The 237,274-nt window shown below is 38.1% G+C and overlaps 8 protein-coding genes across 16 annotated transcripts; 7 read left to right on the forward strand and 1 right to left on the reverse strand.

Annotated features, from left to right (window-relative positions):
- The first annotated feature begins 3,847 nt into the window (after window positions 1–3,847).
- On the forward strand, window positions 3,848–14,479 carry LOC139115658 (uncharacterized). The gene is made up of 9 exons (XM_070677948.1): window positions 3,848–3,973; window positions 4,272–4,495; window positions 6,426–6,631; window positions 6,737–6,786; window positions 8,320–8,415; window positions 11,544–11,714; window positions 12,260–12,390; window positions 12,930–13,170; window positions 14,090–14,479. Exons 1-9 carry the CDS (start codon window positions 3,922–3,924, stop codon window positions 14,119–14,121), a joined length of 1,203 nt encoding a protein of 400 aa, XP_070534049.1. The 5' UTR covers window positions 3,848–3,921; the 3' UTR covers window positions 14,122–14,479.
- Window positions 14,480–17,465: 2,986 nt separating this feature from the next.
- On the forward strand, window positions 17,466–25,495 carry LOC139115659 (uncharacterized). The gene is made up of 9 exons (XM_070677949.1): window positions 17,466–17,581; window positions 17,904–18,091; window positions 19,727–19,932; window positions 20,037–20,086; window positions 20,772–20,867; window positions 22,585–22,755; window positions 23,020–23,150; window positions 24,076–24,316; window positions 25,111–25,495. The coding sequence occupies exons 1-9, from the start codon at window positions 17,524–17,526 to the stop codon at window positions 25,140–25,142; spliced, it is 1,173 nt and encodes a 390-aa protein (XP_070534050.1). The 5' UTR covers window positions 17,466–17,523; the 3' UTR covers window positions 25,143–25,495.
- A 1,587-nt stretch (window positions 25,496–27,082) lies between these two features.
- On the forward strand, window positions 27,083–35,618 carry LOC139115661 (L-arginine-binding protein-like). Its single transcript, XM_070677952.1, has 8 exons — window positions 27,083–27,765; window positions 28,277–28,485; window positions 31,258–31,307; window positions 32,131–32,226; window positions 32,669–32,839; window positions 33,201–33,331; window positions 34,046–34,286; window positions 34,602–35,618. The coding sequence occupies exons 1-8, from the start codon at window positions 27,724–27,726 to the stop codon at window positions 34,637–34,639; spliced, it is 978 nt and encodes a 325-aa protein (XP_070534053.1). The 5' UTR covers window positions 27,083–27,723; the 3' UTR covers window positions 34,640–35,618.
- Window positions 35,619–36,349: 731 nt separating this feature from the next.
- On the forward strand, window positions 36,350–51,862 carry LOC139115660 (uncharacterized). Of its 2 annotated transcripts, none has more exons than XM_070677951.1 (9): window positions 36,350–36,821; window positions 37,143–37,327; window positions 38,036–38,244; window positions 39,114–39,163; window positions 39,998–40,093; window positions 41,172–41,342; window positions 42,139–42,269; window positions 44,527–44,767; window positions 50,849–51,862. In XM_070677951.1, the coding sequence occupies exons 1-9, from the start codon at window positions 36,764–36,766 to the stop codon at window positions 50,884–50,886; spliced, it is 1,179 nt and encodes a 392-aa protein (XP_070534052.1). In that variant the 5' UTR covers window positions 36,350–36,763; the 3' UTR covers window positions 50,887–51,862. The 2 variants fall into 2 exon arrangements, with proteins under 2 accessions (XP_070534052.1, XP_070534051.1); XM_070677950.1 differs by having other exon boundaries at window positions 36,355–36,821; window positions 37,140–37,327.
- A 16,051-nt stretch (window positions 51,863–67,913) lies between these two features.
- Window positions 67,914–94,961, forward strand: LOC139115632 (14-3-3 protein beta/alpha-like). Its single transcript, XM_070677900.1, has 5 exons — window positions 67,914–68,342; window positions 85,371–85,494; window positions 89,649–89,809; window positions 90,583–90,678; window positions 92,544–94,961. The coding sequence occupies exons 1-5, from the start codon at window positions 68,046–68,048 to the stop codon at window positions 92,583–92,585; spliced, it is 720 nt and encodes a 239-aa protein (XP_070534001.1). The 5' UTR covers window positions 67,914–68,045; the 3' UTR covers window positions 92,586–94,961.
- Window positions 94,962–98,360: 3,399 nt separating this feature from the next.
- LOC139115634 (mRNA turnover protein 4 homolog) lies at window positions 98,361–111,697 on the reverse strand. The gene is made up of 7 exons (XM_070677904.1): window positions 111,562–111,697; window positions 111,408–111,466; window positions 104,670–104,773; window positions 103,055–103,204; window positions 102,491–102,642; window positions 99,173–99,249; window positions 98,361–98,553 (listed from the first exon to the last, which is right to left on the reverse strand). The coding sequence occupies exons 1-7, from the start codon at window positions 111,587–111,589 to the stop codon at window positions 98,380–98,382; spliced, it is 744 nt and encodes a 247-aa protein (XP_070534005.1). The 5' UTR covers window positions 111,590–111,697; the 3' UTR covers window positions 98,361–98,379.
- Window positions 111,698–111,908: 211 nt separating this feature from the next.
- Window positions 111,909–128,226, forward strand: LOC139115633 (14-3-3 protein zeta-like). Of its 3 annotated transcripts, none has more exons than XM_070677902.1 (6): window positions 111,909–112,047; window positions 112,315–112,628; window positions 118,703–118,823; window positions 121,880–122,043; window positions 125,380–125,475; window positions 126,368–128,226. In XM_070677902.1, exons 2-6 carry the CDS (start codon window positions 112,323–112,325, stop codon window positions 126,422–126,424), a joined length of 744 nt encoding a protein of 247 aa, XP_070534003.1. In that variant the 5' UTR covers window positions 111,909–112,047; window positions 112,315–112,322; the 3' UTR covers window positions 126,425–128,226. The 3 variants fall into 3 exon arrangements, with proteins under 3 accessions (XP_070534003.1, XP_070534002.1, XP_070534004.1); XM_070677901.1 differs by having other exon boundaries at window positions 111,910–112,047; window positions 112,309–112,628; XM_070677903.1 differs by lacking the exons at window positions 111,909–112,047; window positions 121,880–122,043; window positions 125,380–125,475; window positions 126,368–128,226 and adding an exon at window positions 120,766–120,968 and having other exon boundaries at window positions 112,175–112,628.
- A 9,300-nt stretch (window positions 128,227–137,526) lies between these two features.
- Window positions 137,527–236,488, forward strand: LOC139115635 (short transient receptor potential channel 7-like). Of its 6 annotated transcripts, none has more exons than XM_070677908.1 (13): window positions 137,527–137,683; window positions 217,377–218,139; window positions 219,670–219,864; window positions 220,153–220,317; window positions 221,987–222,188; window positions 224,052–224,285; window positions 225,367–225,634; window positions 227,392–227,593; window positions 230,615–230,809; window positions 232,184–232,252; window positions 232,673–232,738; window positions 233,715–233,790; window positions 234,586–236,488. In XM_070677908.1, the coding sequence occupies exons 2-13, from the start codon at window positions 217,423–217,425 to the stop codon at window positions 234,813–234,815; spliced, it is 2,619 nt and encodes an 872-aa protein (XP_070534009.1). In that variant the 5' UTR covers window positions 137,527–137,683; window positions 217,377–217,422; the 3' UTR covers window positions 234,816–236,488. The 6 variants fall into 6 exon arrangements, with proteins under 6 accessions (XP_070534009.1, XP_070534010.1, XP_070534007.1 ...); XM_070677906.1 differs by lacking the exon at window positions 137,527–137,683 and adding an exon at window positions 138,483–138,622; XM_070677910.1 differs by lacking the exon at window positions 137,527–137,683 and adding an exon at window positions 165,186–165,350.
- The last annotated feature ends 786 nt before the right edge of the window (window positions 236,489–237,274 follow it).

Raw genomic sequence — 237,274 nt, forward strand, 5'->3', positions numbered from 1 at the left:
GGGGAAAATAGCACCAATTAAACTGCTTCTAATGAATTGAATACTACTGCACAGTGACTCATATCGGTGAAGTATTTTCCTGAGAAATGAGGAAAGGTCCCCAAAAAATCAATTGCAAATTTTCCCATCATTTGAACAGATCTTACTGAGGTCGTCCGTAGGAGCTGACAAATCAAATATGAAAGCTATCCCAGAAGTGATGTACTAGTTCTAGTACCGGTTTCATGATTGTGCACCAGGGCATACAAAGTGTATGTTATTCAGAACTTTCTTCTAGCGGTAGGGTAATATGCAGAGTATGTTATTCATGGAACACTATGGCAAGTTACACCCTGACTGTTTTTGTCGCCGATGAATATGAAATACACAAGATATTGTTTTCGGCATGGCAAATTTGTGACATTCTTGTAAAACAAACCTGCGTACAACACAAAATCAGTATGTTTTTGCTTTGAGTGTGTATACGATGTTTGATACAGCCACAGCAATGCATTGTGGGATAACTGGGAAAAGGTCAATTTAGAGATAAGATTTTTTGCTGACATTGTGAAAACTTGATATATGTCTTCCCTTTGAACCCACAAAACAAATTTCGTAAGCTGTCAGGCCAGAGTTCCACAAGACGGCATAAGAAAAAAGTTGGAAAAAAATCTTCAAAAGTTGCACACGAAAATTTCATGAATTGAACATGTCTGAATAATGCAATCTGTGTATTGTAACAATGCTAATATTACAATGCTAATATTACCATTCAGTCGTCTTTTGTAACAATTTGGATGTTGCCATTCAATTGTCTGGTAAGTCACATGATTGAAATCAGATGACAAACTAGGATACTTGTCTTGACCAATGGTGAACCACGATCATGGAGTTCCTTGACCATTGGACACTCAACCTCTAGAATCACCTGCCATGCTATCCTTATCAGTGGGTCATTTCCGGACTTGATCTCCGGACAATTAAGGCAGTACACGCCTGGACATTGAAAAACTTAAACGTTTGCTCAAACTTTCTGGAAGGAAACTTTACGCCATTCCATTTAGAAAGCAAAAAATTCGAGGTCACCTCGCACCAAATTTGGCGGTAGAGGAACAAATTACCCAATATTTTCCAACATTTGATTTAGCAGCCATTCTTGTGTTGACTATGAGAGTGGGAGGGGTTAAATTTTTTTATGTTAAAAACATAAGCCATTGAAAATTTATTTACTCCATGAGCTTCAAAGTGAGTCCCCACAGTGGTAGACCAAAAGAGTACATTAAAAGTTCGAGGCATATTCTATACCTGAAGCAGATTCTGCTTAGCAGTTATAGATTAGATAATGTTTAGTAACGAATGGAAGACAGTCAGCATGCGAATTTCAAAGTATCTCTTTTCAAGTTTCTCCTACCACTTAATAAACATGTTACAAATTGATAAATGGGCAACCTGTTGTAGTTACATCTCATATAGGGACATGAACCTTTCCTGTAATGGGACAGATACACTTGAACGTTTTTTACCTTTCACCACCATGGTTTGACCCAAACCCATTGTTCTAAATGGTAATTGTGGACCTGCTTAAATGGAGCTGGGGTGAACGGGTTAAAGTTTGTAATCATAGACAAGCCACTGATACCAGTGTAAAGTCCGTTTGGTTTGAATATTGAACAGCGAACTTTCTTAGGAAGTAATTTGTTCATTGTTGTTTTATATGTCGTTATTAGCTGATAAAATTTAAGAACACTGTTTTGCTACCATTGATCTTTGGGTTTAAGGTAGTATGCACCTTTAAAGTGGAAGCCCTATTAAACTTTTGCTCAAACTTTCCTCAGGGAATATTTCAACCATTCTCTCTCAAACTGAAGAATAAAAATCGGGGTCACTGTGCAAGTTTTGGTACTAGAGACACAGATCACCGGAGATTTACTGATATTTAGCCTAAAATTCAAAATGGTCGCCACCCTGTGTTAACTCTATAGAGAAAAATAAAATTTTCGATTTTCGAAAAACTAAGATGGCAAAACGTTTTCTTACACAAAGAGCTTTAAAATGAACATACACATGTGATAGATGAGAAATGACTTGTAAAGGTTTGAGCGTCAAAATATCTATCCCCGAGGCGAAGTTAGCTGGACATCCGGGCAGGTATTGAGTACAGGGCTGTAAGTTACTTTCCTTCATATAAACGTTCTGCCCCGAACCAAAATTGTTATGATGTTCCCATAACATTTGCAATAATATCAATATATATTTGAAACGACAGAAAAAACGAGGTAGTTTTCTTCAGTATTATGAACGAATAACAACATTAAAGGTGTACAGTCATCTGTAATCTAAATATGCCCATATATGGTCAAAGGGGTGTTCCTTGGTATTCAAAATGCCCATGTGAGGGCGCTGTTTTTAAAAAGCGGCCACCCGCTTAAAATCTGTGATTGGTTAGATTTTTTTCATGGTAACTGTGGCAAATTGGAACAAGTGACGGTATACCTTTAAAGTACCAATCAACCAGATTACCAAGTTCCGCGTTGGAGATTTGTGATTTGTGGTGCAGAGCAGGTCGCCATAGACAAGTGACCCGCTGTGCATGTGAAGAAGAAGTTGTGACCCATATACCATATATGGTAAATGTATGCCGAATAGAAAAGTACATGTACCTCTCATCCGTGCGATCGTCGACCCCAGTGTACACGTAGGGTGAGGACAAGCATTTATTGACAAGAATTTACCACGGAGGCAGCCAGCGTTAGTATGTGTGCACTCTCAATGAACTTGCGATGATGACCGCTAACTTGGCACGGGACAATAGAATGAAAGTATCAAAGTGATTAGTGTTGAGATTGCAGTTTTCTATTTTGCGACAAATGATGCATCTTCAGGATAAATAGTATTGTTGAAAAGGGCGCCATCATTAATTGTGACAGGGAGGAAGGAGAAATTTACATGAAAGATGTTCGTTTGTTGCTTGTTCAACAGCTGATAAACAAATACGTAAATAAAAAGAAACATGCACATGAGATTCGACATATCTATGTGCAGCAGAGAGAGCTCTTTTTTAAAGAAGCTTCGCTGACTCTAAAAAAATGATCGTGGAATTTCTGAATGTATAGCCCTGATCTGCCAGCTCGGTGGTTTCTTGGTAAACATCGAGTTTCCACACACTGACCACCACTCCTACAAAGATCTAAATGCCAGCTACCGGAATATCCGTGTATCTATTGTCCATGTAAACCGTTATGACAGCATCACGTCCTTGACCTGACAGCATCACGTCCCTGACCTGTAGGCCTAATTGAAGCGATAACAGAATTTGTGCGACCATTCACATTTGTGAAAATTCATAAATCGGCCAAAGAAAAAAACACGTGAATATCAGAACAAGAGTCAACATGTGCATTGTGTGGATGTGGTAAAGAGGAACATGTTTTCAAAAGGTGCTTTTTCATGAAAATTGGCGTACTTTGTCCATCTATACAACAGCGACACATTTTCTGAGTGACAGCAGCTGTAGATGAATTCGGTTATTGGGACTGCTTGAACCAAGGGATGGACCATTTGATCCTTAGAGGGGTTGGTAAGGATGCTGACTGACATTTTAGTTTCATGTTCAAAAACCTGACATTATATTTCTCGAATTTTCATTGCTTACTGATTATATTTACCCCGAATAATGCACTTTTTTCGGCCAACCTTCGTGTTATTTTTTTTACAAAATCGACATAGCTGCAACTTAAGCTTCTTATATTTTTGCGATGTAGTTTTTTTTCTCCCATCTTGACCAACCCCTCCCAAGATGAAATGGAATGTCTGTAAATATCGGTCACTAAACATCATTAGTTCCTCAGGTGATCAACGCGGTATTGTTCATTCAGTGTGAGACCAACAGCGTCGACCAATCGTCTGCATGCATGTTTGCATTGTTTTGATATCACGGCAGCTATGCACGGGTTCCTGCCAGTAATCGTAACAAGTGTCTGTTTTTTCAGCCATGGTAAGTCGTCAAGTTAACGTATGTAGGTTTTGTAAAAAAAGCGATGATGATTCAAAAGAGGAATGGGGTTTTAAACCATTTAAAAAAATATATTCTCTGTTGATTCTAAAATCTTGAATTTGGAGGTGACCATGGCTCGTGCAAAGTACAAGGTCAAATTTGCAGAAGAAAAGTTAAGTGTATCTCCTTCATGTGGTGAAAAATGATTTTAATCTATTTTCAGGACCTCTTTTCATTGCTAGCAGTTCTTCCTATTCAAAGTAGCTTAAGCTAAACTTAGAAACATTTCATATTTCAGCCGTACTGTGCATACACGGCCCTATCATTGGCAAGGATGAGTGTCTGACACCAAATCGCCCACCAATCGAACGAGTTAGGTGTTATTTGGATAAATTTAATGTGAATAATGAGCTTGGTGAACGTAAGGACCAGTCTAGACCACTCCCTCTGCTCCGAGCTTTGAAATCTCCCAACGTCCAAGTGTCGACTGTACGCTCGATGATGACGAACTATTTGGTTGACGTAAGTAGCGGTTGCCATAGCAACACCCGTGCGGCCAAAGTTTTACAGACGTCTGCCATGAACACGATTGGAACTAAATCGGGATGATTTGATTGGCACAATGTCCCAAGAATTTAAGAATTTTTTTAAACATTACACCGTATATACGTATTTGCTCACCATCTTTAAATATGTTACCCGAAATTTGCGATGCCGTGCAAATGTTATGAGTAAGAATCATTGCATGACTGTATCTAATGCAATATTAATTGTTCAATACATAGGAACAATATTTATATTCGAATAAAAATGTGTGAACTTGTCTCTACTTCCTTTTTATTACTGAAATTATACTAGTTCTAATCTCGATTTGATACATTGGCTTAACCAAACTGAAGTAAGGAACGTTTTAAAAGTGCCCCGACTCAAAAGTCATCAATTCGAGATATTTTATGCATTTTGTCTAGTTACTTTATGGCATTTACAAAAAAAATAAAACATTTCATAGAAATGAATGCTATTTAAGGGATTTACAGTAATCGATGTATTTTTGTTGTTTTGTTCTATGGAAACAGTTTTAAAGTTTTTACACTATTCTATCATTTTGCACAGTTTAAGCTGTAAAATTTCGATTTCATTGAAATTTCGTTATAATTACATCTAATTTTCCCAATTTAGTTCAAATCGTGTTCATATTCCTTGCATTTGCTAAGAGTTGCCAGAATCGTGTTATGCATTTTCTTCTATCCGCCGTCCAATATTTCACATATTTTTTATCCGATAAGGGCGCTTGCAACTGTTTCCTAACAATTCCACTTTTTCTCTTATACATTTTACATGATATTTCGCAAACGGCTGCAAGATACTTTTTAAACGCAATTTTGACTCCGCATTTTTTCATGCAGCACGATAGCACACTCACATGATGTGGTAGCTTTTATCATTAGAGTAGTTGCTAAACTCTCAAAAAACACACGTTTCAAATATATTAATAGGTGCGTCTAGTTTATATGCTTTCATTCCGTATAATTGATGAGATCGTGAACGCTAACTATAGTAAAATATGTATGTTGGAAAATTCTACAAAATGCAAAACATTCACACTGCGATTCGTAAAATAAAATGAAATGTGACCTGACCACAGAACATATGTGTTACTCATACTCGCATGGTAAGGGTGTCCGTGTAACGAATTTGTGACGGGAAATAATAATGCACACAGACAACCGAACGGGCGTACCGCACAGACAGTCAGAGAAAAGATCCACATTTAGGCCTAGACTGAGATATTTAGACAAAAGAACAAAAAAGTGGTCTGACAGAAAGGTTCGCTGACAATGCCACTCTGCGGTAACCAAATCATCTCTCTCTTACCTGTCAAAGTCCAAAATTGTGGGCTTGAACAATAACACGATATTTGTTCTGTTCATGTTTTTCTTACGATTTTTACGTACAAGAAAAACTCATGTGCTCGTCTCTCGCCATCTTAACCATTAGACTTGGAGACAGCTTCAACATCTCTGGGTGACATATAAGTTTAAAAATGACATTACCGATCGCGTGTTACATGCAACACGATTGGAACTTATTTGGGATAATTGGATTTCCATATTTAAGGTGTAAGGTGCTCTTTAGCTGACTGTTGCAATATTACAAATTACTCATAAAAACAATTGTGTAACTTAAAAAGAAAAGCAGATGAGCTTACAGTTGATCAATTAGACATTTCTTCACCATCCAATTATACCGAATTAGTTTCAATCGTGTTATGCAAAGAAACATGGTTTGTTGAAGAACGGACACTCGATACTGTGCGATAGTCTCTCTCTCTCTCTCTCTCTCTCTCTCTCTCTCTCTCTCTCTCTCTCTCTCTCTCTCTCTCTCTCTCTCTCTCTCTCTCAATCAATCAATCAATCAATACATCAATCAATCAATCAATCAATGGTTACAGCATAACTTGGAAAATCAACTTCCATTAGCAATGGCAAATATCAGAACAATGGATCGCAGACGTGAATATCTTGCTGACACTCTGTTATTCTTGAGTACCCTGGAAGATGAGATGACAAAGGCAGTTTCAGAGTTGCAAAAGGAACGTGAAGACAGAGTATACACCTTCCAAATTCAACCAGGCTGTAATTGTTCATTGTATTACATGTAAGTATTTTTACTTGAAGATATTTGCACGTTACTTGCATGTATCCACAAAAGCAACGTTATCGCCTTGCAAGAATTTATGCAGCTTCTCCTGTCTTTTCACAGGGACGACGATGGTATTATGAAAGGTTTCTTTATCGACTTTCTTGAAGCAGGTAAGTTCACTTGGTGTGTGCGTGATACCACTCGATGAATGAAGAAAAAAAACATCCTGGAAAATTGTAGCAACATTTTCTTCCAACAAGTGTAGCTTTTCGATAATCTGTAAACATAACGGCAATTACGATAGACACACTAGAACATCAGATATGAACTGAAAATGCTCACGTCGTGTTTCATGATAATTGCAGTTAATGTAAATTGAAACTCATTGAAAGTGTTATGATCAACATCATGAAAAAATATTCACCACAGATTAATTCTAAAGGTCATTAAGTATACAAATATGTAATTAGCTGAAATAAAAAATACTACATTTCTTTGACTAATGCCATCAAGTGTAATTGCCTTTCGTCAAGTCCTTCAAGCTCTGTACGCCATACTGTGAAAGCTCATTAGATATGCAAATTATAAATTAGCTGACATGGAAATGCGAAATAATTTTCAATATTGTTATAACCTGGTGTCAAGAATGTACATAGCATGTTTTGTCAACTTTGATCGAGTAAATCCAGGTATAAATCCCTAAGTAGGAAAGTTCGTTAAGTATGCAAATTGGAGAATTGGCTGAAATACCTTTGAATAATGTTGCATCGAAGCATCGTCAATGTACATAGCAAGTTTCATCACATTTGGTGAAGTTAATCAAGACATATATCCTTTATTAGGAAACTTCATTAAATATGCAAATTAGGAATGGGCTAATGTGAAAATGCTTAACGACTTTCAATAATGTCATATCATAGTATCTTCAATATACATACCAAGTTTCGTCATGTAAATTCAGATATATCCCTAATTAGGAAAGTTCATTAAATATACAAATTGGCAATTAACTTTGATTTCTTACCTTTGTGTCTTTCATGGTGGATAAATCCTTGTGTGATCAATATTTGTAATAAATCTCATCCAAGTCTGGGCAGCCGTTTTCACTGTATGTCTATTTTTTCTAAAATCATTAATTATGCAAATGTGCATGAAATATGCTAGCCGCACCCACCAAAAACTAATCAGTTCTTGCCATTTTTTAAAGAAAGTCTGTGTACCAGATTTGATTCGGATCTAATGAGCCGTTTTTGAGATATCGGGCGCACAGACAGACAGACACACGGACACACAAACACACAGACAGACAGACAGACATCGCTGCGACATAAGCTCACGTGTGTGAACACGTGAGCTAAAAATGTATAATGTTGTAGTAAATTAATTTATTTCGGAACGCATACTTTTTTATTTACTTATATTTAGCTATTATTTTATCGATATAAGGCCAGCGATAATATGTTGGCAAAATGAAATTTATTATATTTACGTACGTACGTATGTATGTATGTATGTATGTATGTATGTATGTATGTATGTATGTATGTATGTGTGTGTGTGTGTGTGTGTGTGTGTGTGTGTGTGTGTGTACGTGTGTGATGGTAAGTGTGTAAAACATGTGCACGTTACCCGACTGTTTATACGAATGCTTGACTGCAGGGGCATATTTCAACACGTCTGCTTCATTCTCAACCCCCATTTAGTATGCAGAGAAGCTGGTAAACTTTGTAAACTCCAAGAACATCCGTTTACCGGTTGTATTGACGGGGATGGAAGCGGCAGCCTCGTTGGTGGAAAAGGTAGAAACTTCCAATATGTAAAATTTCATGTTACAAATATCCCTACATACGGTATCCATGCACGTCTTTCAGAGCTCTGACAGATCAGACATCTGCTCATGTTGTTTAGTTTTGGCTGGGTCATTTAACGTGAACGTTTGATTAGAAAACAAAAAATAATGTATTAACTGTTTATTTGCTTGACTTTTTGGTGTACCCGTGCTGAAATGTTTTTTTATTCTTACCTCTAATAATCGAATTTTGACTGGTATGACTCAGCAAAAACTAAAAGAGCTAAACCTAAAATACATACTATATAGGCGGGTATTTTTTGTTGTCTTGCCAATAATTAACTGTTGCCTCGTCACTTCAAAGACCCTAAACTATGCTTGTAAAGTTCATCAACTTTCTTTTGTTAATTGAGGCTAGAATACTAGTAAGGTCCATCGTTTCATGCATGTTTTCAAAGTTTTGAAACTCTCCCTTGAAACATGGCGATCAAATTTCAAATCAGGTGAGTGTTTACTGTACAGCCAGTGGATGTCAGCATTTACAATGTCAAAGGATAACCGAAAGAAAGTGAGAGTTATAAAAGGATAATTAAGGAAAGTGAGGGTAAAATTCAATGACGTCTCGGAAAAAATGTTACAGAAATAAGAGATCCAAATAATGCCGTTAGGTCCTTAAAAGTGCAGAAACAAAAATGCCAAACAAAAACAAAAGAAGATAAAGACGAACATATATTCTTCGAAAATCGTTTTATATTTATGATGAATTCTTATTCTTTACTATCTTTTGCCCAGATTTATTTCATAGCTGCGCATTAACGATATTTGGATTAATATTGAAATTCAAAATGGTCTTACCATCCTTTGAAGGTCACGGTTTGACTCTGCTGGAAAAATCAAAGTTTGATTTTCGCATTGAGAACCTACAGTGGTTCAGAATAAATGCAAGCAAACAGTAGCAGGAGAAATATACGATTGAGAGGGTTAACGTATGTGTCCTCGAGATGCATTCTAACACACACCTATACTATGATCTGATGTTATAATGTGCAATCATTCTGAATCACAATGGCGAGGTCCTAAAATCTTGGAGACGGCAGGATTAAACCAAAGTCCGGAGTCACAGAGGGAGAAGTAGTCTTCCATTAAGTTATAGAAACACAGTGAATAGTTCCAAATTCAAATGGTCATGTTACTTCCATAAAACAAATCGTAGCTTAAAGTCGCATGAAACTGTATTCATTCACTAGTAGATGCAGCAGTTATGAGTATACCGAGACTTTTCTTAGCCCCCAAATAAGTATATGAACTTCCACAACATCAAGATCAAAATGTTTTAGGCTGCATTCACAAACACCTCTGGAGGGGGAGGGGGCGGGAGATTCCGAAAAAAAGTTCTCAGATTTTTTCAAATACACCCTTAACAAACTCGCAATGGCTTCAAGTCCCCCCTTCTGACTTGCTATTTTGAAGTCCAATCAAAGGAAGGCAAAATATGGCCGATATAGTACTTCGTCCAAAAATATCAAATCATAATACATGGGAGTCTATTGGGCAAACTATTAACAATTTCCCCATAAAAACAAGCTATATCTCTACATTTATATGCGTGTGATTATTCATGTATATGTACTTTGCTTGAAGTGGCAGGTAAAAAGTGCAAGTGTGTACCAAAAATTTGATTTTGGATTTCATCGATAATGTTGATACATGGTAGGCTATGAGAAAACTATGAATGCGTATTTTCAAATATAAAACTAGCAATATCTGTTCATCTATAGACGTTGGATAACTGATATAAATGTACTTGATTAGCATGGGGTGTTTACAAATGCACATGTGTACAAGAAATTTAATTTTGGAATTTTGCTGAAAATGTTGATTCACTATAGATGGAAGTCTATGACAAAACCGTGAATAATTTTTTCCAAATATTAAACTTGCAATATTTGAGCATATATGGACCCTGAATAATTGACATAATTGTACTTCACTAGAAGAGGGTGGTTACATGTGCATATGTGTTCAAGAAATTTGATCTTGGAATTTCGCCGAAAATGTCGATCCACTCTATATGGGAGTCTGTGAGGAAACTATAATTTTTTTACAATACAAAACTCAGTAAATCTGTGTATTTATGTACGCTTGATTAGACTAGGGTGGTTACGAGTCCCTGTGTTTGCATGAAATTTGATTTTATAATTTCACCGAAATGTTGATCCACTATACATTGTAGTCTATAAGGAAACTATGAATAATTTTTTTATAATACAAAACTAGCTACTATGTATTTATAGACATTTGATAATTTATATTTACATACGTAATTAGACTAAGGTGGTTACAAGTGCATGTGTGTGATAGAAATTAGATTTTGGAATTTCACTTAAATGTTTGATTCAGTGTACATTGTAGGCTATGAAGAAACTAGAAATAACACATAAGTTCTCATCTCCCAAATTCAATTGTTATTCAAAGGTTGTTTAACATGAAGCTTCCAGTTGTTATTGATGACACTATGTACTATTCTAAATTGTTTGTATTCTGTCAAAGTCCTCAAAAAATAAAAATGTACATACGGCGACATGAATATTTGACAATGACCTAGACCCGATGTATTGTCAATTGGAGAATGCTTTCAAATGTTATCTCTCAAATTGTTATGGAAAGGTTTAGTTGAAATTTTAACTCATTATAGACATTCTACTACCTCCATGTTATAGAGGACAGTTTTGCACAACAGAGGGGTTGGATAAGTAGAAATCATAACAACATAAAGTTTTGCGTCAAAGATCATCAATAAAATATTTGATATATTCTGAAACTTGCGCCCGAAGGGCGCGCCGAAAATGGAAGGTATTTGAAAAGGAGTTTGAGATTCCATAAATTTTCAAGGCCCCCCTTTGCAATTTCAATTTTTTCTAGATCCCCCGACATGTTGTAAATTTTTTTATAGTCAGCCCTGGAATCTCCCGCCTCCAGAGGCGTTTGTGAATACAACATTAGCGGAAAATAGTTACAGACTTTGGTACCTAATTTTAAACTTCGTTGTGATTGTGAACAATACACTCGTCTTTAAGATGCGAAAGCTGTTGGGGAATTGGAATCAAGTTCACGTCCCCTGTTGCATTTCCTTTGCAGGCTTGCTTGGAAAACAGTACGACGCGTGCTTCCTGGTTAAAAGTAGTGAAATGAACAACATTTTTTCATCAACCGACATATTCTTGAACTACGATGGAAGTTCCCAATTCTTCGTCCGAAAAGGAAACCCAAGAAACTTTGACCCAAGAAATATAACAGGAAAGAAAATAGGTAATGTAATTTTAATATTATGGACGCGAAACAGATGACCGCCTATGAATATAAATGAAGTAGTAATAAAAACGTTTCTCGTATACATGTATATATATATATATATATATATATATATATATATATATATATATATATATATATATATGTGTGTGTGTGTGTGTGTGTGTGTGTGTGTGTGTGTGTGTGTGAGTGTGTAATTTTATATATATTTTCACATGAATTGCATGTGAAGTCAGTTTTCATTCCGAACAGGGCTCTACGAAATCAGTTGTTGAAAACGTTTGTTCTTCTGATCTCTTTACCTATTCCTCTCCCTCCTTCCTCCCTTCTCTCCTTCCCTGTCTCTCTCTTCCCCATGAGTCTCTCTGTGACACAATAATTGCACGCGGTAACAGTGGTTACATACATGTTACTATGATGCATAAGAGAGAGAGAGAGAGAGAGAGAGAGAGAGAGAGAGAGAGAGAGAGAGAGAGAGAGGGGCCGGGGGGCTTCATCTGTAAGCTCCTTGCAATTGATAATTCACTTTTGTTGCAACACAGTGTTCCTTAAAGGTTGGCAGAGCAATTATCGATGTCTTATTACGAACAACGTGACTGGTGCCAACACTCTGCACTACGAACCAATCATCGTGGAGTTTACAGAATTGCATTCATATGTACAGAAACATGAGGTAAACATCAAGAACTGTGAAAGTAGTACATGAACATTAGAATTAGTTGCCTGAGACACCTTCGATTTTCATTGCGTTGCGACCCCCTGATGCAAAATAATTAAGCAAATTCGCTTTGTTTACTGTACATGTCTTGGCGTCATATCGATATTTCTTATCAAAAGAGAATTAGTATACCTAGGGATATGCACATGAACACCTGGACACAGTGTCAATGTAGCACGAGTATAGGGACAGACTGGCAGACAGGCAGACAGATAGACAGACAGACAGACAGACAGACAGACAGACAGACAGACAGACAGATAGATAATTGATCGACAGATCGATCGACAGATTGATCGCAAAATCGATCGATCGATCGATAGATAGATAGATAGATAGATAGATAGATAGATAGATAGATAGATAGATAGATAGATAGATAGATAGATAGATAGATAGATAGATAGATGGATGGATGGATGGATGGATGGATGGATGGATGGATAGATGTAGGTCACATTGGCATCACTTGCACCTATCAATATCAAACACAGGTCGATGCAATCTTTTCCCTCGAAAAAGCAGTGGGAGAGGGTAGTGATCGTCATCTGGAAATGTTTGTTGGCACTCCTGAAGGTTTTGAACCAATTGGTGACATCATGAAGTGTGTGGACGGATTCTGTGTGATGTCCAGGAAAGACAGTCCTGTAATCGGTTGGTTTAACGAAACATTTCTAAAGATGAAGAAGAATGGCAAATATGCCAAGCTGTGCAGAGATGGGCAAATCAAACATGGTTAGTTTTGAAAAGTGTATATCTTAAGGTAGTATATATGCGCCTCGAAAGTGAAATACAAACTTTTACTCAAAATTTCTCAAGGAATATTTCAACCATTCTCTTTCAAAATCAAGAATAAAAATAGGGGGGGGTCCACCTTCCAAATTTTGCTTCTAGAGAAACAAAGTGCCCAAGATTTACTAATATTTAACATTCAAAATGTCCGCCCTCCCGGTGTTAACTCAATGGAGAAAAATAAAGTTTTGCGATTTTCGAACAACTAAGCAGGTGGAAAGTTTTCGAACACTATGAGCTTAACAATGAACCCCCACAAGTGGTATAGCAGAAAAGAATTGTAAAAATTTGAGAGTCCGAATATCTGTCCCTGAGAAGAATGCGCCACGGTGACATACATCTGAAATTGATTTTGAAAGGGGAATTGTTTCGAGATTTCTTAAACAAATTTTGAGCAAAAGTTTAATGCTATTGGGAAAAGAAACATTTTCTGTTTTCACAGAAATAAGCCGGTGGACACTTTATTTACTCCATGGGCTTCAAGTTGTAGATCTAAGAAGTGTTGTACAAGTTTTAGAGTCTGAATATCTGACCCCGAGGCCCATCTACCTCAAGTTTTTCAGTTTCAAGGCGCGTACTACTTTAAACTTCATGCAAATCAGTCATTACAGGGCTCGCACTGAAATAAAAATGATTTGATTTGAATTTGCCAATAGCAAACGAAATGAACAATGATAATATATATTATATACATAACGACGTAGCAATATTTTTAATCAATACGTAGCTGGTATTTGTGTCGTCTACAATCACGATGTGTTTCGCTACGAGCTTTTTCATTCTTTTGTTTTTCATGGCAATTTGTACTCATTAGACGCGTATAGACTAATTTTACACGGTGTGATGTTGTCTGGTTATGTAGGTAAGAAGGGGCGACTGGACTGCGTAAACTGACCCAGCATTAAATCAAAGGTGTGTGACGTCATCGATCGAAGAACAAAACATCATCAATCAACAAGCGCTTTGTTGGAACCTATCCAACCCCAGACGACGACTTTGTCAAAACTAAATGACATGACTGGCACAAGAAGCATTTTGGTGATACTTATTGATGAAAAATTTTGAAAATAATACTCAGACCATTAAAATAAATCTAACAGTTGCTCCTAATATACAGACATTGTTGTTGACATAATGAATCTTCTCTCTTCATCTCGGCCTTGGTCGTTGTGGACTTCTTCTGATTGAATCATTCCGAGCGTCATAGAGTGTTTTGAATTGTCTAAATAAATAAATGTCGTTCTGTGTCACATGTCTTATTGTAAATATTCAATAACTCGATTTTGAGTGCAGTTCTTACCCAACTGCATTTGCTCAGCTAAGCAAAATTAAGGCCTTCATATATTTTGCCGAAGGGAAATTCAGAGCGTAAGTCTTGAATGGCTATCTTAGATGTCGGGAGAGACGGCAAAAGTGCGCCATCCGACAGATTTGGTTTGATTTCATTGCCACGCAATGTTGCATTGTATTAGGTTTTGGGTGATGTAAGAGCCATCAAATCTTCGCAGAACTGAGTCGACATTGGGAAACAACTGCAGATAGTATAGAGGCCCCTGAAGTACATTTTCGAAAGCGAAAGGAAAAAATTATCCTATGGGCACCAGATACAACTTCTGGTGCCAAAAAGATAGTATCTTGTGTGCGTGAATTCTTTTTGGTTTTCAAAACAGTTATATTTCTACGGTAGGTTTGCATTACTGTATAAAGTATAGTGATACAGTTTGCAGAGAGTGTGAACACGCATGTATTTACATCGTGGTTTGTGTTTTGAAGATGAATCGTCAAATTGCACATTTTTGGGGTACAAATGGAAAGAGAAATAACGATACAATGAAGTGAAGAACTATATAAAATGGCGGTAGAAGACTGCATCAGTTAATACCTTGCTCAAGACATTGAACGGCGGTTGACCACAGAATCACGTGAAGTCATCATCATGTACGTGTACTTTTGCACATCTACAACAGAGAGACGTATGAAAGAATTTACTCACAGAAGGCCCTCGACGTTATCTGGATGTGCAGTCGTAGGTTACCGTTAAAGTTTCTCGCAATGCAATTCACAAAAGTGCAATGAAAACAACTTTCTTTGTTGATTAATTTGTTGATAAACAGAAAACGTGCCTCTAGTCGATCGTTTCTAACTCGACAAGGCGTTCGGAAAAAGCAGGAAATCATACGTAAGAGAAATTCTGCATTCTGTAGTTGTAAAGAAGTCTAGAAGATGGGCCTAAGGTAATTCGTCTCTCCAAATTGTGAAATGGGGAGATTTAGTGAAAAGGTAAAGTCGATTTTGTTCTCACTACAAGGTCAAGTCTATTTCTGAAGTTTTGTACTCGCCTTATCGGCAAGTTACGGCAAGAACTATGGCATGGGACCAAGTCATGTACTTATGTTATTTCAAGTTCAAGATTGAAGCCGGAACTATGCAATCGCTGTCAGTTATGTACAGGTACTAAAAATGCAATCTGGGACCGAAAACTTGGACTCCCAGTTTACCAAAAATTTAATCTGCGACCAGTCCAACATTGGGCTTTTCGGCCATCTGGGACCGGTCCCAGATTGGGATTTTTGGACATCTGGGACCTGTTCAAGTGAATGTTTTTTAATGAAGGGACAGTGGCTTCTGGCTGTCACACATTGAATGTTGTTCTGTGAACTTTCTCAATAGAATAAATGTATTCTGTTGGTGGTTTGATTATTTCATAGAATGATAAAGTGTTTCAGGAGCATTACTCCTACATATATCCTTTTATTTTAGCAACGTGTTTGATTGCTTCATTATTCATGGTGTTTGTGTGTAAGTATAGCATTGTTAAAGGCTTTGGCTTTTTATTTTCTATGAAAGCTTGTCCCCTATGTATTGTTTCATTTTGACCATCAGTATGATGAAGTGAACTGTATTCAGATATGCTTTTCCCACTCATGCACCAAATTATTTGCAACGAATGTTGTATCAAGAGCTGGAGCTGGCGTTTTGTAGACCCTTCGCTTGAAGCATGGCATTACAAGTCTTGCTCGTACCTCGAAGCATGAAGCAAGGTTTACAGCAAGTAGAGCTCCTTGTACAGTATTGGGAGATGCCATTGTTGTGTCTGTGTTTGGTTGGATGGATTTGTACCTGTTGCGGTAAATGTATTTATTTTTGTATGTATACATGGTACAATTAAGTATGATGTATAATTTTCTGTTTGTATATTTGTCAATACTTTACTAGTATATACCGGTAAACCTTTGGTATCAAGGAACAATGATAATTTTGAGTATTGTGATTGCTATTCTTTCAGACCTAGTTTATTTTCTGTGGAAAAAGTAAGATTGGTAATTTCTAATTTTGTAAGTCTAAGCACAGGAGAGTGTTTAAAGGTACTTTTCTGGTGTTTTGTTAAATGCTGTTGCTGCTGGAAGATGATTTTTTAAAAATATTCGTATCATTTATCTAAGTCTGATGTAAGTGTTATCTTCTTCAGAAGTCATTTTCTGTTTGCACATTGTGGTTTCCGAGGGCATTATCATGTCAGTTTTTCAGTCTTTTAGAGCATGGAAGGTATCAAGAAAGCAGTACAGGACCATGGCAATGCATAAGCTTAGTCACTTCACACTTTATTCACTAGTTAACAATAAACTATTTTCTAAAACCTAAGACTGTTCGTTAGGCATGACTTTAAGTAAAGGTGTTACAAGCGACAAGTTGAAAATTTTCTAACCTTTTTCAAACAGAAAAATTAAAGGACGATAAACAAACAAAGAGTCAAGAAGTTGCATTTAAGGTTCGTTTCATGCACAAATTAGGCATACTGTGAAATATTAATTTTTTGTGGATTTCAAGAACAAGCTATACTTTACACACTGTCAGGCATTTTGTTTGGTCAGATCACAGTCCCTCTAGGACTCTGTAGTCAGATCATAGAGCTAAAAGTGGCCAAAAAAAACCAATCTGGGACCGGTCCCAGATTGTCAAAACACCTAATCTGGGACCGGTCCTAGATTGCATATTTTGTAAACTGGGAGTTCCAGTTTGCGGTCCCAGATTGCATTTTTAGTACCCGTACATACGGAAGTACATAGGTATTCATCTTTAACCCAAAAGCGCAGATTAGATCTTCACCCAGAAAAATTGCAACTTCAGCGATAGCGTACTGTTATATCATTATGGCCTACATGGGCGGTCTGTCAGGTGGTTTGTCAAACAAAGACCGCGGGTCACTTAGCTGATAAGCGTGATATTGTTGAAAGAGAGGCCGACGACACAACCTAGTACTCTTTGGTCAGTTACTAGTATCACGCGGACGGCATCATGGAGACTGTGAACAGGGCTCTCTTCATCGTGACAGGTGTATGCTTATTAACACAAGGTGAGTTATCGTAGTCTCTGTAGAAAATATACCGGAGTCCGTCGAAGAATTCCGAAATTTAAACCACTGTTTTTGCAAACGACCATCAAAGCGATTTATTATCTGTAGGCCTTGCGGAAGAAAAGCAAGTTCTGTTGCTCAGAGTAAAGCTTTACCATAATTGTGTTACAAGAGTAAAGGTTGACTAATTTATAGATACAGTAGCAACCCCACTTGTATGTCAAGTAGAACTGCTATAAATTTCCCCGCCTATTTGAATATGTTATTATATTGCTCCAGATGACATCGTAAATAATGATAATCTAATATTTTCATATTTCAGCGGCGTTGTGCTCACAGGAGTCTTTACTTGACAATGACGTCTGTCAGACACCATTGAATGGACCGATTGAACAACTCCTGTGTTATTTGGACAACGGGGACGTACATGTACCTTCGTCCAGAATCCTGCCTTCTTCGACCGTCCCGATGTCGATACAGCGTGCCAGGCTAAGGAACTATCTTAGAAATGTAAGTGCTGCACTCTAAAAATAGTGAACGCTAGACGCGTAATTAAAATGTAGATTTCGGTGTTCAAATTTGAATTACTAGTGTTCATGTTGCTAATACTATTAACATGAGCATATCATTAACACAGTGTGTTACCAGTCATGTCCATCAAGTGTTGAGAAAACAAAAAAATAAAAAAGCTTTACAATACTATGAAAGTATTAACAAACTTTGATTACATTAAATTTACTACAGCCTTGCTGTCCGGCAAACGTACACAGATTTAGATGCATCGAAGTTCACACCGAGTGAAAAATATATCGGGTCTACAATTGCTGAAAGCATGTTTTTTCTGAACAGGGAAATGTACAAAATAATTTTACACGTTGAAACTTTGAACAATTGAAAAGAAAATAAAAAAACACCTCGAACGCTTTAATTTTAACATCGGCGCGCACGAGGCGTCCTACTCCTGAACACTTGGCATTCAAGTTTGGTGCCTTTTTCCCATAAGGCATCAAAACGGAAGTTGCGACATTTTTCTTGTAAACGCACGCTGCAGTCGTGACGTGCGGAAGCAAAACCAGAAAGGGTAAATTTTTCTCTCCAAAATAGTTAAAAGTGTTACATTTTGAAGCATTTGTAATATTAACCTTTCAAATTAATTGTATAGTAACTTGTGATAGCTAAAATACGTGAAGAAACCTTTTTTTCTTTCAGTGGCTGGAATAACAAATACTAGCTGTGACCTTATACGCAGCACCGCTGCTGTAGGGTATGGCAAGCCAAACGTTGCAATATTCTTGAAAAACCTATTTTCTTTTCGTAATGACCATTTCCTTTGTGTAAAAACCTATTTTCTTTTTGTAAAAATCATTTTCTTTTTGTAAAACAATTTTCATTTTGTAAAAATATTTTTGTAAAAAAACATTTTTTTGTGGCAAAAATGTTTCTTTCTGTAAAAAATTTCTTGTTGTAAAACCTACGTTCTTTTTGTAGGAAAAGTTTTCTTTTTGTTCAAACCTACATATTTTCTTTTTGTACAAACCTATTTTCTTTTTGTACAACCTTCATTCATGTTGCAAAACTCATGCTGTTATTCCAAAACGGTAATTCGTATTGGTCACGCGTGTGAACACGTTAGCTAAAAATGGTACGCGATTTTTAAAAATGTGTGTTGACAGAGTCGTCACACAATTGTTAGAGATTATTGACAGAACGGCGCGATTAACAGTGTTCTGGCAAACCCCTCTTCTACAACGTCGAATATTTTTGACACGGGTCTACGATAATACACGAAAAAGCTATGTAAATGGTGCAGCCGAGGAGTTTATACAGATAGCGTTCAACACATTATGGCGTTAATAGTCATCTATTAGACTCTTGTCATGCTTGCGGAGGCTGCCGGGAATGCATTCTGGAGCTGTTTGTGTCAATGGTGCGCTGGCCGCTGATTGGCTAATTATAGGGAAAAGTTATTGTGGTCTAGCGTCGCCAAGTTTGGTTTGTTGAAGAACGGACACTTCAGACTCAGCCGATAGTCTCTCTCTCTCTCTCTCTCTCTCTCTCTCTCTCTCTCTCTCTCTCTCTCTCTCTCTCTCTCTCTCAATATCAATATCAATATCAATCAATAATTCAATCAATCAATGGTTACAGCATAACTTGGAAAATCAACTTCCATTAGCAATGTCAAATATCAGAACAATGGATCGCAGACGTGAATATCTTGCTGACACTCTGTTATTCTTGAGTATCCTGGAAGATGAGATGACAAAGGCAGTTTCAGAGTTGCAAAAGGAACGTGAAGACAGAGTATACACCTTCCAAATTCAACCAGGCTGTAATTGTTCGATGTATTACAGGTAAATATTTATAGTTGAACATTTTGGCACGATATTTGCATGTATCCATCAAAATATTTTATCGCCTTGCAAGAATTTATGAAGCTTCTCCTGTCTTTTCACAGGGACGACGATGGCATTATGAAAGGTTTCTTTGTTGACATTCTTGAAGCAGGTAAGTTCACTATAGGTGTGCTGCAACCCCGCCATTAAAATATACTAGAAAATTTTAGCAACATTTTTTTTCTAACGAGTTTAGGTTTCATGTAGCTGTAAATATAACGGCAATCATGATAGACCCTCGATAACAAAATGCAGAATGTCGAAAAAGATTTTCGGAAAGCATACTTTTGTTGATGTTTACCGTAGCCATCATTTTAGTGATAGTACGCTAGCGATAATATGTTGGGGAAATGAAATTTGTCATATTTACTTACTTACTTATGTATGTATGTATGTATGTATGTATGTATGTATGTATGTATGTATGTATGTATGTATAATTGTAGGTAGTAAATATGCGCAAGTATGCCTTTCTGCCAGTCCGATAGTAACCCGAGTGTTTATACTTTACTTTACTTTATTGCTCAACTTCACACTCAGGGAGGGTGGTAAGGCAAAAATTACAAACTCAAAGCTGCAGACTTCAACAAACACTGGATGAAGCTGCTGCTGGGGAAGGAACTAAATAGAAGAAATTAATTTCGCAAGTGGTAGTTTATCTTTTTGAGTAAAGATATACGTGAACTTTTCTCTGCCGTTCAAATCAAGAAAGCAAGGATTATACAAACTTGTGTACACAAATCTTGACTGCCGGGGCATCTTGAAACACGTCTGCTTCATTCTCAACCCCCATTTAGTATGCAGAGAAGCTGGTAAACTTTGTAAACTCCAAGAACATCCGATAACCAGTTGTATAGACGGGGATGGAGAAGGCAGCCTCGTTGGTGGAAAAGGTATAAACTACCAATATATGAAATTTCATTGTACAAATATTCCTGCGTACGATATAAATGCTCAGTCTTTCAGAACTTTGGATAATTCCTATGATATAAATGTAATTATATCATACCAGTTTATTGATGGTGCAAATACAGCGATCTGATTGGTCGAGACGCAAAAAGAACCGTGGTATATTGGCGATATACCACGGCTATAGCATACGCGCGATCTCTCAGCTTGAGCAAACTTCCTTTTATGACATTTCACGCCAGAATTTCAATATACTGTTATGATATAATAGCAATAAATCACACCCAGCGACGGTATACCACTCGATTTTGACCAGTTCATTTCATATATGCACTCGCTATCGCTCGTGCATATGTCGTGAACTGGTCAAAATCTCGTGGTATACCATCGCTGGGTGTGCTTTATATTATACAGAAGACTTTGGACATCAATCCATGTTTCATACAGTATAGCTCTGATAGATCACTTGTGACATCCTCTCATGTATTTTGGGTGTTGGTCATGCATTTTTGCAGAGTCATTTAACGTAAAAATTTGATTAAAAACGAAAAATAATGTAAAGTAATGTTTAACTGTATATTTGCTAGATTTATTGGTAGGTTTACCCGTGCTGCGATATATTTTTTTTACATTTCCTCTAAATTTCATATTACTTATCGAATTTTTGACTGTGATGACTCAGCAAAAACTCATTGAGCGAAAGGTTTCTCTTGTAGTCTTGCCAATAATTAACTGCAGCCTCATCACTTCAATGACTCTAAACTGTGCTCGTGAAGTTGATCAAATTTCTTTTGTTCATGGACGCTTGAATACTAGCAAGGTAGGTCTATAGTTTCATGCGTGTTTTCAAAGTTTTGAAACTCTCCCTTAAAACATGGGAATCAATATTTCAAATCAGGTGAGTGTTTACAGTCAGTGGGATGTCAGCACTTACAATATCAAAAGAATAATCTAAAGAAAGTGAGAGTAACAAAGGGATCATTAAGGAAAGTGAGAGTAAAATTCGATGACGATTTGGAAGAAATGTTACAGAAAAAATTATAAGCGACCCAAGTAATGCCCTTAGGTCCTTAAAAGTGCAAATCCAAAAATCCCAAACAAAAACAAGATAAGATAAATATGAACATAGGTTCTTTGAAAATTTTTATACAATTTTGTTATTTATGAACCTTAGACCGCAGGAGAAATGTAAAATCTGGAGGGTTAGCGTGTATGTCCCCGAGATGCATTATATCACGTACCTAACAGGTATATCTGGTAATATGATATGCAAACACCCTCAGTTACAATGGAGAGGTCCTAAAACACTTGGAGAAGGAAGGATTAAACCAAATTGCGGAGTCTTTAAGGGTAAACAGTCTTCCATTTAGTTATAGAAAGGCACTAAACAGTTCCAAAATTCAAATGAACATGTTATATCCAAAGAAGAAATAATAAGTTAAAGTCCAGTTGTGAAACGGTATTCATTCACTTGTAGATTCAGCAGTTATTAGTATACAGAGCATTTTCTTAGCCCCTAAATGATTACAAGAAATTCTACAAAATCAAGATCTTAAGAGATTTTAGTGGACGATATTACAGAATTCGGAACCGAATTTTGAACCTCGTTAATGTGATTGTAAAGAATACAGTTATCTATAAAGATGCGAAAGCAAGGCTTTTTGAATCAAGTGCACATCCCTTGTTACATTTCCTTTGTAGGCCTGCTTGGAAAACAGTACGACGCGTGCTTCATGGTTAAAAGTAGTGAAATGGATAATATTTTTTCATCAACCGATATATTCTTGAACTACGACGGAAGTTCTCAATTCTTCGTCCGAAAAGGCAACCCAAAAAACTTTGACCCAAGGAATATAATAGGAAAGAAAATAGGTAATGTAATTTGAATATTTTGGCGGCGATACAGATGGCCATATATATATATATATATATATATATATATATATATATATATATATATATATATATATATATATATATATATATATATATATATATATATATGGATGTATGATACATGGATATATATATATATATATATATATATATAGAGAGAGAGAGAGAGAGAGAGAGAGAGAGAGAAGAGCCTTGATCTGTAAGCTTCTTGCAGTTGATAATTCACTTTTGTTGCAACAGTGTTTCTTAAAGGCTGGCTGAGCAATTATCGATGTCTTATGATGAACAACGTGACTGGTGCCGACACTCTGCACTACGAACCAATCATCGTGGACTTTACAGAATTGCATTCATATGTACAGAAACATGAGGTAAACATAAAATGTGGAAGTAGTACATGATCATTAGAATTAGTTGTCTGAGACACCTTCGACTTTTAATGGCGTTGGGAGTAGCCTATTTATATGTCCCTTCATTTATGACAGTGACCACCTCTCATTATGGAATTATGATCCCTCCAGCTATCGGGAAAATGTCGCCAGACTATATTTTTTGCAAACATACCATTCTGCAGTAATATTTCTAGTAATCAAAATTAAAATTTTGCGCAACTACCTTCTTGCTACAATTTAAATTTTCCCATGACGAAACCTCCTCGCCGATCCTCTCCTATTAAAAAAGTAAATACCCTCTCCCTACCAAAAGTTTTTGGTTCACTCCTCAAACTGACGAAAGAATGAATTTCCCTAAGGCCACAATTATAGGTCTCGATATGCCCACTCACTTGACAAGAAACTGTTGCGTATACATCCGCCATTCCACGTTGTAAATACTGTCATTTAACAAAAAAATCGTCGAATGAAGTGACTTTTCTTAATTTTACCCATGGTCTTCGCTACACGTGGTAAGGACCCTGCGACTCCCGAGGCGAAAGAACCATGCAAATCCCTTTTTGTCCTTTTGCCTACCTTACAAATTTTTTGCGTCATATCGATTTTTGTGATAAAAAATTAGTATACCATACGCACATGAACACCTGAAAACTGTCTTGGTTTACCCGAAATGTAGGGACAGACAGACAGACAGACAGACAGACAGATAGAGACAGATAGATAGATAGACAGACAGATAGATTGATAGAGAGAGATCAAAAAATAGATAGATAGATAGATAGATAGATAGATAGATAGATAGATAGATAGATAGATAGATAGATAGATAGATAGATAGATAGATAGATAGATAGAGGTCACATTGGCATTCATATGCACCTATTAATGTCAAACACATGTACAGGTCGATGCAATATTTGCCCTCGAAAAAACAGTGGGAGAGGGTAGTGACCGTCATATGGAAATATTTGTTGGCACTCCTGAAGGTTTTGAACCAATCGGTGACGTCATGAAGTGTGTGGGTGGATTCTGTGTGATGTCCAGGAAAGACAGTCCTGTAATCGGTTGGTTTAACGAAACATTTCTAAAGATGAAGAAGAATGGCAAATATGCCGAACTGTGCAGAGATGCTCAAATCAAACACGGTCAGTTTAATTCGATAAATGTATATCTTAAAGGCATAATGCGCCACGATGACAGACATCTCACTTGATTTTGAAAGGGGAAAACGGTTTAGAGTTTTCTTGAACAAATTTTGAGCCAAAGTTTAATGCGTTCGGAAAAGGATGCATTTTCTGTCTGTGAATACTATTTTCTCCATGGGCTTCTAAATGAGCCCCCAGAATTGGTAGACCAAAGATTTGTTGTAGAAGTTTAAGAGTCTGAATATCTGTACCCGAGGTGCGTCTACCATAAGTTTTTCAGTTTCAAGGCACGTACAACCAACACGATTGGAACTAATCTGGGATAATTGGATAGTGAAGTAATGTCGATTTAATCTACAAATGTTATCTCATCTGCTTTTCTTTTTGTATTGCACACTTGTTTTTATGAGTAATTTGTGATGTTGCAACATTCATTTATATGACGCCTAACACTTTTGAGAAATTTGCAAAATATTAAAATCCAACTATCCCAAATTAGTTCCAATCGTGTTTACCTTAAACTTCATGCAAATCAGTCATTACAGGACTCACACTTAAAAAAAAAAAGATTTGAAATGTACCTTTAAATTCTTCATGAGCAAAATGCATGAACAATTATTATATACATAGACGACGTAGCCATATTTTAATCAGTATGTTGCTTTTTTGTGTCGTCTACGGTCACGATATGTTAGGCTACAAACTTTTTCATTACATTGGTTTTCACGGCGATTTGTACTCATTAGACGCGTATAGATTAATGTTACACGGTGTGATGTTGTTTTATTATGTAGGTAAGAAGGGGCGACTGGACTGCGTAAACTGACCCAGCATTAAATCAAAGATGTGTGACGTCATCGATCGAAGAACAAAACATCATCAATCAACAAGCGCTTTGTTGGAACCTCTCCAACCCCAGACGACGACTTTGTCAAAACTAAATGACATGGCACAAGAAGCATTTTGGTGATACTTATTGATGAAAAATTTTGAAAATAAAACTCAGACCATTAAAAATAAATGTAACAGTTGCTCCTTATATACATACATTGTTGTTGTTGACATAATAATCTTCTTTCTTCATCTCGACCTTGGTGGCTGTGGACTTCGTCCGGTTGAATCATTCCGGGCGTCATACAGTGTTTTGAATTGTCTAAATAAATATCGCTCAGTATCACATGTCTTATTGTAAATATTCAATAAATCGATTTTGAGTGCAGTTCTTACCAAACTGCATTTGCTCAGCTAAGCAAAATTAAGGCCTTCATATATTTTGCCGAAGGGAAATTCAGAACGTAAGTCTTTGAATGGGTATCTTCAATGTCGGGAGAGATGGCAAGAGTCCAACATTCAGCTGGGACCTTTGCCAGAATAACTTTCAAATGACCACACAGATATGGTTTGAATTCATGTGCCATGCAACATTGCATCGTATCAGGCTATGGGTAATGTAAAAGCCATCAAATCTTCGCAGAACTGAATCGACATTGGGAAACAACTGCAGGTGGTATAAAAGCCCCAAAGAGACATTTTTGAAATCCAAAGGGGAAAAAAGATTATCCTGAGCAAAAGATATTACTTCTTGTGCATACACGATATAGTTTCTTCTGCTCCTCTGAAGAAACTATCTTTTGCCGACAAGATAGTATCTTGTGTGCGTGAATTTTTTTATGCTTTCAAAAGGTATATATCTCCACGGCAGATATGCAGTACAGAATAAGTATAGTGGTACAGTTTGCAGAGAGTGTGAACACGCATGTATGTACACCCTGGTTTGAGTTCTTAAGATGAATCGTCAAATTGCACATTTTGGGGGTACAAAGGGAAAGGGAAATAACGGTACAATGAAGTGAAGAACTGACTGTATAAAACAGCGGAAGAATACTGCATCAGTTAATACCTTGCTCAAGGACATTGAACGGCGGTTGACCACAGGGTCACAATCTTGGCAAATGTACACGTGAAGTCATCATGTACGTGTACTTTTGCACATCTACAACAGAGAGACGTACGCATGGAATTTACTCACAGTACAAAAATGAGAAGGCCCTCTACGTTATCTGGCTGTGCATGCGCGCGCGCAGTGGTAGGTGACCGTTAAGGTTCCTTGCAATGCGATTCGCAAAAGAGCAATGAAAATTGCTTTTTTGTTGATTTGTTGATAAATTAGTTCAGAAAAACAGAAAATGTGCTTCCAGTAGGCAGTTTTTCACTTGACAAGGAGTTCGGAAAAAGCAGGAAATCATATGTAAAAGAAATTCCGCATTCTGCAGTTGTAAAGAAGTCTACAAAAAACAACAGAAACAGAAAAACAGAAAATGTGCTTCTAGTAGGCAGATTTTCACTTGACAAGGCGTTCGGAAAATGTAAAAGAAATTCCGCATTCTGCAGTTGTAAAGAAGTCTACAAAATGGGCTATCTAAGATAATTTGTCTCTCCAAATTGTGAAATTCGGAGATTTTAGCGAAATGGTAAAGTCTTTGTTGTTCTCGCTGCAAGGTCAAGTCTATTTCTGAAGTTTTGTACTCTCTACATCGGAAAGTTAAGGTAAGATCTAGGGCATGGGACCGAGTCATGTACTTGTTTGATTTCCAAGTTCAAGATTGAAGCCGGAACTAGGCAATCACTGTTTTATTGTTTCCGATATACGGAAGAACATCTATTAGGTATTTATCTTTAACCAAAAGGCGCTGGCTAGATCTTCACCTAGCAAATTTGTAACCCCAGCGATAGCTTATTTATGTCATTAACATATCATTATGGCCTACGTACATGTACGGCCTGCCAAACAGAAGACGTAGGTCACTTAGCTGATAAACATGATATTGTTGAAAGCGAGGCCGACGACACAACCTACTCTTTGGTCAGTTACTAGTATCACGCGGACGGCATCATGGAGACTGTGAACAGGGCTCTCTTCATCGTGACAGGTGTATGCTTATTAACCCAAGTTGAGTAGTCTTACTACAAAATATATCGAACTCCGTCAACGCATTCTGAAATTTTAACCATTTCTTTGCAAAAGGCGATTAAATCTACAATCATCTGTGGCCCTTGCTGAAGAAAAGGAGGCTTTGTTGCTCGGAGTGAACTTAAAACTTGAAGGCCATCATTGTGTTACAAGAGTAAAGGTCGACCAAATGACAGATACAGTAGCCACCTGACTGAACTACTATAAATTTTCCCGCCTATTTGAATATGTCATTCTATTGCTCCAGATAATATCGTCCATGATGATAATCTAATATTTTCATATTTCAGCAGCGTTGTGCTCAGAGGAGTCTTTACTTGACCACGACGCATGCAAGACACCATTGGATAGGCCAATTGAACAACTCCTGTGTTATTTGGACAACAGGGACGTACACGTACCTTTGTCCAGAGTCCTGACTTCTACGACCGTCCCGATGTCGATACAGCGTGTCAGGATAAGGAACTATCTTACAAATGTAAGTGCTGGTAGCAATTTCGAGAGGAGGACAGCAGACGTGTATCAACATATTTTAGTTTTGCAAACAATCTGTTCCCTCCAAATTGTTATCTTCTCCATCCGCCCTCTCTCCAGCTGCATGGCTACATGGTTTTGCCCCCCGTCTAACTCCTTGCTTCTGCCACATTACCATTGTTAGATATATATTTCTTACTTTTATGCGTTGTTTGTATTGCATTTTCTTGTAACATGAGACGATTAAACAATCACGGACGTCAAACCTTCCTTTCTGTCAGTAGGTTACAAAATGCAAACAGACAACAGGTATATTCGTATAAACGAGCTGGACTTTTTAATAAGCTCCGCCAATACAAAGAACAAAATTTCCCCCTGGCCTCTGATAGTGTCACCCCGCAGAAAATTACTTCTCTCACACCTTTTTTGTGAATGAGTATGTTGTTGTTATTTAAACATCTTATCGGCTTATTTAATTTCACACAAGTTTATCATAGACTTATTTTGCCTTAAAGAGGTATCAGTATGACTTAGGTAACAGGCTGCAGCTGACCTTGGCAAATATGAGATTCATGAATCGCCGACGCGAATATCTTGCTGGGACTTTGCTCTTCTTGCACATCCTGGAAGATGAGATGACGCAGGCCATTTCAGAAATGGAAAATGATGAGAAAATCTATACGTTCCAACGCCAGCTAGGATGTAACTGTCCATTATATTACGTGTAAGTTACTAGACGTAATACCCAACAGGTTACGTATGAAATACGGCCTTGTATAGATAAGGACTCTTTTCATGTGCATGTTACGGAGCGTTCAGTTATGGCCGGGGTGGGCCGGCAAATTCTTCCTGAGCATAAGTCAAAATAAGTGAACCCCCTACTCATTGCACAAAAAAATTGATGGCCCCATTCTAAGATGACAAAACTTTCATGTCCCCCCACCCCACACCCCCGATTTCCTTGAATAAAGTTCCGCACAGAAACAGCTTAGGGCGGGGGGGGGGGCAATAAAATACAAAAATAGATTCTCATTGGGTTTTTTTTCAAATGACCCCTTAACAAACTCACATGCGTTAAAATCTCCCTTTCTGACTTGCTATAATTTGGAAATCCCCCTAAAAGGGATTGGACAATTGGGAGAGTCACCATTTCTGGTTATTTAAACTATTAGAAGGCAAAATATGGCAGATATAGTGCTACATCCTAAAATATCAAATCATAATACATGGGAGTCTATCGGGCAAACTGTTAACATTTTCCAATAAAAAACCTATATTTGTGCATTTACATATATTTGATGATTCATGTAAATGTACTTTGATTGCAGTGGCAAGCAAAAAGTGCGTGTGTGTACAAAAAAAATATATTTGGATTTAATTGATAATTTTTTTTTATTTAATTGATAATTTTGATTCACTATACATGTTAGTCTGTGAGAAATCTATGTAATACTGATTCAATACAATACTAGCAATATTAATGCATTTATAGATGTTAGATGATTGACATAAATGTACTCGATTGGAATATGGTGGTTACAACTTGTATGTGTACAACAATTTGATTTTGGAAGTTCACCGAAAATGTTGATTCACCATACATGTTAGTCTATGAGAGAACTATAAACAATTGTTTTTTAAATATAAAACTAACAAAATATGTGCATTTATGGACGTAAAATAATTGATGTGAATGTACGTGATTAGACTAGGGTGGTTACAAGTGGATGGGTGTGCGAGAAATTTGATTTTGGAATTTCGCCGAAATGTTGATTCACTATACATGGTTTTCTATGAGGAAACCATGAACAATTTTTTCCAATACAAAACTAGCTAAATATGTTTATTTATTGACGTTTGGTAATTCTTTTTAAAGTTCTTGGCTACAAGTTGATGTATGTTCAAAAAAATTTGATTTTGGAATTTCACTGAAATGTATATTCACTATATCGATACATTGTAGTTTATGAGAAAACTAAAGTTCAGATGTGGACAACAATTATGATGTTGAAATTTCACCTGTAGTCTACAGGTAAATATTAAATATTTTCCATAACACAACTTGTTATATCTATAATATGTATGACATAAGAGCTGTTCATTGCCCTCAGTGAGATCGATTCACTAGAAGACAAGCCTTACGGTTGCCAAGGCAAGACGTTCATGTGACAGATGATTATACTTTTGTTCAGATTTCCAGTTAAATGACTTCAGAGAATGAAATCATGCAGCGAATCATTTTTATTTCCCACAATATTTTTGAACACCGAAACTGCTTTTTGATGGAACAGATACTTATGAAAATTAAGTGAACCCCTGTGTGATATTTGAAAAACACATGACCCCCTTTGCAGTTTTTTAAATTTAAGGTGACCCCCCCTGGATTTTGCCGGCCCGACCCCGGCCGTAATAACTGATCGCTCCCTTATCCGGATTAGACATCGACATGTTTTACACGTCACGTAAGTAACCGCCCAGGTGCACCCTTGAATGTAACTTGTGTTTACATGTACTTACTTTACGTCAAAACTCGAATATTCATCAGGTAAGCAATAAAGCACACCCGGCGATGGTATACCACGAGATTTTGACCAGTTCACGACATATAATATGCACGAGCGATAGCGAGTGCATATGTGAAGTGAAATGGTCAAAATTGAGTGGTATACCGTCGCTTGGTGTGATTTATTGCTATTATATCATAATAGTATATTGAAATTCTGGCATGGAACGTCATAAAAAGGACTTTTCCTCAAGCCGAGAGCTAGTGCGCATGCCAGCCGTGGTATATCGCCAATATACCACGGTTCTTTTCGCGTCTCGACCAATCAGATCGCTGTATTTGCACCATCAATATACTGGTATGATATAATAGCAATTATATTGTAGCTTCATCAATACCGATGAAAAGATATCTGTAATATAAACAAAAAGACAAACGGTACATTATTGCTTAATTTAATTTGTCCTATAATATGATCAAATTGTACGATATGACTGAAGAGAAGAACTAGTTCGTTCAATAAAACAAGTTATAGTAGAATCGTTTGCCTGGCTGGCTGGAGGTTTCCAACTAAGTCCTTCAACATATACAGCGAAGATTTACAGGGAAGCATTGAATTTACACTTGACGCACGATGTTGATAACCCTGAAAGGTTTTGACCCTGTTGAAGCCAAACGCGTGAAAAATAATTGCTGTTTGCTTATTACTATGTTTCAGAACACAATCCAGGCGTTATGCCGAAATAATTATTTCATTATCATGTGTGTCGAGTCGTGCAGACACATCTGGCCAAATTTTACAGTAAATCAGTTTCTTTCTTTTCCTTTATTGGTGCTACGAGTACATCGGAATTATTACGACATTTGCCATGTTTTATGCGTGTTTCTGCACAACTCTCTCTCTCTCTCTCTCTCTCTCTCTCTCTCTCTCTCTCTCTCTCTCTCTCTCTCCCAATTTTTCGGCATACCTAACTTTCTTATGTTTCTATACAGTGACGATGATGGAACCACTAAAGGTTTCTTCCAAGATATTCTACAGGAAAGTAAGTTTAATTCATTTGTATGTTTGACATCACGAAAATGCATTGGGTAGTTTCAATGCCACATATTTTTAAACTTAGCGTAATAAAATGATACGCCGACCTCATAAGGAGACCGACGTTAAATGCACGACTGTGTGGCCCACTGTGTATCTTGCTGTACCTATCTGTCTGTCTGTCTGTCTGTCTGTCTGTCTGTCTGTCTGTCTGTCTGTATGTATGTATGTATGTATGTATGTATGTATGTATGTATGTATGTATGTATGTATGTATGTATGTATGTATGCATGCATGCATGCATGCATGCATGCATGCATGCATGCATGCATGCATGCATGCATGTATGTATGTATGTATGTATGTATGTATGTATGTATGTATGTATGTATGTATGTATGTATGTATGTGAGTTTGTAGGTAGGTAGGTAGGTAGGCAGGCAGGCAGGCAGGTAGGTAGGTCTACTGCCATGCACACGTGGCTGGCTGACATCACACGCGGCCATCGGCGTGCGTATTCACTATGTTTACGGATGTCGCCAGAGGAAAAGGTGTACCTGTTAGGTACAAATCTAGAAATAGTAGAATTATGTGCATGAAAGATGCCACAGCAGTGATTTAACACGTTAAGTACATCTGCCAAGAGTTACGGGCGTAGCTATCGCCCTGTATAAGTATGAGTCAGTGAAAACTGCGTATCTTGTAGAAATATATGTAGACTCGTCAGAATTATGCTAAGAGGAGAGAAATGTTTGATGGGTCAGTTCTGAACCGTGTGTAACAATATTTCCCATCTCGTCACGAATCTGCCCATTTCCATTCTTGGAAGTATGTAGAGAGACTGGGAAAACTTGCAGGCTTCAAGACCATCCGTTTACTGATTGCCTGGCTCAAGGAGAGAATGGCAACCTAGCTGGCGGGAAAGGTAGGAAATTTCATTCATATGTTCGACAAGTTGACACTTTTACATCTCATGGAATCGGGATATATGGTGCTCTCCGTTTGTGTTGCAACTCTAGACTCACTATACAACACTCACCGTCTCATCTACGTAGGTCAGTACCCTTTGTTTCATTCAGGATTACTGTAAATGAACGTTTCCTGTGGCGCATACTACAGTTATCAATGATTTAATATTCTCAGAAATAATGTTACTTGGGTTGGTGATATGTGAGCGTGACCGGGAGCAGGGGCATGGATAACACCCAGCCTTATAGATGTAAACGTTGTATTAAATTTATTGTCGGTTAAACTTTAAGAATAAAAAGTTTCGATCGCTAACCACTGACATGCTGACTTTGACAATGAAATAGTACGTAGGCTCACAGCTCGTCTCTTCTGACCATAATTTTTGTCGCTTCTTGAAGGTTTACTTGGAAGAACTGTTGATGCATGTTTCATGGCGACGAATAAAGAAATGGCTAATATATTTTGGACGAGCCATTCGTTCTGGAAATACAGTGGAACTTCCCAATTCATAGTTAAGGAAGGAAATCCCGAAAACTTTAACTCAAGAAACATAACAGGCAAGAAAGTAGGTATGTTGTCATTCTTGATGACCTTCTTTTCATTCGAGAGATGTAATCCAATGTTCTCAGTGCCGAAGAGGTCATAGCTAACTTGAAATGTATGTAGGGTGATGCTAACTGCTCTTATCAGACAGAATGAAATACCCCTATCGTTTGATGTGAGAATAGTGGTCGAGTCATTGGTTCAGCACGTTTACTGAATAATGGTGGCGAAAGAAAATGACCTATAATGTGCAAGTACTGACCACGTGACTCTCCTATCACAGGAAACGTTCTCTTATCAGTTCACTTGACGCGGTTACCCATCAAACGTCAGATTGCATTTTAAATTATGGGCAATGTAATCTTCCAAAATGCTTTCATTTTGCAGTTTTTCTGGAAGGCTGGCAAAGCAATAATCGATGTTTGAGGGATAACAAAGTAGTTGGTGCCGACACTCTGCAGTATGAACAAATTGTCGTACCATTTGCACATCTGCCTTATTACCTTGAAAACAACGAGGTACGTAGTTATGGACACCTATAGATAGCATCTAGATGAGAACGGAATGTACTTTGCTATTTATCTTTAGAGAGAAAGATACACCTCTACCTCAGGTGATTTTTATTGTATGCCAACTTCATAACCAGATGTGAACTGAAAATTCTCAAGCGTTTCATTATATTGCAGTTGTGTGTTAATGTAAGCTTTTGCCACATGTTTGCAACTTCATTGAAAGAGTTATTATCAACCTCATGAACAATATTAACAACAGATTCTAAAGGTCATTAATTGTACAAATATGTAACCAGCTCTGCTGTCATTTTATCACCACTTTATACAGCACGTTTAATTTCATTTGGTCAAGTCCTTCAAGCTATGTATACCAAACTGTGAAAGCTCATCAGATATGCAAATTATAAAGTAGCTGACATGAAAATGCGAAGTGACTTTCAATGTTATTTTAACTTAGCACCATCAATGTATGTGGAATATTTCGCCAACTTTGATCGAGAAAATCCAGGAATATATCCCTAATTAGGAAAGTTCATGAAATATACAAATAAGGAATCGGAAGAAGTTAAAATGCTTTATGACTTTCAATAATGTTATATCAACTTACCTACGTACGTACCTACCGACGTACCTACGTACCTACGTACCTACCTAAGTACACTAAAATAAAGTGAATCATACACACTTGAAGAAAATGTCTACTGAAATCTACCTTAACAGGTCGATGCAGTTTTTGCCCTAACGCTACCAGTTGGAGAAGGTAGCGATCAGCGCTTTGAATTATTAACGGGCACACCAGTAGGTTTTGAGCCGCTGGATGACGTCATGCACTGTGCAGAGGGAGTCGGTGCTGTAGCAAGAAAAGACAGCTCCCTGATAAATTGGTTCAACGAAGCACTCATGAAGCTTAAGAAGAGTGGCAAATATGCTGCATTGTGTGAAGATGCGAAAAAGAAACATGGTACAAGATTGAACATTTTATAAATATAAATACAGTATAGAAACTGGCATTTCTAAAAATGGGTGGCAGATGTTAAGCAAGCCCTTATATTTATTGATGATCTTGGCAAAGAGAGACAGCAGTTCATTGAACCGTCAAAACGTATTTTTCCTTTCAATCTTAATTGAATGTGGATTTGGAGAACAAATACTTTACGTGAATAACCATAATGAACAGCATTAATACCCTCTTTAAATCCCAACAGTTTACTTTCATCGTTTTGTAGTTGCATATCCGTTCATTCTGCCCTTTTTAATTAATTTTCTTTTCTTACAGGTAAAATGGGAAGAATTGATTGTGAAGACTCATTTTAAAAATCTAAACTTGTTATAGATATCGTTAAAGTAACTTACCAATTGATCATCCAATAGTTCAAGAATTATCTGTTGAGTGGCTTATAGAAAAGTATCAGCTTACAAACAATATGACCGTTTAAGTAGCTTCGTGAGGAGAAGAGAACATAAGATTTTTTCCGTTAATTTTGAATTTCCAACGGTGTATAGCTAATTCTCATTTTTATATAACATCATTGGAAATGACACCTTGTTGGTAATCATACATTAATTTATAATAAAAGACAACGTGAAAAAAACAAGGTCAAAGAATCCGATAGAGTAGTTAGCAGTGAATAAAACTATGAGATAACATCTTTCATGTTAACTCCTACGTGTATGTTTGATACATAGGGATAGTTTGGGACATAACATAATGGACTGTTTCGAAGCATAGATGGGATATCAAATTACAGCAAATGTTAACATTTTATTTTCGTTGGTACTTCATCTGTATGTTTTCTCTTGCTCTGCAGTGTGTACCTACATTTCCCATTACTGCACTTTATTTCTGTGAGGCTTCCATGAACCATGTAGTCTCTTAAAAATCTTGCTACCAACTTGTACCTTCTCCGTTGCTCAGTTCTCTATACTTTGTTCGACATTGTTTAACCCAGCTTTGCCTGCTCCATAAATTTAATCTCTCTATGATATTCTGTACCGCCTTTTCTTTGTTTGCCTTCTCTACCCCGGGCTTCATCTGGCTTGTTACTTTGCATTGAGTACACGCAATCAATATTGCTCCTTCTTCTATGCATTCATCTCATGTCAAAGAATTATATTTCTTCCGCCACTCAGTGATAGAGGCATTAACGACGCATCAGCGGAAACACATTCTCTGGCGTTTCGGAACAAAACTTGGATAAACTCTCAAACTGTGCTACATATGTAGATTTTTAGCCATTATAGCGAGTGTATCTTACACTAGTGATGTATTTTGAAATAAATATGTCAGATCGTCCATGCGCTTACTCAAAAGTTTGTATTTTCGTGGGTCGCCTGCTCTTAACGGACCCGTCTGTGACCAAAAATCATCACAATCGTTGACCTTAAACAACCGAAAGAGGAAAGATGATGGACAGATATCATTCTCTTATTATTTCATTGGCTCAATGAATAGGCGACGGACTTCTCCAACTTTACCTCCTAGTGTTAGAAAGTCGTAGCCCTCTATGGCAGACTCCTGACTCCTGACTTCTGATTGCTACCGCCGACGTGTGATCTTCTTCTCAAGCGCCACTTTAACCTAAATATTTTCAAAGATAAATTTAAAATTTGGACCAAATGGACACCGTCACATATCAGGATTGGCATGGATTTTCACAAAGTGTTTTGGACATTCGTTTAAATGATTTTTGAAATCGAGGAAAGAAAATGAGAAGGCGCTGGACGTTATCAGGCTGTGCAGTCGTAGGTGACCGTTCAAGTTCCTTACAATGCAAGCTCAATGAAAACAACTTTCTTTGTGATAACTTTGATTAGATTTGATTTATTCAGCACTTTTAAAAATTATACAATACAAACAAGAAAATAGACAAACTAGTTGTGAAAATAGAAAACGTGCCTCTAGTCAGTTTTTTAACTTTACAAGGCGTTCGGAAAAAACAGGAAATCATACGTAAGAGAAATTGTACATTCTGTAGTTGTAAGTCTACAAGATGGTCTTAAGATGATTCGTCTCTCAAAATTGTGAAATGCAGAGATCTCAGTGAAAGTCGACCTTGTTCTCACTGCAGGGTCAAGTCTATTTCTGAAGTTTTGTACTCGCTATATCGGGAAGTTACGGTAAGAACTTGGGGATTTATTTTTCCAAGTTCAAGATTGAGGCCTGAACTAGGCAATCACTTTTTATTGTTATCGAGTAACGGAATAAGGTATACATCTTAATATTACACCAAAGGCACAGACTAGGAACTTAACGTAGCAAATTTGCAACTTCAGCAATAGCTCATTTACGTCATTAACATATCATTGTGGCCTACATGTACGGTCTGTCAAACAAAGGACGCGGGTCACTTAGCTGATAAGCGTGATATTGTTGAAAGCGAGGCCGACGACACAACCTAGTACTCTTTGGTCAGTTACTAGTATCACGCGGGCGGCATCATGGAGACTGTGAACAGGGCTCTCTTCATCGTGACAGGTGTATGCTTATTAACACAAGGTGAGTCGTAGTATTATTAGACAATATATCGGACTCCGTCGAAGCATTCTGAAATTTAAACCTTCTGTTTTGCAAACGACCATGAAAGCGATCTATTATCTGTGGGCCTTGCGGAAGAAAAGCAAGTTCTGTTGCTCAGAGTAAAGCTCTAACACCATTGTGTTACAAGAGTAAAGGTTGACCAATTGACAGATACAGTAGCCACCCCACTGTATGTCAAGTAGAACTGCTATAAATTTACCCGCCCATTTGAATATGTCATTCTATTGCTCCAGATGACATCGTTCATGATGATAATCTAATATTTTCATATTTCAGCAGCGTTGTGCTCAGAGGAGTCTTTACTTGACAAGGACGTCTGCCAGACACCATTGAATGGACCAATTGAACAACTCCTGTGTTATTTGGGCAACGGGGACGTACATGTACCTTCGTCAAGAGTCCTGACTTCTTCGACCATCCCGATGTCGATACAGCGTGTCAGGATAAGAAACTATCTTACAAATGTAAATGCTGGTAGTAATTTTGAGAGGAGGACAGCAAAGTTTTTTTTAACAATCCTTTCCCTCCAAATTGTTACCGTCTCCTTACTCCCCATCTTGAAACATCTCGGCCCTCTCCTCAGCTGCATGGCTACATGGTTTTGCCTTCCAGTCTAACCCTTTGCTTCTGCCATATTCCCATTCGTAGATTCATATATCTTACTTTTACTCTTTTCTTGTGACATTAAACGATTTACCAATCATAGACGTCTTACCTTACTTTATGTCAGAAGGTTACAAAATACCAAGAGAGAACAGTGTATTTGTACAAACGAGCTGGACTTTTTTAATACGTTCCGCCAATACAAAGAACTAAATTTTCCCTGGCCGCTCAGAGCCCTGTAGAAAATTACTTCCCCTCTCACACCTTTTTTGTAGCGAAAATTATTATAACTGTTATAACAGTGAATGTCCTCCTTTCAAATTAGCCCCCAATTTTACCTTGTTTTCGTAAGTGGGTATTCTAATTTCAACCTGCAAAGAGTTTGTAAATTTTACAACGCCTTCCCTTAACAGGCATTTGGCTTTACGAGGACAAGTAACAGACAGACGAACTGTAGTAATAAAATGAATATGTTGTTGTTATTTTAATATCCTATCGGGTATTTTAATTTCACACAAGTTTATCGTACATGCAAATGAAAGACTTCCATCTGTTGTTTTTCCATACAGAGGTATCAGTATGACTTAGGTAATAGGCTGCAGCTGACCTTGGCAAATATGAGATTCATGAATCGCCGACGTGCCTATCTTGCTGAGACTTTGCTCTTCTTGCATATCCTGGAAGATGAGATGACGAAGGCCATTTCAGAGATGGAAAATGATGACAAAATCTATACGTTCCAGCACCAGATAGAATGTAACTGTCCATTCTTTTACATGTAAGTTACTAGACGTAATACCCAATGGGTTATTTACGAAATATTGCCACGTATAGATTAGAGCTTTATTCATGTGCATGTTATACGGATTACGGATTAAACGTAACATGTTTTACACGTCAAGTACTTACTTTACGTCAAAACTCGAATATTTATCCGGTAATATTACCTATTATATTACATTATTGCTTTATCAATACCAGTGACAAGAAATATGTAATATAATAAAGAGACAGAAGGTACATTATTGCTTAATTTAATGTGTTCTCAGATATGATCCAGTTTTACGATGTGACCAGAGAGACCATTTCGTTTCTTTTTACTGATATGCCTTCAAAGAGAGCTATTACTCGGTTTTAAGTGACATTGTATATCATTACACATGGCGAGTTATTAGTAGTATCGTGTGCCTGGTAATATCTACCAGCATCTGGGTAGAGGCTCCCAATTAGGTCCTTCAACATATATAGCGAAAGTTTACAGGAAAGTGTTGAATTCTAAGTTGATGCAAGGTGTTGATATGCCTAACAGGTTTTGACTCACAGGAAGCAAAAACTCGTGAAAAATAATTGCAGCTTGCTATATCACTATGTTTCCGAACACAATCCCGCTGTTATATGTTGATAATCATTTTATTACAAAGTTATGCAGGTATATCTAACCAATTTTGAAGTAACTCAGTTATGTACCTCATGATCGCTGTTGCCGTATGTCGGAGTTATTATGACAGTTGGCATATGTTTATGCATGTTTCTGCACAACTCTCTCTCTCTCTCTCTCTCTCTCTCTCTCTCTCTCTCTCTCTCTCTCTCTCTCTCTCTCATGCACTAATTTTTCGGCATGCCTAATTTTCTTATGTCTCAATACAGTGACGATGATGGAAGCACTAAAGGATTCTACCTAGATATTCTACAGGAAAGTAAGTTCAATTTATATGTTTGACATCACGAATGCATTAGGTAGTTTCAATGCAACAGATATCTAAACGTTGAGTAATACAATTATAGGTCAACCTCATCAGGAAACCGACGTTGAAATAAACAACCGTGTGGCCCATTGTATGTCTTGCTGTACCTGTCTATGTATGTATGTATGTATGTATGTATGTATGTATGTATGTATGTATGTATGTATGTATGTATGTATGTATGTATGTATGTATGTATGTATGTATGTATGTATGTATGTATGTATGTATGTATGTATGTATGTATGTATGTATGTATGTATGTATGTATGTATGTATGTATGTATGTATGTATGTATGTATGTATGTATGTATGTATGTATGAAGGTATGTAGGTAGGTAGGTAATAGATAGGTAGGTAAACAGGTTGGCATTGAGACATGCCTGGCAGACATCACACACAGACAAGGCAATCGTAGTCACTGTGTTTACGGATGTCGCCAGAGGAGGAAGTATACCTGTTTGGTACAAATCTTGAAATAGTAGAATTATATACATTGTAAATGCCATAGAAGTAATTTAACACGTTAAGTTCGTAAGGTTGGAGTTATGGGTGTCGCTCTTGCCCAGTAAGAGTCAGACTCTTCCTCATACTTGGGAAAAGCGACGCTCTGCAAACTGCGTAATTGCTTTGAAATATATGTAGACTCGTCAGAAGAATTCTAGGAGGAGAGAAATGCTTGATGAGTAAGTTATTTTGAAACCTTCTGAGTCGGAATTTAACTGAACCGTGTGCAACGATATTTTCAATCTCGTCACGAATCTGTCCGTTTCCATTCCTGAAAGTATGTAGAGAGGCTGGGAAGACTTGCATGCTTCAATACCTTCCGTTTACTCATTGCCTGACTGAAGGAGAGAATGGCAACCTAGCTGGCGGGAAAGGTAGGAAATTCCATGAATATGTTTGACAAGTTGACACTTTTACATGTTATGGCATCGGGATATATGGTGCTCTCCGTTTGTGTTGTGACTCTTGACTCACTATACACAGGTGTATACAACACTCACCGTCTCGTCTACGTAGTTCAGTACCCTTTGTTTCATTCAGGGTTACTGTAAATGAACGTTTCCTATGCCACATTAAAGGAAATCTCGAAAATGTACTAGTTACATTTGGTCGGTATCAATACTCGTGTAAATACAAGTAAAGAGGGTTTAATGTGCAAATACATTGTAGAATACCATTTACAGGTGAGATGTAACTATCTTCAATGATTGCTAACTAGTTTGCAAAATGCGTTCAATGTGACATTCGATAAATACAAAAAATCAGTGACCAGTGATACATCATATCATCAGTTTGTTGATGGCGCGAATAGAGTGGTGTGATTGGTCGAAACATGAAAATAACCATGCTATATTCGCGATACAGCACGGTTGTAACACAATCGAGCTCTTATTTAGATAACATTTCCCTTTTTAAAGGTTTTGGGCCAGAATTTCAATATACTGTTATGATATGATATCAAAAACCACTTAAACGACGGATGTACCACTCAATTTTGACCAGTTCACTCCATAAGCTTATATGCACTCGCTACCTATCGTGCATCTATGTCGTTAACTAGTCAAAATATCGTAGTTTACCGTCACCGAGTGTGGTTTATCGCTGAGTTGTTTAGAAAACTACCGTTATCAATAATTTGATATTCTCAGAAATGACGTAACTTAGGTTGGTGATATGTGAGCGACACCGGGTGTAGGGGAATGGATAATAAACAGCCTTATCGATGTGAACGTTATATCCAAAATATGTTGTCGGTTGAAGTTTAGGTATAAAAAAGCAAAAGATGTTCCTCCATGTCGTAAAAAAAGTTTTAATCGCTCATATATTTTCATATGGCATGTAATCAGGTATTGCGACGAACCTTAAACACTGACATGCTGACTTTGACAATGAAATAATACTCTGGCTCACAGCTCGTCCCCTCTTGACTATAGTTTTTGTCGCCTCTTGAAGGTTTACTCGGAAGAACTATTGACGCATGCTTCGTAGCGATGAATAAAGAAATAGCTAATATATTTTGGACGAGCCACTCGTTCTGGAAATACAGTGGAACTTCCCAATTTATAGTTAAGGAAGGAAATCCCGAAAACTTTAACTCAAGAAACATAACAGGCAAGAAAGTAGGTATGTTGTCATTCTTGATTGCCTTCTTTTCATTCGAGAGATGCAATCCGATATTCTCAGTGTCGAAGGGATCATAGCTAACTTGAAATGCCTGTAGGTAGATGCTAACTGCTCTTATCAGACAGAATGAAATGCCCCTAACGTCTGATGTAAAGAATAATGGCCACGTCATCGGTTCAACACGTTTACTTATTACGATAGCGAAAGAAAATGACCTGTAATGTGCCAGTACAGACCCAATGACTCTCCTATCACAGAAAACGTTCTTTTATCAATTCACGTGACCCGGTTACCCATCAAACGCCAGGTTGAATCTCAAATTATGGTCAATGTTGTCTTCTAAAACCCGATCAATGCATTCAGTTCCCAATTTATAGTTAAGGAAGGAAATCCCGGAAACGTTAACTCAAGAAATATAACAGATAAGAAAGTAGGTATTTTGTCATTCTTGATGACCTTCTTTTCATTCGAGAGATGTAATCCAATGTTCTCAGCGTCGAAGGGGTCACAGCTAACTTGAAATGTATGTAGGGTGATGCTTACTGCTCTTATCAGAGAGAATGAAATGCCCCTATCGTTTGATGTAAGAATAGTGGTCGAGTCATTGGTTCAGCACGTTTACTTAAATAATGGTGGCGAAAGAAAATGACCTATAATGTGCAAGTACTGACCACATGACTCTCCTATCACAGGAAACGTTCTCTTATCAGTTCACTTGACGCGGTTACCCATCAAACGTCAGATTGCATTCTAAATTACGGGCAATGTAATCTTCCAAAATGCTTTCATTTTGCAGTTTTTCTGGAAGGCTGGCACAGCAATAATCGATGTTTGAGGGATAACAAAGTAGTTGGTGCCGACACTCTGCAGTATGAACGAATTGTCGTACCATATTCATATCTGCCTTATTACCTTGAAAACAACGAGGTACGTAGTTATGGACACCTGTAGATAGCATCTAGATGAGAACGGAATGTACTTTGCTATTTATCTTTAGAGATAAAGATACACCTCTACCTCAGGTGATTTTTATTGTATGCCAACTTCATAACCAGATATGAACTGAAAATTCTCAAGCGTTTCATTATATTGCAGTTGTGTGTTAATGTAAGCTTTTGCCACATGTTTGCAACTTCATTGAAAGAGTTATTATCAACCTCATGAACAATATTTACAACAGATTCTAAAGGTCATTAATTGTACAAATATGTAACCAGCTCTGCTGTCATTTTATCACCACTTTATACAGCACGTTTAATTTCATTTGGTCAAGTCCTTCAAGCTATGTATACCAAACTGTGAAAGCCCATCAGATATGCAAATTATAAAGTAGCTGACATGAAAATGCGAAGTGACTTTCAATGTTATTTTAACTTAGCACCATCAATGTATGTGGAATAATATAATCGCAATCATACCAATCCATAATCCAATAACACTAGGTCAAAATTGTAAGACAATAGTTGTAAACATAGACACAAAACAGCACAGAACAGACAGTAAATAGACGGTACACAAACAAAGTCAAATTCATGAAAGAAAGATATATGGACCTCTGGCCAAAAGACCAAGAAGTGATGTCAGGTGTTTCGAAAATAGTAAGCGCATCCTGCCCCACATGTGGCACCCGCCATATATCAATCTATAAGTCAGATAGGTAGTGGTCGCTAACTAAGGCCCAATGTCACCGATGCCATCAGTGATCATTTGTCGAAGAGAGATATTGTATTTATCTACCAGCTTGCGATACTGCCAAAAAAGCGTTTGAATGTAGAGACAAGTCTTGCTCTGGTGTAACCTTGTTTTAATAGTTTGTAAGAGAGTGGCCATGTCTCTCTACAAAATCACCATATGAACTGCATGCTCTAGCATATCGAATAAGCTGGGAAATGTATACCCCATAAGCTGGTGAGAGTGGAATATTACTTATGAGGTGTGGAAAATTGATGATACTAAAGTTGAAATCATCTCTCTTGTCATATAGCCTAGTAGAAAGGTGACCATTAGAGTCAAATTCAAGTAAAATGTCCAGATATGAAGCAGAAAGGCGGTTTCTGTAGTTTCTTTAATCTCCAATTCTGGAGGTATAAATCAAAGCGAGATATTTACTGAATTCAGAGTTATTCATAGAAATAACATCGTCTATGTATCTATATGTTAGATTGAAAGTTCGAGCTACAGAGACCTTTTTCTGTTTAATTAAGTTCTGGATAAATTCTGCCTCATATGAGAACAGAAACAAGTCTACAAGCAAGGGAGCACAGTTAGTGCCCATAGGAATTCCTATACACTGTTGGAAAATGTGTCCTCCAAATTCTACAAATATGTTGTCGATGAGGAAATCAAGCATACATATATAATGTCTTTCTCGGTATAAAACACTTTAGCGTTAGTAGTATTTTTAACAAAATATGTAGAATTATAACCTAATACTACATATTTGTAACGGCGTGAACCGTTTTTGTAGAAAAATGCTTGGTTGATGATGTTTTTTCAAGCGTTCTTTCAATTTATTATGTGGTATTGTGGTATACAATGTGGAAAAATCGAAAGTTTTAATAGATGTTATTTTTGAAACAGATCTTGATTTCAAATTTTCCAAGAGTTCCTTCGAATTTTTTAATATCCACATTTGATTTATACCACTCCGAGAAAAGACAACATCACAGTATGCTTGAAGTCCCCGTTTAACAGTACAAAGAACAGAAGTCAGTATCTTCGATAACTCTGTTGTTGAACATTTTGAAGATCCTGCGATAAACCTAGCTTTGTAAGGTGTTTTGTGGAGCTTTGGTATCCAGTATAAGCTGGGCAACTTATAATTGTCATCCTTTATTGTAACATTAAAATTATCCATGAATGACTTATGGTTTGCCAAAATGTCAGATTTGCTGAACATTGATTGTCTGTAAGTGGAGTCGGTGGAGTTCTTAGTTACACCAATTTCGCCAACTTTGATCGAGAAAATCCAGGAATATATCCCTAATTAGGAAAGTTCATGAAATATACAAATTAGGAATCGGAAGAAGTTAAAATGCTTTATGACTTTCAATAATGTTATATCAACTTACCTACGTACGTACCTACCGACGTACCTACGTACCTACGTACCTACCTAAGTACACTAAAATAAAGTGAATCATACACACTTGAAGAAAATGTCTACTGAAATCTACCTTAACAGGTCGATGCAGTTTTTGCCCTAACGCTACCAGTTGGAGAAGGTAGCGATCAGCGCTTTGAATTATTAACGGGCACACCAGTAGGTTTTGAGCCGCTGGATGACGTCATGCACTGTGCAGAGGGAGTCGGTGCTGTAGCAAGAAAAGACAGCTCCCTGATAAAATGGTTCAACGAAGCACTCATGAAGCTTAAGAAGAGTGGCAAATATGCTGCATTGTGTGAAGATGCAAAAAAGAAACATGGTACAAGATTGAACATTTTATACATACTAGACAGATACCCGTGCTTTGCACGGGTCAAATATTGAATCGAATCATCATTAGACAACATGGGGATATCTTATCTATAGAAACAATGCCATATGGCAGGAATGACTATGTAATTTTTTTAATCATTACTTTATTTCATAGAAAACAATACTTACTTATAAACAACATTCTCAGTAAAGCAATCCTCACCCTCAAAACTATCAGACATGACTCGTATATTAGAAAATGACAAACTCTCGAAAGTGATAAAGTCCATGTTTGTCCCCGAGACTTATTAATTGTAATAGCAAAGGCTGGACGAATCGGAAATTGTTGCCTCCTTAAATCAAATGGCAAGCCAGAATCTGAAGGCGTAATTGTAATTCTAGGTAAAAATACTGACTGTCCTGCATGTTTTCCTGTGGTAATAATGGCTTCAATAATGCGCTTACCAAGATTAGCAATTTTTAGCCTTGTTCCATTTAGAAGGCCTTGTGAAGGACTCAAATTTCTTATAAGCATAATGGGACAGTTAATCATTATTTGATAGAAAATAATACTTGCTTATAAACAACATTCTCAGTAAAGCAATCCTCACCCTCAAAACTATCAGACATGACTCGTATATTAGAAAATGACAAACTCTCGAAAGTGATAAAGTCCAATGTTTGTCCCCGAGACTTATTTATTGTAATAGCAAAGGCTGGACGAATCGGAAATTGTTGCCTCCTTAAATCAAATGGCAAGCCAGAATCTGAAGGCGTAATTGTAATTCTAGGTAAAAATACTGACTGTCCTGCATGTTTTCCTGTGGTAATAATGGCTTCAATAATGCGCTTACCAAGATTAGCAATTTTTAGCCTTGTTCCATTTAGAAGGCCTTGTGAAGGACTCAAATTTCTTATAAGCATAATGGGACAGTAATCATTATTTGATAGAAAATAATACTTGCTTATAAACAACATTCTCAGTAAAGCAATCCTCACCCTCAAAACTATCAGACATGACTCGTATATTAAAAATGAACGAACTCTCGAAAGTGCAACATATAGTTGTCCATGAGTGAATACCGGTTCTCTTATGTCAAGTCCAATAAAGTCCAATGTTTGTCCCTGAGACTTATTAATTGTAATAGCAAAGGCTGGACGAATCGGAAATTGTCGCCTCCTTAAATCAAATGGCAAGCCAGAATCTGAAGGCGTAATTGTAATTCTAGGTAAAAATACTGACTGTCCTGCATGTTTTCCTGTGGTAATAATGGCTTCAATAATGCGCTTACCAAGATTAGCAATTTTTAGCCTTGTTCCATTTAGAAGGCCTTTTGAAGGACTCAAATTTCTTATAAGCATAATGGGACAGTTTTTTTTCAAACAACTTATGAGGGGGGGGGGAGTCCAGATGGTGTAAGTGAATTAAGAAATTCTACTGGGTAAAGTCTGGCATGATTGGTATCAGATACTGAGTCTGCACTATAATAAGTTTTACAGATAGTTGAAGGAAATATATCCATGACTTTGGAATTTATACTGTCCACAGTTGCATTAGTTGGTGCTAAAATAGCTCGGTTAATGGCACTATGACCCAAATCTGTTGAATCTCTCAAGTATGGAAAGACGTTATGTATCAAAGTGCAAACCGTATCATTTACATCTTGTTTTTTCTCTATGCAAATATTTTTGGGTAACTTAATTTTTGGTTTGTCATCATGAAGATATTCAGTCTCAGTACCATCTCCAACACGAAGAAGAAACTCTTCAAAATCTCGTTCAGAATCATGTGATTGACTACGAATACGCATATTGATTTGCAAATTAAAGATGCGGAAATGGGTCCACAGAAATGACTTTTGGATACAACTATCAACAATGTCTGCTTGGGATCCATTGCGAACGACAGGCAGAACCTGCCTAAAGTCCCCCCCCCCCCCCCCATCAGAACTACTTTTCCACCAAATGGCATATCTGAATGCATGATGTCACAAAATGTTTGTGGACACACTCCATCACATATTGTGGATCATCGGTGCTTCATCCCAGATGACAATAGATGTATTAGAAATTAACTTAGCAAGAGTACTTTGTCTTGAAATGTTGCATGTGCTGTTTTGAAGTATTGGTATTGGAATTTTAAATCTAGAGTGAGCTGTTCTTCCACCGTCAAGCAGTTCAGCTGCTATACTGATGATGCTACAGCTAATGCAATGCGCTGTTTTGAGCGAACACGGGCTAATATAGTGTTACACAAAAATGTTTTCCCTGTTCCACCAGGTCCATCAAGAAAGAACAGAAATGATGCATCAGGGGATTCGATGGCTTGTAAGACAGCATTGTAAACATTAAGTTGATCTTGATTAAGCATCTTTTCATTTTTGTCTGCTTTTAATGATTGTTCTTCAACAGAATAGCAAGTTTCATCTTCGATAAGACAGCTAGTAGCTTTCAGTTGCTGTTGTGCTTCAGGCATCCCTGGAAAGTCTTTCAATGATTTCCATGCTTGTTGAGTAAATCTTCAATATGACGAAGTGTACAATTTATGATGTCATCTGTAGTCAAGTTACTCCTACTATTTCTCATTGTGAACTGTATATCCTCAGACATCTCCCTTGTGAATTTATTCCAAATATTAAGAGGTTCTGCAGGTTCATAAAAAAGTAAAATTGTTACAAATAACTGACGAATTTGATTTGGACTTGCATAAACAGAAGCTTCTCTGAGGCATTCAATCCATTCTTCATCATCCTGTAATAGCCCTCTCTTCAGTGCTGCTTCTTTAAAGGTTGAACAAATTGTACCATCTGGTAATGTTCGAATGTCTTCAAATGATATGCTTCCTGGTACATGATGCAGTAAAAGTCTAAGATAGAACCTTTCTCCTTCTACAGGGTTAGCTTGATATAGTCTCCCAATAGCAAGTCCTTTCTTTCTTGGTTTCCACTCACATGTAGTTGCATTCAAGGTAAAGTGCTCTGGGAAATTATGATAAGGAATGAGTCTTGCATCGGATATTTCACTGTTGGCTTTGAACCAAGCTGTCAATGTTGTAACTTTAGAATGCTGTTTGGCTTGATATTGGTGTTGTGCACGTATCTATAGAAAATAGTAAATTGGGAAATTGATGTTATTGCAATTCCTTGCTCATTCATATGCATACTTGCAAATAGGTCAACTTTTTTGTTACAAACTTGTGCTATCATCTGATCATAGAATTTTCTACATAATGTAATAGTCCCAGAGCCAGAAGTTTTCAAATTTTAGATTCTTAACTTTTGACCATGTTTTTTGCTTAATTTACTTACATGCATGATAATTTTAACCCATCTACTTGCGACCGAATGCAACAGTCATTCCTACATTTATTAAGTGCAGGTTCAAAAGTAATAGTGATCTTTGACTGCTTCTACATTGTAGGCTAACAGCATATTTATTTTTGGAACTGTGATGTGACTATGAGGACATTCAATTATCAACCCATTCCTCATACATTCACAAACCTGACCCTCAGCTGATTAGTTCTGCCCTCAAGACTACTATAGCAATAGACAGATTGACTTAGAAACATAAGGATTATGTACACCAGATAAATACTGCCAATACTGATTCCTCTGCAATATATCCATGTGGCAAACAGAAGCAAAAATGTAGAAGTTGTAGATATGCAAGACTCACCTGCAAAGACTTTTGATGTTACGGTTGGAGTCTTCAAGCTCTTCAATGGCGACTCTTTTCTGGTCAGTTTCTGATCCAGTGTCTGTGTTGTAACTGCCACACAAAAAGATTTGTTCAGTTAATACAGAGTTATAACTTAATTGTTCTGTTTTCCTTTCCTGTCCCATCATGTTATCATGCCTTCGTTTCATTGATACAGTGGTGTGAAATAAAGCTGCGTCTGTTTATCTCACAAAGGAGGAAAAAATTTTGACAGCACGTTGCATGTTCAGTGGAAAACAAAAGGATCCCTTATGAATGTCTACATTAGTCCTGTTTCAGCATACTTCAATTACCATCATCCACATTATATGTCCGTACACTTTGCTGTGCCAAAGTGGATACTAAGCAGTTACATTGGTAATGTACATGTACGTACCAAATGATGATTGCGAGGTCTGAAGTTCTGCTATGGTTGTGGTAATATTCTTGCGTTTTGGCATGTCTACAGAAAGGAGAATGTGAACAAAGATGATAGGTATTTTGCATTAAAGACAACTCAGTACTCTGTCAACTATAATAATAACACAATTATTGTTTTGAGTTACATTTGTCTTTCTTTATTATAAGGAAAGTTGGGCAATTAAAGTAGAGATAAGAAGTTGATAATTCATATGTTAAGCACTTCAGGAGAGGGTACATGTATATGCACTCGGCTTACATAGTTTACCACTGATATCTCAAGCTCGAGTACGTTGAAAGTTTGTTTCACTTCAGCGCGACATAAAAATGACGTTAAAGTCATGGGTACATCATGGATATAACATGTTCTCTATACGCCCCTATCATAAATATTTCTAATAGGGCTGACATAGATACATGGAAAGTAATAAAAAAAATATCATTCACAAAAACACTGCCTCAAGTCAAAGTAAACGTTACTGTACTCATGGTTTTAGAGGAACCACGCTGTGTAGTGTTTTAATGTCGTCGGCTTTTTAATCCATAGAACTGACACTATATCAAACCCCTCTGTCACTCGTTCTCTCATAGTTCTCGCAGTCGCTGCTGCGCATACCATGACTTACATGACTGGGAATTTGTCGATAAATTTCACGATAAATATTACAAAATTATGTGTGAGGCGTCAAAAACTGTTAAATTTAAAAACGAAACTTTCCTTTTCTTGAAGTTGAGTCTCCGTTCAAAAATGTCATTCAATAGAGAATGCAAAGCAGGTGCGTTCGATGGAATTTGGCAAGGCCGCTTTTGTACAGGTGTGCAAGTTGACGGTTGAAATGAATGACCTCATGTCATGCTGCATGGCTGCAAAAGTAAACTTTAAAATGATTTCAAAAGTCGGCAAATCAAACAAACTCAAAATTGTAGTCACCGCATAGAATGTTGTTGTGAAAAGAAGAATAAGGATAGGCGTTACTTAGTCAAAAACAAAATGCAACACCCGAGTCACTGTGAAGTCTTAGTCAAAAACGAAAAATAAAACCACAGACACAGTGAAGTCACATGCCATGGTGCACGCAGAAATTACACGTTGCAATGGTTGGCTTACCTGATAGTTTTGCTCACAATAAACGAAATCTTCTCCATTAAACTAAACAACATAACTTATCGCCGTAGCAAATCCCCCCCATTCCCCGTCAATGTGTTCCGCGAAAACTGCTCGCTGTATGAACGGCCGTACCGGGACCACTATCTTGACACGTTGCATATTCCTCCGAGGAGTCTGGAAATACTGTCCGGTCAAATGCAGTGCGGCAGGCTTTATAGTTCAGAAATACAGTCTGCGCATGCGTACTATGTCGGTAACTTTCGGATGTTGGCCGAACGATGGCCGATCATCGCCTTTGTTTCGGCCGTGAGTGTACGTTTGTATGTATTGTTTGCGTATTGTTTACACTCACAGCCGCCATTTTCAAAAGCGAGCAGTGTTCGGCGACGGCGAATGTGAAAACTTATCTATGTGTAGCGGTCGATCCACGCAATAAACGATGATGATTTGGGGAGATGTCAGACAAAGCTGGTAGGTGAGCATAACTATGCCATCAGATTGGTGCTCCATTGCCTCAATTCGGGAGAAAAATTGGTACGCAAAACGAAGTCTCCTTATTTAGTATTATAGATAAACAACAGTATAGAAACTGGCATTTCTAAAAATGGGTGGCAGATGTTAAGCAAGCCCTTATATTTATTGATGATCTTGGCAAAGAGAGACAGCAGTTCATTGAACCGTCAAAACGTATTTTTCCTTTCAATCTTAATTGAATGTGGATTTGGAGAACAAATACTTTACGTGAATAACCATAATGAACAGCATTAATACCCTCTTTAAATCCCAACAGTTTACTTTCATCGTTTTGTAGTTGCATATCCGTTCATTCTGCCCTTTTTAATTAATTTTCTTTTCTTTCAGGTAAAATGGGAAGAATTGATTGTGAAGACTCATTTTAAAAATCTAAACTTGTTATAGATATCGTTAAAGTAACTTACCAATTGATCATCCAATAGTTCAAGAATTATCTGTTGAGTGGCTTATAGAAAAGTATCAGCTTACAAACAATATGACCGTTTAAGTAGCTTCGTGAGGAGAAGAGAACATAAGATTTTTTCCGTTAATTTTGAATTTCCAACGGTGTATAGCTAATTCTCATTTTTATATAACATCATTGGAAATGACACCTTGTTGGTAATCATACATTAATTTATAATAAAAGACAACGTGAAAAAAACAAGGTCAAAGAATCCGATAGAGTAGTTAGCAGTGAATAAAACTATGAGATAACATCTTTCATGTTAACTCCTACGTGTATGTTTGATACATAGGGATAGTTTGGGACATAACATAATGGACTGTTTCGAAGCATAGATGGGATATCAAATTACAGCAAATGTTAACATTTTATTTTCGTTGGTACTTCATCTGTATGTTTTCTCTTGCTCTGCAGTGTGTACCACATTTCCATTACTGCACTTTATTTCTGTGAGGCTTCCATGAACCATGTAGTCTCTTAAAATCTTGCTACCAACTTGTACCTTCTCCGTTGCTCAGTTCTCTATACTTTGTTCGACATTGTTTAACCCAGCTTTGCCTGCTCCATAAATTTAATCTCTCTATGATATTCTGTACCACCTTTTCTTTGTTTGCCTTCTCTACCCCGGGCTTCATCTGGCTTGTTACTTTGCATTGAGTACACGCAATCAATATTGCTCCTTCTTCTATGCATTCATCTCATGTCAAAGAATTATATTTCTTCCGCCACTCAGTGATAGAGGCATTAACGACGCATCAGCGGAAACACATTCTCTGGCGTTTCGGAACAAAACTTGGATAAACTCTCAAACTGTGCTACATATGTAGATTTTTAGCCATTACAGCGAGTGTATCTTACATTAGTGATGTATTTTGAAATAAATATGTCAGATCGTCCATGTGCTTACTCAAAAGTTTGTATTTTCGTGGGTCGCCTGCTCTTAACGGACCCGTCTGTGACCAAAAATCATCACAATCGTTGACCTTAAACAACCGAAAGAGGAAAGATGATGGACAGATATCATTCTCTTATTATTTCATTGGCTCAATTAATGGGCGACGGACTTCTCCAACTTTACCTCCTAAAGTTAGAAAATCTTAGCCCTCTATGGCAGACTCCTGACTGATTGCTACTACCGACGTGTAATCTTTTTCTCAACCGCCACCTTAACGTTAAATATTTTCAAAGATAAATTTAAAATTTTGACCAAATGGAACCACCACATATCAAGATTGGCATGGATAATTTCTAACTATCAAATATTTCAATGGAGTGTTTGGCAATGTTCATCTATCAGGAAAATAAACTATTCATATATGTATAAGAAGATAAAGTCTGGCGGTAAACGTCAGATTTGAGCATACAAGATCAAACCATCGATCACGACAAAAATATCCTAGTTCAAGCCTAGCGATGGCGATCGCTCGTTGATAAAATGAAACAAAATGTGTGATTTGGTTATGTGTTGCCAGTTTTAGTTGTTTGGTGATCCTTACTACTGAGTGAGTTTTAATGTATTTTTTCGGTTTAAATTTACGATCATCGACCCTCCCTTACACTAGTGGCCAGTTATCAAAGGTCACTTGGTCACTCAGATGATGGATGTGCGACTGTTCAGAAGGAGGCCTACCGAGATGTCACCATTATATTGCCGACATGGTGAGTGTATTCAGGATATACGTAGCCGTTGCAGGGGTTACTAGTACCTTGCATGGCCATGGCAAGTACATGTTCTGTCACAGTGATGAACCTGGTTGTAGATGCAATCTTGAAATTAATATTTTGTAGGAGTCAATGCTTCAATAAATGTTATTGCATAATTTTCCTATAATATCATTTTTGTATAAGTACTTCCAGATACTTGGTGCTTTTATCAGTAGCTTAGAACATGTGGTTTGTGACCTCGAACGTAATCACTGTAAATGTATTCTACTTGGTGACTTAATGTTGATGTTAGCAATGACTTGAATAGTATTGCTTGTAACTTGATAGATACAATGGCTTGTTACAATTTTATTCAGGTAATTAACACCTCAACTCGTTTAACAGCCACCTCCCAAACTATTCTTGATCATCTATACACAAATATGGTTGATACAAATATTAATTGTGGTACAATTACTGCTGATATTTCAGACCACCTTCCAATTTTGCTTTTTTCAATGATGTCAAGACGTATGGTTGTACTCCATCAACTGTTTTTACTAGAGATATGTCAAAGTTTGATGGCCAGGCTTTCAGAAATGACCTCAGAGCAGAAAATTGGGATCAAGTTCTCAATTGTGATGATGTAAATACTGCTTTTGATATTTTTACTCATAAATTCCAAGACATCTGTTCAATTCATGCTCCTTTGAAGAGGAAATATGTCAGTAAAAAAGGAAAAAAAGATGAACCATGGTTGACTCCTGGCATACGAAAGTCTGTGCGGACAAAGCACAAACTCTACAAAAAAGTTGTAGCTAGGAATTTCGACGCACAGCTCTACAACCGGTACAAGAGTTTTAGAAATATTCTTACGAAAATACTGAGGAAAGTAAAAAGTCATTATTATGGGAACCTTCTACTGAGTAATAGGGGTAACACAAAAAGGACTTGGGATGTTATCAACGATTTGACTGGCAGGTGTAAGCAGAAAGAAGCAATTGTGCCAGGTCAAGTGAAAACCAACATAAATGGCCAGGATGTTATCCATACACAGCCTCACGACATTGCTGAAGATTTTAACGATTTCTTCGTCCACGTTGGGTGAAAATTTGGCAAACAAAATTCCAGCAACACTTACTGATTCTTTTCATAAGTTTTTAGGTGACAGAGTATCATATTGTTTTTTTGTATCTCCTGTTACACCAAGTGATGTTGAAAATGTTATCTCACATATTAATGTTCGTAAAGCTGCAGGATGGGACAATATTTCTACAACTTTAATGCACGAGGGCAAGGCTGAAATTTCAGTCCCACTTGCACATTTAATTAATTTGTCTTTTTCAACAGGTCAGTTTCCAGATAACCTAAAAATTGCGAGAGTAATGCCCATTTATAAAAAAGGTAGTATCGAAGAATTAGGTAATTACAGACCAATTTCGATTCTCCCTGTCATCAGTAAAATTTTTGAAAAAATCATGAATAGCTTTTTATTGCGCTTTCTTGAAAAACATCATATTTTATACGAGCACCAGTATGGATTTAGAGAAAAACACAGCTGTAAACTTTCTATTGTCAGTTTGGCACAGTCTTTACTGGACGCAATGGACAAGGGAAACTCAATTCTTGGCTTGTTCATAGATTTTTCAAAGGCGTTTGACACTGTCAATCATGATATTTTACTTGCTAAACTGGAACATTATGGAATCAGGGGCCTGCCTCTGAAGTGGTTCAGTAGTTATTTACATCACAGAAAGCAGTTTGTCAGGATCAAGGATACAGACTCACATCTTTTAAATATCACTTGTGGTGTTCCACAAGGTTCCATTCTAGGACCAATATTGTTTTTGTTGTACATTAATGATATTCCTAAGTCTTCCAGTTATTTCAATTTCAGACTGTATGCAGACGACTCGAATCTGTTTCGTACAATTCAGTCAAACCAAGGAAATGTTTCCCTCCGTCAAGCGAATATAGAGTTTGAAAATGTGACTGAATGGTGTTATGTTAACAAGCTGACGATCAATATTGACAAAACAAATTACATGGTGATCAGCAGTAGACACAATCGCAAAATGGTCCAAGATCATATTAGTGTGAATAACCAGCGAGTGAAAGAAACAGACAGTTCATCTTTTGTAGGGACCTGCCTTGATAGCAGTCTTTTATGGAAGACACACATTCTTAAAATCAGAAAAAAGATATGTCATTATGTTGGAATTTTGTACAGGTTACATGCTATTTTACCATGTTCAATACTTATCATGCTATATAATACTTTAGTCTTACCTCATATCTCATATGGGCTTGAGGTTTGGGGTAGTGCGTACAGGACTTACTTAGTGGATATCTTCTTGGTGCAAAAAAAAATTGTTCGTGCCATGACAGGTAGTAAGTTTGATGCGCACACCGCACCACTGTTCAAGAAATTAGGCATCCTTGATATCTTCAAACAGTACGATTATCAAGTTGGTATTTTTGTACATGACACACTTTGTAACAGGCTACCATCTCATTTCAGTAACTATTTCACTTATGTAAATCACGGCTATCAAACAAGATGTAAAGCTAAAGGAGATCTTCATGTACCGAAATATGATAGTAGCATTGGTCAGTCTTCAATCATGTTTGCTGGGGCGAAACTTTGGAATAATTTACCCAACACTTTACGTGATATTCGAGGGAGAAATAAATTTAAAAAAGAATACAGAAAATTTCTTTTACAGAAAGACTTTAATTTGTAAGATGAATATTATTATTTATTCTGGTAGCTTTTGTTTTAGTTAGACACGGACTGTCTCGTTTAGACTTTCCTGAGTTGTGGCCTTACTTGAGAACGTTTTTTTGTTATGCAAATATTTGAATTTTTCTCTTCACACTCCATTTGATGTATTTGTTTATTGTTAACTGCAGCTGTCAAATTCTTCTATGTTATTAAACTAGTGTTCTGATTGGCTAGACTAGATTAGTCCGTTTTGGACTATTTTCTAGCCTTTCACCTAGTTATGTAAACACGGTTTGATTGTATACAATCAAAAGACACATTTGTTTGATTTGTGATCATACCTTTTCTAGGTGAAATAAATCATATCAAATCATATCATATTCATCATTTCATAATCACTGTGATAATACTGTGATAATACTTACACGATAGAATGACTCGCTGATATGTATGATGTCACAGAAAACATGAGGAACATTTCGGATTTTCAGTTTACGCTCATATATCAGGCCAAGAAAACACTTCTAAATGTAGAGGGGGTATATGTGTTGCGCACAAGCGTAGACTGAATCATATTGTACTGTTACGACAGTTTCTCCTTGTCATATGCAATTTCAAATGTCAAAGTGTTTTTGGCAGCCGTTTACTATAAATATTTTCAAATCGAAGTCCAAATCCATTGGAAAACTCTGCAAAGTATAAACCTGTATTTGTTGGTACTGCAGATGCTGTCTGATGAGTTTTGTTGGTTTTTTTTATCATGACCACAACACAAGGTATGTTTGATATTTTATCTGGTTTTATTTGCTATTCTCAATTTATGATGTGAGACGTATCGGTAAATTGTTCAACTTGCAGTGCAAGAATGAAAACTTGTTTTTCGAGAAAATACTATAAAGAACTGTATAAGAAATTGATGGGCCAAGTTACAGAAAGGAAGCTTGATTTCCTCCATGTCTCACGCTAAGACAGATGAAGCACACATTATAGAACGGTCTGGTGTATTTAAAAATGCTGCAATTTTGGCGGAAAAGATGTAATGCACATTGTACGTCAGATTTCTGAAGTTCTTTCAGTGCAAAGTTTGATAATATGAAGAGCTGTTGATTTTGTGTTACAGTACAAATGGGCAAAGGCAAAAATTAATTTAATTAATTAATTAATTAATTTAATTAAATTTGCTTGGAAGAATTCTTGACGCCTGTCCTGAAGTGAAGAAAAAGAAATAGAAAATTATTTGCGATGAGTGACACATTCTGGAAATACAGTTGAAGCTCCCATTTCTTGGTAAACAGTGGAAATGCTGACAACTTTTACCCGAGAAACATAACAGGAAAGACACTAGGTATCTCGTCATTCCTTGCTGTCTTTGAATGTTCACAAAGTGATACCAAATGCTCTCACAGTTTGTAGACCTAACGAGTCCCGAGGACAGACATTCGGACTCTTAAATTTTTGCAATTTCTTTTCTGATCTACCACTTGTGAGGGCTCACTTTAAAGCTCTCGGAGTTAGAACAATGTTCTCGGTCTTAGTTTTTCGAAAATCATAAAAATACACCCCCTGGAGTCAACGCCGAGATGGTGGCCATTTTGAATTTCAGATATCGGTAAATGTTGGAGACTTTGTTTCTCTACTGAGTACCATACTTTGTATGGTGACCCCTGATTTTTATTTTTATTTGGTTGAAGTTTCATAGAGGAAAGTTTGAGCAAAAGTTTAGGTCTTTCACTTTCGAGGCGCATACTACCTTAACCCTTCCACCACCATGGTTTTGTCCAAACCCATTGTTATCAATGGTGATCATGGACCTGTTTACAGGGAACTGGGGTGAACAGGTTAAGTGGGATAAAGGGGCTTACCTCATTGACAATGGCGTCAGGGAATGTTCAAATATGTTGAAATGTTGCCAAGTTAATTCTTTAGATTATCTACATTTGAATGGACACACGGGTTTAAATGAAAGGTTATGGCGTTAGCATTCATAGGTGAATCAAAAGTGCTGTTTATACCCGGCTGTGCGCATGGCAGCACAAATAACATTTGATTTTACTTACTTTTTCGAATGTTAGATAACGGGTATAAGTATGATAGAGGGCGTGCTCCATCCGCCGTGCGGCAGAGACATAACTTTTCAAACAGACGTTCAAATAAAAACGCTCAACAACATCATGGGAATTAAAGAAACACATTTCTGTAAAATAATATTACATTCTGTATATTCTGTAAATCTGAGAATACTGGTGAAACGTACAGCACTATATAAAGCCTATTTGAACATACTCCATACCACAGGTGTCCGGAGTTGCCGTGTAATCTCTCTCTATGCATGTACACCGGCAACTCCGGACACCTGTGCTCCATACTGTAGGGTAGAAATCTTACAGTAAGTCGTTGACTAGAAACATTCAACTACGACGACTTTTTAACAGAAGTGCTGCCTTGACACAATTTTATGCACAGCCATTCTGACGCGTATAAATTCTCGCAGGCAGCCAAGATGCACGCAACAACATGAAAATGAATTTCAAGAAATACCATCAGTGGCAACAGGGTCGCATAGACCAACTTGCGAGGTTTGAAACCTGCAGTGTGGGTTGCCTCCTTTAGGCCTACTAAGGCTGCGTTCACAAAAAACGGTTAGGGGGGCTGGAGGAATTCAGGGGGGGATTCGAAAATTTTTGGGGTAGTAGAGGGGGGGACTTGAAATTTTGCTCTACCTATAGGGGGGGACTTGAAAATTTTTTGTTACCTTTTGTGTTTTACATTTGCCAATTCCAAGCTTTGTAGATAATTCAATGAAAAATGAATACCATTTTTAATGTCATCAAAGTGTTTTAATGTTAGAAATAATTTAACAAAATTTAGAACCATTTTGTCACATTTCATGACTTTTATCTCGAAAAAATCTAAATGTGTGATTTGTCGTAAAAAAACAAACTTGAGCCTCGTAACAGGGCAGAAGTTGCAACTGTTAATGATTTCTGCAATATTTCTATGCAATATAACAACTACAGTTTCTTGCTATCTCCCTACAGCATGCTCAAACATACAATATTTAGTTTGTCGACAAAGCCTGTATATATAAATATAAATATGTATTTGGTGATAATTTAATTGGAGTCCAGACTGACAGTCAGTTGTCAGTGATACAAATGCATGGTACACATAAATAGGCTGTGACAGCAAGCTGAATACTAGACATTTCAACAGGCTGTAGGGAGTAGAACTAGAACAAATTTGTAAAACTGAACAAAAATATTGCCAAAATTATCAAAGTTAATACAGCTACTGCCTACGGATAGTGTCACTATCATTAAGCTCTGCTCCTGCAGTTTCACTGTCACTGCATACCTGATCAGTGACAGAGATAGCTCTGACTCTGATGTACATGGTAGTTGAAGAAGAATTTGGGTCAAATGATGCTCATGACAGTGAAACATAATTGTACACAAGATCAGGCCAGAGAGCAACACATGCAAGAACACATAGTAATGTTTGAATTCTAGCATATAAGAATAATCAAATATTACAGAAAAAAGATAGGGTCACCATGCTTGGTTTTCTAAATTTTCATATTCTTGTTATAAAATGATACAGATGTAAAACTTTGAACAGTAAAGACTAAAGTAAAAATATTTGACCAAATGGAATTATTTATTTTTTAACCAAATTTGAAATTATTACACCCAAAATTTCAGAGATTAAAACATTTATTTGGTGAACATTTTAACCTTCCAGTATTGTCAATTTAGAGTAGCATCTAATTCATAGATGTCTTGTAGTTTTGGAAAAAATTTTGGTAGGTCACTGTGCAATATGGCAATTAGCCAGAATTCACAATTTGCCTACTCTCTCATGATTGTCATTTTGTGTGCTCCTCAGCAGGAGCAATTGACCTGGCCAGAGTTGGATTAACTCAAGTTGGCTTTTAGACCAATAAATCTACAAAAATCACTGATGCATTTAAAGAACTTGCCTTGGGAATATGACTATAAGAAAGTGCTAATACAGGTAGTGTTGAACACCTGTGAGCGGAACGGCGCAATACATGTTTATTTTTTCTGCGCTCACATCCTTTACAAATATGCGGGCCTGTGATAGTTGGGGGGGGGACTTGAAAAATTTTGACCATATAGAGGGGGGCATTTGAAATTTTTTTGGGTACTTAGGGGGGGGATCTGAAAAAAAATAAGATTTCAATCGAAATTCCTCCAGCCCCCCCCCCCCCTAATCTTATTTGTGAACGCAGCCTAAACTATCATCTATGCTTCCAATTCTTAATTTTCACGAGAGGTTGGCATTGCAAAAATCGATGTCTGAAGGACAACAAAGTAGTCGGTGCGGACATACTGCAGACATATAAACAAATTACAGAAGATTTTCAAGAACTGCCTCATTACCCACGAAACACAAGAGAAATTGGCATCCTCTTGAATTTTGAGCATATAGCTGGAAATGAGGGACTGTGCTCATAGACAGTAGAAGGGGAAGAACCCCCTACCCTCTCTCCACGTTGTGGGCTGTTACGCAGCGCCGCCCGGATCTGCTTCATTGATTGCCGGGGGACGAGGGTCCCAGGCAATCTTTTAAGGCGGCTATTCCGGTGAACAAATGCTAAGAAAAGTTCAATTATTGCTGCTCGTTTGTGATGGATACCAAATGGTGAATAGCACGGGAATTTCGAACTTTGGCATGTTTCGTCTTCCGGGGCATTAAAAAAACATAATTATTATCTCAAAATCATTAAGGAGCAAACCGTTATTATGGTGGAGGTTGGGTCGGCAAAATCTTGGTGTGTCATCTGGGTCTAGAAAACTGCAAGGCGTGTTATTTTAATTTGCAGGGCTTTCCGCGTAGTACACGAGAAGTGAAGAAGTTTACGTTCTATGTTGTCATCTATAGTAACTATAGTTTGAACACACACTAGTATTTTAACATATCGACTTGGCAAACGCATGGAGGCTTGTCTTGCAAAGAATTGTGTGTGTCAGCAGACTTGTGGAAACGGAGAGGCAGCTTTCCGCTGGGGCAGCTTATGTCCGACCATGGACGTACCACAGATCCGGCCAATTTGTACGTATGTGAACTCTACGTGGGATATGTGAAGAATGGTTGTCCTGAAAAGGGAATAAAAATGTACATTCTGCAATTGCTATCCCTGCACTGGAACTCAATTACGGAGAATAGCAACTGCCTTTTCCCAAGCCAAACGGGTTCAGCAGGTTACCTCACCTCACAGATGTATCTGCTACTTCGAATTTAAATGAAATTGTAAACCTGGACAGCAAGGGATTGTCATTCAAGTGATCGCGTAAAGCATTTAAGACTCTGGGAAAACATGCTACCTCTTGATAACAACGACGACATCAAAATGCTTTCCCTGAAATAAATGTCATGATATGTTATCAGTAACGTACGTACTGACACCTTAAAATAAACACACGGACGTTTGGGGCAAGTGAAATAAAAAGTTACAGAAGGACAAGCAAGGCGAAATGAACGAGGATTACATCTGGATGTTCGTGGTTCTGAGTGGGCTCATCGAAGAAATTAGCCGTACAAGAAATTGACAAAAACAACTCAATCAAATTTTGTCGCACAAAGGACGAGATATTAAATGGAAATCACTTACATGTAAAAGTAATGTATTGAGGAAAGGGACGGAGAAAAAGCTATCTAACTATCAATCTAGCAAACTCATTACGCTGATGTCAAAATAAACACAAGGAACATCTATGTACCAGTACTGCGTGACCATTTTTATCCTGGAAAACTGAATTTAATGTCAGACTTAAATTGGTTTCAAATGTACAGACTTTGAATAACGCAAAGAACAAAAATCCTAACAAAGTAATCAAAATTTACTCCAGCACCCTAAGTTGGCGGGAGGGGGCTTCATGAAATTTCATCACCATCCTTCGCCTGTCATCAATATTTTTAGTGTGTAGGGGTCTTAATTTCGACACACACAAAGAAATCACCGGCATGCACTCCTAAGGCATTAGACTCTCGTGGTATTCAAGTATCAATGTATTCAATAAAATCCTATTTATATGACGTCAGATATTAGCTGTTTGTCCGCCCTGCTAGAATTAGAAAATCGCTGAACAGACAGACCAGACTTGGCATAGCAGGTTTCAACGATCTAGACTTCTCACCCGCCATAGAAACATCGGGAATAATACACTTTTAGTTCGGCTATTTCTCAATAATACGTCCTTATGAATGATAAATTCTGCCCTTATGACATGTAGCACAATTTGTTAATGATATCCGCATTTCATTGTTTTCATATTTTTGTTGATAAGTCTTTAGAGACAATTTGAGGCATGTTCGATGATCCTATGGCCTGCCAATTGGAAGAGAAAATGGTTTTCAAGGACTGCACTGTGACACGGCGGTTTACGTGGCCCCTTGAATATGTGCACATATTAATCGGGTTTCCGACAAATGTTACGTCACAAACTTATATTTAGCGCCTGTTATGAAACGATGCCGTCACAGTTTGGCATGATTCAAGGAAAACAGAGACACACTACTGCTGAAGAGCACTTCAACTCGGTCCTGACAATCTCTATAGCCATTTTGTTACTCTGTCGAGTTAATGATCATTTTAGATTAATGACATATTTTTCAGTATCAAAGCTGCCTATTTTGAGGAAAATAAGTATCTGATATGCGTATGTCTATACCCGTATGTGTGTATGTATGTATGTATGTATGTATGTATGTATGTATGTATGTATGTATGTATGTATGTATGTATGTATGTATGTATGTATGTATGTATGTATGTATGTATGTATGTATGTATGTATGTATGTATGTATGTATGTATGTATGTATGTATGTTTACTTTGAATTTGTTACTTGTGTAAAAAGTGTTTAAATATGCACATCATGACAGCTGGACAAAAAAATCTATAAACTTAAACCGTCGAACTCTGACTACGCAAGAATGTTAGTAAACGAAAAGTTATAGTTTGTGGCTCAAATCTTCGTAAGGTTTAAACAAAAAAAACAACAACAAACAAATTGGAGTGTGATGTTACTTACTACTCAAGAATACAGTGAAAGCCGTTTTCAGTTGCTGAGATGAATTTTTGGCACTGTGGTATCAGATCGAGGAGAAAACGTGTTTCCGGTAACCTGACCTCGGATCAGCTACTCTGTTTTCTCCACGCAACAGCAAATCACGAGAGATCAGAAAAAAGTGCAATATATAAAGAGTAGTATTTATAGTTTTCAGTATGTGCGAAATACTATTCTCTTTTTTATTCGGTTGGGTTAGAAAATTCTTCGGACTGAATTCTAACTGACCCATTCTTGAAAGCACACTGGGAACACGCAAAAAAGAAGATACAGTTATAGATGGGGAGAAATTAGGAAGTGAAGGAGAGCACAACATTTAGACAAGTCCTGCTCCATAGACATGCAAACAATCTTTTAATTATTCTGTGGTACAGGATATGACGTAATACGTATGCTTTGTAACTGGTGTCTGTTAAAACATGCATAACCGATTTGCTAGGGAAAATCAATTAAAATCGTCGTCTAACGCATCAGAAATTGTAACGTACACTGCAATTGGAGTGACCCAGGTCATGGTTCATATTAAAGCTACCAAAATCTCCAAACTTGTAAGCCGCGTTGGTCATTGTACAGAGAGAGCAAATCCTTCAATTTAACAAGTGGGGACTATGTCATCGTCACTTTAGCCAACAACAAGCAAATCCTTCAATACGGCTAAATTATCCGACTGGGAAATTAACCCTCTGAGTCCCAGAATCAGTTTTGTCACCTTTATAAAATATAATGCGTACATTTTTTTTCAGATCCAGACAATGTTTTCAAATTTTACCCAAAATTTTGATCAAAAACTTTATCCGATATAAAGCTGAGTCCATTTGGTCTAAAATTATTTTAAAAATACAGAAAAACTCATAAAAATTGGTAAAATATTGCACTAAAAGTTTGACGGGATTAATAACAGCTCTCAAAGGGTTAATACGGCCGCTATGGCCTTACTAAAGTAAAGTGTTAGTTAAGCAAATCGCTGAATTGGTTGGAATTATTACGCTCATATTGCTTCAGCAGGCGGGAAAAGTAGAACGGTTAACAACCGGATGTCAGCATTGAGCAGCCGACTGCCATAGAAAGTCTTGAGATTTGAAGGAATAATTTCATTTTTCGAGGGCGAGTCAAAGGGGTCAAAAGTTAGATAATTCTAGCTATAAAGATACATAATGCTAGGGATATGTCAGAAATGTATGCATATGTTGGGAATATGACAAACAACTGAACATTGTGGAAGTTAGAAAAAAGTAAAGAAATCTTCACAGGCATAGCAGAATTTTAGATTAATTCATATTCAAACAGTTCTCAGCTCACTTTGAAGACTATTCTGTGGACAACTTGAAATGTATGCATATAAAGAGGAATTGACTGTATCAAAAGACAGACTAGCAACTCTGATCATTTAGAGTCTCGATATAGCTTGAATTAAAGGATGATAATTACATATACATAAATATTATTTTATTAATTAATCATTATACCAACCTTTCAAAAGTATTGACGTTGTTTTTCACATACGTCAATTCCCCGTTTCGTCCATTTCATCCCGTACAAAATCGAAAGCTCTTTTACCACTCAAAGTAAACATATACATATGCTACATTCTGTTTTCAGGGCTGATGGGCCGGTGTTCTAAAACTCTACGACAGTGACCCTTCAAAAGGTCACCAGCTTTGTGATAGGGTCAACTTACATCACGGTTACTCCTCAGCTTCGCCAGCTAAGGGTGTTTCTCCGGGCAGAGACCTTCCCTCGAGAAAACGTTGGTTAGGGAGACTGTGCTTATCCCAATAAGCCAATCCGTGCGAACCGGACGTTGATGTCAAAATACACTTGCATCGACGGACATAATTACTGCAATAACCTGATTGCGTCTCTGGCATTGACAATAGCAACGCAACGTGGACTGTACTCCACCCAATGGGACAATCTCATTTTTACACGCTATGCTATGCTTGAAGCAAGCATATCACAAATAATTACAATGGTCGTCCTAAACAATACACAGTAAAGGGGGATGACCATCTAATGTCTGTACTTAAACCATAGACAATAGAGAAACTGTCTATGCTTCAACCCATACTTTTTTTTCTTATAAAAGTTTACGCATGGCAGAACAAAAGCATGCATATCCGAGCATTATCTTCTGAGCGAATCTATTCTATGCACTGGAATAAATGCAAGATGCTATTGTTGAAGGGGCAATCAACATTTACGTAATATTCATGTCGTTCGTGACATTGTCTCCTGGTCGGCGCTCAAGATTCAGTACTATACGGATCCTAAGGCTGTATTTTGAAGAATCAAGATTTGTATAATATACTTGGCTGATACCAAGTAGGATATAAGAAATTGGATACGCGGCCTGAAAATGAAACTTGAGCTCCAGCCAGCCTATTGCTCATAAAACTCTTGTACTTTCCTTCATTATCAGGAAAAGTGTGATGACCATGAATTTTATTCGGTATCGAATTTCCAGTCTGATTGTCATGTATTCGAAATTTGAAGGGGCACTGTTCACAGGGCAACTCGGAGGGTGCGAGGGGGGGGGGGGGCGACAGTTTGATTTCATAGAAAAAAAGCGACAGTTTGATTTCAAAGAAAACAACAAGGCGGAGCACGTCCCATCACCACGAGTTTTTGTTTTTAAAAATAAACCCAACTAACCAAACATTTAGAAAAGGAACACTTATTCCATGTACATGTAGTTCTGTTTACTTTTGAAAATGACACCAACAGTACCCGAAGAACATCAACAAGTATGTCGCCCACTGTGGTGCTGGGAACCACACTGCTTGTCACTTGACAGATTTTCTTTTTCATTCTTGCCCGGCGTTACACATTGAAATAAACATTGATGTCGAAGCTTTGAATTGAATCACGATGATTAGTTCATGCGATATGCCACCACTGAGATGTAGTATTTTTAGAAAATATATGTTCAACGTCGACAATGCAAACACGTGGTTGTCCTCGGCTTGGATGAGCGTACACCCCACACAAGAAAAGCTACGGAACCCCCCCCCCCACAGACAGACAGACAGGCAGACACACACACCAACCGGCAATCAGCATATCTCAGTTTGTAAGTTCCATCCGATTAGCATGGTAATCGTTTATTTATTTTTCAATAACAAAGTAAATGATACAGTACAATACTTCAGCAATGTTCATATCGAGCGATAAAATTGATATGAAAATGGCCAACAATCACAGCTTATTCAAAAGACGTTTGTTGGCTTGTATTGATGGGGACAGAGTTCCCAATAAAACCATGCGTAAAGATAAACATCACTGTATACGAATGCAGGATAAGACATTTTTCTGTAATTCGTTTTTGTTATCCTAAAACACATTACATCAAAAGCTTCGGCAAACAAACGTAGAGGTTTTTCCCCCGATGGATACGCCATATTTACATGACATATCACAACCAGGTCATTGTCCGCTCACACGGCTCGTTAGCCAGACAGGAGTCCAGCTGCCCGGAGCGGAGACCTTGGCAAGCGAAGATGCAACCAGGTGAGCAACACTGAATCCAGATCCGCTGTTACGGTAGAATGCGCCTCCGGGACAGATACTCAGATATTCACACTTTCACAATTCTTTTCTTACCACTTGATGGGGCTCATTTTAAAGCTCTTGGAGTAAAAAAAATTGACTGTCTCAGTTTTTCGAAAATCCGACATTTTATTTTTGTCCATCTAGAGTTAAAACAGCGATAACGGCCATTTTGAATTTGAAATATATGTAAATCTTGGGTAAATTATTTCTCTTGTAGCAATATTTGCAAGGTGACCCCGATTTTCATTCTTGATTTTGAAAGAGAATGCTTGAAAGTTTGAGCAAAAGTTTGTCTTTCACTTTCTAGGCGCATACTACTTCAACGCGGATCAACGTGTCATAATCCCCACTGACTTACGACAAATGCAGATCATAGTTTTTCTTCTTTATGCTGATTTTTATCTTATTTTGATAACCTTTTCCAAGATCAAATAGCTATTCCTTTGAGATAAACCAAAGAGCAGTGATGAATCAATGGCTGTATTGCTTTTCTTGCATGTTTGGACTTCAAATTTTACGTTACGAAATACAGAGTTGCATTCCAAATAATGGACAAATTGATACATCTATAGCGCCTTGGAGACGAATGAAATCCCCGAAACATCTGAATTTGTACGATGAAACTTGCGAAAAGGGTAAACTAGTAACCATAGCAACACATTGGAAAATGAAAGTGATTCATCACAGCTTCCGTAGTAAATTTTGTTAGGCCTACATCTATGTAAAAATACTTGAACGACAAGCTTATGTTTTGTTTAGGCCTATATATAATCAACTGGATCATATGATAACAACTGCCATTGCTGAAATTAGGCCCTATATATAATTTTTTATGGCAATGTCTCGAACAACGAAATTGTGAATTCAAAATCTACAAGCTTGGTAGGTGTCAATTAGAAAACGAGACAGACCCATATCCGGTTGAAACAACTGGCTTACTGTTACTCGCAGTTGTCATGGTTTTCCAATATAGTAAGGTCCACATTCAACGTTCACCCACGCAAAAGCGATACTGAATTTTAAAAAGCCTCTTTGCACCGTAATTTAAGACTGAGCCCTTAGTGTAGTTTAAGACCAGCATTTCAAGAATTCAGATATTTTTAAATGATAAAGTTAGAAAGTAAGTGGCTCGCTATTTCTCATCAAAACACGGTCCTAACCTTCCACAATATACAAAGTAAACGACATCATTTACCGCGCACGTTCGATAAAACTGGCCATGTGCACAATGCTATGTGCTCCCGGCGTTACGAACTCCATAACCCCGGGAACACACCGCACCGCGCGCAGGGTTAATTCGCATGCCTTTTTCGTGTGGTCTGTCTTTGTGGATTTAACAAAAATGTACATTCGAAAGGCGCTTGAATTCATTCAGTTATAGATGTAGGGAATTAGGGGTGATGTCCCATTGACACACAGCTTACCCGTTTGCATCGCTTGCCAGGGCTACACGTATGTTGTTGGTAACTAAATTTAGGCCCACATACAAGTAAACGCTGAGCATTCATTGCTGACACATCCGCATCATCTGGTAGGCATTCGCCCAACTCACTTACTTGCAAAAGGGCACCACAATAAATCCAATCAATTGAAAGAGCATTTGCAGTCAAAAACTCGAGCCTACATCGTCTAACCGTTCCGACTGCCGACAATTTACACTCACGGACAGGTGGTCTCCGAAGAGACTGGCCTACTATAGTAACTGGTGACGTCATTAGGAGGTAAGCTGAGGACCGATTACTGCTTCAAAGCAGTCTTGTCAGTGCATGAAATTAATATAGTCCCCCTGTTCGTCCCATTTTCGCCTGATAAAGACCATTTTCTTTGAATAATGAAATTATTCTTTGAAGTTTGAAAAAAGAATAATGTAAGTTGAGTGTAGTGTCGAAGTAAACAGAAACCAATGCTGGATTTCTCTTTGCGACGCGCATTGATATTTACTGTTGCCCGCACTACGTCGTGTATGTACGTGTTTTGGGAGTGCCCAGTAGGCCGTTTATCGAACCCTCCAAACGTATTTTATATCAAGATAGTCTGCTCTGTACGCGTGAATTTTAATCTACACCATGTCAACGCGAAGTGCGATAATTGAAGAAGCTAAGCTTTCTGAGCAGGCCGAGCGTTATGATGACATGGCTCGCCTGATGAAGAAGGTTACAGAAACTTCGGAGGAAGAACTCTCTCAGGAAGAACGCAACCTGCTGTCAGTGGCCTACAAAAATGTGGTCGGGGCCAGGCGTTCTTCATGGAGAGTTATTTCCAGTATCGAGCAGAAGACCGAAGCTGAAGGCAAGACCAAAAATGCCAAAGAATACAGGGAGAGAATTGAAGCCGAGCTTGAAAATTTGTGCCACGAGGTGCAGGTCAGTAACCGATAACAAATTTAGGCAGCCATACAAATGCTGCATATTCGACAGTGTATCGTAGTGACAGGCCGCCATGTCGACGACAACGGTCAGTGGATCTCAGAGACCCCAGTACAAATAGGCTTTATGATATTCAAACTACACAAGGACAAACAATTTTGATCATCAGTAGTTGCTGCTCGATTATTAAGGTACATTTCCGGTGTTGTGCTTCTACAAAGAGATCGCCACTAATGGTGCTGGTGCTATTTTCCCGTTTCTATTTCCCTATCTCTTACATCCAAAATGTAAAATGTCGAGGTCGCGACCTTTGACCCATCCCTGGCTTGCTATATCGATCAAACTACACGGCGTAACCATGTTAAAACTGGCACATTTAGTGGGATTATCAAGATAACACGGCGTCAAAACACACCAGCATGTATTACACTAATGTTTTATCGCTCGACCTTGATCGAGCAACATCGCCAATCCGCAAAATTTCGAGGCTGAGTGCCCCCGAAAAGCGAACTAGTAGAAGGCCAATAAATAATAGATTGGTCGGTTTGCACCGGTCCGGTTCATGACACGACTTGCATTTGAAGGCCACAAAATTGAATTTTACACTCAAGATTTGAATTATACCCCACACAAATCTAACTTCGACTGTAAAAGGGATTGTGTAAATTGCCCCAACCTTCCAACCTGTTCTTATTTCGAAAAAATTATCCTTCCCTATGAAGGTTTCGTTACTGTTGTATAATTAATTAACGATTGTTGAAATCGACAATGCCAAAAGGATGATCTATTCTTTTGCTTCATTTGAATTAATGTTGTTCAAGTTCAAACTGGTACTATCATACAGTTTTCATAAACAATAAGTTTTGAAAAGCATTTGCATCAAAAACCTTTTGCACAAGTTTAAAATTGAATCATAAGGTGAAATGCAAAGTGACCCCATTGAACAACACGTTTGTGTAACCTAGGCCTGCCCTTAGACCTGTTTATATTGATATGGAGGTAGCTATCTCCATGATATTGAGAGCAAAATGCATTGATCACAACATCATCACAGTTTTTGTGGCTACTAGCATTTGTTGTAAAGCAAAACACTTCATAAAAGAAATTCTGCATAACAAATGTTATATTCAAATCAAAATAATTTCATTTCTTACACTAGGGCTGTTGATGTGAAGTTAACATGCACAACACAGGTCAATTTTCTGTTCAATAAAACATGAACAATAAACAAATTCAGGATGATGGGTCCGTTTCCTGTATTGGTATTGTTCTGTATCATGTAATCTACATGCTAGGTTCTGTCAATCAAGGGGAACATTCTCTACATTGTCGATGGGCAGTTGCGCATATATGATTAATCAGAACAGCAGGGGATAATTAATTTAAATTTGTATGGTAAAAGTAAATTGAATTCAGCAAACCGTGTGTTTGTGGTTGATGGATGCACAGTCCCTCAATGGGACAGTGATGTATGCAAGTCATGTAGTTTCGAGTTCCACCCTGGGTGTTTGCTATGAAATTTAAAAGGGTAGGAAGAGTATGATCAAAGAGAATTCGTGCATAATTGGCAGGTCAGAAAGGCACTTCACCCACTCTTATCAACGCCTGGTTTCTACAATGCTCCAAATAGAGTTGACTAATGTAAGTGTAGTTCTTCAGATTAGCATATTCCATTGTTTTCTACATTGATTTTGTTCAACATTAATGTATGAGGAGATGTAATCAAACAGAGTGGTGATTCATTTCAGTAAAGTTTTAATTTGGAAACCCTATATTCATGGACAATGTTGTATAAATAGTTGTTTGCAATAAAAATTAAAAACTCAGGGGCATTTCTTCATCTTGATGTTATGCACGATTGTCCATGATCGTGGTGTGTTTTGGCATGTATATTCATTGTGCTTGGGGATGCTTTCCATGTCTGAATGATGAGTAAGTCCATAGGTTTGGGGAAAAATTTCAGAACAATACCATTATCTTATGAATGGGATGTTAAGCCCAGTGCTTTTGTGTTCTCTGTAATACAGTCATCTGATTCTATGTGATGTAATGTTACATGCACATACTATGAAAATTTCTTTTTGTGCCTAGCTCTGCATTGTATATTGAAGATCAACTTTCATATTGTTTCCTCAAGGCGACACAAGGAGACATAAAGTTTTAGTACTCTGTCGCAGAAAGTTCACATGCACAATGGCATGACAAATTATGTATAGAGGATGGGGTCATATGACATTATTTTGCCTATGTCCACAATGACATCATGAAATATGTGATTTTTCTCAACTGATCAATGCAACAGTTCTGGTTTAAGCCTGGGAAAAGTACTGCACTGTGCTCTAGTGTGAAAGACACCGAAAAGGTGTAAGATCTTACAGTGATATACACATATGCATGTGCTGAAATTTGTGGTTAGCAGATTACTTGTTGTCGTAAGAAATGTTTAGATCTATAGAGGTTCCAATATTACATGTGCCAATTTTGCCACCATTTACGTACTCTTTCAAAGAAGTTGTAGTCTGTGAACAATAAAGTGAACATCCCATTGATGTTCCAACACACAACTGCCAAATTTTTACTTGTGTCAGCAGAGAAATGTTGATAAGCTTCCAACTTGTTTCTTGTGATAATGTCATACATTGTCTTTTCACATCATGGACACTCTCACACAGTCTGTGTTAACAAGAAATATGATACAATTTACAAAAGAAAGTTGGTGCAGTATTGGTATGAGCTCTTTGAGCAGGTAACAATTGCTACCGTGGAAGGTAGAATGTATATTTCTGTGAAAATGTGTCTATACATGTGAAATGTGTCATATTGACAGACTGCCACAATTGTTTGTGTAGGTACTCCGTGTTAGTCTCGCTTCCAGACCGCGTCGCTTCGCAGTGCAAAGTGCGCCGCTGGCGGTAGGAACATGAAGTAATTTTCCACTGGCTGGGCGACAGGGTCTGGAGACTACTGACTTCCGCATTCCAAGATATTTATACCCACCAATCACATGGCTCAATCGACAACCACGACAACAGGCAAACTTTGATGCATATTCAATAGAAGGAGGGGCTTGTAAAAATATCTACCAACAACTATGAGGAACTTCTATGACTGACAACGTCAATAAGCTCGACTACGCAATGATATGACATACTGTACATAAAAGGATTCCTTCGGATTTCCCCAAACGACGCACTGGGCATTCACAGTACGCGGACGTGCGTAAATTCAACTGGCGAAAATGGGGCTGACAGCCGAACTTAGGAAAGCAATCGATTGTGGCAAAGAAAAAATTAGCCATAGAATGCCTGAAAGACGAGCAAAATTGAAGCAATTGCCAGCTTTTCTACGGGGGGGGGGGGGGGGGGGGGGGGGGAATGACGTCTTCGTAAACTTGCCAACTGGGTACGGGAAGTCTGTTGGCTGTTGTCTTCACATGCTCTCCGTATATTTTCACGGGAGTTTCAGCATGGTCACTGTCTACAGAGTACATTTGCCCCGGACATTTGCGACGAGCTCGATGTTGACTATCGCATATTGAAAACACATGCATTTGTCTTGGTTTTTCGGATTGAATATTCAAGTAGGTCAAGGGTCATATTTAAATTTGGTTCTCCGCCCGTCCTGATGCGTCATCACAGTGGAATGCAGTGGTAGTCACCAGACCCTCGTCGCTTCGCGACTCGAAGCTCGTCGCTCCGCGACTCGCCATGTCCTACCGCACAGCGGGCGCACTTTGCAGTGGCGAAGCGACGAGGTCTGGTAAACGAGAAGGTACTCCTGTGTGTGACAGTGTCTACACCAAACTCTCACAGCAAAGGGTTCATCTGACAAACTAACTGCATGTTTATTAACAATTTGCAATATTTATTGAGTTTTTTTTCAAAAGGAAGGCAATAAAGGTTAGGTAAATATTTGGAACCTTTGTAATATTACTGCTGACCCTGATATGATTGCCTTGATATACTATGTGGAACCCTTGTAACATGCACTGTTTACTATCTACATGTGGACCCTGTTCCTGGTGTTCCCCTTTTCCTGCCAGATAGTATCACTTTCCCATCTACCAAGTCGGTAAAAAGCGGTATTGAGCCAAAACCATTTTTGCTTACTATGCTTGGTCTTTTATTTTTTACTCCGTAAAAAGTTATGTTTACAGTGCCTCTGTTTCCAAGGGCCTTCAATGATTCAATGTTTTGTGAAAATGCATCTATTGGACATGTTGTGCCTCATCAGTTGTAACCAACTTGACCTGATGGTGAAATATGAATTTGGCAGGATAAGGGGTACAGCTGCTGGCAACATGTGGGCAGCCATCATCTTACCTGTTCATAGACTACGAACCCAACACCTAGGCTGTTCAGGCTGCCAGTCTCAGTACATGTTGCGAAGGTGATTAAAATGGACTTTTCGGTGATATGTACCCTTACTGTGATTGTCACAGTCAATTATGAAAGGTTTTCTGACAAGCTGTGGGCTGTCTTGCATGCCACATAGAGTCTTTGACATCAAGGCAAGGACCTTGACCCCTTTATGTCACCTGCAAGGAAGGGGCAGTTCCAATACACTTTCAATAAATGACGCATTTCATTTTATAAGGTACAGCAAGCTAGGTGAAAATGATTGGTTATTCTTGTCATTACAATTCTTTCAAAAAAATGGTGTTGCATTGAGGAATGCAAGGGGATACCCCTGCATTCTTTTATGTACAATTTACATGATTATCAGATCACTCCAGTTACCTAGGTCCAGAAGTCTTTATTGATGAACACTTCTCTGAAGAACAAATGAATTCTATTAATTGCCTTGAGAAACCTTCCACTTGTTCCATTGACACCTTTTGACAAAGAAACAGCTGCTAGTTTTGCTATTGTGGAAACAAAGAAAGCAGCCTGCCATTATGCAGTGTTGCAAGTGTTAAACTAGTTTTTTGCAAGTGTTAAACTAGTTTTTTGCGTTTAGCCCATAGCAGTGAATAGTGAAATTAAGACTGTAGAGTTCAGGGAAACATGCAACCATATATTTTCCTCAGTGATACTGACAGTAGTTGGAGCCATGCAATCATATACATCTCCATTGATAACAAAAATATAGTGCAACAACTTACATGTATCAAGAGTGCCTAAGAACCACATGTCATTGTGGTACTTGAAAGGGAAATTCGAGTAAATCAAACTTGTTAAGATTTTCGAGAAGGACAGTGGGTGTTTGAAAGATTCATGCACTGGTTACAGATAAGTGATGTAAACATCCAAGATATGATCGTGTTATGTTATTCAGTCATACACTGACATTGAACATCTTTGTATTTAAAGAGAAGATTATGCTATTTTACAGTTATTAATAGGATATACAGTGTTCGCGATCAATTTTTTTTCAATGCGTTTCACGTACGCAAAGGGTTGGCAAAATTGCGCATTGTCATCATGTGAATGCGTAACAGCCACTTTCGCATTCAACCCAGGGCGAAAAATGAGGCAAATTAAATTTGGTTGACACAGGAAATAATTTTTCACAATAATTGAGACATTTTTAATAAATGTAACATCATGAAATCTTGATCATACAGAGAAACAAGTCTGAATGAAAAATACACGAAACAGTAATTGTCGTCATCGTCATACACTGCAGTGAAAGTGCGTGCTGCTAATTTTGTTCTTGTATTGTAACTACCGGTAACACTGTAACTAACAGTCGTAAAACTTCAAAATCATCAAAGAGAAGTTTCTATTTGCACGTGAAGTGAAAATTCAAACAGGTATCTCTAGAATTTATCGGGTTCTATTGTCTCGCACAGTGAAAATTTTTATTGCTCGGTGAAAAATTTTTATTGCTCGGTCAAAATGAAAATCTGCAACTGGTGGCCCTTCCATAGTGAGACGCATCAGATTATCGGCATGCTCATCGCCCAGTCAATTACATCGTCTGTGAGTACACGATTTTGGCAACTGAATCCCCGTTTGTAGGGCACAGAAGAAACCGGAATCACTAGAGCTATGCAGGATAGCAATCGGAACATGAGAAACACTCTCCATATTCGTTTATCAGAATACGGCAAGATTCGCTGAAATTGGGGCGTCCGTAGGCACACAGAGTCAGTTTCATTTGAGTAAACTCTGCTTGCAAATCACGTCCCTGTATTGGGGCTTCTGTCGGCAGGCCAGCTTCAACGCGATCAGCACCAAAATGGGCGATGAGTGTTGTCAAAGATTCTGTGTCGTAATCACGGATATCCAAATCGCGATCTGGATATTTGCTGGCGTTGAGAACTTTATCGAGGCACGTTAGTAGATCGGTACATTCACTAGGAAAACGTGCGTTCGATCAAATGTGTAATGCATTCACGCCTCGTATTTGCATAACCATCAATATGATTGGCAGCTGCGTACGTTAGGGAATGGCCTTTGTAAACTGATTTGCTCAAAATGTTGCAATTTCAGGTGACACCACGTGGTTATCGAAATAACAAAGCAAAGTTGTGGGGAAATAATTTTAGCTCAACGTGTTACAATTTCAAGCCATGAGAATAACTGTTGCAATTTTGGTGGGTGAGTCAATGGACAAGACATCGTTGAACAACATGTCCTTGACAAAATAGCACCACAACGAACACCAATATTTGCGTACAGTCAAACGCATTGCCTCCTGGAAAATGCGTACGAAAAAATTCTAGTGCGTATAATACGCACTTTTTTGCATAACGCGAACACTGATATAACAGGAGAGTAATGTCTGTGGCAGTCAGTGAGTTTGAAGTATCAGCGTTGTCACTTTTGTTTCCAATACATAATCTTAATCCTGCCAGATAGTACATTTGTCACTTGCTCATGTGCCAAGTCAGTAAAAGCAGTATTGAGTCTAATTTACACTTTTTCATCTACTTTGCAAGGTATGTTGTAGCAGGTTTGGTCACTAAAATTCATATGTACAGTAAGTATTCAAGGGCCTTCAAATGTTCAAGGTTTTGTTCAAATGCAACACATAGGACCTGCTATGCCTCACTGGTTTTAACCAACCCGACCTAATGGTGAATGAACTTGGCGGGATAAGAGTCACCCTGCCAAGTTCATTCACCATCAGGTCAGTTGGTTAAAACCAGTGAGGCATAACATCTTCATATGTTGAATTTGAACAAAGACTTGAATATGTGAAGGTTTCTGAATACCAATTTGTTTGATTTTTACTGAGTCAGACCAAACCTGCTATGACATACTGAGCCAAGTAAGAGTAAATACACACAGATTAGGTACAACACCACTTTTTACGGACTTTGCACAAGAACAAGTGATACTGTGTGGAAGGATAGGGGATGATTATGTTTTCTTCCCATTAATAAAGATCACTGTTAATAAATGCACATACATATATTTCCAAATGGCATGATACATGCAAGACAAACTACTGCGCCAAATTCAGATAAAAGGCTGGTTACCCTGCATGGTAGAATACTTCCATACATCACAAACTGTGTTCTTGTTCAATGGTGCTCCACAGACCACAAGCTGATCCTGAAGCATTGTAGGAAACATTATCCAGTTAAACTGGTGTGCAAGGATGCATTAGACATGGAGTTAACAACACCCACAAATGGTGGTGAACGATAAATCAAATGGTTCAGAGTAGAAAGGGGGATCCAGTACATTGCGAAACAACTTATAAATATGTATACACTCTGAATATTTGGAAAAGATTGAAACACTGATATTTCATACTCACTTAGACCAACATCAAAGATTGCTGCAGAGCATACATGTACTATACTATATTCTTACTGCTACAAACCTCACTAAGGTACATGAGTTATTTCTACAGTCAATAGGATCAGAAGTGGTAGAAAAGTGACTGCCTATGAAAGGGTATGAAAGTTTTCCCCTGTGATTCCAAATATATGTTCAGGAGCTATATTGTATCATCAGGTATGAAGTTAACATCCGGCATTCTATCTACTACTTGTTTATTGGTGTCTGTGCCCATGTGACAAGAGGAAGAAAAGTGGATCATCTACCATCTCTTGTTCACCTGGCAAATTTTACAATGAACATTGAATTGAAGAGACATCAAACAGTTCAGCCCTTCACATGTGTGGCACAGTGTTTCAATAGCCCGTTAAGAAAAATTTGTGTTATTTTTCACACACATTCAATTGATTTTGAAATGATTTCATTTACGAAGGGAGGAAAGCTTCAGATATTGGTTCAATGTTATTAAGACATTTTAGTCCCAGGTGATACATGGCATTCCCTATATGTAAGATACATGCACCTTTATTTCTCAATTGGTTCAGGTTAGAGAATGCATATGGAGCCATGATGAAACTCTGTCCATCTTCAACAGTATGTAAATTGGCGCATATTTCCTTTTGATTGTCACTTTCAACATAGACAGTGGAGGGGGGAAGAGTCTTCCCCCCCTCCACTGTCTATGCTTTCAACAAATAATAAAGTTCACTGTGACTAGAGACATGAAAAATGCTGAGAAAATGTGACAATTTATTGGCTACGCTTTTAGGGGGGAGGGGTTTTGCTACTTATCAAAAAGGTATGAAACTGAAAGATAGTAGACTCTTGTTTCAATACTGTAGTATGATGATCACACAGCAAGATCACACAGTGTATAGTTAGTATAGATCAGCCAGTGTCCTGTGCTGTTTCTTTTGGATTGATTTTATGGAACACTAAAATTGAGACAAGGCCATTACTAAGGTTATACACACTAGACCTACAATCATGCAGGTTGTATAGCCCAGACTTCCGTCCCCAGGATTGCTGATATGTTCATATTGTGTGCAAAATACAGAATAGTAGTGAGTTAGTAGAAAGATCTGATAACATGGTTTTAAGTGGGCTTTGGTGTGATAATCAGATGTTCCTAATTTATCTTATCAAAGTGATTGTGAATCTGATCATGGTTGTATCTTCACTGCCTCCACATGATACTGATGCAAGTTTCATATTTGTGTAGCTCATTGTCTCATATCTCATACTGGTATATCATAGCTCATATCTGCCAGACTTTGGTATATCACTGTTTCTGTAATGTTCCTGCCATGCAATGTCAATTTACTGATATCAGCTGCACTTCAAGAGGATGGTCATTAATAAAATTTGCAAATACCGGTATGTGTACAGTATACTAGTATGTAAGTGATAATAACATGCATGAAGGCGTGAAGTGAACACTGTACAGGACTACTGCTGCATTGAAAAGCAGTTAGGTTTATAGAAAGCTTAGGAATGGTGAGCAATGTTCCAGTGAAGTCTAATAACTTAACAAGATTGAATAGTGGAATAGATGCAAGGCAGCTGTATTGTGTTACACATGTAAGCAAGAACCAGAGTATAGTTATGAAGTATACTGGTACGTTCTGAAATCACATGTAATAATTAAAGGTATACTGTCACCTGTTCCAATTTTGCCACAGTTACCATGGAAAGAGAAAATCTAACCAATCACAGATTTTAAGCGTGTGGCCGCTTTTTAAAAACAGCGCCCTCACATGTGCATTTTGAATACCAAGGAACGCCTCTTTGACCATATACATGTATGTGCATATTTAGATTACAGGTGAGTGACTGTATACCTTTAACCCTTTCCTGCCAAGTCCATATTTCACCACCAGGTCAAGATGGTTAAAATTAATGAAACACAACGTATTCCATATGATGTATTTTAACATAATACTGTACATTTGAAGGCTGTTGAAAACATAATACTCTAAAGTTGATTTTTTTGGGACAAAAGATGCTATAACATACCAAGCCAAGTGGGTGAAAATACGTCTTGTTTGGCTCAATACCGCTTTTTACTGATTTGGCTGATGGGGAAGTGATACAGTTATTACTGTCTGGCAGGAAAAGGGTTAAGGAAGTAGGTTTTTGTATTGTTGTTGTTTGCATATTTCAATATCACACATTTACTGGTAAATCTATTCTTTTGGCTTTATAGGTTGTGCTGTCTGAGGCCAAATATTGTTTTTAAATCAAACTGAAAATTTTATAAGCATTTCACTGCACATTGAACAATAGCACAGAATGATCACCTGGAACGTGATGTATTTATTTAGGCCAAGGTACATGTGAATTAAAATATGTAAGCTGATAAAGAAAATGTATTAGATTTATCTATTTGCCAATACATGAAATATGATTTGGGTGTTATTGTAGTACATTGACTATATGTATAATGTATATATATCTCTTTGGCACTAAAACTGTACACAAGGAAAAGCATAAATGAACACAAGTTCAACTGAACAGTACCCCAGCAGTGTTCAGAAGTTTTTATTAGCTCCCAAGCACATTCATACCAGTTTTAATGTTGGTTTTCAAACATTTGTTCTTCAGTAAGGTACAGCTACTCCATTAAAACATAATATAGTATGTGTGATACCGGTACTCAATGAATATGATCTTGAAGAAAAGAATTTCTCACAAGATTGTAACAGCCTGTTTTCTCTCTCTCAACTACTTAAGATTGTTGAAATCATTGTCAGCTACTTAGGCATGTGATCAATATGTATCATGTAAAAGTATACTGGAGCCAAACAGAGAAGTGGCTCATCAAGTTCCCTAGATGGCCAACGATGCATCGGAATATATATCTGTTTATTATCCTCTTCCTTTGTTCTGTTACATACTAGTGAAGATATATGATGACAAAATAAAGCATGTAGAACACTTTGGCAGGAAACACTGCTATGATCAGTTACCAGCGAGAGAGTGGTCAAAATATTTTGTGAGCAGATAGCTACCAAAGACTCTAAAATTCAAAATGGCCACCATCTTTGTGTTAACTTTCAGGGGAAATATTAAATTTTCAATTATCATATTAAATTTTCAATTATCACGACACCAAGAGCTTCAAAATGAGCTCACACAAGTAGTAGACCAAGTATTGTAATACTTCGAGGTGAGAATCTAAATATCTGTTCTCTAAGCATATTCTTCTTTAAAAGACATCCCCAGTTCCGTAATAAATGTCTCTAGTTTCTCTAGTGTATGTGTCTCTAGTTTCATCCTGATTTCGTTACAATATAATTGGAATAATTACAACCAGAGGAAGACATCTTATTCTTAAATGCATCCTCTTGTCAATATGACAGGAGTTTAATTATTAACCTTGGCAACACTTCCTCAAGTCCCCACTTCACAAAGTGATTTGATAGAGGTCACCACAGAAGAAATGACATTTAATAGAATCTTTAAGAGTGTTAGGTGTAGTTAAGGGTGAGAGTTAGAATTTATTGAAAGTATGCCCCATCCTATGCAAAACTTGATTACATCTCAGACTTCACAGCTTTTGGAAGGACATGCCTAATTATTTGATGTCAGTGGATATGTCATCATTTATGGTTGTTCTCAACCAGCACATACAATTTGGCTTCTACATTTATTTTTAGCTGTGAATAGATTATCTGTTGAATTCATTTTCACGGCTTTTGGAATGAAAGTTGCATTATGGAAAGGCAGCAGATTGACGATTACTCATGAAATTGTTTATATTACCATATTGCAATATTTCAAAGTGTTGCCTAAAGTGGGTTGAGATGTTGCTTGTAGGCTTTTATGCAAAATTTTACGAGAATTACATTGATGTAAAAGAGAATAAAATGTCATACAAGCAAAAAAAATATTATGTATGTGCCGACGCGCAGAATGTGTTATCATTTATCTCAAGACTCATGAGGTAACCGAGGGATTAATTAATTTCTTTCATCAGCTGTTAATAGACATCGCCCACCAAAATGACTTGACTATTCAATCTGTTATAATACAGTGTATGCGTACATTGACGGATAGATTAATATCTTTCCATGTGTATACAAGAAAGTACTGTGCTTATGTACATTTCCAACCGTTACTTTGATAATAAAATGATAAATGGACAGCCTGAATATTATTTAAAAACTGTCTGTACAGGGACCAGTGTATTACACTATAAATTGATGCAAATTTGGGACTCAAAGTATTATCCACCTAATGAACAAACACGGCCACTTTGATAACATCAGGAGGCTCATTGTTTTAAAATCACTTTAACCCTTTGAGCGCTGTAATTTTTCCTGTCAAAAATTTTGATGCAACATTTTACCGATTTTATGAATTTTTATGTAATTTTTTTCATAATTTTGGACCAAATGGACATTACATTTCATTGGCTACAGATTTTTATCAAAATTTTAGCAAAAAATTAGGAAAATATTGACTATAGTGTACATTTGATAAAGGTGACAAAATTTGATTTTGGCGCTCAAAGGGTTAAAAGATTGCTTTTGTAGTGATGATATAGTAAAAGCTGACAATAATTATCCTTTGTTTCATCCTTTTTTTTGTCCCACTTCACTTTAAATTTGTATTTGAAAAAAAAAATTATGTGAAAACCAGATGAATGTTTCTTCAGCATTGCTAGGAAGGCTGGCTTCATAATTGATCAGACCCAGGTCATTCAGTCAGGTCAACAATGCAGGTCTGCCCATCTTGTGTTACACAATCTCCCAGTGAGGGGCCACAGTGGTATGTTTCCATAGCAGAATATTGTTTGAAGGTACAATGAAAACTATATCCTGAAAGTGACCATGCTGTTCAGCAGTTGTCGTCAGTTCAATATGTAGGTTCACCATAGGTTCATTCAGTCCATGTGGTTGCGTTAGTCTTTTTGACAGACACAATAAGTGACATCGGAAATTGTCTTGTTTCCATGTCCAGTGATTTGGCTGTATATGATAACAGTATTTCCCTGTCAAGTCCAATATCATTGACAGCAGCTTGAATGTAATCGGGACTTTAGCTGCAATAATTGTAAGGGAGAGGTTCATGTTACTAGTACTTGGACTTATATTTAACATGTAAATCATCTTCTGTGTTTAGAGCTGGAGAAGTTGGTTGATGATGGGGTGTAAGATTCTCAGGGGCATTGAAAGGTTTTCAGCCAAGCCAGTACGAGCCAACATGACAAAAAGAAATCGAATGAAGCCCTTGTGATCTTTACGTTAACCACACACTGTGAAAGAAAGGACTGACATTGTGGCAGTTATACTTATGATATTGAAATTACCATGACACTTTCAAGATAATTAACCCTTTTAGGGCAAAAGTCAGTTTTTGTTGCATTTGTAAAATATATCGTAGTCAATTTTTTTTCAGATTTTTCCCAAACTTTTGATAAGAAACTGTAGCAGATAAAATGTGATGTCTATTGGTCCAAAATTATTAACATTACATAAAAATTCAACGAATTGGCAAAATGTTGCATTACAATTTTGGTGGGAAAAAGCACAGCACTCAGGCTTTAAGAGAGAGACTAAACAAATATTACCGATATTGGAATGAGTGTTCATGTGGTCAGATCCTGCCAGAACTAGCCAGGCTTAAGACTGTAATATCACTTTGTATATGTGTTAAAGACAGTAATGAGATGCCATATTGCTGCATCAGAAACCAAGTGTGTGTTCCCAGTTCTTGTTGATACTTTGTAAATACTGTACGTAAGTTCTTTGTAAATACTATACACATAATCATGTGATCTAAGCTTAGCTTAGCATGGCATACATGTAATGTCCAAGCTAATCATAAATATGTGATCCGATATATGATATTTAGACACTGTAAATTGGAACAGCAAGACGGTATGTATTCAGTTACAAGTCACTACAACCATAATATATGTAGCTATACTCTGAGCTGTTTTCAGAAAGCAACTCTGAATTTAAAGTTGTAAAGCATGTGAATGCCGTACTAAAGGGGGACACATGGTTCACTCAAAGATCATTTTGATTTCACAAAAGGGGCAAAGTATGGAAAGAGGGCTCTCAGCTGGCGTTTAGAAATGAAGATTAAGTTTTGAGTAAGGAAGGGCTCTAATGTAAAACCCTGTCACCCACCACATGTGAACACATTTGTGTGTTGCCCAATGCTCTACTGGAGAATGGTCCTAAAAATCCTACACATTGGCCCAACTCCATGTACCTGTGTGAACAGAACATGGATGTGAACAACCTTGTTTTAGAGTTCTGCTCCAGTTGATTTGGTCGTAGTAGCCTTTACACTGACAAGGTACAGGCACTTAAAGGTATACCGGTACTGTCACCTGTTCCAATTTTGCCACAGTTACCATGGAAAGAGAAAATCTAACCAATCACAGATTGTAAGCGGGTGGCCGCTTTTTAAAAACAGTGCCCTCTCATGGGCATTTTGAATACCAAGGAAGGCCCCTTTGACCATATATGGGCATATTTAGATTACAGGTGACTGTATACCTTTAAGTAAACGCGCATGAATGTGAAAAAAAAGATGATAAAGTTCTCTGATGGTGTCAAATTGCGCTATAGCGGTGCATTCAAATCAACTGTACTTTTTAGAGTTACTGAATTGTCTGTCATTATGGCACCTGTCTATGTTGAAGGTGTCTTGATTACATATTGCACATCAGAAATGGCATTGACAAGAGGAGAAATACATTTGTTGGCCATCTGCACTTGCAGGGCAGGTGTGTTGCTTCACTATATACACATTGTAACAGCGTTGACATGTGAATGTGATGATGCATTGAATCCCCCAGTAAGGTGTATTTGTGGATGTATCAGACCTCAGTTCTAATAACATTCTAATTTGCTAACAAATAAACCAGGTGTCAGGGACTTCGATTTCTTCAGTCATTTGGTATACCAGATGTAGTCTAATGGAATTTACCATTCCAACTGTGTCTTTAATGGATTTTAACACAACATTATTCTGTTTAGTGTGTTTCCAGTGACGTAGAAGTGATGATAGTGTTAAAATTACCCCATGAATACCACAATGTTGTAAAACTTGTGCTAAACATACTTGAACACACTATAGACAGGAGAGAGGGGGGTCTTCCCCCTCTACTGTCTATGAACACACATATTGTTTTGCCAAGAGTTTCCAGCACTCAAGACACATGTACATGTGTAGTCCTTCATTATGGTGCTGGTACATGTACTTTCAAGCATTCAAGTCAGGCAGGGGGTTTATGTCTTCCCTTTGCAGTATATATGTTAATTGATATCAGAGTACTATTCTTTGCAAAACCACCATATGCAAGCCAAAAAAATCAAATTTCTAAAGTGTAAATTTGATCATTTTTGGGCAAACAGAATCCAATAATCATTTGTATCTCCATTTCCTTGTATACATTTTTAGCTCCATGGTACATGTAGTCTACAAATGCCAAAACTTGTTAGATTAGTTATGCTGTTTAAGTAATGGCAGTCACTCTCATAAGAGTGAAACCAGAAGTACCAGGAGTGAATTTATTAAACATAGGGCCAAAGTCCCTGAAGCTACTATAGACATGGATACAAAATTAAGTATTTCCTGACTGTATGAAATTATCTCACTAAGGTCATCCTAGGGACATGTAAACAAAATATTAAAGCTGTCTGACCAGCGGTTTTGAAAAAACAAGCGACTCAACAGTTGACAGAGTTCTGCTGTGTTATGTAGAGAATAACCTTTTGTGACACATGTATTGATGAAGAAGGTGGATATCTTTGATAGCTCATTTCAGGATGGCCTGACCAAAAATGGAAAAAAATTCCGTAAAAATACAGATTTGCATATTTCATCAGACTATATTAGTCTATAATAGCAAATAAACGAGAGTTAATTACATTCTAATTAAAGGAAACAAGACTTGCTTAAATCAAGATTTACGTCATAAAAAAACAGCATATCTGTCAGGTTATAAGGAATCTTGAGCTGGTTATCTTTTAATATCAGTATAACCAAGCACATTTTAACTTTCAAATTAACATTGTAAGTAAGTTCTGTTTAATAAGTTGAGAAAGCACACTGAAGAGACAAATGTTTGAAACTTAAGAAGTTCAAGGTCATCAAAAGCATTATAAGGAATCATGTTACACTTTCATTGCACTGTTTACACAGATTGCATAATTGCTATAAATAGCACATGAGGAATCTTACAGCCCAGCTTTACCATAAAAACCCTATCACTTTGACCACTCTTTTAATTGACCACTCTATTTTTTTCCTCAAAAAGTAATCTTATTTTATCCTTACCAAGTCAACCATAAATGGAAATTAGAACTTTCTCTATCTCTATTTATTTTACCACCCTATCATGACAAACTATTATGAGCAATTTCTTTTAGATAACATAAATGGTGGTTCAGAATATATCAAAGTTGGGATTCAGGAAAGTTGCCTTTACATGTTTTAATCCTCAATTCACTATGAACTGTCAAAAAAAGTTGAACTTTCTGATAATTCCACACTAAAATTATTTTGGCTTTGATGATTTCCTAATTAATTCAATTATTTAAAATCATAATAATTATTTTTTTCTGGGTGAATTGATAGGGTTTATACAGTACAAGAATTACATACAATGTAAGTCAAACTTTGACCAAAAATGACAAAAAAATTCCTTAAAAATACACATTTGCATATTTCATCACAATTTGAACAAATCTAAGTTGGGTTATCCCTAGGGACCTGTATACCAAATAACAAAGCTGTCTGACCAGCGGTTATGAAGAAGAAGATTTTTTACCAAAAACACCTTTTTTGGCATTAATTTGCATATTTTCAACAATATCAAAAAATTAAAAAAAATAGTTTCTCAAAATCATATTTTTCATCTACACAACAAATATAAAATCAGTAAGTACTGTGGTTCTCAAGATATTTGAGTGGACGGACGCCTCACAAACGGACATACATACATACATACATACATACATACAGACTGACGACGGACGCCGGACGGATACCCATCCCAATAGCTTCTATAGACTATAGTCTATAGTAGCTAAAAACTATTATGTGCGTACATGTAGATGTCATTGTTAGAAAGTCATGGACTACCTACACCAGTAAGTATTCGCTGTGGGGGTTCTTGTTTATTGTCAAATTTTTTTGGCAGTTATGAAGATCAAAATATGGATGAAAAGAGGTGATATAAAGTACAGAAGTCCAGTGAACAGTCATAGAGGATTAATTTTCATTGAATGGTAACATGTACCCTTTTTTCCACCGTTTCTTACAGGAGCTGCTTGATAATTTCCTGATACCCAAGGCAAAGGACATTGAAAGCAAAGTATTTTATCTCAAAATGAAGGGAGATTATCATCGGTATTTGGCTGAAGTTGCCTCAGCACAGAACAAGGAAGGTATGTAGGCAACAGTGCTATAAAGTCACTGTCAAGAAATCTTGAAATCTTTGAAACTACAAGGAGAAAACATATTGTGTATTTTAGATATAGTAAACAAACATTAAAGGGACAAACTCGGCCATTTTTCATGAATTTTGTTTGATGCAAGATACTACTTATATTGTTTGATATGTTGAAAGATAATGACTAGATAACCATGCATATATTAGACCCTTGTTATTGACACGATACATGAAACCATCGTGAAAATGAATTAATGGTCATGACCATTAATTCGTTTTCGCGTTGGTTTCATTTAATTTGTCTAAAACTTGGGTTGAATGTATGCATGTTCACCCATTTATTCTGTATCTTTCAACATGTCAAACAATATAAGTAGTAACTTGCATCAAACAAAATTCATGAAAAATGTGCCGACTTTGTCCCTTTAAGAAATACTGAAATAGGTAGCCATATGTGCATTTGTTAAACAACATACACATTTACATGAATAAGTGAAACCTGTTCAGCCCAATTCCCTGTAAAGAGGTCCACACTCATTATTGATAACCCTTTATCCTTCCAGACAGTATCACTTCCCCATGCACTGAGTCAGTATTGTACTTAGTGTGGTATGTTACAGCAGGTTTTGTCAGTAAAATTATGTTGACAGTATATAGGTATTCACAGGCCTTCAAATATTCACGTTTTTGTGAAAATGCAACATACAGGACCTGTTCTGCCAAACTGTTTGAACCAACTTGACATGATGGTGATATATGAACTTGGCAGGATAAGGGATAACAGTGGGTTTTTGCCAAACTATGAAATGGTGAAATGGTTGAGACATTAATCAAGCTGCCACTGAAATGTCAAAATGGTCTGCAAGGGCTTTTGGGTAATGTAACGTAAGGTCATTTCAAAAAAATAGTAGAATATATAGACCCCTCATTTATTGAATTGAGAAAGGAATATTTGCATTCATAAATAATATTTCATAAGGGTCTTTTGATACATGGAAATATGTAGCAGCAGGGTGAATGTTTTAACAGAAGATCCTCCAATGCACATATTAGTAATGATAAATATTGATTGTACAGTTTATGAAGTAAAAGTTGACTGTATTGCATTGATGGTGTAACTAGGCAACAGGAACATTCATGAAAATTGCTGTGTATATGATAAACTAGGTGTATTGATTGTACCGGGACAATATGTCCTAGCTAGAGTAGTGTGCAATTAAGGTCGATAGATGACTCACTATTGCCTTTGATGTGGCAGTTGACCAACAGCTGCGCATCGGAAAAAGGACCAAATGATTATGCAGAATTAGTATGGCCAGATTTCTGGCATGCATGGTTTTAGAAAACTACTGAATTTTCAATTTAAATTTTACCATTTCTTAAAAGTTCAACGTTTTGGCTGTACCATATACCTTATGACTTGATACGTAAGGGAAGCAGTCCAGCACATTTGAGTATAGATTATCTTTAAGGTAGTGTGCGCCTCAAAAGAGAGAGACTTAAACTTTTGCTCAAAATTTCCTGAATGAAACTTTCAACTCTTCTCTTACCAAATCAACAATAAAAAATTGGGATCACCGTGCAAAGTTTGGAACCAGTGAAACAAATTGCCCAACATTTTGCAATGTCTAAAATTCAAAATGGCCGCCATTCCTGTGTTAACTCTATACAGAAAAATTAAATTTTCAAATTGTAAAATTGTAAAAGTTTGAGTGTCTAAATTTGTGTCCCCGAGGCGTGTTCTTCCTTAATACATGTCTTGTCTTCCAACCGGTATAACCATAAATTTTATTGAATTATTATACCTACACATTGGAACACCTCTCAAATGGCATTCTTTAGAGTTTTCAAAGATGACACTTTACTTCCCCATAGTAAATAATATTTAACTAAGCAGTGTACATTCAAAATGGCCACTAGGTATCCCCATTTTTAACCCTGTGGGAAAATTTAATTTTTAGAATGGTACACCCAAACAAAATCATGAATACGGTGATTTATAGTGTTTCAAAATGAGTCTGGACAAACAGCATAGTAGCAAAGTATTATAAAATATTCTCAAGTATTAATAATTTGTCACATAAATGCATTTTACCTGAAGCTGTGGAAGAATGTTTAGTCTCTCAATAGACTTCTATGTATGTGTATTTACCGTAAAGTTACACATTGTAAAGATAAAGCAGCAATAATTAATAACTTTGTTTGCAATGGTCATGCACTGATGAAACTGAATTCTGTGAAATGGGAAATTGTATTGCTCTGATGCAGATACGCATACTGTAAGAATGTTTCCAATTACATGTTTGGCTCCCTGTAGCTGAAGTAAACGCCTTTTCTTCAACATAAGGAGCATTCATTCAAGAAAATTTGTTGCTTGGATATTCAGTCCATACCTTCAGACAAGAGACTCTAAAAGAGAAAAAAATTTACAATACCCACTTTTACATGGACGTTTACATATAACAATTAAAATGTAGAGAACATTTCTGTTCTACTATATTTGCCCAGATACAAGAACAAAGTAGGGCTGGAATTTGGTTTGGAATTTGTAATATAGTCCCACTGATCCACCCTGATTGAACTTTCTAAAGTGACATAAACTGAAACTAAAACGAGTGCATCACAAGCATAGCTTTTCATCCACAACTTGAAACTGTGTTAACCATAAGCCAGGAACTAGCATACTGATAATTTGTTCAGTGTACACATATTGACTGGCCATGAGGGCAGCAGCATAAGTCTGTACCCTGAGAGAATGTGAGTCACCCCAAAAAACAGACTGTTGCCCAAGTCCGGAGGAAGCAGTCTGTTTTTGGGGTGACTCACAGGCCCGAGGGGTTAAAGATATATGCTGTTGCCCTCATGGCCAGTCAATATGTGTTTTATAACACACCTCATCCACAGTCATGCATAAGAACGTACCATCCACAAAAGTTGTCACATGTAATATGTTGAAGTGGTTCGGCAAGAAAAAGTTTTTCCCAACAGTAGATTAGAACACAGACTGCAGATGAGGTGTCTTATAAATCCAAATGAAACCCTATCCTGTCCATGCTGAATCTCATGCAACCTTTGTTGCTTGCCAAAGATGTGACACAGTCTTTACGAAGGTGTTGTTCATGTGAAGTTCAACGAGTCTTGGTTTCACTCTCAGTTGAAGTTCAACTAGGTAGTTTTAAATAACTGCTGGGAAATCAAGGATTACAATTGAATTTTGGAGTGTACTAGGGTTTTTGCTTTGTTCATTATATGCAGTGCCATATCTCAGTCTGCTCTCTTTGCTTGTATTTTGACCGCTGCCAACTGCAGTAGTGAAATCCGTGACAAGTCTCCTGCACAGAAGTCTCTAACTTGTCAGGAAATCATCATGCAAGCTGTTGTTTACGCAATATTTGCATGCTCAGTGTGAACATATCTGGGATGGCCACCAAATCAACCCCACTTCACAAAATTGCTGAAATTGAAGGCTTCACAGATTTTTAACTGGTTAATCTTTAAAATAATTCAAAAGTCTTGATACGTGAAACACAGAGTTACTGGCACCAGTTGAAAATAAGTGTCGGGCACACTTTCCTAATTTGTTATATATCCTGCAGAGTTGGGCTGATGTCACATGTTTGGATTGGCTACTTGAGTATTGTATTGATTGATGGGTGTATTAAAAAAATCTTCAGGTATCCCAAATGATGGCAAATTTAGATATTCATCAAGGAAGGTTACTGTGACATTGAAATGTATCATAGATGATAAGTAATGTGATTTCTTAGCATGGTCAGAATTCATGTTAAGAAATGTCATGGAAACATGTATTTACCTTACCTCATATCTCATGCAGCAATCTCATATGTCACTTTATCTTCAACTGGGTTGTCTCCATGATTTCATTGAAAATACCATCGTACCCTCTACTGCGCAGACTCAAGATGCAGCTTGCAGTTTTCTTTCAAACAGAACAAGGCATAACTTTCTCTATCCGCTCTACCATACTGGTATGGGTGCATCTATGGTTGACACATGTGTTACTAGAGATTCAAATTTGTCAAACACGGTGTACATTGTATACCTTGGGAAACAAAAATAATTCAGTGGCTATTGTGACTGACAAATGTCTCTCTCATTTATTCATTTCCTCTCTTCGGTTGGTTTCAGGAATTATTTCAAATGCAGAACAAGCATACCAGAAAGCAGTGGACATAAGCACTGAATTACCATCAACACATCCCATCAAGCTGGGCCTGGCGCTAAATTACTCTGTGTTTTTTTATGAAATTGTCAACGCTCGCCCCAAAGCATGTGAGCTTGCGAAAAAGGTAGGATGTTTTTCTATTACACAGCTTTAGATAGTACGTACACAGTACCTAAAAAACTGAAGACTAGGAAACTATAAAAGATTCTCTTTCAAAATCACGTATAAAATTGAGGGGTAAGTTTTCAACAATTTTCTGTGCTAGAGGAAATATTTTACGTAGGATTTACTGATATTTGAAATTTAAAGTGACCACCAACCCTGTGTTGACTCTGTGAGGGAAAAATCAAATTTTAAAATTTTTACATAAATACGAGCTTCAAAATGAGCCCCTACTTCAAATGGTAGACCAGAAGGGTATTGCAAAATGTACTGCAAAAAAATCTGTGAGAATATGTCTTTGAGGAGCATTCTACCATAGTATGCGGTGAATTAGTGAGTGTGTAGTAGTCCATTGTATGTAAGTGTGTAGTAGTCCACTGTACTTAAGTGTGTAGTAGTTCATGGTATGTAAGTGTGTAGTAGTCCATGGTCTGTAAGTGTGTAGTACTAGTAGTCCACTGTATGTAAGTGTGTAGTAGTCCATTGTATGTAAGTGTGTAGTAGTCCACTGTACTTAAGTGTGTAGTAGTTCATGGTATGTAAGTGTGTAGTAGTCCATGGTATGTAAGTGTGTAGTACTAGTAGTCCACTGTATGTAAGTGTGTAGTAGTCCACTGTACATAAGTGTGTAGTAGTCCACTGTATGTAAGTGTCAAGTGATGACAAGCATTAAACATCTTGTGAATCATATTGCAAAGCATTGAAAAATCTTGGAAATTTGTCTTTTTTTGTCAGGCATTTGATGATGCGATTGCTGAGTTGGATACGCTCAAGGAAGACTCCTATAAGGACAGCACTCTTATCATGCAGTTACTCAGGGATAACTTGACCGTAAGTTTGACACTTACCTTTAACCCTTTGAGCGGCAAGTCTATTTTTGTCCCCTTTATAAAATAAACCCCTGTCAATTTTTCTCAAATTTTTGTTAAAATTTTGAAAAAAACTGTAGCCAATGAAATGTGATGACCATTTGGTCCAAAATTATCAAAAAAATTACAGAGAAATTCACAAATTGGTATAATGTTGCACTAAAATTTTGGCGGGGAAAAAATTACAGTGCTCAAAAGGTTAATACATCTAACTTTACAGGGCACAGGGCTTGTCTTACAAGGGTCTACATATTCTTTGCAACTAGAGTGGAATGTTTTATCACAACATATTTTATACTTGCTATTCTCATATCAGTAGTTCATATTTGTGACCTAGGAATTTTGGGTGGATTGCAGGAAAGAGGGTTGGTCTCAATACTAGATTCTAAGAATCCAATGTCACAAGACCATTTCTGATTTTTGGCAGACCCGCTTCAAAGATTTGCTGTTTGCATTGATCGATTGTATGAAGTTCACAAGAAGCAAGCAAAGGCACGCATCACCACACTGTGCCACACCACATCATGCTCTCTCTTTCTTCATCCTCCCAGATTATTCAGATTACAAAAAATACCACTGTGGAACTTTCTATATTGCAACATAAAAAGAAAAGAGATGTTGATAGGTTTTAATAAATTGTATGAGATCTGCACATTTGTGCAAAGTCAAATATACGACATACAAAATGAACAAAATATTTGAAAGATTTATGAAAACATGACAGTGTCACTTTAACACCCAACATGGTGTATATTTACCATCAGTTACAGCCTGATCATTTCAGCAATGACCCTTTTCTGAAGTCATGATAGACAAAAAATGTGTCGTGATAAGATTTGTTTTTTATCCGCAGTGACGCCGTTTTTTATTTTCAATTTTTGTATAGCTTCATTGGTTCCCTTCTCATCCAGAGTTTCTCACAAAACGACATGACAGTATGACTGACAGTATTTTTTAAATTAAATTTTCTGTTCAAGCAAGCTAGGAAAAAAGTCTCACAGGTAGTCTAAACCAAACTGCATGAGGATGAAAAATAAAACCTATTTTCGTGGCCTTACCTGTATCAGTGTTGTTATCAGGGCGCCAATCAGCACTTGGGTTTACAACTGAGATTTGATCTTATCATGTATAAAATATACCTTCTCAAAATCCAACTTCATTGTGAGAGCTTATTCATAACATGCATATATTAATTGCCAGTAAACTTCTGTTGGATACCAAGGTACTATAAAAATTATTTATGCTATCTTACCGTAATCAAACAATCTCAAATTGTATCAGAATATCTAAGCATTACTGAACAGGCTTAAAAGATGCTGAACAAAATGGTTGCATCCTTCCAATATTTTACACACTTTTACAGACTTGGGAGTAGTAGCATGGTGGCAAGTAGAACTTACATTCCTTGCCACATGAGGGCAGTACAGATCTCTTCAAACGTCATAAGGCTGTTCATGAAAAATTCTGTATTTTGTGTTAAATGTATATTTTACATTGTTTACATATGTATAAGGATGTATATGCATCGTATGTAAAAGTATGGTGTTTACAAAGTTCATTTGCTGTGGTTGTATATATATATATAGATAGATAGATAGATATATATATAGATATATAGATATATATGTATTTTATATGTGCATGGTTTTTTTCAACAATATCATATCATATCATGACATTGTCATACATTCTGCAGAACACCATTAGAAGGTCACTGAATCTGAACACAGATCACCAAACTTTTCATGTCTGCTGGATGACGTAAATGATAAGTTAAACTGCCAGCCACACAGTATTCATTTTATGCATATTTTGTTCATATTTCAGTTGTGGTCATCTGAAACAGGAGATGAAGAAGAGGAGGATTAAATGACAGTAGTTGTTATGTAGTCTTTTCAAGGACCTATTAATAGTTTCATGAATTAGTAAGGTTATGAGAAATAATTATGATAATCTTTATTTTTTTGCTGTGCTGTCTACCAATTGTTCATTTTTTCAATTTTTAACCACGACAAAGTCCAAATATCTTTACAAATTTTGACACCTGCAGGTGAGAAACCTGAGCTTTAGGGAAGTGCATAGTAGATCTTGGCCATTTTGACAAGGCTGTCATCCCTTCATCTCTGCATTTTGGTTCATTTCTTCCGTGGAAAACTAAAGTATCGGGCCAAAATGGAGCTTGGAAAGGGATAAGCAGCAGTCTACCCCCAAATTACAAAAGGTCTGCCACCACTTCAGCACTTGCAGAATTAGTAACCACCTTTCCTAACCTCAGCTGAGAGTGTAAATGCATGCGTAAATCTCTTCATTTGCCGCTGTATCATTTTCCTTACTTGTGGTGATTCTGCTTCTGCTGTTCGCGTTAAAGAATTCAATCATGCTATGATTTTTAACCGACTATTGCCTCTGTTTTTGCCTCAAATGTTTTGTATAACCCTGTAGCACTTTCAATACCCAGTTTGTTCAAAAGTAATGACACTTCCCTTTATTCTCTGATGAAATAAATTTTAACCTCTATTATGTGTTCGGTAGGCCTCCTTCCAAAAATCGATTTTTTTTTAGTCAAGTATAGTGGTATTCGGATTTGAAATATGAAACACTTGTGATTTCATGAAATAAAGTATACGAGGATGTCTATACTGAAAATTTGAACTTCCTGTTGGTGTGGTAATTATGTTTGATTTGAGCAATTGTGTTTGCATCACCGGAAGAGACTAACGTATATTATAATATCAGGAAAAGAAAGAGGAAAAAAGGTACAAAAATTAGACCTCTATAGTTGTTAGGTTTACATTGCAGTTGATATGTGAAGTTGTTATTCATCTTTTGTTTTTGACAAGTTTTGTATGTATAAATCCTGTACGAGAAGGTGAGTCTGTCTTCCCCCATGCCCCCCCTCTCAATAATGAAATGCACCGTGGCTTCACATAATAAGATGGAAAATATCATTTTGAAAGTGATCATGGTGGTGGTAGAGTGCCTGTCCTCGATATTGTGAAAATTCTCATTTTAACGAAAACCTGTAGCAATGAGAGAAATCAAGTAGAATGTGAAGTCATGGCTGTGTTTTTACAAGTAAAAAAGAACGTAAACGACAGTCAAGACACTTTCAGTTTGGATGTTTTGATACTGAAAATTATTTTTAGCAAGAATATTATCCTCACGTGTGTAATTACACCAACAAAATGTTTACCGCCAGATCCCAAATTCATACAAAGCTCAAATGATTTCATGATGTAAGGCAATTCTTCACCATCACTAGTTCTGTATGGGTGACACAGGGTCTGTATCTTTGAAATAATAGCTGGCATATTTTGACCCTTTGTATCCCAACTTTCATGTGTAGTGGTCCAACTTCAAGAAAACACTGGCATTGTACCAGACTTTGGCAGTTGAAGGGTCAAGGGTAGCCAGCCGTGGCTCTATAGACATTCTTGAGTAAAAATCGTCATCATGATCTGTATGGACTTAACAGACTTGTCCAGTTTATGAAGTTTCAAAAAAATGTTTTGGAAAATAGATCGGTGATTTTTAAATGTCACAATCTTGTGCCCATTTTCTTTTAGTTTGGGAAGTTGCCTCGACTTTCATATATCGTGCTGTTTATGTTTATTTTTCATGATAGTCTTATGCTTTGTTGTTAAATTCATTGATCCATCAGGCTAGTTAGTTACCCTTTATCTTCCATGTGCAGAAGTTAATTGAAGTTGCCTGTAGTATATTTAGATATATCCCTTTTGCTTTTATTTGCAACCTGTCCGAAAAAATTCCTTGGTGAAATAAGATGTGGCAATGTATACTTTTTTCTTTTGCAAGAAACAAAAAAGTCAAAGTTTTTGTATTTATGACCATTTCGACACTGGCTGGTCACATATCATCAACATTCACCAATGACCGTGAACTCGACAGATACACATGAAATGATGGTAATTTACATAAGAATTGATAATTTGCCTATCTATTTTCATGGAAATGTGCTATTTTGTTTTGTGATCAACATGAACACTATGAAATAATCTGGAATATTCATGGGATATTGACAAAATCCACTGTAATATTTGGATGTTTAAAAATCTCTCATCCTTGACCAGGACCAAGAATACATGTGTTCCAACAAAAAGTAGAACATTTCAGTCTTTATACTGATTTTTGCTAGTAATTGCTTTTCTTTATATTGCTAAGAATGTGGGTTTAACAATTAGTCTTTAATCACAATAAAAGTATCCCTTTGGGGTTGCCACACCACTTGTAGATTCCGATTGTCTTTTTTCTGTCTTATTGCAAAGATTTTGCAACTTTTGATAGTGAAAAAGGCATCAAGGAATAGCTACTAGTGCTTGTGTTAGGTGTCTTTTTACAAATTCTTTACTTGCTGTTGTAGAATATGCCAAAAACCTACCCTCCCACCAGGTTAAAAAACTGAGACAAACAAAACACCAAGTGAAAACCAACTACAGTTGACAGAAAACCAAGAATTTTCTTCAAGGTACCCAAGTGTGGAGCTGTGTATATTAGATTATACCTACGTTATAGTATCTGCCTGTGAATCACCATGCACTCTTTAACTACTATGTCAAAACATGCCAATTTACTATCTATATATTATAAGTTTGTGTCTCATCAACCCATAGCTGCTCAAGAAACATGAAAAACTAGAGTGTTACAAAGTCGGAAACTTGCTTGTCAGCAGAGAAGAGCCTCATAGATGATCGACTGAAGACCAATATTCTCTGTGAATAGCCACCACATTAGTTGTCGTATAATTCATTTTGATATTCACATGATGCTTTGAGCTGTAGTGAAAGCGTCCCTGGAACAGTAATTTGGATACATGTAGCAATATATGATGACAAGATTTCACAAAGTGAGTAAATTTAACTAAATTTGCATTAAGGTAGTATGCGCCTCAAGAGTGAAAGACGTAAAACTTTTGCTCAAAACTTTCCCCCAGGAATCTTTCAACCCTTCTCTTTCGAAATCAAGAATACAAATCTGGGATCACTGTGCAAATTTTGTTACTAGAGACAAAAATTACCCAAGATTTACCGATATTTGAAATTCAAAATGGCCACCATCCCTGCCTTAACGCTATGGAGAAAAATAAAATTGTAGATTTTCAAATATCTAAGACTGAAAATTAGTTTTACACCAAGAGCTTTAAAATGAGCCCCATAAGTGGTAGATCAGAAAAAAAACTAAAAGTTTGAGAGTCCGTATATCTGTGCCCGAGGCGTGGTCAGTCAAAGAGCAATAGTTTGTCTCTTGTTTTCTGTGCCGATCCTAGAGAGAATTATAGAATCTCACACCCCAAAGGACCTGGGATCAGATTTCTCACACGAGTTGGGGATATTTTGTGCGGCGAGTGTGAGAAATCTGATCCCAGGTCCTCTGGTGTGTGAGATTCTTTTTCTCACATGACCACAAAATGCGTTAAATTCACATTGGACATGTACAACATTATCCAAAATCGTGAGAACTCTGTCGTCTGCCACTGTACTCTGACCTGCTTACTTTGTAGTTCCGGCCCGTGTGTTACTCGTCGTACCTTTGGATAACATTTGCGCGTGGAACAAAACAGACTGTTTATCATCCAATCAGAACTCGTGTAATATTTACTGCAGAGTGTGGGACGATTTCTGAGAGTGTGGGATCGATTTTTCCCACACCGTCGATCCCGCACTCCCAGCGGCCAGGAATGTGAGAACAAGTTTGCCCCTCAATAAAATCATTTCAATCTATTCTCAACTCCGCTAGACTATTCTTTCAATCCAATTGTGTCCACATCATTACACGTCTTCTCAGACGTCTTGGTATTGTCAACAGCACAGTAGGGTTGGTTGGCATGCTTAACAAATGAAGGAATGATTCAACATGCCCTTACCTAGTGTTTGAAGGCTTTGTTCTGATTCTAAAGGGTTTGTATTGTTCAGTAACGTTATTGTATCCTGTACAGTTGCAAATCACATTCAAGTACATAAATATTATTGATTTTTATGTAGATAGGGCCTTTTGGCCGGTCAAATGAAAATGCAAAAATATGGACGCTTGTGAGTTGACAATTAGGGGAAATGAAGAAATCAACTTAAAAATGTGAAATATAACCTGTACGGTTACATAGTGTGTCAGTGAAGACCCTCCTGTGCAGTTATGGTTGAAACTGGACAAGCAGTATCTTGATATTGTGCTCTTGTACTAGCAATCTATCATAGTTAACATTTAAAGTCAATTTGTTGAAGATGGGTAGAAAACCGCCCATTTTATTGATTGACTGAACCACACTGCCTCCAGAGGGCCTGGGAGGTAGGTCAATATACAAATTGGGACTGGGGGAAACTTTAAACAATGCACTTTAAAAGTGACATCACCCCTTTAATTAAGCTTTTTACAGACCCTGATTGGCTGTGCATTGTGGCTCTTGCCCGTCCTGGTTTAAGCTTAGTGTAAGCTGGCAAAGCAAGCTGGGGTAGCCAGTGAGGGTTTTAATAATTGTTTGCCCTGGAGATAGCTATGCCACATCATAGAGGGTGCTGAGACAGCTCCATTTAATTATGTATGTCAGGATACTCGAACACTGGGATAAGCCCCTCACTGACCCATTTTTCACAGTTAACATGTGTCATTCAGAGAATTCAGAGAATTTTAAGCTCATTTTCGTTAGCTTTGGTTAGATATTTGATGGTTTTTGTTGTATCTTTTTTTGTAGAAATTGTCGTAATCACTGCTGCCATTTTGTTTGCCAACTGTATGCAGCGCATACAATATGTAAACATGGGAGAAACAACTGGTTTCGACAGTGTGAACCTCAACTGTATCAGCAAATTTTTGCCTTGTTTAGGACAAAATTATCAAACGAAAAATCTATGAAGTCACATGCAGCACTCTGTAGAAAGAATAGGTTTTGAAAGAGCCTTCATGTGCAATTGTGTGTGGAAGCAGTACATGTGGGCTGGAAGCTAGATTGGTCTCCTACTAAGAACTGAGCTCATTGTAAAATGTGTGTACAATTTGGGAAGTGCACGAGCAAATTTAGTCTCAAAACAAGCACATGTTGAGAACAAAGGGCCCACTACAACATGACAGAAAAGAAGTCTTTGACAATGAGAATGCTGTATTACTTCCTTTCATATCAAGAGTACTTAAAATTTCTATGGTGATCTTTTGTAACCTGAAAACTTCTGCATGGAGACAACAGTATAGCCTAACACGAAGCCTTTCCACACAGTCTCTTTCAAGCAGAGAGTATGCCATATTTGTGAATACTGGTGAACACTTTGGTGGGAGTTTCTATACTTTTCCTACTACAACTTTGGCACCCTGTTTGTCTGACATTGATTTCAGCTCGTTTCTCTGGGTCTTGCTGTTGAGGGCGTGCTTCAAGAAGTACACATCAGCTATTGACCTGTAGCATGTTATACAGACTGGTAGCACAGAAGCTTTCAGACGGTGTTTTACTGGGCAGGTGTGGGGAAATCTTGATAAAGACACATTCTCCACTTTTTCTATTCATTCTGAACCAGATCATTTGCCTAAAATGACCTCTGCTGACCTAGAATTCATCAAAATTCCACTCCTTTGTTTATCATCTAAGTCTTTGAGTGAGTGCATTTAAGTGTACTTTAGAAAAAAAATCACTGCAAATAAATGTTGGAGTAAAACAAAACATTTATTGATCCTCATCATCAATTTCATCATCTTCCCCGTCACTTTGTTTTCCATCGCCCGCCGTTACTTTAACTTTTGTGTTTCCGTCCTTCTTCAGCACTTCAAATGTTCCATCATTTGACCACATACTATCTATCGCTATGTGAAACTCTGCCATCTGGTGGCCTAGAAGTTTCTGGGTGGGAAAACAAAAGTTCAGAAAAAAACTTTAATCATTTATCAAGAAACTGAGGAACGTGAAGTTAATTCTCTTTTGGCCAGTTTAAGCTTGTCAAATGCGTTTTCTACTCAAAATCCTTCAAATATTACATGTGATTTGTGATATTTCAAAAAATCTGGACACTGAATGCGTAAAGTATCAAATCAAATACATGGGACTTGAGGGAGATGGTTTGATCTGCAAGTTCACTTAGCAATGGGATGTTGTACAGGCTAATTTTTGACAGGGTAGTTATGAACTGTTGCCAATCTGAAGAAGAGAATTACCTCATGAATGAGAAGCAAAATGGGCAAATATTGCTACGCTTTGTAAGATCAGAAATTGTGCCATTCTTCTGATTAACGCTCTATCACAGAGTAGGTTATCTGATTTCATGTACAAGAAAGACAATCTTTATACCACCACCACCACCACAGTCATCATCACCATCATTATCATCATCACATCACCACCATTATCATCATCATCATCATCATCATCATCATCACCACCATCATCATCATCATCACCACCAGTCATCATCATCATCATCATCACATCACCATCATCATCATCACCATCACTATCAACCTACCAATATTCTTGCCTGTTCTGGTGTTAAAGTGTCCCCCGCATTACAAACTTTATAATCTGAGAGCAGGTGTACAATTCCTGCAACGTGAAAAAAAAAGTGTCAGTCACTTGAAATTTTCCAAATTCAATGATAACATATTTTTGTACTGTAGAAGTGGTTGGGACCTGTGTGAGAGTCTGGTCAAACAACCAATGACCAATTCCCAGACCTCAAGTGAGGTCTTTTCTTGATGAGAATTGAATTAGACAGTAACATTCCCTGCAAGAACTGCATATCAGATTAGGTTCAGCCAATTTTATTGGTGACTCCGTATCTGACCAGATGTTCACAAAATTTGAAATATTGACATGTTATACCGTAAATACACTATTAATTCGACCACTCTATTAATTTGACCCCCTTATTTTTTTCTCAAGATGTAATTTTATTTTACCCTTATCAGTTCGACCACAGATGGAAATTGGGACTTTCTAAATCTCTAATAATTCAACCAACCAATCATGACAAGCTGTTTTGCATATTTTATTTTCGATAAAATACACAGAACAATACAATGTACAGCAAAGAATGTGTAAGTCAGGACTCCAGGAAAGTCACCAAATATGTTTCAATCATCCAAGATGTTAAGCATATCACTTATGAACTGTCAAAAAATGTTGAAATCCCTAATAATTCAACCACTAAAATTATTTTGGCTTTATTAATTTTCTAATAATTCAACTATTTGAAAGTAATTGTTCTCTCTGGTCAAATTGATAGGGTTTTTACGGTACACCATGACTGCCACAAATCCTATCCATTGAACATCCCATACATCTATACAATCAAATCATGATACATTTGCTATGTTAGGATAACACTGACAATGATAATCAAAGGGTTACGGGAGGTAACACAAGTTTATATTTCCTAAGGCTGTACACACTGAGCACATTAAAGTCTTTCATTTCCACACTCAACAATCTTTCCTTCTGGGGTCTTTGATATGATGTGACGCACTGCATTATGATCTATACATTACACTGGCCCCCCGGGGGCATAGGCTTACAACTGTATATGGATATTCATTGCGACACTGACAACTCTCATTTCCTGTTTTGCACAAACTCTCTCTATCTTTTCTTTTCAACCAAAGCATCTCTCCGAGATCAACATCTCTGGCATGTACATTAGTGATTTTCCCTTCCCTCCCCTCATCATGGAGACTCTGTTAATGTTTTTTCTCTGGGCAACATTACTGACCCTGAGTGTTCCACACTTGCACAATGCCAAGTCTATAAACACAGCTGCTTCAGTTTGGGAGCACTCACTAAGATCAAGATGTTTCTTTCAGTAAGGAAGAAATTTAGATGTTAACCAGCATTCATGACCCATGATGTTCTGTGATGCAATGGACCTTTGAAAAAGCGTATCAAAATTTGAGTGTTCAGTGTAAATAGAAAGCATACACTTTGTGAAAGAAGTACAAAAAGGAATTTTTCAATTGCTTTCGTATATCTGATTTCCCCAAGTTTTCTATCATGAATACATTTCATCGTGTTATCCCCACAAAATCATATGAGTACCAGAAGTGCTTATTGAAGAAAGGGCGGTGTGAATTAGCAGTACATAATTTGTGCTTACTAATTTTTTTAAACCAAATTCATAAATTTACTAACAGTTGATGAAGGCCAGGGAGAGCACAACTGATGTGAGTGAAATCTCAGTGGGAGTGGTGGTTGCAGATATATTTATTACAGTGAGCTGCGACATCACAAATAGGTGCAAATATCAGACTTGTACAGAGGTCAGTAGTCACTAACCCCTCTGGGCTTATGGGTCAACTTCCAAAAGTTTGAGACAATAAGGGTACTTTCATCGAGAGATGTTATTCAAAATCTACATAGATTGCAGAAGATCACTGTGACGCAGGCATCTCTATAACAGTCCGGGTAATGTCCATATAGAGGATAGTTGGGAAGCGCCAATGGCGTACCTGAATGTATATGAGGCAAGAACCAATCACTTAGTGTATATGTAACGAGGGTTAAAGGTTACGTTGGTTCGCTTTTGAAATGTTATGCTGACATCGCGATCTGACCTGACAGATCCACCGATCAAGTGAGACTGTTGGCTACCAGGAATCATCTCAGCCCGAATAAATTTGCGACGTTCTACCCTGTTAAACATTGTAAGATTTCTTCAGGAATAGTTTTCTGAGTTTCTTTACTCTTGACCATGTTCGACAAAGAGTTATTGGAGGTTTTTCGCTTCCTTTTCCAGCTTTTGGTTGACTTCTCGGCAATTGACTCTCGGCAGAAGTAGCAAAATTCAGAAATGAAGCCTGCCATAAATAGATTTTGCAAGAAAAGAGATACACCAAAATTGAACCACCTTATCTTTGACAACTTCGTGATTACCTTGCCTTCCCTGGGAGTAGGAAGATGGAAATAACAATATGGATGTTGCCTAGCAACAGAAATGATGCAGCAGTTGCCATAGCTACAAAAATTACTATCATATTCTCCAAGAGAGAAAGCTAAATAGAATCGTTTCGATCCTGTCATATCACATGTGTTACACTCTTGGGATTCTTAAAAACCCAAACTTTGCAAAATTATATATTCAAAAGCAGTTTCCAAATTTTGTTTTCAACTCCTGGCATAGTGAAATGGGCTCATAATAAAAACATTCTTATATGATGATGGAAACAAATATTGCTTATATGGAATTTCTTGCTTGAATGCAATGAATAACAACAGCTGTACATGACCACTTACTACCATTAGCTGATGTAATCAACATACATTGGCAATAAAATGAAAGAGACCGAACGTTCTAATACAAGCACCACACTACACATATGTTACATATTACACAACCAGTTTTCCACTTGAAATTATCTATCAAGCTATTTGTACAGTTACACTGAGCAATATATTCAGTATGTTTATATCATACCGCTGTGTAAACTATTTTCCAATCACACTGAAAGTGTATCTGAGGTTTACAAGACAGTCTAAAATCAAATTAAAATTTCTCTATTTGCAAGTATAAAAAGGCAAAGATACAGACACAGACACACAGACACCCCTATGGTGTTCTTCTTAAGTGCAGTATCTGCATAGATTGTGAAAGTGTTTCAAAGGCATGTCACCTGACTTCCCCTAAGAATATCATTGCCATCACATTAGAACATGACAGAAATGGTACCCGGGTTCCACACCATTTACCTATCTTCCCAAACCTTCGCAACAACACTTCACGATGACCATGATCAAAAACTTGACAAGGCAACAAAATCAAAAGAACATTTGCCTCATCAGTTAGCAAACACACCTTTCTTCAATGTAGTTGGCAGTCCCAGCTGTCGAAGATGTGGTTCCATTGAAAATGGGAACTGTTCAAGTGGCCCCTCATCCAGAGCCACTGTGACTGCCGCTTTGTTTCCTGATCTAGCGTAGTCTTCCTCTGAAAAGTCTCCAAACCACCTGAAAAGTTTGCAGTGGCAGAAAGAGCATAAACATCACCAAAAATGGTGAAAAAGTTTTGCATTTTAGTTAAATTCACAATAAATGGTAGCATATATTAGCATGCCTGTCCCTCATAGCCTGACTAATAAAATAACATCGCTGTCAGTACTTACCGTACTTTGGAGATAAAAATCTCCACTTTTCCATTTGCACATGAAAACACGAGCCTTATTCTGAATTCACTTAAGATCACCATAAGCCTACAATAATTTTTACTACTGTAATGAAAGCACATTGCTAACTTTTTTCCGAAAATGCTTTACGCAATACTACATAAGGATGATAATCATGGTGAGATCTGGCTAAACTATAATGACTTATGCTGGTTCTGTAGCTTTGGAATATTATTTCAGAGTTGGACGATACTTACTGTAAGACTTCATCCTTGCTTTGATTTGTAAATAAAAGGCCAACATTTCCTACCAGCTTTGCACTCAACTTGTGTAAATTGTCTCTGTACTCATTTTCTGGTCTCCTTCCCAGAGCAAAAGACATGACTTTATTTTTTCCCAGGAAAAACCTGAAACAAACGAGCGATGATATAGTGCGTTATGAATCAACCAACAAAACATCGAGAAGGATAATTTTGAAAATTAAATGGGGGGGTCAGATATTATGCAAATGAGGTACTTACAGAATTGATGAAATTAGTTGCACAACTGAACATAGCCATGGCTTGTAGGTGAACATATGATGGAAACAGCCATGGGTATATCTAGTTGTGCAACTAACTTCAACAATTCTTTGACAATTTGCTTTTGTTTGTATCCCTGTATCCTGCCAAGTTCATATTTCACCATCAGGTCAAGTTCATTAATACCAGCAAAGCACAACATGTCCCATATGGTGCATTTTAACAAAAACTTGAAGATTTGAAGGTGCCCGAAAATAGTGATATTGTAAACATGGTTTTAACACACTAAAGCTGCTATAACAGACCAACAAGACAAGCTGTTTTAGACACTGACAATAAAGCAATTTTTTTTTTTTTTACTGTCAAATTACGGTAATACTTCTCTATAACATTCATGACAATTTTACTGATGATAGTATAATGGCTATGTCATCTTGCCCATCTACCTTGCAACCTATATTGGAGATCAGTTATTTGTCGAATGTGCTCAGGAATGCGGCACCATTCATTACATCAGATTAACTTCCACCAATTCTTGACTGATATTTCCATTACAAATGCCTTCCAAATTAATATACTATGGAAGAGACATTTTCTGTTAGCATTGCTGCTACAATAATTGACTACTGACTTATAAATACTACATATTATTTCAAATATTCAAGAGTGCAAATCAGAAAATTATGTGGCATTGCTGCTTTTGTTTCATTGAACAGATGCTGTCAGGGTCAACTTTTTTCTCAAATCAAATCTGGTTTAGATGCCCTTGTCTAATTTCAATTATTCATTATATTCACATATCACATTTCTTAGGTGAAAAAAAACTATTTCCAAGAAGAGATGATTTTTCACTGCCATTGGCCAGCTTTATTGAAGCAATTACAATAATGAGCTATCACTACTGTTCTTTGATGGAAGGAATGGCTGCCTTACAATATTCAGATTGAAGACCATGTCTTTATGACATTATTAATTTCGAAACACCTGAAGAATACTGAGCTCAGGCTACATTATGAAAACAATTGGTCTCTCTCCTAGGGAGCCCTTCCATAATTTAGTGAAGCAACTAGACCACCTATGATAGAGTTCATTTGTAACATGGTCCACTGCTGGCTCAATGTTATTTTTTTCAGTCTTGCATGAATTGTTTTTCTATGAAGAGTAATTTGTCACGGACTGAAACACAAAACCACTAGTGGGCCTGGTAGGTGAATGTATGGTGAAAACAGCCAAGGCTATGTGCTATGTCCAATTGTGCAACTGAGCAAAGGAAAACTGTGAGTGGTATATCTTGTGAGCAGAAACTGTCCAAAAGAACAAAAACCCATAAAACTATCATTTCTGTTCATACCTGCTATGTTTCCAATGATTCCTTACATCTTTCAGTTTATTATTTCTCATGTCCTGGACTGAGAAAAGAAATATCCTGGCATAGCTATCCACACAGCTTTGGATCTGCACAAATAAAAGAGTAGATAATACAGAGGTTTAGTTACAAGGAATTACGTTTTATGATCAGCACATACAGGGCTCGAAATTAACATTTTCCCCTGGTAGTCCCATTGGGCTACCATTTTCTGAAGTTGGTAGCCCAGTGACAATGGCTGGTAGCCCATGCATATTTTAGTTTAGGAATTTTTTCATTAACCAGACAAGATAAAGCTATTTTTCAAGATTCTGCCCATGAAGTGAATGTGTTAGTCATTTGATGTAGATACCTGCACATCTTTAATACCCAAAGGAAACTGGTATAATTGACAACAATGACACTCAAAAGTTTGGTGACCTATCATTGTATTGACAACCAGTTTCATTCTCAGAGTTGTATGCAAATTTCTCTCAGCACTACTCCAGCAGGGCTAAAACAGACCATGGGCTTTCTGTAGTAGGGAGAAGGCATAGTTTCCGTGTGACCGCATTTAGCTCATCCCAAAGAGATGGTTCAGACATGGCATGCCTAATACTGACTGAATTTCATGTCCCAGGCTTTGGTACTATGGTAGCCCGTGTGGGCTACAATTTCATGGACTTTGGTAGCCCAAGGGAAAAGTTGGTAGTCTGTGGACGGCAGGACTACCGCTAATTTCGAGCCCTGACATGGAATGTCATTGTCACATGATACTCAGTTATTGTGTGCTTGTGGTGCAGACGCTTGGATTACTGGTACACATTTTAAATCTGTTTAAATTTAAACTGATCATTATCAAGGACAAAATAGCTACTTTTATGTACACTGTTTTTGTGAAGGCTGGTACTCCACTTAATTTTACCACCATTCATCTGACATGACAGTGTCACTGGGATTTCCCTTAGAATGTCAACACAATTATATGAAAGGAAAACAGAAATGTGACAAGATTCTCGCACCATTTACATATCTTCCAAAACCTTGGCAAAAAAACACTGTGTGACCCCCTTCATCACAATGCTTTACCTACAGCTTTTGTGCCTGGAGTCAACTAGACCATTCAACTCTTCATTTGAGGGGGGGTGTACAATCTAAACCCTTTGACAACCATCAGTGGTATGTGAATAAGACTACCAGTTCTTCAAAGTAGGCCACACACATGAGTAACTGAAACAATTTTCTGTCCATGATTGCGATGAAAATACAGAGCCAATCATAAATTCAATCATCAATTTACTTTCTCCTCTCATCAAGGGGAGAATACAGATCCTAACTCAATCCTTGATCTAACTCAATGTAACTCATACAGAGTAATGATACAAATATCCCTGACGGACTCATTAAAATTTCTAATGAACAACAACTGTTCTTCTCTTTTCACACCTCTGGTCTTGGCAGTGCCAAGAGTCTCTAAGGACGTGTTCATGTATATTTTGGGACTCAACATAACATACGTGCAGTTACTGAAACTGTGATGCAAAGCTTCCATATTTTCTCTTGAACAGCACTACTCAGTTAGAAATCTGTGAATTGAACAATGGCAAGATCCAACACCATGAAGCCATTCCGACTTTGGCTGACATTGATGAAGGCTAAAGCAGATCGGTTTGGTACATGTATCACATGCCACCTTCCTTCTTTCAATTTTTATGATTCTCTTACTCCAAACTGACCTCAAAGTTGTTCTCAAACCATCCATTCACAGTTCCGCCTTGTTGCGGATCCGTAGCCCTGCCACTCCCTGGCTGGTTGTGTGGCGGAGTGGGGGCTACGGTTTAGTCAATTGAAGAAGTACACAGTCGTGCACGATGAAAATCTTGGGGGGGAAAGTGAGCGTTTTTCTTGCAATTCTCCAGAAAACCAAAAAAACCATCATAATCCGGAGTCGGGGTGCATCGATCGCCTACCTATAGAAGGATGGCTAGGTAGATGTCCATTTTCCTCTTTGTTTAGTCGCTTTTTGGAGTTTTATCGAGCGGCTGCCATGGAAAAATCCACCATCATGGATATTAAATCGTTGACCCATGACGTCACATTCTGACATCGGGATCTCAACAAAAACACGTTTACAGCAATTAAAGTGTGGAAAAAAATATTGTTGGAGGGGTAGATTTGATTACGGAGCTGAACTTTGCACACTGAACAAAGTATTAACCGAGAACACATGTTTTTGTAGAGATCCCGATGTTAGAATGTTACGTCATACGTCAACATTGGGCCAAACCGTGGTGGAAAAAGGAAAATTTTATTTCAGCCCATTCCACTGCAAAGGACCTTATGCACTTATTAAGCCATCTTCCTTATGGTGTTTCTGGCATTTTTATTGCTGAAAATATTGGCTTTGATGGACAAAGCAATTTTTGGTTATGCTAGCATCAACATTGGCAGCTTTGGCGCATCAGTCCCCCTTCTGTCATGTTGGTAGCTGGATCAATAGACACAAGAGAAAACGTTTCTCTACTGTCTATGCTTGATCTATTGAGCTCAAAATGAGAAAGATAAAAATAGTGCCATTGTATTGTTTTTGTAAAAGACCTGGGCTGGAAAATGAATCTCTAATTTTAAGTGTTAGAAGTCCAAATCAATTTATTGAACCCTGGGTGTCCAGGTTGTCATACGTGAGTGTTCAGGGTACATGACAAAAGCTACTAAGAGGTCATGGGACCTATAAAGCAAGCATCTACTAGTGCTGTGAAAAGGTGTGTGTATTCCTAGCATAGATTTACTCAACATAAATTCACAGGGAATGTCAGGGGACGTAATGTCACACTAAGCTGTGATTACGCAGTGGTGCTGTGGCTTATCAATCGTGCTTGGGTCAAGGGTCAGTGCCACAGAACCGCTACTAGCCACTCCGTAGACTATTTTGGTAGTTTATTACGACACTGATTAGTGTCACTGATTTTGCTCACAAAAATAATGAAAAATATTAGTCTTTGAATAAATCAACCTGTATCTACTTTATCATTGACTAGTTATGACTCATTCTCGACTCCTATTAGCTACCTCAACGATAAGAACATGTATTTTCAACCATTTTCCTGTGAGCCGTTGACGATTAATGTGTGCTGTTTGCCTCTTGCGTAAAATGTATTGAATACGTTGAAGGTCAAAAGTTTAAATTCGAGCAAAAACCATTGAGAGTCCACCAAAAAACAGTTGAAAATACATGTTGTCACTGTCAGTAAGCGGGAGTAGGAGATGAGTCGTAGATAGTGAAAAAGTTGGTACAGGTTGATTTATTCAAAGATTGACCTATATCTTTATTTTGTGAGCTAAGTTAGCAACACCGATTGGTGTAGTAGCAACGTACCAAAAAGTCTATGGGATGGCTCGCAGCGGTTCTGTGGCACTGACCCTTAGCCTGAGCTTGATCGAAAAGCCACAGCACCGCTACGTTAATTACAGCTATGTCATACTGTTTGTTGGTCTTCTTTCTACCACCATTGTTGGAGGGATGTTGTGATTGTGACCATCGAGGAGCTCAATGCTGTGACATTGACCCGTAAAACAGTCCTGTACTGCTGCACCATGAGGCATTACCCAAGGACGATAGAGGTAGCAAAACACTACCTCAAGCATCTTTGAATTTAAGGAAGACGTCATAAAAAGATCAACCAAAGGACTCCCTGCTAGCAAATACATTTAAAATGCAATATACTGTGCTACGCTATGAGCACAGTTGCTTGATGATCAATCACGGTCACTCACTTTTAAGAAGTGACTGTAGTTCAATACTCACGGTGACCACTGCTGTACGCATTCGAAAGATCTTTCTCTTATGACTACAGCTGTATTTCCACAGGGAACCAAGAAATCTGGTTGTTGTTGTTTGTGTTGTTGTTTATGTTTATCAGTCGTGCTGTTGTTGTTGACCAATGTAATTCAACGAAGATAACTGTTGTATTGTGGTTGTTTCAAACATAATGCAGATGTCATAAGAAACACTACAAGGACACTATCATTCTTTGACCCGATGAAACTCTATGCCAAAATAAATAAATAAATAAACTACTGACCCAAGTTGGGTCGTCGTAATTTACCCATTTTGACTACGAGACGAGACCCCATGCAGCTGTTGGTGGTGGGGTTGACCTTTATGATGACCTGTATAGACACAGACGACCCCGCCACAGACAGCTAGCTGCGTTTCCACAGTAAGCGCCGATTCTGAAGATTGCAGAGAGGGTTTGCATTGTCGACGTAAATGTTTAATACTTCGATCGATGCCTTTTAGGGAAAAACAACATGATACATATGCCTTGGTAACCCCGTGAACACCATGCCTCTACAATAAAATGATGAATGAAGTTGGATGGGGATATCGTATTGAAGAAATGCAAACCTACACGAATGCCTGCTGGGACGACCTTAACAAGAATAATGAATACATCATTGCTGGCCACCATTTGCTGTACAGACCACTTGATTGACTAATTTCAAAAACTCGTTAATATGGGAACCCCTGCGACGCCTAGGCCCTTCAAACCGAGTAAAATCATCATACAACACTGTGAAAATCGCAGTTTTTCCAGTGATTTTCCCGATGAGAGTTAAAGTTAACCCCATATTAGCTTTGTTATGTCTATTTCAGGTCTTGTAATGCTACTTTTCACTCGATCGCTCGTGAATAGAGTGTTATTTTAGAAATCTGAAATTGGGATGCATTAGCTGCAAAATTGTAGCACTACGGTGAGGCGGTCGGTGATTTTTGTTTTTTGCGACTTCGCTCACCAGTAGCGCAACAATGCCGATGGCCCTGTAGAGGTCAAAATAAGCGCATCCCACTGGACAAGGCGTGTTGATGTGAAATGCTACCTACTTCCGGTAATGGTGGCTCCGCTCCCAGAAACACAGATGCACCCGCTCAATGTTTATGGAACGCGATCGACGTCTTTGAACAAATTCCAAACCCCATAAACGACAAGGTTAAGTGTAGTATAGTGTTTAGTCTTCAGTAGTGATAAATCGGTATGACCAAATGCAGTAAATATGTAGCATTTCACATCAACACGCCTAGTCCAGCGGGATGCGCTTATTTTATACTCCCCGGGGCCATCGGCATTGTAGCGCTACTGGTGAGCGAAGTCGCAAAAACCAAAAATCACCGACCGCCTCACCGTAGCGCTACAATTTTGCAGCTAGGGATGCATAAGCTGGAAGGCGGCTGAGGTTACACCCCTTGTTTGAGTCTATGAAGAGGATGTACGTTGGCAAAGAGTTACATCAGGTCAAAGAATGATAGTGTCCTTGTAGCGTTTCTTATGACATCTACATTACGTTTGAAACAACCACAACACAACAGTTATCTGAGTTAAATTATATTGGTCAACAAAATCATCACAACTAATAAACACAGGCGTTTGGCACATTGCTGGGATAATAATCGTATTTAATATGTAGAGTTGATTATTTAGTAAAAGAATCACCGTACGTGAGATATTAGTGTAGGCCTATAGGCCTACATGTTGACTGGCATTATACCGAGTGGCTATGGCTGCCTGGCTCGGGCCAGGCGAACGCACTGCATAATCATCAATGCGTACTAGAGAATGTCTACATGACTTGATTAATTAATAAAGAATAACGGTACGTGATATTACTGTACATGTCGGCTAGCTTAACCGAGCGGCTGTAGCTGCAGGGCTTTGGCCATGGCCTGGCTTGGGCCCGTTGTCCACTGCTGCACAGACATAAACTCAAGGCGTGAAAGCTTTTCACCGCCCGATTTCATAAATCAGCGAAATTCAGGATCTCTGAGCGTTTTCGGTGATAAAAACCGGTCATCGGTCGGGTGGTTGCATAAACAATCGATCGACTGGCCCTTTTGCCTAAAATCATACCTTACCCTATGCTACTGGCAAGAAATCGTCCTGAAATCGGCTGGGCACACCAACCCAGCGCCGGCCATTTTGAATAAGCTTCCTGCAACGCACGCATCCAATGAAAGAAGAGAAAGACAATACGTCATCTGCCAAGGGTTGTATGCACAGGCGCATACATTGCATGCAGCTCATTCAAAATGGCCGGCGCTGGGTTGGTGTGCCCAGCCGATTTTAGGACGATTTCTCGCCAGTAGCATAGGGTAAGGTATGATTTTAGGCAAAAGGGCCAGTCGATCGATTGTTTATGCAACCACCTGACCGATGACCAGTTTTTATCACCGAAAACGCTCAGAGATCCTGAATTTCGCTGATTTATGAAATCGGGCGGTGAAAAGCTTTCACGCCTTGAGTTTATGTCTGTGCAGCAGTGGACAACGGGCCCAAGCCGGGCCAAAGCCCTGCAGCTACAGCCACTCCCGACATTTACAGTACTAGTAATATCACGTCCCATTATTCTTTATTAAATAATCAAGTCATGTAGACATTCTACACATTGATGATTATGCAGTGCGTTCGCCTGGCCCGAGCCAGGCAGCCATAGCCACTCGTATATGTCAGTCAATATGTAGGCCTATAGGCCTACACTTATATCTCATGTACGGTGATTCTTTTACTGAATAATCAAGTCGTATATAGACATTCTACATATTAAATACGATTATTATCCCAGCAATGTGCCAAGCGCCTGTGATCACAACTAATAAACATAAACATCAATACAAACAACAACAACGTTAACCAGATTTCTGGGTTCCCTATGGTCTACCGTCTATGCCCAGAGTATGAGATATCCCACCTCTTCCACCAACTTCTGTTTACTTTCCAGACCCTTCTTCCGGGTATTCGTCAAAGCAACTGCGGAAAGAGAACAAAGCACATTTGAATAAATTTCCGATAGAGTCAATGAAACATGAGAAACAAGAATCACATGAAGCCAGAAGTAACTATACCTCGTCTGTCCCTCTTGGATTTGGGCATGTTAAAACTGACAGTGCTCTCGCGTTAAAATACCGGAAGCACGTGTTTTGAAATAAAGTTTGTTTGATAGAAATTTGCTCCAACGACGAGCAGAATTTGCACATGCGCAATCTGGAATCTATGATTTTCTGATGAAATCGTCTAAAAATGGAAGCACTTCGTACACGAGTAGATAGATATAATTTTTTGTCTACATAGATGGTTCTCTAGTGCTAATGCCTCACGACAAGATACGATAAAGGCGAGAAAATCGTGGGAAATGCTAGTAAAGAGTGACGTCACTTTTGACCAATTGTAGAATCCTAGTAACCATGACGTCATTTTCCTTGATTTCAAATTGTGAAACCCCATTGAACTGTGGAATCTAAGTAACCGCACCACCATTATTTTACTACGCTAGGTCAATATAGTCCCGGCCTCGGCTATTTTAAAGATTTTAAGGGTTTAATCTTGAGCAGGTAAGGCATTTTCAAAATGACCGTTTATCAAAAATACAGGAAACAGAGTTTAGACCGTGCACATACAAACTGGCGAATCTAACATTATACTGTGAATGAATATTACAGTTTTTTCGCAAAATGTGCTGTGACTTGTAGTAGTGTCCGCCATTTCTAAACCCTCGGAACTCTACAGCTAGAAATTGGTTCACGGAAGTTGTGAGGACTTGCCCCGTTCGTCTCTTTTCCCAAGAAACTTGACTGTTTAATATATTCTTTAAGTAACAGACAGGGCCATGGAAAAAGACGACTTGGTGCACCGGGCAAAGTTAGCTGAACAAGCCGAGCGATATGATGACATGGCCGCGGCGATGAAAGAGGTGACAGAGACGGAACAAGAGCTCAGTAACGAAGAGCGCAACTTGCTGTCAGTTGCCTACAAAAATGTGGTCGGAGCAAGGCGTTCCTCATGGAGGGTCATTACCAGCATCGAGCAGAAGACATGTGATTCGGTTGGTGGTACCGAAAAGAAACAAGGAATGGCAAAACATTACAGGGAGAAGGTAGAGAAGGAACTACGAGACATCTGTAATGATGTCCTGGTACGTATGATAATGTCTGATGGCTGCTATTTAGCAGCCAGTTACACTGTCTGCATTATAATGACCTTATCATTTCCGATGAAACATATTTCAGCCCAAGCAAAATCTAACAGTATATGAACTTTCGAAACAGTATGTTCAATTTCATTCGCTACAATTGAGTTTGCTTTCCGTTAATGATAAATATAACGGTCATTCAACTGGAGGGCTCCTGTCGTACGTACGGTGATTTGCATTGTTCGGCAAATGCGTGCGAAGTTGTGATTGTGAAAAGATGTAATGTAACACTATTGTAACTGTCATTCTTTTGTCTTCCAAAGACTTGTCTGGACAAAGTGACACGCGATTGTCTGTTGTCCTCACTATGCTGCAATTGTCACAAGTCCAAACGAAACGCAAAATCCAAATGAGGATGACTTGCCGTCTGAATACGTATTTCATATGCCCCACCCTTCACTACATATTTTATTAGCAATGCAGTCTGTTTCGACTTTTCTTTCCAGAAAACACGCGGCGATTTTTGCGTATGTATTTGTTTATTGTGTGTTTAAAATTGTCAATAGAGGAAGGAGAAAATTTTCTGTATTCAGGGTAATTCACTTGATGGAAGGGGAAGTTAGATGGCACATTGATGAATAACCCCAAGTCGACCTTGCAAATGAGCAGTGATAATGGGCTATATATGGATGTGAAACATGCTAACTATGCAGTCTCATGTATAAAAAGGTTTTCAGTCCAGAGGTTGATATATCCATGTGTTTGTGCTTATTTCTTTTCTCCCTGCAACAATTTTAGGAGCCGAGGATACACAGTTATAAAATTTGTAGACGTTGCCTCTGTATTTCATATTTGCTCCCTCAAGTCCGTTTTCGCAGAGGTTGCTTTGTCTACTTGATGACAAATGTGTAATTTTGAATCATAGGTCACATTGATTGGGTTGAAAACAGGTACATTGCCTTCAGTTCTTACACTGAAAGAACCAGTTTTAATTTGTTAATTTAATTGCTGATGTGCACAGGGTATGTCATGGTGAAACTGCTCTTTCATAATTGTCCTCTCTGGAGTTTGTGCTCAGTTATGTGCATATAAATGAATTCCTGATGATCACTTCTGTAGGTGAACATTTCTTTGATTACAATTTGTGGTACATAGAAAATTTTGTAACAAGAATTTTTTCCTAGGTTAGAAATTAATTTCAGTATGTTATGCTGTTCAAGACAGCATCAGAATAAGGCGTACATGAAACATACATTGGATATCATTTTGTAGGTGGAGTTCATATGTCTGTTATTATGACACAAGTTCAATTGTCGTAATCAGTTCTTTATTCATCCCCAGTACTATAACTATTGCTACCTGATCGAGACTGGTGAAATCTTCTGACATTAAATGATATTTCTATATGCTTAAGCTACAGCCAAATTTATGTAATGATAAAGTCATCTTTGCCATGGACACAATATACAGTTACTGATGGTGTTAAGACAAACGTGTATGATCTCGTCTCATGTATGATTTGACTCATGTTCTATCTGTTGTTGAAATAGAATATTACTGTAATGCTGATACCCAAAGTTGACCAAGATATCCAAAATCCTGTTTAAAGAAACTGCTAAAGGCACAGTCATCATGGAGTCAAGCAGTCTTTCCTTTTTGGAATTTTCATATTTGTTTTTCCTCATGAATGAAATATCAGTTGAGAAAAGCCCAAGGTATAGCTGTAGTGTAATATATTCACACGCCCAATGCAGATGCTACAAAAGGATATCTTACAAGAATTCTACTGTCTGTGCATCTGATTAGCAAGAAAACCCAACTTCTGAGAATTTATGCCTCACCTGTGGTTGTTACTTGTATGGAGGAAAGCATGTGTCAGTGTTCTATTTTCAAAGAAAGGACATGTATGTTTTTGGCTATTTATATTTTTTGTCATGCAAAATTATTTGACTCTCACTTTCATTTTTTACTTAATTTCCATAAAGGGAATGACAGCAGGTCCTTTTTGCTGGCTCTGGAACTAGTGATGAGTCATTATTTAAGTTCAATTATGGCAAAAAACCTTCAATCATAACAGCAAAGTGGACATCATACCAGCCATGAGAATTTGTTCCGATTCTTTTTTCCAAAGATGTCATACCATGGATAATGTGTTCGACGTTTCATTTGAGTAGCAGATTTTGAAGGTCCTAATTTTCCCATTGCTCTATCTGTTGTGAACTTAATCATTATTAAACAATCGTGTGTACTGGACTGTATCATGATCTGTTACATACATACATCCAATGACTTACTGACCCTGATTTAGAAAACAGTAAGGATAGACTATCAGTAATGTTGAATGAAATTGTCTTTTCTTAGGATTGTGGATGTTCGGATTCTACATTTTGGATAATGATCATATACACGTATGGGGGTTTTAACCCTTTTCCTGCCAAGTCCATATTTCACCACCAGGTCAAGATGGTTAAAATTAATGAAACAACGTATTCCATATAATGTATTTTAACATAATACTGTACATTTGAAGGCTGTTGAAAACATAATACTGTAAAGTTGATTTTTTTTGGACAAAAGATGCTATAACATACCAAGCCAAGTGGGTGAAAATATGTCATGTTTGGCTCAATACCACTTTTTACTGACTTGGCTGATGCGGAAGTGATACAGTTACCACTGTCTGGCAGGAAAAGGGTTAAAAGGGGTTATAAGACTAAATAATAAAATTCTGAAGAGTAAATTTTACAAATAAATAAAAACTATCATAATCAGCATGTTTTCATGAATTGTTCCGCAGGAGGGTGAAAACATTTCACTATTCAGGGAGGGACAGTTAATATTCATTCTGCTGTTGAATCCATAATATTTATGTATTTCTATATGCTGATGCAATAACAAGTGAACATAAAGTGTCCCTAGCAGACATTTTATTTATTGGAAATTCTTGAACAGACAATGTAAACATTGAACTGGGTAGGGATGCACTTTAGATTAAGTTACAATGGAATGGTAATGATGGATGATAGTGATGACTTGTAGAGGCTAACCAATGGACAAAGCAACATGGAATTTGAATGATGGTTTGCTTATTCCATAGAAATATGGGTATTTGCGGGTTTGGTTTGTACCCCATCACTTGACATGCAAGTAACTGTGTCCATAGTACACTACACATATTATTTATTCCAGAGTAGAACCGTTGTTGTTTTGTTTATTTGTCATCATTTCCTTTGGAGAGAAAAAAAGAAAGTAGAGTTTCTCCTAAGTCACAAGCCTCTTCATGATTTCATTATTTTGTGACGAGGAGTGCTGTCTAGTCATTCAGTTGATGAGAAAAATAAAAATTGAGTTCCTTATGCATCAATATCTTAAGAGTTATTTTGTTGATGCCAATGTTATTGTAATTATGGTTCCAAAGAATGCACAGCTAATTTTCAGGCATGTTTTACCTGATTTTAGTTTGTGGATGGTGTATTACGGTAATGAATGCTTTTATGGCCACGACATTTCAAAGAATGATATTAAGACTAGCTGCCTGGCTTTTTAGATAGGAAATTAATTTATGATGGTACAACTTTGCTTTTCCTGTTTAGTGATATCTAAATCTAACTGATCAGGTCTACATGATTAGGCATTTCTTGAAAAAGAATTGAAATGATATAGGGATGGTTGAAATGTAGGTAAGGGTCTTTGATTTAGTTTTCTTTTTGTGTTCAAAATTTGTATAATGGAAACTGCTGAATGGTATGCAGCAAATTGCAGAACAGTTAATTCTGAAAAGCTTTAACAGATTTATTGGCATTCTCCAACTTTGTTTCCCCTTACCTTGGTATGTGTAAATGTTGGTATTGAGCCTAAAATATGGCAGAAGTGTTGTCATAAAGATTTTACACCCTAGTCAGACTTTGAACTTTACATTGAGAACATTTCATCTCAAGGCTATGATAACTTGCCAACAGAGGCAGATCTGTTTGGGCAATTAAAATCGTAAGGGAATTATATTTGCTCTTCATGTATTATAGCGCAGACACCATTAATCATGCAATACAGATATTATTTTTACTCCCAGAAGGAGCAGATAGAAGCATGAATCATATAGACATGACAATTAGTGAGCTGCCAAGCCTAATTGACCATTGACCCACTGACTGACTTACACATAGGGCTGAATGGAAGAGAAGAATCAATTTCTAGAAATTCCTAAGTTCCAGAATGACGCAAATTTGAGGGCACAATTTTCAGTATACAATTGGATTTGGTAGCATAACTAAGTACACAGCCACCCTTTGCTCTGCTTTTGTTACATTTCTCTTCAATTCGTATTAGTTTTGCATTTTTCAATTCTAATTCAAGATATAGTACTAATTGAAAGTGAAAATTTGCAATTAAGAAATTCTCTACATTGCGATTTTGCTCCACAAGTAATCAGTCCGTGCAAAGACAAATGGATATGGCTCCTCCATCCATGTGCAGCTATCACTAAGACAGGCCTGGATGTATATCATTCAAACTCAGTACAAGGATCAATGTACTCTGAGGCACAGATGTACTGGTGATATGATCTAATATGGCTCTCAGGTGACCATTTTGTAACAATTTTTTCAAGTCTAGAGCCATTATACAGACATGTGAACTGATTTCATTTAAACTTAGTACAAGACCAATATACAAGACTTATGCCTGCCAATTAGTGTAGGCATACAATTAATTTATGTAATTTGCCAGTAACTGCATGCCAATAAAAAAGTATGTCACAGTTGGCTTCCAATGTGTTTTATCAAAGAATTCTGTAGTCAGGTTTTCCACAAATACGTTCAGTCACCTTAGTAGAGTTTTTGTTTTATAAATTACGTCAGCTTTTGAGTTGTGGTAGATGTTTGACAGTGCATTGTTATTGAGAGAAATGAACTTTATAAAGTAGGTGAAATAACAAAGTGTACAGGAATTCCTTTCCATTTCTTTGAGCAAAGTTTGTGTACAAAACATGTTTAATTTCGCCACAGCCTGGAGCTGGAAATTCATGGAGAACAGCTTGAAACATTCATTCTCTCTCTGCAATTTTCTTCATACTTTCCTCATAGCTAAGGGTATGTATACCTGGCACTCCCTTTTATGTAACGTGGCAAAAGATCAGGTCATGAATATGATTTCAGGATGAAATGCTTCCTTTCCATGCACTTGTGGTTGTGATTTGACTCCAGTACTGTTTGCCACGGCAACTATATGTTAAGTAAAGCAGTTAAATTGAAAGGAAGGAGTTTGTGGTTTAACTTCCTGTCAGAAAATGTGAACTGCCCTGTAACCATCATCCATAAACTGAAGTAATCTTGAATCACACTGTGGCTATTGCCAAAATGTCCTTTCCTGACATTGTGCTAAGTTTTGCTGCTGTCGTAACAGCATTTTGCTCATTAGCACTGTATCTCATGTGGTTCTCTGAATGTTTAGAAGTACAGTAGGGTGGAATTTATGTAACATCAGTCCCTGGCTCTTCGCACTATCAATAGTACCGTGTAAGAATACAATGGTCGTAATACAATGTTTTTAATGTACACTTATTTTACCTCAGGTGCATGGTATATTAGTAGATTATTATGGCATTTGTAACTATATGACATATTATTAGTTCCAATTTTATAATAGTATGCTAACGCAGATTTTATAGTATGACATACTCCAAAAAACTTAATATTTATTGATATTCATGAAAGCATCTGATTCTAGTGAGTGATAGTTGATATAATTAATAAATCCCATATGAGTGCATTTTCACACATCAGAAGCCTTACCTGTGTTCACTAGAAAAAAATTTTCTCAGACGTCAGAAACTGACAATTTTTATTCAAAATCAACAAATAAACTTATCAGTGTGGGGCTTCAATATCTACATTTCAGCATTGCTGTTATGCACCCAATTGAATAGGATCTGTTGCACTGATATTAGAATGGACAAAGTCGTGCAAGTGTATGCTCAAGATGTAAAATTTCAAAAAGATAGTGCAACTGAAGGCATGTATAAATTTTGCTGTATTGTAGTCATATTTTGTAATGTTGTAAATTGCCTCGTATCTTTACAGTTGCTGCTCGATAAATATCTTATTTCCAAGGCGTCTACACCAGATAGCAAAGTATTTTATTTAAAGATGAAAGGAGATTATTACCGATATTTAGCTGAAGTTGCCGGACCAGAGAAGCAATGTAAGTCACTACGATAATTTTACAGAGTTACAATTCAAGTTCTGGCACCTTACCCTAAATCAAGGCAAGTGAAAAAATAAACTGTAGGTTTCAAGACAGGGACTATCTGAAACAGGTGACATAAAACATGAATTGAGCATATCTACTATCCTGAGCTCAGGGACTGTTGGTTTTTATGACCAACAATAATCAAGAAGGAAGTTCAATCAATTCTATTACTCTGTTATTATCACAAGGATGCTGATACAGAATATCCTGGAGATGCCAAATAAATCAAAATTTGGGAAGTGTATGTGTTTGGAGAACTCGGATAAGGCCTGTGATTGAAAGGGCTAGTAGCCACAGGAGTGGTAGATGTGCTTAAGTTGTGCTTGGCCTCTCATTAACTCTTCTGATGGAACTTCCAAAGGTGATACGAATTGTAACAGGTGGCAATGTGTTCCTGTAGTGCAACTTCTGTGATTCACACACCTATATTTGAAAAATTTTTGCCTCTCAAGATAGTGCTGTGTATAATGTAACTTTGAAACGAGTTTACTACCAGCATTAGGCCTCTACCCTTGGATAGTGTAGTTTTGGCAAAATCCAATGATGTGGATATAGAAATGCATAAAAATTCAAATATTGTCATTTTCGTGAAACTTTCACCAAAGATTGTGAATGATGTCATTTTTAAAAGAATATTCAAAAAGTGGTTTCACATTTCTAGATTTGGAGATGATTTGGCAAGAGTATTCCTTTTTGTACAAATGAACCTTGAAAAATAGTTACTCGGCACTTTTTCATTGCACTTTGACAAATGGTACACAAAAATTTATGTACATCGTCAGCAACATGCATTTTCTTCGTAGAATTTACAAGTCATTTGTAAAGGAATCTTTTAGAACTCTACGCTGCAAGAAATCTCAGTCTTAATCAGTTCCTTACATAATTTAGGGCTTAAATGGTCAAAATCGTGTGAAACTACACAAAATCAAAAGGGAACTTCATGTTTCTGTACAGTGTGTCAGAACAAGTAAGATAAGAACTACCTTTTCACAGCATATTTCTTGTCTAATCGCTGTACCTTATGACATATGTTGTTTTGAAGAAAATGACAACAGTTTACTTTTGCATAGTCACCTGTTTTATCGTAGAATGTGCCTCATAAATATCTACAATTCTTTTTCGATATACCTTGTGTCAGGGCTGATTTCAAAGCTCTTGGAGCAAGAAAAATGTTCACTGTCCTTAGTTTTCAATTATCAAAATTTCATTTTCCCGTTAGAGTTAATACAGGACTTGTGGTCATTTTGAATTTAAACAATCAGGCAGTGTCGGGTGATTTGTTTCTCTACTATCAAACTTTGCATGATGACCCCTGACTTTTATTCTTGATTTGGTAAGAGAATACTCAAAAGTTTCATTGATGTGAAGTTGAAACAAGCATTTGTAGCCCCTCACTTTGGAGGCGCATACCACAAAATCATTCACATGGAAATTCAGGAAATGCCATTGGAATTTGCAGCAACCTGATTGTTGTCATAGATTTCAGCTTGCCAAGTGTGGCTGGTGGATTCTGACTGTTCTAAAACCTTAAAATGTAGGGAAGGCACATTAACATTTCATTATGCAGATCTTTTAACATCTTGATTAGTGGCGTCTTGAACTAGCTGTCTTACCCCTTGAGATAATCCCCATACAACGAACAGCTCATATTGTGATACTTTTTCACCTCGGGCATACGCCAATCAGAATCTACTAGTAGTGTATCTCACAAGGTTTGCCTTATCACATGCCATGCAAATAAACTAAATATCCATGTATTTTTCCTGCAATTGTCTTTTTGATCAACTGTGTGTAGCCTTGTAAACTATGATGATTGATAATATGATGGTCCATGACTTTGATGATTGTTATGAATTGCCTGAATGTCTTCATATTATTCTTCCTTTTTTTACAGCAATTGTTACCGATTCACAAAATGCTTACTCAGAAGCATTTGAAGTTAGTCAGGCAAAAATGCAGCCAACACATCCAATTCGTCTCGGTTTGGCACTGAACTTCTCAGTATTTTATTATGAAATTCTTAATTCTCCACAAAAAGCCTGTGAACTTGCGAAAAAGGTTAGTAGCAATAACTCCTTATAACAAAAACCAAGTAAACTAGAAATATTTTTTTACTTTGTGCAGTTTTCTTTCATTTGCATTTGTACAAGACAGTGAAACTACAGACAAACTATTCAAAGGTACCTTATCTTGTTCTTCAATGACTAAAATGAAATGTCAAATGAAAAGAAAAGCATTTACTTGGTTTATGTTATAACGGTTTCTGTACTGTCCTTGTTAATAAGTTCATAGGGTTTTTCAGGAGCGTATAGAATTTCATGATAAAATACTGAGAAGTTCAATGACAAACCGTATCAAATTTGACGTGTTGGCAGCAATGAGGGGCCATGACTTTGATGATTGTTATGAATTGCCTGAATGTCTTTTCTTGTTATTTTTCCTTTATTACAGCAATTGTTACCGATTCACAAAATGCTTACTCAGAAGCATTTGAAGTTAGTCAGGCAAAAATGCAGCCAACACATCCAATTCGTCTCGGTTTGGCACTGAACTTCTCAGTATTTTATTATGAAATTCTTAATTCTCCACAAAAAGCCTGTGAACTTGCGAAAAAGGTTAGTACCAATAAGTCTTCTAACAAAAACCAAGTAAACTAGAAATATTTTTCAATTCATGCAGTGTTTCTCTTCTGCATTTGCAAAAGACATCAGTGAAACTACAGACAAACTCTTTAAATGTACCTTATTTTGTACTCCGGTGAGAAAAATGAAGTGTCAAGTGAAACAAATAACCATTACTTGGTTTTTTTGTCACAAGAGTAACTGTACACCCAATTTTCATAATTTGTAGGCTTTTTCAAGAGCGTAAAGAATTTCATAAAATACTGAGTTCAGTGCCAAACCAAGACAAACTGGATGAGTTTGCAGCATTTTATATCATGATGTGCCATAACTTTTGGTGATCATTACAAATTGTCTGAATGTCTTTCCTTGTTATCCTTTGTACAGCAATTGTTACCTATTCACAAAATGCATACTCAGAAGCATTTGAAGTTAGTAAGGCAAAAATGCAGCCAACACATCCAATTCGTCTTGGTTTGGCACTGAACTTCTCAGTATTTTATTATGAAATTCTTAACGCTCCTGAAAAAGCTTGTGAACTTGCGAAAAAGGTGAGTAGAGTAAAGCCAAGTAAACGTTCTTAATTCCATTTTACTTTTCCAGTTAAATAGTTTTTCTACAGCTTCACTGACGTCTTTTGTGATGAAAATGCATATGAGAAGAAAGTCACAGGAATTGACAAACATTTCAAGCTTTATTTTACCAATTTGAAGTTTTCCGTTCAGGGCTTAGTATATGGCTTTGTAGAAATCAAGTGCTGATAGTAGTAGTGTGTAACATGCTTACTCTCAAAATGGTTTGAAATTGTTGAATTTTGCCCAAAGAGCATGTCTGAGGAATATGAATATTCATTTGATCGCCATGCAATTTAATGTAGCTACCTTGCAAAGCATTTGACATGATTTGTGAAAAGTAAGAAAACGTTTGAATGGGAGATTTCAACCTTTTATTTTGACAGACTTAAGTTACAAGTGCTATCAAAGCACTGGGGAACTGTCCAAAAGAACAATATGTGTCTAAAATACATCAGTGTTCTTAACAAATGAAATTAAAGGCGGGCGGCTAATTAGCATATGTATTTGCATAATATTTGCATACAATTTACATATCACCAGGGCTATTCACAAGGCACTCCAGTGATGAGATATACTTCTGACATTCTCAATATTTTTCTCCATTCAGCAGTGATTAATGGCAAGTTATACAATTATTTTTACATTTAAATCCTGTCTATTTACTTTAAATAAATAATAAAACATCAAAAGTGAAAAAAAACACATTGAACTAATACAAACAATACACAATTTAGTAAATATATTGCACAATACCAACATGAAAATTCAAAAGTAGGCCTACATGAGAAGTAATCAGTGTTCGAAATAATCGGTGGCAAATGGTGGCACGTTTTCATGTGACCCTCTGTTACTATATGTTTGTCTGTAGCCGGATTGGTAAAGCCATGAACGTCTTTTTTTTACGTCCATGACAAGTTGACACGGGACTGAATAATGCACTAAGTTACAATGCGGAGTCAGCGGAGCATGCCTGCAGAGAAACATACGTTGACTTTAAAACTCAATTCATAATAAAGGGAGGCCCGAAAAAAATGATACCAAGTATTTCCAAGAGAAAGATTTGAAATTTCATCGACTCTTAGTTCGGCAAACGTACAAAACTTCGACAGCTGCGCGGCGTAGGCTGCCATGCACGTTTGTGTGGAGCACGCTGCGCACTAGATCTCGATCACACGCGACCTTTGAACTGTACAGTAGGCCTACAGAACCGTATGTACGATTTACCAACGTAAAGTTGGCGTCATCCTCATCCTCATCCTCAGCCTCAGGGGTCACGCGAAAGTGAGGATGAGGATGACGCTACAGCGTCAGCTTCACGGCGTCAGATCCGATTATTCCCGAATGCGTCTGATGGAACAATAAGTGTAAAAACGACTTTAAAAATGTGCTCCAAGTTTCATATCACTGTAAATGTTAATCAAAACACAGTGGGGTATGTATTTCATAATATTTAGTAACCTAAATATCCGTTTCTCACGATGTAGTTATAACGCAATATTCTTAGCCCTTAATTTCCTTAAAGTTCAAAGGTTGTATGTTTAATACGTTGACTTTTCAGGCCTCAAGTCATAGTTATACGAGTTAATTGTTTTATATGTCCTCTGAATAATTAGGGCTTTTATATTGCCTCTCATGGTGGCGATTTTTACACATTTCGGACCACGTATACTTTTTTGCACCAATTTTTGGAAAATCTTAACGCAAGAGTTGAGAGGATACCAACAAACATATCCGCGGATCCATGGACTGAAAATTACGAACATTTCCAAAGAACTAGTCTGTATGAGATATTCTAACGATAAAATATTACCTACGAACCAGTTTTACGATTCAAAAGAAAGTTGAGAAAGAATGGAGTTGTTATTTTCTTAAGTTTTGGGCGAATTTTATCATTTAACCGTCATCGGGTAGCGCAACTTCGGCAATCTTCGGATACGACGCTGAAGCTGACGCTGAGTAGCGTCATATTCAGCGTCAGCTAGAAAGGTCACCTGAGGCTGAGGATGAGGATGAGGATGACGCCAACTTTACGTTGGTACCTACGGTACATAGCTGCTGTATTCGGATGATCACACGAATGATGATTTTAGCTCGTGCAGTTTCTTTTTACTTCATTTCATTGTGCCTTTGATATTTTAAAACGGTCACGGATTTTGAAACTTGATCAAACGCAACTGCTTCTCAAAGTCAATCGAATGAATCCATGCAAGTTACGAATGCGTGACAGGAAATGACACACATGGCTTCAACGTCATGTGGACGTACACGGATCTCAAAATGGCTAACTTGGCTCGGATACGCAACGACCTGAGCACGCGAAGTACCATACTTTTTTGCATCTGATATTTGTCTCAACCAATCGTACGATTTTAGCCATATCTGATCGAAATCACTTTTCCTGACCTTCGGATCCTTACAAGTACGAGACATTGGCGGCAATGGCAGTTGACAATAGCATAGATGCTTTGACTGAGTGTCCGCTAGCCGCTGGCAAAAATGCAACACCGAGCCTTCGAGTCGAGTGTACCGTGTCCGTTGTATGAAATGGACGGTGTCTGTACGGTACGGTCGGCAGCTTAACACATTTCAAGCTTTTGAATTGAAGTCTTAGCCAGTGTTCATCGGCACTACGGCCGTTTCACACTTGAAAAGCTTGCTGAAATAAGAGCGTGACAAAATCGCCGCTGAGAAACATAGGTCTTCAACCACATTTACTAAAGAGTATCGGCGCCGGCGGATATGAAACAGGATCGGGCGAAAAAATAAAGGATCGGGGCCGTCGGGGCCTGGGGAGAACATTGAGGATTGCATGCAGTCGCAAAACAAACCGACAGATGTGTGAACGGTCCCTCTTTATTACACGACGTTGTCAGTGCTGTCATTTTTATTCAATAGGCTTTCAGATATTGTTCGGACAACTGACGGTGAAAACAGTTTAGGCGACAGAAAACAAAGGTGGGCGGGCGAGATTAAAGGCGGGCGGGCGAGATTAAAGGTGGGCGGCGACAAAAAGAAGCCGGGCGCACCGCCCGTCAAAAACCCTTGTGGAGAACACTGTACATGTAATTAGCCATTATTATATGAACGTTTGTCTACTAGAGACAATTTCAAGTTTGTACTTGCTAAGATTTCAAATGGCAAGTCGGAAGGGTTAAAAACATCTTCAATACTTACTGCAGGAAAGAACTGTGACCCTGAAAATTAGTATTTGAGAAAATAAATAAGATCTGTTCACGTCCAGTGGAGTATTTCATTTTAGTGTAGTTGTGTTCCTTTCCACAAAGGCAAATCTTTCCTCTTTGTGTTTCCCAGGCATTTGACGATGCAATTGCGGAATTGGACACACTGAATGAAGACTCATACAAAGACAGCACCCTCATAATGCAGCTGCTTAGAGATAATTTGACTGTAAGTACACAGCTCATAGTTTATATTTTCTTATCTCTTGACTCTCATATCGCTTCTCTGCTGTGACTTGACATCATCTACCCCAAAATGGGATAACATCTTCTTGGGCTTTCGATATTGAATAATTAATATCTATATGCAGGTTTAGTTTGTAACTACTGTTTTCTTCTATCTGTCAAGAATTTTCTGTCCTTCCCACATTTAGTTCACAGTTGACCTCACAAATATCAAGGTTGTTTGTGTATTCTCTCATTATTCATGTACATGATTCACCAACATTGATGTTCGTTTTCACTTATATGATAAAATGTTATATTAAAGAAGTGTATTATATGTGAATCAGTCTATTCTGTGAAGGCATGTTGCGGGTGATCATTTTGTTAAAGCTAGTTGTTTGCAGTTTAAGGATTTTTCAGTAACGTAGAATGCACCTCAGGGACAGATATTTTGACTCAAAATTTCACATTTTTCTGATCCTACCACATGGGGGCTCATTTTAAAGCTCTTGGAGCGAGAAAAATGTTCAAGGTCTCAGTTTTCGGAAACGTGAAGATTATATATTTCCCATAGAGTTAACACAGGGATAGTGGCCATTTTGAATTTCAAATATCCATAACTATGGGGTTATTTGTTTGCCTACTACCCAAACTTTGCAGGGTGACCCCTGATTTTATTCTTGATATGGTGAGGAAAGTCTAAGCAAAAGTTTCAAGTCTTTTGTTTTTGCACTACCTTTAATCATGGTTGGGTGTGCAATAATAGCCTCAACGTTTAAAAAGACATGTTTTTAAGAAGAATTTACACTTTCAGAAGTAGATGTTCCTAGAATGTACAAGTTTCAGCTTTCCATTTCTCATTTCTCATGCCAAATTTTTTTTCTTTTCCACGTCAGCTATGGACGTCTGATTCAGGAGAAGGTGATGAAGGCGGTGAAGGTGGTGATAACTAGACACCCTGTAGTCTCTATCTTATTATACACCCACATTACACAAAGAACTATAAGTGTATACCAAATTTGAAAAAAAAGGAAAAAAGACAAAAGTAATTAAGTAAAAATGTTAAAATGTTGAACTTCCCGGTTTTTCCCCAGAAAAATGGAAAGGTCCATAGCAAGTCAGTGGCTCTTAATAGTATTTCTCATCAGTGGTCTCCCGTCGTGACTTGTTCATTTTTTCTTTCATTCATTTTTCAAATGTCATGTCAGATGTTTTGAGACGTATCCTAGTGCATCGTTTGTACTAACCCAGCAATAGAAAGCTTTCACTCCACACATCCAAAGTAAGCAAACCCAAAAAAAATCACAAACTTTAAAGAAAAAAATAGAGATATATTTAAAAAAATGCTCAAAATGTTGTAATGAATAGTATATAAGTTATAATTACATCTCATTGCTGAGTAGTCTGATACATTTTAGAATACAGAACAATTATCTGCCAAATGTCAGGAAAATGAGACTGAATAACTAGTGTGTAAGATAGACAAGGGAACCATGTACAGTGTCTCAATTCCTTGAAAAGCAGATTGGGAAGTACAAGGGAGAAGGAAGCTCAATCTCCAGCAACAGTGACTGTGATCTAGCCCCCTCTGGAGTTCAAAGTTTGCTCTGACACCAGTTGATGTCACCCCACTGTTTTCCATAGAGCCTTTAGATGCCAGTGTACACAGAACAGAGTGGGGTAAAAAGGTTTCGAAACCACTGTTACCAAAGGTTAGCGTCATTTGCCAAGTCCAAGGGATAACTGGCAACAAACACCCTTCAAGTTCTTGAATTTTATACGAGGCATTGCACTGACCATGGAGGGCCACAGTCATTTGCCATGGCGATCAACAGTCATGTGTAGGACACTGTTGCTATGGAAACAGTGCTCTGTCTTTCTGGTAAACTTCAGAATGTATGTGTAATACAGCCGTTAGACGTCTGTCCTATCAGTAGCCCAGTGATTGTATTGTGTATTTTTTTACTGTTCTCAATGCACTCCATAAAGGTTTACCATCCTAGAACCAATATACCCTTCACCTTCAACCTAGTGCTTTGACAGACATCGTGTCTCTCAAGATGACAGTTAATTTGATACACAAAGGAATTTCCTGAGTTAAAGCTGTTTTTTTCTCATCAATGTCAAAAAGATACTCTCATTCGTGCATGTTTTATAAATTTTTGCCTTGTTACATTGTAGGTTTACAAATATAAAATTCCACATGTACTTCAAATGAGTTTGCTGCTGTTGACTTTATTATTATTTTTTTTTATACCGTCTGGAAACGAAGTCGTGATGTATTGTAAGCCTGGAAACTCTGCTCTATTGTTTAGGTAGATTATTCCCAGAAGTTTAAAAGCGATGAAATTGATATCTATGTCTTGCTGTAGAAACTATTGTAGTTGTTAAAATGCTTTATAATTACAATTGTAAGCACAGTATTAGATCTAGTCATTCTATAGTTGGTAAGAGCCAGGCATTTTTGGTGCTGAAGTAAAGGTTGCCAGTCCGGCACTGAAATTTGTGTGCTAATGTGTTGTCTGCATGTAGGAGTATGGTGTGCTTGGGGATCATTTCAAACTTTTCCTGCTGACAAGCCCATTAATTTTTAAATGTTTCATGGAACAAATGTTTAAATAAAACAAGCTCTGCAAGTTGCATGTTGAATTGATAATGTAAACATGAGACAACAGAAGCTGATCTCCCAAACTTCAACATTGCTTATCTTTAATTCTGTATTCTTCCTCTTGGCAATAAAAGTGTGGGAATTGCATTTGCCCCATTGTTGAGTCTTTCACTCTAAAACAAGCCATTCTGGTAAAGTGATACAAGAAATGCTGCCAGCTACTGTACAGGTTATGCCTCCACCCCAAATACAAGAGAGACCAGTAAGTATACAAAGCCTTGAAGGACTAAGCTTATTCTGATATGAAATGGTGAGACCATTTGGCACACAGTACCAACACAACCCCTACTCCAACATCCATGTTCATTATAGGTGAGGAATCTTCCCCTGTAGACACCGAGGTCAGGCTGCATGTTCAAGGTCACATGCTCATACTGTGATACATGAAGTTTGCTGGACAAGATTTCGAAAGTTTGTCAGGTACTACCAGGTTTCAAAACCATCCGAAGAGTTCCTGTTGTGCATCTCCTTCTGTTTATGATGTTACGTTGGTAGACAGACGAATACAATGCTGGTAGAATGGCGTATCAACAAAGAGGGACCCCACCCATCATACAACATGAAGGTCCATGTGTACAAACACCACACAAGACACTACCACATTCTAGTTCAGCCATTTCTATTCTGAAATGGGTACCTAACTTTAACTCTGTAATGTGCAAGACTGAAAACTACCACTCACATCAGTGTAATGCTTAGATGTTCCTGTTACATGTAAGCCCCACCAATATTGTAAAAATCTATTCATCGCAAAAGCTGTCTTGGCTTTCAGAGCTAATGTTGCTTCAACCGGAAGTCTTTGTTACATTTTACATTTTATATCACACATTTACTGAAGCTTCCTTGATTAAGAAAATTTCTCTGAATAACTGATTCAAATTTAAGCTGATCTGGAGCCTGTCGTAACTGTTTCCCTGATAGAAGGGCGTGTTATTACATATTGACATGTACAATATAATGCCTAGTTAACAAATGCATGACACCAGGCTGTGCTCAAAGGTCAAGTTTTCTTGAAGAAACTGATTTTCGGAAGAAGGGTGTCGGTGGCATGCTAGGTTATTATTTATTTCAGAGTAAAGAGCTGTTAAGTAAGGGTGCCCAAATTAGGATGCAAACGTGTGTGGATCCATCCATCCATAAATGGAGATTTACTGCTGTATTAGGCAAAAAAAAATGTTTCTGGTCCTTGACATTCAGCAAAAGTGATGCGGTGACGCATTTTGTTTTTTTATTCCTTACAATGCTGGTTTGGCACTATTGATGCAACAGTTCTTGATTTTTATCTCTGGCTGCATAATACTTCAGTTTTCTTTTAAGCATTTTTGGACATGCAAACAGAGATATCAAGGATAGCTGTACTGATGAGTATGAACTCCCTCCCCGCCAAAAAAAAGACATGACACTCAGGTTCTCAAACGACGCGAGCAGTGACCAGAAACGATTTGTTTGGCCGTACATACACTTCATTTATAAATGAGCAAAGTCAGGTCTGCGGTTACACATCAGTTCGTATCCTCTTTAGACTGAGCAGGCCGAACTGCGCACTTGCAATTTGCATTTTTTCCTGGAGTAAGCTCTTCCAAGTGCCAAGCAAGACTCGCAGAAACCTGTTCTGACAAATTCCAGTATATCTAGATGCCTACGACTTGTTATCAGGCTTCAAGCCATTGAGTGGTATCACGCCCAATATTTAATACGTCAGTGGAAAGACATCCCATAGACCCTAGGGAAAGATAATGGCACAAACACGAGATATCTCATGCACAAGTCTTGTGTTCGTGTGCTTCGATTGTATCACAGGGAATTCAGTAATCTTGTTGTTGTTGTTGTGGAAAAACGGCGATTTCCAAGTCGTACCCGGTCAAAATCGATCACATTTTTCCACTCGTTCGCAGGTCGGTAGTTCAAGTGAAGCCCAAATTAGGTCAGTGAGATAAATTTCAGTGCCTATGATAGCACATTTCAATCGATCGCTCGTGAATGGGGTGTTTTTTTCTGGGCCTTGAAGGTGGCTGATGAGCCTTGATCAGGGGCATCTCGATTCCACCCTTGGTTGTATAATAGGACGGGAGTGACGTTGGGCGACCTACGTCGTTTTTTTGGTCACGATTACAGTTTTCTTTTACAATTATCTACAACATCGACAAACAACAGCAAGGAATGACACATTGTTTTTTAATATTTTTTATTATCGTCATCATCATCACCATCACAACAACAACAACAACAACAACAACAAGATTACTGAATTCCCTGTGATTGTATGCATTAGTTGCTGCAAGCTATTCGGAGACTGTTAACGAAGTCAGTCCGATTTGATTACAGAGCCGTCGCAGGGAGGGGGTAGGATTGAATGAACATTAATACGTTGAAAAGATGGTGCTGCGGTCTGCATGGTCTGACCTCGTGTCCACACCCCCGGGGGGGGGGAAGTTGATTATACCTAAGTTTACCCATCTATATTCCGTAGAAAGTGACCCATGGTTTGGGATTTTGGTGACAAATTTTGGGAAATTTTATCGCAATTCTGTTGCATGGGAAGGATTTTTTCCTATGCTGTTCACCCACGTTTACGGATTTCTGAAAAAGTGACCCACTCGGGCGACACACACAAATTCCATACACTTTTCTATAAGTACCCCCCCCCCCCTCAATAAAAGGGTCATTCTACATATGGACAGAGGGAGAAAAAGGTTCATGGAGTCACAGCGCAGTTCATTCGAGTCGCCACCAAAACAGTAATGTTGCCAAACGTGTCGCAAACGATAGGGTACATCCTTACGAGCTACGTCATTTGAATCTCCACACAACGCTGCGTGGTTTACTGACATCTCGGATGGAGAAAATGAGTACGCATGCGTCTTGTCATCGGGGAGGTGGGACGAAGTTTGTATACATTCATATCAAAGACCGCGTAATATAAAAAACGGGAGCTTTCAAAATCGAAAGATCTGTAACGCCGGCCAGATAGAAAGATTGTTCCTCGGATTTATCTGTCAAAGCACGAGAGGCAGCAACAGATTTTTTTTACGAATCACATCTAATAATTGAATAAATAGGTGAGTAAGAATATGTCACCCGAGCGAAACAAATATTGTCAACGAACTTATTAGGCCTATATGCACTTTGTAGTGAAACGAGAACACAGTTGCTGTTGAAGTGTGGCATTAATTAATTAAAATGTTAATACTAACTGTACATATACCGTTATTAATATTGATTATTTGAATTCAATTATCAACAGTGATAATGTATATTACATATTAAGGCAGTGTTTACAAAGTCAACTTACTGAGTAGTCAAATATGCTCATCAGAGCAGAAAAGAAATTTAAATAAAACATAGAATGAACGTGTTATAAAAGTTAAGGATATAGCGTGTTAAATGTATAGTAGAAGACAGAATTCAGAAAGACCTGTAGATCGTCAGCTATCAATAAACATTAACGGCCCTATTCAATCTCACCCTTCAGGCTCTGAACTCGATTCCGTCTCTGCTTATTCTAGGGTGACAGTTTATGCGATTGTGTTTCTTGTCGTCATTGTTGTTTCTTTCTTTTTACTTTGTCTTGTCTTAGGCTACTAGTTTTTATTTGGTTTTGTTATTATTCTATTCCATTGCTTTATTTTAACTTTTAATACATTCTATTTGAGTGGTTTCATATACATGTAATATGTAACGGTTCTTTCACACGTATCTACTTCTTCAGTACACGTTTTACGACAAAGGAAACTGGCAATAGATATTTCTCAATATTTCATTTGCATTTTCTCATTCATACATGATATCACCTTTTATCACGCACTGATCCCTAGAGGCTTAACACCAGAGAATGCGTGTCCATGTGACTCTGACATCTGATTTGTTGATTTTGTTTATTATAATCTCACCATATAGGATAACTTACCAGCTAGATAAATATCAAGTGACATTGGGGATTTAATCACTAGATGTCGAAGGAGTTTTTGTTCGATTCCATCTACTAATTATATATTTAGACCATGTGCTAACTATACTTCTATTGTAAACCAAATATATTATTTGACTTTCGAGTTTGTATGTCTTTATGTATGTATGTATGTATGTATGTATGTATGCATGCATATATGTATGCACGAATGTATGTAAATCAATGTGTAAATGGAGAGAGGGGGGCATGTTGTTTTACAAGTTGCCCGCTGAGAAATAGAGTGAAGTGTTATCTGCTCAGTGAAGTAACATGAACAGAGTAAAATTAGTGAAATTATGTCAGCCGTGAGTTATTGTTCACCGCTAACTCTTACCTTGACAGAGAATGGAAATGAAAATTCAAACGTGACAATGTAAATAACTACTGAGATCGTGAAAATAAATCTTATGATAAGCAATTTTTTAAGGTCGATCACTAGATGGTTACGAATGTTTAAAAAAAATTGCAGCAATAATTGCTAAAAAACTACTGTTTTTTGCAGCCATGATGAATTTCGAAAAGTAACATTAACAGGTCGAAGAGAAAAAGATGGAACAAATTTTTTTCGTGCCATGCGCAAAGCGAAAAAAATGTAAATTTGTAAATTTTTGGAATTTGAACAAACTATTTGCATGTCAACATCCTTACCACTTTCTCTGAGGATCTTATGACCTTTGCAGGGTTTCATATGGCTTCACTAGCTTTAATTTTAAAGAATTTGATCATCATTTGGGCAGAAACACGCATGCGTATGATCTTTACGTTGACGTGGAGGCTTCTCGTAGCATAAATATGGCTATGTTTATCGACAATCTGAACATAGCCACGCCTGTGGGCGAGAAGTTTGACGACTTCGCAGGGGAATTTAATGACACATGTAATCGCCACAGAGCCTGAGAACACGTCTGTTTACGTCAGCAAAAATGACTCACCGCCCAGAAGTATGATTCGCCGGTAAATGACCTTAACGACGTTACAGTAGCCATGATAGCAGTTATATATATTATAAATAATATCAAGACAAAATGTCCCTGTTCATATTACATGCCAAAAATTTGAACGGATTTTATTTTACTTGAATATCACCATTTTTATCTCCGTGCGATGAAACATTGATGTTTACCGTCTTTAGATCTAGATGGGCTGAATTATTGAAGAATCTGGGTCCGAGATCTGTCTGTATGAGAAATATGAGCTTACAAGGAAAGATGATTTTTTCTAAGAAGATCCCTGCCTCGGGTCTTGAATGAAATGGAGCGTACAATTCGGAAGCTCGGTGTGTCACCACCCCATTTAGTCTTTTTGTCATACGGAGGCTATGTCATGAATCCAACAAGTGTATCATAATAAATTCATCGCTGCGGCCTCAATACAAGTCGAAATCTCTCCCCGTGAATCAAGAAGACTCGCAATAGTCATATTTCTCTCCTTAAGGATATGACAGTTATATCTGTGGCTGTAAGCTGATCAGAATATGGCTGACTCAGCGGATAGTGGCACCAAGGTCAAAGTTAGCATGTCACGGAAAATTCATTTGGCAGAGGTACAGGAAAAGGTCATTCGATCTTGCCAAAGTAACCCACTGGATGGCTTTCTAAACCTGTAAGATTCTTTTCATGCAAGCAAAACCCGTCTAATCCAGGTTTATTGACGTCACACAGAGACTGTGAGCATCGCTTTGTTATGAAGCTGCTAAAAGTCATTTTGATTTAATGCAACTCGTCAAATAACATGTATCAAAATTGTCAAAATATGAACTAAAAAAAAAACAAAAGGTGATTTTTATGGTTGATTTTCGCCGGGTTTATCCATGAAATAAGACCTTTCCTTTCGCCCATCTTATACTGAATCAACGATTGTAATTTATACAATAAAGCAGGAAGAAATCAAACCGTTCCATTCTTTGGGTATAGGTGACGACTCACCCACATTTTTGCGTTGCCAAAATTGTCAAGGGTAAATTGTACCGACAATATTAACAATAGAAAAGGAATAGGTCCTGTAAAATGTCAGAACATTAGAAATGTGGTGAACTTGAAGCTGAAGGAAGCAGGATTATGTCCGACTCGTTAGATTGTAAAGCGGAACCCCTGTCTCTCTCTCTCTCTCTCTGTCTCTCTCTCTCTCTCTCTCATGCAAAATAAGGATACACTTACTCGATAAAACACATGGATACTTATTCTCACAAGTAAAGGCACCTTAAGTGCAGAGATATACAATTGTTTGATGCACGTGTGTCTCAAGTTCTTAAAGGGGCAGCTTATTTATCAGCTGAACATAAAGTAAATTGACCAATTTGATGAAAATTCAATGGAAGACAAAAGACTAACACCGTGTAAATACTCCAAGTTAACAAGAACTAATGCGAGAACCGGGGATTGAGGACGTCGGCTGCCCCTTTTAACAGATTGAAATGACGAGAACGCGAATAAAATCACTGTGGTAATGGAAAGAAATTTGTTACATTACTAGTAAACCAAGTGGGCCGATGTGCAGCGTCTTGGAAGTTGTTATCCAATTGGGTGGCTTAATCTTACCGTTATAATTGAATTATACAAGTAGACCCCCTAAGTTGCCTGTGAATAGTGACAATCGACCAATCAGATATATCCTTCCGAGCACACTGCACATCAGCAGAACCAAGTACCTTGTTTCAAGGTAATATGAACTATGAAACTCTGAGATGAAAACGCCGTGTACATGCACAGACATGGAGAAGGGTACATGATATCATTGTCTTTAAGCAATAAAGCACACCCAGCGATGGTATACAACGAGATTTTGACCAGTTCACGGCATATATGCACTCGCTATCGCTCGTGCATATATGAAGTGAACTGGTCAAAACAGAGTGGTATACCGTCGCTGGGTGTGATTTATTGCTATTATATCATAACAGTATATTGAAATTCTGGCATGGAACGTCATAAATGGAGTTTTACTCAAGCTGACAGCTCGCGCGTATGCCAACCATGGTATATCGCCAATATACCACAGTTCTTTTCGCGTCTCGACCAATCAGATCGCTGTATTTGCATCATCAATATACTGGTATGATATAATGATAAATACACAATTGTCCTTTAAAGCACATTAGGCCTCATATTGTCTTTGACGTCATTTTCACATCTTCGAGAAATATCGAAGCTGAACGTCAGTATCGAAGAACACACATTAAAGAATGAGAGAGAGAGAGAGAGAGAGAGAGAGAGAGAGAGAGAGAGAGAGAGAGAGAGAGAGAGAGAGAGAGAGAGAGAGAGAGAGAGAGAGAGAGAGACAGACAGACAGACAGACAGACAGACAGACAGACAGACAGACAGACAGACGGGGGACGGACAGACAGAAAGACACAGGAAACAGACACGAGCAGTAGGCAAACATATAGAAAAACATCATCAACTTTGCATATGTAACAAATCGAGTTGTCTCTATAGGTTGTTGTCGACTAATTTTGAAGTAGATTTACTTAAGGCGACAAATTTCGCGACACGAATTGGTTGAGTAAGAGGGATAAATGAGAGCATGGACATAAAAAAGGAAGTTCATGATGAGATAAGTAGCGAAGCAAGGGTTATCAGATTAGTTTCCATTGCGTAGGCTGGATCATCCAACAAGGATATTGTAGCTATGGGGTGTGCAGTACATGTAACAGCTTTCAAAAGGGACTACATACATTAACCTAGTAACCTGGCACAAAATGCAATACAAAACTAACTAATTTATGTTAATTTTTGGAAGATTATTAACGCATGTTTTTTATGTTCTTTAACGTAGGCCATGAAGGTATAAATACATACATACATACATACATACATACATACATACATACATACATACATACATACATACATACATACACACACACACACACACACACACACACACACACACACACACACACACACACACATACATACATACATACATACATACATACATACATACATACATACATACATACATACATACATACATACATACATACATACATACATACAAATTCTAAATCACCTTCTGGGAGGTCTGTCTGTAATTGGCCGTTCTGCATTGTCTCGAAAAGCTTGATGGATAGACTTTTCTATCTCATTTACCATGCTGGTCACGAAAAGATTTTCCCCGGTAATCCATTCTTGCCAATGCTTGTGAACCTTTGGACACTCGTTGCAGAAAAAAAAATCCCAGGTTGTGAGACATGTCAAGGCAATATCGACAACTTCACTTCATTGATACAGAACGTACAGAACACTGACTGGCCGACAGTCAAGGAAGCTATCGTGGCTCATAAAATTATGAATATTGTCACCTTTCTGAACGTACATAGAATGTGCTGAGTAATTCTTTGAGCATCGTCGTAATAACTCGAATATCGCCCGATAAACTATATTTCAGAAGTTTTGGCAGCGGCCTTATTTTACCCCTGTTCTTGAAATATTCGCGGGTTATCAAGACCACAAACCACACAACCGGTTTCAGACGACAGTAAAACTACGTGAAAATATAGGCACACGGTGCCGACACTATGCCATGGTGACCAGATACACCGGAAATGAATTACACACCGCCATGATTTGCCTCACCAACAGCACGGTACAATTTTGTATTCTCAGATTTTGTATCCCGCCATGAAGAAATTTGAAACGCAACAAGGGATGCGAAAGAACAGTCATGCGCACGTCACACATATGCGATGGCTGAAAATTATTACATGTAACCCAACCAGTTATATACATAACTTAAGAATTTTATTGTCGTAAAATATGGCGAATACTGCAGTCAAATCAGTTCAGTCAACCGACATAATTTTGAAGATAGTCAAGCAGATACAGCTTCCTCGATAACGTCTCTTGACGCGTTTGAAGGCCTCCCAATATTATGCAGCATCTTTGCATTCAAGATGCTAAAACGCCTGCCGAGTGAGTGTGAAATATCTGGAGTCTTGGGGCCCCGGATTCACAAATAAAATTACAGTTTTTATGATTATGCAAATGTAGTTCATTCTGAATTGTTACCGTAATTGTCCTTCGACGGATTCAATGATAAGCGAAGTTCATGAAGCAAGGGAAAGGGAAGCCCGCCCTCGGTTCTATACCGTGTGCTTGCATTAATTATAGACTGGAAAGCCGAAGCATCATATTTCTATGTTAAACCTAGAGGTATACCGGGAAGGCAGAGGAACAATGGTATTGAACAAAAGATGCAACACGCGTTCATCGCAAGGATAAACGCCATGATATCACGAGTGTGTGTGAATGCTTGCCTTTCAATATACGGGCAACTTCGAATGGTTTTTGCGGGCGCTTGTGGCGTTTGTGCCCGCTGCGCGCCCTCAATGTCCGAAGTCGGCACCGTCGGTTGCCATGAAGACCCAGCCATATTATTAATATTATTATGCAGCAAGAGACGGGAAGAAAGATACAGAGTCGCAGTAGGGATGCGTAGAAAACCAAATTTGGTGACCGTGCCAGAAAACAAGACCGTGCGATGTGCACTTGGATGGTATGTCCTGTAGAAAATGTCATCCCAGCGTCTTGTAAGTGTGTTTGTATCGTCAACGAAAAAGTAAACCAGGAAAATACAGAAACTGACCGTGCCTTGGTAAGTTGATTTCTCTTCATGTGATTCACCTCTAAGATTCTACGCTATTGAGTCCTTTCTGAGAGGCATAAATCTGGGAATTGACAAAAAGCGTACCTTTGAAGCGTGGCTCGGCAACACTGCCCTGTCAGTAATTCATAATCATCTTCATTTTCTCGATTTTTACTATCGATAATTTCCACGGACTTTGCGAGTAATCCAGCTCAGAGGACAAGAGGACTGAAGAGTCGCAGTCTTCATACTTTTCCTTCGAGTTGAAAGACGATATACGAGGGAACGCCTCGCAGAAAAACAGCACAGCGGCGCGACATTGGTGGCAACATGGCCAGCGAGATGTATTGCGCGCTGATTACAGGCGCGTGTAAACAGAACATTAATTTGAACCACGGCTGCCGTCAGTACACCCAAAACAGTAGCATACAGGTGGCGATATAGCTACTGAAGTAAATGAATGATCATATCGGGATGATTGAAACCCCATAGAGATTAAAGGCTTGCTTCTTCAGCAAATTGCAAAATCTCCTCGACTTAGGTAAACATTCCGTTTTGGAAATGTGACGTTTGTATTTCTCAATGTTGGCAAGAATTGCTTGGCTACCGCGCTCCTCTCTCCGTTTCTCTGTTTCTCCAAGGTAGGTCAGGCCATGTGAGCGACTCAGCAGTGAACCTTGCCACTGCCAGGAATCATAACGCGGTTTAAAACCTATTAAAAGCTCGTTTGAAAGCTTGTACCAGACGTTGATTCAGCTTAGCGCCTCCCAAGGCTTCACGTGTGGCCTGATCACGTGGACGTGAAATGGGTCGGGGAAACGGTGACACAGCACACTATAGACCCGAGAAAAAAAAGGTTTCTAGGGTCTAGGAACACACACAGGACATATAGTTCCATCCCCTACAACGCAATGCGCTGTGAAGCCCGTCAGGTTCCATGTATGGCAGGTAAGGTGATCTAAATCGTATGTGTCTTTGAAAATGACAGCCTTTCGTTAGACCGTCGATTCCAAAACAATTTACAGTAACAAACTGCATCGAATGCAGGTATCACAATAAATCTCAAGGAAATTTCATTGACAGATTCAAAATCACGTTCGACGGGCTCAAACAATCGCTTCCTTATCCATTTTACACTGGTTTTTTTTACAATTGTTCCTTTATTGTGACCATGGTTTGTGGTGTGCCTCTATTTGATTATATTTAGCTCTTGTCCTCGTAATTTCACTCATCAAACTGTGTTACGATCGATGAACTTCGGTCTTAAATCTATCTCCAGAACGTTGAAGGACGGACCTAAATGCACATATCGTATTTGGTGTGTGCTACATGTGTGAATGGATATATGCATTTAGACTGCGAGTAGAATTGTTTGTGATGCAACCTCGCAGTTTTCCCTTGTGTTTCAGCAATACGACATCAATTTGCGATTTCGTAATGAATAAATGTCTCATTAATATTTTCCCCGGAAACGTTCAGTATTTACGAAAGAAACCAGTAACGGTAGATCCGGCAGAGAATCCTTCACAATATGTACACGTTGGAGAAATTATTGAAGCGTTTGCAAATCATTGATACCGGTTCCCACCGAGTCCTCAGAGGATTTATTTTATTAGATATTAGCTTCTACCATCCATTTCAAACGTAGAGGCGATCAGAGCATTGTAACCTGGTATTAGTAAGCATTAGTGCATTGTTATATCACGCGATCTCACTCTGCTATAATTGCACTGCAGCTGTGCAAATTTATGCAGTGCCAACCGATTAACCGGGCGCATGTGAATTGCAGCATATGATGTTGTACGGGAAAACATGAACAAGAAATAAAATAACTTAATGCCTGTCCGACGCGTAGCGGTCATGCGCTGTTAGCCGCACGGGCATCTATCTTGAGATTGACGCGAAATCGTGTCATGCGCATGTTTGCGTGTCGCACCATCGCTCTGTAACTGCGTCTGTCTCCCCATCTTACACAAGTTTGACTTTCATTTTCTGGAAAAGAAAGTACTTGCCTTTAATTGCATGCGCCGCGGAGACAAATCGTACTCTCAAACTTTTATAATAGCTTTTCGGTCTGCCACTTGTTGGAGTCAATTTCAAGTTCATAGAGTGACTGAAATTTTCGCCAGCGTGGTTTTGTAAAAGTCGAAAATTTAGTTTTTTCTCCACGGATGGTGGCCATTTTGAATATCAACTTCGGTAAATTTAAGGAAATCTGTTTCAATAGTTCCAAATTTGCAGCACCCGATTTTCTTTTTCTTTTGAAAGAGAACGGTTTAATGTTTCGTTGAGGAAAGTTTGAGCAAAAGTTAGAGTCTTTCGAATACCACCTTTAACATCATTCTTGATTACGAGTCATTTTGTTACGTCGTCGCCGTACAGTGTGTGGTTTTACTGACTTAAAGCACTGACACTCGAAGGGTCTTCCCCTCTATGCTTGAAGTTTACATTTAGAAAACATGTAGATATCGCTTATCAATGGACGGTCCTAGGTTTTGATTTGTCTTTTCGATTGCTCCTTCGCCTGGCTTGTTCTGCAGGTCTAACATCAAATGTTATGTATTTGTCAAGAAGTCAACCGATGAATTCAAAAAATGGTTGCTTGGCTGCACGAGGTCCACGCGATTTCTGCGTTGTGTAAGTAACGCATTTGCCGCTGCTTGTTGCGAACGTGGTACGTCTATGCATGGAGCTACAAAAAGCTCCTGGGTCAATGATACGACGCTTTCTGTCTGGCTTGGTGCAGAAAATAATACACGTGTAGAATATTTGCATATTCGTCATTGCATTTAAATGCCCTCTTACCGCCTACTTGGCAGCCTTTTGCGTTCTAGGACTTGCGACCCATTGTTACGAAACAAGTAGAATAAAAGCATCACGGGACGGCAATATATGAATATGGATGAAATATACCCGTAATAAAGCCAACAAATAAATGGTAATGAATTGGATACGTATTGATGTCGTCTCAGAATCTGATCATGAATCATTGCCTTATGTAAAAACTGTTTGCTCAGGTCACTTTGGATCGAATCTGAGAGGTTCACAAATATATCATGTTAGTACGAGCATAGATGTAAAAGAATATCATATCCATGATATGAATAAAATTCAACAAGCAGTTCTAGCTTCACAGCCTGTGATTCTGTTTGGCAAATACAGATTGTTGTTCAACCTTCAGCATAGTGTTACGACCACAGTCTGGTATTTTAGTCATTTCCTTTGTTGCTTTTTACAATTGAATTTTAATTCGGACTAAAATCCATTTGTCAACCATAACATGGCATATTATCGCACGCGATGCATTGTATCGGCAAGGCAAATAATTTTTATTTCAAATTACTATAGGGAAGTGAAAAAGAAGAAAATAGACTTCTTTTTTAAACGAAAACTAGTGAAAATTTAATCAAAAGATACAGCTACTTTCCCTTGAAAAGTAAAGTAACCAAAATAGATTAATTGTGGGACAGATGTAAGGGAACAATGATATTCACAACAATAGCCTCGCGTCCAAGTATTCAATGTCCTATGGTGTATTCATGTATGAACAGTTCTACACAAACAAACCAAGACATTTGTTGAACGCTACGCAATTGACAAAACATCACAGAGTAGTCTGTATTTCAGTCTCCTCTGAAGGTCTTCATGATCTTCGTACATCCATTAATCTTCAAGTCGGCTCGCTGGGAGCTACAAACTCCTCGGCCTTGACACGAACAATACAGGACACCGTCTCACCTTCAACTGATTGAAACGTATTGGTTTGGCGGAAAATTAGTCCCGTCGACAAGCCAAACTTTTATTGTCGACGGTGAAAGCATAATTACATTTATCATCGGGGGATTTCCAAGACTTATTGTCGGTATACAAACGAAGTGGGTTTCAATCGCGTCTCGTTTCGTTTTATCTCACCTCACAACCACTTGCCATGTAAATAAAGCCCAACAGTAACATATTGCCATGTCTACCAACGATAAGTGTTTTGTGCTCTAATACACACAACCTTGGCCCTTCTAAACACTAACCAAACACTTGAGATGAGAAGTCCCGGTGCAGTAAAATGCACCTGCTATTTAGAGTGTTAAAAATAGTATTAGTTGTTAAACAATATTCAGATATATATATATATATATATATATATATATATATATATATATATATATATATATATATATATATATATATATATATAAATTATTATAAATAAATAAATAAATAAATATTTATTTATTTATAACGCTCTGCTTGAGCATCGAGCACTGTAATTTCCCACGAGGACATCTGTATACTTATATATATATATATATATATATATATATATATATATATATATATATATATATATATATATATATATATATATATATATATATATATATATATAGTCATGTTGGGGTGATAGAAAGTCCAGTGAACGATATTCTTTGAGATATGACATATTTGCACTTTAACATATTAAGAGCTTACAAAGAGCGTGACTCAAAGAGGGGTTTTATTTATGGCGATTGTCTAATGCAGATGTCATTAGTAGCAGTAATTCGAATGAGACTCTCTCTTTTCCGAGAGAATTTGATGAAAGCTGCTTTGTCTGCCTTCTGGCATTTACCGTGGCTGACCTTAACACTAATGTTTTCTCAGGGCACAGAAACCAGCTGATGAAAGTATTTTTATCCAGGCAAGCGAGGAAAAAAGTTCATCTTCTCATATGACAGAGTGCTTGTGCCGTTCTTGCAGTTTTGTTTTTGTTGACCGATTTTGCTCACAGCCGATAGATTAAGAAGTCTGTACATACAAAGTAACGATTACATACGGGTACTCCGTACTCTGATCTGTTCATGGCTTGTGTATGTTGCATGTTTCTATCATCTCCCTCTTTTAACTTTCTCCCTACGGAACTTCTTGTTAGTGACGTCAACCAGTTACGTATCTTCATGCAGAAATAAATATTTGTCCGGATAACGAAAATTGCACTTCATTCCCTCCAATTTTACGCTTCAAATAGTAAAATAAGTTCCATAATAATGGCCTAGGTCGTATGTTCCAGCCAATAAACACAAGGCCTGGCGCAAAAACAAAGTTTTTCCCGACAGATCTCCACACACACATTGCAGTGCGGCGTGGATAATTCCAACCAAGCTAGAGAGTCTCTGAGTGGTTGACCGCCGTTCGTGTGGCTATTGGTTAGGCTCCCCAACTGGGTTATGATCGTCCACGCCACGCTCCAATCTCTGTGAGGAAATTTAGTTTGTCCGTACTTTTATGTCCTCAGGTGCCGGTGTCGCACATGCGACGCTATAATAAATAACAAACCTATAATCGCGACTAGGGTCATACACCGGGGAAATTGTAATCCAAATAGGTAGGTAGGCAGGATCACGGTATCACCCGTCAGGCTGGAGACGATGAAGAGTGTAGACGCTGTCATTTAAAGGGATCCAGTCGTCCGAACTACGCTCGAAGGTCGTATGGGACCCATACGACCAATGTAAACACTGTATCAAAGGTTCGATGGTGATTGATGAAAGTTAAAACATGTCAATCATAATCTACATCATATAATTTAAATGTTGCAGCCCTGATGATGCGGTGCATCTAGATATCGTGCACGAAATACATTGTTTGTAAACAAGAAACTCGCACAGGCGCAGTTCCGACGACGGTTTTCCCTTTTAAAAAAGTCTGGTCACTGGAAGATATAACACTGTAGAAAATCTACTAACCAGTTTGGACAATACTTCCAATTAGTGTGCGCGTAATCCCCTTTACCACGTGACTATCGTTCCGTTCCCAGTCAATGCTCCCTCTGTATTTATCTATGTCGTTCGTCACTTGAAGACAAAACAGCAGTGCGCATACCCCCAAAAAAGGTAACGGCGAGGAAATTCCTCTTTTTTTTTCACCGGAAATGAAAATTTCGTTCCTATCCTTTTAAAATCACAATTACTACAGAAGCTCGTTTAAGTGTTGAGGGATTAACTAAGGCAGGAAATGAGACCATGATTGCTGGATAGTTTCTTTGTTTTTTACATCTATTTTCCCGACTCCTCAAGTTCCCATTGTAGTTTCAACCTTGATTGACTCCCATGTTAATACTGCAGTCTTGAAATGCCTTCTTTCGATATCAAAAGCAAAAGAGATAATTTTTAGTAAAACATTGACTGCTGTAACATTTACAGAAATCGCCTCTTCACTATGCTGATCGACAATGTCTTACGTCGCGAAGAAGCAAAAAAAAAGAAAAGAAAAAAAAAAGAGCCGAAAATGTGCGCAGCTGTCGAGCTCGATATGCCGATGACATATCTCGTATGAATGCACATAATTCGATGACAAAGTACGCAATATTTCCCGTGGCTGGGGTTAGATTGCAATGAATTCCAAAGTATTCACCGACCATGACAGGTAGGATTTTACCGACTGCCAACAAAACATCAGTATGGAAAGACCGCAGGATCGCCATGGGCTCAGCAACGTACATAAAATAAGTACTGTATATCCTCGATATGCATGTCGAATGTAGATGAAAAAGGAAAACATGATCCCAAATTACGACTGTCCCCTCCTTGGTTGATGTTGACTATCTGTCAAATCAATGTAACAGATGAAAACTTCTAGTTTTGATGGAATTTCGCATGTAAGGTAAACATCCGAGTTCTTATTGCACTCATGCTGCCTTGACATATGTTATATATCCTGTATTCCCAGTCTTCTTGTTTGACACGATCTCCGTCTGCACTTAATGTTACGTCATTGACAAACCATGTTATCAGCACAGAGAGAGAGAGAGAGAGAGAGAGAGAGAGGAGAGAGAGAGAGAGAGGAGAGAGAGAGAGGAGAGAGAGAGAGAGAGAGAGAGAGAGAGAGAGAGAGAGAGAGAGAGAGAGAGAGAGATTTTACTTGCTGTAGAAGATCGTCATAGTCTAATTGAGGTGACATATCCAAGAGAATGCATTTGTGCAATCTAATTTCATAGACATTTTCTAACACACACAGATAGATAGATAGATAGATAGATAGATAGATAGATAGATAGATAGATAGATAGATAGATAGATAGATAGATATTACGCCATGTATATGACCTAACGTCTGTCTGGGAACACCATTGTTGAGAAATTCAATCTTTTGCCTCACCAAATATCTTAGTAGTTCGCCTAAGATGGCGACCGTCATCCATTTTAATGGCGCTTTCGTCGTTGGAGAGCTCATTGTTGCAAATCTAACATTTCAGCGAGAAAAATATGAAATCGATTTTGATGGTTGTAAATGATGTGACGACAACCTCTGTTGGTGATCATTTTTTTCTCGATGAAATCATTTTGTTAATCATTCATCACGTGAGAATTGCACTTCATCGATCACGCGAGAATCACATGTCGTATAATTGGGTAGGTAACAGCCCTCAAATATTACGGTCATCCTTGAGGTCGATTGAAGCAATGCAAATACGTCAATTTTGGAAGAAGCGATTTTTCTTTCGGACTGACCATTCACCCGGCGCACCAACGACAATTCCAAGCCATGGTAAATTGCCCCTCCGACCGAGGTTAGAAGTGCGCTATTTCCTGTAACTCGACCAGTCCTGTGTTATCGACCGAAAGTTAACTATTTTGAGTATCATTTTACGAAAGTAGCACATAGATTTACCTATTTTCGAGTTTTGTTTAAGTTTGAGCACTCGAAAAATAAAAACAAAACTCTACGGATTCAAAGTTCCCGACAGACCGACTAACCCTGTTGGTCGATGCTATGTCTTAGCGAACAGCTTTTTATTGTCGTTTATTAAAAATCATCTTTGGTCTAATGTCACGGAGGGACTGTCTTTTGGTCCGATAACGGTTCCTCCCGATCATGGTCCGACATGTACAAACGCACTTCGCCGAAAATTTCCATGTTTCGCTTCGGCGTTGTCCAAAAAAGATTCTAATTTCACACCGCCTGGAATAAATAGATTGAGTTATAGGACTTATAATTTCAATTTATACGTCCCATATATAATTTATAATGAGATTGGTGAGTATTATTGATTCCACTTCAAGTTGGCAGCACTACGCAGTAGTCGGAGGAAACCAATTTACGACAATTTGCCTTAACGTCGGCTTTGCCGCAAACGCCGGTTATATGCAATCAGACTTGTTTCATTCGTCGTGGGTAGCTCTGGATGACCCCGGCTAAAGCATTGTCTCATTACTTTGTGGTCCGACCGAGAAACCGCCATCCCATCCCATTTTGTGATGTGGGGTAACATATAAACTTTGCCCGCTGAGAACAGGGATATAGGCCTGCACGTCTGAATAAACGGTATGCGTACACCTTCCAGCGCGCATGCCATGCACTAACAACCTCCTTGCCATTTCACTGTGTCGAGAAAGTACAATGATCCGGTCACTTACTAACTGACGCTAAATCGAAATAACGCTGCGTAAATATCCGTTGCACTACGAACCCGAAACCCTTCCTTGTAACGTCGTTAAAAGTATGCTGTATTCGACTAATGAACGATGGCTGATTTCATTCCGAGGAAATTCCAAAGACCGTTTCTGAATAAAATAGGAGATTTTAATTTGCTTTGGCGGCAAACGAGCCAGGCTTTTCCCATGAAATCTCTTTATATCATTAGCGATTAGGCAGATATTTTGATGTTGTATGTTGAAGGCATGTCGGCAGTACACTTTACATTCGTTGTCAGTGTAATTTATAGCATTGAAGGCCGGGCAATGGCGATATGCTGTTGTCAAAGGCATAATTTAACTACCGTATCACCCATTTTTAGCTGGCGTTCATCGCCCAGCCATTTTATTTGGGCTACGCTGAATTCTACTGCAAATTATCCACATATTCATATTCGTGCACGGATTGCCGTGCACTAATTAAATGTCACAGAAATTGCGAAAAAAATCAAGTCAAGATACGGCCGCAATAAAATGACCAAGAAAAGGGACATGAAGACCGCTAATTGCAGTTTCTGAACCGAATCAGCTTATTATTCGTTTTGAAACTGCTTCCTTTATGCTGTGCACATCCCCTGAATTGCGCGTAGCGTGCTATGAGATAGACTGTGCCTCGCAGTCATATTTACAGATTCTCAAACCTTGACAAATCTGTACCACTTGTGGGAGCTCAATTTGAAGCTCATGGAGTACAAGAAGTTTTTGTACAAAATCGAAAATTTATTTTTTTCCTGGAGTATACACAGTGTTGGCGGCCATTTTGAATTTCCAGTGTCGATAAATATATGGTAATTTTTAATTTGGACACTGTGATCTCTGCAGTGGCTTCGCGCTCTAATTCTGAAAAGCATTTTATTCTTGATATCGAAAGGGAATGGTTGGAAGTTTTCTTGCTGTAAGTTCGAGCAAACGTGCAAATCTTTCAGTTTGGAGGCGCGTACTGTCTTAAAATGACGACCTGTATAGAGTTACCGAAAAACATACCATCACCAGTAGAACAGTGACTATGCTGGTTGAAAGGAGGTGGTCGTCGGAACTCTGCTCAAAGTTTGCCAGGGACCCCTACGACCGATGTAAATACTGTATCTAGAGGATACGTTGGCGATTGATGAAAGTGAAACATGTTTTTTAACAATGAATATCGTAAAATATAAATGTTGCAGCTATGTTGACGTGATCCATCTAGATATCATGCATGAAATACATTGTAAACAATAATCGCACTCGCGCAGTTCCGACGACCGCCTCCCTTTATCTGACACAGGTCGATAGAGTGAATGTAAAGAAAAATGAACAAAAGCCAACTTTACAAGAGAATTGCAGATCACTTATCATCTAGGTCGCGCAAGACTTAGCTTCCCGACCCTTTCCGATGTCTGAGTTGATGCAGGCTTGAGAATCGAAACCTACGCGCAGTAGTCACGAGTTTGATTTGGCTATTTTAGCTGGTTGTGAAGTGCGCCTTGAAAATTTACATATTTTCAATTACAAAGTCATTTATTACGCGGGACTTCCAGGGCTGCGTGTTACGAAACCGGAAACAGATATCGAACGAATCAATTAGCATTTTACTAGTAATTAGCTAATGACTGTATTCTAAGACCACACAAATTTCAATGGTTCAATTTTGGTCTCGTTGGGGTTTGCCTATCTCAAAAATATTTTTTTCTGAGATATTTACACATTATGCAATCTTGTTCTGAATCATGTCATTTTGTAGAAATAACGGCGATTATTTTACGCGCTGGCGGGGAGATGGGGGTGTGTAACAGCTTCAATCAAATTGCTTGAAGGTGTTTGACATGCGGCAAGCTAAGAAACATAGTAGCATACTGTCTTTATTGGTTTATATAATTCTTCTTCTGCTGAAAACCTTTTTGTACGGGTGTTTTATGACCAAACAATGCCCACCAGACAGATTTCGTCATTTTGAACACTGATTATGCTATTTACATTAACCGAGCTAAATTGAATGTGGAACTCTGCTTTGTTTGCTTTGTGCAGATTCTGAAGCGATTCCCGAATTTAAAAGTAACAGTGAATCACTATAATTGTTGTCTTTTGCCGTATAGTAGGGAACAACAGTTTCTATTCAGAACCCTGCATTTACAGTGAAAACACAGAGATGAGCCGCTTTCATGCTCCACACAAAAATCATTACGGTTTGATTCGCACCTGCCCTAATTACGTCATCAACTTGCGACAGTGTAACGATTTTTTTCACAACACTGATTGGAAAAGGACTCCCATGATACTAGATCCGGAAATCACATTGTACAGAATGCATGTCCCATGAGAAAATCATATCAAGTTTACGCAACAGTCCGGCAATTTAATATTTTAATATCTTTATTTTTCGTACAACATTCTTAAAAAAAAACGTTCAAGATATACAGTACTGTCTTGTACTTAGATTTTCATCAAGGTCAGTGAACTTCACTTCCAATTTGACCCACAGAGAAAAATACATATACAAAACAGAGTCTTGTCGCAGACAAGGACTTACAGACCTTGAAGCGAATAATAAAAAGTGACGTAAGGTATTTCGAAAAGAGTGGGTTCTTCTCGTTCAGCCGTGTCGCCCACCTCAATCTCCTAAAGGTTTCAATATGAATGCTGTCGACGAGGGAAACTAATCTTTCACAAAGGTTTAGCACCCAGGCGTTCTGAGTTCTGAGATCGATTGGATCAAAATGCTCCCCAGAAGAAAAAAAAACACTTTGAGAAGTAATCAGATCTCGCAAGCATAAACTACTTTATTCCTAGGCCTGTTCTTGCTACTTACTTTTTTTTCTAGCTTCTCACTTACAAATCATATTTATATAACGACACGTCTTCTGAATATATTTCAAGATTGAAAAGGTGTTTTTGAACATAAATATTAAGCAACATTTCAACAAGTACCCACAAATACATCACAGAAGCGATACAATTGCTGTTACCATGAGGAGGTTGAAAAATTGGCAGATAATGAGTGTGTGTGTGTGTGTGTGTGGAGAGAGAGAGAGAGAGAGAGAGAGAGAGAGAGAGAGAGAGAGAGAGAGAGAGAGAGAGAGCTTCCAGACACCTTCTTTTGATAGTCAGACTGATATGTTACTTAGAGGTGAAATTGTTTCTTCGTAGAATATCAGGGAACAAATTTCTGTTTTACTTTAGTGTAAAAGTAACTTTTGTAAATGCATTGAGTTTTTTATTCATTTTTGAAATCATGAAGACGAACAGCCTAAAGGGGGGCATTGTTCAACGTGGAATGAAGATTCGTCGCTCTGGGGCTTGGTGTATTTGAAACCGCAACTGTGTATAGCATGTCTATATTCATTCAACCAGTACAAAAGAATTGACTAGCCCCTTCTCCCTAGGACTTCTGATACTGATGCAGAACGTCAGTTTGAATTTCGAGAAGAAGTGACGTCATAGTAAGGTGGCAGTCCAATCTTTTACATGACACCGTTAGGGATTAACGTTTTGAATGAAATTTGACACATTCATTACATCTCTCAATTTAGATGTTTCAGTGCTACACTGTACCTGTGGCTTCAGGCAGTCTGCGAAGTCGACACACGATAGCGCCTGGCTGATTGTGTAACCTTTGACCCTTACAAAGCAATATGAAATGTCAAAAGCAGTACCACTCACCTGCAAACCCAAGATTTATGTTGTGAAATTAATAATAGCTCAAAGAGCCCCTGAGACAAAACGCGACGATTTTCTCTTACCAACCAAAATAAAATGCCTCTGTCAAGTCGATTGGTAACAGACCAGTTCGTTTACTTGTCTTCTGACATTTGTTTATTCAAAAACGCTCACAATGCCTCGGGAAACTCCAATAATTGCCCTTGACCGTACACGAATGTTCAGAGAAACGAGCTGGAGGTAATAAAGACTAGGACCCATACCTTACACAGTATTTTTGGTTTCTGCTTTAAACTATACTGGAGAATAAGTTCCTTCTTAAGTCAAGGGTTTCCACATTAATAACAATGTATTTCTGTTGGAAAAATTCTAAACTGCCCCCATGCTACCCGCGGTGAATATCAATTATGATGACGTCATGTCTATTTTTGTTAGTACCCATGCGGGGATTGACTGCCGATTATTCTGATATATGAAACATTTCTTGCTGTATCCGATCAATGCTACGTAAGGACACAGAATTGTCATCATTCCCCCCTAAAAACCTACAAGTCACTAGTTGTCTTTTTATATTTCGCGAAGAAACTGAAAGAACAGTAACATGGAAGGCGTGATACGTTGTAAATAGTTACTAGTTCGTATGTGCGTGTCAGCGACCAGATGACGGAATCAAAATGTCGATGAATTGCACCAAGCAAGGAAGGCAACCAAAAAAAATCGGCATTCAAGAAAGTCTACACCGAGGCACACATATGTCATATTGACAGATTCGGCAATATCTTGTTTATGGTACAAGCGAAAGCATATTTAAATAGATGTTAGGCAAAAACTAATACAGCGAACTGAGGTTTTGACCGAACATTGAAATCCTCGAAGCGGGAAAAAAAGGCAAACAAAAGAACAATATTCCTCACACGACCTTTTAACAAAGGCTACAACTATTTGTATATTGTATTGTTTGATATAAGTAAATTGTTATAATTGATGCATATGTCGTGCGTAGGTATATGGGTGTGTATAGGCTCTAGGGTGTATTTACACGGTGTTTTTTATCGTTTCCTCTTTTGTGGAACCAATAACGTCGTGCATTTTTACATTCTTTTAAGACAGTCTTAATCTAGAAAAAAAGCAACGACAACAATATCAACATAGAATGAGTATTAGAGAGAGAGAGATCTCCAGCCTCCAGTAGTACACAAAATATTCCTCTGTGTATGAATTACTTGTCTGTGGCGATGTTGGCACGATCATGCATGCGCGCGCATAGTGAGTGCACCAGGAAACTGCTACCACGGATCACGCCTGTTGAGGTAGGGTTGACATGATACGTCGAGCAAATGACAAAGATGTTAACTGTGCACGCTAGGGCGACCACCTGTTAAGTTTATAAAGACACTGGGGAATATCATGCAGACGGGCCTGCTGACCGAGACGGTGCCTTTCATGAGCATTTGTGGTACATGTACACATTCGATCGTTCATCATTTCAGGTTTTTCACCGCGATGATTCAGAACAAAACGCTCAGAAACTGACAGAAGAGCCCTCGCCTCTTTTATTTTTCACAATCTCCATAAATCTTGCCGCGGTCGGCATAATGACTCCGTGAATGATTCATAACGTACACGGCTATTATGAATAACTATTCGTCTTTGACATCCCCGGAGTCAGATAAAATGCTCGAGAATATCCATAGCAACCGAGCTAACGCGTGGCAGAAGGACCGACCGAAAGGGAGCGGCGATAATTATGTTGTAAAACCGGTGTTGACGTGGTAACAATCTCTATGGGGACCACGTGTACCGGTTAAAGAAGAATGGAAAATAGAAATTGCTCTAACTATTGAACAGTTCCCGCCATATAATACCAATAGTTCACGAACGACCAGCCTTTAAGAAAACCGCAGCGAAGAATGGAGGCGCAATGTTTTAATAACACGTTACGTTTCATACCCCCAATGAAGATAATGCTAAAGATATTTTTGAATATCTGTGAAACTCTATATCTACTGATATTACTGTCGCGAAATGTTAATATTTTGTCCCCCCCCCCCCCCATGTGATATTTTCGCTGCACTACATATGTCGTGAGCAGGGGAGTGGGAATGCCGAATGTCTTACCGGAATATTTAAATCCCCGCCAGAGAACTCGGCGCAATCTCTCATAGCATGATTTCATGCACTGTAGGTTCCGGATATAGGTGCCATTTATACGCGCGAACAGTGAGTGGGATATCAAGATGTTCAGGAAAGAAACGCATGCTGGAACTCAGCTTGATTGCTGCCTAGCTTTGGCAAAACGCAGTCACAGTGCTAAATGTCCATTTATCGTTTGGCCAATTACAAAGTAGATGGCAAGGATGCTGGCGGGCCTCAATGTTATTGAAATATGCCACCCTCCATTTTTTATGAGCTATAGTAAATCTAAACACATATGCTGGTAATTATAACTGCCGTGTTTTACCAGTTGGTTTATCTGCTGAAGGTCATTTGCAGGTCAAAAGGCTATTACCAGATAGCGAAAAAAATGTATTTCTCGCAACCCTTCTGTTTTGAACAGAATGAAAGCATTACGAGTTGGCAATTTCTTAATACGTAGCGAAAAATTCAAAAGCTATGTTTGTGTATTTTTCCAAATAGTCAAAACTCAAGATAGGGACAGTTTTCTCTGCTAAAAATAGCCAACGTTGTCATGGTGAAACGTCAAACGTCAGTGTTATAACAATTGAACGTGTGAAGGCTCTCTCGACCGCCATTAATATGATTAGCTTGTCAGTAAACCACCTGTTGGGTAGAATCGACTGATGTACAATTCGAACTTTGTCTGCACGCAGAAATACATAATCTTTGTCTTTCAGTGGTACTATTCGGATACTTCTGTAGTGATTGCTCTAATTCATTGTGGACGGCCATGTCAAAAAATATGAACACACGAATGGAGAGTAATTACAGTTTCCGGATAAGTAAATCCGTAAGGTAGTATTAATTGGATTCATCTTGCATTCTGGATATTCTTACAAATTAATGTAAGATCCCAAGCAAATGCAATTCCGCCCATTGCACGAATAAAAGATTATGTCGATATTACAGGAAAGAAGAATGCTTTTGTTCTACGAGTCAATTTTGTCTTTACTGCAGCCGGACGACACCAACGCCTGGCCCGTTGAAGATTTATCGTGTGCGTCCCATAAGCTTCTTATTGTGCGACGACCCCCTGTGCACATTTATCACTGACTTGGACAACGCAATGCCCCGTCGGCGTTGCAGCTGAAGTCGAGATCAAATCGCAGCGCAGACGACATGTCAACAAGCGATAAAAATGGCGTCGTTAGAGTTACCTTTTGCCATTATTTATCCCCCAGTCGGCAATGTTCGAAATGTGACTGCTTCCTGTTGACGTCATAGTTTTGTCATCAATATGTAAATTTAAAGTAAATGTTTAGCCTAAAATTTTGATTTGGAAATTCCGCTCTTTATATTTTTCGCCATTGGTGTTGCAATTGAAAGTATAAAAAATTAACATATCAATGGGACTCATCAACAAGTCCAAATAAAATGTGCGCAAAACTGTCAAAATTATTTCATTTTTCATTTTCTGTCAGCAGAAGCCAATGTCGCATGCGCGATGCTATATTTAATAACAAACCTACAATATCGATCAGCAATTTATTACTTTTCCACATTTTCACATTTCACAAGCAATATCGGCCCTTGCATATAATGATTGGTCTTATATCCCATAATATTCTGTCCGTTATTGTGGTGATGTCGAAGTATCGTCCTCGGTATATTGTTTCAATAAATATTACCGTTTCAAAAGTGAACCGTTCACAATAAGAATGTCTCGCCTTCATTTGCCGTTGTGGCTGTCGTGTCGTCTGACACTACGTGACCAGATTGAGTTTGCCGAGTACACTTCCGCAGTAACCATAGGTCGGGTAATGCTTTACGATATACACAATATTGTGCATTTAATTGAACCGTATGTACATGTATGTACTTTTGATTTTTGCACAACTGTATTCGTGTTAGTATTTCACTACATTATTTTTAGACTAATTCTTGTTTCGTAAAAAAAAAACAAAAAGCAAATTCAAATAAATATTCGTCATTTAAAGGGCCAGTAACTATAACCTTTGGCGCTTTTCTCACTTTTTATGGCAAAAATTCTTGTTGTACTCGCCGAAGCATGTTGAGATACAAAGTATTCAGCTTGCTAACTAATCCTGTACATTTGCAGACTGCATTATTATTTCTTTGCATGGAAATTCATTCGTGTTTGTAGCTGATTACTGTCAATTGAACTTTTGATCTCATCAAGCTACATTTTTAGTCACTGAAATTTTCGGTTGCAGCACTACAACCTTCGTCAGCAGAATAACCCAATCTCAATGTCGTGACCTTTCGGACACGTGACATCATAATTGGGTCATAGACTTTTGGTAATTTATACCTTCCTCTGTGGATTTTGATGTCACGTGTCCGAAAGGTCACGACATTGAGATCGGTTATTCTCCTGACGAAGGTTGTAGTGCTGCAACCGAAAATTCCAGGGACTAAAATCTAGCGTGTTGAGGGCACCGCTCACCCAAATCTACAAGACGAAGTTATTATTCGCGATTAACTTTTCTTTGATGCTATCGCCAGGACCAATATACAGTAAGGTTTTAAAAAGCAACAATACGGTCACTCCCCTCGTGTCAAAAATGGATACATGGCGTTGAATATTGATTTGATAGTGACTGAGCGTGAGGAATTTTACGGTTGATATGCGCCATCAATTCGATACTGATGCGAAGACAGTAAAATCCCATCATGCTTTTAATTGCGCCACTTCCGGGAAAAGAACAAGATGATATAGCTGCTGCTTTGCTTAAACCTATTATTGAGAAAACAGTCATCTAGAATAGTTATGAGCACGTGTCATGAGCAACTTTGAAATTACCTTTCCTTTCTCGAAATCCTGTTTTCTTTTCATTCTCGAAATCCTGTTTTCTTTTCCTTCTTTTGGAGATTAAAATCGCCTTAAACTGGTTCTTTCTAGGTAGTTCTTAGTTTTAATTCCGTCGTCCTTTGAGACAGCCTGTTTTCACATTACCTGTACCAGCGTCGTTTTGTATGCATCATGGCGTCATGAGCAGGAAGCGGTTTTTCTTTCACACCTCATATACGTCAGCAAGAACCGTCAGTGTGTGTCAGCGACCCTTCCCTCATTTGCATAATGTTGATATGCATGTTTTGCCCGCGAAGGTGATCCCTCAATACGAGACTGCGCTACTATGGGCCTCAAACGTTGTCTCAGATTTATTTTCGGTATCTCCATGCAACATTTCTTGTCCACCATACCGCGAGAGCATTGAACCAAGTGAACTCGCATTTTTGTCGAATGTCCACAGCACACAGCCGAGTCGGGTCAGCATTTCTTGAATACACTGTGTCGAGGGACATTATGTCCACCTAGGCTCATTAGAGTATTGACCGGCCTGCTAATTGTTCAATTCGTATTTGTAGTACAATCGCACACAGTAATAAGCTGGTTGGAAACACCTAAATATTAGTATGCGGCATTGCCTTAGGGTAGCCGATGATCTTGTAGTATAAATTATAAATATCATACATGCCATCTCATTTGTTTTAAATTTATGTGATCAATTCTGCATTGTCTCAACTTGATTCAGGTTTTTGTGTAAAGGTTAATTTACCAGGTCTTCAATTCAAGAGACATGAAACTCGTGACTGCCGGAGGCAACTTTCGTTGATGACAAACTCATGATAACAACATACCTACATCGGTCTTGCAAGATGAAACGAATGTTCCGGAGTTTCGTGGTGTCAAAGCCTCATTAGCTGTACTTTTTTTGCACGGTTTTCGATAAAATGGTTTGAAATCAAATGTAACTTGTGAAAAAATGATTATTGAAGTGCGACCACGGAACGATTTTTTCAAACATCGGCGACGAACGTCGAGTTGCAGCTCAAATATGGCCGCCGCATATTGACCAAATCTATCACTATGGATTGAAATGGTGACATTTCCATAGTAAGTAAAATACAAAAAAATGGGGCTTCAGACTTTGAGAAGATGTGGATGCCACGAATTGAACTCTGTGAAATTCAATTGCTATAGAGGCTTACGGAAGATTATGACTAAAAGAGACGCGAGTTGCAAGATTTGAACCCCTATTATTACAAGCCGTGCTTAACCACTTCTGATATGTCGAACAAAATTTGAAATAATAAAAGAAACAAGTGTAGCTAGAGATTTAAATTGATAGCAGTCGCTACTATAATTATAAACATAAAATCTACAGTGTCAATTAATATGTATAGTTTTATTTGAGGCAGTTGAATTTTCCGAAATTGTTAGTAAAATCAGTTGAAATTATAATTATTGACAGACTTTTGGATTATTTTTCGTCAAAATGTTTTTGGTCAAAACCCGTCGGTATCAGCTTATGAGATGCGTCTCGGAGTGTGGCATCCATCCAGAATTTTAAATTTTTGTTCAATTTAGAGAATAAGCATGTGGTCAGTAAACAAATGAGGTGCCGAATGGCCAATTTTCATCGACATCTAGACCGTTGCTCCTTTTAACCAGGCTAACGAAGAAATTGTGAAATTTAAACATGCGACATTTCGTTGTAGAGGGAAGGACAAGACAAAACACGAGATTTACGAAGCATTAAGTTCAGAAATAGAATGTTGGAATTCCGTGGGTGGACAGATCTGATTCGGGTATTACAGTCAGCAAATTGCCGCAATACTGAATGAAGGATAAATTTGATTAGGGTTGGAGAATGTGGCTGCTTTATGACGTCACTCATTGTGGTTGCAAGTAGGTTATCATTTGTAATGTTTATATCACCATTTTTGAAACTGAATACTTCCTCAAATTTATCGTACCAGTTTCATTGAAAGGACTTTCTTAAACAGTAAATACAAATACCAAAAGTAGATATTGACATTGGAGTGAAATATATTGCGGTCAACATATCATGTTATTAAATATATGTAAATGTCCATTTACTGAATAGAAATATATCATACACATCATGCAAACACGAACACATACATCAATACATGAACACATCTATACAGTATTACATAGATCCATCCCTCAATCCATTCATCCCTCAATCCATCCATCCCTCCATCCATCCATCCATCCATCCATCCATCCCTCCATCCATCCATCCATCCATCCATCCATGCATTCATACATGCATGCATACATACATACATACATACATGCATGCATGCATGCATACATACATACATACATACATACATACATACATACATACATACATACATACATACATACATACATACATACATACATACATACATACATACATACATACATACATACATACATACATACATACATACATACATACATACATACATACATATACATACATACATACGTATACATACATATTACATCACATCATGTAGACGGCCAGGCAAACGAACAGACGGGCGTATTACGTATTAATTGAAAGATAGAGAAATGGCTGCAGACATACATACCAACATGCCTATTATCATATGCATATGTAATTTGCATACACCGTGGTCCGTCTCAGGAGGCGCGCAATTCCGTTTCATTCGGGACAGATAGACAATACCATGATGTATTGTGCCCTTAAGAAATGTTTGGTACGCAGCAATACCAATTGTACGTTCAGTTGTCGAAGAGGCGATTAAATATCTGTAGCCTAACTCTCGAGTTGTTAACGCTGTATTACTGGCCTTGATGCAACAATCTGCCGTTAGATATGGTTGAATTTGCTTTAGCTCGTTGAAACATCGTGCGTTATAGTTAGATACTCGGAGACGAATATATTCTGCAGATATAAAGCAAGATGTGCTTAATGAATTTTCATCTTGTCCATCGATAATGACTCGCATTGCCAACGCACATCTCAGGATAAATATTTGATTTTTCTTCAATGAAAGCTGTCTAGTCAAGTTCATGTCTGTTTTGACATCGATTATGTATTTAAACTTCTAGAGAGAGTCAGGTTGAAATTAAATGGAAGACAAACACCCTCTGGCGCTAAGGTCAGACAGTTTGAGTCGGGTACAAAACGTGGTGAGGCTTGCAAACCGTTAACGTAGTGCAATTGAAATCAAATGGATATAGTCCAAGTAACATCATATGTGAATGTTCAAATCAGGCATTAGTTTGAGTAATCTATAATTCCAAGCTTTCAGGAACCCCGGGTAAGCGACAGTATGTTTTTGACTTCAAACTCTCGCTCTATGCGAAATTCGGAAACGACACGTTCCCTATTTCGTGAAGGCCATTTATTCAAGGCTCGCATCCTTTAATTCTTATTCGCAGCAGGAAAGTAGGAAAATTATTGTCAGCTACGTGCCATTAAGGGACTTCAAGAGTGCGTAATCAGAATTAAGGGAAAGGTTGGCTAATAACGTCTTTTGTTACAAAAATAACGAATAAATCTTGGTAGAGGAAATCAAATACACATCACTCATAACCGGAAGAAACTCATCCCGCTAAATGCGACCTTTTTACCACTAGAAAGTGGGACGCTGATTGATCAAGAGCACAAAGTTGTCAGCAGAAATGCAAGTACATTATGTTGCGGAGGGGCCGTGGTGTAAGTGTAGAGATAAGCCTTCGATCGTGCTTCTGCATCCTTGTCGCTCGTAAAAGTTGTGGTTGTCCGCTCAAATTATATCGACTTGGAGACAGCTGAGTGTTGCGTATATGCAAGGTGTAGAGACTTGACGTTAAGCTACTATAGTGTGCACTTGCTTTTGTCTTTGATTCATTGTTCAAGAGCGCCATTAATTAAGTAATGTCAGTGAGTACCAGCATATTCCCTAGAAAAAGACAAAGGTTTGTGGTACCAGTCTGGTGTATGGTCTAACGCTGAGAACTTCCAATTTGCTCTCAGTATAGATTATTCTTTACAACCACGTGGTCCCTGGAAGTCTATCTCACAATTTCCCACCATCTTTCACCATCGGCATTCACATTCACATCGCCGAGTCTAACCTCGCTTCAAATATGTTTCGAAAGAGAAGAATGGATTCACTGTCTGGAGTACAGCGTTTTGTCAATGTGATGATAATTTTTTTCCACATACGCCAACTTGTGAGGCCGAGTTAATTCTCAAGGTGTATTGGTGGTCGCACGACGTTAATCTAAGATTGATTTGCAAGCATTGAGCTAAAAGTTATCGCTATGTCTCTGTAAGTTATTGCGTGCATTGGCATCGGCGATACGGTTATATTGAATTGCAGGAACCGAGATGAAATGTTTGTCGTCTAATTTGACACGAAGATTGCGTATGCTACACGGTTTCATTCCTTACATAGTTGAAGAAAACAGATGTGGACTCTACAAGCAAGATCACAAAGTCAAAGAAAATATCGACCTGTGTACCTAGAAATATTGTAATGACACAATCTCTATGGAGGGATCCAATAATTTAAAATACCTTGCTCATATTATAGACGAGTATTAGCCAACTCGATACCTACCCAATGGTACAATGTGAAATGCCACTTTATAACTTAACAGGAAATATTTGGGTATGTATGTATGTATGTATGTATGTATGCATATATGTATGTATGTATGTATGTATGTATGTATGTATGTATGTATGTATGTATGTATGTATGTATGTATGTATGTATGTATGTATGTATGTATGTATGTATGTATGTATGTATGTATGTATGTATGTATGTATGTATGTATGTATGTATGTATGTATGTATGTATGTATGTATGTATGTATGTATGTATGTATGTATGTATGTATGTATGTATCCAAATATTTACGTGATATATTTTAACAGACGTTCTCTTTTAGAGCGTACCCGTTCAGAAAAAATGCCCGTGTGAGAACTATCTTTTAGGCCTAATGATAATTAAATCGTTCGAAAAATGTCCTTCATGCGACTATGACAATCGAATCATGATCTTCATGGTCTGGAGAAAATAAAATAATGAATTCAGTGAGAGTTGATTAACAATCAATGCCACAATATGTGGGGCCGCTACGTTGTATGTATTCTCTATTATATTGTGAAAGAAGCAACTATGATGTGACGGAGTTTCGTGTCTGATTGTTATCTTCAAAAGTTGTCCCGAGGCAATGTTCGTATCGATGACAAAAACTCAAAAACTGTGATTATTCTCAGCACGTCTTGGATTTCTTCACGTAAAATTATCGTCTTTTTGAGTGGAATTTTCTCTGACAATACCGCAATTAGTCTGCCTTAGCATCTTAAATGGATAAAATCATGGTTAACGAACGGTATTAGAATATAATCATAAATCACTGAAAATAAGGAATGGACTGTTTTATTACGGGGCTAAAGCGAACAAGGGTAAATTTCCTCCGTGCCCTATCGCATCCTGATAAGAGCGATATCATTGCGCGGGTAACCTGATAATACCAAAGCGATAGAATTCAAGCTATCGATTGGGAAATGCTTCGGTGCAATGGTTAATTTTTCGCCTAATGAGTTGTGCGCTCAGTTCTGTGACTTAACCAGGCTCAATACGATTTTTTTCAAAGGGATATAACATTTATTGAGTACCGCCAAGTAGATGAGCCACGAATCTGTCGATCAACCCAGCAATGATAATGGCAGTGTCTCAATTTGTTATTATCGTAAATTGCAAACTTAATCTCTATTGTGCATTGGTAGTCAAAATTAGTATCTTCTATTAGAGCTCCACAGCGTTACACAGGAGACTGGCTAGCAAATCCTTACACTGGAAGTTGACACAAATCACAGACTTCATGCAATTATTGCGGTGGTGAACTTTCCTATCGTTTGACTTTCATCAAATCGATTGTAATGTTTCAAATCGAAAGTAATACGAATAAGGTAATTAATGAACTTCTCCATTCGAGACACATGCATACAAGGTTAACGTATAGAATAAGCGGTCAAGCTCAGCTGTTAACTCGTCTTTGGCTTAAATACAGTGTAAATTAGCGAGAATGATATTGACGCGTGATTGTTAAATATTCCAGATGTGGTAACACGGGGAGAATGCCTTTGTCGTCAAGTAAGATTGGTTGAACTCTATTGTGCTCCACAGGGATGTGTATACTTCAGTCTTGTTCATATTCCACACCTACTTGACCGAAAAAGTGGAATGTTCTTGGCGGTCAATACATTATCGATATAACAGTGGCAAGGGCACTTGGACCAAACGCACACTACTTTTGTCTTCGTGCCTTGTGCATTTCATTTTCAGAACAAAGTGCACACGAGCGGGTAGGGGTTTATATCAGAGTGCTCGTAATGTGCAGGCTTTCTGTAAAATCTGGCTGAACGCAATAAGTCATTGTCAGCACAATACCTTGGTCTGTTTCACTTTGTAATGTTAAAGGTATACAGTCACCTGTTCCAATTTTGCCACAGTTACCATGGAAAGAGAAAATCTAACCAATCACAGATTTTAAGCGGGTGGCCGCTTTTTAAAAACAACGCCCTCACATGGGCATTTTGAATACCAAGGAACGCCCCTTTGATCATATATGGGCATATTTAGATTACAGGTGACTGTATACCTTTAATTCTGAAACGGTTTCTGAACATGATGCGTCTAAGATTGACAATATGACGTTTTAAACAGTGCAGTCAAAAGACTACAGGACGCGCGTGTGACGTCACGAAAAGATAACCTGTAAGCGCGCCTTCACTCATTTCGGTTTGCGTGAAATGCAAGGTTGAGGTTGTTGATCTTTCAGGTCTGAGGGACATAAGTCTCGTCCTTCTTGATTCGGGATTTTGAAAGATGTGTCCCGTTGGACGTTGTAATCCTGATGGCGTCGACGTAACCGATGAGATTCCCATCAATTGGATTGGAAGTACAGGAGATGGGTGGGAAGAAAGGCATGGAAATATTCTTAGAAGCGCCTCGGGGACAGACATTCGAAGTCTCAACAATTTACAATATTCTTTTGGTCTACCACTAGTGGGGTGTCATTTTGAAGCATATGGAGTAACTAAATTTTTCATCTGCCTTTTTTTTGGGTCTAAAATCGAAAATTTCCCCCGCAGAGTTAACACAGGGATTACGGCCATTTTGAATTTCAAGTATCGGTAAATATTGGGCATAATTTGTGTCTCTGGCATCAAATTTTGCACGGCGACCCCCGATTCTTGTTCTTTGTTCGAAAGTTAATGAGAACATAAACTTCCATTCAGGAAAGTTTGAGCAAAAGTGTGAATTCTTTCAATTTCTACAGAAAAAGTAGGTAGTGTTAGTGGAATGATATGAAACAATGCGTCTTATAGTACTACTCTGCCCGATAACCTCCCTATACCACTTTTCTCGCGGAGAGAATAAATGTGGAGGCTGAAAATCTCTCAAACTTGTGGCGTTATTTTTATGGTATTGGCTGTAAATCATAGTTCCTCGAAACTAGCTTTTATTTTGCGTTAACTTCAACACCTACGGACTTGTACACAGACTATCGTTGGAACTCCATATGGCACTGAAAGCACAACGTTATGAAAAATGTGTTCGTTTACATGCCCACTCAATGAGAATAACGAAAAGTAGAAACGCTAAATGAACAGGAAAAGTGATCCATATGGGTTAATAGAGAACTGTGCAGTACAGTTGTTATGTAACAACAATATATGGTAGCTGAGATTACGCGTTTATTTTTTGAAAATTATAGACAGTAGTTTCGCTCGTAAAGCTAGAATTTGCATCTAGTAGTTCATTCACCTCACTACAATGATAGGTCACTCGAGCAGACAGGTCAACAGTGACACAACTTCATTGGTCAAACAATGCATCTTTAAGCAAATGAGAGTAAACGTTGATGGTTTTATGAAACACACAAAACTTAAATTGCTGCCGCTACACAAAAAATTTAAATAGCTGCCGTTACTGGGGCCTGCGAGTGAGCAGTGATGAAAATCGCAAAACGTGTTCAGTGAACAGGAAAGTGCAGGCTTGTACTGGCAGGATCCATAATGAGTTTAGTTGAAACTATAATTAGCCATACAATAGTTTTGTATGATATTCATGCATGCATTTTCATTCGGCGAATTACTGCAATCTTGACCCCCCCAAACAATACCGAATACATTAACGAAACATGGTCTGCCAAATGCAGATGTCGCAATCAACGGAGTTAGTATGTTGGCGAAATGCCGCTGCCAACATGTCGGCTTTTCAAATTTCACTTTCTATGGACGGGAGCGTCAGAACTCGTTACCATGCCAACGACCGACAGACTTGGTAATTGGCGAAAGACATGTGAAATCAAATATTTGCTGTATTTCGTCTGTAAATAATTTGGGATTGCACCGTCGGTGATCCACTCTTTGGTCTGAGTCCTTGCAAGAGCATAGTTACGCATGCGCTTTGCAGCCATGCGATTATATTCTTCATCACTTGGTTTCTTGCATAAATGAATAAATTTCACAAGAAATGAACAAGTACATAGAATAATCTGACCGGTATGTGAAGAGTAATGTAGGATATTTAGCACGTCGTGGCCAAATGAATAAAGCTGTAGACGGAGATAACGGTCTTCGCACGCCATGTTTTGAAAAAGCCGCGGAATCGTACTGAAGCGGCAGTCGTTGCGTATAGTAGCCCGGAATTTAAAATCATTTCTTGGCGAAACATAGAAATGGTTTTTACAGAAAGGTGAGCTGAACGGATTAGCATGTCAGCTAATGTACATTACATTATTCACTGAAAGACATGAAGAGACAAATGCTTCTTGCAGTGATATTGTCTGGATGAGATCTACTCACCCGCCTGCATTATATAACCGCAGAATACCGGGAAAATGAATGATATAGTTGTTTTTTCGCTGCATAAGCAAACAAAAACAGACATACACAGATTATACGGTAATACAGGTGGACAGATAGACGTATAAAGATGCGGCCGGACATATTTGTAACGATATGCAGAGAAGCAGCAAGTGAGATGTATACAAGAAGATAGACTGTTATTGATGGAGAGAGGAGAGAGGAGAGAGAGAGAGAGAGAGAGAGAGAGAGAGAGAGAGAGAGAGAGAGAGAGAGAGAGAGAGAGAGAATAAATAGGGCACGTGGGAAGTAATTTGCGGTGGACAGTTCAATAATAGCAACAGAGAATATTATACATGTATGAATACACCATGATGATGTCAGTATTTTGGATAATAGGCAAAGTTACAACCTTCTAAACAACAACAAGACTGCAAGTACTACGCCAAGGTATAGAACACTATACTACGACCAAGCTCTCTCGCGATGTACCGTATGTCGAAGAGAAATTATAAGATATTGTGGAAGTTTATGCAATGTATTGCGTTTCGGACAAACGGAAGGAAATTATGCACAGGCCTCTGGGAATTGGGTGGGAGAGTTACTTCGTTTGGTTTTGCTATATTGCGGAAATTCCTCTTACATAATGAAAGCTATGTGGCGTTACGTCAATAAAACATAACCGATTTACAATTAGTTTCTTTCAATGCTGAAATGTTATTTAGCTGCCCGTTTGCGTCATAAGGAAATAGTGCATGCATATTTCTGCAGTAATGACTTTTCACTGGGGTTGAAGCTATTAAAGGTAGCTACACCCGTTACTGTGAGCAGGATGAGTTCTTAGGGACCGTTCAGTTTTTACGGCCGGGGGGGGGAGGCGAAATCCAGGGGGGGTGTCATCGTAATTTTGGAATCCGCAAAGGGGGGATCATCGCTTTTTCACTGGTAGGAAAGGGGGGGGTCACCACATTTTCAAAAACATAATACCAACAATAAAGTTCACTTTATGCCATGGCCATGATCGACCCTCTTTACCGGCGGGCCACCTTTGGTGGCCCACTAGAATAAAGTTGACTTTACGTAATGGCCCATGACCCTCTTAACCGGAGGGCTGCCTTTGGCGAACCACTCCAATAAAGTTTACTTTATACAATGTCCATGGACATAAGTTGTCTATGGAAATGAAGTTAAAAATTGCCTTACAGTCGTCCTAATTAACAGACGTTTCAATGGATGTGGCTGAGAAGTTTGTGCACTGGCATCTCTGCTACACGAATAAAGTGCGCCGCGTACCGGAGTTCAAATCCAAACCATGCGGGTAAATTTGACATATAGGTTTTGGTTATTTTTCAGCGGGGGGGGGGGGGGTCATCAATTTTTTCATCTGACAAAGGGGGGTCATCTTTTTTTTTTCGCGAAAAATGCAGGGGGGTCTATATTTTTTTGAACACCGGCAACAAGATTTTGCCGCCCCCCCCCCAGGCCGTAAAAACTGAACGGTCCCTTAGCACATCGGAGTGAAACTGAAACTGTTAACCTGGTGCCTGAAACGGCGATGTCCTCTGAAAACTTCAATACTGAGTACTTGTCCCATGTAAACTAGCAGCAATGTGGGTCACGTGATGATGTCAATCAGAATCCACTGCCGGTGACTACTGGGACTCGTCGTTCACTGAGAGAGGTCGGAAACAAAATAACAAGAAAGACCCAAACGACCCTGGTCGTTTGGATAAACACACAACGCGTGTCGCGGCAACGGCCAAGAGGCAAGCAAACACCACCGTTGCAGTGGCACACGATAGCAGTCGCAAGTAAGTATCGCCTGGGATATGTACGTTCTCACGGTACGGAAGAACGCCGTTCTGTCTGGCCTTCACCGTTTTCAATACGGTTGGATGTTTAATCTGCTCAGCTAGAAATCCGTCGCATCTCTAGGTCGCCGATACTCCCTGGAATTGTGTAGGAGATTTGGCTTTGTCAAAATAGGATGAATTTTTTGTACCTATAACGTTGACATGGTGGATTTCAGCAGCCAAATTTCAGTACAGAGGTAATACAATAATGTTCTATACTGTCGTATTGTTCGTGGTTCTGTAGTGTGGCGTCGAAATTTCTCTTTTTCATTCACCAGAACGCGAAAAAGTCCCTCTTTTTCGCGCATTTTACAAACCCTCAACGATTTATGCCCCTTTTTCATTTACACCCTTGACATAATCAGTGAAACCAATGCGTATTGAAGAAGAAATGGGTGAGCAGTCCTTACCGTTGCCTTGTGTCGTGTTCATACAAGGATAGAGGATTGAGGTGTGTTATTGGCTGGATTGAATGCACAGCTAATCATAGCAAACTACATTGTACAGCTGGCTGTAATTTGTAAGTGCATCGCTGGTGTGGCGATGACAGACTATGGTGTGACAGACATCGTTTATTCTCGCTTCATTGCAACACCCAAGCTGAGTCGAGGCATTGGTAATCTTAGAAAGCGGTCGTAAGCTAAACGCAATATTAAGGTTTAGACTTTCCAATGGTTGCTGAGATTAATATCTGTCTAAAAGTGACACATTCAGTCGAATCCGTCTGAAGATGTGACATGTTCAGACGTCAGTGCACACCCAATGGTAAACCCGATTGACACTCAAATTGATGTTCGCGCAGGTCACCGTCTCCCAAATCTTCCAAGTGTTTTGTCAACTGCCATGCTCAATGCAGTTTCGGTATTGAAATGTATGGAGGAAGTTATCAACCATGTCACGATTTCAAGTAATCAATGATCCATAACTTTCCCGCCAGGAATTATTCATATTTAAGCAAACTCTGCTGTTTACCTATTTGTTCGTCGTACTTCAAACCTGGAGGATTAAGGTTGTCCAGAGAAGAGAGACAACAAACTATTGATATCATTTCCTTTGTGCGACTGATTCATTCCGAGGTTAACCAGCCGAAGATTTCCCGTGAACTTTGTCTAAATATTGAAACAATCCATGTGAATCATCATATGATATAAACTACAAATTACGCATTCATGAGAAAAGCATGAATTTTTTTGGTGAATATTGCTTCAAATAATAAAAAAAAACACAGTCACATGGTTTAAGTCCGTGGTTAATGGTTCACACTTTTCGTACTCCAAAAGGTTCAAATACAATATATACTCTCTACAAAACATGAAATGGTGCTCCGTTCCCCTCAAATTGCATCATACTACAGGTGGTGCAAAGAATCCATAACACTGATTACTGAAAGTATCAGGGAGAACAAGAAAACTCTAAGGTAGAAGGCACTTCGGAAACAGATGTTTTGACTCTCAAACTTTTACAATTCTATTCTAATCTACCACTTGTGGGGGCTCATTTTAAAGCTCTTTGAGTAAGAAACATGTTTACCGTGTTAGTTTTTCGAAAATCAGAAATTCATTTTTCTCCCATGGAGTTAACACGGGCATTGCGGCCATTTTGAATTTCAAATATCGGTAATTGTTAGGTAATTTGTTTCTCTAGCACAAAACTTTGCACGGTGATCCTTGGTCTTTACTCTTGAGTTGGTATAATTTGAAGTTTCATTAAGGAAAGTTTGAGCAAAAGTTTAAATCTTTCACTTTCGAGGTGCATACTACCTGAAGCAGAAACAACATCGGCGTATTCCGAAGTTTAAGAAAAACGAAAAAAAAAGGAGAGATTTCACGACGCTAAGACACGGCTCTCGAGTGTTACTGTTCGTGTCTATATTAAGCGCTTCATTTGTTTCAAATGCTGTAAGATTTTATATCGAAGTGGATGGACGTACCAGTAATCTGCCATAGGCATGTGACTCTGCATATAACATCATGTTCTTCATCTCATGGCCACAAGGAAATTGTAATACTGTCAGAAAACCAGCAAAAGTTGTTCGGGTGTTCACACCAATGGCCTCGTCACCGATGACCTTTGACACTAATTATCTAGGACATAGCAGTGTAAATATGCCGTCCATAAAATAGCGAACAAGACAAGGTCTTTCAGGTTGTTCTTGTTAGCACTTTACTGACGAGGATTATTTAAATATGCTTTGGATACAAACTGAAAGGACGCCGGCCTCGAAATCTTATCATCAGGTCGGATATAGGATTGTTGGGTAAACCATACTTCACCCGGAGCAATGAACCAGAAGGGTTAAGGCAGTGAGCAAGTTATAATGTGACTATCAGTGTACGTTTGGTCTTGTCGAAAAATAAATAAAACACCTGAATTCTGCAAACGCTGCGAGCGACAAGAAATTATCATCGGGTACGTAAAGGCATCAAATGCTAACTTGTCTTTCGCTGTCGTTTTTAATACTGAACAATCTGGATTCGCCCAATAAATTTCTCCACGGGAAGTGCTATATTAAGATGTATAACCACGCACGAACAGGAGCCCTCTCGGGCACGACCCGACATAACAGGTTTTTATTGCAGTCAGTTGGTTCTGGTGTTATCGTGTCCGATGATTGTTGAAACCAACAATAATCAGCCACCGGTCATGGTTGAGCAGTCATGACCCCGCAGAAATTAGTTTTTAAACCGCAGCAAGATGTACATTGTTGCGTCTACGAATTCACAAAATTTAATTCATAGTTTCTTTATTTTCACATTTTCACTGGATGACACATTTCATGGCTCTTCTGTCTGTCAGGTTTATTTTTACCTCATCTTGTAACACCTCAGACCGCCACGTTTACTGTTACTTCGATACACCTATGCATTGCTGAGGAGTGATATCAGGGATGGCGAAATTATTAAAAACTCCCTTGAGCTTCATTACTCTGACAAATGCTCGAAGAACATCGCACTTTTATTATTACCTTTTTTGACAGCGATAATTGGATCATAAAAATGACAGGAAGAAATGATCGATTTAATTAACATCTGTGCCAATCATACAAATGCGTTTCTTTGAGATGGTTGAAGAACGAAACGATAGATTAAGGCAAAAAATTCGCCCCGGGGATAAATTTTCTAAATCCCCAAATCTTGTAATTCTTTTCTTGTTAACACCTTGTGTGGACTCATCTTGAAAAGGACAGAAAAAAATTTAATTTCCATCATCGTGTGAAAGCAGACAATTATTTTTGCCCAAGTAGTCGACACATGCGCGGAGAATGGCGGCCATTTTGAATTTCAAACCAGTAAATTTGTTGTAGTTGTCTTTCAAAATGGCGGCCATTTTGAATTTCAAACCAGTCAATTTGTTGTAGTTGTCTCGTCAGCTCCGAACTCTTGCGGCTCAACCTCTGATTTTATTCTTACTGATAAACGTTTGACTGAGAATTGTAAACTTTAATTCCGAAGTGCGTATTTCCTTGAAGTTGATGACAATGTGACTAGCACAGCTGATGCAGAGTCTTGTAAACAAGACCCTGTTGCCCAGCAACGGCGACGGCAGTCTTCCATTAGGTGTATCCGTTCATAACCGCCCAAAACGTTGGTAAATCATCTATGCCCTGGTCGCCATGGCTACACGTTTATTGCAAGCAGAAGGAGTCGGCAACTCAGAAAGAAACTCGTATAATACGGAACAGGAAGGCTTATGTGAAAACTGCTCATTTTGCTAACATTTAGACGCCCGAAAGCCATTCGCTACATTTGCTATATTCATACGTCGTGTCAAATATAAAAGTCGAAATGTTTACCCTAGTCTTGATACCACACGTTGTAAGCTAAGATTTTATTTTGTGTAAATTATTCTCATGTTGTTTTTAAAATTCGATTAAGGATGAGTGAGAGGACTTGACTGTGTTTCAGTTTCACTATAAGGCGCCTTAAATAAAATTCTTTGTTTGCCGTCCGTGTGCTGGTAGGTTTTCAGAGAAAATGAAGAAAACAAACACAATGTTAACTCTATTACAAAGAGAAATATTATTTTTCCAAAAGAAACCAAATAAAAAATGAGCCTTTGTTAATACACTTGTGTTTATTCTGTGTTTGTTTTCTTACCTGGCTGGCTGGTAGGTTTTTCAACAATCTAAAGCCGGCTAACAAAGAATTTTCTTTCAATTGCCTTAGCAGGCTACTTAAAGGTAGCATGCGCCTCGGGGACAGATATTCGGACTGTACAGTATTCTTTTGGCCTACCCCTTGTGAGCGGCTTCATTTTAAAGCTTACAGAGTAAAGTTTTTACAGGCTTATATTTGCGAAAATCGGGGATTTTATTTTTGCCCATAGAGGTTAATGGCGTCCATTTTAAATTTCAAATATCGGTTAATATTTTGTAATTTGTTTCTCTAGAACCAAAATTTGTACGGTGACCCCGATTTTGATTTTGAAAGAGAATGTATGAAAGTTTACTTGAGGTAAATTAAAAAGATTGATAAGTCTTTAATTTTCGAGACTGAATCATCTTATTATAAATGAGCATTGGCCTACGTGTTACCATGAAATTAGGCGATGTTCACAGCTGAATATTGCAGTGTATGGCTCGATAAACACCTAACGTAAGGAAAGTAAATCTACCTGTTAATCCTTTGACCGCCAAAGTCAATTTTTGTCACCTTTAGAAAATATACTCCAGTCAATTTTTTCAGATTTTTGTCAAAATTTTGATAACAAACTGTAGCAAATGGAAATGTGATGTCCATTTGGTCCAAAATTATCAAAAAATTATAGAAAAATTCATAAAAATTGGTAAAAATGTTGCACTAAAATTTTGATGAGAACAATAACAGCACTCAAAGGGTTAATGCCTTACGAGTTTTACTAACTGTTCTTTTCGTCAACCATATGCCATGTTCAACAACCAACAGCTTCCTCAGTGCCCTATAATCAAATTGTTGAGTACACCCTACCCAGTGTAATGACCCATGGTACTGCCCAGTGGCACGTCTGTGAAGACCTCTAAGTGGTCCCTGACTTCAAAGTGGTCCCCGTTGTTGTAATTGAACTGAAATTTTACGCAGTCCAGGGATTTTTCCATTCCTATATTTGCATAAAGTTGTTAAACTTTGTAACATTGCCAATACTAATCTGTTATTTTGGTCCTTTTTGATATATGCGCTCACTTTTATTACTTTTTCAAAATTCCGATGCATTTTACAATGCGAAGCCAGCCGAAACTGCGCGTCCAATTTTTTCACCTGGTTAGGGTGTCTCATATTAGCATCATGGGAGATTGCGCTGCACACGGCACGGTCGAGACCAGCGACCAACCGATCACTGTACAGATATGCGGATGTCCATATGGCCTAGCAGTTTACTGAGTGAGTACCAGCTCAAACAGTCATTAATTTCAATCTTGTTGCTCGACGTTATATTTCATACTCGCATACAGGCGTTCTGTTTACTGGGTAGCTCTGCATGGCAGGGCTGTGTGTTACCGGCTTTATACGGCCTCCCACCACATGTGTTGGGAGGTCGTATAACGCCGCGCCGCTAACACACAGCCCTGCCATGGCCATGCAGAGCTATTTACTGCCACTGGGTAGTTTGTTTTATGCTACATTCCGACCATGGTTCCGACGTTCTGTTCCGTAGACTTTTACGGAACAGAACATCGGAACGTAGCATAAACTACACTTATACAAACTATCCAGTAAACAGAACGCCTGTGTGCGAGTGCTGATTGTCTTCATCCAAAATCAAATCACACTGTGAACTTACACACAACACAGAAACATCGCACAATGAATGATGGCCCTGCGTACGATGCTGTGTGTTTCCGGCGTTATATAACGCAGAGCTAGAACTGCTGTACCTCTCTCGGGGGGGGGGGGGGGGGGGGGGGGGGGTGGGGGGGGGGGAGTACTTGTTCAGAAAAGTGGTAGAGGCGTGCGGCCACAGGTATATAACCCAGGGCCCATTTTAGACCTAAAATCTCGTTGTTTTAGGACCCCATTTTAGACCTTAAGGCTTTATGACCTTTGACCCAGGTCAACTCATAACGTCAACATTTTTAAAACGGAAAAATTAAGTATTTGCCCCGGCAAAGCCTACCACTGTAAACTTATACTGCGTTTAGAGCTATTTTGTTGCTGGCCAAGCCATGATTCCGAAAAATCATGAGGAAATACTAAAAAATTTTGTGAAAGAAAATGCCTTTCACTCTCACCAAATTTTGGTCCAGCTTCTGCAAATTATCAGTTATCTGCAGTTACAGTCTGAGTGGTGTTTTTTTTAAAATTACAATTCACAACAAACCTCGCTGTTTGTCTGTAAAGCAATACTACTTCATATGGCCATGGTCGACCTGAATAATACTAGGAGCAGTAGAGCCACTTTGTTTGGGTACTTTGCCATATGTAGGGTTCTGACAAATCAGTGACAATGTTTTAAAACAAAGTCCATATTTACTTTAAGCCAGGGGGTCTCTGTAATGGTTCCCCTGCCACAGAAAAGATATCCATGCTTATTGAGTGCAGCTCAGAACCCTGCTAGCGAGATGGGAACAGACTGTTGAAATTTGTTCTTGTGTGGCACTCAAACTTCAACCCCATTTTAGACCATGGTTTACAGTGGAATTGACCCCCCCCCCCCCCATTTTGGACCAAGTTGCTGAAATACCCACCCCATCGGGCGGCACATATACATATTGGCAAGTAATGGAAGTGACCCCCCCCCCCTGACTGCTCTTTGCCAACTTAGATTTTTTTTACCTGTCCGTGGTATTTTGGGGAAAGGGTTTTAAACACAGTTTGTCAGGGATTTATGATGATACTTGAAAGAATAGAAATATACTCCAACACCCGACCCTGGCCCACTAAGCCCCAAGGCTGTATCATGCACGCACAGGAAAGCAAATTTAGCACTTGGAGGCAGCCATATTGTCTAGTTTCCATGTGTTTAGTTCGTACTCTACATGCCTTGACATTGTTTTCATTGTAACTTAGGTCATTTCACATCATTGGTACAACGTACATTTCAGTGACTTTGAATGACAAAGTTCTTTTACGTCAAGTACTGTGTCATCAGTCTTAACTGATGTCTAGCTGTAAATTCAAGCTGACAATCTAAACTGAATACAATATGATTGTGCTCATGGAATTTGTGTCCATACACTCTTGTAATAAATTGTGGTTTCAGTCGGATTTGAACTCACAATGTATAGCACCAGTCACCTAGCGCAGAAGCCATACATAAAACCGCTGAGCCAAATCCCCAATCTCAGCCTCATGTGTGTTCAGCACACAATTTGAGTCTTTACGGTTACACCTATAGTGTACTCATTTATGTATTTTGTTATGTCTCCATTTCAATACTTACCGTAGTCATAATTTTACATATTTGCTTTTAATGAACAGACCTGCTTTGAGTCGGTTTTTAGCTCATATTTTGTGTGTATATAAATACCAAAAAGAGATTATATTTGTGTTTCTTTCTTAATTTGCATACATTTTATCTGATAATGATGACTGGATTGATTTGCTTACTGGTAATAAATTTTTCAATTTTAATCTCTCCAGATAACAGAGTTCTTGGAAATGATGTGGAAAGATCAGAGTAAATCACTGCTTGCTGATTTGGACCCTGCCTACACGTTTTAACAGGCTGAATAATAAACTGGTGACGTACTCAAAAATTGGCGACCAACAGAAAAGTAAAAAAAAACCAGAATTTCCCCGCACATACACACCATGATCATACCAGAAACAAACATGATGCCATTTACTCAATGCACAACACACGAATGCCAACTATTTGTTGTAATCTTTATTTTCCTGTCATATGATTATTAGTCCCCAAGGACACCGTCCAGGGGGACTTATAGGTTTGGTCATGTCCGTGCGTGTGTCCGTTTGTGCGTGTGTTCATCCGTCCATTCACGCAGATATCTCAGAGATGACTTGAGCGATTTTGTTCAAACTTGGTACAAGGATAGTACCCTACCTCATACAGATGCACAACAATTTGTTTCACAATGTGATCAAATTTGGCCGTGTTAGAGGACTTTTTAGTTTACACCTCCATAGACTCCCATGTATAAGGCAGCTCTCCATAGACTCCCATGTATAAGGCCAAGAAAAATAAAAATTTAGTTTCTCATCGTATTCATATTGCAAAAAAGGATGCAGTGACACAGTTTTTAGTCCCCACAGATAAAGTCCAGGGGGCTTATAGATTGGGACATATCCGTCCGTGAGTCCATCTGTTCACCCATCCATTCACGCAGATATCTCAGACACTTTGACAAAATGTCACGTGACCATGGTGACCTTTGACGTCAAATATACATATTTGTCCATAACTCAGTAACCACAAGTGCTAAACCTTTCATATATGGTATGATAGGACACCTTATGACCCCACATATTGTACCTCATTAATTATGTGCATATCTAATTTTGAGCGAGCCAATAGAGCTAGAGGTCTGATTTTTGGTATATAGGGATAACTTAGCAATACAATTTTTTTGACAAAATGTCATGTGACCTTGGTGACCTTTGACCTCAAATATACATATTTGTCCATAACTCAGTAACCGCATGTGCTAAACCTTTCATATATGGTATGATGGGACACCTTATGACCCCACATATTGTACCTCATTAATTATGTGCATATCTAATTTTGAGCGAGCCAATAGAGCTAGAGGTCTGATTTTTGGTATATAGGGATAACTTAGCAATACAATTTTTTTTTTACAAAATGTCACGTGACCTCTGTGACCTTTGACCTTGATTATACATATATATGCACAACTCAGTAACCACAAGTTCTTTACGCTTCAATTTTGATAGGATAATAGACCTTAAGATGTCACATCTTGTACCTCATTTATTATGCGCATATGTATTTCTTGGCTGGCCAATACAGCTAGAGGTCTGATCTTTTTTCCCGATTTAGAACCATAACTTAGACATGCCTCTTGTTTCAAATTGGGAACAATGACATAGACCTATGTGCCCATAGATCTGAACATATACACTCCAGTGATACTTCTTAATGACCACATTTCCCTGCCCCATCAAGACTAATACTCCTATTACAAGTGGGGACTATGTCATTGTCAATGACTTGTTTTTTGAAATTCTCGGAAAATCTAAAATCATGTTAAAAGTTTGAATTTAAATGCTACTTCTTGGGCTATCGACAGTGTTGTACACTTTTTTGGTCTTTAATGTGTCTTACTTGAAGAAAACCCTTGGAAAACTCAGGATAATTTGAGATTGGTTTACAACACATTTGCTGCTGTATGGGGCTTTAAGGTTTGGCTGAAACAAAATAGAATTTTTTACACCAAACCCCTTGTCTGACAGCACTGATATTTGTTATACAGGTTCATAGGGATGATCAAATTGTGAAATATTCAAATTTTGATAAATCCACAATTTTCTATTTTCAGGACAATTTTTAGCTCACATTTGGTGTATACATGTATGTATATTATACCAAAAAGAGTTTTTATGGTAGGTCAGCGGTGTCTACATTTATGTATGTTAGTATGTGTGCATGCTATCTTCGTGCACATCGAAAACTCAAAAACCGCAGCACTACCATTGTAGTATTTGGTGTAATGGTGCACCTGGGGGTGGAGATGTGAATTTGTTCAAATGAAAGTGTCAGTCTTCAAAATATGATGATGAGGTAAAAAAAGAAATGTGGTAGAAAACAGAGAAAATCCAGCAAATGCTTAAACTCTGTAACGGCAGTCTAGATTTTGTTGAAACTCTGTATGCGGGATGTTTATGGTGATTTTCGTTAGTATTGTGGTGAAATTTTCATTTTTAGCTACTATACGATAGTCTTTTGAAGCTATTGGGATGGGTATCTGTCCGGCATCCGTTTTCAGTATGTATGTATGTCCGTTTGTGAGGTGTCCAGTCACTCAAATATCTTGATAACCGCAGTACTTACTGATTTGCTATTTGTTGCGTAGATGAAAAATATGATTTGAGAATATATTTTTTTTAATTTTTAGCTCACATTTGGTATACCTATGTGAGGTTATCGTATAAGCTGAATCATTTCATTTGCATCTGATTTGCATGTCTGTATGTCTTTTTATTTGTGGGTATGTGCAGATGTATATCCGTCACACACAATGGCTCCCATACCGCCAAAGCTACCATCTCAGTATTTGGTGTACAGGTAGATGCAGGGGTTGAGATGTGAATTTGTTCAAATGAACACATCAGTGTCAAAAATGTGCAAATGAGGTAAGAAAAAGTGAAATCCAGCAAATGTGCAGGAGGCATGCCAGTGAGAAACAGGCAAACTCCTCTGATCTTGACTCATTTCCTGTCATTGTTTATGAACTGTTACATATAAACAGACCAGCTGCAACCATAGACAGTAGATTGGGGAAGACCGTTTATACTAAACTAAGAGGGGCTTGTTTCTGCTATGCATGTTGCTAAAGTTGACCTCCAGTACCAAAAGTTAGACCTTAATTACTTTCTTGTTTTTCTGGTTTAAATATTTCTTGTTGTTTTTCTGGTTGTACTGTGCAAAAATCATTGCCATAACATCAACGTAGAATTTTCCTCCACTGAACAGATAGAAACAACATTTATTGTTGATCACTGGTAACCCATACTGGTATATTCCAATTCTGATCAAATTTGAGCGACACCATATAATTGCGGTATTTTTTCTGAAACCACTCATCTGATTATTTTGAAAGTTGGTATACATGTTCCTCAGGATGACCCCAGTCAAGTTTATACAAATTGAATTGAAATTTTCATATTTGTAATTTTAGGGCAATTTTCAGAATTTTTGGTCAAAAATTTTTTTATTCAAAAACAACAAATCTGATAGCTTTGATATTTGGTATACAGCTTCCTCAGGTTGATGAAAATCAGTTTTATGAATATTGTGAAGATATCTCGAATTTTGTATTTTTGCTGAATTTTTTGGTTATTTTTCTCATTTTAAGTAAAAATTTCTTCTTTTCAGAAACCGCTAGCCCAATTGCTCTCAAATTTGGATTTGATGTTTACAAGGGTGTTACCCTTCTAATTGTTGAAGTTACGACAAAATTGGAAATATTACTGTTTTAGGGCAATTTTTGTCATTTTTGGTCAACAAATCTTAAAAAATATTTCCTTTTTAAAGCTCCTGGACAGCCAACTTGCTCTCAAAATTACTTGTCTGATAGCTTTGTAATTTGGTACAAAAGTCCCGAGGGATGTTATTTGATAAATTTTCTGCTCAAAGTGTTGGGAAACCCCCAAATTTTTATATTTTAGGTAATTTTCTCAGTTTGTGACCTTAAATGACCTACACCAACCCAGGATATGTTGTGAGAGAGTTTCGAAGGCTGTGAACATAATTTTGTCATATTTAATATCAATTTGTAGTAAAATTTGATCCAGAAAACAAAGATAAAGTAAATATTTTCTTTGTGAACCAATTTTTGCAACTTTTGCATGTTAAGACACATAAGAACTGATGAGAAATTAGGATCCAGGATAATTCCAGATGTTGTAATCCCCCCCCCCCCCCCCCCACAGTGGAAGGCATTTCACTATCTGTAACTGATTTAAGTGTTGTTGACATTTGAATGATAGCACTCATAGCATTAATTAAAACATCCCCAAGGTTGTAAATACATTTCCTGTCAGCTGGTTTTATGTAAGGGGTGGAACATTTGATATTCAGGAGGGGGTAGGGGCTAGAAGATTGATGAGGTAGCATTACTTTTTACCAGATCCCTTGTACATTTTTTCCCACTCTTTATTTTTTCCCCACTCTCCCACCTTTTCTTTTTGTCAAGCTTCTCTGGCTAATTTTTTTGTTGACGTTGCTTTCTGTATGTAGGATCTGCTTGTCCCGTTGCTATATAAGATGATATGCATGTTCCCAAAGACGACCTCCAGTACCTAAGTTGCAGACCTTTGCTTTTGTCATTCTTGTTTTTCTGGTTTAAATATTTCTTGAATTTACCAATTCAAACCGAATGTGAGCACACTGTCCTTGACGGTATTTTTTGGTATTGTTGAAAATATGCAAATTAGCGCCAAAAAAGGCGTTTTTGGTAAAAATCTTCTTCATAATCGCTGGTCAGACAGCTTTGTTATTTTGTATATAGATAGGTCCCTTGGGATAACCCAACTTAGATTTGTTCAAATTGTAATGAAATATGCAAATCTGTACTTTTAAGGAATTTTTTTTGTCATTTTTGGCCAAAACTTTATTTCATCAAAACCGCCCATCTGACAGCTTTGATATTTGGTATTGGTATACAGGTTCCTACAGATGAACTAAATATGATATCTTGAATATATGATGAAATCTGCAATTTTGTATTTTTGGGGCAATTTTTCCAATTTTTGGTCAAAAAATGTTTTTCTCTCAAATTTCTTGTTGGATTGCTTTGAAACTTAATACTCTTGACTCTAGAGTTGTTTTCTATATGATTTCTTAAATTGTGGTGAAATTTTCATCTTTGTGTTTTTGGGGTTTTTTTTGCATTTTGGGGCAATATTTTGGTCAAAATATAATTTTCTTTGAAGTAAATGTTTTGATTGGTTTGAAATTTGTTTTTGATGTATCTAGAGGCAACCTCGGTTGAGTGTCTTCAAATTTTTGGTGAATATTTTCATATAGGCATTTTTGCACAACTTTTCCCATATTTAGTCAAAAATCATTTTTTCTGAAATCCCTCTTCCAATGGCTATGAAACTTTCTATGCATGTTGCCAAGGGTAAACATAGTTAAGTATACACACTGTGGCCTGCCTCATCAAATAAAATGAGAACCAAGTGTCATTGATGCTATGTTTTCCATTATTGATCGAAAAATCTCGTTCTCTAAACATTCCTCATCTCATACCACTGGCTGATTTGTTCTCAGGGATAATCTTACTGTGATGTTCAAATTATAATAATATTTTCAATTTTGTATTAGTGGTGATGCAGCTTTTTTGAAATTTTTTGAAATGTGCTATCAAAGGTATCTATCTTCATAAACATATGTGTCACAAAAAGCTATTCTCTACATAGCACAACAGGAATGTATTGGCCTTTAGGTAATTTGCTTTTATTTTTTTGAAATTGATGCCCTTTATCTCATTTTTCCGGTTAGTTATTTTACTTTATAGAGAAAAACTGCTCTTGTGCTTTACTCTACTGTTAAAATTTATGTACAGTTCAGTAAAGATTTTTTTGGCTAAATAATGCTCAACGTCCATTTGTATGTGTGTATGAGATTGAGTTTATAAGACAGAGTTACTTGTAGGATTATTCTACATTTCTACTGATTTATCACACATTTGGTATTGTATTGAAAAAATACATATGACACCAAAACGTCCGTAAAGGTGTCCACGGAAATTCCACTTGATTACATGCTCCATCTGCTATGTTCAGCTTCTTTTAAGGAAAATTAAAAAGAATTGTTGACTTGAAAAATGTAACATGCCAGCTGTGAAGTATCAGGTATAATAGGCCTATAGTACACTTCCTTGGATTTTTGTCAACTTTAAGTATTGAATAAAGAAAATCAGTTTGACTCCAAAAGTGTCCTTTTGACTTCAAAGTGGTCCCCGAAACCTTGGGATGATTTTACGGTCTCTCTGCTGAATTCCACATCGTTTAAGTTAAAGACAGAAGGTGTTGACTTGAAAAATGTAACATGCGACCTGTGAGGTATCAGTTATTAATAGAACTATAGTACACTTCCTTGGATATTTGTCAACTTTTAGTATTGAATAAAGAAAATCAGTTTGACTCCAAAAGTGTCCTTTTGACTTCAAAGTGGTCCCCGGGAAATTCGAATGATTGTACACTCTGTCTGCTTTATTCAACTTCTTTTGCGTAATTGAAGCAATGTTCTAACTTGAAAAATGTAACATGCGACCTGTGAGGTATTAGGTATGAGTAGGACTATAGCACACTTCCTTGGATATTTGTCAACTTTTAGTATTGCTTAAAGAAAATCAATTTGACTCCAAAAGTGTCCTTTTGACTTCAAAGTGGTCCCCGAAACCTTGGGATGATTTTACGGTCTCTCTGCTGTATTCCACATCGTTTAAGTTAAAGACAGAATGTGTTGACTTGAAAAATGTAACATGCGACCTGTGAGGTATCAGGTATTAGTAGGACTATAGCACACTTCCTTGGATATTTATCAACTTTTTGTATTGAATAAAGAAAATCAGTTTGACTCCAAAAGTGTATTTTTGACTTCAAAGTGGTCCCCGGGAAAATCGAATGATTGTGCACTCTGTCTTCTTCATTCAACTTCTTTTGCGTAATTGAAGCAATGTTCTAACTTGAAAAATGTAACATGCGACCTATGAAGTATCAGTTATTAATAGGACTATAGTACACTTCCTTGGATATTTGTCAACTTTTAGTATTGCTTAAAGAAAATCAGTTTGACTCCAAAAGTGTCCTTTTGACTTCAAAGTGGTCCCCGAAAACTTGGGATGATTTTACGGTCTCTCTGCTGTATTCAACATCGTTTAAGTTAAAGACAGAATGTGTTGACTTGAAAAATGTAACATGCGACCTGTGAGGTATCAGGTATTAATAAAACTATAGTACACTTCCTTTTTTTGTCCAACTTTTAATATTGCATAAGGAAAATCAGTTTGGCTCCAAAAGTGTCCTTTTGACTTCAAAGTGGTCCCCGGGAAAATCGAATGATTGTACACTCTGTCTGCTTTATTCAACTTCTTTTGCGTAATTGAAGCAATGTTCTAACTTGAAAAATGTAACATGCGACCTGTGAGGTATGAGGTATGAGTAGGACTATAGCACACTTCCTTGGATATTTGTCAACTTTTAGTATTGCTTAAAGAAAATCAATTTGACTCCAAAAGTGTCCTTTTGACTTCAAAGTGGTCCCCGAAACCTTGGGATGATTTTACGGTCTCTCTGCTGTATTCCACATCGTTTAAGTTAAAGACAGAATGTGTTGACTTGAAAAATGTAACATGCGACCTGTGAGGTATCAGGTATTAGTAGGACTATAGCACACTTCCTTGGATATTTATCAACTTTTTGTATTGAATAAAGAAAATCAGTTTGACTCCAAAAGTGTCCTTTTGACTTCAAAGTGGTCCCCGGGAAAATCGAATGATTGTACACTCTGTCTGCTTTATTCAACTTCTTTTGCGTAATTGAAGCAATGTTCTAACTTGAAAAATGGAACATGCGACCTATGAAGTATCAGTTATTAATAGGACTTTAGTACACTTCCTTGGATTTTTGTCAACTTTTAGTATTGCTCAAAGAAAATCAGTTTGACTCCAAAAGTGTCCTTTTGACTTCAAAGTGGTCCCCGAAAACTTGGGATGATTTTACGGTCTCTCTGCTGTATTCCACATCGTTTAAGTTAAAGACAGAATGTGTTGACTTGAAAAATGTATCATGCGATCTGTGAAGTATCAGGTATTAATAAAACTATAGTACACTTCTTTGATTTTGTCCAACTTTTGGTATTGAATAAAGAAAATCAGTTTGACTCCAAAAGTGTCCTTTTGACCTCAAGGTGGACCTCAAGGTGGTCCCCAAAGACTTGCGATGATTTTACGCTCTCTGTGCTGTATTCAATATCGTTTATGTTAAAGAAAGAATGTTTTGATTTTAGAGTTGAATATGCGACCTGTTAAGTATCAGGTATAAATAAGACAAGAGTACACTTCCTGTTTTTTCAAACTTTTAGTAAAGAATAAAGAAATCAGTTTGACTCCAAAAGCGTCCTCTTGACTTCAAAGGTGTCCTGTGAAAATTCGGATAATTTTACGCTCCGCCTGCTGTATTCAACTTCTTTTAGGTAATGTATTACTTCAATCGCGTCACTTTCTATCGTAGGTATTGGATATCTTTGTAAAAAAAATTAAGAAAAATATCCCCCTAAAATATTGGCCTCGAGCCCTATTCTGGTGTATTTTACATCTGTGCATTCGTAGCATAATGCTGAGGCCTATAGATTGCATTCGTGTCAAGGGATATCGCTTCAGAACCGCTGTTAATCTGTCCATAGACCTTTTCTGTAGTTTACTACGACACCAATCGGTTTTTTATTTACCTCGCAAAATAATGAAATAGCTTAGTCTTTGAATAAATGAACATGTACCTACTTTATCTCTGACTATCTATGACTCATCGCCTACTTCCATTAATTATGTTGAATGTGGCAACATCTATAATTTCAGCTTTTTTTAAGAGCCGTCGACTGTTTCTGCTCGGTTCTGAACTTTTGACAGACCCAAAGTATTCAATTACGCGAGAGGGCAAACGTTGCAGAATTCGTGGACGTCGGCTCACGGGAAAACGTTAACAGTTGAAAATACATGTTTATATTATTGAGGTAGCTAGCAGAAGTAGACAATGGGTTGTGAACTGACCAGTGTTATAGTACCGGTCGAAGTACACTACCAAAAATGTCTATGGGCTGGCTTGTGGCAATGAATTTTTGATCCGCAAGTGCGATCGATACGCCACAGCAATGCTGCAAATTGTATTTCATATCCGTTTATGTATTTACGAGCAGCGATTAGAATGACTTCCAAATAGTGATATGACTTCAAATGAGTCATTTTATAGATAAGTCATGATTGATATAGACACTAGCCCTCCCCATTGTTAATTCTGTGCTCAGCCCTTATTTTGTACATTTTCCCAACTCTAGGTATTAAATACTAAAATAGCAGCTGATATTACATCTGAAACGTCCGTGTGACAACAAAAGCGTCCATTATGCGGTAGGTGTCGTCAGACTTGAGTTTAACCCCCTATCTTACCGGACATTTAGGATGGGGACCACTTTGAAGTCGGGGACCACTTTGAGGTCTTCACAGACGTAATTTCACAAGTGTAACCATACCCCCCCTCGCACTGTTTAGTTAAACTTGCCGATGCTACTTGAAATAGAAGAAAACGAAATTTCCTAAAACGACAGCCATGTTCTGTAATCAGGAAGGCTTGGAAAGAGGAGTAGAATGGTGATAGCGTCTAACAAGCAACGTGAATGCATTACACAGGGCGTGTTTCACGGTGGAGTACGATGACTGATTAAACTGAACAGAGGGACACAGGCGGCAAGAATACGAGAACCGCCAAAGAAGTAAATCCTGTCGCAACATTTTTTAAAAAAGAACCTTACTCGTCATTCATCAGTGACTGTTGCAGCCTGATTATTGCTTTGCGTGGCAGTCATAAAGTCATCCAATTTTCATCCTTCGGGGGTAGATGGTGGGTGGACAAGAACAGGCAAGGTCCATAGTCGTGCGGCGTGGCTGACAGACAGTCGGCAGCCTGAATGACGGGTATTATCAGTGCACGATCAGTTTCGCTTGAGGCATTTTTGAGTCGACGACACTAAAGAACAGAAGTTGAATTCAATAATGCTGCAGATATGGTCAGTTGTTGTGATGTAAGATAATTGGCAATTTCCACATTTATGAGTGACCCGAAAGACATATTCTATAGTTTCACGTCAAGTAATTGATAATTTACATATCTAACGAACTTCTAATATTGGAGATATATGTATTGAAGGACACGAGCAGAGCTTCATAGCTAAACATCATGAATATCAAGGAAACCAAGTTTTATTGTATCCAACAAATGATAGAAAAACCAGAGTAAATATTGAGTCGCCACATATTGCATAGCGTGGCCGAAACCAGGTAATTGTAAATGAAAATAATCTGTTCAGAAGAGAAAACAAGTTTATTCAAGTTGAAAGAGGGATGAACCCAGCATTGTCCTTTTGCAGGAAGCATAAAGACTTAGAAATAGTCCATGCAATTGAGTTTTCATGATCAAGATAATATCAACGCCGACGAATGCATCACTAAAACATAAAAAAGCGTCTTTCCCCTAAAAATACAACAATTTATGAAAGCGTGACATGTGTCAGAAACATAGATGAGAAAAGAAAAATCCTATGTGAAATATTATATTTACAAGACAAGCTCTTCTTAGAAATATAGTGCAGATAAAGAGCGTCTGCTTGGCTTTTTTTTCGGTAGAAAACCATTAGCCATTGATAAGTGAAGTTTCAAGTTTGAGTTCAATGACCTTCATCAATAACGCGTTAACTCAAAGCACACACATGAAAACTGTTCATAAGATTTTGAAACTAAGCACGTCCATCACTGATACAAACGTCAGTATCTTCATACATTCCCTTGAAAGATAGAATACAACTAGAAAGCATTTGCAAGCAAAAGCGAAGTTCCAGAGACCAGAGCAGCGGAAGAAAAGAGAATGTGTGACGAAGATTGGTGCAGAATGAAAGAGTGCTCGGGATTTTAATATGCACGTACCTATAGTGAGGGCTGAAGTTTGTAGAGCAGTGCATCATGGTAACTTTAGCATGTCTGTATGATATGGGCATTGTAGATGGCAGAGTTGGTAGACTTGACATAGATATGGTCTAGGAGGCTGCATTTGAGTGTAGTTAGTTTGGTGATAACTTGAACAAAGTTGAACTTTGACACAACCTCTTTGATAAGTGAACTTGTTGTACAAGGAGATTTTCAATTACAGTACAACGTAGCTGCAATGATTGTGTAGTGAAAGGTCGCTCGCTGAATTTTACGTTGAACGCGAACCCTACGCTGCGTTACAAGACCTTTATGCCATGGGCGATTGGTCAATTAATTTTCCCGAAACCATTTGGTTTCGCCACAAAACCAGGGATCAACAGTGCGATCGCCTACTTTGGGTAGGGTTCACGTTCAACGTAAAATTCAGCGAGCGACCTCTCGCTACAATCATTGCAGCTAAGTACGCGACGATACATAGCGGTAACAACTGAACAGAATACAACTAAAAGCAATGCAGTCCAGGGAATTACAGTACACAGATTACAAATGCCTACATGTACGGTAAAAAACGCAACAGATACATACGGGAACGACAACGCACGGAAATGTATATCAGGCGAGGGGAGACATCGGACCTAGGCCGTTGAACTTGAAAACCGAGGCCACATGGCTACCCACTCAGCTCCGGACAATCAACAGAGAAAGCCTCGTATATGTATACAAATATCTTCGGCAAAACTTATAATAAAGTTAAAAAACCCATCTTCAAAATGCGATCGCTCTCCGAAACGTCACAATATCTAAGCTCTTGAACGATCAGCACGGTCGCTATGCTTGAATCATCGCAAAGCAAAAATTCAACATGTCCGCCAATCGAGGATACCGCGACATTGGCACTATAGGCATTATCGGATAATATTATCTAAGTTATCTAAGTTAGAATCTAATATCGGAGGAGTAGGGAAGAGGCAGATGCCCGACATGCTGTTTTATCGGATAATATCCGATAAAATCGATAATATCGTCTAAAATCTAAGTTAGAGTCTAATATTAGACGAGTGGGGAAGAGGCAGATGCTCGACATGCAGTTTTATCGGATAATATCCGATAAAATCGATAATATCGTCTAAAATCTAAGTTAGGCCTAGAGTCTAATATTAGAAGCAGATGGGTGGAAAATTCTAAAAAACACTGTTTTATCGGATAATGTCGATAATATCATCCCTATTAGATCAATTTGGTCTCATGTTCCTGGAACTCTCTAACTTAGACATTTTAGATGATATTATCCGATAATAAAGAAAAAGCCTACGTCGCGCCTTCATGCACCAATCAGTCTAAATCAGTATGGAAGGCGTATGACGTAACAGTAGGCCTATAGCGCCACGTACGGCGGGTATTTAGAGAAAAATAAAAATCAAAACGCAACAAAAAACAAAGCGAAAGAAAGCTAGAATTATTAATAGCTGAACGCAATTTGATATTTGTGCAATGCAAAATAAAAAGAAATAAATAAACAAACAAGAAATGCCCGTGAAACCCGTCCGAGCTGAGCGGTGACGTCATAAGCGTGTCGCAATGCATTCTGGGTTATGAGGTAAATTTTGTATATAGCATGTTCTATGGTAGTAATACCGGAAATAGAGAAAGAAAGAAGGGAAGTGAGCAAAAACTTACAGTTCCAGAGCTGGTCTCTAAACTAATAATTTACTTCAAGATCAAGAAATACATTTTTCAGCCTTCAACAAATCTTTCCACTATAGAAAATAATTAAACCTGTCCTTGGTATATATATTGTACAAATGAAGATGAGTCATTAGACGTGTTTGCAGTGGAATGCGCCTCGAATTGTCTTTAAGGTAGGACGCGCCTCGGAGACAGATATTTGGACCCGTAAACTTTTACAATTCTTTTCTGATCTATCACTTATGGGGGCTCATTTTAAAGCTCTTGGTATAAGAAAACTTTTCATGATCTCAGGTTTTCGAAATTCGATTTTTTTTTCCATAGAGGTAACAACGGGGATGGTGGTCAATTTTAATTTCTAATATCGGTAAATCTTCAGTGATTTGCTCCTTTAGTACCAAATTTGCACCTTAGCCCCCGATTATTATTCATGATTTTGAAAGAGAATGCTTGAACTATTCCTTGAAGAAAGTTTGAGCAAAAAGTTTAAATCTTTCACCTTTGAGGCGCATACTACCTTAAATCCTGCAGACAGTCAACTGCACGCCCGGGCAGTCGACTGTTGGAGTTCTGTGACCTTTTATTTTAGTGAAACACTGAGAAAGGTAGATGGGTCTGTCATTCCGTGTTCGCATCGTGTACATCTTAGTTTATTTCAATGTGAAACTACACTGAGGAGTGATTTCAAATCCCAGGGGTTAAATCGTCTCCCCTTGTGTACACTTCAATGCGGCAAAATACGTCGGATTAATTGTATACAATGTAGTTCCTGTCCAGACGGCCTATGGCAATTCCCTTTAGAGCCTTCTTATACTTTACTTATTCTTTAACTCTCTGTACAGTAATACGGCATCTATTCATACAGGGCGTCATTCAATTATTATCGGACATTACCGATTTTAGACTATTACTGGCGCGTTGCTCGATTAAAGCGAACGTTCCATTAATTCTCTTGCACACATATAGCACGAAATCTCTCTTCAGCGGAGTTTTCCGGGTTCGATTAAGATTTTCAACCTTGATAAGTTAAGACACAATTTGCGAGGTACCTGGATGGTCACTCCAGACGCTCATACGCTTAGTTCTACTGTGTATATTTTGCCTTAGCGTGGTCAGGATTTTAAAGGTCTTGCTAAAGTAGCACTTCCAAGTGCGAGCTTACACATGACGCGTGAGAAAAATGAGGAATAATACATCCATCTTCAGCACAAAACCTCACATGATCGTTTCAGGATAGCACCCGGACATTAAACAGTCTAATTCACTGCATTCGGCCGAATTGGGAATTAAGTATAAAGCGCAAGCTAACTTGGCATAATGTCTTCGAATCCAGAGAGCTGATTGTTTTGATCCCATTTCCCGTCGGCAAAAAAGTTCATTAATCCCTTTGAAATTGTCAAAGGCGTTCCAGGATGCACCCCGCGCAACTATGCACATATTGATTGGTTCACCAGGGTCTTACGTATTCCCTTGTCTGCGAGTTGGTTGTGGATTAGTTGCACAGTTTTAGCTTCGAGATGCTGTCCCAATGACGTCCTGTTCGCCCCGAACCTTTCAAAGTAAGGTAACACAGCCTTTGTTTTATGTCAGTGTCTTTGTAATCAGACTGATGGACATGCTCGACACTGCCAGTCTGATCCACTCGTTGACGTCCATAGTTCATTATAAGGTAATATTTCAGGTGCAATAGGGGTTGCTACACTGCGTTTTGTATATGTACATATAATTATATTAAAAGGCGATGTTGTATTGTTACACGCTACTTTGTATCCTTCGCGTGCCTGACATTTAATACGGTAACCTTTTATTTCACCAGAAACAGAAATCAAATATGCAAACATAAACAAAAACCATGCTCATATTTTGATCGATAATTCAGAGAAAAGGAACAAAAACATTATCATAATTTGTAAATTGCATTAATTCAAGTACAGTCTGGTGACTATCGAGGACGCGATTAAATCAATAAATATGAATTTAATTCAGACGTCTTGACTTGTTAACAGCATTGGTAATGAGTTTTCGTGTTTGGCATATTAAGGTACAAAGCGCCTCGAAAGTGAAAGACTTATGATTTTGCCAAATCATACCTTAAAAAAACTTTCAACCATTCTCTTTCAAAGTCAATAATGAAAATCAGGGGTCCAAATTTTTGCTCTAGAGACGCGAATTACCTTAAATTTACTGTCATCTGAAATTCAAAATGGCCGCCATTCCTGTTTTAACTCTATAGGGAAAATCACTGACCCTCGAGGGTCTATGGGAAAATATATGTTCGATTTCAATAAAAATAAGAATGTGAAAATTGTACTTATTCTGAAAGCTTTAATAGTAGCCCTTACAGTTGGTAGTTCAGAAAATTATTGTAAAAATTTGAGAGTCGGAATCTTTGTGGTGCATTCTGCTTTTGTAAAGAATAGGTTGTTAGATATATCATGTACAAAAGTGTCAAGAATCGGTCAGGAACTTACAAACAGCACTTTTGTCTAATACATTAAAAACTCAAAAAGTCCATTCAGAGCATCGACGGATTAAAGAGGGGAGGAGCTCGGTGCTTTCCCATAACCAGATGCGTGAGAAATATTGATTGCTTATGACCTCTTATTCCTTCATCAAAAACAAGTGACCCTCCCCTGTGCCAAATAATTTGCATGTCGATATGGCTGACTGCAAATGACGTCATTGTTTCCTCATTGATATGCAAAAATAAATATTTGTCTGAAAACGTAGATCACATTTTTTGAAATTACGCATGCAAGAACGACAAACTACAACTTAATAGGCGACTGCCAATGTCACGATGAACTCTTGAAAACACTGACGACTCAGACAACAAACTTCAACGACATTGCATGCACACTGACAAAATTTGTCCGAATTTCGAGCAGCAGTGTCCGATGACGTGCGCGTACAGCTATATTTAGAAACAGTTCCAAGAGCAGTTCTATTGGGAGCCTTATAGTCTTTCCACTTTCCCAATGGAATTGCCACTTTGCCAATTACTTGGAATTGCCACTTTGCCAATTACTTGCCTTGTCAACACAGTATGTACATGTACGTCTGGTCGGTCAGTATACTGTCGACAATGCAATCAATATCAGCAGTTTGAGTGTCAACTATTGAGTTGCTGACTATGATAAATTGACAATTTTCACTGCAATTTTGCAAAGGGGAGAAAAATTCTACTTGTTTATAATAACAGAAATAGTGAAAAACATTACAATGTGCAGCTTCTGCCTCTTAACAAAGTTATGTCGCACATCTAATGTTCAATGTTAGTATTACATAAATGCATATGGATGAAGATGATGATGATGACAACACATGGTGATAATGATAGTGGTGATGGTGGTGATTGTTGTGATGATGATGATGATGATGATGATGATGATGATGATGATGATGATGATGATGATGATGTCAGAAGAAGCAAAAGCAGGAGGAGAATGGCGATGATGAATAGGATGTTGGTGACATCGACAGTGATGACAGTAGCAGCAGTGGTGATGCTGCTGAAAGTGTTGAAGGTTGTGATGTTTGTGATAGACGAAGCAGTGATAAAGAATGATTCAGTATGTTCTTTTGTTTTCAAAACCTGTAGTAGAAGTAGACTAATTCAGTACTTTCTTGTTTGCTTGTTTGTTTGTTTGTTTGTTTGCTTTTGTGTTCACTAATTGCTGTAACATAAATAGAGACAGATTCAGTACTTCATTAATGTTTCTTTTTCAATAATCACCGTAGCAGTGACGGGGACTGATTCAGTCCTTTCTTTGTATTCTGTTTACTAACGTATGGAAGTTTTCATTATTTTTCATGTGGTATCTTTATACAAAAGATGTGTTCAGTTCACCAATATGAGGTAAAGACTTCATGAAAGGGTTATTTTCTTGGTATAACAAAAGTTTTATTTAATGATTCTATTTGTGTTTGACAATAATTTTTTTATATAACAGATTTATTAAAGTTTATTTTCTGCTTTGAAAAAGTCTGTAAATGTTGTATCTGCTTTTGACTTTATGCAGACGATATATTTGACAGTACAAGTACAATGAAAAACACAACGCCCTATCTATGTATTCTTGTGGATATTACAATATGTGTTCCTAAACACCTTTAAGTCCTTGCTCTTTGTGCCTTTACATTTGAGCCCAGCGTTTTAAAATACCAGTTGATCTTTTCCGTACCCTTGCACAGAAATTTGTGACTCCATCCCATGCCCGGATTCACACAAGAAATTGAATGATGGCCCTCCTGTTGCATGAAAAATGATAACCCTCCATCCCATCCTCCCTTAATTCTGGCCAGGGCATGATCATATAGTCAGCATATACCTTGTCAAAGACTTCAATTGACCTTGCCGACGTAGTGCTCTGTCGTTTAGCAAATCTCAGAAAACAAGTAACCTAACGGCTGCGGAAAGGACAGAAGTGGATAACCAGAGTTGTATACCCCACTCGATGACGTCACCGCAGAAATTCATGACGTGTCGCGTTCACGTTCACGTTAACGTAAAACATGTTGCCGAACCTCATTTATGATGACATGGTCCCTCAGTGGCAGGACATAATATTAAAATCAATGCTTGCTCATGTGTCATCATTTCAATCCACAACGATTTACAACCTTTAAGTTTTGTAATGGACATTATTTTTCAAAATGTCAGCGAAAATTGTATAGGTAGTGTTACGTGCAGAGAAAACGAACAAAAGGGTGAACTCAGCAGTTAACGTTTAAACAAAATTTATTACGAAAATAAAACTAATTGCTAAGTCAGGGATAGAGTACAAGCTTTAAAAGTGTACAGACTACTTATCTCAGCTGGGACGGCAAAGCTCCAGTCTCAGAGTTGTAACAGTCAGTCGGATGAATGAACAGTCCTTCGGCTTGCAGGCTTGTAGTTGCACAAAGTCCACAGTATAAATCCAGCGTTGACAGTGAAGGTCTTGAAAAGTCTTGAGAATGACTACTGCTGGAGTTTAGTAACACACAAGAGACACGATCCCAAAAGTCTGACTGGAAGCTGTGCACGTCCCTTTTATAAAGGCATATAAGAACAATCTAGAACTTTTATTGACATGCTAATTACTGTTCTAAAATTATCTCTCTTACACAACTAATTAAATTTCTAGAACATTCCAAACATGACTAATTGAATTCAAGGTTGTGAGGTCATTAAGGGCAGTGACCTTGAGAATGTTCTAGACTAATTGAACTCAGGTCATGATGAGTGTGGGGGGAAATGACCTACATAACACACCCCCTCTTCAAAAAAGAAAATTTTTCAAAGAAAAATCTTTCTTTTGCAAATGTAATCTTGAAAAAGATTTAAGTACTCAAAATTTTTTTTTTTTTACTCTAAAGTTAAACTTCTTGAAAGTGAACAACAATAAACTCTAAATACGAGAGAGACAGTCTGCAATTAAATTGTCTCTGCCTTTGATATGTCTAATGTCAAGATTAAACTCCTGTAACATTAAACTCCATCTAAGCAATCTCTGATTTTTGCCTTTAAATTTCTGTAGAAATACAAGAGGGTTGTGATCAATATAAACCACTATTGGCTGATTTGAAGAAGTAACATAAACTTCAAAATGCTGTAAAGCTAATATCAAAGATAAAACACTCTTTTTCAATTGTAGAGTAGTTTCTCTGGGATTTGTTAAATTTGTGTGAAAAGTAGCAAACAGGATGTCCCATGACTATCTTCCTGCAATTTGTTGTTGGAAAACTTGAAATGGCACTGAATTTGGCATAAAGTATGCACGGCAAAGTCCGGTTATTTTTACTGAGTTCGATAAAGTCTTGTTCGGCAAATACTTGGCTTCCTCCTGGAGATATTCCGCTTTCGCAGGATTCAGTCCGTCTGGATGTTGTTCCACTGGATTACTGTCGCAGACATCTTCGTTGTGGTGGATGATGTTTGTCCTCGTTGGAACATCTTGAAACAGGTGTTTATATTCGTGGAGCAGTTCTTTCACCTGTTGTTGTTGTTCTGGCTGGAGGTGTGCCAACTTTGTAGACTCCAGCTTCTCCAGGATTTCTGAGTTCTGAAGCTTGACCGAGCCCAGCTTTGAGTTTAGAGTATTTTCACTCAAGTCAGTTTCAGTATCACTATCTTCATAATGGCCAGAACTGACGGTACTGACAGGCTGAGTTATAGTAGGATTATCCCTATCCAAATATGGCTTAAGCATATTTATGTGACATAGCTGTTTTTGTTTTCGCCTGTCAGGTGTTATTATGATGTAATTTAAATACACTCAATTTCTTATCAATTAGGTATGGCCCAAAGTAACGAGCATGGAGTGGTTTGCCAGGAATTGGAAGTAGAACAAGAACTTTTTGACCTGGTTTAAACTTCCGTTTTGAGGTGCTTTTATCATATTTGGTTTTCATTGACTGCTGAGATGACTCAAGATTATCTCTGGCTAATTCACATGCTTTAGAGAGTTTTGTACGAAAATCTGACACATATTGCAAAATATTCAGACAATCATCATCGTCTGATAGGAATTTCTCTTAACGAGCTTAAGTGGGCCACGGACTGTATGTCCAAATACAAGCTCAAATGGGCTAAAACCAAGAGACTCTTGAATTGACTCTCTAACAGCAAAGAGCAGAAAATGAATTCCTTCATCCCACTGCTTCTCTGTGTCAAAACAGTAGGTCCTAATCATGTTTTTCAAAGTTTGATGAAATCGCTCAAGAGCACCCTGACTTTCTGGATGATAGGCGGATGACCTATACTGTTTAATGCCTAGCTGATCCATTACTTGTTGAAAAATACCAGACATAAAGTTGGAGCCTTGATCGGACTGGACACATTTAGGGAGGCCAAATAAAGTGAAAAATTTGACTAAAGCTCTCACTATAGTCTTTGTCTTTATATTTCTCAGTGGTATGGCTTCTGGGAACCGAGTTGATGTACACATTATTGTCAGCATGTACTCATTTCCTGATCTTGTTTTTGGTAAGGGCCCAACACAGTCTATTAGTATCCTACTAAATGGTTCTTGAAATGCAGGAATTGGCTGTAAAGGGGCCTTTGGAATGGTCTGATTCGGCTTTCCTACCATCTGACATGTGTGACAAGTTTTACAGAAATGTGTTACATCCTGCCTGAGATTAGGCCAATAAAAGTGACTGAGAATTTTATGATAAGTTTTCCTTACTCCCAAATGACCAGCCCAGGGCGTTTCATGGGCCAGGCGCAATATTTCAGCACGATAGGGCTTTGGAACCACAATTTGATGTTTTATAGCCCATCGTCATCAACCAAGACATCTGGAGGTCTCCATTTACGCATGAGAATACCAGATTTTGTATAATAGGAAACAGAGCTATCTGAAGTTTTATCTTCATCATCTACCCTGTCAAACAAACACAATATATCTGGGTCTTTGTGTTGTTCTGCAATGAGATTTGATCTAGAAAATGTCTGACTTTGGTCAGCAGAAGTTTTACTGGAAGTTTCAAATCCACGAGGGATAACGGAATGCTCCGTGTCAACACCTGACTGAGAAAGGTGTCATTTAAGTCAACATCTGTGACATTATTTTTGAGAGTATTTTGATTCTCAGAAGTTTTCTTTGACATGGCTCGAGTAATGGCACATGAAGGAAATAAATCGGGTATCTCTTGTTCATTGGCTCTGGATCCTGATCTAAACTAGGATTATCAGTCACAAGTGGATTAGTAATGACCTTGTCCCCAGCAAGGTCGTTTCCAAGAAGAAGGTGAATCCCTTCAAAAGGCAAAAAAGGCCTAATACCTAAAGTCACAGGTCCAGAAACAAAGTCCGAAGACAAGTAGACATTATGGAGAGGAACAGGAATGTAGTCATTACAATCTACCCCCTTAATAAGAACTTTAGAACCTGAAAATGACTTTTCAGAAAACGGCAGGGTATCTGCCAACAAAAGAGACTGGGAAGCCCCGGTATCTCTTAAAATTTTGACAGAGGTAGCGGAAGAAAAATCACTAGAAAGTGATATAAAACCATTATGAATAAATGGCTCGAAAATACCCATAATGCTATCTTGAGAAGAATTGACCTTGACCTCATTAATTGGGGATAAGAGGGGTTTAACCTCAGAAAATGTGTTGCACACATTATTAGACTCTAATTGAGTTGATGAAGAAATAAAGCCGGTGGGCTTAGATCCACTTTGACCACTTTGACCTTCACGTTTTCTTTTCAATTTGAAACAATCTGACATTAAATGGCCGTCTTTCTTCCATTAATTGCAAGAAAGTGTACCAAACTGTTTGTCAGAAGGAGATTGAGACTTGGGATCTGATGATGTGGGAGTGTTACTTGAACTCTGTGAACTGCTGTCATTTGATTTCCTACTCTCCTTTGAGAAATTCTTGGATGAAAAGGAGGAGTTAAATTTACCTGCATTGTTTCTGTATGAAAAGGACTGGGATGGTTTGCTGAGAAATGAAGATTTGTGGGTCAATGAATAATCATCGGCCAAACGTGCAGCAACCTCTAATGTATCTGCCTTTTGTTCATTGATAAACGTCTTGATGTCACTCCGGATGCACCTTTTAAATTCCTCAATCAAACAAGTTGTCGTAATTTGTCATAATTCTGACTGACCTTTTCCGAAGAGCACCAACGGTCAAACAGTTGTTCTTTTGTTCGAGCAAATTCAACGTAAGTTTGATCTTTCACCTTCTCACAATCCCTAAATTTCTGACGGTAAGCTTCAGGCACCAACTCATAACCCTTGAGAATTAATTCCTTCACAGAATCATAATCTGAAGCCTGCTCTACTGACAACTGAATGTAAATTTCTCTGGCTTTACCCACCAAAGCACTCTGCAAAAGCATAGACCAGGACTCCTTAGGCCAATCCAGACTCTGAGCAATTTTCTCAAAATGGAGAAAATATTTATCAACATCCTTTTCTTGGAAAGGGGAACTAACCTGAAATGCTTAGTGATGTCAAAATTGTCTGAAGGGAAGAATTTTCCTGACTTTCCAAGCTCTAAACGTCTCATTTCTAACTGCAGTCGGTGTTCAGCTAATTCTCTTTCCTTTTCTTTTTCCTCTCTTTCTTTCTCCCTTTGTCTTTCTTCCATTTGTAATTCTTTCTCTCTCATTTGTAATTCTAGTTTCTTGATCTCCAAATTTGTCTGCATTTCTAATTCTAATTTTCTGAGTTCAGAGGTAGACTCGGGCTCATAATCTTTTAAGGCAGACTCCTCAAAATGCCTGATTTAACTAAATGTTTTGCAATCTTGAATGAATTTCTCGCTTGCGCATAGATCTTTTGACATCTACTTTAAGGAAATTTGCCAGTGCTATGAGGTTGTCTTTTCTGAGGGAATTAAATGCGTCCTGATCAAGGTCATCCATAAATTCGTCTGGCTTAAATTCCGCCATGATTAAATTTCGCTGAGTTCACAGTATATAGTAGTTTTGAAAAGGCTGTCAAAATGTTGTCAAACGGCTCAAAATATTCGTCTCCCGGACGAGCCCCCAATTTTGTTACGTGCAGAGAAAACGAACAAAAGGGTGAACTCAGCAGTTAACGTTTAAACAAAATTTATTACGAAAATAAAACTAATTGCTAAGTCAGGGATAGAGTACAAGCTTTAAAAGTGTACAGACTACTTATCTCAGCTGGGACGGCAAAGCTCCAGTCTCAGAGTTGTAACAGTCAGTCGGATGAATGAACAGTCCTTCGGCTTGCAGGCTTGTAGTTGCACAAAGTCCACAGTATAAATCCAGCGTTGACAGTGAAGGTCTTGAAAAGTCTTGAGAATGACTACTGCTGGAGTTTAGTAACACACAAGAGACACGATCCCAAAAGTCTGACTGGAAGCTGTGCACGTCCCTTTATAAAGGCATATAAGAACAATCTAGAACTTTTATTGACATGCTAATTACTGTTCTAAAATTATCTCTCTTACACAACTAATTAAATTTCTAGAACATTCCAAACATGACTAATTGAATTCAAGGTTGTGAGGTCATTAAGGGCAGTGACCTTGAGAATGTTCTAGACTAATTGAACTCAGGTCATGATGAGTGTGGGGGGAAATGACCTACATAACAGTAGTACATGTGTTTACTTATTTGAGCCCTGTTGCGATTCCAAATGTGTTAACTCTTTTACCGTGCAAAACGATGCTTCTGATAAAGATAAAATACAGCACTGTATGTATCCATGAGTTGCCATACAGTTGGGTAAGAAATTTGAGAACAACAATCATATTTCGAGATATTGCTGGCATGCGTACTTCAGCCTAGGAATGGTCGATTTATGATTAACTCTTACAATTAACCAGTCCTGATACTATCCATCGAGAAAAACGTAATCCATGATGACATGGGACAAGATGCAATAATTATATTGCTTTGGAGGTAATTGAGTTTAGCATTCATGGTCATTGACATTCATAACTCTCATACTGATGAACATTGGCTGCTCATTTGCATAGTATAACTGTGAATGAAACGTCAGCGATTTTCGTAACTCAGTCTAAATGGTTGGCACCGACTGCTATAAAATAAATATCGGAAGCGTTATCGTGCTAAATTATTGCTTGAAACACCCTGCCTGGTTACAAACACATTTATCGATTGGAACGTGACATTGCCTGTTTTTTTCCGTGTTAGCGAGACTTTTCGCATACAAAGGTCGACGGTATCGTGGTCACCTCTCGAAACGCTACTTGGGGTGTGACAATCATTCTGTCCCATTTCTAGATATGTCAATTATCTTGAATTGAAATTCTAACCGTTTTTTAATGATTTTGCCGAATGCGCGCGGCAAGAAAGGCGTGACGTCAATGGGTTTTTTAACTGGGAGAGAGGGCGCTGTGCTAGGGTGCAAACTGAGCATGATGCCGTTGAACCTCTTCTCCGATCGTCGCGTCACACAGTCAAAACACGGACGAATAAATGTACTTTCATCGCAATGGTGACAAATTAATTGAAGTGTCACTTTGTACCGCTTTAAATTCCCGACTTCTGCCCCAAAAATTTTCCGAAAAGACTACATTTAGCTTTCCCGGTAACGTGAGACAGCGAGCCATGTTTTTGTGAGATAAACCGTCGAAATGATTAAAGCACAAAAACGTCTCAGGTGTCTAATTCATTGCCCACATTGTGTAGAATGCAATTTTTACTCAAATTTATACATGTTATTGTTAGCAATTCAAAACGCCTTGGTGGGCTGATATCAACCTTCATGTACGATTTTTTTACGTCCATCACTGAGAGTGTACGTTCAGTTGGCACATTCGAAGGCTCTATAACACCTTCACTGTATTATGAGCTCCCCGCAGAGCGTTTGCCGACCGTGCCTCGTTTCAGCGTGTTTCGCGAGGCAATCCATCGCACGAGTAACATATCCCCCTTTGCTCGACGATGCATCAGTGAAATAATTACACCCTTGGGACTCTGCGGAGACGGATAAGCTGCCAACAAACAGAATATCAGCTGCCACGTTTCTCTGGCTGCTATTAGAATATTTGAGAACCTTTCATGCTGCAGACAACTGTTTAATTTAATATAGCAGTCACACTGAGTAGGCCCCTGGATCTCTGCGAGAGTGTCATTGAAAGCTGCTACATCTGTGACCTTTGTGACAGTAAAGCTAGAAAAACAACGTGTCAGTAAGGAGATGGAGGATTTCTGCTTATAACTTACACGCCTTTGTAATCTTCTCTCTCTCAGCAAAATTTTGGAGTAATCATTTAAACGGACAGCAATATAAAATATCTACCTTTGCTGTCTTTTGATGCTAAGTATGATTCATTTACTTGGTATCAGTAATAGTTTAGGTAATAAATAAATAAATAAATAAATAAATAAATAAATAAACAAATAAAAAACAATACATTTTACTGTACTGACATTATAGTTGAAACCATTAAGAATGGACGAACGCATACTCGTTACCTGCTTTTTAAATGTTTTACTGTCAGGCTTGAGATCTTTCCGTATCATGACGTCACAGTGGCTTGACAATAACTAGATAGTTCTGTATGCATATCCAGCAGTGTGCAAAGTATTTCGTAATCCAAGGTCTTTGGCCTGTGTAAGTTCATTGTTCTTGTTTAGATTGAAAGATAATGAACTTTGCCTTCCGTTTTATGCTTCAGTTAATGTATCCGGCTATAGGTTAAAGGGCCAGAAATGCGAACGTTTGATGATTTTTTTGCTAATTTTATTTTTAATGTCATACACAATTTCTTGGTGTACTTCCCAATCCATGTTGATATACACAGTACTCAGCTTGTCAATTCAGCCTGTACATGTGTAAACTGCGTTTTTATTATTGACAAGTGAATTCTGGTCCGGACCATAATTCAAATGCAAACAATAACGATGCATTTTACACGTTTACACGCTATGTAGACAAGCTATTGTTTCAACATTCTTCAGGGAGTAAAATAAGAATTTGCAATTAACACACAAAATAAAAATAATGAAAAAATCATCAAAAGTTAGCATGACTGGCCCTTTTTTAATTCACTTATCTTTAGGCTCACAGTGAACAGAAAGAAACTGTTCGCGCCTCATTCATTATTCATTTATGCAAAGTAATGCAACTGCATTTAAGGTATTTTTGAATTGTAACCCTGGAGATTATGATCTTATTTTGATAGACCATGGTCATTGGCCTCGATCGTACATTATGTTGATTGCCACAAACAAGTCCCTGGCGATAATGTTGAAATTGTGGGATTCAGTGTATACACAGTATCCTATACCCTTGCCCATCTATATACTAAGGTCTGAAGAAATGTGTAAGTCTTACACCATCTTCTTTGATCACACTGTTTTCAAGAAAACATATAACGATTGTCTAATTGCAAAATAATGTCAGTGGGAAATCCATTAAACAGCTAGCCGTACAGGATCATGATGCAAAATAAAGTGACGTGTTCCTGAGTACTGCGCAGTTTCTATGTGCCAAGCGCGAAATGAACCTATTCTGGCTTACTTAAAGCTCCATAAGCTGTATCTTTTGGCTATTCAGAACTTTTGTTTTGTGGTTTCCACTCTTTCTGCATTGTATCCCTAAGCTGTAATTTAATACCGGGTATTTAGCATATCAACACAACCTATATGAGTATAATCTCCATTGTTATTGTTGAAAATTTTATTCAAGTCCGGACTAGAATTCATTTGTAAACAATAAATAATGATCACTACACACATACAAGTTGCGCTGACAAAAAGAATACTTGAAATTACAACATGACAAATGGATTGGGATCAGACACAGTAGTTGACATACAGAAGTAGAATACTGAAAAACTTGCCACAAGTTACAGCTTATGTCCCTTTAAGAACAGCTGCCGGACAGAGAGAGTGATACACCTTGTGGATAAACATATGAATGCCCCGGAGTTTGTCAGTCGGGCATGTTGCAGCACGCCTCATCTAGAATCTCTGTCGTGATTCGTCAATTTAGTTTCAAGTGGTATACGTCATTGTGGCACTGATACATGAAAGAGCCAGTTACTTGTAAGCGAAAACTGTCATTAAACCAACTGATTACTGTGGAAGACAAAATGTTTGAACTGGCAAAGTTGGCATGAAGGTACCTATCGGCATCCCTTGCAATTTGCTATCGCCAAAGGAAAACAGCAAGAAACTTTGCCACGTGGTTAACGATGTGGCCTGCTGATTGCTGGATTGCTGAGTGTGTTACCTTCCCTTGATCTCCCTGCTGGGCAACGCTACTTAACTTTGGAGGATAATCTGCAGTAACGTAATCACGCGAAATGTTACAAATGTAGATCTATAATGGCCTTGCGGGATGTAAATAAATGAAAAATACGCAGGATCATTATGATAATCGCGATTTAATTAGCAAAAGTGAATGTGCTGGAGTTGACTAGTATGAGATTAGTTTCGTCTGCATCAATATAATGAAAGATTGCAAAATTTCGACTAGAAATAATCTGGCAAATAATATCACGTGGTTTTCCGACATATTATCGGTAACCAGATTACACCCGACGTCAAAGTATATACAGGAATTTTGCCAAGTGCCTGCCTAATTTTACAAAGGACCCTGAGAAGAGGTTGATAAAAAAAACCCGTAAAATGTGGGAGTACAAATCGCTATGGAATTTTGATTTTTCGCTATTTAGAAAACATTTACGGTTCTAGAAAATTAACAGCTGAATTTTTAAAAGGGGAAACACTCTCCTTACTCCTAAACAATTTTCACACAATGGAGGACAAAACAAATGCATGTACTTGAGCAAACAACTCCCTATATCAAGTGGTACATCCCAGGTACGAAGTTTCGGTCTACGCAAACGAAACAGCTTCTAAGTTGCCCACATTGCGTCCGTGAAACACCCAGAGAGATTTGGATAAAGATCTTCAGAAACCAAACTAAAACACACCATGAAGATTCTGAGTAATAATACGGCTGTCATATTTGATATGCAAATATCTATTATCTGTGCATTCGAGACTAGCACCACGCTTTCAAACTAACAGAAGTTGCACCTATCGATGTAAAATACCTCAAATTTCTCTTTAGAAGTTCTCATTACACACATGCTGGACGTCGAACACAATGACTGATCTGCTATTATACCTGTCAAAATTGAAAGATGATTGTCCAAATACAACCTTGTCACAAGACAAAGGCAAGAATTCTATTGATGTCTGCTAATTATACCGTACGCTATTGTGTAATTCTACTGATATCTGTCATTCTATCCATTTACCTTTACATATAAATTATAATATGTTTTATGTAGTATATGGTATTTTAGATATGACATTTACAGAGACAGAGATAGATAGATAGATAGATAGATAGATAGATAGATAGATAGATAGATAGATAGATAGATAGATAGATAGATAGATAGATTTTATCTGTTTCTGACGTAATACTACTTGCATTTCATATCCGAAAATCTAATTTGTATCAGCCTCATCCCTGTTACGCTTACATTATTTTGTATACTGAAGTTCATTTGAAAATCCTAAAGCGACCTGGGTCACCGTTCTCTGCTTACCAAGCATCTACACCACTCGATGTGTTTTTGCGGTGGTGTCTTTGGAAACAGGAGATGTTTGCATTCCACACCGTGACGTCGTTTCCCTCTGTAACCGTCGCTGCCTGCATGCAAGAGGCAGCTGCTGGCTGGGCGATCCATATCCCGAACTAGTTCTCTGGGTGAAGGCAACGCCTCGTGTGAACCGGCGCATGCATCACGAGCTATTTCTGATCGACAAATATTTAACCAGATATAACCACACTGGCTCTTCAAACATCGAGAGAGGGTCATCCTAACATAGCTTGTCGACATAAAGGTTAAACCCCAAGAAGGTATACTTCCAGACTGTGTGCGCATTAAAACTAACGAATGTAGCACGGGGCTGTGGTGGGGGATGTTTTTGGATACGGCTTGCGGATTATGCAGTGTGGATGTCAGAAGTAAGGTGCGATGTTGGGTCTTACTCTTAATTTTATACTACTTGTAAATTTTGGTCTGAGTTATGGCCCATTGTTTAATTGTCAAGAGCAAAATGATCGCGTCTTCATTGTAAAGAAACCAAGATAATCATGTTCATCGTCCGTTAATTATTCATCCGTAGCTTAGGCAACAAACGACAACAAAACGTAAGTAACAAAAAGATCGTATATTAGCTAAACTCATTTGCAAAGTTCCATATGAAAGTGCGCGATGTAATGGTGCCCTGAGGACTTTTGTTGTGTGACGGCCATACGCTGAAAAGCGGTCTCCCTTTCCTGCGACAGAAATCACGTTTCCATGGCGACAGTTTAACAGATACGAAACCCCGACAGTTGACGCGATAGGTAATAACCTGAAACTTCATCACTGAGAGGCAAATAATGCATTAATGTTATTAGTTTGTCTTTAACCCCTCTTTAGAGCTGCCACCGTTTTAAAAGCAGCTCTGTGTTCAAATAATTGGAAAAGGAAAAATTAAACGATGAAGGGTTCATGTGGAATAAAAACAATCACAGAGACAATCAATTGTAGACATCCGGCTGTATCTGTCTGCCTGATCTAGATGAAGACGTTATTTGAAGACGAGGCAATAATAGATCAATATTCACCGCCCGGCGCAGAAAGATATTTATGGCTATCTGTCGCTCTGCTTGAGAATTAATAAATCATGCATTGCCCGATATAAGGTAGCATGGTATTAAGCCATTATTCTTGTTATGCAAGCCGTCTTCAGCGTGTCTGTGTAATCGAACCCCTGACATCCCAATATTGGTTCACCGGTAGATCGTTAGGGAGGTTTTAGATTGTTCTAGGCATGGGCAGAACGGGCCGCGTCGAGTTGGTCCAGTCAGTGTCTTTCCTCCAGTAAGTGTGGATCTCCAGAGCCAAGGACGCAGCACAGAGACTTCGTTTATGTCTCACTGAGCGTGGAATCGAAGTGTCACAAAACGCGTAGCAGTCCTCACCTAGTACACCGTGCAAGTTTAATGGAACGGGTGCGTCATATCGTGCAACGCTATCCTGTGAGATGGTCGTCGCCCATCCCCTATCGCTGGTTGTAGGATCCGAAAGCGATTACGTGCCACGCTTGTTTACTGAAGTAACGGAAACCGTATCTACGTATTGCCCCGTTCGCTCGCTGCGGCACTTTCGCGTGCACCACTCCCGCGAACGCCGAAGCTAACAATTGCTTCCGTGGCAATCAAACCCGATCGTGCAGCCCGACCTTCCGATCTTCCGTTGGTGTTTGGTATGGCTTAGATGGCTCGTATCGGGAGACAAGTCAGGTTCAGGTGATTATATATGTGGTGTGCACGTATATATATATATATATATATATATATATATATATATATATATATATATATATATATATATATATATATATATATATCTGTGTGTGTAAGTTTCTACTTGTTTTTGTATTTCACAAATTTTGGAGCATGGAGCCTGTTGATCGTGGTACTGCATTTACGATAAAATGGTACTACAGTGAAAATTTGCCTTCATCGGTCATGTCAATGTAAATTAACTGCGAAGTAATGTGACTAAGTTCGTAGCAATTCGAGTGTAGGGCTTCCGAAAAATTCTTGTTTTGATCCGAGGTGTTTGACATATTTTATTTCTGCTTCACAGCGCGTGCCAATGCTAAATACACTTCTACGTTTGTACGCCTCGTTGACACTCTGCGATACGTTTGGAATTGATTGAATGGTTGACGGAGTAATATTTTGCGACCACTTGTAGCTGTCGTTGTAATACTCTGATGAGAAACCAGAGCATCGCAGCAGAAACACTAATATTCAACTAATTTTCACATAAAACAAGGCAAACAATCAATATTGATAAATTTTGACAACTCAAAGCCCCGTTAATGTTCATGGAGGATGAACTTACAAGGCTTGAATCTGTCTTAAAGGACCAGTGTTGTTGTTTTTAAACGTCAACTACAGTTTCTTGTTCTACTTCGCAAGCACGTTAAGATACACAGTATTCAGCTTGTCAACTCAGCCTGTATAGGTATACTCTGCATTGTTATTTTCGACCAGCAGATTCTGGTCTGGACTCTAGAATTCAAAAGCAAACACTAAAATAGTACTCTACACGTATAGACGCTTTGTTGGCAAGCTATATAATGGCTGTTTTAGCATGTTGTGGGGAGCTGAACAAGAATTGATCAATATTCGCTGCCCCGTGCTTTTTTGTTTTGACATACAAAACAAAAAAGTGAAAAATACCATCAAAATTACAGCCACGGGCCGTTTGAATCTATGCCCAGATGTGTTATTTAGATATGTTGATATGTATTTTACCATAAAGCAGTCACGCATGAAATGACACATGCCCAGTGTCGATGGCAATATTTCTACATGTTACAACAGGCAAGGAAATCATAATTCCGATAATAAGTTTACATAATAACGTCGGAACAGAGAATGGTACAGACACATAATCCCCCCCCCCCTTTAAGCCATCGAAAATGGTCAGGGCTCGGGAACTGTGTTTCATCTGCCAATGTCACAGAGAAATTTCCAACTTGACACGCAATCAGAGATTGGCCTAAACCTTAAGCTATTGCAAATTGCCAATCAGAGATCACTTGGCAATTTGCGATAGTTTAAGGTTTAGACCAATTTCTGTAGCTAATATTGTCACGTGGCAGAACGCTATTTATTGATTTACTCGAGGTATTTGTTAATACTGCTTGTATATCAAGACACTTCTTAATAGAGCTTTTATCCTTTGTCGGTCCTGTTTCACTATTTGCCACATGTTTACAATCGATTGATCTGAGCTGATCCCTTGTCCCTCATCATTATTGACACATTAACCTGACAATAGATAAGTCTATATCGGTACGCATGATATCACTTACAGTACTCTTCCATTTCTGATTCACACACTAAACGGCGTTTGCCTTTTAGTGTGTATTCGTTCCTCTTTTTGTTGTCCGAGCCAACCGTCGGACCAACCACAGTTATGTCGATGAAAGTAGTATGTATGTGGATGTTACAGCACAGGAAATTAATCATTTTTCATAATTCCGTAAGTTTGGAACCAGTCGGACTGTTTTTAGTGGAAAAGTTTTCACACAATATGACCGTGACGATAATAGTAAAAGCTACGCTGCTTCGGCCTAGATTCCAATATTTTCACTTGATGAATATTGACGCAAATATGAGCCATATTTTTTGTTTGTTTGTTATGTATTTTTATGATAATTCGCAGGCTATTTAAAACCAGAAGGCAACCACTTGCTTGAGAAAGCCGAGTCACAAATACCTGGTGTCTTTTCCGAGCGTCTTCGTATTTTGACCATCTTTCGATGGTTGAAAATAAATATTTTGAAAAAAACATCTTTTGATGGTTCTGTTAGCTATTCTTCCCGCGTGATAATTAATTCATTAACTTCGCAAATATACTCCATCGACGTAATTTCCGGTATAAAAAAGAATTCACACCATTAAATTATTCAAACATCAAACCTACCCATAGACCCATTAAAAAACTATGGCCTAAAAGAACAGGGCCAGCTATATAGCAAATTCTCGACATATTTGTTACGAATAATCGGATTTGCCCGCTGTGTTTAAGCACGAGAATAATGCATTGTCTTATTCTAAATTATTTAAACTTAATTGAGTCAGTTTCATGCTGCTTGTAATTATCTTCCTTGCTTGTAGCGACAGTGTAATATCCGGTCGGTAAAGAACAAATTGAAAGCGATAGGAGAATGAAAATATAATTTGAGAAACAAGTGTTAAAAAACGCGAAAACAACATCGAGCTAGCAAGAGTGACGTTTTTCACTATACTGGATCGGATCAAATTCATTTATGGCTATGTCCTGAATTGCACATCCCTGGCCGGACAGGATCTTACTTCGATTCAACCTGTCCCGACTTGTTGGCACTTCGCTGGTTGTGCAGCTTAGTTGGTTAGGCTCTGGTCGATACATATTTCGTATGGAAATATTGCTAAGTATCAAGAGTTTCCTAGCACCACAAGATGTCAAAGGTGTAAGAGCATCGTTTGTGGCAGAACTGAGATCAAGTGTTGGCAATAACAAAATGTATGAAAATTGTGTCTCCGTTCCTCTCTCTCTCTCTCTCTCTCTCTCTCTCTCTCTCTCTCTCTCTCTCTCTCTCTCTCTCTCTCTCTCTCTCTCTCTCTCTCTCTCTCTCTCTCTCTCTCTCTCTCTCTCTCTCTCTCTCTCCGTATGTCTGACTGTGTCTGGCTGTCTATTTATCTATCTATCTATCTATCTATCTAACTATCTATCTATCAATCTATCTGTCTGTCTGTCTGTCTGTCTGTCTGTCTGTCTGTCTGTCTGCCTGTCAGGCTGTCTGTCCGTCTACTTTAACATATATCTCTCTATACCGAAGTACCAACGAAAGCACGCTAAATAAAAGAGAATTCCAACTGTGTGGGTTTTATTAATCTTTGTCACGATATATCAAATTAAATTTTCGTATTAGCGAGGGTTGGCTTTCCCTAGATGGACGCGTCAACGACTGTTGGCAACACGTCCGTTGTTAACGACAACAGTAGACGAGAAGGATATTAAATGATTAATGTTGTCTGCGGTCCTGCGGATATGAAATGTCACAACGAGTGATCACGTGGAAGGATAATTTGAAAGCTGGTCACCTTGAGTCTTTAAATAGTAATTGATCAAATTGTAGCGCGAGAGTCATTTAGAAATTGATTGACACGAGACCAAGAACGATATCAATGAGGCGACAAAATATAAGCGTATGGCGAGATGTTTGAAATATCTGACAACCTGACATCGAGCGATGAATTTAAGAGAGAGGGGGTGTTTTGGCAGGGAGACAGAGTGGCAGAGAGATATGCAGATAGAGATAGACCGACAGACAGGCAGAGAGGATAGAGAGAGGGGAGGGTAGAGAGACAGAGATAAGCAGATAGAGATAGACAGACAGACAGTCTGACAGGCAGACAGACAGATAGCTTGATTGATAGATGGGTGCATAGGCAGGCAGACAGACAGACAGGCAGGTAGACAGACAAAGACTGAGAGAGACAAAGAGGGTAGATGTGTGTGATTGCTTAGATTGATTATTATCCTTAATGCATTCTGAAAGCAGATCTATAGATATCGCCCCAAGAAATTCCTCTCAGCTTTGTATTTAGATCGTCCTCTGAGTTCACCCATTATTCAAATTTCTCTGTACATTATTTGGTTTCCCTACAAAACGAGTACGAGCACGTCACATCGTCAGTAATCTACCACTTGCAATTAACCTTTGGCGTTTCCAAGTAACCTTTACTTTCAGTGTATGTGAACACGTCAATGGTTTACAGCTCGGGGATAAAATCTGACGATGGCAGGTGCGATGAATTTCGTAAAGAAACCTCGCTTCCAAATTAGTTTTTCTCTAACTCACCAAAGCTATCATTCCATACTTCTGCACATGTCCTCCTAAGCGATTAGGTCTTTCAGTGGGCATGCGCTGTTCTGGGTTTCAGATTACGTGCATAAAAGGATATGTGTGTGGGGGGGGGGGGGGGACATGTAGCGCTTAGAAATATTCGACAGTTTCACATACCGACAGCTTTTAATTACTGTGATTAGCCTTCACTACTAGTAAGCATATTATATAACAGTATATTAATTAATTATCGTTATCAACTAGAAAACTTGCGCATGCGCCTCTGATGACCTCACTTTCGGAAGGAGGTAATAACCCGAAAGGAAAATTTGTACCCCATTGACATTCTAACGTGAAAACAACGACAAATTAACGAAGAATAATTTAGGCTATGTCTTTTTTAAGAGACCCTGTTGTTTGTGTTGGATAAGTACATCATGGGTTCTTCCCAGCTGACTATGTGTAATAGCCAACTTTCAGGCGAGGCCTAGTGAAATTTGCTGTATTTAATTGCGTCGTAAATTCCCCTTTTGTTTTCGTTTCGTTCGGTAACATGGTGAACTTACTCTTGGTTATCTCACGTCAATTTCCCAAACATAGTGCCATCATTTTATCAAAACGTAGATTTCAACAGCTACTGTATAATTTCTGAAAGAAAACTTGGACTTGCGTTTCACCGGTATTCTCAGTATCATACATGCTGACACATATTCGTTGTATTACCGAGGTAGCTCCATACACTTCATGAAAGTGGGGGGGGGAGGGGGGCAGTCATCAAAATAACAGTATATTTTAATGGCGTCATCCAGAAAATCCACCACGTGTGGCCACGCCGAAAAAAACTGTTAATGATTTTAACAGCCTGTAAGGTGTGTAACACAGAAATAGCTGAAATCACAGCCGCCTAGAAGCAGACCCCCTAGTACCACAAAAATTGTTGCCCAAGATACGGTGCTCTTAAAAGTTTGAAATACTTTATACAATCACCATCGAGAGATTTCAATCACCTATGAAAGAAAATCTAAGACACAGAAACAAAGAACACTTAAACTGTGAAGGCCTTAATATTTTAAATATTACATCGAGAATTGCAACACTTGGGCATTGTTGAGGAGCGTTTCCATCGAGGCATTTATTGCAACGTCTTGTTTCCATGCCAACCGCGGCAATGGAATCTGTAAGTATTTTCGAGGCATAGGTCACTTTCTCTTTAAAACAAGTCATAACAGAAAATTGCAATTTTATTGGGGTTTTATACTATTTTTAGGACTGGCATTTGGCCTTAATCATTGAAATTAAATTCACCGGGGGCAAACGTGACGCAAACTGAGTTTTGTCCATTATTCGAATCGACAGAAATACGAATTCCGTTTGTGCTGCGTGTGTGTGGCAAAGCGCGTAATAATATTGAACCCAATCAATGGAAAATACTTTTGGCGCACTTATCTCTATAGCAGCGTATCAGTCGAGGCATCGATTGGGCGATCTGCTGGAAAAGAGTGTCTTCAAGACCCACAACTTAAACAAAGATATTTCCTCAGACTTAATTGTCCTCTGTAACCATAGTGACCAGAACTAACCCGCCAATGGAGTATCTTGGTCGATTATCCGTGACAAATGTTCCTCGTAAAAGTTTATTAGCGATGTGGATGAATAACCTACAAAGGACTTACATAAATTTGATCTGCTCAATTTAATGGCAGTGTTATTGTTCATTTCATCCAAGCCATCGATCTAAAGAGCGGATTCATGATACGCGTAACTCAGTGAACCAGAGATGAACCCGTAAATATTCACACTGCGTGTCGAACAAGTTGTATCAGTATTTTTTTAATAAACTGCAAGTAAGTTTTCTTTAATTCTGCCTTTAGTAAAGTGAAAATTGTCACAAGTTACATTAAAGGTATACTGTCACCTATTCCAATTTTGCCACAGTTACCATGGAAAGAGAAAAGCGGGTGGCCGCTCTTTAAAACGAGCGCCCTCACATGGGTATTTTGAATACCAAAGAACGCCCTTTGACCATATATGGGCATATTCACATTACGGGTGACTGTATACCTTTAAAAGTAATGTTTCCTGAATGAGATATCATGCCGGTTCTGTGGAGTTTTTGAGGTTTTTTTCCTATGGGCTTCCTGACAACAAAAACTGTGGTCAACTTCGGTGTCAGATAGCGCTTGAGAGCAATGATATGTGATAATAAATTCATTACATTGCATGCATATCGCTGTTGGTGGCCTTAAAAAGCAATAAAGTTATTGTATTGCATATCGTTGTATATACTATTCATAAGCGGCGAAATAACCAGCGCAGAGCGTCTAGCTGTGGTGTTGTGATTGTAAATTCGTCTATAACTTTCGGGCCAGCGGATGGGCTCAAACTTTTATTATCGTTTTCATTTTTATTATAGCATCTTGTCACGGGTTCTTGTAAGTTAGAGATTTCCAGTCTTACAGGCACCTCTTTGTCCTTCATGGGTATATCATTGGAGCAGCCATAATCTGGGGTCGCGACCTCATTACCAGCTTGTCAAGAAAACAGCGAACTAATGTATCGAGCAACGAATTACGAGCAACTGGTGGTGGGAGCTGTAGCGGAAAGTGGCACAGCGCGTAACCTCTATCGGATAGTTATCGTTCCTACTTAAGACGAGTGACAGCGATCGATTTCTAATTTGTAATCTGTAAATATGATAATTTGAATGACTCCATAGGGATCACGCACTCAGCCGCGTCATACGCTCAGAATGCCTGAAGCGATATCATTGCCGAACTTGTGTTCGAAGGTCAAGACGAAGATATTTTTCTGTGTAGGCCGTGAAACCCGAGGGTTATTCGAATATCTTAAACCTAGTTAAATTATCTACTCTTTTGTTGTATTTCCCCTGTGTCAGGGCTGATTAAATCTTCACAACGCATAATTTGTCCATCGGGCTAATGGCAGCTTTAAGAGATTGGATTCCTACGCCCGCATCAATTATTTGGCCGCTTGCCCCATTTCGAATTCAGTGGTACCCATTTAATCAGCAAGAGTGGAAAGATGAGAACAGCCTTGTCTGGGCTGTCAGGCTCTTTATCTATTATTTCGCTGTGTATCGCTGGTAACCATCTTCAGAGCCGCACAGTGAAAGCTCATCGTAAAATGTCACACTGTCAGAAATGCACACTGTACTTATCTTTTGCGTCATGGCATATGAGCTATAATCCACATCACGCGTGATTTCATCTTACTTTGGAGGCACGGTAGCTATAGCTATGGATATCATCTTTCATTATTTCTATTCCATAGCGCTTTAACACTTTCTCATGAATCTCTCTAAAAACTGCGATGTTCTGTTTTCTTCGGAGTATATCCAAAACTTGCAAGAAAAAAAACGGACTTCCAGCTGAGAGGATACCAGACGTCTTTGCATATTCACGAACCGCTAACTCAGGACACACGGTGTTCAAAGTAAGCCACGTGATTTTTAACATCAGGTCATCTCTGCCATGCAGAGATGTACCCACGTGACCCAGACTGAAAATTGAACGTATATGCTATTTTATCGTAACATGTCAACTGTTGTTGTGAATTACAGAATCATGGCATTTTGCGAGGACCCTTTCCTTTCAAAACAATTTTTAATTTTAGACAAACGCATCGGGGAAATAGTCTCCCGGAAAATGTCCTAATTGTTTCACAAAATCAAAACGATAGCATTGAGTCCCCTCTGAGCTCGATCGGGTATTGACTGTTCTGACGTTGAAGTCCGAGGAGACAAAAATAAAAAGCTGATCAGTATATTGCAGCGCAGAAAAAAAAATATTCAGAAGAAAAACACATCCAATTTGAATGAGCGAGTATCCGGGAAACGCTCAATCAAGAATGACTTACGCGAGATTAAAAACGTTTTCTGTGTGTCGTTTCTTTACTTTACGCCTTTAGTGGACCGTAGAGACAAATGTAAAATACGTTCTTCCGCGAAAACAGGAACGAGGATAATCGTTTTACTAAAAGTGCCGTCAGGAATTCTGAGGAACCCCGCTGTTAAAATTCATGTTAAGTCTCCGCATGTAATATGAGAAGGCGGTAATGTGAAGCCATGGGGCAACGGACGAATCTGTGATATGAGTCCGCCTCACCAAAAACAAGTTGTCTCTCTTCTACGAAATAACTGTAGATATTTGGATTGCAAAAGATGCAATATGGGTCGTTAACATATGTTAGATACCAGGATTGTCAGTTATTTTTATTATACTTTATGTTTTATCTTCTAATATATTTATTTTGAAAAGAAAATAATGTGTTCTATTGTTGGAAACGCCCAGGCTAGCATGGAACTTGAGGTAGTATGCGCCTTGAAAGTGAAAGACGTAAATTACCGCTCAATCTTTCCTCGAGGAAACTTTCAGCCATTCTCTTTCAAATTCAAGAATAAAAACCAGAGGTCACCGTGCAAATATCGGCACCAGAGAAACAAATTACCTTAGATTTGCCGATATTTTGAATTCAAAATGGCCGCCATTATTTACCTAGCTAGCCAGTCTCTATTTTGAGTCGGATATATTTCTTCATCCCGTCACAATCACTTTTAGTTACTAGAACACCAGATCTTACGTGCAAATTCAATGAAGAGGTTTTCTTTCATTTACTGATTTAGTACTATGGCTGACCCTTTAACTGTTATAAATTATTAAAACATGGATGGATGATTACCATAGTGACAGTAATTTCTTCGTACTTGCCAACTGTTTTCTTTTGACGTGATCCTAGATAGAACTCACAAAAGAAAAACATGGGATTTTAAAGACTTTCTCGCCCTATCCCTTAAAACCATATCATACACCCCTCAAGGTATCACGGCCTGTCCCTTAAAGCCTTTACAATGGTTTGCTTCCCTGGTTGTCGCTCCATTAGCGAATTTTAAGCACAGACAGTTTATGTACTGTCTATGGTTTAAGAAAGATGGACCATGAACATTGGTAACCATGGCAGCGAGGTCATTTTGTCGACACTCGATGATTCTATCTTTAAGGTGGCAGCCTTGTACAAAATTTAAGATGTTTTCCGAAAAAAAAAACTTTCCAATAGTATATAATCGAGTTTTATGAAAAGAATTAGACAGCAATAGAGGCCATAAAGTTACAAACGCTTTTCCAGTATAACATAAAAGTTTAATCAATAATTGGATGTGTCAAAGTTGCCGTGATTTACAGGTAAGATACATGGGTTACACAACATAGGTAATAGTGCATAACATACAGGGTACATACATGCATCGATACATTTACAACTATGGACATAGAGATAGAAATAAGATGCATAGAGTCTTATATGGATACATAATCATATAGATAGAACATACATACATACATACATACATACATACATACATACATACATACATACATACATACATACATACATACATACATACATACGAAAGGTAACATATGTTTTCGTTGCGAGGCTCATGAAAAGATGTATTAACTTTCAGGGTGAAATTTTGCCACTTTCAAAACGGATGTACGACGAGTCTCACATTTGAGCCGGTATAAAGTATTCTTAAAGATATCGATGTTCTCCACCTTTATAACTCGAGATATTGTCCTAGAGAAGATAAGGTAGTATGTGCCTCATAAGTAAAAGACTTAAACTCTTACTCAAACTTTTTAAAGGAATCTTTCAGCAATTCTCTTTCATAATCAATAATAAAAATCGGAAGAAACAAATAACCCAAGATTTACCGATGTTTGAAATTCAAAATGGCCGCCATCCTTGTGTTAATTCTATGGAGAAAAATAAAATTTTCGAAATTTGAAAAACTAAGCCGATTACAAGTTTTCTTACGTCGAGAGCTTTTAAATGAACCCCCACAAGCGGTAAATCAGAAAAAAAATTGTGAAAGTCTGTGAGTCCGAATATCTGTCCCCGAGGCACATGCTATCAGTGTACCAAAAGTAATGTAGGATTAACTCAGAAAAGGTAAACATTAGTCTCCGACCTGGTCCCTTGACAAGTAATTAGACATAGGGTTATTGTTTCCATGGCATTTCAGTGACGTCGTTAAGCAGGAAATTTGATCTTGTTAACAGAGTTGCGCAATCAGTCATGTTTTCCCCCGTCACTGCATTCGATGACGGCCATACCTGTTGTCGGTGGACTAATTGAATCAAGTGTTTGCCGAGGAAAGACTCGATTCAAAACCTAGTTTTCAACACATTAGTCGTAATTCGTTTTCCGCATTCAAGGACGATGAAATCAAGGAATAAGATTGATTTTTCCACAAGTCTGACGATTTTTTTATTTTGATTTGATTTACTGAGCACTTTAAAAAACATACAATACAAACAAAAAAAGACAGACACGAAGGTGCTGGGATAACACAGAAGTTATAATTTATTTCCACTGTGGTCCCAAAGTGAGTGAGTGAGTGAGTGAGTGAGTTGTATTAAGGTTCCAAGACAAGAAATTGACCTTTTTAATCTAACAATTCTCTGGTGGTTAATAAGCTCAGAACCCCCCTAAATTATACATTTTCTGAAAGCCTAGATATAGGGGAATAATTTGGTAACCACAGTGTCACCATTGTTTACATAACTATCACGTGACAGGTAATTTGCATAACCTTTCAAAAATCTGTTTTCCCTATGTTTTGTCTCAATACTTCAAAATATCTGACTCAAACTTGCTGGAATACAAGCTGTCACAGCGCTCTTCTAAATTGTGTCTCAGATTTTTTATATCTTGCTTAGCTTTTTTTTTAGCACAATTTTAAAGAAATTAACTAGGATTAAATTCGCTGCTCTGGAAGTTTTCTCGCATAAAAATTGTTTAAAAAAATTCTGAGACACGTTTTTAAAGATTTCGGGGACAGCTTGCACTCACGCAAATTTCAGCCATATATCTCAAAGCATTGAAACAAAACATAGGGAAAACCGATTTTTGAAAGGTTATGCAAATTACCTATCACGTGATAGTTATGTAACAATGGTGACACTATGGTAACAAACTGTTCCCCCATATCTAGGCTTTCGAAAAATAATAATAAATTGGGGTTCTGAGCTTATTAACCAATAGAGAATCGTTGGCTTTGAAAGATCGATTTCTTGTCTTGGAACCTTAAGCGAATAGCGTAGCTTCAGAATACATTTGATTCATGTAGGCCTATATGCATGGTGAGCTCTTTGTTTTGTAAGGATATGTGTCAGTCAAATTTTCACCTGGATTTGTCCAGCCGGAGTGTATTTTACGGTGAAAACTTCAAGAAATGCCGGGGACAGCCATTGAATTAAGTCATTGGGATGTAGATCTGTGTCCGTGTCAATGACATTGGCCTGACGCTATGACCAGTATCATGACTTAGACGGGAAACCTCTCCCAATGCTTTCTGCCTGAGTAGGGTAGTTGAAAAATTACATGTGCAAAATGTCGTACACGACCTGCAACAAAATGTGACGTCAGCGTGTTTCTGACTTCGATGGTTAAACGACGAGTTACTACTGTAACAGAACCTATTTAACAATCTCCCTACTTATGTTACCGACTATTTTACCTTAGTAATACCCCGATAAACAAAATGCATCACATGCTGTTGCACCTTTCTAGGCTATTTTCGTTAATTATTTTGCTTTATGCTGAGAGGAGTTGCTGTAAATTCAATATTCTCAGGAAAATGAAACAAATTATAGTACGTGTTCACAGTTCGCCGTGCAATCCAAGGCCGGTTTCTCTATGTGTGTGTTAATGTCAAGGCCGCACGTACTTCAAGACATTTACAATGAGAAAGGGCATAAGTTAACGTCTCGAAATGGTGCATATTCAGTGACAAGGAGGTTGTTCTATGTCCTTGATGGAGATAATGCAATGGAAGCCAGTATGTTGCTCAGCAAAATCGGTGAAATCACGCTACAGTTGCCATCTTGTTTTTAGCGACGTCAAGCCCCTGTCGCGACGACGACGACGACCTTTTTTTTCCACCTTTAGTCTGCACAAGGGTGATTGCATTAATCTGGTGACTGCAATGTGTGCGTGTAGGCTGAGTATTGTTCTATCAATTTAAGTGTGACAGGCTGTTCATAATGATACGGTGTTTCAGCGAGCTCAACGATATCAATACTTTCTGACGTTTTGAAACATGGGCAAACTAGACGTCAATAATCGACGGCACACGTTCCCTGAATTATTAAATTATAATGGTGACAGTGAAACATGATAGAGGGACACGCAGTGCAAATAATTCATGCAGAATACTCTTGCTAACATCACTGGACCTATCGCAGCTATATTTCCATCATCAAATATCTACTACCCTACACAGCTCAAACGATTTATATTAAATGCGTGCATATGGAAAGAATAAAACATTTCGTCGACCCTATGTTTTTACGACGTTGCGTGCTGTGCGCTGTTTTCGTTATCAGAATACCAATAAGCTGAGTATAGTAGGACCAACACATAAGGTTCTGTGTGCTTTTATAGGGTCTTGCAGCCATCGGTCAGTTGCTTGGAAACAGGGCTGTGGGATGGGGGTTGTCCTGGCATCATCATTAGGGACGGACCATTAAATAGTAGGGGTTGGTTAGAATGTGGATGTACAAATGTCGTCGTTCATATAAATTTGACCTTTTTTTTTCTGTGTTGACAGAGCTTGCATCTTTCGCCCAAGGATTCAAGATATTGTTTGCTCCTCAATTATGTGATTTAAATTTTTCAAGAAAACCAGTTGCATATTTTTCTCCAGATTTGATCACCTTCTCCTCTAAAGGTCTGGTGGTCCATCCGTGAATATTTTAGGCTAGTTATCGGGAAAGGCTTAGTCCTCATATACTCTAAAAGACTTTTTTTTTTCATTACGTTTTTTCGAGTTAAAGTTAATTGACGCTGGCCCACGGCTGAAAGTGGGCAGGGTGCGAATGCTGCGGCCACAGTTGAGACGAGCGAATGAAGCGAAGCAGCTACGCCGACAATCATATTGGCGGGAACACGCTAACTATTTAAAGGGCGATTGCCAATGGTGTGAAACGTTTCTCCATTCGGAATTGAAATACAACGTTTCATCTCCGATGATATACACAGTATACAATGAACTATTTCAAGGTCTTTGTTTGTTTGTGTACCCCAACGCGAAGACAGCGAAGTAAATGAGAAATTCTTTGTTTTGGGTCCAATCACAATTTTGAAAGTAAGCGGTTAAGCTCAGAAAATTTTAAACGCAGGGTTTTTTTACATTTAGTTGATTATTTCCATGTAATATGAGTGCCCATTTAAAAAATTAAAGCGGAAACTTCTTTTTTACATTCTTAATTTACTATACAATGTGACATTCTGAAAGCACATAACCGGTTTTGGAGATATTTTACAAATTTTGTAAACAAAGAATGGTAGGCAGAAAAGCTACTGTAAGCTAAAGTACTATTTAACTATTAAAACAGTTTTTTTTTCCTCCGGAAACTTCAATGCACGCGCACGCAAAACATAGACATTAATTACTTCGGACAAATTCTTTCTTGATGTACGGCTTCATGTCTAAGGGACTGGTCAGTTTCTTCAGCCGGGGGGGGGCGGTGGATTCATGAGGGGGGTCACCCTGTTTTTTACTTTGGTGATAGGGGGGTCACCATGTTTTTGAAATACCCAATGGGGGGGGGGGGGGTCAGTGTGTTTTTGAATTTTGACACAGGCTCATCATTGCCTAAAATGCTAGTGTCAGCCACAAATTTCATCATTCAGTTGTATTTTTCGGCGCGCCCTGTAATAATCAGTCATATTTTTCACCACGCCCAACTTTAACATATCAAGCATACATACATCAGAGATATCTGTATGTTCAATATTTTTCAGCGTGCTCTTCAAGCTCATTACTTTTATACATCAGACATTTTTCAGCATGCCCTTCAGGTGCATGACTTTAATATACAAGGCATATATATCAGAGATATCAGGATGTTTCATATTTTTCGGCGCGCCCTTCGGGCGCCATACTTTAATAAATCAGAGATATCTTGATGTTTGCAAAGTGAAAGTGTACATTATGAAATCTGCATTTCATATGAAAAGGATGACAAATTCATGATACTTTTCTGTTCTCTCTATGAGAATTCAGTATGAGAAAGCAACATGCACAAATATTTCACAATATATTTTGATACAGTGACTTATTTTAGAGATAGAAAAATGACAAGATATCTTTCCTTCTCATTGATGCAATTATTTCGTTTGTGTATCAGGTTTTCTGGAGAAAGATGCTTTTTTATGAACAAAATAACAGTTAAAAAAGGCAGTTTTTGTCATTATTAGCTGTGCTTTTATGGTTTCAATGTTACAAGAAAAGGTCCTCTCAGACACTGTACACATCAGATTTGGCTAAAAAAGCTCTCTATGGCTCCTCAGGAGATTTAATTGGATGGTTGGCAGTCTTAACACCCATCACAGTTTTTGATTCACTGCTTTTTCCTCTTTGATATTAATGATTGACATCCATTTCTGTACAACAGTTCAGGACATCTGGTTTAAGCATAGAAAGTGTGAAATACATTCACAGCTCATTCAAAATACAGCTCATTCAAAATGTACTGTATTCAAACTTTAAGATTGACACTTTGAAATTCCGTATCTTACAACAGACATGTTAACAATTTCATTAAAACATAGAATGACTATTTAAAATATAATATATATGTAAAAAAATGTAAAATATAATATATATACGTATATACATACATACATACATATATATATATATATATATATATATATATTATATATATATATATATATATATATATATAATCATAGACCCTCGAGAAAAACGAGGTTCTATGATATAATTTATGTCCACCTTTTGTTTTACCTATGTCGCGCGTCAGGAGGGGGGGGGGTACCCTGTTTTCGAAATTTGGAATTGGGGGGGGTCACCCTGTTTTCAAAATTTGGAATAGGGGGAGTAGCCACTTTTTGACGTCGGCAAAAAATAATCCACGGGGCCACCCCCCCCCCCCCGGGGCCGAAGAAACTGACCAGTCCCTAATACCATGCAAAACATAGACATTAATTACTTCGGACAAATTCTTTCTTGATGTACGGCTTCATGTCTAATCTCATTTCTATTCTTATTCAGTTCCTTAGCTGACGGGGAAGTGGAAAGGCTACCTCATGCATCCAATATGCGTCGCCGATCATTTCAACATGTCACCAACTTCCGAATCTTGACAAATCCGGTCGAGCTTTCGGAAGAGAGTCGGAAATTCCTGAAAGCTGCCGAATATGGCGACCTGCCGACGGTGAGGGCGCTGTTGGAAGACGAGGACTCCACTCTGAATATTAACTGCAGCGACTACAAAGATAGAACTGCAATAGAAATTGCAACAAGCAACGAACATTTGGAGGTTGTAGAATATTTGCTCACATACCCAAATTTAGAAGTACGCAGTATCCACGAAGCACTCATGGTTGCTATAAGTAAAGGCTATCTCCGTATTACGGAGGCCCTCTTGGGCCACCCTATGTTCAAGAGAAGCAAGGACAAGATTCGACTTGGTAGTATGTCGAATTATTTCCAGCCGGAAGTTCACAGCTCCAAATTCGACAATGACGTCACGGCCATTATGCTTGCTGCCCACAACAATGAAATAGACATCATACAGCTGTTCTTGCAACGCGGAGATGTAATACCAAAACCACATCACAGTCTGTGTCACTGCACCAGCTGTACCAACAAAAGACTATTCGACCCTCTCAAGTATTCCAGGTCGCGTATCAATGCATACAGGGGACTGTCGTCGTCAGCGTATATCTCCCTCACGAGCCCTGATCCGATCCTGACTGCTTTTCAACTCAGTAGGGATCTTATAGAATTGTCAGAAATCGAAAAAGAGTTCAAGGTATTACAGATATTACAATATTCTCCTTCTATATAGATTTTTATGTACAACGAATATATTACTTGTTTTTGAGTGACGTAGGCATAGTCAGAAACTTAAATGGCTAACTCAATACCTCTAATAATTAAAGGAAAATAGATTTCGTATATTTCAACGAAACTTCTAGGCGAATACCCGCACAGTAAGATAAAATGACATCAAAGATTTATTAACGAGAGAAGTAACTTTGGAAGTTGCGCATGCTCACTAGGCTTCGTCTCATTCTACAGGAAAGAAATCGAGTTTGGTCAGTATGAGGACAATATGGCAAAATATGCTTTCAGTGAGACAAAGCCCGGCTATTTTGAGAAAACGTAGTTTTCTGGTCCATTTCGTTTCCTCATAATAGACATATATCTCAGGTGTTCTTCGCTCGTTTAACGAGAAACAATCGTTAGGAAAATGGGCTGTAATGGAACTGTGTCGTGAAGTGGTCATTATATGTGAGGTCTGTTTGCAATTCACTTCCAATTAATAGTGCGGCATTCTGAAAATCTGAATAGGACTTGTCGACGGATATTGAATAATATGAGTCTAGTATGAATATGAGAGCAGGAAAAAATAACCAAGTTATAGCGAGGGGAAAGATTTGATTCATTGGAACAAGTAAGTCAGATTTTTTGAGAGATGATGGGATCATTATGTTTTCTAAGGAAGACTAGATCTTTACCAAAAAAGCGGGAAAACACTTTGAGGTTTCATCCGTTGTAGTACGTGTGAACAGGTTACTATGACAGTTACTTCATAAATAAAATAAAATTTGATAGGATGACAACAAATTTTGATAAACATATCTTCAAGACACCTGGCGATCCTTCTTTTTAACCCGGATTCTCCGATGGTTATATACTTGTAGTCTTATTAAACTATTACAAATAGTTATTCTACTATCGTCCAAAATTAACAATTTTCGTATTCTGATACGGCTTAATAACCATATCTAATTTGTAAATATCGTTTTCGTCCACCAGCTTTTACTTTTGTTGAAACGAAAATCACCTCAGCACACTTTTTAAATAGATACCTGCGAAAGTTATACAAGAAAATGTTCTTCAATTTTACAATATAGTGTTGTAATTTTCTTTTGAATGCTAAATTATTAAGGTAGAATGCGTCTTGCTCGGCAACAGATATTTTGACTCATAAGTTTTACACATCTTTTCTGATGTACCAAATGTGGCTGTCTCATTTTAAAGCACACGAAAAAATTTACCGTCTTATATTTTCGAAAATCAAAATTGTATTTTTCCACATACAGCTAACACAGGGATGGCGGCCATTTTGAATTTCAAATATCAGTGAGAAAATGATAGGTCATTTGTTTCCTCTAATTCCAAACTTTGCATGGTGACCCCTTATTTTCATATTTGCTTTGGTAAGAGAATAGTTGAAAGTTTCATTGAGGAAGGTTTGAGCAAAAGTTTAAGCCTTTCTCTTTCGAGGCGCATACTACCATAACCAAATCGCTGGATATAAATCCTAATTTTACAGAATGAATACAAAAACATGGCGCACCAGTGTATGGACTACGCAACCGATCTACTCGACATGTGTCAAAGTACAACAGAAGTAGAAGCCATCTTGAATCAGGGCGAAAACTCTGACAGTCAATCCGATATGCAAGGCAATAAAAATGACCAGGGACTTGCCAGGCTTAAACTAGCCATCAATTATAACCAAAAGAAGGTAGGTGTACATATAATGCATACATAGGTAAATACTTCAATCCATCCATATGTACATATATACATTCACATACATCAACACATAAATTGTTATATGATACTATGGAGTATAAGTTCTCTATATATAAAAATGTTGTCATATCTCCTCGTCTAAACTAAGTGTAATGACAGGTATAGATCCTGTATTATTAAGGTTGACGCATATGTATTCAATGCACAAAAATTGCTGATTCCGGGGGAATGCCTGGCACGTATAGTTAACTGTTTTCCTTTCGTGTTTTTTTTCTAGTTTGTTGCTCATCCTCATTGTCAACATCAACTGTCTACAATGTGGTACTCAGGGATTCCAAACTGGAGACAGAGGCATTCGTTCACCAAGTCTCTCATCATTGTCGCACTGTTTCTCTTTTGGCCTTTCATGGGGGTCATTTATTGGATAGTCCCCAAAAGCAAGGTGAGTGAACACTTTCCGTTTGAAGGCGCATGCACTTTGAAAGTACGAGGCAGATCTCTGCCTGCTTCCATTCAACCACACTTAATCCAAATTGTGTCGTTGAACGACAGAAAGGATTTGCCAGAAAACGTGTGTTACTTTGAGAATAAAACCTGTTGCTCTCCAACCTTTTGGTTCAAATACCATTGCTATCTTTTGGCTTGAACTTTTGGTACTGTTTTTATGACCTGTCCATTGTGGTGCCGATGTTTCTGGAGGGGCGTGGAGGGGTTGGGGGAATACAGAGTGAGGAAGTGCGGACGTTTCTGCTTGAGATAGAGAGCTAGCATCTTAGCCTGTGCCAACCCACGAACTCGACTGCTTGAGCTTTGAATTGAGGTTTTTGTACGTGTTTTCCCTTCGTCGGGACAAAATTGCATCAAACAGAACGAGCAATTGAATGATTATTAGCAAGATTTTGAGGCAACCATTGCAGAGGAGTCTCCTCAATTTGGAAAACTGATTTTACGTCCGTATCGTGCGTCGATGTAACATGTCCCAGATCCGTGGAGGGGGAAGGGTTTCATCAACTTCACATCGATTCGGTAACCTGCTTTGTTTCTGAAAGTTGCTGACCCGTGATACTCAGAAAACTTTCTGAAACATGAAGTTGCTTATATACCAACGGGGTAAATGTTTCTTCACGTAAGGGAAAGGTTGGATGACGTCATTGTTGGTTCATGAATTTATGTAGGTTTACACTCAAAATAATCAGTGAATATTCTTTAAATTTGCTTATTAGGCTTTCTGAAAGGTGCGGTACTATGTAAGTGAAATTACTATACTTTGATATCGATCGGCTCTTCAGTCGGTCTATCTTGGCACAAGTTCCATGGCATATCATAGCTAAAGAAGACTCTTTAGAAAAGAAGCCTTTGATTTGCTTTTGATACCTGTTCTCTATTACACATAATACAAACAAATTAATCTTCAAAGTGCGTCTACTGTTCGATGTTCGGGTGTTGCCATGATTGTCTCGGTAAGTCTGGCATGTAGTCGAGTTATGGCGCTTGGATATCGAACAGGCCAATTACAATGATGGCATCGTGGCCTCGGTCAGCTTGATCAGCGCCCGTGAAAGATGCATAAACCACGGGATAGGTTGACCATACACAGACCATATAGCTGTAGTAATAGATATATAGATAGATACATATATACATAGACAGACAGACAGACAGATAAACATTTGTTAAACAATCTTTTACTCAAGCTTTTAGCATAACTAGGACTTATGAACTAGGGAAAATAAAAAAATAGTGAAATACGACCTAAAACGTTATATTGAACACTTAATAAACTGTGATACAGAATGGTTAGTAACGAATGATAGTGAATTCGTCATAAAGCCGAGCCAAATATATATATAATATATATATATATATATAATATATATATATATATATATATATATATATGTTTATTATAGTATATATATAATATATATAATATATATATATATATATATATATATATATATATATATATATATATATATATATATATAATAAAGCGAACTTTAATCTGAATACGGAAATAACAAAAATATGAATGATTTCGATAGCACAGTAAAATTTAGTTTCTCTGTTGTACAGGTTACATTTTACAATTTCCATTACATTTTTTGCAGATTGGAACCATTATTGCAAGTCCCATGGTCAAGTTCTTCACTCAGGCATCGTCACATATTCTATTCCTTATATTACTGTTTCTACAGTCCTTGTTAATACAGTACAGCTATTACGACGAGGATTTGTTATGGCTACATGACGGCAAAGTTCGCCAGAGTTCCATGTCGGCCCTGGAGATCCTGCTTTTGCTGTGGATTGTGGGTAAGTGTGCGACTGTGTAAATACATTGCTATCGTGGTCTATGAGATGTCAAGATAGTAATTTTACTCCATTCCTAGTACCATGGGGAGTAGGGTAGTAAACCTCTGTCTGGATTTGTCAACGACGTTTGCCTCGCGATATCTGCACAGTTAGAGAAAAGGAAAAGTCGGCTATTTCGTGACAGAAAATCGAGATAAATGTTTAACTCTCACGCTTAAAAGCATCCCTCCATACATTAATGTGCCACGGATATCCAGGAAGCGGTAATGGAAGGAGGAATTTCCTCGATATTTGGATGGAATATTCGCAACTTCACCAATCTTAGCTGACATTGGGAGGTCAGTGTCGGACTATAGTACAGTTTGCAGATAACTAACTTCAGTCGTGCATGTGCATATTAGAACCATTTCACACTTTACGAAACTTTCACGACATTGGAACCACTAAATCGAACGGCACGCATTTCCTCTTCAGCGCAAACTTTCACGTTACTAGTAACACTGTTCATGAAATACATTGACCCTTTAAAGGAATTCGGTCACTTGTATTCATAGCAAGTCGATCGTTGATTTTCACGTGGCGACACGCAGAAAAAGTGCGCCGCCAAAACTGTGTACACACAGTGAAGCTGTGTGGAGTGTTCAGTGCCGAACGAACTTTCCATATGACTTGCTTATATTAGTTTATATTCAGGATGTTCGTACGTCCGTGATTCATATGTGAATGGCCCCTTCACCATTCGAAATCGAGACAACATGTTAGGTCTCTGTTCGTGTCGCAGATGAAAAATTATCAGTTCCACTTCTCTCGAAACTCAGTATATAAAGGTCAAATTAACAAGTCTAACAGGACCGTGCATGGAAGGGTTTCGTATGTAAGACGTTGAAACAGACTGACGTAATGCTAGCACATGCAAGAACCACTGACGTAAGCAACCACGAGCTCTTAATTCGCACCAAAGTGAATTAGAGAACAAAAATATGGAATCCCTGGGGCGTAACATGATGAAATGTACAAAAGGTTACGCTTGCCATGCCGATGCTACAGTCGAAATTCCATTTACCGTGTGAGTTGACGTGTAATTAGTGAAATGCTCAAACAAATTTCGTTTTTGTAATTTTGTAATAACGTCGGCAGTTTTTAAAACTCAAGCCCTTGCCAAGGTGACGGAAGCGTCCACGCCGGTCGAATTTAAATTATAAGGCAAGTGCCTTGAAATTATCGCACTAGTATTTGATTTGGGAAAACATGATTTACTTTCGATGTTAGCCTTTTTTGATTGCAGCCCTGGTATCAAACGTGACCTGAATACAAGGAAAATTCATTCCTTCGTCATGACGAATATTGCCAATGCGTGACGTCACTGTTTGTAGTGTTCTTATCTTGACGCAATTTCTCAGGGCGGAAGGCCCGGGTCGTTTCGGAATTCGTTGCTCCCTTGTGACCTCGCATCGTGGAGTTTCGTCGACTTGTCGTCAGTCAGCACAAGTTCAAGTGTCTGCCTTTGTAGCGTGGATACATGCGCGCAGACGAAAGCGATTGGCAGTTGCAGAGTTTTTACATAATAAAAATAGACTCAGAATAATAACAGCGCAGACCTGGAAGTTAGGTTAGGCAGGTTCGCGTCAATGACCCATTATGGTACAGGGGCGATTTGATATTGATGTGATATTTGTTTCTATCAAGACAAGGAGAACTTGAAAGGAATAACCCCGCACGGAGTCTGATGCATAGGCGTTATCGCTCACCTATCGGAGCAGCAAATCCCAGAGACTTGATTTTCATTATAATTTGGGCCATTTTGTGAATATCTATGTCGGGGGTATATTTTTTCATCCATTGATTTTTCTTTTTGCTCCTCAGGCATGCTATGGGGAGAGGTGAAGCAGATTTGGGACGAAGGTTTCTGGAGGTATTTTTCGTCATTTTGGAATCTTTTGGACATCGGAATGCTAAATCTTTATCTCGCGTCATTTACAATACGCAACGTATCATATGGCAAAACAAGTGAGGCCCTGGATTATTTGAAGGAACAAGGTCCGGATATTCATAGGAACTCGACGGAGGTGATGACGCATTACTATTACGTCAATCCGGGTGAGTCACGTGATTGCGTCTCGACATGATTGGTATCTATTGCTATCATATGACACTAGTACTGTGTATTTGAAATACACGTTTACAAATAAATCATGCCCTCAGAATATCTCTTCATCTCGCCTAAAGGTTTACACGACAGCTAAAAGACGTACGCGGACGTAGTATTGTTTGCCTCAAGAAGACAACAACGCATACTCGGAAACAACTAGTATTTAGAATTTATATATGCATGCACTCATGATTACATATATGCACTCGTACTTACCTACCTATCTTTCAGTCCAAGCCGCCCTATAGTGACATACTACCTACCTAAACCCACTTAATACTGCCTCACATACATACATACATACATACATACATACATACATACATACATACATACATACATACATACGTACATACGTACATACATACATACATACATACATACGTACATACATACATACATACATACATACATACATACATACATACATACATACATACATACGTACATACGTACATACGTACATACATACATACGTACATACATACATACATACATACATACATACATACATACATACATACATACATACATACATGCATACATACATACATACGTACGTACATAGATACATAGATACATAGATACATAGATACATACATACGTACATACATACGTACATACGTACATACGTACATACATACATACATACATACATACATACATACATACATACATACATACATACATACATACATACATACATACGTACATACATACATAGTTGAACAGGACATCATGATACACAGGCATGCGCGTATATATATATATATATATATATATATATATATATATATATATATATATATATATATTCCTTATTTGGTAAAGGATGCATATGCATGTAATCTATCGTACGTAAATAATGTCAGAGACTATAACAGCCATCGGTCAACAATGACAAATCTAAGCTCGAGTAAGAGTAAGAGTAATCGGTCTGGATCGGCAGAAACGTTCAATAAACAAAATTTCCAATATTTATTATTATTATTATAATTATTACTATTATTTTATATTGTTGCCTCACAGATCGAACTATGTGGGATATGGACCCGATACTTTTGGCAGAAAGCCTGTTCGCCTTGGCTAACGTGCTAAGCTTCACCAGGATGGCGTACGTCCTCCCGGCCAGCGAATTGCTCGGTCCGCTGCAGATCTCGCTCGGTAGAATGGTTTACGACATAGTCCGATTCTTAGTCGTTTTTGTCGTGGTATTTTTGGCGTTTTTCTGCGCTCTGTATAATCTCTACTGGGCGTATAATCACATACCATCGAGCAATCAAGACAAATTTGATACGTAAGTAACTCAACAAATTGGAATAATTTCTTCCCATCGTTTTTTTTTTGTGTTTTTGATTATCAACTCACGGTTACTTGTCTTTGTAATTTATTCATTTTTAGACCCGGCTGTCATATATCAAACCTGCTTATGCAAAAGAATTGTCCGTTCGTTCACTCTTTTACATTTTCATACGTGGCAAGTGTCTAGTCAGTGTAAACATACACCTGGGCGATTGGTTCTTTACGTTAACGTAAAGAGGAATATTGTTCTGCATCCGGGCTTTTTCTCTGTTATGAGGAATGGGATGAATTGGGATGACCACATATGTGTTATCATTAAACGAGCAACACCGCCTTTTCCAATAGCTATCATCTCAAAGTCTTTGAAGGTCTGAGAAATAAGGCAAGCCCATCCATTTCAGAATGTATGGAATCCGGTGTGAGTTTGACCACTACAAAGATAAAAGAAAGCCAGATATAGAATCCAACGTTTTGATCGTTCTGAATACTGAGCGACCTAGCGCACCCCTCTGTGCGTCCTTCCAACAGTCAATCAGGAGTTTGGCAATAACACCGGACGCTTCTACGCTGCAGAGGGTTTTCTGAAAGATATGTCGCATGTAATTTGTAGATAGGTGGCTGCTCCGAATCCATGGAGCCAAGTGTCTCGTGAAAGGGGGCGTAGGTCGTGGGCGAGAAATAACAATAAGTCCCGTGTAACTATTGGCATAGTATGGCGTCGACAGAAATAACTTTTATTTTCGAAAGTTGATATAAGGTAATAAAACGCATCGAAGGTGTTTTATACGTTCGCAATTCATATGAGCCACAGTTTCACTATTTGATCGGACCAACTACAAACTACTTCATTTTGGGTGCATGCTTATCCCAGCCAACACGAGAGATCAACACACGTATAGCCAATTATCTTGTCTTTGTTTTGGGGGGACAAACTCATTTTCGGTTATAAGCGGTGGATTATCCTACACATTCAGCAAAAGTAGAGGGCTCACTCGATTTCACCAAGATCAAAACTTCCTTTCAAAACTTGCTGTGCGTGCAAACCACTCATGACTTGACGGCAAAATATGATGCAAAGTACTTGTAAAGGCGTGCAAAAATATTGGTCCAGGGCATGCGCATCTGATGACCTATACCCTTTAATGATCACTTTTAAACCGTCACGTTGAAGGTGTGACACTGACATGATTTGCATAATTCTAGGTTTTTACAAGAACATATTTTTCATCCGGCGGTCATCAACTCTTTTCGTTAAAATCCTCTCGTTCTCTCTAAAAGCGATCGATCGTAATTGAAGTGAAAACCTTCGACTCAAAGGAGTATACATGAAATAGGTGTCAATTTGAAGTTAAACGGTCGTTGAGAAGAACGGGTGAAAACATATACTGGGTTTTAGCCGATTTCTAAGGCGCCGAAAATAAATGAAAAGGTTGCAGCGGATGCAATAAAGCTGGATTGAAGGACACAGGACATCACTTTTAGACTTTTACACGTCACATTCGATTTATCAGTTTTGCCCTTGACCTTTTTCACGACTGAAAACAGGAAGACTCGCATCTGTCGCATTCAGAACCTATGGGTGTTTTTCCTGGAGGAGTGCGGTCTCAAACTGAAAAAAAAACAAAAACAATTTTCGGGTGATAAAGTTAATCTCTCTCTCTCTCTCTCTCTCTCTCTCTCTCTCTCCCTCTCTCTCTCTCTCTCTCTCTCTCTCTCTCTCTCTCTCTCTCTCTCTCTCTCTCTCTCTCTCAGGCTGGGCAGTACGTTCATGACGTTGTTTTGGACACTGTTCGGCATGTCTTCGAGGTACGATCCGATCATCGACGCCAGCTTGGAACATGATCTCACACAGATGGTTGGCACGCTGCTCTTTGCCATCTACAACGCCATCATGGTGATAGTGTTCCTCAACATGCTTATAGCTATGATGAGCAATTCGTATCAGGAGATTGAGGTGAGCATCACGTTGAGTGTTTTTGGTTTGGCCAAGGTGCACCGTTGTCGATGCCACTTGGGGACTTTTGGAGAACAAAGACACAAGTTTGACCGTATCCCTCCTCCCTTCCCGTAAACTAAAATTCAGAAGTGCAAAAACCGGGCGTCAAAATCACGGAATAAATGTTGAACAGTTCAAACTATTTGATAGTTCAGATATCCTGTAGTTTTTGAAAACAACAGAAAATGTAAAGTCTTTGATATTTAGCATATCTTTAACTTATGGTAAAATGTGCAAGGGGAACAGATATTCGGACTGTCAGACTTTTACAATATACTTTTGGTGTACCACTTGTGAGAGTTCATTTTCAAAGGTATGGAGTGAATAGAATTGTCACTGGATTAGTTTTGTGTAAATGGAGAATTGTATTTTCCCTCATAGAGATATTACACAGGGTTGGCGGCTATTTTGAGTGTCAAATATTTTTACATATTGGGTAATTTCTTACTCTAGTAGTAAAATTTGAAGGTTGATCACCGATTTTTATTCTTGATTTTGAAAGAGAATGGTTAAAAGTTTGACGCTTAATTACTGAAATAGACATATAGAAGGACGAACGCATATGATCACGAGGCACCCTCATCTTCTCGGAAAGCGTGCGCCTGCGTAGAAGCAAGGAATACAGCGTCGCTGACTATAATCTACCTGTATAACGCGTATATAGCTAGCTCAGAAATACCCATGTAATCTTTGTTAACATTTTTGAGCATTAAGACTCGTCATCAAAAATAGCTCGTATCGATATCCCGAATGCCCTAATTTGGTTCGCGGCTATTTTCAGTTTACTTGACAAGTTATCGAATCAAAAACATTGTTTCCCTCAGTCTGGCATACCGATGTGTTAATCGACTCTTATTGTTGGAAAATAGCTCACCACATAAACTCAATCGCCAGCTAATATAACTTGAGGCAGATCCAACGACCATCGACAAGATTAAGTCCTTTCACGCGTTACTCTTAAAGATTTGCGCAGCACCTGCCAGATGATGTCCTGTTTGCGCTATCCTAAGGGGTCCCCTGATCGTTTCGAGAAACAAATTCGTCCCGAAAAAGCCCATGTCGCGGAAAATGCTATTGAAGCAAACCCTGAATCGAAATATTATGGCAATTTTAAACGATGAAGATCAAACCAAAAGCCAAAGTCATTGACGTCATCGGTAAGTGTAAAAACGTGAAGTTTTTAGCAGGCGCATAAAACATTTGTAAAGATGTCCCCCAGATCTATAACCGCGGAGACTCGGTGCGGATGCTCCTTTTCAAAGCTTTTCGGATATCATTACTGATAAGCCATGCACAGAAGATAATCAAGACAGTTTTAATATTTCATAGTCTATAGAAGCTGTCGTATCGTTCGGACAAATTGGTAAAAACGTTCGATACTGTGGGATTAATTGGATGAACTCTTGAGCATAGGAACGTGAGCAAGTACAGTTGTGCTTTTATCTCGTTTGTTGATTAGAATGGCGGTTTTAGCGCGCATTTTATAATACCGTAATTCTCCGAGGCAGAATGACGCACAAAGATGGAACACTGCACTGGCGTGTGGCCACCTGTTACCCTTGACAGGTAACTTCACTTAATTCAGCAATCTTGCAGGGGCGGACATGCGCCTTTTTACGCGAAAATGTCCCTGTAGTTTGTTTTCTTGTCTGTTTCGCGACTGATACTAAAGCTCATCGCGACAATCATTTTAACACGTCGCGCAAAAAAACGTGATAAACATTCATGGGTGATCCTGAACCAGTTCAACACCCTCTGAGACAGAGCAATTTTATTTTAACGTAGAAATGTCGACAAAAACAGCGCTGGTGGTTCAGAGGTATTAAATATAACACTGTCTGAAGGCAAACATCAATCCGTCTGTGACAAAACAAAGCAGCCTTGATATGTGTTAGCCAGCGTTGAAGGACAAGTGGCTAATGGTCATGTCCCCCTCCCCCATAGGTTAGACTCATTCCTCTGGGGCAACAGTCTCAACGTTCGCCAAAACATTTCTTTTTTCTTAATGCTAAAAGTCAAAATTCTGCGTATGCAATCAACAGTTTCTTTTTCCACTCAACCACGTTGAAACGACCACTACTCAGAACGTCAACACAGTCTATATGTGTTTATTGATGACTGAAGTCTGGACTAAATTTCATTTGTCAACAACAACAACAACAACAACAACAACATTGCATAACGTACGCAATGCGTAATATCGGCAAAACTAACACTGTATTTCAGCACTCTTTAAGGTATTATATAGTACACGCCTCGAAATTGAAATGCTTAAACTTTTTACTCAAACTTTCCTTAAGGACATTTCAAAATTTGGCACTGGATACATAAATTACTCAATATTTACCGACACTTGTAATTCAAAATGGCCGCCATCCCTGTGTTAACTCAATGGAGTAAAATCCAATTTTCGATTTTCACAAAAATAAAATGAAAACTTTTCGTACTTCATAAGTTTCAAAATGAGCCCGACAAGTAGACTTGGTTCAAGTCTATGATTTATGAATGTTTGTGTGGGGTGAACGCGATGATATTTGATCTGTTTTCATGTGAAACGCGTGAGTGGGGTGAACGCTATGAGTGGGGTGAACGCTGAACAGGGGTGAATCCGCTAGAAACTAACTAACCTCTGCTCAGAGTAAAAGGCAACGAGTTCAGTCACTATGAAAACCTGGCATTGGCTCCCAAATTCAAAATAGGTCTATAGGAGAGACACTAATGAAACTATCACAAATGATTTTACTTTTTAAAAATTCACCGACTTGAACCAAGTCTACCCCACAAGTGGTAGACTGAATAAGTATTGTAAAATTGTAAAAGTCCAAATATCTGTCCCTGGGGCGCATTCTTCCTCAGGCTGAAGCAAAAGACAATGTTACTAGTTTCCTGACTAAAACATTGAAAATAGTACCAGAAGTTACTTAAGAAACATTACATTTGAAATAGAACAAGTGTTTGCTTTATTCTCTTAATCCACAGAATGACGAGGACGTTGAGTGGAAGTTTGCGCGAGCCAAACTATGGATCTCATATTTTGAAAGAGGCACGACTCTGCCAATCCCGTTGAACACTGTTCCCAGCCCGAAGTCGTTCGTTTATGCATTCCAATGGCTAACAAACAGACTATGCAAGAAGGAAGAAAAGGAGTTTCAGCACGTCAATTTGACCGACAGGGTGAGTGAACTCAATGGGGGCGCCACCAATCACGTGACCCTATACCATCATCGATGTAAAACTGAGTTCAGAAGTCAGTTGCCGAGCGATAATCATTTTCTTTCACTGCACTGTCTTATCATCTCAACAACGGTGCCCCTTCGAACGACATTTCCAGTCCTAGAGGTCGAAAGGTGACACAAGACACCTATTAAACAAATTGAATGAGTTAAAGGCCCGATGGATATATGTACTTGTATCAGATTCCCTTCAAAATCATAGCTACATTTTAATTATACGGTGTAGATTATGAAAGACATGTTTTAACTTTCATCAATCACCATCGTACCTTGGATACAGTGTTTACATTGGTCGTAGTTGTATGGGTCCCATACGACCTTTGAGCGCAGTTCTGACGACTGTATCCTGTAAATTGAATGAGTTAAAGGCCCGATAGATATATGTACTTGTATCAGATTCCCTTCAAAATCATATTTATCCGCTTCGAGGAACCTAGTCTATTCTCGGTGATAATAACATTTCAAAGGGTTTATTCTTTTAGAAGCTGACACTTGTAAATTTCACCAGCCAAGTGCAAAAATTTTTAATTTTCACCAGTATGACTAACTACAAAGTTATTGAATTATGTACATCTATGCACATTACATGGTTTTACTTTTCACGGATGATGCGTTTTAAGAGAGAGACTAAAAACTCGTATGTGGAAAAAACCTCACTTTTGAACGAAATGTGAGTCACATCCACTTTACACAGTCATCGTCGATGTGTATATCAGTGTCGGAAACCCTTGCAAGATTTGAAGGTCTCAAATTTATCCTTTGATTTTGCTGCTTAGTGTATTTTAAGCTTCTTTGAAAAGTGTATCAATCGTACGCGTACATATCTCGAGTTCTGACTACTTTGCCTTGGCTACAATATTTTCATGAGTACGCATGCGCACACCGATACATTATTCATGTACTCAAAATTTTCTGACAGCTGCTTTCCTGCAATACACACAGATCTTCGCTGCGTACAGAAGGCACGTGAAAGTCTTCTCAAGAGGTTGAAATAGCTGAAACATTGCGACAAAATGCCTCTGTTATGAATTTTTTATCCGAACTCAGAGTGAAAGAGGTCAGAAGAGAATATAATCTTCAGCTTGCAAGTGGCTTGCGTATTGCTTGGTACTGCATTATGTCACGTCCTGCGCCACAGTCCCCCTAGCTCCTCACGACTGTGGTCCAGCTCGGGTCCCAACGCCCGTAAAGCTTTCTTTAATATAAATAACCACATTGCCTTCGACTTTTCTTATGTTTACTCAAGACTTACATTTAAAACTACGAGATGAAAGTTTAAGAAAAACAGCCATTCTTATTTAAATAATTTTTGCAGAGAAATGGCATCTACAACATCATGAACTCCGGAGACTTTAAACTTCAAGAGAATGAAAATAGCCACTCGGTGAGTACAAACTGACTGATATTGCTGGAAGTTCAGAGCTCTCTCACTAACCGGCGTTCGTGCTTTTGAGTCAAGTTCATTGCCAGTTTATCTTGTTGTCATCCGTGTATGAAGCAATGACTTTGATCACGTGTTAGAAGACGAGAAGAGGGTTTGTTCCCCGAAAGTTCGACAGCCATTATGGCAAAAGGTGCGATGCTGCGGCAAAACCGATTTATGTGACCAGCATCTAAATATCGTCTTATTGAATAGGTAATCTAGATCGTGTGCAATTTAGTCTAGAAAATTGTTTCCGAAACACAAAGGCAGACGACCTCTCCCTGTCGATCAGCCATCCAAAAATATGTTCTCATCCGATGATAAACAATATTTTCATAAATTCTCCATTGCATTGCTTCCATGTTGCATTCCAATTTACAGACAGCAACCGCTTCATTTGGGTCGCGTGTTCGCACCGAGGGGCTTTTTCTGCAAAGCACATTCTCCGTAAGTCAATGTAATGAACATAGAACGTTTTTGCTTGACTTGAATCATATATAATATTCATACCTTTTTTTACACAACTAACAAGCTTTGCTATGGACCTTTGAGTGTACGTGAAACATTTGCAATGCATGCTCTGCTTTTATAAGACCAAGAAATATCACAAATCGAATCGAGTCAACGACTAGGCGTAGAATATTTACAGTGCCTGAAGGCTGCTATGGTCATCAGCGGGCCGAGAGTTATTAACCTTTGTATACGTCATCACTCAGCCTGTCGTAGAGTAGTTTTCTTCAATTTCTTTGAGTCTATTTTTCCTCAACACCGCCGGGATTCATATATTACCCACTAACCATTGAATTTATAACACCGAAATCATGACGTAAAATTGCACTTTTCTCTTCGTTGCGTGTGTATGTCTGTATATATATATATATATATATATATATATATATATATATATATATATATATATATATATATATATATATATATATAATACAAACACACACACGCATGCTCAAAGTGTGAAGTGGTATATAAGCAAAAGTACACATGAAATGACAATAATAAATTGCATAAATAATTACTTCAAGTATAATTTTATGTTTATACCACCTAGCACTTTTTCATATATATATATATATATATATATATATATATATATATATATATATATATATATATATGTGTGCCTTGTGCATTATCTACATGTAGTTTCAAGCTGGCTGATTAGTACCAGGACTTTCTAGAAATAGATCTTTACAGCTCTTTTCAGTGAGATTGCGTAAATGTCACGTCTCAGATAAAGTCTTGCGTTTGACTTTTCAATGCAGTGGTTTAAATATTTAATAGCGAACAGTCCAGGTTATCGACCCGCAAATAAGCGTGTGCACTGAGCAGTCAAATACACTGACACTGGGAGAATCATCCGGTAAACGTGATTTTTTTTTTCAAATGTCATGTGCTTCATTTTCAGGCTATTATGCGGCGATTGGTTAAACGGTACATATTCAAATTACAGCGAGACAAAGAGAATGATGAGATAAGCGAAGGTTCGTGGCTTTTTTATTCACCGTCTGCATAATATTTTTTAAAATATCACAAAACTGAGAAATATGCTATGTACATGTTTCTGTATTTTAACAATATTTCAGCATTGAAGGACTCAATAACGTGTCATCATTGGACGGACATCAACAGAATTGTGTTTGGCGATTGACGACGGCAGCGCGTCATTACATGACGTCTGCGTCCATCTTATTTGGCACTTGAAGTACACCTCGTTCTAATAATTTTCACAGGACGTGACGATCACTATTTTATTTAGAAATATACCGCGTCAAAATAAGACGATAATATCAATGTTGAACTGTGAATGATTGCGATCAGGAAGCAAATGTGACAGACATAGTTTAAGTAAACGAAAAACACAACAAAACGATTTAAATGTATAGAATTTTTAATCACAAATGAGCATAAATAACGGCAGGGGCCGGAAAAGAAAATAGGGGCCTTCTAAAAATTGTATTACTAAAAGTAAGGGTTGTATAGTATGTTGGCTGATCATGTCGGAGGGGATGCGCTGCAAACATTTGACTAAATTTTCTCCACAGGCCCCTGCCCTTTGTTGTGCTCGTTCCCATGGCGACAGTCACCTGTCCATGGTGTAACGATTGAATTAAGATACCACATTACATACTCCCCACCTAGTGGATACCCCCCCCTCTCTCTCTCTCTCTCTCTCTCTCTCTCTCTCTCTCCCCTACTGCCTGCATGTCTGCTGCCCTCAAATACATTCATGCATTTATCAACAAATGCATAATAAAATTATTCTCTTAACTTGATAGGCGAACTGGAAGAAATCAAACAGGACATATCTAGTCTCAGATTCGAACTCAAAGAGGAACTAGCTCACCAATCTCATCGAGGAGCGAGGGATTCCGCGGCGGGAATTGGTACGGTGGTTGACAGCGCCACCTCCAGAGAAGTGGCCGCCTTACGCCGTCAAGTGGAAGCCCTCCGGCGCGAGCTCGGTTTTGCGTTGCGAGTATCCCACGGTGATGTGCACATGGTCTGAAAGTTTCTCTCTGTGACGTGGCTAATTGCGTGCGCAGTCAATGTCCAGATTCTACGGACTCGGACCTCGGGTCGTTCGGTAGTAGCAGTCCCACTGCGCACTACACTGAGGGGAACTCTTTGGAGTCAAACTAGCTACAAGCTACAGGGGTGAAGAGCAAATCAGAGCACTTGATTTCTGTTAGCAAGACAGTCTTTTTGATGCTCCTTATTTTCCGAACTCTTCAAAGTTAAAGCGGAAAGCACGGTCCCTCTATCAGAGGGACAGTGCGGAAAGTTATCAAGATTATCGACAACCATGAGAATGATGTTGGTCGCCTGAAAATCGTGAGAACTTTAAGCGCCCTCTACGAGAACTTGTAATTATTTTTAACTGAGTCCTGACAAGATCTTGAGGGCTACAATCTCTACCAGGATATCGCGAAATATCAGGATTGTTATATGATTTTCATCTGCAGTTTCAACAGAATTACACGCATTACATACAAATGATCACAATAACATTTCCATTGATATGCAAATCGATTCTTGACATTTCTCGACCAAACTATTCGGATATGGCAGAACTGCACGGAGGGGACCATCGTTTTACGAATCGGACGATTGAAAAGGGATAAATAAGTATTATATTTTGTTTCTCTTTTATACAGATCGTTAAGTAGAAAAGTTTATTGTGGCATATATTAGTGAGCGAAGTCAAGGTTTTTATAACACAACGTCAATCAATGGATTTAGTGAACAAAAACTAACTTCAAGTTCAGCGTATTTTAGTCAACATAGTCAACGATGATGTTTCTTTACATTTGTTCATACAAAATTTAGTATCAGGACGCTGTGTGATTGAGTTGCCACGCAATTCGATTTATGTACATGCCGTTGGTAGCTCCATGCACTGCGACGTATGTTATTTTTGTTACCGTTCTCACAAACTTAGCTTAGACGTTTACTTTTTTTGTACTTCAGCATGTACCATGTTTGTTCTTGTATCTACACGATATTTGATATTTTTTGCATATATTTTTAGCCGATTGCGTTCGTCTTGTTACCTCCATATAATACACTGAGATCACGTAGAAGAGATATTATCATATAGGCACAGACATCAGGCAGTGGCTTTTCAGCTGGCCGGATAACAGAATTTCTGTTGAGAAAGTTGTCGCCTGGGAGTCGATAACTCTTGTGTGAACCTTAGCAGCTGTACATTTTGTATTTTTGTTTTTCATCTTTTTATTCATTTTATTCAATTTTTTGCTTTGACTTGGTCCATACCAGCTTCATTTGTTGCCAATAATACTTTACGGTATAGCCGATATTTGAGTTTGTGGATTGTCTGAAGATATTTATACGTCGAGGGATAAATCACTCTTATAGTCGCCGTTTTAAAGACAAAATGCATGAAATTTGCCAGATTATACTTCTTTTGATCAAATGTAACATTTTAAAAGACTTTTTGATGATCATACCGACTGGAAGTATAGTCGGCGTTTCAACGTATATGACACTTTACAGTTCAGAAAACAGTTATAGGTCAATGTATCGGCCCTCACCCTATACTTTTGTGTACATAGAGACATTATAAGCGGAACCATTACGTATACAATCGGAAACTTTGTATAAATTTGGAAAGTGGATGATGTTGAAGATTCTGTTCAAATAAACAGTAGTTTCAAGAGAGCATTGTCTTGGTGCATTATCTTTAAAAGTGTAAACGGAGAGTTGTTCAAAAAACGTATTAAAAACATTGTTCGCGGAAGGTTGTTCTGAGCATATGAAACATAAAATATCAAAGGCATACCTTATGATATAGCGTAATTTAATCGGGGAGTAATTCAGTGGTCAGGTGATCAGAACATTTTCAATTGTATTTATGGCGAGATGTAAACTTGTGTGAACTCGTTTTCTTGTTCGAACGACCTGTCTCAAGGTGTTTTTTGTCTGCATGCCAGGACGTGACTTGAGTCAAGCTCGCATTAAAAAGCACGCACTTCTTCCTGGAATTTTCACCAAATTTAATACTGGACAAATCTTGGACAAACCAGAACGGATAAACATCCCTGTAGTATTCCAAAGAGAGTTTCATTCCCTTCGGTCTTTTCAACCACGTCTTTAATATGACAATAAAGATACCATACAGATCTTTCACAAGCCTAGGCAATGAAAGGAAAAGTAATCTTTTCCTCAAGCACACAAAGGTAACTTCCCCCCTGAAAGTGCTACCACCATCTTGATACTGACATTCACTATCTGAAATAATCCATTTCCGTTGCACTCACGTGGACGATAACAGTTTTTCACTGGAGAGAAAACATATCCCAGTATTCTTGTGGCATTTTATACATCTCGATTGGGGGGGGGGGGGGGGCACGAGGTCAAGATGCACGGATCCAGTGAAGTTGTTTACAGAACTTCCATACATGAGATGACATTTTTGAACAGTTCATTGATATTAGTTTCGTCATT

Source organism: Ptychodera flava, chromosome 17, assembly GCF_041260155.1.
Source record: "Ptychodera flava strain L36383 chromosome 17, AS_Pfla_20210202, whole genome shotgun sequence".
Classification (NCBI taxonomy): Eukaryota; Metazoa; Hemichordata; class Enteropneusta; family Ptychoderidae; genus Ptychodera; species Ptychodera flava.

Excerpts from the sequence above, each read along its gene's own strand:
- LOC139115658 (XM_070677948.1), top strand. The coding sequence starts at position 3,922 with ATGCACGGGTTCCTGCCAGTAATCGTAACAAGTGTCTGTTTTTTCAGC. Across the intron at positions 3,974-4,271 it reads TGTCTGTTTTTTCAGCCATG|CCGTACTGTGCATACACGGC; the intron begins GTAAGTCGTCAA and ends TTCATATTTCAG. Across the intron at positions 6,632-6,736 it reads AATTGTTCATTGTATTACAT|GGACGACGATGGTATTATGA; the intron begins GTAAGTATTTTT and ends GTCTTTTCACAG.
- LOC139115659 (XM_070677949.1), top strand. The coding sequence starts at position 17,524 with ATGGAGACTGTGAACAGGGCTCTCTTCATCGTGACAGGTGTATGCTTA. Across the intron at positions 17,582-17,903 it reads TGTATGCTTATTAACACAAG|CGGCGTTGTGCTCACAGGAG; the intron begins GTGAGTTATCGT and ends TTCATATTTCAG. Across the intron at positions 24,317-25,110 it reads AGATGCTCAAATCAAACACG|GTAAGAAGGGGCGACTGGAC; the intron begins GTCAGTTTAATT and ends TTTATTATGTAG.
- LOC139115661 (XM_070677952.1), top strand. The coding sequence starts at position 27,724 with ATGTCGATACAGCGTGTCAGGATAAGGAACTATCTTACAAAT. Across the intron at positions 32,227-32,668 it reads CAACCTAGCTGGCGGGAAAG|GTTTACTTGGAAGAACTGTT; the intron begins GTAGGAAATTTC and ends CGCTTCTTGAAG. Across the intron at positions 32,840-33,200 it reads CATAACAGGCAAGAAAGTAG|TTTTTCTGGAAGGCTGGCAA; the intron begins GTATGTTGTCAT and ends TTCATTTTGCAG.
- LOC139115660 (XM_070677950.1), top strand. The coding sequence starts at position 36,764 with ATGGAGACTGTGAACAGGGCTCTCTTCATCGTGACAGGTGTATGCTTA. Across the intron at positions 42,270-44,526 it reads ATTACCTTGAAAACAACGAG|GTCGATGCAGTTTTTGCCCT; the intron begins GTACGTAGTTAT and ends CTACCTTAACAG. Across the intron at positions 44,768-50,848 it reads AGATGCAAAAAAGAAACATG|GTAAAATGGGAAGAATTGAT; the intron begins GTACAAGATTGA and ends CTTTTCTTTCAG.
- LOC139115632 (XM_070677900.1), top strand. The coding sequence starts at position 68,046 with ATGTCAACGCGAAGTGCGATAATTGAAGAAGCTAAGCTTTCTGAGCAG. Across the intron at positions 68,343-85,370 it reads ATTTGTGCCACGAGGTGCAG|GAGCTGCTTGATAATTTCCT; the intron begins GTCAGTAACCGA and ends CGTTTCTTACAG. Across the intron at positions 90,679-92,543 it reads TACTCAGGGATAACTTGACC|TTGTGGTCATCTGAAACAGG; the intron begins GTAAGTTTGACA and ends TTCATATTTCAG.
- LOC139115634 (XM_070677904.1), bottom strand. The coding sequence starts at position 111,589 with ATGCCCAAATCCAAGAGGGACAGACGAG. Across the intron at positions 99,250-102,490 it reads GCCAACTACATTGAAGAAAG|GAATTGTACACCTGCTCTCA; the intron begins GTGTGTTTGCTA and ends TTCACGTTGCAG. Across the intron at positions 98,554-99,172 it reads CAGAACAGGCAAGAATATTG|AAACTTCTAGGCCACCAGAT; the intron begins GTAGGTTGATAG and ends TTTCCCACCCAG.
- LOC139115633 (XM_070677902.1), top strand. The coding sequence starts at position 112,323 with ATGGAAAAAGACGACTTGGTGCACCGGGCAAAGTTAGCTGAACAAGCC. Across the intron at positions 122,044-125,379 it reads CTTGTGAACTTGCGAAAAAG|GCATTTGACGATGCAATTGC; the intron begins GTGAGTAGAGTA and ends TGTGTTTCCCAG. Across the intron at positions 125,476-126,367 it reads TGCTTAGAGATAATTTGACT|CTATGGACGTCTGATTCAGG; the intron begins GTAAGTACACAG and ends TTTCCACGTCAG.
- LOC139115635 (XM_070677905.1), top strand. The coding sequence starts at position 202,138 with ATGGCTCGTATCGGGAGACAAGTCAGGTTCAG. Across the intron at positions 227,594-230,614 it reads ATTCGTATCAGGAGATTGAG|AATGACGAGGACGTTGAGTG; the intron begins GTGAGCATCACG and ends CTTAATCCACAG. Across the intron at positions 233,791-234,585 it reads GAATGATGAGATAAGCGAAG|GCGAACTGGAAGAAATCAAA; the intron begins GTTCGTGGCTTT and ends TTAACTTGATAG.